Here is a 288,358-nt window from a genome sequence, read left to right on the forward strand (position 1 = left end):
GCGTTCCTGCCTGAATGACACAGCGAAACTGTCTCAAAAAAAAAAAAAAATGAGAGATACTTTCATCCCCATTTTACAGAACAGGAAAGTAAGGCTTAAAGGAGTTAAATAACCAGCCTAATGTCCTTGACAAAATATATGGCAGTCAGGATCTGAATGCAAGCCTAATGTAGTCCACAGCTCAAACTCTAAAACAGTGTAATACGGCCTCTTGACACTTAATCGATTCATTAATCCTCTGTCCCTTAATTTGGTTAAGATGGACAGGTCAGGCGCAGTGGCTCACGCCTATAATCCCAGCACTTTGGGAGGCCAAGGTGGGTGGATCACCTTAGGTTGGGAGTTCGAGAACAGCCTGACCAACATGGAGAAACCCTATCTCCACTAAAAATACAAAATTAGCCAGGTGTGGTGGCACATGCCTGTAATCCCAGCTACTCAGGAGGCTGAGGCAGGAGAATCGCTTGAACCTGGGAGGCGGAGGTTGTGGTGAGCCAAGATCGCGCTATTGCACTCCAGCCTGGGCAACAAGAGTGAAATTCCGTCTAAAAAAGAAGATAGACAACTAGCACCCAGATACTGGTTTAGAAACGCCATGTTCCACTGGAAACAGGGCTGTGGCAAGGAAGGTGCAAAATAAACCTGAAAAATCTTATTGTGTTAGAAAGCAAAGGAGTACTCAAAGATAGAGAAGAGATATGTCGAAAGGACATAGAGTCTCTACTAAAAATATAAAAATTAGCTGGGTGTGGAGGCACAGGCCTGTAGTCCCAGCTACTTGGGAGGCTGAGGCAGGAGGACCACTTGAACCTAGGAGGCGGAGGTTGCCGTGAGCCGAGATCATGCCACTGCACTCCAGCCTAAGTGGCAGAGCAAGACTCTGTCCCCCCCAAAAAAAAAAAAAAAAAAAAAAGGCCAGACACAGTGGCTCATACCTATAATGCTAGTACTTTGGGAGACTGAGGCAGGCGGATTGCCTGAGCTCAGGAGCTCGAGACCAGCCTGGACAACGTGGTGAAACCCCATCTCTACTAAAATACAAAAAATTAGCCGGGTGTAGTGGCATGTGCCTGTAGTCCCAGCTACTTGGGAGGCTGAGGCAGAAGAATTGCTCGAACCTGGGAGGTGGAGGTTGCAGTGAGCCAAGATCATACCACTGCACTCCAGCCTGAGCAACAAGAACAAAACCCCATCTCCCAAAAAAAAAAAAAAAAAGAAAAGAAAGAAAGGAGTCCAGGTTGGAGGGGCTTCCACTGGCAAATCAGGGTACTGACCATCAAAATAAATGAGATCAATTTTAGCACACTCATACAATGAAATTTTATCCAGCAAATAAAAAAGTGAACTACAGGCCGGGCGTGGTGGCTCACGCCTGTAATCCCAGCACTTTGGGAGGCTGAGGGGGGCAGATCATGAGATCAAGAGATCGAGACCATCCTGGACAACATGGTGAAACTCCGTCTCTACTAAAAATACAAAAAATTAGCTGGGCGTGGTGGCGTGCCCCTATAGTCCCAGCTACTCGGGAGGCTGAGGCAGGAGGATCGCATGAATTTGGGAGGCAGAGGTTTCAGTGAGCCAAGATCGCACCACTGCACTCCAGCCTGGTGACAGGGTGAGACTCCATCTCAAAAAACAAAAAAAAACCAAAACAACATCAACAACAACAAAAGTAAACTACTGTCATAGACAAAAAGATATACGCATTTCAGAAGTATTATCCTAGGCACATATGAGAATATAAGAATATATATAATATGATTCAATGTATATGAAATTATAGAAAAAGCAAAACAAGCGTGACAAAAAGAAGATGAGTTGCTGTCAGGTGCCAGAAATAGGGAAAGGAATGACTGCAAGGGGGCATGAGAGGACTTTCTGAAGTAATGGAAATATTCTACATGATGACTGTGGTGTACATTACACACTGTATACATTTGTCAGTCACTTAAAATTGGTGAACTTAATTGTATACAAGTTATAATTCAATAAAACTAATTTTTAAAAATAAAATGATTTTAAATAGAAAATGAAAATAATACAAATTGTAACTTCTTGAGAATATTTTGCTATGATTTTTTTAAATGGGAAAAAGAGAAAGCTCTCCTCACAGAAAAATGCCAACTAATACATACAGAAGGAATGGTAGAATTGGAAAGTCACTATTTCACAAACATCAAAAAATCATAAAAATCAAGTTAGGCAGGAAGTACCAACGGATACTGAAACTTGTAGGTGAAGATCTGATGCAAAGTGGAACATTTACATGATTCCAATGCATCTGACCATTAAAATCAAGGTTAGAATCGTCAGTAATGGGAAAATTAAATTCATGCACCAACTGATGGGCTGCAATGAAGAACAAGGAATAAATACGCTATTCCTGCCAAAGACACAGAGCCTGAATCTAGACACCAGGAAATATCAGACAACTTAAACAGGGGATATTCTTCAAGTTAAGTGGCCTGTAATCTTCAGAAAGGTCAAAGCTATGAAAGCCAAGGGAAGACTAGTAAACCATTCCAGACTGAAAGAAACTGGAGACAGGTGACAATTAGATGCAAACAAAGCATAATACGGGATTTTGTCTCAACTCTGTGGAGGGTCTGGCTGTAACAAATAGTGACAGAACAAGGATGGGGTCTGTGCATTAGATGGAAGCATTGTATCCAAGTGTATTTCCTGATTTGGGTGCTTGTGTGAGATCACGTGGAGTTTCCAAGTTTTTTGGGGATGTACACTGGAGTTATACTGAGATACTGAAGCCTCATATCTACAGTATGCTCTTGGGTGGTACGGGGGGAAAAGGTCTCTGTTCTAGTCTTGCATCTTTGTTTTAAGTTTGAAATTAACATTAAATATATAACATGATGAATGCATATAAAATAGGAAAATTCTAGCAATGCAACCTATTATTTTAAAATGTTTCATCTAATTATATTACTTAAAGATAAAATGTAATTGAATTAAACAACTGGGAATAATTAAATCAAAAATAAAAAGGGGGAGGAGCAATTAGAAAAATGATATATTTGATAACTGGCATACAGTTCAAAACGACAAGAGTTTCATAGAATACTGGCAGAATTCCGAGTTCTGTAATACACTACAGAAACAGGCCACCTTCAGGGTGATTTTCTAAGTAACAAAAAATGTATCAGGAGGCTGGGCATGGTGGCTCACACTTGTGGTCCTGGCACTTTGGGAGGCCAAGGCAGGCGGACTGCTTGAGCACCAGCCTGGCCAACATGGCAAAATGCTGTGTCTACTAAAAAATACAAAAATTAGGCGGGCGTGGTGGTGCACACCTATAAGCGCAATTACTCGTGTAGCTGAGAACAAGAATCGCTTGATCCTGGGAGGCAGAGGTTGCAATGAGATCGAGGTCTCAAAAAAAAAAAAAAAAAAACAGTATCAGGAACTTTAACTATAGTCTCCCTAACTCTGGCAACCAATCCTATCTGGAAGACATTATTTTCCCTTTCTTAAAACAAGGAAACTATGGGAGAAGCTAAATAAGGAACTTGTCAAGGTTTCACAACTAATAAGTGACAGCCAGGATTGGACTCAGGTCTGCAGGAACCAAATGTCTTTGCTCTCAACCATGAAGGCACTCTAATGCCTTTCCAGCTCAGGAATCAAACCCATTCCTTTTAGAGTTCATTGATTTGTTGTGCGGTTAGTCCATTACTGCAACCAATATGCCAAAACATTATCATCTTTTAAATGTTTAAAATGGCTATTAAGCTGTGTTTTTGTTCAACAACCTTAAAACATCACCAAAGTTGAGAATATAATGAATAATTTCATCAGCCCCACGCAGCCAATTGTATATAAAGGTATGGGCTTCCTGAACATTAGAAAGTACTGTGTGTCTATTATCATATATACGCATTAACAAATATTAGGTCAGGCTGGGTACCGTGGCTCACGCCTGTAATCCTGGTACTTTGGGAGGCCAAATCGGGATGGCTTGAGCCCAGGAGTTTGAGACCAGTCTGGGAAACACAGTGAAACGCCATCTTTCCAAAAAAGACAGAAACACAAAATTAGCCAGGCGTGGTGGCACGCGCCTGTAGTCCCAGCTACTAAGGAGGCTGAGGTGGGAGGATCATCTGAGCCGGGAAGTTCGAGGCTGCAGTGGGCCTTGAAAGCGCCACTGCACTCCAGCCTAGATGATAGAGCAAGACCCAGACTCTCAAAAGAAAAAAAAATTGGCAAACTACTTAAATTCTTCTGTGTAATTTCCCAAAGTAATGAAAAAGCAGAAATTCTAAGCAATCTACCAACAATAACCTTCGTCATGTCGAAAAAATAATTCCAAACAGAACTTAAGATGTATCAGTAAGGTGACAGATCCAATGTTTACTCTGAAATTTACTACACATCCACAGGGTGCAGTAAAAGCAACCGCATCAGTCTACAGTGTACCTGGGTGTTTTCCCCAATTACCCTACCACCTTTAATTAAAAATAAATGCAGCCTCAGTTGAAATCCTAAATGCTAATATGCTCGTCTGGGTTCTTTCTTCTGAACTCGATAAAACGTAAGGAAAATTTGACTCAAGTGAACTGAGGATTTCTCCTGAGAGGAGAGGACAGGAAAGGAGGTTAGGTAAGGAGTCGGGGGAAAAATGCTAAAGGAGAAGCGACGATAATTGGATGTTAAGTTTAAAAATCTTATTTCCACGAGCAACTCTCGGTCTCTGGGGGAAAAAGGGACGTGAGTTGACTGGGAGTTCATCCCTCTGAGAAGAAGATCCGAAGCGGAGTCTCGTGTTGCCTAGCCCGGGCTCACACTGCGCCTCCCTCCACGCCCGGGAAAACCATCTTCAGGAGCAGATGCACCTGCCGGGGACAGGGGGCGAGGGGTGCGGAGCCTCCTCCACGTACAATTCTGATCACCACCTCCCAGATGGTGACCACCACTGCGCAAAGCCGGGGCGCAGCGACCTTCCTCGCCCCGCACCCTCCCTGGCTGATGCAACCCACACAGGTTATTGGCCTCGGCCCCTTACCTAGGGGAGGGTCTCCTGAATTCACGGTCAGACAGAGCGTCGCCATCTCCACCAGTCCGCTGGTCTACCTGTCAGTACGCCTGGCTGGTGCCAGAACCACGCAGGACCCCGCAAAAGGAAGAAGATGCAACGTGTGCGCGTACCCGACGCCGCCGCAGCCTTCGCTCCGCCCCTGCGCCGCAGCTACTGCCGACACCGCGCACGCCGCGGTGCGTCATCGTCGCGCGCCGTCTTCGTCCCCGTCCGCAGGCTGCGGAGCCTGCCACCCCGCCTCTTAGCCGCCAGGGATGGAATGGCCTCCCTGGCCTTTTGCGCTGCGGTGGGAAAGACGCTGAAGTGGACGGGACTTTACGACACTTCGTCAAGTCAGCAGGTCGTAAAACAGCAGGTTGTAAAACCATCTTTAAGATGGGATAGGCGTTTATGTGAAGCACGGAAAAAAAGCATGCACTGTCTGTATGTAAACATACAGAAGAAAAGTCCTGGAAGCATACACACGATAGCCATGATTACGTTGGGAATGGGAGAAGTTTTTCTAGTTGTTTATTTTATACATTCCTCGCACCCGTTTTTTTTTTTTTTCCAAAAGAAGAACGTATTTTCAAGAGTTATTTGCGTATTGAAAATAATGGTTAAAGGAAATATAAAAGACTCTTTAAAAATCACTGCAGGCCGGGCGTGGTGGCTCACTCCTGTAATCCCAGCACTTTGGAAGGTGGAGGCGGGCGGATCACCTGAGGTCAGGAGTTCGAGACCAGCCTGGCCAGCATGGTGAAACCGCATCTCTACTAAAAATACAAAAGCTAGCCTGGCATGGTGGTGGGCACCTGTAATCCCAGCTACTTGGGAGGCTGAGGCAGGAGAATCGCGTGAACCTGGGAGGTGGAGGTTGCAGTGAGCCGAGATCGTGCTACTGCATCCAGCCTGGGCGAGAGTGAGACTCCCTCTCAAAAAAAAAAAAAATCACCGCAGAGGCCGGGAGCAGTGGCTCACGCCTGTAATCCCAGCACTGTGGGAGGCTGGAGGAGAGCAGATCACGAGGTCAGGAGTTCGAGACCAGCTTAACCAACATGGTGAAACTGTAGAGACAGGGGTCTCTATTAAAAGTACAAAAATTAGCCGGGAGTGGTGGCGCGCACCTTTAATCCCAGCTACTCAGGGGGCTGAGGCAGGAGAATCGCTTGAACCCGGGAGGTGGAGGTTGCGGTGAGCCGAGATCGCGCCACTGCACTCCAGCCTGGGCGACAGACTGAGACTCCGTTTCAAAACAAACAAAAAATCACTGCAGATAGGCGTGGTGGCGCGCTCCTGTAGTCTCAGCTATTCAGAAGGCTGAGGCGGGATCGCCTGAGCCCAGGAAGATGAGGCTGTAGTGGCCTCGCCTTGGACTTGCCTGTGAGTAGCCACTACCCTCCAGCCTGGCCGACACAGGGAGAGACCTGATCTAAAAAACAAAACAAAAAAACCTCCCGTGCTGCCCCCAATCATGGAGTCCACAAGTGTTTTTTCAGCATCTCATCTGATTCTCCCTTTCAAATCCTTTGTGGCCGACGTGTATGTATGAGCTCCAGAGATACTCCAAGCTGTATACACACATTCGTGTGTGTGAGCTGCTGGTGTTAAAGTACGGGGGCCCGGATGGATTCCAAGAACCATCTCAATCACATCCTCGCCTACACTTTTTCTTAACCTCCCCAAGACATCCTTGTTTTCATTAGGGAGGGCCCCTTAGATTACATCTCCCATGAGACTTGAGGCCAGGCACGGTGGCTCATGCCTGTAATCCCAGCACTTTGCGAAGCTGAGGCGGGCGGATCACCTAAGGTCGAGAGTTTGAGACCAGCCAAACCAACATGGAGAAACCCCATCTCTACTAAAAATACAAAAAAATAGCTGGGTGTGGTGGTGCGTGCCTGTAATCCCAGCTACTCAGGAGGCTGACGCAGGAGAATCTCTTGAACCTGGGAGGCAGAGGTTGCGGTGAGCTGACATCACACCATTGCACTCCAGCCTGGGCAACAGGAGCGAAACTTCATCTCAAAAAAAAAAAAAAGAAGCCTACTTTCAGGATAGTGGGACTTATCGCAGAAGGTCTTAGGTCTTAGAGTTACCATCTTGTTGGATGCTTTTACTAGTTCCAATCATTTTTTAGTTATGTTGGATTTTCTAGGTAAATATCATTTTCTTCCTATCTAAAATTTACGTGACCTATATCTTATCTCTTTCATTGGCTAGAACTTCCAGAATGATGTTAAATGGGAGCAATAATAATGTCGAATAAGAGCGTATTTGCTTTGTTCCTGACTTTAGTGGGAATGCCACTAATGTTGCATTATCAAGAACAGTGTCTGTGGCCGGGCACGGTGGCTCGCACCTGTAATCCCAGCACTTGGGAGGCCGAGGTGGGTGGATTACCTGAGTACAGGACTTTGAGACCAGCCTGATGAACATGGTGAAACCCTGTCTCTACTAAAAATGCAAAATTAGCTGGGTGTGGTGGTGCATGCCTGTAATCACAGCTACTCAGGAGGCTGAGGCAGGAGAATCACATGAACCTGGAAGCTGGAGGTTGCAATGAGCAGAGATCACGCCACTGTATTCCAGCCCGGGCAACAAGAGCAAAAAGTCCGTCTAAAAAAAAAAATGTTAAAGAATAGTGTCTGTAAACCAGGTGTAATGGCTCACACCTGTAATCCCAACACTTTGGGAGGCTGAGGTAGGCAGATCACCTGAGGTCTGGAGTTCGAGACTAGCCTGGCGAACATGGTGAAACTGCATCATTTTACTAAAAATACAAAATTAGGCCGGGCGCGGTGGCTCACGCTTGTAATCCCAGCACTTTGGGAGGCCGAGGCGGGCGGATCATGAGGTCAGGAGATCGAGACCACAGTGAAACCCCGTCTCTACTAAAAATACAAAAAAGAAATTAGCCGGGCGTGGTGGCGGGTGCCTGTAGTCCCAGCTACTCGGAGAGGCTGAGGCAGGAGAATGGCGTGAACCCGGGAGGCGGAGCTTGCAGTGAGCCGAGACTGCACCACTGCACTCCAGCCTGGGCGACAGAGCGAAACTCCGTCTCAAAAAAAAAAAAAAAAAATTAGCCTGGAGTAGTAGTGCATGCCTGTAGTCCCAGTTACTTGGCAGTCTGAGGCAGGAGAATCACTGGAACCTAGGAGGCAGAGGTTGCAGTGAGCCTAGATGGCACCATTGCACTCCAGCCTGGGCCATAAGAGCAAAACTTTGTCTCAAAAGAAAAAAAAAAAAAGAATAGTGTCTGCTAGGTTGGCTGCAGTGGCTCATGCCGGTAATATCAGCACTTTGGCAGGCCCAGGTGGGAGGATCACCTGAGACCAGGAGTTTGAAGGTACAGTGAGCCATGATCGCGTCACTGCACTATAGCCTGGGTGACAGAACAAGACCCTTTCTCTGAAAATAAAAATAAGAAAAGAATAATGTTTGCCGCTGGTTTCTTATATATTCTTAGGTTAACAGGATTCTTTTTTTTCTTTTCTTTTTGAGACAGAGTTTTGCTCTCGTCGCCCAGGCTAGAGTGCAATGGTGTGATATTGGCTCACTGTAACCTCCGACTCCTGGGTTCAAGTGATTCTCCTGCCTCAGATTCCAAAGTAGCTGGGATTACAGGCACCTGCCACCACGCCCAGCTAATTTTTGTATTTTTAGCAGAGACGGGGCTTCATCATGTTGGCTAGGCTTATCTCGAACTCCTGACCTCAGGTGATCTGCCCACCTCGGCCTTCCAAAGTGCTGGGATTACAGGCCTGAGCCACCGTGCCCAGCCCTGGATTCTTTTTAAAATCAAGAATGGGTATTGGATTTTCACTCCTTATTATTGTGTACATAAACAGGAGATACATAAAAAGGAGATACAGAGATGAAAGGCAAAGAAGCCTTTTTTTTTTTTTTTTGAGACAGAGTCTCACTTTGTTGCCCAGGCTAGAGTGCACTGGCATGATCTTGGCTCACTGCAACCTCCGCCTCCCTGGTTCAAGCAATTCTCTTGCCTTTGCCACCTGAGTAGCTGAGATTACAGGTGTGTGCCACCATGCCCAGCTAATTTTTGTATTTTTAGTAGAGACGAGATTTCACCTTGTTGCCCAGGCTGGTCTCGAACTCCCCACCCCAGGTGATCCACCTGCCTCAGCCTCCCAAAGTGCTGGGATTCTGTGCTGGGATTACAGGCGTGAGCCACCACACCCGAACTTTTTTTTTTTTTTTTTGTTAGACAGAGCAGGCTGTAGTCCAGTGGCACGATTACAGCTCACTGCAGTCTCAATCTCCTGGGCTCAAGCGATCTTCTCACCTCAGCCCCCCAAGTCGCTAGAACTACAGGCATGCTCACCATGCCTAGCTAATTTTTTATTTTCTGTAGGTATGGGGTCTATGTTGCCCAGGTTGTTCTTGAACTCCTGGACTCAAGCGATACTCCTGCCTCGACTGCTCAAAGTAGTGGGATTACAGGCATGAGCCACCGTGCCTGACCAAGAAGCCTACAGACTTTGGGAGGCTGAGGCGGGTGGATCACCTGAGGTTGGGAGTTGGAGACCAGCCTGGCCAACATGGTGAAATCCTGTCTCTACTAAAAATAGAAAAATTAGCCTGGCGGGCTTGGTGACACACACCTGTAATTCCAGCTACTGAGGAGGCTGAGGCAGGAGAATTGCTTGAACTCAGGAGATGGAGGTTGCAGTGAGCTGAGATTGCGCTACTGCACTCCAGCCTGGGCAACAGAGTGAGACTGTGTCTAAAAAACAAAACAAAACAAAACAAAAACACAAGGTAAATAAAAATTGCTACACAGTGACATACATGTAGCAATAGAAATATGTTCATATTAAAAACATTTTGGGGCCGGGGCACAGTAACTCAAACCTGTAATCCCAGCACTTTGGGAGGCTGAGGTGGGTGGGTCACTTGAGGTCAGGAGTTTGAGACCAGCCTGGCTAATATGGTGAAACCCCATCTCTACAAAAAATACAAAAATTAGCTGGGCTTGGTGGCGCATGCCTGTAATCCCAGCTACTCTGGAGGCTGAGGCAGGAGAATTGCTTGAGCCCAGGAGACAGAGGTTGCAATGAGCCAATATCGCATCACTACACTCCAGCCTGGGTGACAGAGTGAGATGTGAGACTCTGTCTAAAAAAATAAAAATAAAAAATAAAAATAAATTGAAATGAGAGTAAAAATAATAAAGTTTGCAGAAAGTACAAAGATAGCTCAGAAGATGGAAGATGATTATGCATGTTGAGTGAGGAAGGAAAGACAGAATGGTAAAGGAAAGCTTTGGCTAAAAGATGGCATATTTGGCTGGTAATATACCTGTAATCCTGTATGCCTGTAATTACACCTGTAATCCTTGCACTGTGGGAAACAGAGGTGGGAGGATCACTTGAGGACAGATGTTTAAGATCAGCCTTGGTAACATAGCGAGGCCCTGTCTCCACAAAGAAAAAAAAAAATTAGTTGGGTGTGGTGGTTTATGCCTGTAGTCCCAGCTACGTGGGAGGTTGAGGCAGGAGAGTCACTTGCGTCCACTTGAGGAGTTTAAGGTTGCAGTGAGCTATGATCATGCCATTGTATTCCATCCTTGGCAACAGAGCAAGACCCTGTCCCCCCGCCCCCCAAAAAAGTATATTTAAGGGGTGGGGAAAAAAAAGGGGTAAAAGAAGAAGAACATGAGCTAAAACCTGAAGTCATGAAGCTGTGTGTACTTGGAAAACTCTGACCAGTTCATTATTGCCAGAATATAAAATCTTTTGGAAGTGAGGGACTAAAAGGCTGGAATGTAGGCAGACTAAATTATGAAGAGTTCTATATATCATGCTGAGGAGCAAGATTTTATCTTATGATAGAATGTTGGTGAAAAGTTTTAGGCAGGAGCAGGAGATATGTTTAGGATCACATTTTACAAGGATAACTTTGACAATAATATAGGAGACGGCTTAGAGTGCACAGAACTGGCATTAGGGAAACCAGTTAAGATGTTATTATAACAGTCCATATGAGAGAAAATAAAAGATGATGGCCTGAACTAAGGCAGTGGAATAAGATCTGAGAATAGAGAACAAGTTTCAGATATATTTAGGAGGTAAAATCAATGACAGATGACATGTTTAGGGGAGGTGATGATGAAAGAAGCAATTTTTAAATTTTTTTTTCTTTTTGATACAGTCTCCCTCTGTCACCCAGGCTGAAGTGCACAGGCACAATCTCAGCTCGCTGCAACCTCCGCCTCCCAGGTTCAAGCAATTCTCATGCCTCAGCCTCCCAAGTAGCTGGGATTACAGGTGTGCACCACCACATCCAGCTAATTTTTCTGTATTTTTGGTAGAGACGGAGTTTCGCCATGTTGGCCAGGCTGGTCTCAAACTCTTGGCCTCAAGTGATCCGCCATCCCAGCCTTCCAAATTGTTGGGATTACACTGCACCCGGCTGAGAAGCAAATTTGCCTAGGTTTATTCCTAGATTTCAGCTGGATAAATGGGTGGATGGTTATGTCATTATCAAAGGAGGGAAGACAAGAGAGGAAACAGAGTTGGCAAATTATTTGGTTCTAGACTGATTTTTTGAGATGTCTGTAAGATATGTAGGTGAGAATATCCTTTACAAATTGCAGATTATAATAATAAAATCTGGGGCTCAGTTGAAATGTTTTGCTGAAGGTGTGAGTAGTTATTAAAATGGATGAGATAAGCCTGGAGAAGAAGATACAGAGCTATGCTATACAGTGTGGTAGGCACTAGCCACATATGACCATTTTACTTTTTCTTTTTCTTTTCTTTTTTTTTTTTTTGAGATGGAGTCTCACTCTGTTGCCCAGGCTGGAGTGCAGTGGCGCGATCCCAGCACACTGCAACCTCCACCTCCCGGGTTCAAGCGATTCTCCTGCCTCAGCCTTCTGAGTAGCTGGGATTACAGGCACATACCACCACGCCCAGCCAATTTTTGTACTTTAGTAGAGACAGGATTTCACCATTTAGGCCAGCCTGGTCTTGAACTCCTGACCTCAGGTGATCCACCTGCCTTGGCCTCCCAAAGTGCTGGGATTACAGGCGTGAGCCACCATGCCTGGCCTCATTTTATTTTTTCTAACAGCTTCACTGAGATATAATTCACATACCATAAAATTCACCTAAAGTGTATAATTCAGAGTTCGATCATCACCACAATTACTTCTAGAACATTTTATCATCCCCTAAAGAAACTTTGTACCCTTGGCAGTCACTTCCCATTTCCCCTCAACCCTTAAAATATTTTTTAAAAATGTTTAAGGATATAGATGACTTGACCCCTACCTGCATGCCCAACCTCATTTCTTTTTTATAATTTTTAATACTCAAGTTCTGCCTCAGGATCTATCCCAACCTCATTTTATAACACTCTTCCCCTTGTTCATTTTACTTCAGCCACTGTGGTTTCCTTTAAGTTCTTTTTCTTTGTCTTCTCAGAGATGTTGTTTGCTTGCTATTTACACTAGAAATCTCAGCTCTTAGTGTGCCTGACCAGACATCATCTCCACGGAAAACATACTCCTATTTTATGTACAGAAGATCCTCTTTCAACCCTCCAACCCCACCCCAGTTGCTTTCTAGCTCATCTTCGTGATTTCCTTTATAGCATTTACCACAATCTAAAATTTTATTTACTTATTATCTGTCTTGTTTCACAAGAACACATGCTCAACAAAGGAACAGACTTATGGTCAATGTTACATCCACTGTTGAATGTTCAGTACCTGGCTGGGCAAGGTGGATCACACCTGTAATCCCAGCACTTTGGGAGGCCGAGGCAGGTGGATCACCTGAGGTCAGGAGTTCGAGACCAGCCTGGCCAACATGGTGAAACCCCAACTCTACTAAAAATTCAAAAAATTATCCGGGCGTTGTGGCGGGCACCTATAATCCCAGCTACTCGGGAGGCTGAGGCAGGAGAATCGCTTGAACCTGGGAGGCAGAAGTTGCAGTGAGCCTGGGCAACAAGAGTGAAACTCTGTCTCAAAAAAAAAAAAAAAGGAAGAAAGAATGTTCAGTACCTATGTTCAGTTCCTAACACATAGTAGGTGCTCAATAAATATTTGTTCAATGAATGGAGGCCATGGTAAGAGAAAAGATAGTGTTTTAGGGGAACTTTAAATGGTTGAGCATGGCTACAGTATAGGTTAGGGTCACAGTTGATGCTGGAGAAGGAAGAAGCCATTAAGAGCTTCATATATCATTATAAGGAGTTTGCATTTTATCCTGAAGGCAAAGGAAAGCCATAAAATATTTTGAATAAGGGGAATGGCATTACATTTGATTTTTAAAAATCACTTTGGGCCCAGTGTGGTAACTCACGCTTGTAAGATTACAGCGTTTTGGGAAGCTGAGGTGGGCGGATCCCTTGAGACCAGGATTTTGAGACCAGCTTGTGCAACATGGTGAAACCCCGTCTCTACAAAAAATATACAAAAATTAGCCAGGCGTTTTTTGTTTTTTGTTTTTTTGAGATGGAGTCTTGCTTTGTCACCCAGGTTGGAGGGCAGTGGTATGATCTTGGCTCACTGCAACCTCCATCTCCATTCATGCAATTCTCCTGCCTCAGCCTCCCAAGTAGCTGGGATTACAGGCATGTGTCACCCATGCCTGGCTAATTTTTATATTTCTAGTAGAGACAGGGTTTCACCATATTGGTCAGGCTGGTCTTGAACTCCCGACCTCAAGTGATCCACCCACCTCAGCCTCCCAAAGTGCTGGGATTACAGGCATGAGCCACCACACCCGGCTTAGCCAGGCGTTATTGCGCAAAGCTGTAGTCTCAGCGACTTGGGGGGCTGAGGAAGGAGAATTGCTTAAGCCCAGGAGGTCAAGGCTGCAGTGAGCTGTAAGCACACCACTGCACTCCAGCCTGGGCGACAGAGCAAGACCCTGTCTCAAAAACAAAACAAAACAAAAAAATCACTCTGGAGATGCTGTGATAAATGGATGAGAGAGAGATGGGTTACAGTGTAGGCAGAAAGATTAGTCAAGACACTGCAGGGATCTAGGGAAGAAATAATGGGGTATAAGGGTATAAATTAATGTAATTAATGTAGAGGCAAGAGTAATGGAGAGAGGATTTAGACTCCTACATATCTCACTTACATAAATTGGGTTTTCATATAGGAACCTGAAGAAAATACCTTCAAAGTTATTTTCAGCCGGGTATGGTGGCTCACACCTGTAATCCCAGCACTTTGGGAGGCCGAGGCAGGTGGATCACCTGAGGTCAGGAGTTCGAGACCAGCCTGGCCAACATGGTGAAACCCCTGTCTCTACTAAAGATACAAAAAATTAGCCAGGTGTGGTGGTGCGCCCCTATAATCCCAGCTACTTGGGAGGCTGAAGCAGGAGAATCGCTTGAACCACGGAGGCAGAGGCTGCAGTGAGCTGAGATCACGCCATTGCACTCTAGCCTGGGTGACAGGGTGAGACTCCATCTCAAAAAAAAAAAAAAGTTATTATCTTAGGGCTGGGTGCAGTGGCTCACACCTGTAATCCCAACACTTTGGGAGGCCAAGGCAGGCAGATCACCTGAGGTCAGGAGTTCGAGACCAGCCTGGCCAACATGGTGAAACCCCATCTTTACTAAAAATACAAAAATTAGCTGGGCATGGTGGCACATGCCTGTAATCCCAGCTACTCAGGAGGCTGAGGCAGGAGAACCTCTGGAACCACATGGTGGAGGTTGCAGTGAGCCGAGATTGCGCCCCTGCACTCCAGCCTGGCGACACAGCGAGACTCCATCTCAAAAAATATATAAATAAATAAAAATAAAGTTATTCTCTTGTTACACTTAGATTTTTTAAAAATTAGGTTTGGTCCACTATTTACAGATAGAGAACTCCATTCGTAGAGGGAAGCAGATGGATTCAGGTGATGATTTTCTAACTTGGCCAATTATCAAGATCACCTCATGGGTTTGTAAAATAATTTCTGGAGGGGTCGGGGCAAGAGTGAAGAACTGTTTAGACATAATCGTTCAGACATCTCTGTAAGGCATCTAGGTAGGTTTTGGGGTATATAGATCTAGAGTTTGAGAGTTCTAAGCTAAAGATTTTGGATTAATGAGCAAAAGTGCCACAAAAGTCACACAGGTGGATTAGATCATCTGGTGAGAAAGGAGCAAAAGCATAGGCCAGGTGCAGTGGCTCACACCTATAATCCCAGCACATTGGGAGACAGAGGCAGGAGGATTGCTTGAGGCTAGGAGTTCAAGACCAGCCTGGGCTGTATGGCAAGACCCCATCACTACCAAAAAAAGAAAAAAAAGAAAAGAGAGAGAGACAAGAACAGAATCTTGGTAAACAGTGACATTTAAGGGAAGGAAGACAAAGAAAGCAATAAAGGAGACTGAGTAGGAGTGGCTAGGTGAAAAAAGAAAGCCAGGACAATGAGAAGAGAGTTACAAGAGGGAGGGCTCAAAGGTGTCAAGACCACAGAGACCTCTTCCTGGTAGATTATGACACTTCTGTAAAATAATACTATATTACCTTATCTAGTGAGTCCTAGAGTTAAATGATTATCAAAGTCCCTGAATTTCTTAAAATATACAGAAGCAGGCTGACCGTGGTGGCTCACATTTGTAATCTCAGGACTTTGGGAGGCCGAGGTGGGCAGATCATGAGGTCAGGAGATCGAGACCATCCTGGCTAACACAGCAAAACCCCATCTCTACTAAAAATACCAAAAATTAGCCAGGGGTGGTGGTACCGCCTGTAGTCCCAGCTACTCGGGAGGCTGAGGCAGGAGAATCGCTTGAGCCCGGGAAGTGGAGGTTGCAGTGAGCTGAGATTGCACCACTGCACCCTGGCCTGGGTGACAGAGAGTGACTCCGTCTCAAAATAAATAAATAAATACACACACACACACACACACACACACACACACACACACAGAGAGAGAGAGAGAGAGAGAAGCAAAATTGTTGGGATAAACCGTGTGAATTTTTATTTTTAGTTTTTGAGACAGAGTCTCGCTTTGTTGCCCAGGCTGGAGTGCAGTGGCACGATCTCAGCTCACTGTAACCTCCGTCTCCCGGGTTCAAGTAATCCTCCTGCCTCAGCCCCCTAGTAGCTGGGATTACAGGCACGCACCACCATGCCCGGCTAATTTTTGTATTTTTAGTGGAGACAGGGTTTCGCCATGTTGGCCAGGCTGGTCTCGAACTCCTGACCTCAGGCGATCCACCCACCTTGGCCTCCCAAAGTGCTGTGATTACAGGCGTGAGCCACTGCGCCTGACCTGTGAATCTGCATTTTAAAAAAATCTTCCTAGGTGATTCTGATATGCATTTGAGTTTGGGAACTGTTAATTTAAACCATGTGTTTGATTTGAAAACAGATAATTTTAATTAAAAGCAATGGACAGAGACCTAAAAATAAAAATCTACGTATATTAGCAGAATAATTTTGATAGTTTATGTTATAATCTCTCATTGGAAGGAATAGAAGCAAGTACTTAGCTTTCTACAATTAAGCCTTATAATGATGCCACAAGAATAAGCTAATCCCCAAAGTCGAGAATGTATAATTTTCAGACGCTTTTTTAAAAAGCTGGTGAATAACAAAGAGCTAGGATTAAATAATTTACTTAAAAGAAAACTTTTCTCATAAATCTGTTACATCAGCATATATAATAACATCATATGTATTCTTAATTGGAGTAGAAACATTTTTAAAATTACTGTGAAAAACAAGAGTGAGATTCCAGAAACAATTGTGCCCTAAAGAAATCTGGTTTAGGCCAGGTGCGGTGGCTCACACCTGTAATCCCAGCACTTTGGGAGGCCGAGGCAGACAATCACGATGTCAGGAGATCGAGACCATCCTGGCTAACACAGTAAAACCCCATCTCTACTAAAAATACAAAAAATTAGCCGGGCGTGGTGGCGGGTGCCTGCAGTCCCAGCTACTCGGGAGGCTGAGGCAGGAGAATGGCATGAACCCGGGAGGCGGAGCTTGCAGTGAGCTGAGATCACGCCACTACATTATAGCCTAGGCTACAGAGCGAGACTCCGTCTCAGGAAAAAAAAAAGAGAAATCTGGTTTAAAAGATAGGAATGTTGATTGAACAGTGACCTAAATTGTCAATTGGAACTAAAGCTTTTTCTCATTTCTCCACCTAAATACAGGAAAACAAATATAACATATTGAGTTTATAAGTTCTCCAGACATCAAAATTGGTCTGGTTGATTAATCAAGTTAAATTATTTAATTCTATTTTCTATTCCTAAATATAACAACTAAATATAAATCACTGCTCAACAATGAATAAAGGTGGAACTCTAATTCTACCCAATTAGTTTTAGAATGTATTATTTTGAGAACGAAGTCTTTCTCCTAGCTAAGTAAATGAAACTTTCAGTATTTTTGGGGTGTTTTTTTTTTTTTTGGTCTGAGACAGGGCTTACCTCCTGTCACTCAGGCTGGAGTGCAGTGGCACGATCTCAGCTCACTGCAACCTCCGCCTCCCAGGCTCAAGAGATTCTTCTGCTTCAGCCTCTCAAATAGCTGAGATGACAGGCACATGACAGGATGCCCAGTTAATTTGTATTTTTGTAGAGATGGGGTCTCACGATATTGCCCAGGCTGGTCTCAAACTCCTGAGCTCAAGTGATCCACCTGCCTTGGCCTCCCAAAGTGCTGGGATTACAGGCGTGAGCCACCGCGCCCGGCCAAATGAAACTTTCCTTTAAGGAACAAGTGCATTTTTAATAGATTCTGGAACTCGGCTTGCATAGTAGTCATAATTCCTCAGTGTGGCCAGGACTCCTGCAGAGTTCATATGCTTCACATCCTTGTGGTACTGAAGAACATTCCCGTGGATATCGGTTAACTTGCCTATAGAAAAACATCAATCAATCCATTAATCAATCAATCAAGTTAGTGGCTAATTGGATTGTGGTTTTTCTAGTTATTTTTAAGTGCCTTTTGCTTCCTTATCCAATAGTAGCCAATAAATTCTGGATAAAATAATGAGTGTCCATAAAGGTTAAGTTTTAATTCACTTGAAATTTAAGACTACAGAACAATTTTAACTAACTAAAGGATATAAAATTATTTTTTCTCTGATTAAAATTAATTTTATTTAGTGTTTTCTTTTCTTTTTTTTTTTTTTTTTTGAGATGGAGTCTTGCCCAGGCTGGAGTGCAGTGGCACAATCTCAGTTACTACAACCTCGGTTCACTACAAGCCCAGGAGTTCAAGGCTGCAGTGAGCCATGATTGCGCCACTGGATTCCAGCCTGGACAAAAGAGACCCTGTGTCAAAAAAAAAAAAAGGCTATAAATAAGGGCTAAATTAAATTAACTGTATGCAGATCAAAGTTCAAAAAAAGAGACTATAACTAAAGTAAAACTTGCTGAAAATCTACTCTCTCATCCATCTATCATATGAGGGGTTTGGACTGGATAATCTCTAAGCTTCCTTCTAGCTTTTATATTGTAACAGTCTAAGTAAAATAATATTACTGAGATATTATGTCTTAGCATGATATAATTGTAGAAAAACTATGAATTTCCTAAAATAAAACAGACTAACCTCCCACAGCATGTAAAATAACTTCTGGAGCACAAGTATCCCACTTCTTACAACCAGGACTTGCAAATACATAAGCAGAGGCTTTGCCTTCAATCAGCTGAATAATCTGTAAGGGTAAAAATAAGAATTATCCTTTGATAATAGAAAGAATAATTGAAATTCATGAAAAGATTGAGGTACAGATAAGAAAAACTGCTTGTTTCTATCAAGGATATTTAATCAGTTCCTCTGTTAAACTTAACTTAGTTAAAGCTTTTAGCAGGTTTAAATTATATCAGTATTATAAAGAAATACACAGAATAAATGCATAATAATATAGTGATACGAAGAAAAAATAATGGTCAAAAAAGCTACAAAGAGGATATCTGAACTGTCTCCATATTCCAAGTTACATAAAGTAACATGTTCCTTTTATTCACATTGTTTTTCTTTTTTAGTGTAAAAGCAATATACATTTACAGCAGAATTAATTCAAGTTTTTTTCAACATCTAAAAAATTGACCATTTATTAGAGGGCTGTGCGCAGTGGCTCACTCCTGTAATCCCAGCACTTTGGGAGGCTGAGACAGGTGGATCACTTGCAGCCAGGCGTTTGAGACCAGCCTGGCCAACATAGCAAAACCCATCTCTACTAAAAATACAAAAAATTAGCTGGGTGTTGTGGTGCATGCCTGTAATCCTAGCTACTTGGGATGCTGAGGCACGAGAATCGCTTGAACCTGGGAGGTGGAGGTTGTAGTGAGCCAAGACTGCAACACTTCTCTCCAGCCTGGGCGACAGAGTGAGACTCTGTCTCAAACAAACAAACAGCACCCCCCTCAAAAAAAAAACCCTAACCATTATTAAATAAAGGACAGAGAAGTATCAAGCAGCACCATAATGTATAAATTGTAATAGATCCTAACAGATGTGCAATGTGACTAGTCGAACAAACACTTTCATAAGTCTTGGGATCACACGTATTGCCATTTCACTACCAAAATACAAACTTTTTTTTTTTTTAAATATTTGAAGAGATTTATTCTAAGCCCAATGTGAGTGACCATGGCCCATGACACAGCCCTCAGGAAGTCCTGAGAATATGTGCCCAAGGCAGTGGGAAGCAGCTTGGTTGTATACATTTTAGAGAGGCATGAGATATCAATCAAATACGTTTAAGAAATACATTGATTTGGTCCAGAAAGGTGGAACAACTCAAAGCGGTGGGGGCGGGGAGGCTTCCGGGATATAGGTGAATTTAAGTATTTTCTGATTGACAATTGATTGGGTTTGTCTAAAGACCTGGGATCTATAGAAAAGGAATGTTCAGATTAAGATAAAGATTGTTGAGACCAAAATTCCTTTGAAGTCTTATAGTGGCTGTCCTTAGATCCAATAAGTGACAAATGTTTCCTAATCAGATTTTAGTTAATCCCTTTAGGATTTGGAGGGTCTGAAAGAAAAAGAGCTAGCTATGTTAATAGAGATGCTTTACAGATGCAGATTTTTCCCCACAAAGAACAGCTTTGCAGTGCCACAAAATACAAACTTTTATAGAGTCATCCTAACAATTCCTCTAATACTGATACACAACTGAGATCACTGCTAGAACTTGCATGACTCTAAATGGTAACCTGATATCAAACTTTCATTAGTCAATTGACTTTTTTTGGTTATAGTGTAAAATAATCATTATTATAAAACTCAGACTCTACTAGAAATACAAAAATTAGCCAGGCATGGTGGCAGGCACCTGTAATCCCAGCTACTCAGGAAGCTGAGGCAGGAGAATCGCTTGAACCCGGAAGTGGTGGTTGCAGTGAGCCGAGATTGTGCCATTGCACTCCAGCCTGGGCAACAGAGCAAGACTCTGTCTCAAAAACAAAAAACAAACAAAAAAAACTATTCAGAAGATACATAAGTAGGACCAGAGTTAGGATGTGAGGAAGGAAGGAGTCTAGGATGACTTTCAGGTGTTTGGCTGGATCAGTTAGAAAAATGGTGGTGCCATGCCAGGCGCGGTGGCTCACGCTTGTAATCCCAGCACTTTGGGAGGCCGAGGCGGGAGGATCACGAGGTCGGGAGATCGAGACCACGGTGAAACCCCGTCTCTACTAAAAATACAAAAAAAAAAAATAGCCGGGCGTGGTGGCGGGCGCCTGTAGTCCCAGCTACTCGGAGAGGCTGAGGCAGGAGAATGGCGTGAACCCGGGAGGCGGAGCTTGCAGTGAGCCGAGATTGCGCCACTGCACTCCAGCCTGGGCGACAGAGCGAGACTCCGTCTCAAAAAAAAAAAAAAAAGAAAAATAGTGGTGCCATTAGCGGGATAGTAAAACAGGGAGAGAAACACATCCAGAGGTGGGTAGAAAGAGGATGAACTCAAATTGGACACGCTGAATTTGAGATACCTGAGGGATGTCATCATAATGATATCTAGGGGACAAGCAGATGAGAAGAGATCAGGGTTAGGGATGTAGATCAAATTGTGTCCTGTTTCATAATTCTCTCAGCAGGTTGGAAACCTGGATGAAAGAATGGGGGAAATAGATAGGAAGCGGGCAGGCAGGCCAGATCTTAGAGTCTGTAGAAGGTCTAGGAAATAATCTAAGAGGGTCCTTGGGAAAATAAGGTCTTTGGCAAGAAGCATGGAGTCATCCTGATGACTTTCATTAACATTGAACTCTCTCAGATAAAAAAAAAAGAAAAAAAAAACTTGACTCTTAAATTTATTTTTAAAATTTAAATACTGCTGAAATGTACAAACTATAGTCTTTACTCCCATCTCTTTAAACTCTTATTTCATGTTTTTAAAAGTTGAGTATTTCAATGATTCACTTGCATTTCAGAGCAGATGACAGACATTTTTCATACCTTATTTCCTGCTCCTCCTACTCGCAGCACAGCATCGGGGTTCATAGCAGCAACACAGTCAGTAACCAACTTGTTGCTATGGGATCGAGTAGTTGTGATAATGTGTTTCCCAGCAGGGACTTCTTTCAGCTGAAACCCAAAGGCGCCTAAACCTAAAACTCCCCAGATTGTCCTCCCCAACACAGCATCTGGTCCTGCCTGTGTAAACGAGTGAAACAACAAAACTTGTGGTTATTTGGAGAAGAACGTTAGCCCATAAATGGAATATTCAGTTATATCAGCATCATGATTTAAAAAATAAAAACACGATAGCCGGGCGCGGTGGCTCACGCCTGTAATCCCAGCACTTTGGCAGGCCGAGGCGGGCGATCACGAAGTCAGGAAATCTAAACCATCCTGGCCAACATAGTGAAACCCCGTCTCTACTAAAAATACAAAAAATTAGCCGGGCGTGGTGGTAGGTGCCTGTAGTCCCAGCTACTTGGGAGCCTGAGGCAGGAGAATGGCGTGTACCTGGGAGGCAGAGGTTGCAGTGAGCCGAGATCGCACCACTGCACTCCAGTCTGGGCGACAGAGCAAGACTCCGTCTCTAAAAACATGATAATGTTATAAAGTACAAGAACAATATCACTGACAAAGAACTTTTCCTGAGAGAATCTGCTGATTATTATCATTACTGTTCTGGTTAACAGTTTCAAAGAACTTTTGGTTATTCCCTGGAATCCTTATAAACTGATTTCTGTTTATAATGTGCTGAAACATCATAAACTGATTACTGTTTCTCTGAATTATCTAATGATCTCTTTGTTGTATTTGAAAATGGCCATTTTCAGAAGGTACTAAGATCCCCAGGAAATGAAATACCATGTGTTGATAACTACTTTTCATTATCCAAGAAATATTAAAAATCATGTTGCTACAGGAATAGGTAATGATGACAATGTATTTGGCTGCTATGGAGATAGGGCAACTGAATAGGCCAATACAATATTGAAGAGTAGCCATGGATAATGGGATCAGAGTTAAGATTTTGCTGACAATTGTAGTAGCAAAATGACAATGATAATGCAATCTTAGAATCTATATTTTCCTTTGCAGAACTCAATTTCAACCACATTGTTATAACTATACACTTGATATAGAAAAAAATCTGTATTTCATGGAAAGTAAAACTGATACATAAAATGATTGATGCAAAGTCATCAAAATACAATTATATTAATATAGTAGACATATATTATAGAGATACACATATTGTACTGAACACCAAACATGTACCAGGCACCATTCTAAGTGCTTTACATGCATTATCTCTCTTTCAATCCTCAAAGCACCCCCATGAAGTAGGTATTCTCATCCTTAATTTAAAGATGAGAAAAATGAAATCTGGAATCATTAAGTAACCTGACTAAAGGCTCTAAGAAGTTCATAACCAAAGATCGGCTCATCTGTCTTCAAAGATGATATTCTTAAACACTAAATTAGACTGCCTATGTTTACCTGTCAAAATGTTTTCACACACATCATCTTATTTGTCCTAGAGCAGTACCCTGGGTGTTGTTATTGTGAAATATACTTAGATTGCAGGTTGGGTTCCCTGGGAAGCAGACTCTGAGGCAGGTGGTATGTTTGTTAGGAAGTGCGCTTGGTATCAACACCTGTGGAAGGAGGAGGAGGGTGTGGGCAGAGGGAAGAAATAAGCTGTGATGCAGGTACAACAAGAGCTGACCCTACGGGGAGCTGTTCCTATGTGGGGAGTCTGGAGCTACAATAGCCTTTCAGGGTAGTCCCAAATTGGGATGAGATGTCAGGTCTTTAAATTCCTGCAATAATCAGTCACCGGAAATGGACTGCATTGGGAAGAGGTGTGGTCCTACGTGAGACAGCTTTCCATTGGTAGGGCAATCCCAGAACAGTCTGATGGCAAATGGGGCAACAAAGGAGCCAAAGAACAAGCACTGGGTGCTCGGTATATGTTAATGTGCTTCCTCTGTTCCCACCTGAGTTTACACTACAGGAGACGCTTGGAATCTAAGGAAGCTACTTATTATTTTTTTTATTTTTTTGAGACAGAGTCTTACTGTGTCGCCCAGGCTGGAGTGTAGTGGTGTGATCTCGGCTCACTGCAAACTCTGCCTCCTGGGTTCAAGCAATTCTCTTGCCTCTCAGCCTCCTGAGTAGCTGGGATTACAGGTGCGTGCCACTATGTCCGGCTAATTTTTGTTATTTTTTTAGTAGAGACAGGGGTTTCACCATGTTGGTCAGGCTGGTCTCGAACTCCTGACCTCGTAATCCATCTGCCTTGGCCTCCCAAAGTGCTGGGATTACAGGCGTGAGCCACCACGCCCAGCCAAGAAACCTATTTATTAATGCAGCTCTCCAGTTATTCTGGAAAAAAATAAAGGAAAGAAAACAGTGGACACAAATATTTTGGGCCCTACAAGGTCATATTCCCTCTGTAAATGAACATCTAGGCAAAAAGGATGGGATCAAGGACTCTAGTGTCTTGGTGTGGTAAATGCAATCCCATGATGCAGCCGGCTTGCCTTCTTCTGTGCTCCTGACTCTCAGGCTCTCACATTGTCTCTGTCTTTCAAAGTCTCCACACCAGTTTTGGGAGGGTAATAAACGTGAAAATTTTCTGACAATGAAGCTTCAATGGTTAAGAAACTGGCTTCAGTATGAAGATAGACTGAGTTTCTTCATGCTACTTCCTTTAAGTGTCTACTAGTTTCAGTATATGTTGGAAGCAATAATAAAGTTTGAATTGCTAAGTCTTTTCTCTGGCTCAGGAGGGCAACATAAAGTAATACAGTAGCAAGGTTTGGATTTGAGTTTGAATCCCAGTTCTGCCATTTACCAGCTGGGTGACCACAGGAAAGTTAATTGCCTCAGTTTCCTCTTTAAAATGGGGATAATAGTTTATTTAAAGGGCTGTAGTTAGTATTCAATGAAAGGATACATTTGAAACCCTTGAACCTGGCAGCATACATTAAACTCTTAATAAATTTTAGCTATTATGGTGATGATTACTATCATTTAAAATTGAATCTTTAGCCTGAATACCACCAACACAGCTGAGCAACTTTTCTACTTCCATTTGTGGTAATGAATTTTAAGGCATAAGCAAGAGAAGCAAAAGAAAGGATAAACATAGTGTCCAGAAGGGAAGTGGTACAGACAGAGGTAATGAAGAGAAGCAGAACTGGAGAAAATGAACTGGTATGTGGGATGCACAATGACCACCTGGGGTACCACAAGTTGCCTGCCTCTTTTCTACCTACTAGTGGAGCCAAAACCCTAGCTATTTTTCTCACCTTTGCTTCATTCCTGTGTTCCCTTAACTGCTGCTTTTCATTATTCTGTGGAAAATGAATACAATTTTTCTAATCTCAGAAAGAAGTGGTGAAAATTAACTCCTAAGCACTTAGATTTTTTCTTGATGCAAGGTACCATGCATTACAATGCTTTATATGAATTAAATGCCCCTTTTAAAAGTAATAGTATCAACTTAAAGTTTACATAAAAACCACAAACTTGTGTCTGTATATAACAGTATCAACATTAAAATCATATTTAAAGAATTAATAGACACAAGCAATTTAACCCCAGAGACTTTCTCAATAACATATAACTATTTTGGTAAATCCTAAGAAACACATGATTCTTAATAAAATTTATAATCATACAAGCAGCAGGAAAAAACAAATTTATATTAGAAATAAAGCTTAACCTTGCTTTTAACTCAGAGTGGAAATTCAGAAGTAATATTGCCCACTCTGATTACTTTGTTTCTCTAAAGTTCTATCAAGGTCACATTAATATAAATACCTTAACTACTTTATCTCAACAATTCCCTATAAAATTTAATGCAATTTAATGGTACATTCTTGCTTTGAAATTACACTGGTCTCTTGCTTCTATGGAAGGCAATTTATCTGATGTATAATAGAAAATCAAAGCAGATTAGAAGAGACAAGAAAAAAGAATGCAAGAGCATAGTAAGTTCTGTTACCAACACTGACTGTAACTTAGGCGCTACACAGTGTTACCTGGAAAACAACATGCCTAACATCTTTTCTTGGTTGAAATGGTTCATTTCTTGAATGTGCTTCAGGAACCAATCATAAATCAGGTGTCTTGATGCCCAAGCCAATCAAGAACCCTATCAGTAATTCTCTTAACATTTATATTTGAATCATAAGGAATAAATTAAAAAATATATAATTTATTTAGTGTGTCTGTGTACATACACATGCATATATATACATACCCAGTACCAATGCCCCCAGCGATTTTGATTCAATAGGTCTGGGGTATGGCCTGGGAATCCATATTTTTAAAAGTTTCTCATCAGTTAATAGCATAGCTAAAAAAAAAAGTTAAAAATAAATAAATAAATAAATAAAATTTAAAAAATGAAAAGTTCCCCAGATGATTGCATATGCAACCAAGCTAAAAACCACTTGCTTAGGTAACACTATAATTATAAGGATTATAAGAATCAGATAACACTATAATTATTTATCAAATGAAATTACTTTGTATCATTTATAGTAATACCTCATAGTTGTAATATGGCTGGTTAATAACTCCTGCTATGGCTTTTCCTTCATAAGCAATTCCAATAAGAACTGTTACATTGTCAAGAAGACCTGCAAAGAAGAAATAATATCAGTTATATAACTTGCTCATATTATGACTCATCATTACTACATCAATTGCTCCAAGTTAGTTTTGCAGTTAAGGTATAGAATTTGCAATGATTCATCCGTGATCGATCCTATTTATAGCAAAAGACATAAATGATAAGCAAGCTGGCCAGAAACAGCAATAGGATCTATGGCCACTTAATTGAATTGGCAATCATGATCTCATTAGTACAATGTGTAAACCAACTAAATAAAGCAGCCATAACTCTGCAGCCATCATCATCAGATTCCTCTACGCCTCTTCTACCATCATCCAACTCATCCTTACCTGCCGAATCACTTTATATTCCTGGATTACACGCTAGACTTGTATTTCAAGCCTTTAAAGCAGAGTTTCTCAAAGGGAGGCCCAAGGACTATCAAGCAGCATTAGAATTAACTGGTGTACTTTTTATAATACAGATCTTCTCAGGCTCCTTCCCAGAACTAGTGAATCAAAATCTGAGAGTGGGGGACAAGACCTAAATAAGCTTTCTAGGTGCTTTTATACACATTAAAGTTGTCTAGAGCTTCCTTATTTCACAATGGGTTCTACAGATGTTTTCAGCACACACACGTACATACACATGTACACACATACTGTGATTCACCCATTATAGAGACGTCTCATTCAAGAACAGTAAAATAGTTTTTTCTAGTAATTATGATAAATTTTTTAAGCCATGTCCTGAGAGGCAATACAAGAAAATTTATGTAGATCTTAATTTAATTTTATCATCATCATCATCATCATCATTATTATTATTATTTTCTTTTTTTGAAACCGAGTCTTGCTCTGTCACCCAGGCTGGAGTGCAGTGGCATGATCTCAGCTCACTGCAACCTCTGTCTTCCGGGTTCAAGCAATTCTCCTGCCTCAGCCCCACAAGTAGCTGGGATTACAGACATGCGCCACCAGGCCCAGCTAATTTTTGTATTTTTAGGAGAGAAGGGATTTCACCATGTTGGCCAGGCTGGTCTCGAACTTCTGACCTAATTATCTGCCCACCTCAGCCTCCCAAAGTGCTGGGATTACAGGCATGAGCCACCACGCCTGGCCTAGATCTTAATTTTTAAAATAAAACTCTAAGCCTAAAACCTAAAACTTGCCAGGCGCGGTGGCTCACACCTGTAATCCCAGCACTCCTGACCAACATGGTGAAACCCCATCTCTCCAAAAATACAAAAATTAGCTGGGCGTGGTGGCAGGTGCCTGTAATCCCAGCTACTTGGGAGGTGAGGCAGGAGAATAGCTTGAACCTGGGAGGCAGAGGTTGCAGTGAGCCAAGATGGTGCCACTGCACTCTAGCCTGGGCAATGAGCAAGACTGTCTAAAAAAAAAACAAAACCTAAAACTCTGGCTCTGAGCTTGTTCATTCCTACATTTATATGGCCAATTTTATTTTAATTTGTTGCTTTCTAATTGTTTTCATCTTAGATAAGGAGAAATATTGTACTGTGTTTCAAAACCCACCTTTAGAAGGTGAGGCTATGAAATGTGAAAGCAGTTCACAGATTAGGGGAGAGTGAATGGGGAGGGCATGGGATGGTAGTGGTGGCAGAGCAAGAGCTACACAGTTGTACTCGTTATCGTTTTTCTACTCCAATAAAGCTGGGGGTTCAGTATAGTCATTTTGGTAACACTGGTTTAATATGTTATTCTCATCTGGGAGACATTAGAAGTGTGGGGCTGGTGGAGTATGTGGGGGGTGGTATTTGAAGGAGATGAATTTTATTCTCCTGTCTTGACAATCAACGATGTATGATAACCATGAGCACAAATATAGCTTTAGGGGTAAACATAACACATGATAGTAGCTTTCCATACAACATACAAAATATCAAATATTTACAACTAACATCATATCCTTGTCCCACTGCTGTCAAATATGAATACAAAAGAGATATCAACCTTCGGTATATTCCTTGGTTCCATCCAGAGGATCAACCCAGACCACGAGCTAAAATTAAAAAGAGAGAAGGAAAATACCCAAATCAAGCACACAAAATTCTAAAAATAGATTTAAATAGATTAAAATTACTCTTTTTTTCCTGTTTGAAATTATATTACGGATGGCTTAAGTTAATGTCATCTGTTTTGAGATAGTACAAAGACCTTATTCTTTTGTAATCATGGAAAAAGTCCATTTGAATAAGAGAAAAGTCTGATTTAAGAATTTTCAGGCCAGGCACGGTGGCTCACACCTGTAATCCCAGCACTTTGAGAGGCCGAGGCGGGTGGACCACCTGAGGTCAGGAGTTCAAGACCAGCCTGGCCAAAGTGGTGAAACCCCATCTCTACTAAAAAATACAAAAATTAGCCGGGCGTGGTGGTGGGTGGCTGTAATCCCAGCTACTCAGTAGGCTGAGGCAGGAGAATCACTTGAACACAGGAGGCGGAGGCAGCGGTGAGCAGAGATCATGCCATTGCACTCCAGCCTGGACAACAAGAGCAAAACTCCATCTCAAAAACAAAAAAAAGGATTTTCAACATGAAATGCTTAACTGATAAAAGTTTGTTATCATTTGAACACTAAGCACAATGAGTATACTGATCTCTAGATCCTGGTACAGGAAAAACTTGTAAAGTGGCATAAAAAATGTTTTGAACAAGCATAGTTACTACTCATTTTTATACATAAGTGCTGATTTTAAAAAAACAAGTCTGATTATCTTAAGGACACAGTCCATACAGTCCAAACAAAAATGAAGAATAAAACTGGCAGCAGATTTAAAAGGAAAATTCCTTCTGTTTAGGACATTTAATATGATTCAGGATATGCTGCCTTTAACCACTACAATGATAACATTATGTGAATTTCTGAGTGAGGGCATATTTCTGATGGAGGACACCACGTCTCATTTTCTTTGCTTTTCTCTTTTTTCTTTTCTCTTTTTTTTTTTTTTTTTTGAGACAGAGTCTCGCTCTGTCACCCAGGCTGGAGTGCAATGGCGTGATCTCGGCTCACTGCAACCTCCGCCCCTAGGGTTCATGCCATTCTCCTGCCTCAGCCTCCCGAGTAGCTGGGACTACAGGCACCTGCCACCACGCCCGGCTAATTTTTTGTATTTTTAGTAGACATGGGGTTTCATCGTGTTAGCCAGGATGGTCTCAATCTCCTGACCTCATGATCTGCCTGCCTCGGCCTCCCAAAGTGCTGAGATTACAGGCGTGAGCCACCACGCCCAGCCCCACCATGTCTCATTTTCTTTGTTTCCTCCATACCACAGAGCAAAGTGTCTTATTCATAGTAAGTCTCCAATGAATATGCCTTAAATAATTAAAAATTGGAAAACTAAAGACGTTATGGTGGCTATCTGAAGTCACAGATTTAACTTAAGCAACAATAAAAAGCAAGCAGGATGATATTTATGGTCTTCTAAAAATATAAGGTAGCAACCTGTTTCATAGCCTTCTATCCCCAATTACCAATGAATGTTTTACTATCAAATCTACTAAATATCTACTAAATAACAAATTAGATTTTCTTCCTAAAAGTATTTATTTATTTATTTAATGAGACAGGGTCTCACTCTGCTGTCCAGGCTGGAGGGTATGTGTAAAACTGTACAAGGCAGGAACAAAGTGGGACAACTTACACTTCCCAATTGCAAAACTTAATACAAAGCAAGAAAGTGTGGTACTGGCATAAGGATAGACATATAGACCAATAGAATATAACTGAGAGTCCATAATGAAACCCATACATCTATTTCTTTTCTTTTTTTTGAGACTAAGTTTTGCTCTTGTCGCCCAGACTGGAGTGCAATGGTGCAATCTCGGCTCACTGCAACCTCCACCTCCCAGGTTCAAGCAATTATCCTGCCTCAGCCTCCTGAGTAACTGGGATTACAGGCCATGCGCCACCACGCCCAGCTAATTTTGTATTGTTGGTAGAGACGGAGATTCTCCATGTTGGTCAGACTGGTCTTGAACTCTCGACCTCAGGTGATCTGCCCACCTCGGCCTCCCAAAGTGCTGGGATTACAGGTGTGAGCCACCATGCCTGGCCCTGAAAGTATTTTAAATAACGGTTTTAGAGTGGAAAGGAAACCCATAGGATGAGAAATTGAACTCTAAATCCATATGGTTACCTGATACTTCCATGTTGGCTCTGAAAGATATCAAGCTTCTGGTTGCCCCTATTTTATAACTACCAATTTTTCATCTTACAGGCAAATATCATTTCCTTTACTATGGCAAAAAGCCCAGGTTAATAGAGAGTTGAGTATAAATATGAGTCATACATCTTCTTCTTTAATAGCACTGTACTGCGATGGGCATGGTTGCTTCAGTATTTCTTCCCACTGACTGTCTTCAATCAGCTCTTGATCCACTTCCTCAGAAGGCAGATCCTAAAGCAGAGATAACCCTAATGGTTACTGAAGCCGTTTAGTGTTTACAGAGTATGCTTTGTCTCATTAACAGAAGAAATGCAGCATCACGGTTTTCACTAGTTCTTCTGGTTTACCATTTATATTTAGAGTTTTTAAAGCAAACCTTAAAAATTTGCAAAAACAACCATATGTGGCTCATCAAAATTGACTAAATGGTTCCAATGTCATTATACTGAACAGAGTTTAAAAAGAAAAGAATTTTTAAGTATTATACACTCATTTAAACAAGTGTCTCTGACAGCAGATAGTTCCCTTGTATTACATGAGATGTCAATTCCCTCTTTTTTTTTTTTTTTTTTGAGATGGAGTCTTGCTCTGTTGCCCAGGCTGGAGTGCAGGGGCACCATCTCGGCTCACTGCAACCTCTCCATCCTGGGGTCAAGCAGTTCTCCTTCCTCAGCCTCCTGAGTAGCTGGGATTACAGGCATTCACCACCAAGCCTGGCTAATTTTTGTATTTTTAGTAAAGACAGGTTCAGTTTCACCATGTTGGTCAGGCTGGTGATCCTGACCTCGTGATCCGCCCTCCTTGGCCTCCCAAAGTGCTGGGATTACAGGCGTGAGCCACTGTGCCCGGCCTAATTCCCTCACTTTCAAAGTGTTATAGTCTTTGGATAAGTATGCAAATAAGCCTAATTTTAAAAACAAACAAACAACAACAAAACCCATTTTATTCCAAAGTTCTAGATCTCTGCCCATCTTACAGTTTGTATGCTGGGTATAACAGTAACCATATCTTCTATGGTCAATAATTAAGACATCTGGCTTAGAAATAGACCAAAATGTCTTAAAATCAGATATTTCCCCCAAGTCCAAGGAATACAATAATTATTTTTGTGTTTAAAACAATAAATATAATGCTTAAAATCATAACAGTGGTATATAAATCATTAAAGTGTCAGTTATAAATCCATTTGGTAAACAGGGATTTTTAAAAAATGTCTGATGACTCTTACCTCTTCCCCTATAATTGTGAGTTTGGGGAATTTCCGGGCCAATGAAGAACATATGCTCATCTGTGCCAATCGGTCAGCTTTGGTCTGCAGGTCTGTTGCACAGGTCTATAATAAAGAATGCAAATTTTAGCAGAGCTGATGAAAAATAAGTTGTCCTCTGATTCCTTGTGCATGAGTGCCTACATAATTTAGATTACACTGTCAGTTTTTAGAGTCACAGAACTTAACACCAAATGAGTTAACTGGTTTCTTGCCTTGGTTTTTCTCAAAGGATTAATAGTGGGAAAGTTTGGAAAGGAGCTTTTAAATAATCTAGAACATTTTCTTCCCTAGTTTAGAAATTCCTTATCTCTAGACATCAACCTTTTGCTTAAATAGATTAAGAGATAGGAAATGTATAACTTTTCAAGGCAAAGTTAATAGTTATTAGAAAAGTGTTCCTTCGATCTTTCTATAACTTCCACACTAATCCTAATCATAATAATTCAATAGGTCCTCAAGTTGATTCACAGGTAAAGAGTAAGAAATCCTATTTGTTTTTTTTTTTGAGACGGAGTCTTGCTCTGTTGCCGGGCTGGAGTACAGTGGCACGATCTTGGCTCACTGCAAACTCTGCCTCCTGGGTTCACGCAATTCCTCTGCCTCAGCCTCCCGAGTAGCTGGGACTACAGGCACGTGCCACCATGCCCGGCTAACTTTTTGTATCTTAGTAGAGACAGGGTTTCACCATGTTGGCCAGGATGGTCTTGATCTCCTGATCTTGTGATCCGCCCGCCTCAACCTCCCAAAATGCTGAGATTACAGGCATGAGCCACTGCGCCCGGCCTGAGAAATCCTATTTCTAAAAATCTAAAAAACACGAATATGAACTGCTGTAATATTTAACATATAGCTCACCTATGGCACCCTCACTCAATCAATATGTCAGATAATCATGCTAGTGAAAAAGTTTGCAAGTGACAACCACAACCTCCTTTGTTAGTTTGCTTTCAGAGCCTTATGATATGTTGCAATTTATATATGCCTGGTTAAGTAGATTTACGATTATATCATCTTAGTACAATTTGTTTGTTTGTTTGTTTTGAGACGGAGTCTCACTCTGTCTCCCAGGCTGGAGTGCAGTGGCGAAATCTCAGCTCACTGCAACCTTTGCCTCTCTGCTTCAAGTAATTCTCCTGCCGCAGCCTCCCGACTAGCTGGGACTGCAGGCGCCCCCCACCATGCCTGGCTAATTTTTGTATTTTTAGTAGAGATGGGGTTTCACCATATTGGCCAGGCTCGTCTCAAACTCCTGACTTCGTGATCCGCCCACCTTGGCCTCCCAAAGCGCTGGGATCACAGGTGTGAGCCAGTGCACCCGGCCTCATTTTAGTAGAATTTTAACAATACTTTGCAATGAGATAAGAAGTCATTATGAAAAGCAACTGTTTTATGCCTCACTGAGATTTGCTGTATATCTCAATGCAAAGTACTATTCTGCTAGAATGTAAGCTCCACAAAAGGATTTTATTCCCTAAAGAACTGTGTCTGGCACATAGTAGGTGCTCTATAAGTATCTTTTGAATGAACCTGCTCAAAAGAATTGTTGAGTTTGAAGATTAGTTATACATCAATCAAGTTTGTAGACCACTGCTGTAGAGAAAAAAAAGACACATTGAAAGCCATTCCACTATCTGAGGAAAGCAATTCTCTTTTCCTCTCTAAGATAAATATTTCCTATTCTATCAACACAGTTCCAGACCTCATCATTGGAACCTTGTGTGATAAACTGATTTTGCTGTTTTTTAAAAATAGGGTATCAACAGAAGGATATAAAGTACTAGAAATGCCTGAGCAGTACAGAAGACAATGAGAATATTACCTTTTTTCCTGACTTAGCATTACATCTCTGTTCCTTTTTAGCTACCTGGGTTTCAAAGTTGTATGTCTAATATAATCTCAACGTAAGATCAACTTAAAATAAGTGATGTTAAGGAAAAGGATCTGAAAGTTAATAATTCAAAATATTGGCAATGGTGGCATGATGGATGATTTTTGTTTACTTTTTGGCATTTTTCTCCATTTCCTACTTTTCATAATAGAAAAAACTTTATAAAAAATGAGATTAGGGGCCAGGTGCAGTGGCTCATGCCTGTAATCCCAGCACTTTGGGAGGCCGAGGCAGGCGGATCACAAGGTCAGGAGTTCGAGACCAGCCTGACCAACATGGAGAAACCCTGCCTCTACTAAAAATACAAAATTAGCCCAGGCGCGGTGGCTCATGCCTGTAATCCCAGCACTTTGGGAGGCTGAGGCGGGCAGATCCCGAGGTCAGGAGTTCAAGACCATCTGGCTAACATGGTGAAACCCTGCCTCTACTAAAAATACAAAAAAAATAGCCGGGTGTGGTGGCGGGCGCCTGTAGTCCCAGCTACTCAGGAGGCTGAGGCAGCAGAATGGCATGAACCTGGGAGGCGGAGCTTGTAGTGAGCCGAGATCGTGCCACTGCACTCCAGCCTGGGTGACAGAGCGAGACTCCATCTCAAAAAATTATGTGTGGTGCACCATACCGGGAGATTTTTGAACCTGGAGGCAGAGGTGTGTGAGCTCACCATCAAAAAATCTTTAAAAAAAAAACCCTCTGAAAGCAGCAGTATTATTTTGTTGGTTATTACCAAGCATGTCTGTGGTCAACTAAAATCTCTTTTTCAAACAAATTCGAATCAGATTTATCTTATATAACATGAACATGAATACAGCGCTTTATATTATTCCTGTTATAATATCCTGTTGGATTTGGTCCACTTTTCTCAGAGGTTGCAACTATTTTGAATACTTATTCTGTGATCAAATGCATTAACTAGCCCGCTCAGCTTTCTCTTATTGACACATTTGATAAGTATGTTTTCTATATCATCTTCCACTTCAGCTAACACATTCCATATTTTTTAAAACTCTATGTTATTTAATGATTAAAGAGAACAGTACAATGTCAGGAGCAGAGTCCTGTGATCAGCCAACAGTGATCCTTTTCCAGGAAGAAAATGACTCATGAATTTAAATTTGTGGATAATGTTATTCATCCAGTTATGAATACACCTAATCATGGCTCAGGATGGGAGATGTCGTCTATATAACTAAAAATAGCTTGAATATTTTCTTAAATAGAAAATGACAGACTATAACAAATGTTTTGCTTAAATCAAGATACCCTCTATTTCCTCTATGAGCAGGCCCATAAATCTATCAAAAAAGGAAATGAGATTTATTTCATTTGTTCTTATGAGTTTTTTTTTAAATATTATTTATTTATTTATTTTAGAGACAGGGTTTTACTCTGTTGCCCAGGCTGGAGTACAGTGGTGGGATCACAGGTCACTGCAGCCTCAAACTCCTGGGCTCAAGCAATTATCCCACTTCAGCTTCCCAAGCTAGGACTACAAGCATGTCCCACCATGTCAGATGGGGTCTTGCTATGTTGCCCAGGCTGATTTTTATGTTAACTTTTTAAAAGCAATTAACGTTGAATGTTTTATAATGAACTCACGTCAACTTTTTTCTAAGTTGTTTTTTACTCATATATCTCACTTTTTCTTATGGTAACAACCCTAGATAGACATATCACTCATAAGTGAGTGACTTAACTCACTCTATTTTAAATTGCTAAAGTGCTAATGATCAATCATGTCCTATTAATGTTCTCACTTGGAAGAAATTACAATACAACTTTCCTTAAAGGCTATAATAAAGAAAGATTTAGGCGAAGTGTAATGGCTCATACCTGTACTCACACCCATAATCTCAGCACCTTGGGAGTCTAAGGTGGGTGGATCACTTGAAGCCAGGAGTTCGAGACCAGCCTGGGCAATATACTGAAACCCCATCTCCACAAAATAAAAACATTAGCTGGGTGCCGTGGCACTTGCCTGTAGTCCTAACTACTCAGGAGGCTAAGCCAAGAGGGTCCTTTGAGCCCAGAGCTTGAGGTTGCAACAAGCTATCCATAGGACTGTGCCACTGCACTCCAGCCTTGGGCAACAATGTGAGACCTTGTCTCTTTAAAAAAAAAAAAAAGATTATAATAAAGAATTTAAGGATTAAAAGTCAATATATGAAAACTTATGTGTAAAATTTGTAATGTGAGGTAATAACCAAATCCCAAGGAAGATATATATATATTTTGAGATGGAGTCTTGCTTTTGTTGCCCAGGCTGGAGTGCAATGGCATGATCTCAGCTCACTGTAACCTCCACCTCCCAGGTTCAAGTAATTCTCCTGCCTCAGCCTCCTGAGTAGCTGTGAGTATAGGTGTGCACCACCATGCCCGGCTAATTTTTGTATTTTTAGTGGAGATGGGGTTTCATCATGTTGGTCAGGGTGGTCTCGAACTCCTGACCTCGTGATCCGCCCACCTTGGCCTCCCAAAGTGCTGGGATTACAGGCGTGAGCCACCGCGCCCGGCCAGAAGATTGTATTTTAAACTGGAACACAAGCATGGTGGTATTTCTTTTAAGAATTGACTATCAGTATAGACTTTCTGATAATCTATTTAAGTTTGTAATTACTATACCGGGAAAAACACCCTTGCTTTGAGTTTCTTTTCCCTGAGGAAGAAAAAAATGTATCACTTTGATTATAACAAATATTTATGTAAATGCCAGATTTTACAAAACATGTTGAGTTCACTAAGGATTGCATGGCGTTGCATGTAATAGATTACTCTAGGATTTGAAGCTTGGTTACAATGCCTTGGGGATGGATATGGTTCAGAAGACTCAGACATATAAATAAACATCTTGGATGTAGAAAGTCTGGAGTCTTTTTTTGTTTGTTTGTTTTGTTTTGAGGTGGAGCCTCACCCTGTTGCCCAGGCTGGAGTGCAGTGGTGCGATCTCGGCTCACTGCAACCTCCGCCTCCCGGGTTCAAGCGATTCTCCTGCCTCAGCCTCCCAAGTAGCTGGGATTACAGGTGCTCGCCACCATGCCTGGCTAATTTTTTGTATCTTTAGTAGAGACGGGATTTCGCCATGTTGGCCAGGCTGGTCTCAAACTCCTGACCTCATCATCCGCCTGCCTCGGTCTCCCAAAGTACCGGGATTACAGGCGTGAGCCACCACATCCGGCCTTGGAGTCATTTTCAAAGCAGAGATGGAACCCTTTTGAACGAAGGGTCTTGCAATCTCCCTAAGGGAGCCATCAATTATTTTAACCGATAAAGTCTGTCCACATTTTTACATCACTTAGTTAAACCTCAAGAACAAAAATCAAGTTGGTATGAAATGATATGAGAGTTTGAGTACCTTCTCCACGATACCCAGGTCTCCTTCAGCAATAACACGTCTGACTATCATTCCTGCCTTTTGAGCAATAGAATATGCTGAGGCTACCAACCGCATCAACACAGTGTTACTGGAAGCCATGGTACACTCTAAAAAGAGATCAAGAAAAACATCTTGTTAGTTTCAAAGCCAACTACTGGTTTTATTTACTTAAATCCAACTCAACACATATTGAGTGCTAACTTGGGATTGTTTCCGTTAACTGAGTAAATTATTTAATATATATTTACTAAAAGAAACTTGGAAAAAACTCCATTTGGGCATTAACTCTTTCAATAAATTCTATATTTTTTATGTCTCTCTGCAGATGGGGCATGTCAAAGCATAGGAGAAACTGGCCCAGGATGCTGAGCATGTGGAAAAAGTTTGTGTATGAGGTGGTGGGTAATGTGCAAAGTATGTGGAAGGTGCTTTGGAGGCTAAAAATATGAGATGTAAGATTTGTGTTTGAGGAGCTAATATTTTGGTGAGTTGTAGATAAAATAATGTAACCTAATATCTGTAACATAAAACTAGGAAGCACCAAAAGAGGTATGAATAGTATAAGGGATGTAGGTGTGTAGAGTGTAATTAAAAAGGGAGGGTGTATTAGTCCATTTTCATACGGCTATAAAGAATGACCCAAGACTGGGTAATTTATTACTTCCAATGGCAAGAACCGCAATTACTTTTGCACCAACCTAATATAAAGGAAAGAGGTTGAAGTGACTCACAGTTCAGCATGGCTGGAGAGGCCTAAGGAAACTTAACAATCATGGCAGAAGACAAGGGGGAAGCAAGACACCTTCTTCACAAGGTGGCAGGAAGAAGTGCCAAGCAAAGGGGGAAGAGCCCCTTAAAAACCATTAGATCTCATGAGAACCACTCACTATCACTGCCCCCCATGACTCAATTACCTCCACCTGGTCTCTCCCTTGACATGTGGGGATTATGAGGGTTACAATTTAAGATGAGATTTGGGTGGGGAAACAAAGCCTCACCACATCAGAGGGATTGCGTATAACTATAATTATTTTCTGAAAATCAATGAATATTCTCTGCTATTATTTACCTCCATCTTCGTCAGTAGCCAAATAAAGAGAACAAGCAACCTAACAAATTATAATGAAGACCAATCACCTGGAAAAGTAAGGAGTGTCAGAAGTCTCTAGCTCCAATGAAATAAACGGAAAAAGCAACCTTTAGAATCCAGTACATTGCTTTTTTTTTTTTTTTTTTGAGACAGAGTATTGCTATGTCGCCCAGGCTGGATTGCAGTGGCGCCATCTCGGCCCACTGCAACCTCTGCCTCCCGGGTTCAAGCAGTTCTCTGCCTCAGCCTCCCAAGTAGCTGGGATTACAGGCGCCCACCACCACGCTTGGCTAATTTTTGTATTTTTAGTGGACACGGGGTTGCATCTTCTTGGCCAGGCTGGTCTTGAACTCCTGACCTCGTGATCCACCCGCCTCGGCCTCCCAAGTGCTGGGATTACAGGCGTGAGCCACTGTGTCTGGCCTGTACATTCCTTTGAAAATATGAATTCAGGCCGGGCATGGTGGCTAATGCCTGTAATCCCAGCATTTTGGGAGGCCAAGGTGGGCAGCTCACCTGAGGTCAGGAGTTTGAGACCAGTCTAACCAACATGGTGAAACCTTGTCTCTACTAAAAATACAAAAATTAGCTGGGCATGGTGGTGCACATCTGTAATCCCAGCTACTCAGGAGGCTGAGGCAGGAGAATCGCTTGAACCTGGGAGGCAGAGGCTGCAGTGAGCAGAGATCGCACCACTGCACTTTAGCCTGGGCGATAGAGTGAGACTCTGTCTCAAAAAAAAAAAAAGAAAATATGAATTCAAATCCTGAAATTTTAGTGAGTGTTCTGGATGTACCACCCACATTCCCTTCAGGACTGAAGAGCTTATTTCCCTACTTGCTAAGACAGCTGTCAACAGATGGCCCTCAGCTGCCATCTTTCTTTGGGAGTATATCTGCTGAGAAGGATCACTTCACCTGAAACGTCACAATAGGGAGATTTAAAGGCCATTCCCTACCCCAAGTGGGCTGCCACCCCAGCATTGAAGGGCTATCCAGCTTCCAGAATACCCTATGGGGTCAACTGAGGCCTTAGCTGAGACTGCATCATAGCCCAAGATACCTTCTCCTACTTTCTTCCCTTCCTCCCCTTTCCTTCCACAAACGATCCTGAAAGCACTCCCTAATAAACCTCTTCCACTTTATCTCTGTCTTAGAGTTTTATGGGGAATTAACCTATGATAAAAACTTCCGACCTCTAAATCAAATCAACATTATTTCATCACAATAAGGGAACACATGATTGTTCCCTAGGTGAAAGGACTATAATATATATATAAAATGTCTGTATATATATAAAATAATATATATTTTTATATTTTATATATATATATATTTTTTTTTTTTGAGATGGAGTCTTGCTCTGTCACCCAGGCTGGAGTGCAGTGGCGCAATCTCAGCTCACTGCAAACTCTGCCTCCGGGGTTCAAGCGATTCTCCTGCCTCAGCCTCCTGAGTAGCTGGGATCATAGACACCTGTTACCACACTCAGCTAATTTTTGTATTTTTAGTAGAGATGGGGTTTCACCATGTTGGCCAGGCTGGTTTTGAATTCCTGACCTCAAGTGATCTGCCCACCTTGGCCTCCCAAAGTGCTGGGATTACATGCCTGAGCCACTGCACTCGGCCCTGGGACTATAGAGAACATTATAAACCTCCGTTCAGCAATAGTCATTGTTCTACCATGAATTTCTGACTGAATATTTGATTTGATGTTTTAACACCTTTAACATCTTTTTCTTTTTTTTTCTGAGACGTAGTCTCACTCTGTCACCCAGGCTGGAGTGCAGTGGTGCAATCTTGGCTCACTGCAACCTCTGCCTCCCAGGCTCAAGTGATTCTTGCGCCTCAGCCTCCTGAGTAGCTGAGATCACAGGCAACTGACACCACGCCCAGCTAATTTTTGTATTGTTAGTAGAGACGGGGATTCACCACGTTGGCCAGGCTGGTCTTGAACTCCTGACCTCAGGAGATCCACCTGCCTCAGCCTCCCCAAATCCCGGGATTACAGGTGTGAGGCACTGTGCCCAGCCTCCTTTACATCTTGTTTCTATCATCCACATTCTATTGACAGGAATTATGAACCTAACTGGAACAATAAGTGAAGTGTTTGAAACTCTTCAGAAGGAAGATGGAATTGAAATTTATGGCTGGGCACAGTGGCTCACGCCTGTAATCCCAACACTTTGGGAGGCCGAGGCGGGCGGACCATGAGGTCAGGAGTTCGAGACCAGTCTTACTAACATGGTGAAACCGCATGTCTACTAAAAATACAAAAATTAGCTGGGCGTGGTGGAACGCACTTGTAATCCCAGCTACTCAGGAGGCTGAGGCAGGAGAATCACATGAACCCGGGAGGTGTAGATTGCAGTGAGCCGAGAGATTGTGCCAGTGCACTCCAGTCTGGGCGACAGAGCAAGATTCCATCTCAAAAATAAAAAAAAAGGAAATTTATGTAAGGTAATGAATACCATATTGTGACCAATAGCTGTCTGGAAATTAAGATGAAAATAAAACGGGTTTCTTTTTTTTGTTGTTGAGACGGAGTCTCGCTCTATCACCCAGGCTGGCGCGATGTCGGCTCACTGCAAACTCCACCTCCCGGGTTCACGCCATTCTCCTGCCTCAGCCTCCCGAGTAGCTGGGACTACAGGCGCCCGCCACCGCGCCTAGCTAATTTTTTGTATTTTTAGTAGAGATGGGGTTTCACCATGTTAGCCAGGATGGTCTCTATCTCCTGACCTCGTGATCCGCCCGCCTCGGCCTCCCAAAGTGCTGGGATTGCAGGCGTGAGCCACCGCGCCGGCCAATAAAATGCGTTTCTAAGTGCAGCTGACACTTGAACAACATGGCCTTGAACTGCACCGGTTCACTTTGTGGATTTTTTCCAACCAAATGTGGATAGAAAAGGTATGTAAAACCTGTAGACAGGAAAGGCTGACTTTTTAAAATATATTTTTATTTTATTTTCAAGAGAGTCTGTGATCTGTTAAAACTGAGTTTTCATCTATGAGTGTTTTGGAGGGCCAACTGTGGGACTTGAGTATGTGTAGATTTCAGTATTTTCGGGGGTTCCTGGAATCAACCTCCCTCATAGACTGAGGGATGACTATATATAAAGTGTTTGTTTTATGATATCATAATCAGGCTAGATTAATTTTCTTGGCATACTAGGAGTTACATGTGGAATAAACCAGTTACAATTACTACTAATTCAGGAGCACTTCAGATAGAAAACAGAGAAATAGGGCCAGGCACAGTGGCTCACGCATGTAATCCCAGCACTTTGGGAGGCCGAGGTGGGTGGATCATGAGGTCAGGAGATCGAGACCATCCTGGCTAACACAGTGAAACCCCGTCTCTACTAAAAATACAAAAAATTAGTCGGGCGTGGTGGTGGGCACCTGTAGTCCCAGCTACTCGGGAGGCTGAGGCAGGAGAATGGCATGAACCTGGGAGGTGGAGGTTGCAGTGAGCCGAGATCACACCACTGCACTCCACCCTGGGCGACAGAGCAAGACTCAGTCTCAAAAGAAAAAGAAAAAGAAAAAAAAAAACAGAGAAATAATTTAGTAAACACTTTGCTGGTCTTATTTCTATTCCTTTATATCCATATCCAGACATATATCTGATTTATTCTGCACTGGAAATGTGGTCTTTGGGCAACTGCTTTGTTCTACCCAGATGTCTTGACCATATTTTAATTATGTGTTCGTATGCTCCTTCAATTCCCATGTTATAAAAGAATTCTTTTGTAATAGGAAGATCACTTTCCCTCACTGTATGGTGTTGTTATAACTTTTCATAGATATCATTTACCTTTGAACCAGTTAAGCAACCACTTGACCTTTGTCAGGCTTCATAAATGACTCAACTACTTCCCCTTGTATTTGCCAAGTCCATGGTATTTTCTTCCAAGGAAAAACTTTCAGGCATTGTCTGTCTACTAATTTCCTCACAAAATCATATTATATTTAATAACCACCAGTTAAAGCTAACATCAGCTTATAAAACATAAGAATGGGAAAAATAAGAAATAGAAGAAAATAAAAATGGGAAAAATAATGTTGACGTAAAGCACACAATGATTTATAAAGAGATTCCACAAATCACTTTTAATTGGCAAATAGGGAAATATTTTTACCATTCTTCTTTGAAGTACTTCTCTGGTCCAAACTGAATTGGTAATGAAATAGTACTATGCCCTAGCCTTAATCATTTTCTTACATATTTTTTAAACAGATGAAATACAATGTTGGTTCTTGGTTAAAAAAAAAAAGAAAAAATACATAGTCATATTATCAAAACAAAAAATCTATACAAGAGGTCCCTTTTAGCCTTTTTAATTATGCCCCCTCCTATACTACAATGAGATTTACCTTTTGATGATACAGGTAGATTAAGAGCAAGGCCCAAACTAGCTACAGGCAAGTTAACTTTCTTAAAGCAGTTCAAATAACACCATTGTACTTCCTTCTCTACCAGTTTTACATCTTCTGGGCCTTAAAACACTCTTGTGAAGGTGTCTTTTCTAAAAGCCTAATCTAAAACAGCATAGTGCTTAAGGGCGCAGGTGCTGGAGCCCACTACCTGTGTTCAAATCCTGGCGCAGCTGTGGACCTTGAGAAAACCACTTAAATTCTCTATGCCCCAATCTGTAAAATGGTAAACACCAAATAATACTGGCTAACCATTATTATGATAGTCCTTATTTTGGTTATTTTGCAGGGACATTAGGGCAGTGTTAAGGGCAAAAAGTTCCTTAGCTTCTCCAACAGTATTCTGACCTTGAGAATACAAAATGATAATCAACATGACCCTCAATCAGAGTATAGTACAGCCTTTTGTTCATAACATTCTGAGCTTGAGGCTTGGAGTAGACAAGAAAAAAAGCTGTATAACACTTAAGGCCATCGACCTAATACCTATCCATTTGAGAAGTCTTTACAACTGCCAAAGGGCTAGTTCAGAAGGATGGAAAAAACAACAGGAATCAAACATTAGTTTCTTCTCATATAACGATGGTGACCATATGAGGATTAGGATCTAAAAATGATGAGTTCCAGGCCAAAATACTAAAATTATTTATATTTCAGAACTTGGCCTGATGATAATGTTCAAGGTCATCTGAAAAAATAAAAATGTAAGCATAATGGAGCAAATTCTGGAAAAAGAACAATGAACAGAGGTATTCCCCTTATCCATTATCAAAATATGATAAAATATGATTTAATCAAAATATGACATAAAAGTTTGGCTAGTGAGGCAAATTAAGGAAATAAATTGTAGAAATAGAACTGAACACACTAAAGGTAGTGTTTCAAATCATGGGGGAAATTCAATTTTGCATAAATGGCAGGGCAGTCGCTAAACTTTTAAATACTTTTTCTTTTTTTTTGATACGTAGTCTTGCTCTGTAGCCCAGGCTAGAGTGCAGTGGCCTGATCTCGGCTCACTGCAACTTCCGCCCCCTAGAGTTCAAGTGATTCTCCTGCCTCATACGGCTGAGTAGCTGGAACTACAGGCACGCATCACCACGCCTGGCTGATTTTTTTATAATTTTAGTAGAGATGGGGTTTCACCACATTGGCCAGGCTGGTCTCGAACTCCTGACCTCAAGCAATCCACCCTTCTCGGCCTCCCAAGGTGCTGGGATTACAGGCATGAGCCACCATGCCCGGTCTGAGTTGCTAAACTTTTTTTTCTTTGAGACAGAGTCTCACTCTGTTGCCCAGGCTGGAGTGCAGTGGCGTGATTGCGGCTCACTGCAACCTCCGCCTCCCGGGTTCAGCCAATTCTCCTGCCTCAGCCTCTTGAGTAGCTGGGACTACAGGCACACGCCACCACGCCAGGCTAATTTTTGTACTTTTAATAGAGATGGGGTTTCACCGTGTTGGCCAGGCTGGTCTTGAACTTCTGACCTTGTGATCCGCCTGCCTCAGCCTCCCAAAGTGCTGGGATTACAGGCGTGAGTCACTCTGCCCGGCCTGAGTTGCTAAACCTTAGGAAAAAAAAATGAGCCGGGCATATTGGCAGGCGCCTGTAACCCCAGCTACTCAGGAGGCTGAGGCAGGAGAATTGCTTGAACTTGGGAGGCGGAGGTTGCAGTGAACGGAGATGGTGCCACTGCACTCCAGCCTGGGCGACAGAGCAAGACTCCGCCTCAAAAAAAAAAAAAAAAGGTTGAGTCCTTTTTGCATTCTTTTGATATTTTGATATAAATACATTTTGATATAAATACATTTCAATGCATGGTTTATAAAAGTAAAAAATGAAACCATAAAAGCATGGAAATAAAAATTATAAACTTCATAAGCTTGGTAAATGCCCTTTAAGCATAAAACCAAGAATCCATAAAATATTCTATTGATAAATTTGACTGTATAAAACTAAAAGTTGCCGGGCGCGATGGCCTGTAATCCCAGCACTTTGGGAGGCCAAGTTGAGCAGATGACGAGGTCAAGAGTTCAAGACCAGCCTGACCAACTTGGTGAAACCCTGTCTCTACTAAAAATACAAAAATTAGCCGGGCGTGGTGGCACGCGCTTGTAATCCCAGCTACTCGGGAGGCTGAGGCAGGAGAATGGCGTGAACCCGGGAGGCGGAGCTTGCAGTGAGCCGAGATCGCGCCACTGCACCCCAGCCTGGGTGACAGAGCGAGACTCTGTCTCAAAAAAAAAAAAACAAAAAAGAGAAAAAGAAGGAAGAAGGAGGAGGAAAGAGGAATAAGAAGGAAGAAGAAGAAGAAAAGAAGAAGAGTTTGTCCTTTGTCCAGTTTGCAAGGGTGTGAAGGAACATGTTCCTGAGCATTGTTGGCAAAGCGGTGAACGCTCTTAGGAGAGTTTTGAGAACGGTAATAAAAGTATAATGTACATATTTTTTGAACCAGCAATTATATTTCCAGAGAAATCCAAATAAATCACGCAAACCTACAAATATGTAGAAATGTAGAAATGGCAGTTGGAAGAATATTTGCTATTTAAATAAATTTAATTTTAGGTGCCAAGCAGTTTCTAAATTTGGGTGCATCAACAAAGTCAATGTCTAGGTTTGTCTTGTTTCTACAATACATGGCTATAAAAACCTTCCGGATCGTGCAAATAAAAGCACAGATAAACAATTAAAATGTTGACACTCAAGAGTCCAAGTCCGAAATTAGAATATCTGGAGAAGCAATCTGATTCACATAAACCTTTTTTATTTTATTTTATTTTTTAACATAAATCCTATCTACCTGGCTCTTGCCCTGACCAGCAGGAGAGAAACTTACGGTGACAAACCTGGAACAACGCTGGACGAAAAACACTTCAGGACAGCAAAAGCGCGCTATCGTAGACCCAGGTCCCTCGCTGCATCCAATACCGAGATTTCGCACTGTCAGTAAGTCTTTCGAGATGGATGGCATCCCTACCTCAGCTACTGAGCATGCGGGAAACTCCGCGCAAGCGCACAACAGCAATTTCGCACTGCCTCTTTAGACTCCTGATCCGCGGGAAAATTCCACTTGTCCGTGTTTTCTCCAAGCTCTCCCTAGGTGCAAGTTACCTGTTGTAGTAAATAAATGCGAAAGGTGTGTCAACTTTCAAAGATTGGCTAAAAAAAAAAAAAAAAAAAGAAGAAGAAGCAAAGAACACATTAAGCCAGCAACAGTGTGTTAAAAAAAAAAAAAGATTGGTTTTGGTTTCAGCTGTCTTCCAGCCCACTTCGTAGAGTTCACTGTTTTAAAATGTTCATTGGATTAGTGATATCGCTCTGCGGCTATTTAACTTCGAACCCCTAGCGGTCCGTGGACAGCCTTCAGCAGGTCCACCACACACACCTCCACCTCCCACTCCCCATGCAACAACAAAGCAACTTTATGCAGAATTGTGTCAAAGATGCTTGCTTACATTTTTTTTTTTTTTTTTTTTTTAAGAGAGAGATAGCTTGCTCTGTCGCCCAGAGTCGATTACGGCTCACTGCTGCCTTCCCACTTCTAGGCTCAAGCCATCCTCCCGCCTCAGCCTTCCGTGTAGCTGGGACTACTGGTGCAGGTGCGCGCCACCACACCGGGCTAATTAAAATAATTTTTTTTGTACAGATGGGATCTTTTACTGGGGGGCTTGGTTGGGGAAGGGGGCAGTGTCTCACCCTGTCGCCCAGGCTGGAGTGCAGTGGCCCAGTCTAGGCTCACTACAACCTCCGCCTCCTGGGTTCAAGCGATCCTTCCTCCTTAGCCTCCCAAGTAGCTAAGACCACAGGTGCGCCACCACGCCGGGCTAATTTTGTTTGTTTGTTTTTTAAGTACAGGCGGGGTTTCATCATATTGGCTAGGCTGGTCTTGAACTCCTGATCCCAGGTGATCTGCTCACCTCGGCCTCCCAAAGTGCTGGGATTACATGTGTGAGCCACTACGCCCAGCCTAAAAAGGCTTTTACTTCTTCATTTGATTTTCACAATAACTCTGTAAGTTAATGTATATTTTTGGGAAGTAGCAAAATATACATAACTTAAATTATATTACTTTAACCATATATATATATATATAGAGAGAGAGAGAGAGAGAGAGAGAGAGAGAGAGAGACGATGTCTTACTTTGTCTCCCAGGCTGGAGTGCAATGGCTTGATCTCGGCTTACTGCAACCTCTGCCTCCCAGGGTTCAAGCTATTCTCCTGCTTCAGCCTCCCGAGTAACTGGGACTATAGGCGCACACCACCCCGCCCAGCTAGTTTTTGCATTTTTTTTAGTAAAGACAGGGTTTCACCATATTGGCCAGGCTGGTCTCGAACTCCTTACCTCATGATCTGCCCACCTCGGCCTCCCAAAGTGCTGGGAGCGTGAGCCACTGCGCCTGGCCATACTTTGTTTTTTACAATTAAATTGTATAATTACATGACAAGTACAAATGGCTTAAATAAAGACAAACATAATGCAAGGTAAGCTCAACAAGTGAGAATAGAAATCTGCAGTCATCCTAAAGAGTAGCCATCTCCCAAGTGTTCATTGCATCCTCTCATAGGTTTTATAAGAAAACGGCATAGTTGAATTCAGCAAGTTATGTAGAGGTTGGTTAGGAGAGTTTCTATGTAAATATATCTTTGTGCTCCTGGAAGACTATAGTTGTGATAGATCCCAGATGCGAAACCGTGGGTCAAAGATGAAGTGCATTTTATTTTATTTTTTGGAGATGGAGTCTCCCTCTGTTGCCCAGGCTGGTGTACAGTGGCCTGATTTCTCACTGCAACCTCTGCCTCCCGAGTTCAAGCGATTCTTCTGCCTCAGCCTCCAGGGTAGTTGTGATTACAGGCGCCCACCACCACTCCCAGCTAATTTTTTGTATTTTTAGTAGAGACGGGGTTTCACCATGTTGGCCAGGTAGGCCAGGCTGGTCTCGAACTCCTGAACTCAGGTGATCCACTCGCCTCAGCCTCCCAAAGTGCTGAGGTTACAGCCATGAGCCACTAGGCCCAGTTGAAGTGCATCTTAAATGGTGATGGATACTGCTAAATTGCCGTTCGAAAAGATAGTACTTTTTTTTTTTTTGAGACATAGTTTCACTCTTGTTGCCCAGGCTGGAGTACAATGACACGATCTTGGCTCACCGCAACCTCAGCCTCCTGGGTTCCAGCGTTCTCCTGCCTCAGCTTCCCGAGTAGCTGGGACTATAGGCATGCGCCATCATGCCCGGCTAATTTTGTATTTTTAGTAGAGATGGGGTTTCTCCATGTTGGTCAGGCTGATCTCGAACTTCCAACCTCCGGTGATCCACCCGCCTTGGCCTCCTGAAGTGCTGGGATTATAGGCATGAGCCACCGCACCTGGCCGACAGTACATATTTAATGCTACCATCAGCAGTCCACTTTCACACATTCTCCCAAGCCCTGTTACCAAACTTCTTAATTTTTGCTCTAATCTGCTGGAAAGAAAATGGTATTTTAACTGTCTATTCTCATGACTCCTAAAGTTGAGGATCTTTTTATGTTTATTGGCTGTTTCCACTTCTGTGTCTCTGAGTTGACTGTTCATTTCTTTTGCCTTATTATTATTATTATTATTACTATCATTATTTTTGAGACAGACTCTTACTGTGTTGCCCAGGCAGGAGTGTAGTGGTGCAGTCATGGCCCACTTATAGCCTTAACCTCCTGGGCTAAAGTGATCCTCCCCCCACAGCCTCTGAAGCAGCTGGGACCACAAGCACATGCCACTACATCCAGCTAATTTAAAAAATTATTTCAGGGACAGGGGTCTCCCTGTGTTGCCCAGGGTTGTCTCAAACTCCTGGGCTCAAGTGATATTTCCACTTCAGCCTCCTAAAGTGCTGGGATTATAGGCATGAGCTACTGTGTGCAGCTTCTTTTATCCTTTTTTTAAAAAATTGTGTTGTTTACATTTATCTTTTTGATCTGTAGCAGCTCTTTATGCATTTTGTATATTATTATTTTTTAATGTGTAGCAAATGTTTTCTTCCACAGTATAGTGTAGGGAAGGCAACATAACATAGTGGCTATGCACACACACTGGAATCTAACTGCCTGGGTTTGAATTCCAGCTGTGCTACTTAGTTGTATCATCTTGAGCAAGTTACATAACTCTATGTGCCTCAGTTTCCTTATCTGTGAAATGGTAATACTCATAGTTCCCATCTCACATGTTTTTTTGGTATGCTGTGTCTTCACCTCATCTGGTTTTGAAGATTAAGTGAGTTAATTCAGGTACAGAGCTGGAGTCACTGACTGGTGAAAGGCTGACATTGATTGAGTGCTTTCTGTTTGTCACTTGGTTTCTCACTTTCCGGTATCTTTTTTTGGTATATACACATTTTCATACTTGTAGAAAATATGTCCTTCTTATTCATTGAACCAAATGTTCTGGATGTTGTGTTTTATGATTAGGAAGGCTATTCCCAAGATGTATACTCTACAATGAAATGGTAACAATTGTGAACTATTATGAATTGGACAACCAAATAGAGCAGAACCCGTCAGAAACAGGAGCAGAAGTTGCTATACATACCATACTATTCTATGAGTGGGATATAACAGGGATTTAAGAGAATCTTAAAAAAAGGTTAGATTGTTTTATAATATTATTAAAATTTATGGGAATTCATTGATTTGGACTGAGCTCCTGCACTAGGCTGTTGACTTGTAAGGTCTGCATTCCAGGAAATCAGGAGAGATGATAGCCAAATCCATTAAGCCAAATGGTGTCTGCTTTTCGTTCCCTGTTTCTGTCTTCTTCAACCTTTTCTGCCTATAAACCTCACCCTGCCCCCGTAGCTCATCAGAGATCCTTTCTATTTTGTAGAAAGGTTTAGGAATATTTAATAATAGCCAATTAGGTCTTTAAAACTCGATTTGCTGAAATTTTATTATTTTACAATATTTTCACTGAACTTTGTGCTGCCCACAGTGGTAGTCATTACCCAAGTGTGCCTGTTGAGGCCTTGCCATGAGTTTAGCCCAGATTGAGATGTGCAGTATGTGCAAAGTACGTGTCAAATTTCAAAGGCTTCGTATGAAGAGAATATATAGAACATCTTACTTTTTATTGGCTACATGTTAAAGTGATACAATCATAGCTATGTTGTGTTAAATTAAAAAAAAAAAATATATATATATATATATTTAAAAAGCAGGGCACAGCGATTGGACTATGAGCCCCACCTTTCCCCGCCCCCGTGAATCTGAGCCCGCCCCCCGGCGGCTGCATGGAGGACCCGGAGGTGGCTCAGTCTCCGCGGACTCCGGGAAGGCGGTGCCCACCGCCCCGCCCCCTCTACCCGCCGCTCTCTCCCCGCCCCTTCCGTTCCCGGAGCGCGTGCGCCCTCTTACTCGGCTCCCCTTGGTTTCCTGGGGTCCTGCCCCTTCAAGCTGGGGCGCCAGCGGAGGACCCCGCGCTCAGGGGTTGCGCGGCCATGCGTTGGGGGCTGCGTCCTCGCGGGCCGGGGGCGGCCGCCCTGGCCACTGCCCGAAGTTTGTGGGGGACGCCCCACCTTCCCTGCAGCCCGGGATGGCAAGGGGCGACGAAGAGGCTTTTGGTGCGGTCGGTCTCCGGAGCCAGTAACCACCAGCCGAACTCGAATAGTGGCAGATACCGGGACACGGTGCTGCTGCCGCAGACCAGCTTTCCCATGAAGCTGCTGGGCCGCCAGCAGCCGGACACGGAGCTGGAGATCCAGCAGGTACGGGCCCCGCCTCGCCGCGGGGCCTCCGGAGAGGCCAGATCCGGCCGCGGGCACCGGGCGCTCGCAGGAGCCACACCTCTGAGCTCCACGCCGGTGCGGGTGGGCGGGGGTGTGACCAGATCGGTGGAATTCGTCTGCTTCGCACAAATTTTGTGGGCTGAAAACCTAAGTGAAGAAATCTCTAGATAAGTCCCTCCTTTGTACCAGGTTCCGGAGCGGGACATGAAGGGGTCACTAGCGATGCCCAGATACCAGCATGTATCGCACGTATGTCCCATTTCTACCGTAGGTAAAACAGATCGACTTTGGGCACTTTCCAATGCCTTGTAAAAAGTAAATTCACATGTCCACATGTAAATAAAAACCCAGGCTGGGCGCAGTGGCTCGCGTCTGTAATCCCTGAACTTTGAAAGGCCAAGGCGGGAGAATCGCTTGAGCCAAGAGTTCGAGACCATACTGGCTAGTCACACCCACCCCCCCATCCTTAAAAAAAACTTAAAAACCTCAATTATGATGAATGAAGGGGAAGTTGAAGCCCACTTCTTGGATCTTTTAGATCCCTAGTTGGAATTATGACTCGTTTGAACTCCCCCAGGCTGGAGTGCAATGGCGCGATCTCGGCTCACTACAACCTTCGCCTCCCGGGCTCAGGCAATTCTCCTGCCTTAGCCTCCCGAGTCGCTGGGATTACAGGTGTGCACCACCATGCCCGGCTAATTTTTATATTTTTAGTAGAGATGGAGTTTCACCATGTTGGCCAGGGTGGTCTCGAACTCCTGACCTCAAGTGATCTTCCCGCCTCGGCCTCCCAAGGTGCTGGGATTACAGGCGTGAGCCACTGCGCCCAGCCTAAACTGAACTTTCTAAGAGCAGAGATTCCTCTTGTTAGTTTCTGCAATTCTAGTCTTTAAAAATCCCTGATATTCTTGGAATATTGGTTAAGTAAATATACTTAGCCTAAATATTCTGACAGTTATAAGAGTTCATCTAATTTTTTAAAGGCTTTTTAGTCAGTACCTTCTGTATGCCAGAAGGAGTGACAGTTTCAAATGTTTCCTCGTTTAATCTTCACACCAGCCCTGTAAGATGGATTTTAGCACTTTTTTTTTTCAGATGGGAAAGCAGGCCCATAAGTGCACAGTAACTTGGCCAAGATCACACAGCAAGTGAGGGAAGGGAAGTGAGACTGCCATGCATGTTGTTCCCAGATTTGGGGAATGGCAAGCATTGCAGCCAAAGAATAGCAAGAATATGTGTGTCGGGAATGTGCAGGTCCTTCAACATGTCAGGGGTGAGGAGTGAAGCATGGGGAGTGATGAGAGAATGCCCGAGAACTTAGTGGTACTAAACCTTTGTAGGGTCCTGCATATCATATAGAGTTTAGACTTCAATCTGAGGTGTATGGAGAAACTACTGAAAGATTTTAAGAGATGTGTACTTAGACACGCATTTCAGAAACCTCACCTTGTATTTCAGAGTTGAGTAGATTGGAATGGAATAGATTGGAATGGAAATAAGCAAGTGTTGCCTATTATTTATGGTTAGACTCAGGAGTATGTATTTATATGATGTTTAGATATCTTTTTTTTTAAACAGAAATGTGGATTTTCAGAACTTTATTCATGGCAAAGAGAAAGAAAAGTAAAGACAGAATTTTGCCTTCATGATGGACCTCCTTATGCAAATGGTGACGCTCATGTTGGACATGCTTTAAATAAGGTAACTGTAATTTAGGTTATGACACTTGAAAGAAAGTGTTTATGTAAATACTCTTTATAAATGTGTATTCTAATTATATGATAATTATGTAAATTTACATTTGCACATAAAACTAAAACATTTTCATAGAAAGCAATATACAATTTTCGTACTGCATGAAAAAAACATTGCTGCTATTTGCTTTGAGCTTAATGTTATATTAGTAAATATAATCTTATTCAGTGCATAATTATCGTGTGAGATATTGTTCTAGAATCTGGGAATAGCAGTGGACAAAAAAAAAGTATGTCTTGGCCGGGCGGTATGGCTCATGCCTGTAATCAGTGCCTGGCCCACAGATATCAATAATTCATTATTTTCTAAAATGCTTAGTAGTATTTCATTGAGAGAATATGTTAATACTACAATCTGTTCACTCATTTTTCAGTTCTTTATTTTTTGTAGATTTCAGTGGAAATTTGGGGGAGGAAGTGGGCTTCGGCATCTGTAGTTTCAAAACCAGGAATTTGGTCACTGAATGGGTCAATAGTGCTATTAGAGACCAGGCGCGGTAGCTCATGCCTGTAATCCGAGCACTTTGGGAGGCCAAGGTGGGCAGATCACGAGGTCAGGAGATCGAGACCATTCTGGCTAACACGGTGAAACCCCGTCTCTACTAAAAATACAAAAAATTAGCCAGGCATGGTGGCGGGCGCCTATAGTCCCAGCTACTTGGGAGGCTGAAGTAGGAGAATGGTGTGAACCCGGGAGGTGAAGCTTGCAGTGAGCCGAGATCACGCCACTGCACTCCAGCCTCGGCGACAGAGCAAGACTCTGTCTCAAAAAAAAAAAAAAAAATCATGTTTTGTGATATAAATACAGAATAAAACTCTATTATTTCAAACCCTTTTGCAAGGAATAGAAGAGCCAACTCTAACTGGATTAAGCAAAGAGAGAGAATTTACTGGCTATTTTACTGTAGAGTCCAGATAGTTTTAGCCACCTGCATAGCTGGATCGGGAATTCAAATAAAATTAAGAATTGGTTTCTCTCTGTCTCTCACTCTTTGCTACTTTGGTGACTGCCCCACCCCAGACCCCCAGCACATTTCCCAGTAGTTTCAGGCTTACATTATTCCACCTTCTCTTTCCCAACAATTCTTTTTTTTTTTTTTTTTTTTTGAGACAGAGTCTTGTACTGTCGCCCGGACTGGAGTGCAGTGGTGCAATCTTGGCTCACTGCAATCTCCGCCTCCTGGGTTCAAGCGATTCTCCTGCCTCAGCCTCCCAAGTACCTGGGACTACAGGTGCCCGCCACCACGCCCGGCTAATTTTTTGTATTTTTAGTAGAGACGGGGTTTCACTGTGTTAGCCAGGATGGTCTTGATCTCCTGACCTCATGATCTGCCTGCCTCGGCCTCCCAAAGTGCTGGGATTACAGGCCTGAGCCACCGCGTCTGGCCCCCAACGATTCTTATAAAAGTCCTAGAATTGAATCTCATTGGCCTGATTTGGGTTGCACATCTATTTCTGAATCAGTCATTGCAGACTTGGGGATAGAATATGTTAATGGCTACATGTGATCACATGTTCACTCTTGGAGCTGGAGCAGAGGGAGCCAGCTCCATGTGGATTGAGGGCAAAAGAAGAATTGCCTAAAAAACAGTGGCATCTTTTTTTGTTGTTCTTTGAGACAGAGTCTCGCGCTGTCGCCCAGGCTGGAGTGCAGTGGTGCGATCTCGGCTCACAGCAAGCTCCGCCTCCTGGGTTCACACCATTCTCCTGCCTCAGCCTCCCGAGTAGCTGGGACTACAGGCGCCTGCCACCATGCCTGGCTAATTTTTTGTATTATTATGTAGTAGAGACGGGGTTTCACCGTGTTAGCCAGGATGGTCTCGATCTCCTGACTTCGTGATCCACCCGCCTTGGCCTCCCAAAGTGCTGGGGTTACAGGCATGAGCCACTGCACCCAGCCAAAACAGTGGCATCTTACAAAACTATCTCTCACATGAAGAGAAGCCTTCTTGAAACCCTTAGCAAAGAGCATGGGCACTTTGGAACTAGGGGAGGACCAATTCTTGCTCTTCCTCACACATTGCTAATTATGGTCTTGCTTGCTTTTTCCTCTTCCTAGAATGCATCACCAGAATATTCACATGGATCACCTCCTCATTTCTTTCAGATTCTGTTCAAATGTCATCTTATCAGGCTCTCCTGACTTCCCTCTAAAATGGTACCACCCCCAGCCCCTAAATGTCATTTTCTAACCCAATAATTTGCTTTTTTCTCCATAGTGTGTGATATGTTGGTATATATTCTGTGTTCCTCCATGAGAAAAAAGACCTTGTCGTGTTTGTTTACTACCATATTCTAGGTTCCTAGAAAAATTCTTGACATATAGTAGGCATTCAGATATTTATCCGTCAGACAAAGCAATGCATGAATATTAGAAAAATGAAAGGAACAGAGATAAATGACTCTTAAAAGTATGGAGGAACTTTTTTTGGGGAGAAGGAGGGTGGTGTTTGATACTGAGGAGTTAGTAAAATATTCCTATTATATTGCTACTATTCTTTTCACTAGAGGCTTCATATATTATATTTTATTATTACATTTAAGAATCCTTATTAGGTACACTGTTAATTATTAGTTCCAGTGATTGATTTCATCCTGTTCATATGACTGAACGCAACACTATTCAGTAGAAATATAATGCAAGCGGCTGGGCGTGGTGGGTCACGCCTGTAATCCCAGCACTTTGGGAGGCAGAGGCAGGCAGATCATCAGGTCAGGAGTTCGAGACCAGCCTGACCAACATGGTGAAACCCCCTCTCTACTAAAAATACAAAAAAATTAGCTGGGCACGGTGGCGTGTGCCTGTAATCCAGCTATTTAGGAGGCTGAGGCAGGAGAATCACTTGAACCTGGGAGGCAGGGGTTGCAGTGAGCCAAGATTGCGCCACTGTTCTCCAGCTTGGGCGACAGAGTGAGACTCTGTCTCAAAAAAAAAAAAAAAAAAAAGAAATATAAGAAATATAATGCAAGCTACAAATTTGTGCCACATAGGTAAGTTAAAATTTTTCTAGTGGCCCCAGAAAATAATGAAAAGAAACAAGCGAAATTAATTTTAGTATTACATTTAACCCAACATATCTAAAATATCATTTCAACATACAGTCAATGTAAAACATTTTTGAGATATATCACATTTTCGTAACATGTTTGAAATCAGGTATATATTTTATAATTTACATTACATCTGAATTTGGGCTAGCACCAAAAATCACATGTGGCCAGTGGCTACTGTATAAGATACCATTGTTTAGAGCATATATGCATCCATGTATTCATGTAGTTGATAAATATGTATAGACTAGTGCCAGAAACCATTCGAAAGGCTGGAATTCATGGGTGAAGAGGACAGATGGGCTCTCTGATTTCATGGAGTTTATGTTTTACAGGGAAGAGACAAAAAAATGAGTAAACAATTTCCAAAGAGATAAGTGGAAAGGAGGCTATTTATATGATGATTGATTTAAATAATATACCCAGAGTAAAGTGTACCAATCTTAAGTATATATAGGTAGGTCAAATTTTTTTTTTAGTGTGACAACCACTCAGATCACAAGGCTCCTTCCTGTTCATTAGTAAACAGTTCGAAATTAGAGTTTTTAAAGGGGGGAAGGATAGGAGTAGAATATAATAATACCTTTTCTACTTTTGATAAGTATAGAAAGGAGGAAATTGTTTTCTGGACTACTGGGCTAGTGGTCAGAGCACTGTTTCCTCTTGGGAAGAAGGAAATTGAGCTTGGAGGCAAATCTATCCTTTGCCTTTGATTCCCCCATTCAACTATGGTAATACATTTTTTAAAAGGCTCTGCTGCCCTCTAGTATCTAAAATGAACTTAAAAAGGTAAATTAGTTCTAGAACTATACCTAATGAAGAGGTCTACTGTTTAATAAGGGTTGTGTCAATGACAGAGTTAACCACAATATTCCATTCTCTGAGTACACTGTAAGTTCTGCAATAGTTCAATGATATTTTTTAGCTCAATATAAATAATATTAGACTATTTGTGTTTTTTTATACGAGTTAATTTATACATATCCGTTCAAATTGCAGTTTTAAAAATGGTATTAAGTTTAAAAAAAGAACATAAATTGTAGGCCAAATGTTTTATGTATGAATGATAATTATCATTTTATCTTTGCAGATTTTGAAAGACATAGCCAATCGATTCCATATGATGAATGGCTCCAAAATACATTTTGTGCCTGGCTGGGATTGTCATGGGTTGCCCATTGAAATAAAAGTATTATCAGAACTTGGTAGAGAAGCTCAGAATCTTTCAGCTGTGGAAATTAGAGAGAAAGGTAAATAATCTCTATTTCTGTTTTAAAATGATATTTGTAAACACTTAGGGTCCTTGGAAAAGTCAGAACTTTACCAAAGGAACTTTTGTTTGGGTTTGGTTTGCTTATAATGAGATCTATTGGAAACGCCTTTCTGTCACAGAAAATTCAGGTTTTATTTCATTGATTTTTGTAAGAATTTATGTTTGGATATTGAAGGAAAGACTTTGTGAGCATTTCTGATTGCATTCTCAGTTTCTTAATGTTCATATTTTATAAAACTATTTTTTGGTAAATTCTTTTTTTTACTTTCCTCAAGGGGGATTGTTGACTGATTTCAGGTGTTAAGCCAAAATTCAATTCTAAAATACATATATTTTACATTAATCTCTTATTTGATCCTTTTTCTTCAGTCGACCAGGCCAGGGAGGACTCTCTTTTTCTTATATGTTATACTGTTGTACATTTGGATTTAACTGTGAAGATATTTTTACTTCTTTGTGAAACCTATTATCATTGGCTTAGATTTGATATTCTGATTAATTTTTTGTGTATAATGAAATGAAAATTGTTATCTGACCTTTTCTTAAATTAAGAAACAATAAGGAATAATTTTTCCAGTTTATTTGTCCTAAATGTGAGGTCATTGTATAAAGTCTGGAAAATACAGAAGACAGTAATAAAATTTTAACTTTTGCAATTCTGGTTAATTTTAGAATTTGTTGTAGATATCTTCTGAACACTGTTGACCTTCAAATTATTTTTCTATTAAAAAATTTTTATAGGCCGGGCACAGTGGCTCATGCCTGTAATCCTAACACTTTGGGAGGCTGAGGGAGGTGGATCACCTAAGGTCAGGAGTTTGAGACCAGCCTGGCCAACATGGCAAAACCCCGTTTCTACTAAAAATACCAAATAATTAGCCGGGCATGGTGGCGCACGCCTGTAGTCTCAGCTACTTGGGAGGCTGAGGCACGAGAATTGCTCGAACCTGTGTGGCAGAGGTCACAGTGAGCTGAGATCTGCCACTGCACTCCAGCCTGTGCAACAGAGCAAGACTCCATCTCAAAAAAAAAAAAATTTTGTGCTCGGGCGCGGTGGCTTACGCCTGTAATCCCAGCACTTTGGGAGGCCGAGGCGGGTAGATCACGAGGTCAGGAGATCCAGACCATCCTGGCTAACACAGTGAAACCCCGTCTCTACTAAAACTACAAAAAAACTTAGCGGGGCGTCGTGGCAGGCGCCTGTAGTCCCAGCTACTCCGGAGGCTGAGGCAGGAGAATGGCGTGAACCCGGGAGGCAGAGGCTTGCAGTGAGCCGAGATCGCGCCACTCGTGCCACTGCACTCTATCCTGGGAGACAGAGAGACTCTGTCTCAAAAAAAAAAAAATTTACATTCTAAACTGACTACAACATTTGCATTTAGAGAGATACATGCTAAACCATGTTTAATAATTCGAATTCATTGGTTTTTTAAAAGCTTCTTTCGTCTTTTTTTTAGCTAGATCATTTGCTAAAGCAGCCATTGAGAAACAGAAATCAGCGTTTATTCGTTGGGGAATAATGGCAGATTGGAATAATTGCTACTATACATTTGATGGCAAGTATGAAGCCAAACAGTTGAGAACTTTTTACCAAATGTATGATAAGGTAAAGAAGTATTTTTTCTCTTTGAGTAGGTTTTAGTATGTGTTACCAAATTCTACTTTTAACATCATATTTTTGTCATTTATAGGGCTTGGTTTATCGATCTTACAAACCTGTGTTTTGGTCTCCGTCATCTAGGTATATAAGCATTTTTTGGTAATTAAAAGGGAGAAATTTGTGAGGCTTCCAAATATTTATGTTTAATATTTTTAAACCTTAGGACTGCATTGGCTGAAGCCGAACTTGAATATAATCCTGAGCATGTCAGTCATTCAATATATGTAAAATTTCCTCTCTTAAAACCTTCTCCTAAATTGACATCTCTTATAGGTAAGAGTTATTCATAGCTTGAGTGTACTAAAGTTATAGAATTATCCCATTTGCTAATATATTTACAATTTTATTTTCACAGATGGTTCATCTCCTGTTAGTATTTTGGTCTGGACCACACAACCTTGGACGATTCCAGCCAATGAAGCTGTTTGCTATATGCCGGAATCAAAGTGGGTATATTATTGCATATTTTGTTTTATACACAAATAGAATCTATTCCATTATTAACATTATTTTGAATTTATTTTATCCTCTTTATTATTTTAAAATTTAATGAATTATAACTTAGTTATTGTGTTCATATAGATTTTATTAACCTTTAGATGATCCTTTTTATGACCTTATCCAGCTTTTCGGGAAAATGAAATAGAAGTATTAAGTTACGAAGTGTTTTGAAAATAGTACAGTTTGATCTTGAAGTCAGTTTTTTCTTTTTTCTTTTTTTTTTTTTTTTGGGAGACCAAGTTTTGCCTTTTGTAGCCCAGGCTGGAGTACAGTGGCACGATCTTGGCTCACCACAACCTCCACCTCCCGGGTTCAAGCAATTCTCCTGCCTCAGCCTCCCAAGTAGCTGGGATTATGGGATTACAGGCATGCACCACCATGCCTGGCTAATTTTGTGTTTTTAGTAGAGACGGGATTTCTCTATGTTGGTGAGGCTGGTTGCAAACTCCCAACTTCAGGTGATCCACCTGCCTCGGCCTCCCAAAGTGCTGGGATTACAGACGTGAGCCACGGCGCCTGGCCTGAAGTCAGTTTTTTCTAAAATGATTATTTAAAAATTAAAATAATATCTGTGGCTTTTCTTGTTTCATTATTAGTAATTTCTCCTAAAATTTTATGTTAGGTATGCTGTTGTGAAATGTTCTAAGTCTGGAGACCTCTACGTACTGGCTGCAGATAAAGTAGCATCTGTTGCTTCTACTTTGGAAACAACATTTGAGACTATTTCAACATTTTCAGGTGAAGATTTTTAGATATCTGACAACATAGATCAAAGTATTGGGCTGACTTGAATTTACTACTTTGCTGAACTGCCTATTGTAAATTGAAACAGATATGGCCTCTACCTTTCTAGAATACATTTTACATTGATTACACTAAAGGAGAATATACATTAAGCATGATAGGAGTATAGAAAAATATGAATATTGATAAACGTACAACAGATAAAACTAATTTCTGGCAATATCCAGTAGTTACTTGGTAAAATTTTATGCAAAATTAATTTTTAAAATTGTTTTTATCTGTTTTAATAAAAGTAGCAAGAAAGGAAATGAATGTACTTATTTTTCGATATATAATTTTAATAAAGGATTGAATAGGTTCTGAAAATTATTCAGAAAGCAGTTCTTCTATCAAAGGAATTTTATTTTATTTTATTTTTTAAAGAGACAGGGTCTCATGCTGTTGCCCATGCTGGAATGCAGTGGTCCAGTCAGCTCATTGCAGCCTCAAACTCCCAGGCTCAAGCAATCCTCCCGCCCTGGCCACCCAAGTAGCTGGGACTATAGGCATATGCCACGCACCTGGCTAATTTTGAAAAAATATTTTACAGAGATGAATTCTTGTTGTGTAGCCCAGACTGGTCTGGAATTCCTGGGCTCAAGTGATCTGCCTGCCTTGGCCTGCCAAAGTGCTGGGATTAAATGCGTAAGCCACTCTGCCTAACCCAAAATAATTCTTTGTGAGCCATAATTTGGGACTTTTGAGGTAGTGATTGCTTTTGAAATATAATTATGGAAGTCTAGGGAAGTTTAAAATTAGCTTTTTGTTGTAGTTGTTCTTTTGTTTTGTTTTGAGACGTGGTCTTTCTCTGTTGCCCAGGCTGGAGTGCAGTGGTGCCATCTTGGCTCACTGCAGCCTCCGGATCCTAGGCTCAAGTGATCTTCCTGCCTCAGCCTCTTGAGTAGCTGGGACTACAAGCGTATGCCACCATGCTGGGCTAATTTTTAATTTTTTTTTGTAGAGATGAGGTCTTGCTACATTGCCCAGGCTGATCTTGAACTCCTGGCCTCAAGTGATCCTCCTGCCTTGGTCTTCCAAAGTGCTGGGATTACGGGCATGAGCCACTGTGCCTGGACTAAAATTTTATTTTATTTTATTTCATTTTATTTTTTATTTTATTTTATTTTATTTTATTTTTTATTTTTATTTTATTTTATTTTTTATTTTATTTTATTTATTTTATGTTATGTTATTTTATGTTATTTTATTTTATGTTATTTTATGTTATTTTATTTTATTTTAGAGATGAGGTCTCACTATGTTGCCCAGGCAGATCTTGAACTCCTGAGCTCAAGTGTTCCTCCTGCCTCTGCCTCTCAAAGTGCTGGGATTATAGACGTGAGCCACCATGGCTGGCCTAAAATTATCTTTGATCCTTAGGTATGATATATCTTTTAATTTCTTGCTAAAAAATCAATCACATGAATAAAGATACAAAAACTGCCTAGAAAGACTGCCTAGCTAAATAGGAAAGCCCTGTAAATTAATCAGTTCAGATACAAGCCAATGAGAAGTTTAAACAATCTTAACAAAAATAAAAAGATTTTTATGTCAGAGGCAGGAAAGAAGCTTAAGAATTTTTAAGACCATTCGGTCCTCTTTGGTGCAATAGGATAATAAAAATAAAAACCAAAATAGTAATTTACTTCACACCCTCTCTCACTGTGTTGCCCAGGCTTGTTTCAAACTCCTGGGCTCAAGCAATCTTCCTGCCTCAGCCTCCCAAAGTGCTGCAATTACAGACATGAGCTACTGCACCCAGCCCCCTGCTCTTTTTTTTTTTTTTTTTTTTTGAGACGGAGTCTTGCTCTGTCGCCCAGGCTAGAGTGCAGTGGCGCAATCTCGGCTCACTGCAAGCTCCGCCTCCCAGGTTCATGCCATTCTCCTGCCTCAGTCTCTCCGAGTAGCTGGGACTACAGGCGCCCACCACCACGCCCGGCTAATTTTTTGTAATTTTTTTTAAGTAGAGACGGGGTTTCACCGTGGTCTCGATCTCCTGACCTCGTGATCCGCCCGCCTCGGCCTCCCAAAGTGCTGGGATTACAAGCGAGAGCCACCGCGCCCGGCCCCCTGCTCTTTTATAAATGCAGAGGATATTAAAGACTTCATTGTCAAGTTATACGTTATCATAGAAGCTAAAAATCACAAGATTTTTGAAAGTGTTAAGGTTGAATTTAAAGATCTTTTGTCTAGATAGCATAATTGTTTCAAATTCTTACTATCAGATAATTATTGAGTTGCTATTTGAGTCACCATATTGTGGAGGAGTATATATATTTCTTATCCCTGTCAAAATAAGCTGGTGTCATGTAGCTACTACTTATTAAAGTAGTAGGAATGTTGAAGAGCTAAAAATGAAGTAATTTGTATGGGGTAAGTTTTCTTTCCAGAAAAAAATGAATTATTTCTTATTAATTACTTAGAGATCTTTTTGGGAGGGCGGTGAGGGAGAGTATTAAGTGGTAGATGCAGTAAGTATCAAAACACTTAAACTACATTAACTCTGTTTATTCTCACAGCAACCCTCTGAGGTGGGAACCATAATTATCTGCATTTTATAGATTCCAGAAGGTCACAGAACAAGTTAAAGGGGAAGCTGGAATTTAAGCCTAGCCAGTATTGTTCTAGATTCTGCACATTTGACCTGATATTCTATTGCTAAGCTTAAGGAGATAGATTTGCCATATAAAATGATTCTTAATAGTGGTTTTCTTTCCCCACAGGTGTAGATTTGGAAAATGGTACTTGCAGTCATCCGTTAATTCCTGATAAAGCCTCTCCTCTTTTACCTGCAAATCATGTGACCATGGCAAAAGGAACAGGATTGGTTCACACAGCCCCAGCTCATGGTATGGAAGATTACGGTGTAGCGTCTCAGCACAACCTGCCCATGGTACTGTTCCTCCTTTTTCATTTTCAATTATTCATCTTAATAAAAGGAAATGATAAATTCTAACCAACATCTTTATTTTTTAAAAATGATGATTTTTGTCATCGTAATTGTGAAATGCTTAGGTTTGTGTAGTACTCTAAAGTTTCATTAATTCGTACTAATTGAAAAAGATTTCCCAGAATTAGGAGACAATTAGCACGTTAGAATTGAAGTATATATATCATGGGGCACTTTTAAAATACTTTATTTCTAGTATCAAGTCACATACACAAATTACTTTTACTCCCTGAAAAAGCCTGTTTGTTTGTTTTAGCTAAACAGTCCTCTCTACATTTACTTTACATACTTCAGTTAGCAAGTATTTCCATTTAGTTAAAAGGTGAGTCTGAAAGGGAACAACTGTGTACACAGGCATAGATTTGGAAACAATAGAGACCACTCAAAGATGTTTTAATATATTTTGTTACTTTTGTTATTAAAGTTTACGTATATGCTTCAATAACACATTTTGGCTTTGGTGATTTAAATGTGTAAAATTCACAAATTCCTGTTTCTTTTTCTTTTCTTTTTTCTTTTTCTTTTTTTTTTTTTTGAGATGGAGTCTTGCTCTGTCACCCAGGCTGGAGTGCAGTGGTATGATCTCGGCTCACTGCACCTCTACCTCCAGGGTTCAAGCGATTCTCCTGCCTCAGCCTCCCGAGTAGCTGGGACTACAGGTGCACACCACCATGCCTGGCTAATTTTTGTATTTTTAGTGGAAGTGGGGTTTCACCATGTTGGCCAGGCTAGTCTCGAATTCCTGACCTCAAGTGATCCGCCCACCTCGACCTCCCAAAGTGCTGGGATTACAGGCCTGAGCACCGTGCCTGGCCAAGTACCTAGAGTTTCAATGTAGAAAAAAACTAGGCTATAATGAGATGTTTTATATATATTGTTTTGCCAGATATTGTCATAAGAGAAAACGTCTTGATATTTTAATTGTTCAAAATGATACTTTATAGGATTGTTTAGTGGACGAAGATGGAGTTTTCACAGATGTTGCAGGTCCTGAACTTCAAAACAAGGCTGTCCTTGAAGAGGGAACTGATGTGGGTGAGCATCATATCTGTTGATATCATACATGTTTTCTGAAAAGTAGCTAGCAGTAACCTTTGCTACCTATTTTCCCTTCTTATACTTTAACAGAAACAAAAAACTAAAATTATGTCTTGTTTTGCCACATGTTTTTAAATGGAGTTTGAGACTTTTTCATCTTTTGCTTTGAAGCTGCTTTATTTAAGCAAGTCAGGGCAGTCAACAGGGAGTGAAGTTATTTTAGAGCTGTGGAGATAATAATCAGCAGTATTACTTTTGTGGAAGGATACAATCAAGATCAGGGCTGGATGTTGACTGTAAATTACACATTCCCCACTCACTTTTTAACCCTTGTAAATAACTGACCTTTATGGCATAGTTTATTTATTAGAATCTTGGGAATCCTCCAGACTTGAATTGTCTTTCTGCCTTTCTTTACAGATTGAGACCAGGTGCTATGAAAACGTTTCTTTGTCCACACTAAGACTAAGGCTAATTAGACCTGATATATTAGTTTTCTAGGGCTACTGTAAAAAATCACCGTAAACTTGGTGGTTTGAAACAACAGAAATTTATTCTCTCAAGTGCCAGAAGCTGGAAGTCTAAACTGATGGTACTGGTAGGACCATGTTTTTCTGAAGGTTCTATGGGAGAATCCTTACTTGCCTCTTTCTAGTTTTGGTGGCTCCTGGAAATCCTTGGCATTCCTTGGTTTATAACTGTGTTACTCACTCTCTGCCTCTCTTGTCACATGGCCTTCTTTAGATCTTACTTGTTTTTTCGAGACTGAGTCTCACTTTCTCACCCAGGGTGGTATGCAGTGGCATGCTCTCAGCTCACTGCCACCTCTGTGTTCTGGGTTCAAGTGATTCTTGTGCCTTAGCCTCCCGAGCAGATGGGATTACAGGCATATGCCACCATACCCAGCTAATTTTTTTTTTTTTTTTTTTTTTTGAGACACAATCTCACTCTGTTGCCCAGGCTGGAGTGCAGTGGTGTGATCTCAGCTCACTGCAACCTCTGCCTCCTGGGTTCAAGCAATTCTCTTGCCTCAGCCTCCCATGTAGCTGAGATTACAGGCACACAGCACCACTCCTGGCTAATTTTTGTATTTTTAGTAGAGATGGGGTTTCACCATGTTGGCCAGGCTGGTCTTGAACTCTTGACCTCAGGTGATCTGCCCACCTTGGCCTCCCAAAGTGCTGGGATTACAGGCGTGAGCCCTCACCATGTCAGGTCATAATTTTTTTGTTTTTTATTTTATTTTTATTTTTTTTTTTGAGACAGAGTCTTGCTCTGTTGCCCAGGCTGGAGTACAGTGGTGTGATCTTGGCTCACTGCAAGCTCCGCCTCCTGGGTTCATACATTCTCCTGCCTCAGCCTCCCGAGTAGCTGGGACTACAGGCTCCCGCCACCATGCCTGGCTAATTTTTTGTATTTTTAGTAGAGACGGGGTTTCACCGTGTTAGCCAGGATGGTCTCGATCTCCTGACCTCGTGATCCACCCATCTTGGCCTCCCAAAGTGCTGGGTTTACAGGCATGAACCACTGCACCTGGCCTATTTTTTGTTTTTAATAGAGACAGGGTTTCACCATGTTGACCAGGCTGGTCTCAAACTCCCGGCCTCAAGTGATCCACCTGCCTAGGCCTCCCAAAGTGTTGGGATTATAGGTGTGAGCCACCATACCCAGCCACCTTCTTTAGGTCTTAAATGTCTCTCTGTGAATCCTCTTTTTTTTTTTTTTTTTTTATTGGAGGGACTGGTTCTTTATTTCAGAAAGACACTTGTCAAATATTCAGTATCAAAACAGGTGGACTACTGATTTCTGTTTCTCCCAATCGGCCCCAAAGAGACTATATCAAAGGACAGTACGTTTTAAGCCAGTAAGCCACAGGATGTACACCTGACAGACTTTACAGAAACCTTACCAGAAAGTGGGGATTGGGTAGGGAAAGAAACTTTAAAAGATCAGCAAACTGCCAGCCTGGCCGGGCGCGGTGGCACACACCTGTAATCCTAGCACTTTGGGAGGCCGAAGTGGATGGATCACGAGGTCAGGAGTTCAAGACCAGCCCGGCCAACGTGGCGAAACCCTGTCTCTACTAAAAATACAAAAAATTAGCCAGGCGTGGTGGTAGGTGCCTGTAATCCCAGCTACTCGGGAGGGTGAGGCAAGAGAATCACTTGAACCCGGGAGGCAGAGGTTGCAGTGAGCTGAGACCGCACCATTGCACTCCAGCCTGGGCAACAGAGCGAGACTCCATCTCAAAAAAAAAAAAAAAAAAAAAATCTGCCAGCCCACAGACTGTAGAGGGCTGTCACAGTCAAATTGGGTGGCCAGGGTGCCACAAACCCAAAGAAGCAAAGTTTCAAGATAATACAAAAATTTAAAAAAGTTTTGTACATAAGCTGTTCAAGATTTCTCTAGCATTGACTGATACTAAGCACAATGAGATGGCACTTTTAGAGACAGTAGCTTCAAACCCAGAAAAGGCTAATGAGGTGAGTTTCACATGGCTGAATCAGTGGCAAAAACATAATCTTTCTATCCTCTTCTAAGAACACCAGTGCTCCCTAATGTAGTCTGACCTCATCTAAACTTGATTACATCTGCAGAGGCCTGATTCCCAAGTAAGGTCACGTTTACTAGTGCTGGGGGTTAGATCTTCTTGGGGACACAGTTCAACCCACTACACCTGGTTTCTTCCAGATTACCTGGAGACCCTTTTAAGATTCACGGCATGAAAGATTATGGCTCTAAACTTCAAATGTAGAATTCTAGATATAATCTGTTCATCTTTTCTTTGACGTGGAAAGAGGTGGAAGTCACATAATTTGGAGTCTGATTAAGATTTTACAGTCCCTGCTTCTTTTGCCAGGAGAATCCCAGAGCACACCTTTGATACCTGGAAGGTGACTACTCGTTTTTATTTTTATTTTTTTGTGAGACAGAGTCTCGCTTTGTTGCCAGGCTGGAATGCAGTGGCGCAATCTCGGTTCACTGCAGCCTCTGCCTCCTAGGTTCAAATGATTCTCCCACCTCAGCCTCCCAAGTAGCTGGGATTACAGGCGCACGCCACTACACCCTGCTAATTTTTTTGTATTTTTAATAGAGATGGAGTTTCGCCATTCAGGCCAGGCTGGTCTTGAACTCCTGACCTCAAGTGATCCTCTCGTCCCTGCCTCCCAAATTGTTGGGATTACAGTTGTGAGCCACCACGCCCGGCCAAGTTGACTACTCTTTTTTCCTTTTGAGATGGAGTCTCGCTCTGTCACCCAGGCTGGAGTACAGTGGCATGATCTCGGCTCACTGCAACCTCCGCCTCCCAGGTTCAAGCGATTCTCCTGCCTCAGCCTCCTGAGTAGCTGGGATTACAGGCACACGCCACTATGCCTGGCTGATTTTTGTATTTTTAGTAGAGACGAGGTTTCACCATGTTGGTCAGGCTGGTCTCGAGCTCCTGACCTCGTGATCTGCCCGCCTCAGCCTCCCAAAGTGCTGAGATTACAGGCATGAGCCACTGCGGCCGGCAAGGTGACTACTCTTATTGCCACCTGTTGCTGCAGATTTAGTATTTTTGGAAGTTTAGAGCATTTTTAGGATTTTCACAGTACTTTTTAATTATGTCTAATATAATTTGGTGTTTTTTTTTTTTAAGTTATAAAGATGCTTCAGACTGCAAAGAATTTGTTGAAAGAGGAAAAATTGGTGCACAGCTATCCCTATGACTGGAGGACCAAGAAACCCGTGGTTATTCGTGCCAGCAAGCAGTGGTTTATAAACATCACGGATATTAAAACTGCAGCCAGGGTATAAAAAGCATCCTGTTTTAAGGGGTCGGGCGTATCATTCCCTCAGTATAAAGGGGCTGCATGTGAGGTTGAGGTGGGGTTTCAGGAGTAACAGGGATTGCTGCTATTATGATTTAGTTTCATAAAATTGTAGAATTTTAGAACTGGAAGGACCTTGGACTTCCATTTTTTCATTATACATGTGTGGGAAATGAGGCATAAAGAGGTTGAGTGATTTGTCCAAATCACACTGTTAGTAGATAGACTTTCTTGCCCAGTGTTGTCAAAGTTGCATGGAATTTGGACAGAACTGTGTTACCTGGTTTAACCTGCCACAGCCTCTGTTTCCTCATCCATATAAAGTGGTAATAATGCCTATCTCATGGAGTAAGGAAATACAAGTTTCCAGAACACAGTCTGATACATAATAAGTAAAACTTTTTTAAACCCTTTGCTTTCTTAAGATTGAAATGCAATCAATTAAAAAAGTTGCTGTTCTAGTTACAAAGGAAGCATATTAAAAAGAAAAACTAACAATATGAAAAATATACAAAGTTGTTGCTTTGGAGGTAACAGATACTTATAACTTATATTCTAAATAATGTATATTTGAGCCCTTTCATTTAATATGTATCTTTCTATGTGGGTGTATATATGTGTGTGTGTGTGTGTGTGTGTGTGTGTGTAAACATCTCTCACAACTTGATTCTATTTAATGAAAGAGCTTAAATATATATGTGTTAACCAGGTTGAATATATAGATATTTTGCTTTACATTTTGAAAGATACTACTGCATTTAGCTGGTTCATCTATTGGCCTGGCAATTTGGGGTCCTTGCCAAAGCTTTTTATAGCAGTTTAAACTTTCTATACTTGTGTAATGTGGACAACTGTAATATATAGTGCGTTTTGTTTTTTTTCTTCGTTTAAAGCCTCTCTTCCTTATTTGTCAATGTTAAAATTTGTAAATTGCAGCTCTGCACCGATTTTTGGTTGTAGAACATCTAAGTCTGACACAATATATTTAAGCCAAGTTTTTTTTAAACTTTTTTGTAAAGTTAAAAATTGTTCTTTGCAGAAGTAGTGAGAATAGGATAATGTGTTGTCGTATTCCCATCACTCAGTTTCAACAATAATCAACTTTTGGTTAATTTTGTTTTTGTTTACACCCCTCCCACCACCCACTTTTTACCCCTTAACAATTGGATTATTTTGAAGCAAACTCCAGGCATTATTTCTTCCATATTATATATTGTCCCGGCAATATTTTAACACATATATTTGAAAGATAAACTCTTTTTTTCTTTTTTTTTTTTTTGAAACAGGGTCTTGCTCTGTCACCCAGGCCAGAGTGCAGTGGTGTGATCTCAGCTCACTGCAACCTCCACCTCCTGAACTCAACCTATCCTCCCACCTCAGCCTCCTGAGTAGCTGGGAATACAGGCCTGTGCCACCACATCTGGCTAATTTTTGTATTTTTTCTAGAGATAGGGTTTTGTCAAGTTGCCCCGGTAGGTGTCGAACTCCTGAGCTCAAGCAGTCTGCCTGCTTTGGCCTTCCAGAGTGCTGGGATTACAGGCGTGAGCCAAAGATAAACTCTGTATTTATTTATTTATTTATTTGAGATGGAGTTTCACTCTTGTTGCCCAGGCTGGAGTGCAATGAATGGTGTGATCTTGGCTCACAGCAACCTCTGCCTCCCGGGTTCAAGCAATTCCCTGCCTCAGCCTTCTGATTAGTTGGGATTATAGGCATGCACCACCATGCCCAGCTAATTTTTTTGTATTTTTGGTAGAGACAGGGTTTCTCCATGTTGGCCAGGCTGGTCTCGAACTCAGGTGATCCACCCACCTTGGCCTCCCAAAGTGCTGGGATTACAGACGTGAGCCACCACGCTCAGCCAAACTCTTTAAAGCATAATTCCTATGCCATTATCACCACCTTTAAAAAGTGATAGTTATTCCTTAGCAAAATCAAATATCTATTCAATATTCACATTTCTTAGACTTTTAAACCAAGTATAGTATTAATCAAATTGATTTGTAGAGATTTTGCCATTCTGCCAATAGGTGGTGCTACAGAGAGTTTGGGGGAGGGGACTTCTGGTAGTTAACGGTGAGTGAGGAAACCATTTAAACCTTCTTTGAAAATGTAAAAATGCTTTTGTTAATGGATAGCAAGATTTTTTAAAATGAAGTTAACATTTTGACCTTTTTGGAGACTATTAGTAAACATTTTTGCTATACAATCTTTTGCTAGTTGACACATTAAATCAAATGGTAGCAGTTTTCATCCTTATTTTGGAAATGGAGGAAGGGAGCTTTCTTGAGAGGAAGTAACTGTTATCCATTTGTCGATGGAGAGAGAGAGAGAGAGAGAGATTTATTTTAGAGACAGGCTCTTGCTCTGTCGCCCAGGATGGAGTGCACTGTCATGCTCATAGCTCACTGCAACCTTGAACTCTTGGGCTCAAGTGATCCTCCCCCCTCAGCCTCCCAAAATGCTGGGATTACAGGTTTCGGCCACATGCTTGGGCTTATTTTAAGAAAGTGTTTTCTATATTGTAAACTATATTATGTAAAATTAGGTATATCGCAATCTTTTTTTGGCAGTCTACGATAGTAATTTATTTTTTAAGCATTTTAAAAAATGGTGGAAATCAAGTTTGAATTGATTTTAACTATAGTTTTAGTGAAGTATAATAGTTCTATGAAAGCTTTTATTACCAGTTTTGATCTAGGGTTGGTGTAAATTAGAAATTGGTATGAAATCTTTTGTAACATTGTTAAAAAATGCAACAATGCCCCTGATATTATCACTGCTCCTGATATTATTTGCTAAGTTCTTTGTGGCTCCATTTTTACTTTGCCTTATTTGCTCTGAAATCTTTTAGTTCTTTAGTTGTTTTTTTGAGGGGAGGGTAAGGGAGATATGTGAATGGCTGCAAACATCCAAAAGAAAGAAATGCATTTGGAAAGTTGACTGTTCTAGAATACTTGTTCTGCTTTCTCTCACAAGACTTGATTTATGAATTAATTGCAGGAATTGTTAAAAAAGGTGAAATTTATTCCTGGATCAGCACTGAATGGCATGGTTGAAATGATGGACAGGCGGCCATATTGGTGTATATCAAGGCAAAGAGTTTGGGGTGTTCCAATTCCTGTGTTTCATCATAAGACGAAGGATGAATACTTAATCAACAGGTAGAATGCTTTCTAAAATTTTTTAGTGTTTTAAAATGAATTATTTTTTCTTCAAAAATTGAAAAATAATGTGGTCCATTAAGAACCATTTATATATGTTAAATAAAATATGCTAAAATAGTCTTTTTGGGGTCTAAAATATAAACTCAAAATGATTCTATCATAGAGTTTTATTAAAAACTAGATTTTCTTAAATATTGATACTTAGAAGTAAAGGCTCTGATTTTTTTTCTATGAGAATTTATTGGGCTATATTAAGGTATCATGGATCCAAAGATGGACAGTGTTTAGCTGGGGAGCCTGAAATGTATTTTTTCTTCAGGAATGAAGAGAATCACTCTCACATTCTGAGTCTGCTGTCCTTTTCAGTGGAAATGGGATTATGTAATTATGTAGATACTTAAAATTTAAGAAATTATAATATAGTTAAATGCACATGATTACACTGATCATTATATTCCCAGTTTTTCTTGTTTCTTTCCTTTTTTTTTTTTTTTTTTTGAGTTGGAAAGGTAATAGATGGACATAGTGAACAATTCACAGTAGAAAAGCTTGTGCACTGAAAAGTACGCTTTTTCCTACTCCAGGTATCCAGAACCTTTTTTTGAGGCAGTCATTGTTTACAGCTGTTTCTGAATCTTTCCAGAAAAAATGAATTCTTCTGTCAGCACATACATATGTTTATACAAAAGGGAATATCTCTATCTTCTGCTCTGTGCCTAGAGTTTTTTCACTTTGTGTGTTATGGTTTATTCCAAATCACTACACATAGATCAGCCTCATTCTTAAGCTTTAGTAAGGCATACTTTACATACTATAAAATTCATGGCCGGGTGCGGTGGCTCACGCCTGTAATCCCAGCACTTTGGGAGGCCGAGGCTGGTAGATCATGAGGTCAGGAGTTCAAGACCAGCCTGGCCAAGATGGTGAAACCCCATCTCTACCGAAAATACAAAAGTTAGCCAGGCATGGTGGCGCGGGCCTGTAATCTCAGCTACTCCGGAGGCTCAGGCGGAGAACTGCTTGAACCTGGGAGGCAGAGGTTGCAGTTAGCCAAGACTGCGCCACTGGACTCCATCCTGGGTGACAGAGTGAGACTCTATCTCAAAAAAATTAAAAAAGAAAAAAATTCATTTATTATAAGTGATTTATAGTAAATTTATTCAGTTTTACAGCCACTATCATAATTATGTCTTAGAATAATTCTTTTATCCCGAACAGCTCCCTTTTGTGCTTTTTGAAAGAGAAGTTGCTTGGAAATCTGTGAGCTTTGGAGAATGGCAACTGAATTTGAACCCAGACTTTGCCATTCACTGTGTGTGAGACTCTGAGGAATTTACTTAACCTCTGGCTCCTCTATAAAATAGGAAAAACAATGGTTGCAGGTAGACTGTGATGAATACTAAATAATAAATGCAAACTACTTGGTGTAAAGCACAGTATTCCATAGACGATGAGCTATTCATGTATTCACTGAAGAAACATTTTTATGTGGGCGCAGTGGCTTATGCCTGTAATCCCAGCACTTTGGGAGGCCAAGGCGGCAGGATTGCCTGAAGCCAGCAGTTCAAGATTGCAGTGAGACCCCATCTCTACAGAAAAATTTAAAAATTAGTTGATGTGGTAGTGTGGGCCTGTAGTCCCAGCTACTTGGGAGGCTAAGGCGAGAGGATCACTCAAGTCCAGGAGTTTGAGGTTATAGTGAACTATGATCATGCCACTGCACTCCAGCCTGGATGACAGAACAAGACACTGTCTCTTCAGAACGAAACAAAACAGAACACATTGTTAAGCACTTAGTACGTGTCAGTGCTAGGAACTGCTAGTAGCTACAGTGAACAAGACTGACATGGCCCCTGTTTTTAATGAGATAATAGTCTAGCTAGTTTATCTTCTAGTAATATTAGGGAGGCTTTGAGTGTTGTTGCTGTTTTTCACAGATGTGGAGAGGGGAATGTTAATTATTCCTTTTAGGAACACATTCTAGGTTTTCATTTTCTTTGAGCAATTTCTTTTAATTTGGTGAATGGAATTTTTTCTAAATTATGCTGTTAAGGAGTTTAAACTTTTAAGTAGACTTGAGGAGTAAGAGTATGTTTTAGGAAAAGAAAGTAGAGGCTAGAGACTGGAAAGTCATTGGAAAGCTGTTTCAATATTATTATAAGTTGGAGCTGAGGTAAGACTTTAGAAATAATCTAAATATTATTGCTGTGTTGTTCTTACAGAGCTTGGTCAGATGTAAACTACTAATATCTTAATACTTATATTAAGAATTATGTAAATTTTGTCTAGTTCAGATTATTTTATTTTATTTTTGATACAGTCTCACTCTGTCACCCAGGCTGGAGTGCAGTGGTGCGATCTTGGCTCACTACAACCTCCGCCTCCCAGGTTCAAGTGATTCTCCCTCCTCAGCCTCCTGAGTAGCTGGGACTACAGGCACGTGCCACTGACCTGGCTAATTCTTGTATTTTTAGTAGAGATGGGCTCTTGCCACGTTGACGAGGCTGGTCTCGAACTCCTGGCCACAAAGGATCCATCTGCCTCTGCCTCCCAGAGTGCTGTGATTACAGGCACGAGCCACCATGCCCGGCCTCAGACTTAGTTTAAAAGAAAAAGAATTAAAGTGATTATAGCTGAGACGAATTTCCACAAGCATTTGTTTAAAATTTCACACTGGAGAGTTGGTTTTTTTTTTTGGAAACTTTTATAAGCCATGTCATTGTCTCCTCTTCTTTTTGTTTTGAGATGGATTTCACTTTGTTTTCTAGGTGGATGAAATGGCAGATCTCAGTCACGAACCTCTGCCTCCAGTTCAAGTGTTTTCCTGCCTCTGCCTCCGATATTGGATTAGGGGGATGACCACATGCCTGGTAATTATATATATATATATATAATATAGAGATGGGGTTTCTCCATGTTGGTCAGGCTGGTCTCAAACTCCCGACCTCAAGTGATCCACCTGCCTTGGCCTCCCAAAGTGCTGGGATTATAGGCGTGAGCCACCATGCCTGGCTACTCTTCTTTTCATTATTTAGAGAGCAAGATGTCTAGGGAATTTCACTGAAGTGATTGAGGTGGGTGGGGATTCCTTGGTGAAATAGCCCTCTGGACTCTGAGGTGGATCATACATATGTATTAGTAAATATAGCAAACTGGTTTAATTGATACATCCTGATAAATGGTACATAGGTTGACTGGTCAGTGAGTTAGGTGAAATAAATATGAGCTTTGTCAGAAAAACACAAACAAGTTTTCATTAGGTATATTTATGTTTTATTTACTCAATACATTTACATGGTAGTGTTACAGATTATCTTCTGTGTACCTGCCATTGCGTTGGTTGCATGGTGTTAGTCGATTTCTGATATTGAAGAAGCACAGTCATACAGAATATTGGCCTAAAGAAATGACAGACAAACTCAGCTATATTGTCTGTCAATTCATAGGTCATTTTCCTGTATACCATTTCTGAATGATGACTTTAATCCTTTTCCATTATTGGATCTTTTTGGTGTTGCAAAACTTGAATTTAAGAAAATTGATATTAATTCTTAATCATTTGTTAATTTTATAAAACAGGCTGCAAGTTTATCTTTTTTTCTGCCGGAATCAAATGAGAGTCCAAGTGACCACAATTTTCTGTCTTTATTATACTTTTATACTGTAGCAAGTTGGTAACCATCAAAAGTAACAGCATCTCCACTGGAAATTGGTACACAGTCCATATGGAGTTGCTGTTACACTTGATAACACCATTAAACATATAAGGAGATTCCTTTTGCTCATCATGGGATCTGTACATTATCTCTAAGTATACTTGTTTCACAGAAGAAAGTCTCGATGTATTCATGTTCTAAATAAGTTTAGGGACTGGTAGATTTGAAACGCTGGTGTTTTATTTTGATTTGAATTAATAGTGTCATTTGCATTTTAGATCATATTTGTATTTTCTCAAGAAATAATTCCATTTTGACTTTACTGTCATTGGTCATTTTTTGAATCTGTGATATAATACCATTAGAATTTAGGTTGAAATCTGTTACTAGTCAATAAAAACAGAATAAATAATTTTTAGCATAAAAAAGATAAAATTTAGAAATACTGGCTACCTGGGAAGGAAAAGAAGTTGGTTAAATTTCTTCCATCATTTCAAACAGTTATATCACTTTCATGCTATTAATGCTATAGTTAACATAGGGAAACTTAGCCCCTAACTTCTGGAAATTATGAGAAATTTAGTAAAAATAGCCAAGGAATTTCCAATATAATTTGAGTGTTAACTTTAGCTATGTCAAATTTTTGAGTGTTAATTTTAGCTACATCAAATTTTTTCTCAGTTAACAATAATAAACCTTTTGTTCAAAAAGTTTATGTTCATTAAATAAAGAAAAATTTCTCCAAAATGGTTGTCAGCTTTACAACATAAATCTAGGATTAAATTAAAAATGGAATTTCCCCTCCCAAATTTCACTTTGTTCTAGAATTAAATTTAGTAAACAAATGTGAAACATTTAGCCTCTTACCTCATTCTTCTTCCAGTAAGTTAGAGAAGAAAAGTTGTCTAAATCTTTAATATTTTTGCTTATAAAGGCAAAACACAGAAGACAGTGGGATGACAGCAGTCGTTTCTTTGTTGCTTGGTAATCTTAATGCTGCTTAATGTCCATAACACGCTAAATAAGCCTCATTCCAGTTGATATCGAAGTTCAGAATGATTGGCTGATGTCATAGTTGCTCATGCTACCTAGTGGATTTTCACAGATTGAAACCTAAGAAGGGACACATAATGCATGTGTTGAGATAAGGCCTTTGAGTAAAGTACAAGGTTTTATGATGGATTTATTGCTTTATGAAATAAAGCATTAAGATGGAAGCATATAGATTACATACTGATAAGAGGTTTCACCCACTTTTATCAGCAGTTGTTTATACTGATCTTTGGGTTATAGGTTAACTATGAGTTTGTGTTAAGTATACAATATTAAAGAAATAAAGGTAGAATTCTTAAATTTCAGACAAATTAGGAATTTTCCTGCATTTTTTCTGAAGAATATTAAATATCACAAGGAAATAGTTAGAAAATTGTTTAAAAATTTTTTTAGGAAACAGAAAATTATTTTAAAAATCTTTTAAGTATTATCTTGGTTTCATTATTAAAAAATTCCACTTCTAAGTATTTACCCAAAGGAAATAGGACTAATACCTCTTGTGTGAAGATATGTATATAAGATGTCCAATACTACAATTGTTTATAAAGGAACATAATGATATACAAAAGAAGATGTAATTTAATTAGTTATAGAAGAATGAATATGCACCTGTTAAAAATGTCAGCTTAGCTCTTAATGGTTGCCTAGTTCCTTGTGTATGAAAATCAAATGAACATAACATACCCAGCGTTCGAATTTTGTTAGATGTTTGTCACGTCTCTATAATGAGTATCTTTTGAGCACTTGTTCACAGTTAACTTTATATACTTTTCTCAAATTATCTTTTTAGATTTTGTTTGAACATTAAATTTATCTTTGTTTTTATCATCATTATACCTAGCTCAAGTTTGTGGGTTATATGTCTATTTTTATTGCAATTTTTGTTTTCAAAGCTCTCTGTCACACTTTTTTTTTTTTTTTTTTTTTGAGATAGAGTCTTGCTCTTGTTCCCCAGGCTGGAGTGCAATGGTGGGATCTTGGCTAACTGCAACCTCTGCCTCCCAGGTTCAAGTGATTCTCCTGCTTCGGCCTCCCACGTAGCTGGGATTACAGGCCTGCGCCACTGTGCCTGGCTAATTTTTGTATATTTAGTAGAAATGGGGTTTCTTCATGTAGGTCAGGCTGGTCTCGAACTCCCCACCTCAGGTGATCCACCCGCCTCTGCCTCCCAAAGTGCTGGGATTACAGACGTGAGCCACCATGCCCGGCCTCTTTTTTTTTTTTTTTTTGAGACGGAGTCTCGCTCTGTCACCAGGCTGGAGTGCAGTGGCACAATCTCGGCTCACTGCATCCTCTGCCTCCTGGGTTCAAGTGATCCTCCTGCCTCAGCACCCCCAAGTAGCTGAGACTACAGTCACGCACCACCATACCTGGCTAAGTTTTGTATTTTTGTAGAGACCGGGTTTTGCCATGTTGCCCAGGCTGGTCTTGAAGTCCTTAGCTCAAGTGATCCACCTATCTCAGCCTTCCAAAGTGCTAGGATTACAGGTGTGAGCCACTGTGCCCGCGCAAAATTAATTTATTCAGTTGACAAAAATTGCATATATTATGTACACCATGTTTTGAAATATGTATGCATTGTGGAATGGCTAAATCTAGCTAATTAACATATATTTGTTGGGTTTTTCTTTACTCTCTCATTTTAAAATTAACTTTATTGTTTTAAAAATATAAATAATTTATCTAGAATCTCATAGTACCGAATTATAGAACATAATGCTTACTAAAGTACATTTAGTAGACTTTATTTAGAACATGATGTTTTTCATAATTCACAGTATAAAGTAAGGAAGGAAGTCTTGCTCTCTAAGTATTAGTGAGACTTGCTCTCTTAATGAGATAAAGCTTCTTCCCTTAAAAATGTTTCATGTTTCTTTTGGATACATTGAACAAATTTTTCTTTTGTTCTGATTCATATACATATGTAACAAGGAAAAAAATCTGAAGTATGTTGTTTTATTTACGATAGCCTTTTTGAAATTGGATTTTTAAAAATAATTACAGGATTGCTTTTCATTGGTGTAGCTAATGTGTAGTTACGTTGTTTCTCATAAGTGTAATTAGGTAAGCTAAAAGAAAAACAAAAAACCTTTCCTCCTCACTAAGAGACTTTTGTCAGTTTTTTAAAAAGTTTTTTAAATTTGCAAATAAAGTATATATAAAACACAAAATTACATTTCTTATGTTAAAATATGCTCTATATCTAAGTAAATTACTAATATTGTTATAAAAAAGTAGCAATTACAATGAATTTTACACTAGAGGTGTCTGACTAAACTTGGGATTTTACCATTGCTTTAATAACATGCCAACAGCAAAATTGGAATCTTTCTTAATGCTTTTAGTTATATGCTTAGTAGGTTACTTGAATATAGTTAAATAACATTTAAAATGTCATTGCATTTTCTGATATTTAGGAATATGAAAAAGAACTTATTTTTATTTTTTTTAAAATAGAGTTGGGGTCTTTACTATGTTGCCCAGGCTGGTCTTGAACTCTTGGGCTCAAGTGATCCTCCTGCCTTGGCCTCCCAAAGTGCTAGGATTGTAGTCATGAGCCACTGTGCCAGGCCAAGAATATGAAAAAGAGCTTAGTTTTATTAAAGTTGAATTTAGGATTCTAAAATATGGATGTGGAGCTGAGTGTGGTGGCTCACAACCCATAATCTCCGCATTTTGGGAGGCTAGGCCTGGAGGATTGCATGAGGCCAGGCATTTGAGACCAGCCTGAGCAACAAAGCGAGATCCCCATCTCTAGAGGGGAGGGGGAAAAACAGGGCATGTTGGCATGGGCCTGTAGTCCCAGGTACTCGGGAGGCTGAGGCGGGAGGATTACTTGACGCAGGAGTTCAAGGCTTCAAGTGAGCTATGATCATGCCACTGCAATCCAGCTTGGGCCACAGAGTGATACCTTGTCTCAAAAAAATTAATTAAATAAAATAAAATGGATATGTTTCATCTATAGTCGTAAGGTTACTCACTTTCTTTAGTTATTAGGACTTTTTCTTTTAAGAATAAAAATTTTCACCTAGTCTTCTTCGTCACTTTTTCCAATGTTTATAGAAACTGAAACTCAAAAAATAATATGATTTATTCCTGTCATTTTCCAGTAAGTCACAGTTAGAGGCTGGTCTTTGGACTTAGTGCTTGCTGTGTCAACACACTAATCTCCTGAGACTGCCTAGTTCCTCACTTCATCTCTGATACGCAGTCTTCACTCTATGCCTGGGTGAAAGAGCCTTTCTGCCATTGCTTAGCAAACTCCAGAGAGTAAGAGTGTGAATTCAGTTACAGTGTTGTCTTTATAGATGAGTTAGAGAGGCAGAATCAATAAGTAAAAACAGCACACCAAACTATGTATGATTTAGGAAACACAAATTCGAGCCCTGGTTTTAACTGTTACTTGCTTAGCCTCATAATTTAAGGAACCCTAAGGTGCAGAACAAATCATTTCTCAAGACCCACTGTGTATTTCTGTGAATCCAATTAGTGCTTCGAAAAAGATATGTGGTGTATGTATACATGGTTTTGGTTAATACTCTTTATCCTAACGTTTCTACCATATTTGCTAAATTAATATGAAATTTGAGGCATTTACTTTTACTTTGTTATTATTTTTATGTGTTTTTCCAATACATTTAAAACCATTTTACTGTTTTATTTTACTCTTTACCTAAACTTGCCAGTCTAATGATAACATTGTAAAAAAAAAAAAGGCAAAATGACACCCATTTTTAGAATTATTTTTTTTTAATGAGAATTTCCTTAGTATGAACAGTGGTATCAACTGTAATTGTGCGTATATGTCCATGTAAATGTACTTTACTAGTATCTCTCTTTTATGGTTGTAATCTTTTTGTTTTTTTTTTCTTTTAGTCTTTAGATTTATTCAGATTTTTCTATTATACCATATTCATATTTTCTTAACTGAAAATGTTCTGGACAAACTATATAAAATAGTAATATGTAACTAAATACTATTGTCGTATAACTAGGTAGTTATTACATAAGGTTTTTATGGTCTGATAACATAAAAGTTTATCATTAAAGTCCATCTAAAATGATTCACTGTCTTAGAAACATGCATTTATGCCCATTTTCTTTTCTCATTATAAGTTCTTCAAAGTACATGATGGTAATATTATACTTTTAAAATCTGTCCTTCATAGAATACCAACTTAGTGATATCCAGCTTTTATAAGATACTTCAAATTTAAATTTGTAGAGCATATTTATTTATTTATTTATTTTTTTTTGAGACAGAGTCTCGCTCTGTCGCCCAGGCTGGAGTGCAGTGGCGCAATCTTGGCTCACTGCAAGCTCCGCCTCCCGGGTTCACGCCATTCTCCTGCCTCAGTCTCCCAAGTAGCTGGGACTACAGGCGCCCGCCACCATGCCCAGCTAATTTTTTTGTATTTTTTTAGTAGAAATGGGGTTTCACCGTGTTAACCAGGATGGTCTGGATCTCCTGACCCCGTGATCTGCCCGCCTGGGCCTCCCAGAGTGATGGGATTACAGGCGTGAGCCACTGCACCCGGCCTGTAGAGCATATTTAATTTATACTCATTTGATTTTGCTTTCCACAACAATTTTTGGTAAACACTTCATTTATCTGTGAATTATCAGGCCAGACCTGACATCAAATAATCAGTTTGAATAATGCTTACATAATATTTATTCAAATGTGCCAGGTATTGTTCTATGTGTTTTATATTTATTAACTCAGTTAATATTCATAGGAAGTCTCTTAATGATGCTGTTACTATTTGTGTTTCACAAATGAGGAAACTGAGGCACAGAAATGTTAAGTGCCTTGCCCGGGTTCAAGTGGTGGAGCCAGAAATTAAGCCAAAGCCCCCTGCTGGCAGGATCCATGCTGTTGGCCATTATATGTACTGTGACTAAATGAAAAGCAACTAGAGGAAGCTGTAATAGCAACAAAGCTGCAATAATAAATTCAATATTCTAATAAATCAAAAATATGTTATTTTTGTGAGAAACTATAGTATGAGTTTTTTTCCCTGAGTTTAATTTTCAAATAATTTATTACTGTATATCTTCCCAAAGATACGACCAGTTCTGTTATTTATTTGATAGGGGTTGATTGGCTTTCCGTCATGTGTTAGGTACTGTACTAAGTTTTACATGTATAGTCTCATTTAGTTTGTAGTTGTTCTGAGGGAAGTGTCTAGGATTACTACAATGTTAAGTTTCATCAGGGGAGGGATCTCGTGTATTTTGCCAACTGCTGTATCTCTAGTGCCTGTGCCCAAGATGCTGGAGGTGTTCAATAGTTTCTGAACAATGAAATAGATTGTTCTTAACAGAAGGGAAAGCTAGGTCTTTAGAACGTGTGCATGGTCATATAAATACAAAGTGACAGTCAGAATATAAGCCTGGATGTCTGTCATCACAGTCTCTGCTCTAGCATGGCATTGCATCTTATGCAGATGCCTGTGAGCAGGGAGGGAGTCCTGGAAAGTTTTCAAGCAGAGAATTCGTGTGATAAAAGCAGTTTAGGAATGCATGTATTTCAAGGTCTGTTTTGTAAAGTAAAGGGATGAGGGTGGGGGAAGTACTCTCAGACCATTGATTGCATCAGTTTAGTTTTGAGGGAATGAGGTTGGACTGATACAGTGTCAGTGGGAACCACTGTAATCTTTCAAAGGTAGAACTGAGAGAATGTGTTGGTTTAATTTAGGCAGAAATCAGAAGAGGAAAGATAATTAGGAGGTTTTGAGTATAAGTACCTGGATAGAAAATAGATTAGTAAGAAATAGGTGAATCAGTAACAGAAACGGTCAGAAGAAGCCTTTTTTTTTCTTTTTAAGGATATGTATAATCAATTTTTTATTTATATTGAATTTAAAATGATAGCAGCTTTTTCCTCAAACTAAGGTTTGAAGAAAAAGATAGGAAAAGAAATCACTATTTCTTAATTTTAAAATGTTTGTTATTCATCACAATAGTTAATTGGATAATTCTGCCATGTCCCCCCGAAATAGCCAAACCATTGAGCATATTGTTAAACTAGTGGAACAACACGGCAGTGATATCTGGTGGACTCTTCCCCCTGAGCAACTTCTTCCAAAAGAAGTCTTATCTGAGGTAAATTTCTGTTTGTATTTAACAGCCTTTGTATGTATTACAGGACTTAATGACAACATGAGAAATTCTTGAGAGTTAAAAAATTATCTTATGTAAAGTTAACAAATTTATTTACTGTAAATTAGAAGCTAATGCAGTTTGAAAGTAGACATTTTGTTTAACTATAGAAGTGTAGTATTTAAGGCTGGGCATGATGGCTCACACCTGTAATCCCAGCACTTTGAAAGGCTGAGGCAGGCAGATAGCTTGAGTCCATGAGTTTGAGACCAGCCTGGGCAACATGGCAAAACCCTGCCTCTACAGAAACATATAAAAATTAGCCGAGCATTGTGGCATGCGCCTGTAGTCCCAGCTACTCGGGAGGTTGAGGTGGGAGGATGGCTTGAGCCTGGAAGACAGTTGCAGCGAGCCGAGATTGCATCACTGCACTGCAGCCTGGGTGACAGAGTGAGAGCCCATCCCCCTAAAACAAAGTGTATTATTAGGTCAGTCGCAGTGGTGCACACCTGTAATCCCAGCACTTTGGGAGGCTGAGGTGGGCGGATCACGAGGTCAGGAGATCAAGACCATTCTGGCTAACATGGTGGAACCCTGTCTCTACTAAAAATACAAAAAAATTAGCTGGATGCGATGGCGGGCACCTGTAGTCCCAGCTACTTGGGAGGCTGAGGCAGGAGAATGGCGTGAACCCGGGTGGCAGAGCTGGCAGTGAGCCGAGATCACACCACTGTACTCTAGCCTGGGCAACAGAGTGAAACTCTGTCTCCAAAAAAAAAAAAAAAGAAGAAAAAGTTACCCAGGCATGGTGGTGCAACATGCCTTTAGTCCCAGGTACTTTGGAGGCCGAGGCAGGAGAATCGCTTGAACCCAGGAGACGGAGGTTGCAGTGAGCTGAGATCGTGCTATTGCACTCCAGGCTGGGCGACAGGGTGAGACTCTGTCTCAAAAACAAAACAAAACAGCAACAACAACAAAAAACAAAGTGTAGTATTTAATAAAGTAGTGGAATGTGAGGGTCAATTGTTATCTCACTGAGGGCCAGGATTGATTGATGTTGACTGATTTGATTGACTAAGCTCATGTAATTTACTGTGAGAGAACAGTGCCTAATGTTACATCAGGCCTTTGTAGGATCTGTAGTAGAGTTAGCTGATTGTATCACACATTAAAATATCCAAATTTAAAGTTAATTTCAAGGAAATAAAAACCAATTCATATTACATTGGTAAATTTGTAATTCAGTGGCCACAGATACTTTTAAATGTGAATGCAGGGAGTTGTAGTTAACTGTGAAATGGTTAAAAATACTGTAAATTTCATCTAAAAATGTGAACTTCATGGTTGCATTTCATTTTCTGAAGACTTTTGGGGTACAGTATTTGTTGTCTATATTGTGATCTTTGTGCACCTAACATGCTTTTACGTTATCTTACTAGGTTGGTGGCCCTGATGCCTTGGAATATGTGCCAGGTCAGGATATTTTGGACATCTGGTTTGATAGCGGAACTTCATGGTCTTATGTTCTTCCAGGTAATTTTTAAAAATAGATATATGCCGATCAAGAAGTTTTGAAAATATGGAATTGATATTTAGAAGGGATCTATAATCAAAACCTTTTTTGTGTGTGTGCTTTATTTAGAGATCTGCTATATTTTAGACCTGGAAGGACCCTTAGAATTTACTTAATCCAGTGATTTCTAAACCTTTTTCTGTTTTTCTAGATGAAATTTCATTTAGAATTTACAATACAGAAAATAGTTAAAAATGGGAATATTTTTCCTCCTTTCAACCAGTTCACTCTCCTTGGCCACTTGGCAACCCCAGGGCACCCAGTTTTGTAAAACAAAGTTTGGAAGTCACTGAAATGATGGGGAAGACCCCATCATTTTTCAGAAGAGAAAATGAAATTGACTTAGAGCCACATTAGGTGATGGTCACATAGCTTAATAGTGTCAAACTAGAACTCAAGTACCCCGATTTTCAGTTCTCATCTTCTATAGTACATTGCTTTTTGTGGCTTTTTCTCTTCTCTGTACAAACAGCTGACTAACTTTATACTTACTGATAATTAGGGAATGTTTTTGACTGATTGGTTAAAGAGAAATGAGAGACATTGGGCAGGAATTAGAAAGGAGTAGTAGGAGAAGGCACATATTAGAGGATGTGTTTAGATGCTTGAGAGGAAATATTTTTAAGGCAACTAAGTGAAGATAGAGTTCAAATGAAGAACAAGGCTTGTTATCGCTGTAAAATTGGAGACAGAGATGAGATGTCACAGAAGCAGTGATGGATCACACAGTTCCTCACACTCCTACTAAGGGCCAGCTTTGGCCCGAGAGACCCTGTTTGCTTTCTGGAGTAAGGGTATGTGGGAAAAGTAGCTTGTCTATGAATCGCACAATAGGATTTGTAGTAGGTGGATCTATTTCCTTCATTTAAGCCTTTCTTTCAGCTTAGGAAGTTTGAAAAACAAAATGCATGTAAATTCATGTTTACTCTCTATTACAGGTAAAATGTGCATAATAATAATGGCCAAATATAAGTTAACATATTTTTATAATTTTTTTGTAGTGATTTTCAGAATTATTATTTCATAATTTTCTCACAGCATATTTGAGAGAAAATACTGCAAGTTTAGGTACTTGGTTTCCCTAAATTACAGTCATGTGTTATATAATGACATTCCAGTCAGTAGCAGACTGCATATATGATGATGGCCCCACAAGATGGTAATAAATTCGACTTCTGAACAACAGGGTTCTGACTGCACAGGTCTACTTACATGCAATTTTTTTCAATGAAATGCAGATGGAAAATATAGTATTCTCAGGATTTGAAACCCACATATAGAAAGGGAGGGCTGACTTTTCATATATGCAGGTTCAGCAGGGCCAACTGTGGGACTTGAGTATTCACAGATTTTGGTACATATGGGGGTGGGGGGCTGGGGGTTTGGTGGGTCCTAGAGCCAATCCTTTGCATATATCAAGGGATGACCACTGTATTTTTACTGTACCTTTTTTGTGTTTAGATATGTTTAGATACACAAATATGTACCATGTGCTGACATTGCCTGCAGTATTCAGTATAGTAACATGATGTGCAGGTTTGTAGCCTAGAGGCAAAACACTATGCCTTGTTGGCTAGGTGTAGAGTAGGCTACTATCCCATTGAGGTTTGTGTAAGTACACTCTATGATGTTCACACAATGATGAAATCACCTAAGGACACATTTCTCAGAGCATATCTCTATTATTAAGCAATGCATGACTATGTATTGAAAATGCAGGTCAGTACCACTACTTAAGGTAGTAGGAAGAAGAGTTTCCTGCTGGCACATTTTGGGCAGCATTCTGAATTTCAGAAAAGAGTATGCCAATTGTGAAACAGTGAGGTATAGTGTATTTCAAAGTTTATTCACTGCTTTAGGCTTTGTGAGAATTAATGCTACTATCATTGTTGCTTTTCAGTTTCTGAAATGGTTTTACATTACCAAGTGCAGTAAGCGCACGTTGTATTTGGCACTGTCAAGTGGGTTAAAGTGGGTTAAAATCCATGAAAACTGTCATTAAAATCTATCTGATAGAGTTTAGTCATAATATTTCTAGAGTGTGATTTTTTTTTTTTTGAAACAGTGTCTCACTCTGTTGCCCAGGATGGAGTGCAGTGGTGCGATCTCAGCTCACTGCAGCCTCCGCCTCTTGAGTTCAAGTGACTCTCCTGTCTCTGCCTCCTGAGTAGCTGGGATTACAGGCATGTGCCACCATTTTTGTGTTTTTAGTAGAGAAGGGGTTTCACCGTGTTGGCCAGGCTGGTCTCAAACTCCTGGCCTCAAGTGATCCATCTGCCTCAGTTCCCAAAGTGCTGGGATTACGGATGTGAGCCACCGCACTTGGCCAGAGTGTGATATTCTTAACCAAATAATTTTCACTGCAACAGAAAAATTTTAAATTAATTCATAATAATTGTACATATTATTATGTGTAGTGTTTTGATAGGTGCATTCAATATGTAATGATCAAATGAGGGTATTTAAGATACCTATCATCCCAAACATTTACCATTTCTTTGTGGTGGGAACATTTTATATCTTCCCTTCTAGTTATTTTGAAATATGCAATAAATGGTTACTATATTTACCCTACTGTATTAAACACTAGAATTTATCCCGTATATGTAACTCCTTTTCTATCCCCATTAACCAAACTCTCTTCATCCCTCCCTCTCACCCTTCCCAGCCTCTGGTAACTGTCATTCTACTTTCTACCTCCATAAGATCAACTTTTTTAGCTCCCACATATGAGTGAGAATATGGAGTATTTGTCTTTCTATGCTTGGCTTATTTCATTTAACATCATGACCTCCAGTTCCATCCATGTTGCTGCTGATGACAGGATTTCATTCTTATTTATGGCTGAATAGTATTCCATTGTGTTTATTTATCACATTTTCTTTATCCATTCATCTTTGATGGATAGTTAGACTGTTTCCATATCTTGGCTATTGTGAGTAGTGTTGTAATAAACATGGAGATGCAGGTATCCTGTGGATATGCTGATTTTATTTCCTTTGCATAAATACCTAGTAGTGGGATTGCTGGATCATATGGTAGTTCTGTTTTTAGTTTTTTGAAAAGAAACCTCTATGATGTTTTTTATAATGACTGTACTAATTTACATTCCCACCAACAGTGTATAATAGTTCCATTCTCTCCACATCCTTGCCATCATTTGTTACTTTCTTTTTGATAATAGCCATTGTGGGCTAACTGGAGTAAGATGATAGATCACTGTGGTTTTGATTTGCACTTCCCTGATGATTAGTGATGTTGAACATTTTTTCATATACCTATTGTCCATTTGTATGACTTCCTTTGAGAAATGTCTGTTCAGACCCTTTCCCCACTTTGTAATGAGATTTTTTTTGTTGTTTCTTGTTTTTGCTGTTTCTTTATTTGAATTCCTTTATAATCTGAATATTAGTCTCTTGTCAGACAAATAGTTTGCAAAGATTTTCTTCCATTCTACGGGTTGTCTCTTCACTGTGTTGATTGTTTCCTTTGCTGTGCTGCAGCTTTTTCTTAATATAGTCCCATTTGTCTATTTTTGTTCCTTTACTTGTGCTTTTGAAGTCTTAGCCATAACATTTTTGCCTAGACCAATGTCCTGGAGGATTTCTCCTGTGTTTTCCTTAGTAGTTTCATAGTTGGGGGCCTTAGATTTAAGTCTCTCTTTTGAGCTGATTTTTGCATATGGTGAGAGGTAGGGGTCTATTTTCTTTTCTTTTCTTTCTTTTTTTTTCTTTTTTGAGACAGAGTCTCGCTCTGTCGCCTAGGCTGGAGTGCAGTGGCACGATCTCAGCTCACTGCAAGCTCCACCTCCTGGGTTCACGCCATTCTCCTGCCCCAGCCTCCCGAGTAGCTGGGACTACAGGCACCCACCACCACGCCTGGCTAATTTTTTGTATTTTTAGTAGAGACGGGGTTTCACCATGTTAGCCAGGCTGGGGTTTTATTTTCATTCTTCTGCACATGGATAGCCAGTTTTTCCAGCACTATTTCTTAAAGAGGGTGTCCTTTTCCCACTGTATGTTCTTGGTGCCTTTGTTGGAAATCAGTTGACAATAAACAGGTGGATTTATTTCTGGGTTCACTATTCCGTCCCATTGGTCTAAGCGTCTGTTTTTATACCAACACCATGCTGTTTTTTACTATAACTTTGCAGTATATTTTGAAGTTGGGCAGTGTGATGCCTCCAGCTTTGTGCTTTTTGCTCAGTATTGTTTTGACTATTTGGGAGTCTTTTGTGTTTCCGTATGAATTTTAGGATGAATTTTCCGTATGAGTTTTTCTGTTTCTGTGAAGAATATCATTGGTATTTTGCATGGAACCGCATTGAATCTTTATTTATTTATTTATTTATTTATTTGAGACAGAGTCTCGCTCTGTCACCCAGGCTGGAGTGCAGTGGCACACAGTCTCGGCTCACTGCAACCTCCGCCTCCCGAGTTCTAGTGATTCTCCTGCCTGAGCCTCCAGAGTAGCTGGGATTATAAGCATGTGCCACCACCCCCGGTTAATTTTTATTTATTTATTTATATTTTTGAGACGGAGTTTCACTCTTCTTGCCCAGGCTGGAGTGCAATTGCGCAACCTGGGCTCACTGCAACCTCACCTCCCAATTCTCCTGCCTCAGCTTCCCAAGTAGCTGTGACTGCAGGCATGTGCCATCACGCCCGGCTAATTTTGTATTTTTAGTAGAGATGGGGTTTCACCATGTTGGTCAGGCTGGAATTGAACTCCCCACCTCAGGTGATCTATCCACCTTAGCCTCCCAAAGTGCTGGGATTACAGGTGTGAGCCACTCTGCCTGGCAATTTTTATATTTTTAATGCAGATGAGGTTTCACCATGTTGGCCAGGCTGGTCTCGAACTCCTGACCTCAAGGGATCAGCCCCGCTCAGCCTCCCACAGTGCTGGGATTACAGGCATGAGCCACGATGCCTGGCCACATTGAATTTTTTTTTTCTTTTTTTTTTGAGGCAGAGTCTCACTCTGTTGCCCAGGCTGGAGTGCAGTGGCACCATCTTGGCTCACTGCAACCCCCACCTTCTAGGTTCAAGCAATTCTCCTGCCTCAGCCTCCCGAGTAGCTGCGACTACAGGTGTCCACCACCACGCCCGGCTAATTTTTTGTATTTTTAGTAGAGATGGGTTTCACCATGTTAGCCAGGATGGTCTCGATCTCCTGACCTCATGAGCCACCTGCCTCAGCCTCCCAAAGTGTTGGTATTACAGGCATGAGCTACTCGCGAGTGGCCTGTTGAGGATTTTTGTGTCTTTGTTCAACAGAGGTATTGGCCTGTAGTTTTCTTTTTTGTTGTGTCTTTGCCTGGTTTTGGTATGAGGCTAATGCTGGCTTTGTACAGTGATTTAAGAAGAGTTTCCTCCTCTTCCATTCTCTGGAGTAGTTTGAACAGAATTGTTGTTGTTCTTTATATATTTGGTAGAATTCAGCAGTAAAGCCATCTGGTCCTAGACTTTTCTTTGTTGGGAGACTTTTTGTTACTTATTCAGTCCGGTTACTCCTTACTGTTCTATTTCTTCCTGGTTTAATCTTCGTAGGTTGTATGTGTCCAGGGGTTTATCCATTTCCTCCAGGTTTTCCTATGTGTTAGTGTACATTTGTTTATAGTAGTCTGTGATGATCCTTTGTATTTCTGTGTTGTCTGTTGTATGTCTCCTTTCTCTTTTTTTTTTTTTTTTTTTTTGAGATGGAGTCTTGCTCTGTCGCCCAGACTGGAGTGCAGTGGCACTGCATCTCACTGCAAACTCCGCCTCCCAGGTTCAAGCAGTTCTCTGCCTCATTCCTCCCAAGTAGCTGGGGTTACAGGTGCCCGCCACCATGCCTGGCTAATGTTTGCATTTTTAGTAGAGATGGGGTTTCACCATCTTGGCCAGGCCGGTCTTGAACTCCTGACCTCGTGATCCACCCACCTCTGCCTCCCAAAGTTCTGGGATTACAGGCGTGAGCCACCGCACCCGGCCCCATGTCTCCTTTTTCATTTCTGATTTTGTTTATTTGGACCTTCTTTTCTATTTTCTTGGCCTAGCTAAAGATTTGTTTTCACTGCATATGCATTTACCTTCTTACATTATCTCAGACTTTCCTGGCTGCACAGATTAGGTTAAACCCTTTATTTTCCTCTTGATAACACCTATCACAGTTGTTTCTTTTCCTTTTTTTTGAGACAGAGTCTCGCTCTATCGCCCAGGCTAGAGTGCAGTGGCACAATCTCTGCTCACTGTAACCTCCACCTCCCGGGTTCAAGTGATTCTCCTGCGTCAGCCTCTCAAGTAGCTGGGATTATAGGTGCCCGCCACCATGCCCAGATAATTTTTGTATTTTTAGAGATGGAGTTTCGCCATGTTGGTCAAGCTGGTCTCGAACTCCTGACCTCAGGATTTGCCAGCCTCCACCTCCCAAAGTGCTGGGATTACAGGCGTGAGACACTGCACCTGGCCCCATCACACTTATTTCTTGCTTAACATAAAATCTACCCTACTGGATGTCAGCTCCAAGAATGCAGAGTCCAGATTTCCTTCCCCAGGGTCTAACACAATGCCTGCTGTATAACAAGTGTTCAGTAATATTGATGCAATTGAATTGGTTTGATTCAGTTATTTAAATTTTGTTTCCCCACCTCCACTCAGGTAATCTTTCTTACATAAAGATTACAACACTAAATCTTCAATCTTAGGATACAAGGACAAATCATAATTTTACAGATAAAAGGGATTATGGGGGCTTTGAGAGTTGTGAGTTTAGATTTAAAATATGGATGTAATCTTTATCAAAGATCTCATGTTACTTTTTTTGAAAACCCTTTTATTTTGAAAAGTCATAAAGTATTATAAAGAATTACAGCATGCTCTTCATCTAGATTTCCCAGCGTTAACATTTTACTACATTTGCTTTATATATCCTCTCTGTGTATATATATGTAGAGGAAAAGTTGCATCTTTTATCTCAATATTTTAGTATATATTTCCCCAAAACATGGATAGTCTCTTAACATAACCAACACAGATACCAAAATTAGGGAATTAACATTGATTCCATACTGTTAACTGTCTGTAGAACTTATTCAGTTTTACCCAATAACATCCTAGGTGGAAAGAGGAAAAAAAAAGGACCCAAGATCTAATCTGAGATCACATGTCACATTTAATTGTCATGTCTCTCTAGTTCTTGTTCTGTGTGTTTCATGACATTTCATGACATTTCTTGACATTCATGCAGTACAGGTGTATTTTGTAGGTTGTCTCTCTGGGTTTGTGGGGTGCATTGTCGTGATTAGATTCACGTTACGCATTTCAAGTAGGAATATCACAGAAAGGATACTGTGTTTATTTCATTACATCATTTCAGAAGTCACGTGATACACCTCTGTCCCGTTACTACTGGTAAATGTGTAACTTTGGTCATTTTCTTGGTTAAGGTGGCATCTGTCAGTTTTCTCTATTGTAAAGTTACTTCCCTTCCTCCCCACTAATTGTTATTAGGAAGTATATTCTTTTTCTATTTTAATTAACTTAAATTTCTGGGTTTTTTTCTTTTAATACTTAATTTTGAGGTCCTGACCAAAGAGCAGATTTGTACTTGGAAGGAAAAGACCAGCTCGGGGGTTGGTTTCAGTCATCCTTATTAACAAGTGTGGCAGCAAGGAAGAGAGCACCTTATAAGTAAGTATTTATGTCTGAACCAATCTGCTGAGTACCTGCCAGTGTGTGAAGCACTATGCTGAGTACTATAGAGATGATAAGGCACCCCTCATGATTGCTTACAGTGTCCTGTAAGAATTTGAAGTAAAAAAAAGAGAAAGGAAAAAGGAGACAACACCAAGGTGTCTTGTGAGTGTGATGCAGATCATAACTCCTTGAAGAAAAAGTCAGCATTGACTGGAGTAGTTGGGGAAACTTATGTAGTTTTTTTAAATTTTTTTAAATTTTTTTTTGAGAAAGGACCTCATTCGGTCACCCAGGCTGGATGCAATGGGTGTGGTCAGAGCTCACTGCAGCCTCCATCTGCTAGGCTCAAGCAATCCTCTTGCCTCAGCCTCCTGAGTAGCTAGGACTACAGACATGCACCACTACACCTGGCTAATTTTTAATTTTTTTTAGAGATGCATTCTCTTCCCATTGCCCATACTGGTCCCAAACTCCTGGCCTGAAGCAGTCCTCCTGCCTTGGCCTCCCAAAGTGGTAGGATTATAGGCGTGAGCCACCATGCCTGGCCTAGAACTAGATCTTGATCTATGGTAAAACTTGACTAGGAGGAATGTAGGGAAGGATATTCGAGGTTGAGAGAAGACAGCCTGAGTGCAGATGTCCTTTATATTTGTAATATCCATAGTGGCTAGTGAACTGAAACATTGCTTTCATGAATTTTATTAAATTAGGTATTCTCATTTAGTACACATAATTACTTTTTCAAACGTGTAGGTGAAAGTCCTAATCAGAAAGATTCCTAAATAGCTTAGCTTAAGATTGTGGCTCTCTTAGGATAAAAACCCATCCCAGAACATTTTACATGTTTCTTTTTTTTTTGAGATGGAGTCTTGCTCTATTGCCTAGGCTGGCGTGCAGTGGCGCGATCTTGGCTCACTGCAACCTCTGCCTCCTGGGTTCAAGCGATTCTCCTGCCTCAGCCTCTCAAGTAGCTGGAGTTACGGCACATGCCACCATGCCCGGCTAATTTTTGCACTTTTAATAGAGACGGGGTTTCACCATGTTGGCCAGGCTGGTCTCGAACTCCTAATCTCAAGTGATTCACCCTCCTAAACCTCCCAAAGTGCTGGGATTACAGGCGTGAGCCCCCACACCTGGCCCTTTTACATGTGTTTTGTTTCTTAACATGCGTTTTAAAGACCAATAAAAGGGCAGATCCTATTTTTTTCAAATTGTCTTTTGAAAATAATTTTGAGATGATAATCTGTTCTTATTTTTTGAGACAGAGTCTCGCTCTGTCGCCCAGGCTGGAGTGCAGTGGCGCAAATCTCGGCTCACTGCAAGCTCCGCCTCCCGGGTTCACGCCATTCTCCTGCCTCAGCCTCTCCGAGTAGCTGGGACTACAGGCGCCCGCCACTACGCCCGGCTAATTTTTTTTTGTATTTTTAGTAGAGACGGGGTTTCACCGTGGTCTCGATCACCTGACCTCATGATCCGCCCGCCTCGGCCTCCCAAAGTGCTGGGATTACAAGTGTGAGCCACCGCGCCCGGCCAATCTGTTCTTTTTAAGACATGCTTTTTCCTGGTTTTATTTTTTCATTAAAATTTTTTTTTAATTTTTAGTGAATTATATAGTTTTTCCGCTATCACCACAAAAGGTTTTATAACATTTCCAACACACTAAAAAGTTTTCTCATGCCCATTTGTGGCTAATCTCCACTCCCACCCCAGGGCCCCTGGCAACCACTGGTCTCCTTGCTGTCTCTATAGTTTGCTATTTCTAACCTGGTTAGTTTTAATGATAAAATCAGTACATAGCAGAAGCTCAGAAAATAATCTGTTTAGTGATGAAAATATCTAAAGTTTTCCTTTGTGTAAGTCTAGAGTTAACTATTTAACTATTGTGATACATGAGCTAAGAATGACTTTTTTTGTTTGAGATGGAGTCTTACTCTGTTGCCCAGACTGGAGTACAGTGGGACGATCTCAGCTCACTGCAATCTCCGCCTCCTGGGTTCAAGTGATTCTCATGCCTCAGCCTCCCGAGTATCTGGGACTACAGGCACATGCCACTATACCCGGCTAATTTTTGTATTTTTAGTGGAGACAAGGTTTCACCATATTGGCCAGGCTGGCCTCGAGCTCCTGGCCTCAAGTGTCTGCCTGCCTTGGCCTCCCAGAGTGTTAGGATTACGGGTGTGAGCCACTGCACCCAGCCAATTTGACTTTTAAGGAAAGGTTTCGGCCGGGCGGGGTGGCTCATACCTGTAATTCCAGCATTTTGGGAGGCCGAGTTAGGTGGATCCCCTGAGGTCAGAAGTACGTAGGGGAATCCCTTGAACCTGGGAGGCGGAGATTGCAGTGAGCTGACGTCATGCCATTGCACTCCAGCCTGGGTGACAAGAGTGAGACTCCATCTCAAAAAAAAAAGAAAAAAAGGAAAAAAAAGAAAAAGTTTTATTCATAATCAGTCAAGAAAAATCATATTTTTGTGTCATATTTTTAAGCTGTACCTAATCTTCAAAAAGATAATTATAATTGTATTTATCATTAAAATAGCTGATTTGTCCCTTTAGGACAGTGATTGTTCATGGATTTACCCTTGGAGAAAAGGGAGAAAAGATGTCCAAGTCTCTTGGGAATGTCATTCATCCTGATGTTGTCGTTAATGGAGGACAAGTAGGTGATTCTCTAAAATGTATTTTATTTTCGTTTTAAGGATCTTAAATTGGCAGCCAAAGCCCTTAATATAGTTACTTCAATGTAAAACTAAAAACTATCTTTTATACTCTCAAATAACACGATTGCAATGAAAAAGGCAGAGGCTGGAATTGTGGTCCTTTTAACTTATTTCAGGCCTGACTCTCCAGTTAGGTCCCAAACCACGATGTTTCATTTTTAATTGTCTGAGAGCCTTTAAAATGTGTAGATCCATTTGTGATTCATAAGCGTGATGATCGGGTTTTCGCACTATTGTGTGAGGTGTGCCTCCCTCAAACCTTGTTACAGTGTTGGCACATTGCTGTCTGAAGTGGAAAAAAAATGTGTGAAGTGTTAATTGTATAGTTAAATGGAAATGATAAAAGGAAAAATGAGATTGCAACTTCTAAGTGCACATTTCATTATTATATTGTTGAAAATTATACACTTTAAAGCAGGTCCTAAATGTACATCAAATCTGAGGTTGCTGATAATTTGGGGGGGTTTTTGGAGCTGCTTTTGTGAAATAAATCATTTGTCTGTTTTTTTTTTTATTTTTTAACTCCTGTAGCTTTTTACTGCCCTCCTAACATCCTGTAACCATTCATTGTTTTGTGTACAGAGTTGCTAGGAAATAGTGAAAGGAAAAGCAGTCCTTCCTCTTCCCCTCCCTTATTGTAGAGACCTCCCTGGCACTACTGTGTGTCTAACCACCAGCTCTAATAGATGGAAACAGACATGACCAGGGAAGAGATTAGGTATGAGCATTTGTGCGTTGAACAAGATTGCAGAGCACGCTCTTTCTTTTTCCAGTTTCGTTTTTAGATACAGCCTAATTTGAGATTGTTAGCCCGCATTTCATTACAATGCTAGTATAGTTTATACTTACATTGTGCTCAAAAATTTCTGAATAGGAGCTTTACCTAAAACATTTGTTCGGCTAATTGGAATTGAAAGCCATTGTGTTTATATATTTTTTTCTCAATGAAAAGGATCAAAGCAAAGAGCCTCCGTATGGTGCTGATGTCCTTCGCTGGTGGGTAGCTGATTCCAATGTCTTCACCGAAGTTACAATTGGCCCATCCGTACTCAATGCTGCCAGAGATGATATTGGCAAGGTTAGAACTATTATTCTTCCTATTTCTAAAGGACAAGTTTGTCAAATCATTGTTTTAAAAAATGAGACACATTTTGTTTGGCACTGAAAAAAACTGAATGAAAACAAGTTCTTCATATATTGTGAGATTTTAAGAATCCCCTGTGTTGGCCAGGCGCGGTGGCTCATGCCTGTAATCCCAGCACTTTGGGAGGCAGAGGCAGGTGGATCACGAGGTCAGGAGTTCGAGACCAGCCTGGCCAACATAGTGAAATCCTGTCTCTATTAAAAATACAACAATTAGCTGGGCATGGTGGCGCGTGCCTGTAGTCCCAGCTACTTGGGAGGCTGCAGGAGAATCGCTTGAACCCAGGAGGCGGGGGTTGCAGTGAGCCGAGATCGCACCACTGGACTCCAGCCTGGCGACAGAGCAAGACCTTGTCTCAAAAAAAAACTCCTGTGTAAATTTATTTGTTTCAAAACATTGGTAGTAATACCAGTAATTTTATATAATTTGTATATAATATCCTTTATATTTTATTAATATATAGAATGTAATATAGCATAGTATAGATTATATTAATTTTGTATACTTTTATATACTCAATAACCTTTCACATTTTTCCATGTATCTTTATTTTCACCTGTGAAGCAAGTGAAATAACATTATTCTGACCCACACACATGAATAAACTGGGCTACTGAAAGGTGATTTGCCCCAACGTAATAAAGAAATGTAATGAAAGTTCAGTCCTTAGGCATAAAACCCAGTGGTTGTTCCTATAACCGGGCTACAGGAATAGGAGTTTATTGTGTACTTTCTGATTTTTATTTTTTTACATTTGTGGTCTTATTTGGAATGATAATAAAAATACCCCATTAAGAAAATGACAAGAGTTAGTAATAAAATAACTTTTCAGTGAAAATTGAAGGCACCATTAAATTTTTTTAACTGCATATTTTTTCTTCCTATGAATAGCTTAGGAATACACTCCGCTTTCTTTTGGGAAATGTGGCTGATTTCAACCCAGAAACAGATTCCATCCCTGTTAACGATATGTATGTCATAGACCAGTACATGCTACACTTACTGCAGGATTTGGCAAACAAGGTAAATGTAAATTAATAAACTTTCGGAAACTAGAAATATCAGCACTATTGTAGGTTAAAATTTTAATTTTATCTGAGTGGAACAGACCTTGCTGGAAATAGTAACTATAGCACTCTTGAAAAAGTTATACTTGCTAAATTCCACACATTCCCAGGTTGTCCTTCGGTATAAAGTGTTATCATATCTTTCAAGTTTCTCAAAAGATTAGAGAAATATGTCCAGACTTCCCCTCGGACCAGATTTTTCTCTCATGATTAGCTCTATTTTTCCAACAAGAAGGAATAAAGTGGAGTTATACTTCATTTATCTGCAAATGTGCTCCTCATAATAAAGTACAGAAATAACCAAAATGGACTATCCTATTTGTCTCATAAGATACTTGCTCATTTTTATATAGACTTAAATAATTTGTGTTTTCTGGCTGGGCATGGAAACTCACACCTATAAATCCTACCACTTTGGGAGGCCGAGATGGGAGGATTGCTTGAGGCCAGGTGTTCAAGACCAGCCTGGGCAACAGAGCAGGAACCTATTTCTACAAAAATTTTAAAAATTAGCCGGGCGTGTTAGCGAGTGCATGTAGTCCCAGCTCCTTGGGAGGCTGAGGCAGGAGGATCGCTTGAGCCCGTGGTTTTGAGGCTGCAGTGAGCTGTGATTGTGCCACAGCACTCCAGCCTGGTTGACAGAGCGAGACCCTGTCTTTAAAAAAAAAAAAAAAAAATTGTGTTTTCTCACAATTGGAAATGTGTTTGCATTAGTGTACCCTTAAGTCAGAGGTGTACATACCAATTTGCCCAAATCAAAAATAAATGAGGCATAAATGAAGGAACACTAATGAATTGTTGGTAACTTCCACTGTTTGCTGTTGTTAAAATGGTGTGATTTTGTTGTTTACAATCTCATTCTTTCCTTAATTAATGTCCTTTCATAGTTTTCAGAGTAAAATAGTATTTTCTGAGTGTAGTCAAATGTGTTATCCAGAAATGACATTTGGAAGATTCCCAGGAGTTCTTGCATATTGCCTGTTTTGTATTTGTCTCTTTGAAATAATTTTTGAAAGGAGCATATTTTGCTTATGATGACTTACATTTTCATTTGCTTGTTTCAGCTTCCAAATTTATTTTGGCTTTGTTCCCTAGATTACCGAATTATACAAACAATATGATTTTGGAAAAGTTGTTCGGCTGTTACGGACGTTTTATACCAGAGAGCTCTCTAACTTTTATTTCAGTATAATCAAAGATAGGTATGTATGACTAAATATTAAAATGCTTGACAATGGCCAGGTGTGGTGACTCACGCCTATAATCCCAGCACTTTGGGAGGCCGAGGTGGGTGGATGACATGAGGCCAGGAGTTCGAGACCAGTCTGGCAAAATACAAAATACAAAAATTAGCCGGGCGTGGTGGCACATGCCTGTAATCTGAGTCACTCAGGAGACTGAGGCACAAGAATCGCTTGAACCTGGGAGGCGGAGGTTGCAATGAGTGGAGATTGTGCCGCTGCACTCCAGCCTGGGCGACAGAGCAAGATCTCGTCTCAAAAAACAACAACAAAACCTCAACAAATATTTTTTGAGTGCCTACTTGTGTTTGGCAATCGTCAGGGATACAGTGATGAGCAAGATGAGCAGTGTTGTGCAGTTATTAAGATTGGGTTCTGGGCCGGGCGCAGTGGCTCATGCCTGTAATCCCAGCACTTTGGGAGGCTGAGGCGGGAGGATCACGAGGTCAAGAGATCGAGACCATCCTGGCTAACACAGTGAAACCCCGTCTCTACTAAAAATACTAAAAATTAGCCGGGCATGGTGGTAGGCGCCTGTAGTCCCAGCTACTCAGGAGGCTGAGGCAAGAGAATGGTGTGAACCTGGGAGGCGGAGCTTGCAGTGAGCCCAGATCACACCACTGCACTGTAGCCTGGGCGACAGAGCAAGACTCCATCTCAAAAAAAAAAAAAAAAAGATTGGGTTCCAGAGTCAAGTCTGAGTATAAAGGTTAGCCCTCCCGCTTACTAGCTTTCTGATTTGGGGCAACTTATTCTGTAATCTGTTTCTTCATCTGTAAAATGGCTATAGTAATACTTACCTCGTGACTGAGAAGGAAAAGCAATAATGTGCTTAACGCTGTGCTTGATAAAGTGTTCAAAAAATCATCACTGCTAATATCAGATGATGAACGTAATGCTTGTTCTCAGGAGTTCTCAAATCCTGAGGGGAAGAGAGAGATATATATGTGCAATTATATGGTAACATTGTATAATATTAGCAGAGTCCTTGTAGAAGAGGGCTTGATGCCAAGTCTTCATCTGTTGCTCCAGTGCGCAGGTGACAGTCCTATCTTTATGATAATGAGTCCAGTTTGAGGCGTTAGCCTCAGCCTGTCAGCACCCCAAGGACCTTGCACATAGGGATTATAACTCCTACTCCTTCCCTTAAAACACTAATAGCATTGTAGTGCGTGGGAGCCACACACTAACTTATTCATAGTCCTTTAATACAGTAGTCTAGACTCTAGTTGTCATCCACCTGAGAAACAGAATGAGATAGCGTAGCCATAAGTGCTTTCAAGGAGGTGGGTACACCTGGACAGAGTAAAATTGTAGGAGAGTGTATTGTATTCTTTGTTTGTTTGTTTGTTTTTTTTTTTTGAGACGGAGTCTCGCTCTATCGCCCAGGCTGGAGTGCAGTGGCGCAATCTCGGCTCACTGCAAGCTCCGCCTCCCGGGTTCACGCCATTCTCCTGCCTCAGCCTCTCTGAGTAGTTGGGACTACAGGCGCCCGCCACCACGCCCGGCTAATTTTTTGTATTTTTAGTAGAGACGGGGTTTCACCGTGGTCTCGATCTCCCGACCTCGTGATCCGCCCGCCTCGGCCTCCCAAAGTGCTGGGATTACAAGCGTGAGCCACCGCGCCCGGCCGAGTGTATTGTATTCTTTAAGTAGACGATGATTAGAGCCATAGGATTAGCCACTAGGAATAAACTCAACCTGAGGCAGGTCCCATCTTGGTGACTATAATGTATAAAGTATTGTCAACTGCTGAATAAGTTGTTCTTGTTCAGGCTCTATTGTGAAAAGGAAAATGACCCCAAACGACGCTCTTGTCAGACTGCATTAGTTGAAATTTTGGATGTAATAGTTCGTTCTTTTGCTCCCATTCTTCCTCACCTTGCTGAAGAGGTGTTCCAGCACATACCTTATATTAAAGGTAAGGAATACTTCGTTTATTCTCTTAATGAGAAATATCCCTGATAAAGTGCAACTTCTACTTTTATCTGCTTCATAAAAGGGGCACTTACCCATTTACAGTGACTGCTGTGTGACACAGTGTGTCTTGGTCATGTATTTGTTTCTACACCTGTTTGTAGATGAGTAGGGTAAATTTCAGAATTCTGTGCTTTCTGAAATGTATTAGCAGCTTGACAGTGTCAAGAAATCACCTTTTTTCTGAAATACCTTTATAACTGTTCTGAAATGGCTGGCATGGTGGCTCACACCTGTAATCCCAGCACTTTGGGAGGCTGAGGTGGGCAGATCACTTGAGGTCAGGAGTTCAAAACTAGCCAGGCCAACATGGCGAAACCCCATCTCTACTACATGCGCGAGGCGTAGTGGTGGGCGCCTGTAGTCCCAGCTACTTGGGAGGCTGAGGCAGGAGAATTGCTTGAACTCGGGAGGTGGAAGTTGCAGTGAGCCAAGACCATGCCACTGTACTTCAGCCTGGGTGACAGAGCAAGACTCTTTCTCAAAAAAAAGTTCTGAAATATATTTTAGGTTATATTGAAACAAAATATAGTGCTTTTGGTGAGTTTTATGGTAGTTGTTTTCTTCTGATTGTATTAAGTTTATAAAAATTAGAAACTATAGAAGTGTAGAAAGAGGGGGAAGTCACTTATAATCTTACTACTGATAGCTGTTAATATTGGGATATTTCTATTTTTTTCTAAGCATCCTTTTTTTTCTTTGAGATCTTATTATATATTTTCTCTTTTGTTTAAATGTAACAAATATTTTCCAATGCTGATATAAATGTTTTGTAAATAATTAGGATGGATCCATAATATTTCATCACTTGATTACCATAAATGACAATTCTTATTTCCCATTAATGGTAAGTATTTAATGGTTATCGCTTCATATACATTTTAGGATGTTTGTAAAGCAGTTTACTGTTTTTGTTCTTCTGAAGAGCCCAAGAGTGTTTTCCGTACTGGGTGGATTAGTACTAGTTCTATCTGGAAGAAGCCCGGGTTGGAAGAAGCTGTGGAGAGTGCGTGTGCAATGCGAGATTCATTTCTCGGAAGCATCCCTGGCAAAAATGCAGCTGAGTACAAGGTTGTCATTGTGATAGAACCTGGACTGCTTTTTGAGATAATAGAGGTATGCAGCAATACGTACCTTTTGAAATGGTGTTAGTATCCTAGAGCTTTGCCTGAAATTTGCTTTTAAAATGTGTCTAAATTAATCAAATAACATTGGGTTATGTGTAACTTTACTATGCAATTATTCTATTATGTTCCTTTTCATGTACTTTTTCACTTTTAAATATCTTTTAATAAATTAAGCAAAGTCAATGCACATTTAAAAAAATGTGTCTAAATTAAAAAAATTTAATTTAGAAATTAGGGTTTACGTCTTCTAATCCTGATATTGTCACTGATTCTTTGTTTCCTACTTCACCATATTCTTTTCCATGTCTTGTAAAACATGTTCTGTGCATGTAACACGTACATGTTACTGTGTAGGGACAGGGACGGAATAAATAAAGTTCTGTTTCAAATGAAAAGCCTCAGGACTATTTAGAAGACAGGTGACATATAAATTGATCGCGATCGTCTTTGAATGTATAAAAATTGGGAGTTTTGTATTAAGGGTCAGGTTTCCTGAGAATTTCATCCATCTGTACCAGCTTCAAAATAAACCCAAAAAGAGTTTCCATTTTTATTTTGTGAAATCTGGAGAAAATTCATTTTCTCCAGCAAGTTACCACATATATTTCAAAGCATTTATCCTATTTTTATTTCCAGAAGGGCCATCAGAATTTTATTCTTGGGAGTTTTAGGGGTTGATTGGCCAGATTGGCTTATAGCTTAACATGATGATGTGATTTTTCTCCAGTCTAAATGCTTAAGAATAGAATTGGCAATGAATATAATTTTTTTTTCCATGAGGCATTTTATTTGTAAATATATGTATTACATCCCTAGAAAAAGAATCCCAGGATTTTCCCTCCTGTGTGTTTTCATCTTGCTTCTTCATGGTCCATGATGCCAGCTGAGGTTGTCAGTACAATGAAACCAAACTGGTGGGATGGAAGCAGATTATTTTGCCATTTTTCTAGATCTTTGAGTTGCACATCAAATCTGGGGCTGATCTCTCCACACTTGTTTAGCCTGCCTGTGAGGTTCACAACAATTTTCCCAGCTCTGTGATCATCAGTGATTTCAAATTCGCCAATGTAACCATGCTTCATCATCACAGTGAGAAACCGGACGATGACTTTGGAGCATGGCCTAATAAGCACCTGGCTTTTGCCTCTCTTTTCGGCATTGTTGATGCTCTTGAGAGCATCAGCCAGGACATTCATGAGCACCATTGTGGCGGTGCAGAAAGACGGTGGAAAGAGCTATATTTTAAAAGTTTTATTAGTGTCAGTTTTCTAAAAAATATCCATCTTATTTTGTATGATAAGCTCAATTTAAATTTTTAATGATGTAATTAGCATGATTAAGATTTGAGCTCGAAATAGCTAGTAGGTATAATAGATGAGATGTTCCCATTTTAAAATTTAAAACTTGGGAAGCTGTTCATTTTACAAGTGAGGAAGTTAGGACTGCTGAAGCTGTGACCTAGCCAGGGTAACACAGCCTAGTCCTGGCCTTTTTTCCTACATACTATGTTTCCTTTGACTTCAGGCTTTCTAAGTAATGAACTGAAAAGAAGAACAGCTTGTTTGGATCAATTTTATTGGCAAAGATACTTTGGGATTTTCAAAAACATGAATGTATTTTCCTTAGGAATCTTACCAAGTAGCTGTCAGATGGAGTCCTGGTTCTATCCATTACTAATTGCATAAACTTGTTAAAACCAAATTAATCTCTTTGAGGCTCCTGTTTCTCATGGGCTTTAATTTTTAAAGGAATGTCTGTGTTGGTTAGCTTACAAACTCACTTTGAAGATCAAAATTACAGAGAAAAATGTGTTCATCAGACAAATTCAGTCTACTTCCTAAGCGTTCTGCGTATTGTTCAGATTGCCACTATCAGTATACATTACTAAAAGCAGGTACCTGTTGAAATAGTATTTTAGCCCCTCACCCAATGATACATGAAAAAAAAAAAAAGGCTTTGAGGCTGACAGACCTGGGCTTGACCTGCAGTTCCACCACTTATGGGTTGAGAATCTTGGGCAAGTTAACCTCTCTTTGCTTGTTTCTTCATTTGTAAAGTGAGGATAATAAACACCATATAGGTTTTTTTTGTGTGTATGTATGTGACAATTAGAAATAAGAGACATCTTAGGGTCTGGCAAAATGAAGTGCCTGGTATTCTCAATAAATACTATTGATGGAAATATTTAGTTAAAACCTTTTATGCTAATTAGGATTGATGCATTTAATGGTGTTTGCTCAGGATGCAATGGTATACCAGAAGGTTCCTCTCTAAACGTGAGATTTTATAGTGTTTCTTTTTATAACCTCAGTTTATGGTACAAATTTAACATAAACTGTAACTTTCACATGCTTCCTTCCAGATGCTGCAGTCTGAAGAGACTTCCAGCACCTCTCAGTTGAATGAATTAATGATGGCTTCTGAGTCAACTCTACTGGCGCAGGAACCACGAGAGATGACTGCAGATGTAATTGAGCTTAAAGGGAAATTCCTCATCAACTTAGAAGGTAAGAAGGAGGTGAAAGTAACAAGTAACATCTGGAGAATTGAGTAATTATAGGTCATCTCCAACTTTCCAGTGGACTAGGTTTATTCTAAAGGTAGATATGTACTTGGAATACATCTTTCTATGGAAATAATATAAACAATTGCCACGTTTCTAAGCCCACTCTTAAAACTATCTTACCTGATGATCTTGGGAACTGAGGGCTAGGGACAGAAGAGGGAGAGAGATTTTCTTTCTGTCCTTTGAATAAATAATGGTCACCGTATATGAAGTGTATGTTAGTCTGACTTGCTTCCATTTCCCTTTTGCGTCCCCCTGCTTTGATACTTAGTACCCCAGTACTGGCCCAGTCCTGCCCACTGTTCCCCAGTGTTGATTCTAAAATTTCCTATTATGTATACCCCAGATTAAAATATTTAGCCATTCTTGTGAGGGGTTAAGGAGGAAGTTTTATTGAGCTCATTCTAACGATGGTATCTCATAAGCAAGCATTTTGTCGACATTTGTTTTATAGAAGATTTTAAAAGTCAACCTGGTTCATCTTCATTGGTAGAGGTAGAGTTGCATTAATAAAGAAAAATAGGCCGGGCGCAGTGGCTCACGCCTGTAATCCCAGCACTTTGGGAGGCCGAGGCAGGTGGATCGTGAGGTCAGGAGATTGAGACCATCCTGGCTAACACGGTGAAACCCCGTCTCTACTAAAAATACAAAAAATAAGCCAGGCGTGGCGGTGTGCACCTGTAGTCCCAGCTGCTGGGGAGGCTGAGGAGGGAGGATGGTGTGAACCCAGGAGGCGGAGCTTGCAGTGAGCCGAGATCACACCACTGCACTCCAGCCTGGGCGACAGAGCGAGACTCTGTCTCAAAAAAAAAGAAAGATAAGCAGGTATCTTGGCAAAGATTATGCTGCTTGTGTTTTTCATAGCTTTTGGGTACCAGGAGATGGGAAGCTAACTTATAGGCATCAGTTCAAATTTGGGCTTGGCAGCATAGACCATGTAGTAAAAGTTCTGGCTTAATTTACTTTGTATAAGTTTTTCTTTTTTTTTTTTGAGATGGAATTTCGCTCTTGTCACCCAGGCTGGAGTGCAATGGTGCAATTTTGGCTTACTGCAACCTCCGCCTCCCAGATTCAAGCAATTCTCCTGCCTCAAGTAACTGGGATTACAGGCGCCTGCCACCACACCCGGCCAATTTTTGTATTTTTAGTAGAGACGGGGCTTCACTATGTTGGCCAGGCTGGTCTCGAACTCCTAACCTCCGGTGATCCACCCACCTTGGCTTCCCAAAATGCTGGGATTACAGGCGTGAGCCACCGTGCCCGGCCATGTAATGTTCATGTACTCTTTGTACAATGACTAGAAAATAATTTACTTTTATATTTTTATCAATCTGAGGCCTAAGAGTATTAATTGTGGAGATACTTTTGGTTCCTTTTGTCCCACGAGATATATTGAGTGAGGACACTGTAGTTGTCACTATAATTTGGCTTTTAAAAATTCTTAGTCAAGTATGTAGCTGGAGAGGCAGTGTCATTCATCAGAACTATACCCAGATTTAACAGCTAGAAAGTCTGCTCTGCCTGAGTAGATGTAGAATTCGGTGACTTGGGAGATGTCAGTTAATCTCAGAGTCACGGGATCTCTAATTCCTCAGCTCTCTTCAGTTATTGAGTTGTATGATCCCATTATCTTGGCTATATATGTAATGGGGCAAATGGGGAAGTGTCTGACTAGCTTTACCAAGGCAGGACAAAAGACTGAAAAAGAAGCCTCTGCTAAACCAATTAAGAAACAGTGTTGCAAGTTGAATGCCTATCAGAAATACTCCTCATGTATTTTTTTATAGGTGGTGATATTCGTGAAGAGTCTTCCTATAAAGTAATTGTCATGCCGACTACGAAAGAAAAATGCCCTCGTTGTTGGAAGTATACAGCGGAGTCTTCAGATACACTCTGTCCTCGATGTGCAGAAGTTGTTAGGGGAAAATAGTATTAACAGCTCACTCGAACAAGAACCCTCCTGACAGTACTGGCTAGAAGTTTAGATGGATTATTTACAATATTGGAAAGAAAGCCAAGATTCAGGTAATGAGTGGATGAGTAAATGGAGGAGGATGGGAGTCAAAATCAGAATTATAAAAGAAGTATTTCCTGTAACTACAGAAAGAATTATGTATATATACATGCAGAAGTATATGTGTGTGTGTGTGTATCTGTGGATGGATGTATGTATATCATCTCTTTCTATATATATCCATAATGGACTTATTCAGAACATAGATATGTATTCAGCTTGTCTTCAAATATGGCCGAGCAGAAAATGTTTTATATTTTATAAATCTTTTGACTCCGTATTTAAATTCTATGATACTGAAAATAAAGGCATTCTGGAAAAATACTGACTGATGTTGGTGCAGAAGCTGTGAGTATCAAGTAAAAGAAGTATAGTTTTGAAAGGGAATGGCGGAGGCCTGTTTCCCTTAAGAGGCGAAGGGCCATTTCATTCTTCCCATTAGTGAACATCAACCTTTTCAAAATAGCTAGTTTTTGAGGTTGGATTAGAAAGAAAATAATCACCAAATTTGTTAAGAGAGGAAGAAATCTCTTAATAGTTAGTTATACTTATGAATGTTTAGGAAACAACATGAAAGCTGAAAATTTATTGCACTAATATACATAAGTTCACAACAATGAACAGACAGAAAATAGCAGTATATACAGAATTTCACTACTTACAGTACATTACAATAGAGAAAGCATTTTATAAACAGTTCAGTATTGGATTAAAATCTTTTAAGGATGGCTAATTCTATTCAGCAGGAATCTAACTTCTAGACACCCAGCAAACCCATTCCTATCAGGACGAGAGAGGGCTTTCGCTGTTGCTGTAGTGTACTGTAAAAATATTTGTCCCTTATAAATGAAATGGACCACAGCAATTTCTAAATGAACATTATATTCAGTGTAAGTCTCATATTATTAAATTTCAGATTTTTGACTTTAGATCGCAATTGATTTTAAAAGGCAATTTAAATGTAACAGTGTTTACTTTGACCATAGATGAAGTTTTATAATAAAAGTAAAATTTTTTTTCTGTTTGCAAAAGTATGAAGCATTAAGAAGCATGGTGCTATGTATCTCTATCTACATTTACCCTGGCCCCTCTAGTTCTACATCTAAACAGAACCTGTAATGTAGAAGTTATGATTATTTGAACACTTTGTTTTCCTTTAGCATTATACAATATAATTTAATAAGATGAAAATGCATATTTAATGTTAATGAAGAAAGTTGTGTGAGGGTGCGCGTATATCTAGGAAAACACTACTGGTTACTGGCTTCTCATCAATAACTACAATAAGTGCTTTTTTACAAAACCACCCATTCTACATTAAAATCTAATTCCTTTATCATCTATGGCTCTTTGTTATTATAGAATGTCTACGTAGGTATTTATTTGCCTTTCTTCCTATCAATCAGATTTATTTATTTTAAAAGCCCTTGATAAGTAGTAAAATATTTAACGCTTTTCTTACAAGTCAGAATTCAATTTTAAAATTTTATGAAAAATTTTAGGATAACAAATCTAACTAACTAGAGACTTAATGATTTGTGTTAGGATTCTGTGAGCCATACTTCAGTTTATTATTGTTCTCAGCAATCCCCAGATTTGATTGTCTGTTCTACCAGATTAAGCTTAACCAGTTTTATTATCTAAAATGCTTAATAAGTGCCCCCTCCCCACCAAGTGATGATGGGATTAAGGATTTATTCTTTAAAAATACCTATAACTCCAAGTTTCTTTGACTAGCCTCCTTAAATTCATACTACTACGTTCAGCGTACTTGGAAAAATCACAGGAAGAACTAATCTCTTAGAACACATATAACAAGTGACTGTTACTACAGAGCCAGATATGTTTACAAGAATTCTAGGATGTGTGTGGCTGGGGCAGTGGAGACCCAAGCAGAGGCTGGGAGGTTGGACTAGCCCTTTCCAGTGCTGCTACTCTATAAAATGTATGTCTCAATCAGACTCACAGGCCCCCATCCCAAATAAGACATCTTAACCATTTATCTTGTAAGATTTTAAAAGTTTGATAGTTACTAACAGTAATTACTAAATTTTAGCCAGTTAAATTCTTGTTTGGATGTGCTCTTTTAGCTCAAAAAACAGATTTGTTTTTCTTTATATCCCTGAAGGACATACTCCTCAACTTTGCATGATTACTATAGTTGGCTTCTTAAGGGGAAGTGAAGAAACAAACTTCTGTATCACAATGACTTACTATGAATAAATAATTGTGATCCATGACAGATACCCATAATTACACAGTATGGCTACATTCTAAAAATATACCATAATAAATACTTGGTATTTGTAGAGCTCAAAGCACTCTTTTTACAGAGTTTTGGTTAGTTTGGTTTTTTCTTTTTTTTTTTTCGAGACAGGGTCTTGCTATATTGCCCAGAATGGCCTCAAATTTCTGGGCTCAAGCGATCCTCCTGCAGCCTCCCGAGTAGCTATAGTTTGGTTTTAATCAGTAAATATTTATTTAGCACTTGGACTGCTCTAGGCACTATAGGGTACAAAATTAGTTGTATTTTATCCTCTCATCCCAGCTGTGAGGTAGGTTTGCTAAAGCTGTAATATCACTAAGCAGTTTTTTCAATACTGTTCCCAAGGACAGGTAACATTAGCAAATCCCAGAAGCATTTCTAAACACTTGTAGGAAAAATAAAGTTGGACTTAAAATTTGTAGTATCTTTGCCTTTTTTTTTTTTTTTACATAAGTTTTACAAGATAATACATTTTTACAGTGACCTGATGTGGATACAACTTTGCAACTTGGCAAAAAGCAAATCTTAACTTACATTATAATTAATTTGCTGCATTTTACACACCTCCGATTCTCCATTTTGGCAAGTACAACAGGTTAAGGGTTCTATTTAGTGTCCCCTTCTGATGAATATGACGATCTTGAACCCATTCTTCCTCCTGAAGCACGGTCATCCTCCTCTGATGGCAACAGCAGAACCTCTGGGAAAGGAACCTTTCAGTATCCAGAACTCCCAGGTGGCAGCCCAGTGTGGGATTTGGAGCATGACAACAAAGGCATTTTCTCAACATTTACTAAAGGAGAGTGGGGTGTTTCTATACTGATGGGGACTGTACATGAACACATTTAAATTGAATTACAACAACATTGTAGACAGGAAATATAGAATCTTATAAGAACATAATCTAAATTATAACCAATTTTAAATAGCAAAGTTTAACAATAAAGCTACTTAAGTGTTTGTTTGAATTAGAAATAAACAGTAAAACATCTGTATTAATTATAACAGAGTTGACATTTGTTTATATTTTATCTTCAGTATTAACCAAAGGAGTGGAATTTAGCTAGGGTTGCACTTTTTAAAAGTTGTATATACTTTTATTTATTTTACAAAAGGAAAAAAAAAGACATACTTTTCCCATAAAATTCCAGGTCTTACTATGTAAAATAACCATGCACTAGTTCATGTTATAATCATAATTTTAGACTATTTCCAGTAGGTAAGTGTCATAAAGAAGGAAGAGATATGGCTTCCACAGCTTCAATGAGGTGTAAGGCTAGACCATACTGCCCATGTTTTTCTGGTAAAAGCTCAATTACTTTATTTACTAGTTTAGCTGTTGTTGCAATTGGCACTTCAGTGTTTTGAAGGTCCTGGGGGTCCTGCAAATGGGACACAAAAATAACCTGTTATAGACAACTAAACAATAATTGTTACTGACTTAAGAGTTATTACATAAAAATGCTTTTCTTTGTAACTAGGTGAATTAAACTTGTCAAATTTTCTTCATACTGTTATTAACCAGGCACTCAAGAAAACATCCAATGACCTTTTGCCTGATCTCGTTCTATTGTACTGACCATTGCTTTCAGCCAAGTACACAGTGTGGGTGGAAGTCTGGCAAGCAGCTCCATTCCTTCTTTTGTCTGGGTGTGGAGAAGCGCATGAGCCAGCCTTTGCCCTGTCAGCACCAGCAGCTGAGAGGCAAGGACCTCTTTGTCATGAACCTGTAGAATGGCCTGAAGATAGGAACATGGAGAAATAATATAGTCAGAGCGAGCAGATTTGTTTATTCTATAGGAAAGGGGTTGCCAGTGAAGAGATTCTAGTTGATTTTTGAACTGTAGCCATTTATCTTCTGATTGTATACAACCAAAGATAAATCCAAATCAAACTTAGCATTTAAACCCAAATTTCTGCTCCTTGGTTAATTTTTTTTCTCTCATCACCTAATCTTTCAATTCAATATGGCTACTCAGTGTGCTGTTTTCAAACTTTTGGCAAATAAAGGGAATTTCATGTCATGTCTATTTGAAACCCTCTAATGCCTTTTTTTTTTTTTTTTTTTTGAGATGGAGTCTCACTCTGCCACTCAAGCTGGAGTGCAGTGGTGCAACCTCAGCTTACTGCAGCCTCCACCTCCTGGGTTCAAGCGATTCTCCTGCTTCAGCCTCCCAAGTAGCTGGGATTACAGGCACGTGCCACCGCACTCAGCTAATTTTTTGTACTTTTTCACCATGTTGCCCAGGCTGGTCTTGAACTCCTGACCTCAAGTGATCCACCCACCTTGGCCTCCCAAAGTGCTAGGATTACCGGCGTGAGCCACCATGCCCAGCCCCTCTAATGGCTTCTGAATACACTCAGAATAACCATGGGCTCCGAGACCTAGGATAGGGCCATGGCCCAGCCCAGCCTCCCTGCCTCATGCCATACTTCTTTATTCCTTGCTTACTATGTTTGGTCAGCCATACTGGCCTTTCTAGTCCTGGACCTAGTCATTCTAGTCCCCACCTCAGGGCCTTTGTAATTCTTGTCTCAAGCACTGTTCCCCCAGTTTCTGAGTAGCTGGCTGCTGCTTCTCCTTGGGGGCTCAGTTCAAATGACCACTCTACTGTAGTGGCTCCTGTTTATTCATATGATCCTGTTTCTTTTTTTTTTTAATTTAAAAATAAGTATTTTTTTCCTTTTTAGAGACGGGGTCTCGCTATATTGCCCAGATGGGTCTCGAGCTTCTGGGCTCAAGTGATCTGCCGCCTGAGCCTTCCAAAGTGCTGGATTACAGGTGTGAGCCACGACACCCAGCCCTCTTTATTTTCTTCATAGCACCTACCATTCAATACAAAATTTAGCATGCTTTTCTGCTCCTACCAGCAGACTATCAAGTCCATGAGGAAGGAACCTTGTCTGTTTTGTTCACTGCTATAGCCCTGTGTGTAGGGCAGGCCTGGCACACTGTAGGAATTATTTGATTATAATTTTATGTTTTAAAAAATATTCTATTGTTCTATTTTTGTATCTAGATGTTCTAACAAAAGGAAGAGCAAAAGGCTTCATTGGAGACTTTACTGATTCTTTATTCCAACTATCAATTTTATAACTTGAGCCCAATTAACATTCAAAGGGTCATGATTACCTCTTCTCCTAAGTGGTCAACTCCATAGTTGTATAGTTCCCCCACATAATGCCTTCTAACAACATCTTCACTAACTTGAAGGTGATGGGCTAAATCCACAGCTAGAGCTGGCCAATCTTGGTCTTTCCCAAAAGGAGTGGGTGTGGCCTCTTCTGTGGGATCTTTGACCTTTGTGGCTGAATGTTGGGCCTGGACAGCTGCACTGACAACTTTCAATAAGAACTTGAAAATGGAGAAAGAGATAGAGCAATGTATTGTTACCGTTTCATTTTAAAATACCTAAATCAAAGTCTTGTTAGCTTTTCTGTCACTTACAGTGGCTTTTCCATTAAATTGTTTAGTTATCAAAAAAAGAACACATCATTTAAAGGTAAACAACTAGCTCTCAAGAATACTTTGAAAGTGGTCATTGTTTTTTTAATATTATTATTTTTTATTATTATACTTTAAGTTCCAGGGTACATGTGCACAACGTGCAGGTTTGTTACATATGTATCCATGTGCCATGTTGGTGTGCTGCACCCATTAAGTCATCATTTACATTAGGTGTATCTCCTAATGCTGTCCCTCCCCCTTCCCCCCACCCCACAACAGGCCCCGGTGTGTGATGTTCCCCACCCTGTGTCCAAGTGTTCTCATTGTTCAGTTCCCACCTATGAGTGAGAACATGTGCTGTTTGGTTTTCTGTCCTTGCAATAGAAAGTGGTCATTCTTTTCAAAAGCCAGCTAGATTTTTCCCTGTTTTTTTTTTTCCAAGAAACAAAAACAAAATCCAATAGCTGTAATTTACCTGTTGTCGTACAGAAATAAAATTTGGATCCATTTCCCCACTAGGTAATAACTGAATTGAAGTTAGGTCTTTGAAAAATGCATTTTTTCCCTAGAGAGAAAGAGAGCAAGAAAACTGATAAGTGTGGATTATTAAGGGGGGAGAGGGAGAAAGATTTGTTTAAAACTTAATAATAACTCATAGTTGATTTTTATTCTCCTTAAACAGTAAGATTTTAGAATTCTTCCTTTAATTTTTATAACAATTATCTAGCATGTAGTAGACAGCCTTTAAGATGAACCCCAGTGATCCCCTCCTCCTGGTATTTGTGTTTCCTATAGTCTCCTCTCCTTGCATGGAGGCTGGTGACTTGCTTCTAGCAACAGAAGCAGGTAGAGGTGATAGCACGTTACTTCCAAGACCACGTTCCAAAAGACTGCTTCTGCCTCGAGGCACTCATATTCACTCTCACTTGTTCTGCAGGAAGCCAGGTTCCGTGTTGTGAGCTGCTGTATGGAGAGGCACATGTGGCATAACTGAATCTTGTCAACAATTGTGCTCGGAAGTGAATCACCCTTTCCCCATCCCCGTTGAGCTTTCAGATGCAGCACCTTAACTACAGCCTCATGAGAGACTAAGCCAGAGGCACCTAGATAAGGAGAACACAGATTACTGAACCACAACAACTGTGAGATAATAAATATTTGTTATTTTCAGCCAAGTTTTGGGATGATTTGCTCTGCAGTAATAGCTAAGTAATACATATATGTACCCTGAATCCTTTTTTTTTTTTGAGACAGAGTCTCACTCTGTTGCCTAGGCTGGAGTATAGTGGCATGATCTCAGCTCACTGCAGCCTCCACCTTCCTGGTTCAAGTGATTCTCCCACCTCAGCCTCCCAAGTAGCTGGGACTACAGGCGTGTACTACCACACCCAGGCTAATTTTTTTGTATTTTTCCTAGAGACGGGGTTTTCACCATGTTGGCCAGGCGGGTCTCGAACTCCTGACCTCAGGTGATCCACCCGCCTCGGCCTCCCAAAGTGCTGGGATTACAGGCATGAGCCACGGCGCCCAGCCTCTGAATCCTTTTAAAAACACTTGCTGAATTGTTTAAAAACAGCTTATTTAAAAGAATAGATGTGTGTCTAAAGAGTAAAAACAGAATATCAGGAAACAGGATTTTACAAGTTCCTTAGAAGGAAATATAATACAGAGCAAAGAGCATTGGCCTTTAAGTTGAAAGACCTGGGTCTAGTCCGAGGCTCACCACTTCCAACCAGGTTGCCTTGGGTAAATGACCCACAATCTTGGGTTACTGTTTCTTCTTCTGCAAGCAGGTCATCCTAGGTATCTTCCAATGTGCCTTCCATACCTAATCATCTGTGATTCTAGGTCATCTATTGTGACTGCCAAGTAGATTAAAGCTACTCATCCTTTAGTGATAAGAAAAACCGGACTTACAGGGCAACCCATGACATTTTGGACATCACTGATAGAAGTTTTTAAAGATTTAGCATACACTCACAATCTGTTACTCGATAGTTCCCACCTGGCGGTCCTAGCTATAGCATCTATAATAGTACCACTTATTATTCACTACATTCCAGACACTGCTAAGTACTTCATGTTGAATACAAGGAACCCTCACAACAACCATGAGGTTGGCGCTAGAGTCACTGCTACTTTCTGAATGAGAAAACTGAGAGTAAGAAAATCTAAATAATTCTAGTTAGCAAATGGTAGCACCGGGATTGTTTTACTAGGCACTCAACCATACTAGCTGTCTGCAGATGAGTGTCACCCAGGTAATCTTGGCATGACATGGGTTGAAACTAAACATTACTGTGCTCGTCCAATTCTGGATGTGTTCTGGTTTCACAAAGGCCTTTTCTGATGGGAATACTGAGCTGGGCACTTTATTTTGGTATTTCTTTCTCTTTTTTAACTTTTAAGTACTCTTATCCTTTATAATCTCAAAGATATACTAACTCATTCAAAATCTATACTTTTTTTTTTTGAGACAGAGTCTCACTCTGTGGCCCAGGCTGAAGTGCAGCGGTGTGATCTTGGCTCACTGCAACCTCTGCCTCCCAGGTTCAAGCGGTTATCCTGCCTCAGCCTCCCAAGTAGCTGGGATTACAGGCACGCACCACCATGCCTGGCTGGTTTTTGTATTTTTACTAGTGACATGATTTCACCATGTTGGCCAGGCTGGTCTTGAACTCCTGACCTCAAGTGATCTGCCCACCTTGGCTTCCCAAAGTGCTGGGATTACAGGTGTGAAGCCACTGTGCCTGTCTGAGAGTCTCTCATTTAAGGGCGAAATAATAAACCCACTTTCCCACAAGCCTAAGCTGTGTTCTCTAACCCAGCTTCTATCAGTAGAAAGCTAAGTAATAAGGTTGACATTTTTATCTCCAAGAGTTTGTGTCCTGTCTCTCAAAATTTGACACCTGCATGGGGAAGGAAAGGATTTTACTATCCACTGCAGCTAAACTGTGAAGGTTACAATAGAATATGTAAAAACACATTCTACTCACAAGTTTGGACTTGATCCTGCAGAGGAGCCAAAAAAATCTTAGGTATAGAACTAATACAATTAAACCTGTCTCTTAGGAAGACAGCTCTTGCAGCATGGGACTGGAGAGAGAGAAACTGGAGGCAGGGTGATTAAGGAAGGGCTGTTGTAATAGCCAAGGGAAAGATGATCGTGCCTGCATTAGGGGTATAGTCACGGAGAGAAATCGACAGGTATGATCCATGGCAGAATTTACAGGAATGAATTCACAATGAAGAAAATTGGTTTGAAGTAAGGAATTGGTGAGATAACGTCAAAGTTTCTAGTTTTTGCCAGGGCAAAAATGATGACATCATCAATAAAATAACCAAGTCAGGGAATTCAGAAGGAACAGCAAATTTAGGTTAGGGGCAGGACGGAGGTATTGGTTTGCAGATATATTTTAGATATGAGGTGTCTGAAGTCCTATAAGACACTCAAAGAGAGAAGTTCAATAGAAATGCATGCCTCAAACTCTAGGGATTGGTCAGGCCTAGAGATATATAAGAGGGAGAAAATGAGTCTGTCCAGGAATAATACGGAGAATGAGAAGAGCAGCAGACAGCTGAGAGGGCAAAACTCCAAGGGGAGCAGTACGGAAGGTAAATAAAAAGAACGGAATCAAGCAGGGAATGAGGAAGTTGGAACCTCACACCAAATTATACAAGTCACAAAAGTACTGGACAGCTTCTATAAAATATGAAAATCCATGTGTCTGCTAAGCCTGCAACTCCAAAATAGCTCTGAAGTCCTGTGAAGTACTTACCTTACTGTCAAAAAGTGAAAGTGGCTTCACGGTCTTCAGAGAAAACCTCATGACTGCATACAAGATGGAGCACAGGATGGAGTGGTGCTCCACCAGTGGGTAGTGGATGTGCTTCTGCTCAAGGGCCAGTTCCACTATGGAGATTGGTCCTTCCACGGAGAGCCACGCATCCTCAGTATCCAGCACAGGCACCTGTATTTCATCCCTGCTAACATCTGCCTAAGGGTTTTGAGAATAGAGGACTATGTTCAGTAATGGAAAAATAATAGCTTACAAATATCCTAATGAGTTTATTAGCAGCAAAGTGCAAATTCATATTGTACACTGTCCCAAATTGTAATAAAAAAACACAAAGTCTAATTTCAATAAGAATTTAATAACAAAACATCACTACCTGTTAGGCTTAAGTCAAAATTTAGAAATGAATGAATGAAAAACAACCTCATTAAAATAGTCATTTATTAAATGCAACGGTTTGCAGAATATTTAATATCTTAGGAGGAGTTCAGAATGAAAAATACACCTTTTTTACCTCCATTAAGATCTGAAGAAGATCCAAACAGGAGCCGAGGAAAGATGTCATTGCTGTGTCACTCATTCCCACATCCTGTTTTTAAAAAGGAACGTAATTAGGCCCTGCAGGAAAACTGCTACAGTTACTATCAGCAAAACAAGAACCAGGATGCAATACACTTGTTCAGCTGACTTTCCACACTGAATAGACAGGCAAGAATTTGAAAGTCAAGGCATTAGCATATTTAAGTTTCTTCTTTTAGATTATTTACTGTCAACCAATTTTAAAGTCAAGCTTTACAAAGTAGTACAAATATTGACTTTTAAGAAGTAGTGTTCATTGTGTATTGTAAAGACACAGCCTCATCAGTTGCTATAAATGGTGGCACTACTGAGCTCACTGTTCAGCTTGCTAAGGCATCTGGTAGCCAAACAGTCGTGGTAGATGGAAGATACACACATGAGAATCTCACCTGAAAAGTTCCAAGAAAACAGCCTGGTCTGCTTTCTGAGCAAAACTAGAATCCTCAAGCTTGAGAACTAAATACCAGATTCATGCTGTGAGCAACAGATGATTCTCAATGATTCTTTTAAAGGGCTTGTCCAAGGGACCACTGCATTTGTGTATAATCTTTCTTTTTTTTTTTATTGAGATGGAGTTTCACTCTTGTTGCCCAGGTTGGAGTACAGTGGTGTGATCTCGGCTCACTGTAACCTCCACCTCCCGGGTTCAAGCGATTATCCTGCCTCAGCCTCCTGAGTAGCTGGAATTACAGGCGCCCACCACTATGCCCGGCTAGTTTTTCTATTTTTAGTAGAGACGGGGTTTCACCTTGTTGGTCAGGCTGGTCTCAAACTCCTGACCTCAGGTGATCCACCGGCCTCGCCTTTCCAAAGTGCTAGGATTACAGGCGTGAGCCATCACGCCCGGCCATATAATCTTTTTAAAACCAACAATCTATAATTTCCTCACATCCCCAAAGCAAATAATTCAGTGTTTATGGGTACATGCACGCACGCACACACACACACACACACACAACTCTAGTCATACAACCATTCTCAAGAACACACCAGAAAAAGTCTTCAACAATGGAAGCTAGTACTATTAATTTCTCGGGTCAAATGCAAGTCCCATATCCATAAATTAGAATATTAGTTAAGACTAATGTTGTATTTGTATACCTATGTTATTATATATATTATATATATAGGTAGATCAAATTAACTACTTCATTTGAACCTGCTTCAATTTGATGTTGGATGCTTCTATTATAAATGTCTAATCGGAATTAGAGCAAAAATATGCAGCAATGGTAGCATGTTATCCTGTTCACAGTCCAAAGCTGAACACATCTTATAAAAACCTAGTTTAATATGCTATCTAGCAATCTGGAAAAGTAAATTAAAATTGGCCATAGTTCATGACCAGTATCCTTAATGCAGTATTCTCTTTTCATTTTTCTTATCTCCTCCTGATACGTCATCACAATGGTAAAAGGCAAAGTTCACCCCTACAGTTAATAAAGTACTACATAAAGTATGGAATTAACAACTATAATTCTAGCTATGGGAGATTCACTTACCCTTCGACATAACCTATCCTTTGGTGATTTTCCAACCTAAAATAAAAAGACAAAATGTTGTAACATTTAATAATTTAAATAAAAAGACATTACTATGGCACAAATAATAAAAAGTAACCAAATTTAAAAACTATAAATGCAGCTATAAATAAATGTGGCAGCCTCATTAATTAGCTGTTGGCTCTACCAATAGTAGATGCAATTAAATTTGTGGTGAAACTTAATCTCACACTGGGCTCAAGAATAACCCTTTTCAAATATAAATTACATATTTCTCAACTATTAAGTAAAAACTCTAAAAATCTGGCCCTCACTTTGCAGTCAAATAACTGTTGGCTAAAAACCCAGAGCCTGGGCCTGGTGTGGTAGCTCATGCCTGTAATCCTAGCACTTGGGAGGCCAAGGTGGGCCGATCACTTGAGGTCAGGAGTTCGAGACCAGCCTGGCCAACACGGTGAAGCCTCATCTCTACTAAAAATACAAAATTAGCTGGGCGTGGTGGTGTGCACCTGTAGTCCTAGCTACTCGGGAGGCTGAGGCAGGGGTATCACTTGAACCCAGGAGGTAGAGGTTGCAGTGAGCCAAGATCGTGCCACTGCACTCCAGCCTGCGCAACAGAGTGAGACTCCATCCCACTCCCACCAAAGAAAAACTTAAAAAAAAAAAACCCAGAGCCTAATTCAAGGCCACTAATCAAGAACAACTAAGAATTCAGCTTGTTGATAAAGACACAATTGTATGAAATACAAAGAAAGGAAAAACACTCTAAAGCAGATGGGAGTTATATTCCTAGCTCAGAAAAATTTCCTTATGCAATAAGTACTTATTAAGATTCTACTGTATCTGTCTACAGTGTAATAAGTAGGAGGTAAAAGTTCTGCCCTCAGAAATACTACTTGATAAGAGAGGAAACTCACAGGAGACAGTGGAGAAAAATGTCACCTCACTACCACGTGCTGGGATTACCGCAACAGCCTCGGAACAACCAAGATCAGCTGACCCCAGTCCCAAGATATTTTGTCCGTTGCCAGAATCATCTTTTTAAACACAAATTTGAATATATAATTCCTCTGCTTAAAACTGCCCCAGTGTCTTCAATATAAAATAATAGCTACAATTTACTGAGCCCTTACCACATGTGCCAGACCCTGTGCTAAGCTTACAAATACTACTAGAAAAATCCAAATCCACACTCTGCACAGGAAATTCTTCATCTTAGCTTTTCTTTTCTTCTAATATAGCCTATGTTCCAGCCATACTAAGCTACTTAGGACAGTTCTCTGAATCCAACAAGTTGCCTCATATCTCCAGGACCGCTGGGATACACTTTCTTCTCACCTACTTTTCTACTGGTTCAGATAGAGGCATCCACCAAAATTTAAGTCAGAAGCCTTCCCCTTGTTTTGTTATTTATTTCCTCCTCTTCTGAGCTCCAAACACTCCCTATTATCTGTTTACCTGGTGTTCAAACTGTGAGCTCTTTGAGGGCCAGGACCGTAACTTCCATTGGTTCAACCACAGAACCTAGCGTAGTCTTGGCACATGAGAGATAACACATTATAATAAAGACTTATCCAATCACAAATTTCCTACTTCCTGGTTTAGGACTATTTTCGCCCCAATCAAATATGATTGTGGATGTGAGAATGCTGTGAAACTACAAACTGCAACACACACATAAATTACATTTTATTGTTATTCTATCGAAAGACGAGGGGATAAGAGGTGAAGTTGAATAGGAGAACATCATAAAGGCCAAAAGACGCAAGTTCCAAGAAAGAAGCTAAGCAGTCAAGGAAGATGAGCACAGAGGAAAGAAGGGTTAGATTTAACTAGAAAAATGTTATCAATAACATCAAAGAGAGCAATTTCAAGGGGAGCAGTGGCCTAAAGTTGGGTCTTGGCTGTGGTGCTATTCATGATGCAGGAATGACTGTGACTATACATTTAAAAGAATATGTTATCTTTACAGTGGTAATTCTCTTAGCATCCACTCGTCTGACGCTACCCTAATCTACATTGTTGAGTGGCCTCTAAAACATACTAACTAGTGCCCCTGGCCACTCAGCTGGAGACTAGGCTGCATGCTAGCAGCTTCTGCTCCCACCAGTTGAGTTCTATGCTTACATGTTATGCTTGTTTCCAAAGCTACTCATGCTGGTTGTAGATGTCACTGTAATTATGTAATTTAATTCAATAACTGATGAAATATAAATGAGAAAAAAGGGGGAGTTACTTACATGAATGCTATGTTGAATGCTTGGCAAAGATTTATGGAGGAGAATAACTCCTAGGTCTTTTGGATCAGATACAGAGGGAGCAACTACAAAAATTATAGAAATCTAAAGGTTTTAGACTCAGATTACATAACAACTTTAAAAAAAATAAGATCTAGCCATGATAGGCAAAACATTGTGGGTGAGGTTTATGCAAGAAAACCAAAGGAGAATGCAGTCAACTCCATTCAGAGAAAATATCTTGGCCTTGTATCAAAGATTGGTAAGTATAATTTGTACATTTTAATTTAAAATAGAATGCAAATCCTTGCTGGAATCAACTACCAGTCCTAACCTGTTTAGTTAAGAGGCTTTTATAATATATCAGTCTCTTTATGAGGATTTAGAGCTTTTCTTCATGTCATTAAAATGCCAGCACTGGGCGCTACATTTAACTGAGTATGAGTAAAATCTAATTATCAAATTAAAAAATAGTCTAACAAAGCCTAATGTGAACGATCTTTCTAATATTAGTCAATTAAGAGAACCAAATAAGAAGTCAACACATGAAACTACCTTACCTTATCCATTAAGTATGTAGCAGCAGAAAATCTTTTAACTAAGAACGTATTCCACATCATCAGTGCAATGCCTAGATAGCAAGTAAAAGTAGTAAATAGAATGCTTATGTATTCTCACTTTTATTACGCATAACAAATTACTGTCTTTCTTAAGCTTATTAAACCATATGGACTATTTTGATTTCATTTTTTATATCTTATGTAATATTATAAAGTTCATGAAATCTTTCATTTCATTTTAAATCTGATTTAATAAAAATCAGAACTGGGCTGTAGAAGAGTATGTCTAAATTGCCACTAAGCATGAAGAAGAGTCACATCATTAGTTATGAGAGCAATATAATGTCACAGTGAGACAGCATTACATAACCACCACAAAGGCTAAGAACAATTTTTAAATTATAATACCAAGTATTAGTGAGGATATGGAACAAATGGAACACTCATGCATTACTGGTGGTATAATAATTTGGTAAAACCACAGAGAAAACTGCTGGGTGGTAGCTACTGAAGCTAAACATGTGTCTGCTCTATCACCCGACAATTCTGCTGGGTATATACACTAGAGAAATGAATACAGAAGATATGTATGAGATTGTTGGGAACAGCTTTATTCTCAACAGCCAAACACTAGAAACAATCCCAATGTCTGCCAATTGATTTTTTTCACATATAACTACTAACTAAAGTATGTAGTTATATAAAAAAGTATTAAAAACAAAATATATAAAAAACAAACCAGTCTGGACAACATGGCCAGAACCCATCCCTATGAAAAAATGTTTAAAAAATTAGGCATGGTGGCACATGGCTATAGTCCCACTCGGAGGCTGAGGTGATAGGACAGCTTGAGCTCAGGAGTTCAAGATTATTGTGAGCTATGTGTGCCACTATACTCCAACTGGGGTAACAAAGCAAGACCCTGGCACTGCTCACTGAGCTGTGGCATTAAAATTAAATTTCTGAAACAGTTGTCAATTAGGCAATGTAAACATGGCATTTCACATGCTGTTATCACTACCCTTGTAGCTGAGTCTGTCTATGAGCAAGGCCCCTCACAGGCTTTGAGAAGCCAGGAACCCTACTCGATGGGTAAAGGTACAAATAGGTAAAGGCCTGACTTGAAGAAATACTAGTCTGAAGTCAGTTAGTAGCTTAATTTTTTTTTTTTTTTTTTGAGACGGAATCTCGCTCTCTCTCCCAGGCTGGAGTGCAGTGGTGCAATCTCTGCTCACTGCAAGCTCCGCCTCCTGGGTTCAGGCCATTCTCCTGCCTCAGCCTCCCAAGTGGCTGGGACTACAGGCACCCGCCACCACGCCTGGCTAATTTTTTATATTTTTAGTACAGACAGGGTTTCACCATGTTAGCCAGGATGGTCTCGATCTCCTGACCTCGTGATCTGCCTGCCTCGGCCTCCCAAAGTGCTGAGATTACAGGCATGAGCCACCGCACCCAGCAGTAACTTAATTTTATCACTAAAGATAGAATAATCTAAACATGATATTTTCTAAGTCAGTCAAGGTAAATATATATATATATATATATATTTTTTTTGGATGAAGGTAAGATCTAAGAGATGAGTAAGTAATTATCAGGTTCTCTTCAAGTAAAACGGGACATTTTACAATTGCTGAAACTGGATTTCATGTCACCTGCAATCATGTGATAGAGGTGAAAAATATATAGCTTCTCTAGAATTTATCACGGAGACATAAGGTGATATCTCCTCTTACCCAGCCTAACACCAAGTCTCATCATTTACTAAGGTTACTAACTAGCTTAGTGCTGGTATCCTCAATTCCTATAATGAAACCCATCTATCTATTAAATGGAATCTGTTTACAAGTTCAATATTTTTTCAAGGAGACATCAGTAGTTGCCAAGGTCTGGAAGCTAATGGAGAATATTCACATCCATTATAAGAAGCACAAGATAGTTGCTACAGTCTAATCTTATTAGGCTTTTGGCTACCAAGATTTTTTATTAAGAATTACAGTCCTGAGAAATCCATCCCTCTTTCCTTCACTCTATGAAGGGCGTAATGAAGGCAGCTGTTCTGCATCTAGCATTGATTCCCTCTTTCCTTGGAAAGCTAGATGCAGAACAGCTGCCTTAATTACACTCAGGGATAGTAGTCAGCTTGGGGAACAGAAGTGGTGATTACTATCAGTTGTTTTGCCCCTTTATAAATAGCACTTTTCCAAGTAGTTAAAATGGCCAGTACTGTTTTTTTTTTTTTTTAGAGACAGGGTCTCACTTTGTCACCCAGGCTGGATGCAGTGGTGTGATCATAGCTCACTGCAGCCTTGAACTACTGGGCTCAAGAGACCCTTGCACCTCAGCCAATACACAGTAATATGTTAGATTGCAGGGTAATCAAATAAAAATTTAATAGGTTGTAAATCTTCAAATTCACATCCTGTTAAATCAAGAAGCCTCTTTTAGATCAACCAGTGATGTTTCTAACATCTGTTTACTTACCATTTTGAACATGTGCATTAAATATGTGCTTCAAGTGTTCTATTGACCTAACAAAAAAACGTGCTTCCTTACATACAGGGAGGAAAAAAAAAAAGAAAGAAAAACAGGTATCATTTAATAGGTTTTACCAGTATCAGTGGAGACTTCTTACATAGATTTCTCCATAAAACCACCTGAGAATGTTGCAATAACATGAAATTATTGGGTAAGAAATAACTTTTGATAAACTGTCCCTCTTCAACTTACATTACCTATACAATAATTAATTCCTAGAAGCTCCTCTGTCATATGGGCTAACATATGGATTCAAATTTGCTGGGTTTGAACATCATAGCAATAGTCTCTCCAATAAATACTTGAATTTCATACAGATTTAAAAACAATAAGCTTACTTTTGTAGATACAATTCATTCATTCATCATTCAACAAATATTTATTGACTATCTAGTATGCACCAAGCCCTATTTGAAGCACGATGGATTCCATAATGAACAAAACAGACCCCAAGTCTTGCCTTCACTGAGTTTAAATTCTAGTGAGGGATCTATATAATAAACATGATAAGTTAATATATTATATTTAGTATGTTAATAGTAAGTGCCAAAGAGAAAAACATTAAAGCAGGAAGGAAATATAGAAATATTATTAGATGGGATGTTTGAAATTCAACTCTTTCTAATCAAAGAAGTTTACGTATTAAAACTCAAATACAGTATGTAACACGGATGAAATAATTCAGATCTCTGCTAAATAATTTTGTAGCCTGTACATCATCATCAAACATATCATCATTGCCAATACACACTGTGTTGAAATTTCTCTGAAGGTAATTTCATTGTTTTGAGCCTTATAAAATTGTGTGTGTCAAATGGTGGAGCTGAGACTGGTTGGATGGGGCAAGATGAATATTTAACAGGAAAAACAAACAAGTAAAACAACAACTTCTTTTAAATGTAAGCAATACTAATGATACTGATAACACTAGTCAAAATGTTAGGCACTATGCATTCATTTTCTCAAAATATGCAATAACCTTTTGAGATAACTACTATTACAGCCCTCATTTTTGGAGAACATTGAAACAACGAGTTCAGAAACCGTGTGCTATGATGATTACAAGCTCTATGCAGCAACCATGGGGCTTGACGTCAGCTTTGTCTATGTCCCCTCTGCAAGCTGCCTTTGGTTTATAAACAAATACTATGAAGCAGAATTTTCTTCTTAAATGCCACTTTTTTAGACTTGAATTTGAAATTAATTCAGATTTTAGAAATTATTTTCTCATTCTAGACATAACATTCCTTTTTAATAAAATGGAAAAGTAACACATTTAAGTAGAGAGCCTAAATATGATCGCCATTCAGGCTGTAGTCAACTGAAGAGGGTGATTTGAAGGGCATTAAGAGGATCCTCTGTCCTAAAATCATTTTTTGGTCAAGGTTTAACTGATCAAAGACTATTCCTTTATTTAAATCACTTACTTTCATAATGTCTTCCTTTAATATATAAGTGATTACAGTTTTTTGGAGGAAGGAAGAGTATCGTTTCCATTAATATATTAGCATGAATTAGTTCATCTGTGAGAGTTCTCTACAATAGTGCAACCTCATATAAGGACGATAAAGGCAAGAATTTTGATTCGAGAGGAATAATTTACCAGGGAACTGACTAAGGAGGTCTAAGTGAAGGACTGATTGGCAAAGAGGAATATTTACAATACGTTTTTATATCTTATTTGATCATGGCACCTTCATTTTAAAAAGGAGGGGGAGCTAATGGGTGCAGGAAATCAACATGGCACATGGATACATATGTAACAAACCTGCACATTGTGCACATGTACCCTAAAACCTAAAGTATAATAAAAAAAAAAAAAAAAAAAAAGGAGGGGGAAGGAGGTAGAAAATAACAGGCCAGAGATTCAGTGGCTCTCTTGAGCCAGAAGCTTGTCAGCAATTCAGCTGGGATCTAAATCACTGCCTTCTGCCTCCAGGCTTGGGGCCTTCCCCATATGCTGCTTCTAGACTGCGAATGCCCTGGTAAAAACAGTGGCTACCAAAAGCAATAGAAAATGATGCCTGAGCAGAGAGCTGAGAGGGCAGCAAGGCTAACCTTGGACTACAGTCAACCCTGGGCACAATCTGCCTCTTTGTTCTTCTGAGGCAAACAGAAGTAACAGACAAATACATATTTGAACAATCAGACACTAGGTTGATCTCAGGACCTTCACTCTTGACTTTATCATGATGACTATAATATTAAGAATATTGTGTTCGGTTGGGGCCATTTCATGCAGAAATTCAGAAGGAAATAAACAATATACTTGTCACAACCTAACTAGGGAGTAGGGCAAAGCACACTGGTTTTAGATAAAGAGAACCCTATGCTTAAATCCTGACACTTACTTAGCTGTGTGTCTGCAGGGAAGAAAATTAACTTCTCTGAGCCCTAGTATTTTCTTCTTTAGAGTGGGGATAATGACAGTATCTATACTTCACAGGTTTACTGGGAGGATTATAAGAGGAAATATGTGAAAAAGGTCTACCCTAGTTAGTACAGAGGCATTACAGTGGGGGAAAAAGCCAGTGTTTATAATAAGCTATTTAATTAGACAGTCCCCACATATGAATAGCATGAACACAGAAGCAGAAATAACATGAAAGAGGTAACGAGAATCTTACCTCTGGATCTTTATTCCACTGAACAACGTACTCCCAGCAGCAATGTGCATGCAACACATCGAGCTCAAGGCTACAAGGAAACTGCTCATAGGCTAAATGCAGTAAGTCTGAAAGTCAGAAGAAAGCAGTGATGTTATTTTTTTCCTTAATGAACACTTGGCCACATCTTTCCAATTTGGATTTCATATTTCTCATTATTTGTGTATCACCTGGTATGGCTCCTAAGTCCATCTCCATCTCTGATACCTCAAGGAAACTTCTGTTAACACCTTCTTTGGGTTCATCTGGGTTTTCTGCATCTCTTTCTTCATTAGCCAGTTTTAATACTTCAGGGCTGAGGTCTTGTTTAAATATCCACTTGGCTACACTGTCTGCAATGCCACCTATAGTTTGGAGACAAGAAAGAAAATAAAAATTTACAACACACAGGGCAGTGTTTGCCAATGGGAGCCAATTTCCTTACGAAGAGATCTAAGTGCCACATTCATTTCTCAGCCTGAAGGTGACCCGAAAAAGCCATGAGATTTATAGCAGTGTTCCTACTTACAACGCAACTTGTGAGGGCAACAAGTGGGATATTTACGATGTCAGGGCATCCTTATACTCTCAGAAAATATTAGATAAATATAAAGGCACATGCGTATGTCTGTCCGTATGCTTTCTAAGTTCAAAAATTTAAAAGACACTTTACCAGAGACAAAAAAAAAAATTTATACTTAAAACACTTTTACTTAAATTATAAGTGAAAATAGATTGGTTAGTATGACACTTGTCTAGGCTCCTAAGGCCAATATAATATTACTTTTTTTTTTTTTTTTTTTTTAGACGGAGTCATGCTTTGTTGCCTAGGCTAGAGTGTAGTGGTGCGATCTCGGCTCACTGCAACCTCCGCCGCCCAGGTTCAAGTGATTCTCCTGCCTCAGCCTCCCGAGCAACTGAGATTACAGGCGCCCAACACACCCAGGTAATTTTTTTGTATTTTTAGTAGAGATGGGGTTTCGCCATGTTGGCGAGGCTGGTCTCAAACTCCTGACCTCAGGTGATCCACCTGCCTCGGCCCCCCAAAGTGCTAGGATTACAGGCGTGAGCCACTGCACCCAGTAAATATTACTTTTTTTTTTTGAGACAGAGTTTCGCTCTTGTTGTCCAGGCTGGGGTGCAATGGCGCAATCTGGCTCACTGCACCCTCTGCCTCCCAGGTACAAGGGATTATCCTGTCTCAGGCTCTCAAGCAGCTTGGATTACATGCATGTGCCACCATGCCTGGCTAAATTTTTGTATTTAGTAGAGACATGGTTTCACCATGTTAGTCAGGCTGGTCGCAAACTCTTGACATCAGGTGATCCACCTGCCTCAGCGTCCCAAAGTGCTGGGATTACAGGCATGTGCCACCATGCCCAGCCCTATTACTTTTAATAATCAACTAATTTGCCTATATGAAATATTTATGGGCCTAATTTAGCCATAGCTAATCAACAGCATTATACTATATCATGTCTCAGTCATCAATATAGTACCAAAAATTGTAAACACATGCTGAAAAACGTTCCAGATATTTAATGAGTCCTGTTTATTATCAAAAACAAATTATACTCCATTGTTTACCAAAACTTTCTCAGTCTTTCCTCATCTTTTGATTCAAATAAAAACCTTTCCACAAAAAGAATGCTTCACAGTAAATTCACAATTATCAGTGAAAATAAATGCGAGCAGTGTGCTGGGTGATCTAATTTCTTATGTTTAGCTTCTAAATCATTGGAAAATTCTCATTCCAGAATTAAGCCCCTGATTCCATTGCTTAGGTTAATATTCAAATGGCATCCTTACCCCTTCACTCGGTGGCAACATGAAGTGTGGTGAGTTTACAATAAAAAAAAGGTCACGAGTTTTATAAAGAATGAGAAAAGAAGTAAACTATAAAAGAAGTAAAAATCTATAAATATGTGGGTATTTATAAACCTCACATACAGTCCCTCCAGTATCGAATGCCTAAAAGAGCTGCTGATAAAAAGTGTGAGCCCCCAAAGACAACTAAAAATGTAAGCTGTTTATGTTCCTGCAAGATATAAGCACAGGAACCCAAATGACTCCAGGACAGTAACAAGTGATGCTTCACAACAGAGGAATAACATTCTGTGGATATTAGGAGGAAGAAGAGAAAATTTGCAGTTAGTGAATCGTGAAAGGTTTCCTGGAGGAGAAGCATTTGAGCTGGACCTTGAAAGATGAGTAAGATTTTGATATCCATGAGTGAGAGAGGCAGGGAAAGGGAAGAGGATAGGTCCAGATCTAAGACGGGAAGCACATGGATGCTTCATTTTAACTAAAATCTAGGAAGCAAATGAGAAAGAAATAGAAAAATCAGTTGGATTCAAAGTCAAAAGTTATTGGAGAGCAAGCTTAAGAGTTTATGCAATTCTTGAACTTACTAGTCTCATGATCCCCTTAAAATTACTGGCAACCCCACAGAACTTTGGTTTATGAGTTATAGCTGTCAATCTTTATGGTACTAAAAATTAAAACTGATTAATTAAAAAATATTTTATTAGCCCATTTTGAAATGAAAATAATAAACTGATTGCATGCTAATATTTTATGAAAATAATTACATTTGACCCAGCAATCCCATTACTGGGTATATACCCAAAGGATTATAAATCATTCTTCTATAAAGACACATGCACACATATGTTTACTGCAGCACTATTCATAATAGCAAAGACTTGGAACCAACCCAAATGCCCATTAATGATAGACTGGATAAATAAAATGTGGCACATATACACAATGGAATACTATGCAGCCATAAAAAAGGATGAGTTCATGTCCTTTGCAGAGACATGGATGAAGCTAGAAACCATCATTCTCAGCGAACTAACACAGGAACAGAAAACCAAACACCGCATGTTCTCACTCATAAGTGGGAGTTCAACAATGAGAACACACAGACACAGGGAGGGGAACATCACATACCAGGGCCTGTGGGGGATTGCGGGGCTACAGAAGGGGTAGCATTAGGAGAAATACCTAATGTAGATGACGGGTTGATGGGTGCAGCAAACCACCATGGCACGTGTATACCTATGTAACAAATCTGCACATTCTGCACATGTATCCCAGAACTTAAAGTATAATAATAAAAAAACTAATTACATTTCCCAATGCAAGAAAAAAAAAAGGATATTTGGTGAGAAACATGGCACTACTTTACATATCTGCAAATCTCTGTAATGCCTGGTTTATATCTGGATTCTCCAATCAGCTTTGACATTCAATCTATTGTGCTCTGTGTTTTGGTCGAAGTATAAGAGGAAAATCTGGCCTCATACAGACATGTAGGTGAAAAAAGGAGGTTGAGAATCACTGCCAATTTTCTTAGGCAGAGGGAAGCACCTAGCAGTCCCTGGGCATGGAACTGACCAAATAAGACTTTAGAGAAAATTAATTTAGAGGAAGAATATAGAAGGTTATTGTTATTTTTTTAAATCTGAGTGTATTTTTCTTTCTCTATTCTTTCCATCATTTCTATTAAAAGAAACCCTCGTAACATAAAAAAATGGATGCAAATGCTCAAATGAACTTTAGCTTACCTTTTCCTCCTTCTAATAACTTTTTAACAGAAAGCCTTGGAAGTGGCTCAGCCTGAAGTGATGACACATTGGAAGTCTGAGTGTTCCCTTTGCTGTGAAGCAGAGTCTGAAGTATGAGACAATCCTCCAGCTGTTTCAGAAGGAGTTTCCAGTACTCAGTGTCAAGAGAAAGTGCCTCCCAGGAATCAGTGAGGGCCTCTGAATCAGCACCCAAAACTGTTTGGGAAAACTAACAAAAAATGCACTGGTGATTCTCTGCCAAAGATTCTGAATCAATATTAACTTGAATAAGCTTTTAACTTGAAAGCTGATGGATACTGAGGATACATCACAAAGCAACACATAAATGCTATTTCACAAATATTACTACTTGGCTGGATGAAACATGAGGGTCAGGAGTAGACTGGAGACTCATGGGCAAGGATGGTGAGTTCAGATGTTTATAAGGAGTCCTGCACTAATGGCCCTGACTCAACCAGTATACACTTCAAAGTTTTCTGGGCCATCTTTGGCAAGGGCCAAGTTTTGTCTATCAGTACCATCAAAATACTTACATCTCTTCAGAAAGCACTGTTCAACCTAAAAAACAATCTGAAATTTCAGCTCTCTCCATCATAATGAACATTTCAAGCAGGCAATATTAAATTTAGCCTATAAACAACAGTGACTGACAATGTTAAGTGAATCTCCACAGACCTATTTAAGTGTCTCATCCAAATTAACGTTAACACCCCCCTGGAAAAAATTATTTGATCCACCATGAGCTGTAAAGGAAATGTGAGTCCTCAAGAGATGAGAAAAAACACAGTAGGATACTACCATGCGGCAACTGCTAAATTCAAGTATCCATGGCATCATTCTGAATAAACAAATTAAGGGGAGCACCTCTCATCCCTCTCCCCGCTCCAAAAAACCACCCAAAAAACCCCAGAAAAGGAAAGCATCCCCTTAGCCTACTGGATGTGTACAGATCAAAGCCATACCTTTACCCACTTACTTTTTTCTCTGTCATGTTGTTTGATATCTGTGCAGCAACAGAATGCCCAACATGTGCAGACAACAGAGCGGCTCCATTGTTCTCAGACTGAATACAGGCTGTGCGCATCTGCTGCCACCATGGGGACACAGACTGAGAATCCCAGGTCTCATCGATGGCCACTATAGGGATAGGAGAAAACTGAAAAATAAACTCTTACCCTGTCAATTTTTTGGACTAACCATTTATGTTAAACATAATGTTAAAACTAAGTTCCCTACTGATGTGTTTTTATATTTCTCAATGAAGTGGAAGTCTAACAATCTATTTTATTCAGAACATTTCTATTCCATTTATTTATGCTCTTTTAGTCATCTTTCTTCTGAATCAATATAAATCCTTATTTGGAATATTTCATCATTACTGAAAACTGTTGAATATTTTAATAGATTAATATTCTGATAATTATACAAAAAATAACAAGGAAAACATTACCTTCCCCGAAGACCATTCCATTTGCCTGAGTTAAGATGTATTGTTCAAATCATGTTATTTTTTTATGATGATACAAAATATAAAATTTCATAAATTAAAGCATAAGTCAAATGCATTAAGAGTATTCTATTAATACATAAAAGAATCTCTATGGTGAAATGTTTTGGACACTATAGACTCCTTTTGTTAAGGGATCCTATCCACTCTCCTGTCTTTTTGTTACATTTCAAACACGAAGCTTTGTTGACGAGAGCAACAAATGTTGTTTACCTTTCATCTTGCTCAGGAGGGACAGCATGGCATGAAGACAGCAGATTGACTGCGGTTTATCCAAAATATCCTTTTCCTTTGAAAGCCAAACACTCAGGAGCAGAGACTGAAATCAAATTTAAATCCTTTTCAGTCTAAAAAAAAATTTAGCATAGACAAAATCTTACACTTTCCTAGACAGCAGATGCATGCATATGGATGATGCAGCTTCTTGAGGTGAAAAAATTAGTGGTTGCTTGCTGTATCATGTAATCTGAGAGGGAGAATGAGGTACCTTGTCTACCTAGGAGATTCTCTATAACCTGTTGTATATTTAAACTTCACTGTTTCCAAACCTTCTTTGGGTTAAGCATTGCCTTCCAATCCAAATCTCTATTAAGGAGCATATTACCAGATAGGACTTACTGCTACATGAGCATAGATTTGCTGTTGATGAACGAGGTGTGACTTGGCTGTAGGCTTTGACTGGAGAGAGAGGTAGGATCTGGAGCTGTGGATCTTAGGCTTGTCTTGGCTGTACAAAGGTATTGCAGATGTGGCAGTGAGGAGCAAGTACATAAAAGTATCAAACTCCAATTTTTAAATCACTAATAAGTTATGAAAAAACAGACTTTAAACAAAAAAACTTAAGTCAACATAAGTGACTTTTAAAATGGCTGTAAACCAGCACACCTACTTGAAGCTGAAATATTTTTAAGATTTTTAAAATTGGTTCACAGATAATTCTGGGATAATGAAGTTTAGTGAAATGGTGTTACATCTGCAAGTACTGGTATCTCTGAAAGGCCTTGATTAATTATAATACAATACTTTTATGTGAAAAATAGCTCTAAATTAAGACTGACTGTTAGTTTAAATGAATTATTTCAAATAGTTTTCAAAAATTAAGGAGGGTAAAGAGTTGAAGGAGAAGAAGCGCATGAAAGAAGTGAATTTATGAGGATGACTTAGGGCCAGGAGCTGTGATAAGTACGTGACATGCACATCACCTCATTTTATCCTAATAACTTCTGTGGCAGGGATGATGATACAGATTTCAGAAATGATGAAATAAGCTCATATGGAAAAGCTAACGTGTCCAGCACTACAGTTAATGAGTTAGAACTAAAATTGACATGCCTGTAATCCCTGCACTTTGGGAGGCCGAGGTGGGCGGATCACAGGGTCAGGAGATTGAGACCATCCTGGCTAACATGGTGAAACCCCATCTCTACTAAAAATACAAAAAATTAGCTGGGTGTGGTGGCGGGTGCCTATAGTCCCAGCTACTTGGGAGGCTGAGGCAGGAGAATCGCTTGAACCCAGGAGGGAGAGGTTGCAGTGAGCTGAGATCATACCACTGAACTCCGGCCTGGGCTACAGAGCGATACTCTGTCTCAAAAAAAAAAAAAAAAGAGAAACGAAAAGAACTAAAATTGGATCCATGTTTATCAGAACTCAGGTAAATTAAAAAAAAAAAAAGAACTAAAATTTGAAAATAAACCTGCCTGATTCTATTAATAACATGCATATTTTCTTTTCTCCCCCTTTAAAAATATTCACATGTGTATGAGGATATATACATGTACATATAAATGTATATATGCAAATTTTTACACTTATGAAACCACACATATATACACACACACACATACACGCACACTCTTTAATGCCTTCTATTTTTTTTCCTTTTTTGGTCTAATTGCCCTTCCAAGGGCCTCCTCATACCAGCTCCTTTTTTACCTCATCCCATATAGACACTCTTTAAAAAACTTTTTGTGGGTACACAGTAGGTAGGTGTATATTTGTATGGGGTACATGATATGTTTTGATACAGGTATGCAACATGAAATAAGCACATCATGAAGAATGGAGTGTCCATCCCCTCAAGCCTTTACCCATTGAGTTGCAAACAATCCAATTATATTCTTTAAGCTATTTTAAGATGTACAGTTATTATTGACTATAGTCACCCTGTTGTGCTATCAAATGGAAGGTCTTATTCTACTTTTTGTACCCATTAGAAACCTTTTTTAAAAAACAAATATATCTTCCATGCTCATAAATAATGACAATGTTAACAACAATAAATGCTAATGGCTACATAAAGGTTACTATGCTCCAAGCCATTAACAGCTTTATATGTATAGATACATATATAGTATTTTCGAGGGAGGATAAGGGGGAGTCACTGTCACAACAATGGGATCATAATTACACCATGTTCCTTCCACTTGCAACCCAATATCCTGTTTAACCAACAAAATTCAGAATGACCTTAGTTTATTTATCAGGGGAATTTCCTCTCTTCTAGACTTCCCCTTAACCTCCATAACCTGACGCTTTTCACCACTAGGTAGGCTGAAAAAATTGGTTGCCTATACAGTTAACAAAGACATTCTATACTCAATCAAAAATAACTCTGTCTCGCTGTTTTATGTGCATGTATACTGGGAAGCAAATCAAAAAGAAATGTTGGGGGAGGGCAGAATTTATTTTATATTTTAGGCTCACTGTTAAATTGCCACTAGATTCACTTTGATAAATTTTACACACAAAATGTCTGACCTGGGCCTGTTATTAAAGTGCATCAGATTTCTTTTTTTTTTTTTTTTTGAGACAGAGTCTCACTCTGTTACTTAGGTTGGAGTGCAGTGGGGCGATCTTGGTCACGACAACCTCCGCCTCCCAGGTTCAAAGTGCCTCAGCCTCTCGAGTAGCTTGGACTACAGGCGCGAGCCACCATGCCCGGCTAATTTTTGTATTTTTAGGTAGAGACGGGTTTCACTATGTTGGCCAGGCTGGTCTCGAACTCCTGACCTCGTGATTCGCCTGCCTCAGCCTCCCAAAGTGCTGGGACTACAGGCGTGAGCCACTGCGCCCGGCCAGTATACCAGATTTCTAAACATACCTATAGATTTAATGTCTCTTAAAGCTTGGTTCATTTCCCCATCAACAACAAAGTTTCAAAATGCTCATCAAAATTGGCAGCCAGAAGGTTATTTTATATTAAGGCAGCCAAAAAAATTAAATGCCATGACTTGGACCTCTCTTCACACTATGAATTCTACTTTTCTCTCCAACCAACCTCTCCTCTATCCACCATCAGTTGTAATAAAATTCTGAAACAAACAAAAAACCTGCTCCGCTTAACTTTCCTTCTTATTTCTCCCTAGGTTACCTCCTTCTATTTCCCACCCTCCAGGTAATCTCTGTTTATAACCTAGGGTGTGTTTTTCCTGTTTTCTATAAACATTAAAAATTCCAAACAGTCAAGCTTTTGTTTGTATATAGGAGATCAGTATAAAATAGAGGATGCCAAAGAAACTGTCAGAACATAATGACATAATTTTAGAATCACTTATAAGCAATATAAAGATATTTTAAACTGCAGGAAACATTAAGATGAAAGAAGAAAAATACAGAAGTGAATACAGAGATAAATTAAGTTACCACATAGAAACACATATATGGACACATATAACAGGAGAAGACAGTCTAGTGTATAAAGGTAACTACCTCCATAACTAGTAAATACAAAATAAGATATTCTAACAGTCACAACAAAGAATGCCACATTACATTATTCATATGATATTTATATTATGAATTCACATATTAAAATATTAACCATTATTTCACATATAAATATGTTGTATATTGACATATAACCAGATGATGTCTAAATAATAGATTTTGAGTAACAGAAACCTTGAGGTCACCAAGATGGCGGAATAGAAAGTAACCTACTTATATTCTCTCACAATAAGGTGGTTGATCTGTCCCCCTGAAGTGACTTCCAGATTGAAGCCCAGAAATAGCCCAGTCTCCACAAGGGGCTTGGCTACTTCCCTGTTTGCCCATGCTCCTGCCACCAAAACCATTTGCCACGGGGTCCAGAAGGAACTGTACACACTAGTGTTTTGGCAGAAAGGCTAGTGTGCCTGCTAGCATTGGTCTCAGCAGTGGGCTGGAAAGTAGCCTTGTGGTGCTGCCCTCACCTTCCTTAGCTGAGGTCCCAGCTCAGAGTTGCTTGCATAAGGACCCAGAGGCAGACTCACCCATATTTCTCAGCCCAGGACTCAGAGCTTCCCTGACAGGCTCACCAACTTCTATCTCACAGCAGATCCCCCTCAGGGCCCCCTCACTGCAGCTGGAGAACTATCCTATCTGCGCAGGAACTTGCTGAAGACACATGCCTCTCTGAGCCAACATGAGACACACCAGCCTCCATTCCCACAGCTGATCCCAAGAGGGCCCAGTCTCAGCTCAAGCCCCTCCTGTTGCAGTTGAGGAATTACCTCACTTGTGCAGGAACCTGCTGGGCGACACATAACCATCTGAGCCAACAAAACAGGCCCACCAGCCTCCTTTTCACACAGATCCTAAAGAGGTCCAGTCTCACTTCTACCCCCTCTAACTGCAGCTGGGGACCCATCCACCTGTGCAGAGACCTGCTGGGATGCATACCTGTCTGGGCCACCAGGACAGTCTTCTGGACCCAGGTCCCTGGCCAGCATTCCCAAATAGCCTCAGTACCCTTCTTGGGTCTTCCCCCAGTCCATGAAGAATGGAAAGCCACATAAACCTCAGAGCTCTTGAGAGATCTGCAGCAAGCCTGGGCTTAGAGTGATGTCAAGTGTTGCAGTGGTCACAAGCTCAGGGAACATAAAAGTCTGTCAGCTTAGAATCCCTGGAAGGCCCTCTGAGGAAGGTCAAGTACAAACAAAGCCAGACTGTGAAGACTAAAGTACATACCTAATATATCAATGCACAATACCATTGTACTTCCACAAGCATCGAGAACATTCAGGGAAACAAGACCTCACCAAATGGACAAAGTAAGGCACCAGAGACAGAACCTAAAGTGAGGGAGATGTGTGATCTCTCAGACAAAGAATTCAAAATGGAAGCTCAACAAACTTAAATAAAACCCACACAATCTATTCAAAAATTTATCAGAGAAATTTTTAAAAGATTGAAATACTAATGAAAAAAATCAAATAGAAACCTTGGAGCTGAAAAATAAATAAAATTAAAAACGCAATATAGAGCATCAATAGCAGAATTGATCAAACAGAAGAAAGAATCAGTGAATTCGTTGGCAGACTATTTGAAAATACATAGAGGAGAAGAAAGAAATGAAATGAATGAAAAGGAATGAAGAAGGTCTATAGGATCTATAAAACAACATCAAAAGAGCAAATATTGGGGTTACTGGAGTTAAAGAGAGAACTGAGAAAGACAAAGGAGTAGAACATTTACTCAAATAAGTAATAACAGAAAACTTTCCAAACCAGAATATACAGGTACAGGAAGGTCAAGGGTCACCAATCCGAGTTAACTCAAACAAGAATACTCCAATTTACAAAGTCATAAGGGTCAAAGACAAAGAGAGAATTTAGAAAACAGCAGGAGAATAGAAACAAATAACATATGAGATAGATCCAATATGCTTGGTAGCAGATTTCTCAGCAGAAACCTTACAGGCCAAGAGGGAGTGGGGCAATATGTTCTGAGTGTTAAAGGAAAAAAACTGCCACCTAAAAATACTGTATGTGGCAAAGTTATTCCTTAGAAATGAAAAAGGGAAATAAAAGATTTTCTGAGACAAACGAAAGCTGAAGGAATTTACTGCTATCAGACTTATCCTATAAGAAATGTGTGACTTCTTAGACACTAAAGGGAGTTCTCCAAACTGAAAGAAAATGATGCCAATGTGATTGTCGTACTAATATTGTAATCGCAGTGTTTAAACCACGTATATCTTTAGTAAGAAGACTAAAAGAAAAAACTATCAAAAAATGACAATTTGTTAAGAGACAATAACATAAAATGATGACATCAAAAATGCTAAAATGGGGGGAGAAGAGAGTTAACGCGTATAGGTTTTCTTTTTATGGTTTGTTGGTTTTGCTGTTTTGAGATCAAAGTTAAGTTGGTATCAGTTTTAAATACTTGTTGTAACTAGATTTTTTTTGTAAGCCTCATGGTAATCACAGTGCAAAGCCTACAATAGATACATTAAAATCAAAAGCAGCGAATTGAAACATACAAGAGAAAATCACTTCACTATAAAAAAAAAAAAGAAAAAAGAGAGGAGTTACACAGCAACTAATAAACAAGTAACAAAATGGCAGTAGTAGGACCTTGCCAATCAATAATAACACTGAATGTAAGTGGGCTAAATTCTCCAATTAAAAGACACAGAGTGAGCTGGGCCCAGTGATATGCACCTATAGTCCTGGCTGACCGGAAGGCTGAGATGAGAGAATAGCTTAGGCCCAGGAATAATAATAATAAAAAAAAGACACAGAGTGACTCAACAACATACAAGTGTATACTGCATACAAGAAACTCACTTCACCTATAAAGGCTAATATAGACTGAAAGTGAAGGAATGGAAAAAGATATTCCATAAAAATTAAAACCAAAAAAGAGCAGGAAAAGCTGTACATATATCAGATAGAATAGACTTTAAGTTGAAAACTATAAAAAGAGACAAAGGGGAGGCTGAGGCAGGAGAATAACTTGAACCTGGGAGGTAGAGGTTACCCAAGATCATGACACTGCACTCCCGCCTGGGTGACAGTGAGATTCTGTCTCAAAAAAAAAAAAAAAAAGAGACAAAGATGGTAATTATACAATGATAAAAGAGTCAATTCAGCAAGAGGATCTAACAGTAGTAAGTATATATGCACCCAACAATGGGGCACTCAAATATATAAAGCAAATATTAATAGATCTAAAGGGAGAGACAGACTTCAATACAGTAATAACAGAGGTCTTCAACCTCACTTTCAGGAACGGACAAATCTTCCAGGTAGAACATCAACAAAGAAAGATCAGAGTTAAACTACATACTAGACCATATGGACCTAATAGACATTTATAGAACATTTCACTTGCTGCTGCAGAATACACATTCTTTTCATCAGCACATAAAACATTCTCCAGGACAGACCATATGTTAGCCACAAAACAATTCTCAACAAATTTTAAAAAGTCAAAATCATATGAAGTATTTATCTGACAACAGAATAAAAGTAGAAATCAGTAACAAGAGGAACTTTGGAAACTGCACAAATACAGATATTAAACAACACGCTACTGAACAACCAATGAGGCAAGGAAGCAACTAAAAATAAAATTTAAAAATTTCTTGAAAAAATAAAAATGGAAATACAACATACTAGAACAATGGGATGCAGCAAAAGGAGTGCTAAGAGGGAAGTCAGCCGGGCGCGGTGGCTCACGCCTATAATCCCAGCACTTTGGGAGGCCGAGACAGGCAGATCACAAGGTCAAGAGATCGAGACCATCCTGGCCAACATTGTGAAACCCCGTCTCTACTAAAAATACAAAAATTAGCTGGGTGTGGTGGCGCACGCCTGTAGTCCCAGCTACTCAGGAGGCTGAGGCAGGAGATCGCTTGAACCCAGGAGGCGGAAGTTGCAGTGAGCCGAGATCGCGCCACTGCACTCCAGCCTGGTGACAGAGTGAGACTCCATCTCAAAAAAAAAGAAAAGAGGGACGTCTATAGTAATATACACCTCAATAAAAAGACTCCAAATAAACAATCTAACAATGCACCCCAAGAAACTAGAAAAGCAAGAACCAACCTAAAAATTAGTAAAAGAAGTAATAAAGATCAAGCAGAAATAAATGAAATTGAGACTAAAAAAAATTACAAAAGATCAACAAAAAAAGTTGTTTTTATTAAAAAAGATAAACAAAATCAACAAATCTTTAGTTAGACTAAGAAACAAAGAGAAAAGACTCAAATAAATAAAATCAGAGACAAAAAAGAAAACATTACAATTGATACCATAGAAATACAAAGGATCATTAGAGACTATTATGAACAGCTTTATGCCAACAGCAGTAGAGAAACAGAAAACCTCAACAAACCAGTAATGAGTAACGAGATGGAAGCAGTCATAAAAAGTCTCCCATCACAGAAAAGCCCAGATCTGATGAATTTCCTGCTGAATTCTTTCAAACATTCAAAGAAGAACTAATATCAATTATACTCAAACTATTTCACAACATTGGAGAGGAGGGAATACTTCCGAACTCATTCTATGAGGCCAGCATTACCCAGATACCAAAACCAGACACATACATAATAAAAACGATACGTTAAACCATCAACAAGCTCACAGAGGTAGGATGCCCAAATCCTGGCCAAAATGTAACATGTAAATGGGGGTGTGTGAAAGAGTATGCAGTTGGCCCTCTGTATCCATGCATTCCACATCTGTGGATTTAATCGACTGTGAGTCAAAAATATTCAGAAAAAAAAGATGGACGGTTCCATCTATACTGAACATGTACAGACTTTTTTCTTGTCATTATTCCCTCAATGGTAGAGTTTTAACAATTTACACAGCATTTACATTGCAGAAGGTATTGTAAGTAACCTAGATATAATTTAAGGTATACGGGAGATGTGCATAGGTTACATGCAAATACTACACCATTTTAACTTTTTTGTTTTTTTAGAGGCAGGGTCTCACTCGGTCACCTAGGCTGGAGTGCAGAGGTGCAATCAGCACATCCTTGACCTCCCTGATTCAAGGGATCCTTATGCCTCAGCCTCTTGAGTAGCTAGGAATACAGGGACATGCCACCATGCCTGGCTAATTTTTCATTACACCATTTTTTATCAGGACCTTCTGTATCCATGGTTTTGGTAATGGAGGGGGAGGTTCCTGGAACCAATCTTCCATGGGTGCTGAGGGACAACTGTGTATGCATGCATGTGTAGGGGATAGGTAGTAACAAAGAAGAACAAGGAAAATGGGGTAACTTTCCTTGTATTTTTCAGAAAGGGCAAAAATTTAGTGTTGTATTTTCTCCTTGGATGATTCTTTTGTTTTATATTTGTTATATTAGAGATTACATTATAATATATATTCAAAGTTTGAAAATGTTTGGTAATAATTCCACATTGCTTTATGGGAAGTTTATTTTGTTTTTAAGATCTTTTTCATTGTAACATGACAGTTTTTTACTGATGATCCAATTCTATTGTAAATGCATGCATATAGGTGCATGCATACAGATTCTAAACTTATTTTAGGCCAACTATACAATATGCTTGTTAAAATTTACAGAAAATTGGCCAGGCACGGTGGTTCTAGTCTGTAATCCAAAAGCTTTGAGTGGTCAAGTGGGGAGGATTGCTTCAGGCCAGGAGTTTGAGACAGCCTGGGCAACATAGCAAGACCCCCATCTCTACAAAAGTAAAAAAAAAAAAATTGCCCAGCAAAATGGCATGTGCCTGTAGTCTCAGCTACTCAGGAGGCTGAGATGGGAGGATAGCTTGAGCCCAGGAGGTTGGGGCCGCAGTGAGCTATGATCACACCACTGTACTCCACTGTCCAGACTGGGTGACAGAGCAAGACTCAATCTCTCTCTCAAAGTAAAAGAAAAAGAAAAAAAAAATTTACAGGGTATAAGAAAAATAAAATAATATTACTCTATTAAATATGGTGATTAAGAATTTCTTTGATCATTTTTAGAAAGTTTTCATGGACACTCTATGATATCCTAAACACAATAGTTAAAAAAAAAAAGAAGACTGACACTTCTGGGTGACATTCACAAGGAAGAACAGCATCCAGCAACCAAAAAAACCTTACCAACAACAGCTGAGGGCTAAGTCCAGCCGACTCTAAAGTGTGACACATATCCTCAGTGGAGCTTTCTCCATGCAAACACTTCCAAAAAAAGAAACTACCTGGTAGAACAAAAACAAAGCACATTAATCAATGACTACTTACCATTTGGACCAACAATCTTATTGAATCACAATCTGGAATTACAGAGAAACAAAACATTATGAAGGAAGAGAAATTAATGGTTCATTTTGCTGAAATTATTAAAACAGAAAGCAAATCATGATCTAATATTGTCTCTTTAGTATACTTATTAATACAACCTGTTGACCAGAGTATTTTTTGTTGGCCAAAAAATACAGTACATTAAATCCTTTCATTATTTAAATTTCAAAACAAACGGAATCTCTGAGATGCTGTATGTTCCTACCATGTTTTCTTCTAAAAGAAAAGGGATACAAAGACCACAAAGACCAGTGTATTATTTTACCTACCTAAAGCCACATATTCCTCTTCACTTATCTTCTTTACGTTGAGCACATCCTTTTCATATTCTAAATATTCCAAGAATGTTTTTACAGGCAACACACCATCTTTATCATCAGAAAATCGAACATTTGTCCTGGTGTTCTCTTGCTTATATTTCTCTAGTAATGCCTGGAGCTTAAGCAGTTCTTTTTCATCAAGTCTTAGTAACACAGCCAAGTCCTTTAAAATAGAAAACAAAAACAAAACAACATTCCATATCTATCAACCACATTATCTGAACTGAAATTCAAGGCTGTAAGCAAAAATTGACTTTTTAATTAATATAATAGCTATTATGTATTCTGCTTAAAACTTTACCTACAAATCACATTTCATGAGTAAGAGGTTATTTAAATAAAGTAAACTATAATTTTGAAACACTACATGTTTGGTACTAAACCAAACATGGTATAGAGGGTAGGTACTAAAAGAAATGGTACTAAAAGTACCATTTTAGCATATTTCTTGAGGGTACTTTATCATCTTCTAGAATGTTAGCATTTTTTTTTTTTTTGAGACAGGGTCTCACTTTGTTACCCAGGCTAGAGTGCCTTGGCATGATCATGGTTCACTGTAGCCTTGACTTGTTGGGCTCAAGCAATCCTCCTGCCTCAGCCACCTTAGTAGCCAGGACCACAAGTGTACACCACCACATCCAGCTAATTAAAAAAATTTTTTTGTAGAGACAGGGTCCCACTACATTGCCCAGGTTGGTCTCAAACTCCTGGGTTCAAGTGATCCTCGCACCTCAGCTTCCCAAAGTGTTGAGATTACAGGTGCGAGCCACTATGCCTTGGCAAATGCTAGAATTTTAATAAACATGTATTACTGTATAATCAGAAAAAAATTTAAGAGTGTCAAATGCAACTCTTACTATTCTGAGGAAACTAAATATTGAATTTAAATGCTTAATTATGAAGCAGTGTAAACACTATAAAATAAAAACATAGAAAAACAATTCTCATTGTATCTACATATAAGTCTTGTATGTAGTTCTCAGGGATACAACTTGCTAGGCTTTCAAACTATTTTTATATACTATGTACAAAAACATATCGTGGCTGGGCATAGTGGCTTATGCCTATAATCTCAGCACTTGTATAAATAATATAAATATAGCAGCAAGGCACGGAGAGCTAGCAGGGGGCTTGGTAAAGAAAATATACCTTTAAAGCTTTAAAAAAATTCTTAATTTTCGACTTCTGTATGATTGATTTTAAAAAGTAAAACAAATCAGAGAGATTATTTTATATAATATAAAATGTAGGATTACTCACATTATCAGAGAATGGTGTGTCTAAATGAAAATCAAGGGAGTTTAATTGACTGACAGACTCATAGAGTTGCAGCAATTTTAGTTTACTGGCACAAAACTGTAGCAATCCTTCGTCAACAGACTCAAGTTCTAAAAGGCAGAAGGAAAAGTATATATAAGAGTTATATTTAACAGACTCATAAACAGGCTTTTCTTTCATTAAATCTCTCAATATTACATAATTCCCTGATGCTCTGATGTATTAAATATTGAGATGCTTAGGCTATACCAGATTTTGAAAGCAAAAATAACTTTTCTGTCATGAAAAAATGTCTAACTTTTTAAATAAAATAAGATGCTCTAAAAGTAGGGGGATAAAAAAGAAAGTGGAAATATCTTCATCTAATACTTAAAATTTAAAGAAATTATCTGGAAATACCTTTGAAAATATTTTCCCTGACTACATAATTCATATACTGTATGAATATTTATATCTAATATAAAACAAATATTTATTCTTTAAAAAGGGAGACACTGATAATCCCCTCAAAATCTTATTTGAAATACAGTATCGTGGAATATCATTCAAGTTCTTATAGCCATAACAAAACTGACCATACAAAATAATTAAAGTTTTTAGGAATCTTATGTTTATGTAGAACTTGAAACTGATGATTTTATGGAACTCCAACAATGGTGTTTGGTTTACTACCAGGCCAGTGAAAGATAACTTTTCATTTAATAAATTTTGGGATTTTGCTAATGCCTTGAGGGGTGGGAGGGCTTTGTAAGTACACTATGCTTTTTAAAAAAGGTATTTATTTCTGAGAAGTGGTGTATGCTAAAGGAGTTCACTATTTGCCAATGTCAGTTTTATGTATCTGTCAAAAAAAAAGGTTGAAAAAGAGTCTCAAAATTAGCATGTTTGAAGCCCTGAAAGAACAAATTATAATTTGTTTATTAAGCCACTTTAAGCTGGCTTACACGTAGTTAAAACACAAAGCTGGTTTTACATAATTAATATGACAAACAAAAGTCACAACTAGATGACACCAGTTTACTGCACACTACAATTTAACTAATGTTAGGAATTCAGAATAAAGTGAATTTTTACTAGTTCAGTTGGATGGAATATGGTGTTACAATCCCACAGTTCCAAGTGTAATCCTTTTTCAAACAAATACGTTTTGACGGACTGATGGATTTTAAAGAACAATGTGATAGTACAGACAAATTTTGAACATCAAAAAATGACCAGAAAATTCAGAAATGATAATCTGATTGTTGACTGTGATTCTGGAAGTCCTTACTCTGTTCACGAGGGAAACTGATGGGAAACTGATACACTGATAGAACATTAATACAAAGCTATACCAGAATAACCACTTATCATTCTATCCTGACATCTTTCCTCACAATTAAAAACAACTTCCCAATAACAGTCAATACATTCAAAGACAGCTTAGTTGAAGATCAACTACATGTATTAAATAGGGAATAAATAAGATTCTTAATTTCTTATATCTATATTACTTCCACATTAAAGTAACATGATGGTATCACAAAGTCAATAGCTTTCTATAATCAGAGTTACAAAACTTGAGTTAAGAACATAACCTCTAATCAGTATAAACCCTATTACCTTGATTTTTTAAAGTGTCCATTAAAGTCTGAGTGATGTTTCTAAGGCAAGAAAATGGCAAACGTTCACTTGCCAAAATGCTTTCCAAAGCCTAGAAGAAAGATATTGAACAGTTCTAGTAATTGTAAGGCAATGATTTTGTTTTTTAAATCTTATATTTATGCCCAAACTTTCACTACCCCAAATTTCAAAGGGAAGCTCTATATTTAAGATGTTTCAGTGTGCATATCTTAAATCTCAAGTTGCATTGTTAAGGAATATACAACCAACTTCATGTCATGACAAATATGACATAAATGACAAAAATCCAGGCTGAGAATAAAACAACTAGAAGGCAACTGCTACTTAACAGAATAGCCAAATCAAAACAGAAACAAAGATAAAGCTATTTACCAATAAGAAGAGTTTGAATATGCCTATACTATATCTAGGCATAAATGAAAAGCAGAGGTTATTGTCATGTCAATAACAAAAGCTGCCAAAAACTTAGTTATAGCTTAATTATTGCATTTGTGCATGGCAGGCAGAATCTATAGGCCCTGCTAGATAGATACAGTACCCACCTTCCCTACCTCCCTCCCCCACCATAGATATTTAAGATTCTTCATAACCAGTCCCAATATATCTCTTCATGCCTAAAGTAGCAACTATCAGAGACATCAATGAGTTAGACACAGCAGTCAAAGGTCATATTTATCCTTTCATATTAGCACATTAAATTGGGTTTTAATTAATGAGATTAAATAGTTTAAAAAGTAGGCTGAGAATGTGGGATAAGACAAATATCCGATCATAACACAATAACCTCTGTGTGTTTGTGGAGGAGAAATGGGCTTAGAGGGTGGCTCAAGATGTTGGTCAGGCATATAATGAAGCAACTACCAGGAAGCAATAAAGAAAGTGTAAGAGGCCAGAATCCAGGACAAGCATAACCTGCTCCAGTTCTGCCTATGATTACACAGGCTAGCAGCTAGCTTGCTTTCTTCCCGATTATTCAGTCTCCCAAAGCCTAAACTGGTTTCTTCCCTACCTTTAGTCAGTCCTATAAGACATATAACTTTTGTTATTGGGTTTTCTAGCATTTTTTATAAAATTCACAGCTTCATACATGATTCAGAAGTATCATTAAAAAACAGAAAATCAAGAAGACATTTTGCATTACACTGGTTTCCCAATTTTGTTGTTCTATGATTTAAGATAAGAAGAAAGATGGCATCAAAATGAGAAGAACTGTGTGGGTTACGACCCTTTCTACTACAGATTTCTCAAACTGCCCCTCTAGATGCCCACTTTGTCATCATCATGTCATCTCTAATAATGGAGACTTTACCCTGAGGAAAATGAAAGCAAATTAGCATTGTCAGTAGAATGGAAGACACAATTAAAAGTCACAAAGGCTTTTCTGTTCTACAATAACACAATAAAAAGTGTTTTAAAAATGGACTGCAACAGAAATCACTATTCACTAAATTCTCCCACGTATCACTATTCATTAAATTCTCCCATGTATGTAGCTATAAAATAATAAGAAATATACATATTGGTCTATGGCCCTAGTACCTGACACAGAGTTCCTATAATTTCTTGAACAATGGGGGTGCTAGGAGTTTCTTTTGTTCTAGTGTTTGGTCTCTGCCCTAGTTCATCAGTCAGAGCTCTTAATCCCTTTGTAGACAGAGGTGCTAGGAGAACTTTTTGTTCTAACATTTGGTCTTTGACCCCCGTTTCTGATGGGGAGCTTCTAAGACCTCTGTAATTTCCTGGATGATAGAAGCTTCTTTTTTTCTAATGAGGCCACTCATGGCAGGCTCCTGGAGAGCTTCAGAATAAGGGGTTGGTTACCAGTGGAACCAACCATGTATTTGAGGATTGAAACTTTTAGCCCAGCCCCTGACCTCTGGGGAGCCAAGAGGAGCTGAAGACTGAATTGATCACCAATGGCCAATGATATAATCAATCATGCTTATATAATGAAGCTTCCATCAACACCCAAAAGGACAAGGGTTGGAAGAGCTTCTGGATAGCTGAACATGTAGAGGTTTCTGAATAGTGGCTTGTCAGGAAAGGGAATGGAAGCTCTGCAACCCTTCCCATATGATTTACTCTATGCATCTCTTCCACTTGGCTGTTGATCTCTACCCTCTGTAATATCCTTTATAATAAATGGGTAAACGTTTAAGTAAAATGTGTCCCTGAGTTCTGTGAGCTGGTCTAGCAGCTCACAAAGAGGGGGTCACAGTAACCCTAATTTATAGCCAGTCAGTCAGAAATATAGCTGACAACCGACTACTTGTGACTGGTACCTGAAGTAGGTAGAAGTCTTGTGGGACTGAGCTCTTAACCTGTCGTGATGATCTCATGCTATCTCCAGGTAGATGGTGTCAGAATTGAACTGAATTAGAGAATAACCAGCTGGTGTTAGCTGGAGAATCTGCCAAAGAAATTGATTGGTGTGTGGGAAAAAAAAAAACCCTACATCTAGTGGCAGAAGTGTTGAGTGACTGTGTAAGAGAAAAGAAAAAACCTGTGATACAGTTTTTTCTTACATTTTCACAGTAGCATTATTTTAGATGCTGTGAATTATAAAAATCAAGTATTTGGTAAGGTTCCTACTTGAAGGAGCTTAAAAGACCTAAAGAAAAAAAGTCAGGGGAGCTATGATTAACATACATGAAATAATTAGAAAATAAGTAGTCATTAACCATCCAGTTTTGATTGAAAGTAGAGTAGGAGTCCAGAGTTACCCATGGGGATCGAAGCATTATGTAAGAATTTGTGGAGTTAGGACTTGAATAGCATTATGAGGGGTTTGGATAGGAGGAGTGGGAGTAAAAGAAATCACCAATGGTGACCATATTATAACCACGAGTATGGCAAAAAGTAAAGGTCTGGCAATACCATGGAATGTTGAGGCTGTGGAGTAACAGGGACTCATACAGAACAGGTGGGAATATAAATTAGTACAACTATTTTGGGAAACCATTTGCCATCAACTAGTACAGTTGAAGAAGCTCACACCCTAGCAATTCCACTCTTAGGTATAAACGCCAGACTCTTGCATATGTGAATGAGGAAATATGTACATGGATAAGCATAGCATCGCTTGTAATGTCAAAAATCTGGAAACAACCTAACCGTTCACTGACAAGAGGGTAAATAAATTCTAGTCAGTGAGCAGAATTTGTATGGCATAGTAAATGAATCAATTATAACTATAGCTACATACACCAATATGAATGACACAGAAACATAATCCTGAAGGAAAAACTAAGGTCACAGAAGACATAGGGCATGACTCCATTTATATAAAGTTTGAAAAGGCAGGAAATGCATCAACAGGTTTCAAAGGAGCCACACAGGAATGATGTAACTATAAAGCAAAGAAAAAGAAAGAACCACAAAATTCTAAATTATGGTTACCTTAGGGATGGGGAAAGGGAATGGGACTGAGGGGGGACACTCAGGCTCTTTAGAGTTCCTGGTAAGATTGCATTTCCTAAGGTAGGTGGTCATACACACATATTTACTATTATATATATAATGTAGGGATGTGTAGGTGTGTGTATATAAAACACACTCAGACGTATGGTAATAATAATTTTTTTTTTTTTTTTTTTTGAGACGGAGTCTCGCCCTATGGCCCAGGCTGGAGTACAATGGTGCAATCTCAGCTCACTGCAACCTCCGCCTCCCGGGTTCAAACGATTCTCCTGCCTCAGCCTCCTGAGTAGCTGGGATTACAGGCGCCCGCCAACACACCCAACTAATTTTTTTGTATTTTTAGTAGAGACGGGGGTTTCACCATGTTGGCCAGGCTGGTCTCGAACTACTGACCTCATGATCCGCCTGCCTTGGCCTCCCAAAGTGCTAGGATTACAGGCGTGAATATTAATTTTTTTTTTTTTAAAGAGACAGCAGGAACTTCTACATGAAAATACAGAAAGGGATAAACAATAAAAACGTGAAAAGAAGACTTCAGCCTCTCATGTTTGGGGGAAATAGGAAAATAAAGATTTTCTTAAGAAGGATGCATTATAGCTACTAGCAGGAAGGTTCGTGTATTATATACACTTACTTGTTTTTTGGTTGCAGGGTATTTAATATCAAGAATTAATTCCTTTATTTCTGTTTCAACCAAATCTATAAAGAAAAAATAAAGTAAAATTTTAATTTTTATAACAGTGAAACATTATTCTGAAAGAAAATGAACATATCTGTACTATCAGTGAGTCTAAAGGATTTTTGGGTTCTCTCACATTAATGTTTTCTTGTTATGAATTATAACACCCTCTAGATGGCACACTTCAGCCTTACAGAGCAATTCCAATAAGCTCATCCATGCCTTATTTTGATTGCTCCATTCAGAATATTTTATTGATTTAAAAGATGATAGAACAGTATGCTTTATTATTTGTATGAGAGAATACCTACCAAGATTGGGAGATTTTGTTTTCAGTAAGGCTGCTAGTTTCTTCACTAGGTGCATATCCTTGGCTCGTTCACTCTTCTTATCACTAAACCAATAAATATAACAAATTATTACAGAATGTGAAATTATTTTCTTCCTAATTTTGACACACTCCAACTTTTTTTTCCTTTATATGTTTCCTATTTAACTTTAAAGATATCAGTCTAAAGGCAAAGGAAACAACAAAATGGCAACTACAAAAGGGAGTACAAGAAACCTAGAAACTAGGAAAAGTTAGCAGAGGAGCGTCAATCAGCAACACTGGACACACCTTACCTCAGTGCTAAATGGAAGGGAACGTTCACTGTTTTCACGCTTCCAGACACTGGATCAACAAGACAGATCTGATAAGTCTGTGGCTGCCAACTCTGACTTGTAACATTATTTAAGCCCATTATTTTATAGCCAGGATACAGCAGCCTAAAGAAATCACATAACAATACGGTAAAAATATTAGAACAAGGAGAAATGCCAAAAGGTGCTTTTATTATAGCTAGGAAACCCAACATTATTATCAATTTAGGAGCATTAATAAGGCAACTAAATACTGATAGCAAATACATAAGTAAAGCAGGGCTCATCTAGCAGAGTTCTGCCTTGTTGAAAGATTCTAAAAAATTAAATGAACACAATCAGGCCCCTGTTTCAATGGCAAAGAAAGCATTCACCTCACTTACGACTAGGGCAAGCTGAAGGAACCTTTCCTTTTGAGCCTTCACAGCATAAGTAAGGGACAAACATCAGCAACAAGCTAACTTTAATTCAGCAGTGTATCATGGCATTTTTAATTTTTTTTTGGTTATTAAATACTTAAGTACATGCCAGGCACTCACAGGAAAAACCACAATAAAGAATACTGTAATTCTCAAACTTGTAATCTAATAAGCAGCTTTAGTAAAAGCTTTATTTTAATAAAAGCATTCCTGTATTTCATTTTGTAACCAGCACAATGCCAGCATTTGCAGCTTACCTGCAGTGCTTCCCCACATTGAAAGCTCCTACTCTTGGTCCCTGCTGTGTGCTCCACACTTCTAAAATTCCCCTTCTTGGTGCATAGATCACAAGGAATTGAGCTACTCGACTTGGACCCTGAGAGTTTCCAAAGGGGGAAAAATCCGCCTTTTCTGGCACTCTTTCATGGAGGTCCTCTACAATTTGAATCCATCCAATTTGTGCATCGCGGTACCCTTAGAGACAGAGGGAAAGGGCAGTTAATTGCTTAATCTAGGTTCCATAGTAGCCTCCTGAAGCACTCTGGAATAGTGGGGGTGGGGATGGGGTAAGAAAAGCTATAAAAGTATATTTTTTATTATGGAATATCTTAAATAAAAAATGATAATAAATAATAACCAGTCTATCACCAAGCTTTATCAAATCTTAGTATTTTGCTATATTTACTTCTGATCACTTTTTCTCTTTAAGAAGAAAATATTGGCTGGGCACAGTGGGTCATGCCTGTAATTCCAGCACTTTGGGAAGCTGAGGCGGGTGGATCACCTGAGATCAGGAGTTTGAGATCAGCTTGACCAACATGGTGAAACCCTGTCTCTATCAAATACAAAAAATTAGCTGGGCATGGTGGCGCATGCCTGTAATCCCAGCTACTTGGGAGGCTGAGGCAGGAGAATCACTTGAACCTGGGAGGTGGAGGTTGCAGTGAGCCGAGATCGCACCATTGAACTCCAGCCTGGGCAACAACAGCGAAACTCTCTCAAAAAAAAAAAGAGAAAAGATTATAGATATAATTGAAGCCACCTAATTGCCCCTCCTGCTCTCATTCCCTTCCCTTCCCATCCAAGCCTTTTGGTGACATGCAGATAGAAAATATGGGTTACAGGGCGATGGGAGGAAGCTCTTGCATGGGAGAAGTAGCTGATGCTGTTTTCCATTTTAGGGTGGTCCCTCACATAGGCAATTGATCCTTCTTTCCAAGGATACAATGGAAAGAAAAACTGGCTGTACCAGCTACAGAAAGACAGGCAATGATGCAAGGAATAAGATTGCCATAGTGGATTTGGAGCAGTCAGTACAGCTTTGTCTTCTGTATTTTAGAAAAGTCTTGCTGAGAACATACCTTTGATATTGTTTCAGAAGACAAACACCAAGGAGAAATGATGTATCTGCAGTACTAAAACTATTTCTACAGATACTGAGACATGTAGTAGGTAAAGACTGCCTCTGTCTGTCACTGCAGGAGTTCTTTGGCAAGAAGGTGATAGTGGCTTCAATCTGGTCCAGAGTAATTGAATGACCTCAGTCCATTATTCCTCACATTTTACAGGATAGACAAGATTGCACCATAAATTGTGGTCTATGCTGACATGTTACTATTCCAGATGATTCTAAATAATGTAATCATCTCTTCTTTCTTAGTCAGGGAGATATTATTCACAGTGTGCCTAGTTAAAAGATATTTTCAAGTCTCCCTTATAGTTAGATGAGGCCATGTCAGTAAGTCCTGGCTAATGTAGATAATGGTTGAAGGGACTTTGGGGAATATCTTCAAAGTAGATTGACTCAATTGCCAGGAGAAGCCTTCTTCCTTTCTGCTTCCTTCCTGGAATGTAGATAAGAGGGCTGTCTATGAGAACCTTGAGTGGGGAAGCCACAAGGAAGAAGACTGGGTTCCTGAAGATACTGTGGTCTGTTACTCGGGTTTGTTACTAATAGCTGAAGGAAACTCCTAAGTGACATATTTATTGACACACCAGGTGGATTGACCCAAGCATATGGATATAAAAGTCAAGTCAGCGAAGATGGGTTTTGCTATCTTAAATCTGAAAGACTTGGCATTATAGATTTCAGGAGAACATTTGGCTCAAGAATGGCTTTGTGAAGGGGAATAAATGTAGCAGGGGCAAGAAACTGAACTCAGAAATTGACAATAACAGTGAGAATTGAAAGAAAGTGCATAAGGTAAAGTTAAACATGGCTATGAGGTGATCAAACCTAAAAGATGTTATTAACTGACTACTGGATCAAGTAGTTGCTGATCTGAGTTCATGTCCAAAAAAGAAAATGTAAACATAAAAAATTAAACAGAGTTATCAACCAGAAGCTGAAGGATGATAACATTGCTCAACTATTGGGGTAAAAAGTGAATTAATTGTTTTTCTGGATTTTTGTAAGTACCTTTCCACATGCGTATTGCAATTCCTCTAGCTACATCCAATAAAATAACTCTGCCGAAATCATCGGTTACTGCCGCCAGTGTGTTACATGGAGACAGACATATGCTTTCACCATGGCGTCTAGAATCTGGAAGTCCAAATCTGATATTTAAAAGAAAATAAAAACTCAAATCACATTCCAGTTCAGGAACATATAACAGAATAATGAAATGCATAAATGAAATAGGCTGAATCTGTTTTTATATAAAGAAATATGAATTTTGCCTGGATTAATAGTTAATTTATTAATCACAACTGACATATGTAATATAAAATACAAAAAGAAATAAAATAAAACCACAGTCCTACGTAGGTTTTCAATAGATACCCACAACCTTATACCTTTAGAGAATATAAAGTATAACTATATTTGATTAAAAGGCATGTCACAGAAAACAATGTCCTCACCATCAACTAAATTTTAGAATATGCTCCCACACAGGCATCTTTTGTCTGTTTCAAATTCTTCCTCTTAATCTTTCTCTTTTTTGCAAGATATGACATCCTGCTGACACCAATCTGCCTGAAGCAAAAACCTTCCTTTTTCTAAATAGTTATCTCTAAACTGCTGTTGGTCTATCATCAACCTCATTAGAATTGTGAATAAAATAAAAGAGGTACTAAAAGAGAACTAGGAAAGCTCACTTAGAGAAAAGTCCCTGAAACAAAGGCGCCCAGCCTTTGTTACATCTATTTGAGATGCACAGGGCCATTTGGCTAATTTATTGGCTCTTGATATTAGGAAATGTGATATGTTACAATGTATTTTTTAAAGATAAAAAAAAACTTAGAAGCCATACTTCGATAAATTTTAAAAATTAGTTGGCTCTTTTTAGGTGAAGAACATCCATAAGTAGGAGGCGTTCTATTTCCCTTCATGGTGGTACTTTATGTCAGGTAATAAAAAATGATTTTAAAACAAAACCAAACATTAGAAAAAATGCTTCTGTCTAAAAAAAAAAATGAAAAAAACAAAACAAAACAAAAATCATGCTCCCTCCACCAAAAAAAATCTCACCAATATACTAACACATTCTAAAGCACTACTGAAGGAAACAAGGAATCACAGGCCAGGAGTCTGTCTAAAGAGTGCCTGAATACAGGACTCCTGCTTTTACTTTTTTTTTTTTTTTTGAGATGGAGTTTTTTGCTCTCGTCCCCCAGGCTGGAGTGCAACGGTGTAATCTCGGCTCACTGCAACCTCTGCCTCCCGGGTTTGAGCAATTCTCCTGCCTCAACCTCCCGAGTAGCTGGGATTACAGGCACATGCCATCATGCCTGACTGATTTTTATATTTTTAGTAGAGACAAGGTTTCACCATGTTGAGCAGGCTGGTGTCAAACTCCTGACCTCAAGTGATCTGCCCACCTCGGCCTCCCAAAGTGCTAGGATTACAAGCGTGAGCCACTGTAATCCACTAGGATTACATTTTTTTAAAAGAAATCACTAAGTACTTTTAAAGTTTACACAACTTAGTAACAAACTAAACTTTTAAAAGAAATTCAACAGCTATGACTAATTCTCCTACAACTAAGCTAATTTTATTTGTTAAAAAGCACACTCAAGAAATATATCTTGAATACCTAGTATATAACAGGGATACAGCTGTGAACAAAACAGGTAAGAATCACTCTTCACATGGAGTTTTACATTCTAGTGGGGGAAAAAAATCCACGGCAATGGCTTTCAGAAGTTCCAAAGACGAGATCAGCAAATCAACCAAGCACACGGGAAGACCACACACATTTAACAGTACCTTTCTAAAAGGACTAAAATTTAGGAAGCATGACAGACTTGCCTTACAGCTAATGGGGTAGCTGGCTCAACCTTCGGCTTTTGCTTTTGGACAGCTTCTTCTTCGTGCTTACTTTTCCAACCAAGCCAGCCACTGAAAAGAAAGAAAACTTAGAATAAAACTGAGCTTCCAGGGTTTTAAAGTGCAGACTATCAAAATATAAGTTAAAAGCAAGCTAGATACAAATGAGATACTTTTTATTTAATTGTTCAGTAATTACCTGGCAGCATTAAATAAAGCAGAAGTGAGTTTACTTGCAACTGCTAGTGCAACATGGGATAATAATGGTTGTGTGCTTCCCTGAAAAACAGAACGTTTGAAAGAGGAAACTTAGTAGCTTACAAAGAAACAAACACACTTTCTAAATAAAGCTTACTTTAAAATACTTTGAAAAGTTGTAAAGACTGGACTAGCAACTCAGCTTCTTTCCGAGTACAGTGAAAAGTTTATTTTAGGCGCAATATAAGAAAAAGTTTTAACTCTATAGTTTAAAAATAAAATCATAATTAGTCTATTTTACCATTAGAATTTCCCTCTTTAAATTGTAATTTCATTAAAATAAATTTTAAACTAGGACATTAAGATTACACTATTCTAGCTGGACTATGGATTTCACATCTACACATAACTGGCTCTTTTCTCTCTTTATATATATATATATACGCACACACATATACACACACACATTTTTATAAAAGTAAAAAGATATTTTGGACAACTCTGAGAAGCATGCTTTTTAAGTGAGAAACAAGAGCTGCCAAATCTAACACTCAACTTTCCACTATTTTAGGAAGCAATTTTCACCACTTATAACAAGTATAGCTGGCAGCTTGTTCTGTCTTTACAATTCCTCATTTACTCAAATCCCTAGTGGGCTGACATCATTAACACGCCTGAGCTCCTGACTATTGCACCAATATTTAAAGACATCTCAGCTGTCAAAGAACTCAGGGCTTCAGAAACAAAGAATTTTCTTTTATACTGATGGTAGAACCTTTTCAGTTAATCTAAAGAATTTAGAAGAAAGCTAGTTGAGATTAATTTTAGTTTCAATTGAAATTTAGAAATGTAAACTGCTTAATCTTCTAAGGCTAAGCAAGTTACCATATCCAATTTGTAGACAAATTGTAAAATCAAGAACAGCCTTACTCATGATCATCGATAAAACTCATACCTCTAAAGCATAGAAGAAGCCAGTAAATGGATTGGACCCTACAGTGATATACTGAGACATGGCAGGTGGACTATTTTTAATTGCTGCATTAAATCCACCTATATTGGAGGCAGTCTTCATTTGATCAAAGGGGGACAGAGTCATAATACCTAATAATAAAAAAAAAAACGTGATTTGAATGTACAATGTTATTTCGATCATTACATTTTTACTTCAGTTCCATTCTAAGATGCTAAATGTTTAGTCTTATTTAATAACCAAAAGTCATTTTAAAAGCTACAAAGCTCAGAAAATATTCTGCTGGGCATGGTGGCTCACTCCTATAATCCCTGCACTCAGGAGGCCAAGGCAGGTGGATCACTTGAGGTCAAGAGTTTGAAATCAGCCTGGCCAACATGGTGAAACCCCACATCTGCTAAATATACAAAAATTAGCCATGCGTGGTGGTGGGTGCCTGTAATCTTAGCTACTTGGGAGGCTGAGGCAGGAGAATTGCTTGAACCTGGGAGGTGGACGTTGCAGTGAGCTGAGATCGCACCAACTGCACTCCAGCCTGGGCAACAGGGCAAGACCCTATCTCAAAAAAAAAAAATTAAATATTAAAATTTCCATCTATAATTTCTATAACCTATAGAATATCATAATAACAAAATTTAATTTTTTGAACAGATACGAAACTCAGAGGTACCAGAAGTATACAGTCCACTTATATCCCCAAATACCAATTCACTTCTTTTTTTTTTTCTTTTTGAGATGGCGTCTCACCCTGTCGCCCAGGCTGGAGTGCAATGGTGCGATCTCAGCTCACTGCAACCTCTGCCTCCCAGGTTCAAGCGATTCTCTTGCCTCAGCCTCCCCGAATAGCTGGGATTACAGACACGCACCACCATGCCCAGCTAATTTTTGTATTTTTAGTAGAGACGAAGTTTTGCCATGTTGGCCAGGCTGGTCTCAAACTCCTGACCTCAGGTGATCCTCCAGCCTCAGCCTCCCAAAATGTTGGGATTACCGGTGTGAGCCACTGTGCCCAGCCAATATAGGCATGTGCTGCTGTGCCTGACCTTACTAATTTTCATATACATGTATTGCCTCCCCTTTGCCTGAAAACTGTCAAAAAATGCAATCATCCTTAAGATGTGTCCTAGGAAAGGAAATTCTTTGAGTGAGTTCATAAGCAAACCATTCACTGGATTTACAGGAATTAAAGTGATCAAACAAATCCTTGGACTATTTTAAAAAATAGTCCCCTTCTACCTCCTGGACTATTATAAAAGATCAGAACACCTGTCTCATAGTCATGAATGAATCCATGATTCAGTATACAAAATGTTTTCACTACATTACAAAATTTGCTCAAGTTTTGCCTGACTCCACCAAAACACGATCAAAGGGCAAATTGTATGGCATATAAATTGAAATTTAAGTTTTAAAACAGATTCTTTTCAAACTCCCATGCAATACACACGGGAGTATAAATTACTACACAGTAATCCAGAGGACAATTTTGCAATAGATATGCAATTTTTTCAAAGGATTCTAATTTTTTATAAGGAAATAGCTGATCAGTCCTTTCCATCCTTGCTACCAATGATGTTTTCCTTCCTATAACTTAAATCATCCATTTTCAATGTCACACTTTAGATCCTGTCATCAGCAACTGTAGATTCTTTGTAATTTTGATTTCAAGCATAACACACTTAGACCACCACCTCCTAGCTTTCCATCTCAATTACTCTAGAAACTCCCTGCAGTAATTTCACAATTTTGAGTTTAAATTAATTAATCCTACTATTTTTTCCACTATTTATCAAGTACCTCTTGGGATCACTTCCCTTTCTATCTATGTGTTCCATCATCATCGCTTTCTTGCAAATATCCACAACCTCCCTACACTCGTTTCCCCCTACACACATACTCCTCTGGCTAAATCTTAACCTTGGTTGACCTAAACTTTCTGCATTCTCTGCTCTTGAAGCAAAATAGCTGATCATTGCTAAGAAAAACAATACCTCTGGGTTTCAAAGGACCACAAACAAATGGACATAAAGGTTGGTCCAAAATCCTTCTGACCTCCTCAACCCTTCCTTCCCATCCTCGATCCTTTGAAGTCTATTTGTTGAAGAAACAAGGCTGTTTGAGACTAATTTCCCAGTCTACATTTTGCTGACCACATTCCTATAGTATTATTTAAAGTGTTTTTCTGCCCTCGATATTGCTACACATTGGTACTGAATTTAGGGGGCTGTTATCTTTCGAGTCACCAATTTTAGCACTATTTTTCATTAACTTAAGATGGTATGGCTTATTTACATCTCTCTTTCTCTCCCTATATCCTTCCAAAATATTTGTATTTCAATTTTTTATTAAATTCACTGTTTTTATTATTAGGAATGATATAAGTATTCCTCACTGCTGAGACATGCTACTTACTGTAATCACATTTCCTTGGCTGTGCATTCTTTTTTTTCTGGAGTTATTATTACCTTGTCATTTAGAGTTTTCCCTGAGCATCTGAGGCCTTTCCACACTTTGAAAGACATCAAAGTCTCTCTCAATATAAATTTCCATAAAGTCAAACTCATTGGATAATTTTCTAGGCCTAGCAGAGTGACTAAAGAAGGCCTCTTTGACAACGTGATATATAAAGAGACCTGAGTGAAGAGAGGGAGAAAGCCATGTAACTAGCTAAAGTTTTCCAGGCAGAGGGAGCAATAATTCTAAATGCTCTAGAGTAGGAATATGCTTGCTGTGTCTGAGGAACACAAAGGAGATCTGCGTGATGAAACACAATGAACAGGGAGGGGAACCCTACAGGAGACAGCGTCAGAGGTACCATAAGCCAGATAATTTGGGCCTTGTATGTCACGGTAAGGAGCAACCAGAAGAAGAAAGATGATGTAGAAAAAAAAAAGGAGGAGCAAGTTTGACAGGAGGAAATTAAGAATTCGATTTTGGATATGTTAAGTTTGATAGCTAGGTAAAAGTTATTCAGTAGGGAACTGGAGAAATGAGTGTGAGGCTTCAGGAAGAGGTCAGGACTCCATAAAAATGGAGATACTGGGAATCTATTTCTTATGCTCCTTGTTTGTGATTTTAGACAGCAGGGGGTGAAAATATTTATTCTTAATACTATATTAATTTGGCTTTCATCCTCATCATTCTACTGTAACTTTCATATCAAAAGTCAGTAAATAACTCCATGTTGTCAAATGCAGTGGACCTTCTTGAATTCTACAAAACATTCCACAGCAAACCACTCCCTCTCAAATTTATATCTACAATCCCAGCTTCCTCCCTGAACTTCCAACTCTCATGTCCAATTCGTATACTTGATACCTCTACTTGAATGTTTAACTGTGTCAGAAGTTAACCTGTAAAAACGTAACTCTTTATTTGCCTACCTTAAATCTCTTCCTCTCCTCCTTATTCTCTTTCAGTAAACAGTCACATCATCCACCCTGTTGCTCAAACTTAAAAATTAAGAAACCCTTAATTCTTTCCTTCCTCTTGTTTCTCAAAACCATCCCTGAGCAAGTACAAAAGGTATCTCAAATCTGTCTACTTCCTTCCATCTCCACTGCCTCCACCATAAAGCCATCATTCTCTCTTGTGTGAATTATTGCAATAACTCGTCTCCTGGCTTCCTTCTACAAGCATCTCTCTACCCAGCAAACAGGTATGTTTAAATGTAATCCCCTACTTAGAATCCATCAATGACATCCACTGCATTTAGAATAAAATCGGATCTCCTTATCCCTACGTGATCTAACCCGTCTGCATCTCCAACCTAACCTTGTCTTGTTTTCCCCTCACTCTTTACGGTCAAGTCACACCAACCCCCTTTCTGTTTCTTGAACACTCTGAGGTCTTCAAGGCTCCCAGGCCTATATCCCTGATGCTCCTCTGCCTAGAATGCTCTTCTTACACCTCTTTCCATAGCTGGCTCCTTCTCATCCTTCAAGTCTCAGTCTGAATGTCACGTCCTTGGAGAGGCCTTTCCTCACTAATCTACCTAAAGCACCCTCTTCCTTTACTCTCTATCATAACCTTCTACTTATTTTCTTCATGATGCCCACTAAGAGTTTGATATTATCATATTTATTCATTTAGTTTAATGTTTGTCTCCCCATCACCAAAACGTAAGCTTTATCAGGGTGGGGTCCTATCTTGTATTTCTAGCACAAATATTAATAGGTACTCATTTATTTGTTGAATAAATTAACCAGACCTCTACATAAAGATGTACATACAATAAAATTTATTGTAGCTTTTTTCATTTTGTAGGCTGGGGATAAATGAATAGAATAATAGTTTCTATCCAATCATTTTCCCTAGCCAGTTTCAATGTTCCAAAGTTTAATTAACAGAGCAGGGAAGCTACCCCGAACTGAACTCAACACTTTGGAATTTTGTAGCATTTTTATGCTAGCAAAAAAGTAGACACACTGAAACGTTTACCAATAGGTTTTTATTACAGAGTATTCCATATAAGAGCTACACAGTAAATAGAAAGACGGCCTGTGTGTCAGATATCGTTAGCCTCTTTAGGGTCACCCTCCTTCCTTTTCTCCTTGCTCTTTCTCTCCCAGTGTCCAGTTTGTATAGAATGAGTAGAACTTGACCAAGTGAACAAACACAGAGGAGGCATTCTAGCCAACATGCACATAGCTCTAGGGATAAAAGTGTATAGTGTGCTGGAGAAACAATGAGTGTGTCCTCCTCTGCTCCCACTACAGCTGGTCCCCTTGTCTGTTACAATTTATTATATTGTAGTATTATAGCCATTCTCATGTGTTTGTTCTAACTAGACTCCTAGACTCACACTTTCAGACAGCAGAGAAGCATGTCTTTACATCTCTATACCCTCAATACCTAACACAGTAAGCTCTCTTATACTGGCTGCAGGAAGAAATCTGCTTTTATCTATATTTTACTAGTTTAAAGGTTACTTTTTTTTTTAAGCAATGGGGTCTCGCTATATTGCCCAGGTTGGTCTTGAACTCTTGGGCTCAAGAGATCCTCCTACCTCAGCCTTCTGAGTAGCTGGGATTACAGGTACAAGCCACCACACCTGACCAAGGTTATATTTTTAAAAGACTGACTTATATGGTCATTATATAGACCAAATTTGTCTGTAGAAAAATTAGTCAAACAGTGAGTGATTTAAAACTGTACAATACTGTGGCTGAGGGCATAATTAAATCTTTATTAAAACTGCTACAATTTATTTTTGTTTTGTTTTGCTTTCTTGAGACAGAGTCTTGCTCTGTCACCCAGGTTGGAGTGCAGTGGCATGATCTTGGCTCACTGCAACCTCCACCTCCCGGGTTCAGGCAATTCTCCTGCCTCAGCCTCCTAAGTGGCTGGGAATACAGGTGTGCACCACCACACCCGGCTAATTTTTGTATTTTTAGTAGAGACAGGGTTTCACTATGTGGGTCAGGCTAATCTTGAACTTCTGGCCTCATGTGATCCACCCGCCTCGGCCTCCCAAAGTGCTGGGATTACAGGTGTTAGCCATCATGCCCAGCTTTAAAGATACATGCCTATGATGATCTGAATCCGAACTAACTTCCAGATGTCCCACTAAAGGCAATGCATTTTTTCACGTAAGAATAAATGTTGGCCGGGTGCAGTGGCTCATGCCTGTAATCTCAGCACTTTGGGAGGATGAGGCCGGTGGACCTCTTGAGGTCAGGAGTTCAAGACCAACCCAGCCAACATGATGAAATCCTGTCTCTATTAAAAATACAAAAATTAGCCAGGCGTGGTGGCACACTTGTAATTTCAGCTACTTGGGAGGCTGAGGTGGGAGGATCACTCGATCCTGGGAGGCGGAGGTTGCAGTGTGCTGAGATCATGCCACTGCACTCCTGCCTGGGTGATACAGCAAAGCTCCATCTTAAAAAATAATAATAATAAATAAAGAATAAATGTCCATTTCTAATAAACAAGATACTTCAATAAAAAGTATAAGAAGTAAATTCCAAGAGAATTTGAATTACTAATACTTACCAACACTAGCATGATCAATAATAGTGTCAATATCTTGTAGACCCCATTTCTTATAAGCTAATGGTGGTGGTTGTATGTTCTCATTGCCTGATGCTGCAGCTACCAAAAATAAAATAGACAATTCAAACTTAATTATTATGGATAAAATGAAGTTTTACAAAAAAACATTAAAACCATACTAATTTCTTATTCTAAAATTTCAGCTAATAATGAGGCAAAGTAATGAAAACAAGGCATAAGGCCGGGCGCGGTGGCTCACGCTTGTAATCCCAGCACTTTGGGAGGCCGAGGCGGGCGGATCACGAGGTCAGGAGATCGAGACCACGGTGAAACCCCGTCTCTACTAAAAATACAAAAAATTAGCCGGGCGTGGTGGCAGGCGCCTGTAGTCCCAGCTACTCGGAGAGGCTGAGGGGAGGGCATGGCGGGAGTCGGCCATGATCCAGCCTGGTGAGAGGATCCTCTCAAAAAAAAAAAAAAAAAAATGAGATTTATTCACACCAAGACAATGCACATAAAATGCAAACATTTAAAAGACTAAGTTGGCTGTCACAAAAGATTCTGGAACACTCCAGTAATTAAAGAAGACTATTAAAAATCCTACACTACGTCAGCCGGGCGCGGTGGCTCACGCTTGTAATCCCAGCACTTTGGGAGGCCGAGGCGGGCAGATCACGAGGTCAGGAGATCGAGACCACGGTGAAACCCCGTCTCTACTAAAAAATACAAAAAAATTAGCCGGGCGTGGTGGCGGGCGCCTGTAGTCCCAGCTACTCGGAGAGGCTGAGGCAGGAGAATGGCGTGAACCCGGGAGGCGGAGCTTGCAGTGAGCCGAGATCGCGCCACTGCACTCCAGCCTGGGTGCCTGGGTGACAGGGCAAGACTCCGTCTCAAAAAATAAATAAATAAATAAATAAATAAAAATAAAAATCCTAGGCTACTACTAAAAATCAAAGTGAATTCAGGCCGGGCATGGTGGCTCATGCCTGTAATCCCAGCACTTCGGGAGGCCGAGGCAGGCAGATCACTTGAGATCGCAGGCAGATCGCTTTGAGATCAGCCTGGCCAACATGGTGAAACCCCCATCTCTAGTAAAAATACAAAAATGAGCCAGACGTGGTGGTACACGCCTTCAGTACCAGCTACTCGGGAGGCTGAGGCAGGAAAATCGCTTGAACCTGGGAGGTGGAGGTTGCAGTATGCTGAGATCACGCCACTGCACTCCAGCCCGGGTGAGACAGGGAGACTCCCTCTCGAAAACAACAAAAGAAAACAAAACAAAAACAAAGTGAATTCAAACTGCAAGTGATGCCAAGTAAGCAATTTCTCCCTCTTAACAAAGTGGATAAAATCCTGGGGATAGGAATCAGTGCTTTACTGATTCAAAAACTAAAATCCTGATATACCTGGGAAAGCACACATACAGCAAGGTCTCTAACCTAGGTATCTGAGGCCAGACTTGATAGAAAGATATGTTAAAAGCAACAGCACTGTCAAAAAAATGAATGAAATGCCAATCTTTAACGTCAGTCCCTTCACCCAGTGAGTAGGAAAAGGAAAAGCAACAGTTAAACACCTCTTGCCATAAATTCATGCACATCCCATGAATCAGTAAACTTCCATGCTACATATTAGAATACTGCTGAGTTCTGGCTGTTCATTCAGGAAAGTGAAAAAATAATAATAAAGAAAAAATACAACCTCTAAATATTGCAGATTGATAGTAAGGCCAAGAAAAGATAATTTTCTTATATGCCAAAATAAACATCACAATTTATGGCTAAGTAACCAGAACTCTTTTTACAGCAACTTACAACCCAAGGGCACTAAGTGGCTTAATTCCTTACTTCCTAGGAGACAAATGGCTTTATGGTCTCATATACAACAAACAAACAGAAATTCAAAAATGGTGAAAAATTAAATGGCTGATATACCAATTATAAAATAATTGTCTATTTCTAGTTTATTAATAAACTTCTTACCCACAGGAAATTCCCTTTTGGCATATATATTAATGGTGAGTATTTTAAATGTTCTCAAGATAATGAAGCTTATGGTGGGTTAAATTTAAATAATTTAAAAGATTATGAAAATAGGTATAAAAATTTAAACCAATTGTAAAAAAAGAACCACACAGCCAAGACTTCAGAATTTTACCAATCATATCAACCTACTAAAAAAGACAGAGAAAAAATTTTTATTACAATATAAGATGCTGCATTTAGACTAGATTTAGAAATAATTTCATATCCCAGTTTTAGAGTTGTTAAAATATGTAAAAGAAAAGTCTTATAATCAGTGAAAATATGAGTAGTGGCGCTGACTTCCCCTTTTCTTCTGGGATTGAGTAGAGGAGACTTAGTGGCCCCAAAACAAAGTTTAACTCCTAAATGGTTGAGACAGCTTCCTGAAAACATAGGCTAATTAGGATATGTTTACTGCTTCATAAAATTGTTTCTAAACCTAGTCTAAATCCAGCATCTCATATTGCAATCAAAAATTTTTCTCTGTCTTTTTTAGCAGGTTGATATGATTGTTAAAAATTCTGATGTCTTGGCTATGTGGTTCTTTTCTAGTAAATGCTTTTTTACTAGGTCAGAATTTGTTTAAATTTTTATATCTATTTTCAGAATCTTTTAAATTATTTAAATTTAGCCCACCATAAGCTTCATTATCTTGAGAACATTTAAAATACTCACCATTAATCTATATATCAAAAGGCAATTTTCCGTAGAAGTCCATTAATTTAATAAACTAAAAATAGACAATAATTTTATAATCGGTATTATCAGCCATTTAATTTTTCACCAAAGTTAAACTTTGTTTTGGGGCCATTAAGGCTCCTCTACTCAATCCCAGAAGAAAAGGGGAAGTTAGTGCTACTACTCATATTTTCACTGATTTTAAGACTCTTCCATATTTTCACAACTCTGAAATTGAGATCTGAAAATTGATGGTGTGTCTTTCACTGGCAATAGTTTCTCTTCTTAGTGGTACATAAAATAATAGTGTATCTTACAATCAATGCCATGTTGAATTTGATGAAATATCTCTTCTAAAAGATGTAACAGCATCAGAATGTAAACTATAGGTAGTAAAAGTAAGAATTCTTGATTATTTGGGCAGTTTTCATCCCTAAGTCACAAAATAATGTCGTTGCCCATATATATATTAAGTTTAGGCCTCTAGCTTTTCTCCATTCTGAGTGTTCTGAGTTAGCAAAAAGCAGCTCATGTTGACTCCCTGCTGGGTCCTGCCTACAGTGATATCTGTAGGATCTTGCATTTCCCTTGCACACAGTCATAGCTTTATTCTCAGGGAGGATGGAAGCAATGTAGAGTCACCAGATTTTAGGATGTTGGCCTTGATCAGCTGCTGATCTAGTGAAAATCTGGTACCTCAGCCACATGCAACTAAATTCTTTACCCCAATGTTAGTTGTTAATACTAGGGTTGGTTGTCAATGTTGGTTGCAAATCTAGCTAGCCAAGACATACTGCTGAATTCGTGAAGAAAGCCCAGTGTTCCTGTGCTGACCACACTCTCCAAAGGCAACATGTGAAGAGTGTTTATGTTTTAGCTCTTGTCTCTACCTTACTAAGCAATCTACTCAACATGATCCCCTTTCTCTACAGAAGGCAGGTTTTCCCCATAAATCTAGTTCAGAAGGCCTTTTTTACTTAGAAGACATACTTAATTCCATAAGCAGGTGAAATTAAATAAAACAAACATTAACAGAGGTTAAATATTTCTTGCCAAAATATTACCTTTTGCTACCTGATTTCGACAAGCACGAAGAGATTGAAAAAGGCTAAATCCATCAATAGTCACAATGGCAGCTGGATATAAGATACTCAACTCTTCATTCTATTTAAGAAATTTAAAAAAAAGTTCTTGAATAGATACATCAAATAAGCTTATCTACTTTTTATTATACTGAATTTCACGAATAATGTAAAATAAAAAATACTGGGACTAAACCATCAACCACCCAACACCCAAAGCAGTATCAGGCAGAAGAACAGTAAAAATAGACAAAAAATTAATTTCAGAGTGCCTTTTTGCCAAAGACCTAAAATTCTTTTCAAATATAACCTTTTGTATATGGTGAATAATTATGTCAAAGATGCTAGGAGTAAAGAAAGAATTACAATTTCATAAAAAGTAAATATACTCATTGCACAGATACAAACAGTATGTAAAAACAGAAGAATACTCACCCGAAATCCCAGACACGTCTCAATACACATCCCCAAATATATTCATACACATTTGCATAAGGCTATATACCACATATAGTATCCTAACATGTTTTTTACTACTCAATAATATGTCAATGATATTTTTCCATTTCAATAAGTGAACAAATCATTTTTTGTTGTGGCTGCACAGTCTTTCATTACATGTACCCGATTTTACTTAACCAGTTCATATTGACGGACATTCGGTTTGGCCTCCTGCTTCCACTCTTGCTCTCTACAATCCATGCTCCACACAGCCAGTGTGCTCTTGGTGAGACATAGCAGATCAAACCAATCTCCTGATTAAAACTCTTCAATGACTCCCTTCTGCATTTAGAATAAAACCTGAACTCATTAACCATGGCTGCAACATCTGGCAAATATGAGAGGTCATCATTACCCTCAGACCTTTGCATGTGCTTGGACCTTCTCCTCTCAGATCTTCACCTGCCTAATTGTTCCTGTCATTCAGGTTTCAGTTCAAATGTTAGTTACCCAGAGAGGCTGCCCCTGAACCTCCATCTCAAACAACATACCTATTCTCTTGGCACATTGCTATCTTATCAACATGACTTCCTTTACAGCACCTAGCAGAGATTGGAATCACCTTGATATCTCTAGCTGCCTACTGTTGGTTTCCCTCCACCATCCCCAAACTGTAAGCCCCGTGAAAGCAGGAACCTCGTATGCCTGTTACACCAATGAATCATCAGGGATTAGAAGTGAACTGGGCAAATAATAGGCAGTAAAGAATATTTATGAATTAATATATTTTCATCATTATAAATATCACTGCGATAAACATTCTTCTGTCTGTATCTTTTCATGTTAGTAGGATATTACTTTAGTGTAAATTCCTTCAAGTGGGTCTGTGGGGTCATACAGTATTCACAATTTTCATTCTCATATATATTAAGTTGCCTCAAAAAGTACCTATCAACTTATATTTCCACCAATAACACGAGAGTGACTGTTTCTGTATATTGTCATCAAAAGTTTGTTAATCTTTATCTTTGCCAATCCAAAAGGTGAAAAGTTGTCTCATTGTATTTTCTTAGAGTTCTTAGATTATTATTAAGGTTCAAAATTTTCTTATATGCTTTTGGGCCAATTTCTTCTCTTGAGATCTGCCTTGCTCCTTTTTCTACTGGACTGTCAGGCTGTTTCTCTTTTTAAAAAAGACTTCTGGGCCACAGTGGCATAAGCCAGTGGAGAAGGAACATGGCATGTGTTCTCACATGACAAGTTCACAAGGCTAAGCATGCATGGCCCAGTGAGCACAGCAGCAGGGAGACAGCCTCCTCACTGACTTTGGGGAGCTAGAAAACAGAAAAGACCTAATCACTAGCAAGTCAATTTCTCCAAAACCAGGTAGTCTTCCTGAAGAAAACAGTAATACAAACACCAATGGCCCCAAATCTGTAGATATTGTGCTAGATGACAGAGAAGATCTTTTTACAGAAGCTATTATACAAAAGAAATTTCTTTGAAATTCCAGGAGATTTTTCCTCTCTTTAGAATCCTCTCCTGCAACGAATGACCTGCTGTCACCCGTACTACACTCATTGCTCCTAGAACTGAATTAGAGGAAATATGCTTCTGTGATCTCTGACAAATCTGGGAGTATATTAAAAAGAAGCAAATAGAAGATATCTTTGATATATAAATTGACCTGTCAGATCCAGAGCTGTTTAACGTAGCATCCAGAGTAACAACAAAGACTTCCTTCTTGATAAAAATTTTGAGATGATTTTCTTGGTTTGTACAGCAAATAGCAAGGAAATATTTAAATGTTAGTTATATTTTTCCACCAGTTCTAAAAAAGGAGTATTATAGACATGACCAAATTTAATGCATTTTAAAAAGCTTCGTCATCCAGTGAATTTTTAGAAAAATGAAAAACATCTCTGGAAAGTTATCTTCAGTTCACAGATTATCTTCTTTGATTTCCAGCTGTTTCTTGTTTCCTTTAATAGTTCAATTTCTCCTATCTCCTTATGATGAGTATTATTAGTTACTAAGACTTAAGTCTTCAGCCTGCAGTTTTATTTTCCTACACTCTTTACTTGAAATAATTCATTCATTATCTATGACTTCAACCATCATGTCCAACCTAGTCTCTGTGCCTATACAGCAGTTTTGTATCATTACATGATACCAGTAACTTGATTTTATTTCCTACCATCGCCTCAAACTCAACATGTGCAAAACTTCATTTAATAACATTTACTGCCAATGTAGTCCCCTATTCCAACTTTGACAATGGCACTCCTCAGGATAAGTATCTTAGAGACATCTTTAGCTCATTTTTAAAAAATCGTACATCTCTACACAATAACCAGGTCTTATTAATTGCTTCTTCAAAATAATTTTTTTTTTTTTTTTTTTGACATGGAGTCTCACTCTGTCACCCAGGCTGGAGTGTAGTGGCGAGATCTTAGCTCACTGCAACCTCCGCCTCCCGGGTTCAAGCAATTCTCCTGCCTCAGCCTTCCAAGTAGCTGGGACTACAGGTACATGCCGCCATGCCTGGCTAATTTTTTGTATTTTAGTAGAGACAGGGTTTCACCGTGTTACCCAGGCTGGTCTCAAACTCCTGAGCTCAGACTATCCGCCCACCTCGGGCTCCCAAAGTGCTGGGATTACAGGTGTGAGCCACTGTGCCCAGCCCCAAAACAATTTTTGTACTGATCCTTTCTCTCTTCCCATAGCCATTTTAGTCCTGGCTCCCAGCACTCCACATCTGTTACAGATAACTTAAAAAACCAGATAACTAGCCTCCCTAATTCCAGTTTATCCTGAAGAAAGAAATCTTCAATATTCCTTTGATTATATCACTTCCTTCTCATAAATCTTTAGGAGTTTCTCTCATTTCCTAAATCAATTCTAATTTTTCACTTGGCTTTTGAATTTATACAAAATTTGGCCACTCTGCTTATTTGACAATTTCTCATTATTTTATAACATAAGTTTCTTTGTTGTTGTATATATAGTTCTACATTCGAATCTTCTCTCAAATTTTCTCCTGATTACCTGAAACACTTTCCCCTCTTTTCTGTTACCTAATTAAATTCTACACCCATTATTCAAGGCTTAATGCAAATCTCGCCTCATCCATGGAATTTTCTTATTTTCCTGGTCCAAATTGAACTCCTCTTTCTCTAAGCTTGTACAGAATGTATTCTGTCCAAATAAATTACCAATAAATTAGGTAGTGCTTTATATTACTGATTAATTCATCCATAGATATTATTAGATTTTAATCCTAGTCTCTCTTACTAGATAGTTAAGATTCTTTTACAGCTCCAGTCCATCTCCCATGCAAATTAAATTAACAAATGCATACAGTATATACATCTGTTTACCTGAAATCTTTTGGAGGCCAAGTAGTACAACAAAGGGAAGGCATATTACATAGTTTTTGACTATGCACTCTGCCAAACAAATAAAAGCATATTGGTTTAAATGGCCCTACAATTATTTTTTGACTAAGACAACCAAAATGTTACAAGGCACCTAAGAAGTTAGAGCCTTAGATACCAAACAGTATTATTTTCTCAGTTAAAATCTTCAATGAATAGATGTATTTTCCACTATGAACAAAAGCTTACTAATCCCTTTTCGGAGAAACAGTTAAGTACAAGGTAGTATCACTAGTAACAAGAAGGCCAAATTTTTTTTCTTTTACTCTGGGTAATTTTGGCACCTAAATCCAAATAAAAAAAGATATAAGGTTATAAAATATCGTATTTTTGCCTTAAGTCACTATTAAATTCTAAAAATAAGAAATTTTCTTGGCTTCTAACTAAAGGGTTTTACTTTGTTGTAGAATGAAACATATAATATTTCATTAAATAAGTAAAAGCAAGACTGGTATTCTTTACTCAGCTACCAATAGATTATATTTCTAGACTATGATAGCAGAGCTAACTGTGCCACAAGACAAATATATCTTTTAAGTTTCTACCCAAAAAAGAGGAGAGAAACTGCTTCAAAGTAATGCCACTGTTACTGTTGGAACACATTTTTTTTACACTACCTGCTCAGTCACGCCGGGATGTCGTGGTATTTCATAGGTTCTGCATTTAAGTTGAAGTACTGGGTCCTCATTCAAAAGCTGTGCAAGCAAGAGCACACCATTCTAGGAGGAAGCACAGAGAAGGGCCCTGCTTGTTTTCTTACCAATATACCTGAGCAGGTATGGCCAGGCAAAGAGTACCATTTCCACAACAGTTTTCCAGAGATACCAGGTACACTCTTTTCAGAATACAGCTCCTCTTCTCTGTATCTTCTACCAGAACTTGCCACGGCCTATCCCGGCCTCTACCCCCATAAAGCATCAACTACACATTTTCAGGCAGCAGGTAATAAAGTTACAAACTAGTATAAAGGGGATGCATAACCAGATATTGCAGTCAACTAGTGTTTTCTAGCTGTTGAAAACTCAACTCACCTCAGTGTAGAAGCGCACATAACCTGAAGTAAAACCCACCACAATGCAGGTCCAGTCAGGACGCCCAGTGGAACTCCTGTCACAAACAAAATTTATTATCTTAACAACTCATAAATCAAAGCAAAGAAAACAGATAACTCTTATTTATCCTTACCTCTTTTGGCTTGCTAGTGGGATACATAAAGCACTGGTTACCCATTCCCTAAAAACAAAAACAAAATCATATGCTTACCCACCGAACTTACCAATTACTTTTATTTCTCTATAATTGGATGTTAAAGGATAATAACTGGAAGATGACTTCTGTGAACCAGTTTTATTTGATGCATAAGTAAAAATACAGTAAAACTCCACCACCGGTAAGGTCCATAAAATTCATTCACACAAAATGTAATGCCACATGCATTTGAGGTTAATAAAAAACAGAATTTTTCACTCTGTATTGTCATGAAAAACATGAAAGTACAGAAAGCAAAACTTTACTTACACAACTGACTGTATACAGAACTGAGCAAAGCTCAAATGATCCCCACACAGCCATTTCCTACTATCTCCCTCCCTCTCCTCTGCTTCAGCTAAGAACTTCAGCCTGTCTCTTGTTTGATCAGGAGCTGGGCAAATGGTTGAGGAACTGCCAGTCATGTTACATGCAAACGGTATTTCTGCAGGGTACATTATTTTAGGAATTTACGTATTTCAACTTGCTCGGTTTTCTTTTCTATTTTGCAGAAACTGCTCTGATCATCTATTTCTAAGCACATGTTAGGTGTGATGTTATATAAAAAAGATAGATATTTTTTTCTGACATGTAGACTTGAAATATTTGTCAGGAGCTCAGAAACTAAGTCTCAAAATCAAAACAACTCCTACCCACTGACTTTTGTTAAATCTGTCAAACCTGAGGATCATCACCAGCTTATCCAAGAAACTATAAACATTTCTATGCCATACATCATACTAGGTAATTAATGAACAAAATTCATCTTCATGTTTGTTCGCTATTTTTAAAGTATTATGTTTGCTTTGCATTTCTGACAGAGATCAAATGTCTTTAAAACACTTAGGCTAAATGGTGTAAGGAGAAATATTACCATTTATTTTGATAATAGTAGAGAATATTGGCTGGGCGGGGTGGCTCACGCCTGTAATCCCAGCACTTTGGGAGGCCGAGGCAGGTGGATCACGAGGTCAGGGGATCAAGACCATCCTGGCTAACATGGTGAAACCCCGTCTCTACTAAAAAATACAAAAAATTAGCCGAGCGTGGTGGCACGTGCCTGTAATCCCAGCTACTCGGGAGGCTGAGGCAGGAGAATGGCGTGAACCCGGGAGGCAGAGCTTGCAGTGAGCCGAGATGGTGCCACTGCACTCCAGCCTGGGTGACAGAGAGAGACTCCGTCTTCAAAAAAAAAAAAAAAAAAAAAAGTAGAGAATATTTCAAATATCTACAATGTGCCAGGCATGTTCTAGGCACTTCTACTTGGTTGTCTTTTATCTGAATTCAAATTCTGAAGGATTTTCTTACTCATTCTGATCAGACAGTTTTCAGTCATAAAAATTTAACTGAAAACCAGTTTTGGGTTCAAGGTTCTAGGCTAGCAGCTCCATCATGTAACCATACTGGATATCATGGTTATAAAAACTTTACTGGGTCAGCAGGAAACTAATGTACTAACTTGCATTTCTGAAGTATTTATGAGTTTTAAGAATTAATGTAGTACTGTATCCTTCAAGTATAAGCCCAATATCACCAAAGCAGAGAAGACAATGATTGCCCTTGACTTTTTCGATGAATAAAATTAGTAATGGAGAACAGAGGGAAAAGACAAAATGTAAAAAAGATTTTATGAGATTCTTTTTGAATTCTTCCTTAAATCTTCCAACAGAATTTTTTAAAAACATAATTACACGATACATAAAATTTGCTGATCGAATCATTCTCTACAACCTATAAAATTAGGATGCACATACATTTACTAAACATTTCAAATAATGAAATTTCTTATTTTAAAAAATTATTATTTTTTTTTAAGAGACAGGTTGTCACTCTGTTGCACTGGCTGGAATGCAGGGCATGATCATAGCTCACTGCAGCCTCAAACTCCTGGGTTCAAGCAATCCTCCTGCCTCAGCCTCTCGAGTAGCTGGGACTACAGGTGTGTGCACCACGTCCAGCTAATTTTTAAATTTTTTTGTAGAGACAGAGTCTTACTACGTTGCCCAGGGTGATCTTGAACTCCTGGACTCAAATGATCTTCCTGCCTTGGCCTCCCAAAGTGCTAGGATTACAGACGTGAACCACTGCGCCCAACCAAATAATGAAACTTTTTAATAGATTCACCTACAAGTCAAATAATTTCATACATACATGTAACACACAGAGAAACAAAAATTAACTGGCACCTACCCTTCTTCGACGTTTAATGAACCACTCCAGCCAACAGCAAATTGCATTTCTTCCTTTCCTTTATCACTATATTTCCATTTTGCTGAAAGAATTAAGATATCACATAAAATAATTTTAGCTATAATATACTAAAAGAATAATTTATAAATTTTGCTCTTTCCCCTTAGAATATTATTACAAAATTTAACAGTTGTGTATTAACTGACTTGGGTCCTTTTTATAGGTAAATATAAGATAAAAATGTTTATAAGATTCTTATAATACACCTAGTCTCCTGGCCTTCAGCCTCTCCTTCCCCCAATTCAACCTGTATAATGTTGTCATAGTTCTTGTAGAATAAAGTTATTAATTCCTATGCCCATCCTGCCTAGTTTAAGATTACTTTTATCTTCAGATGACGGAGAAAATTTTTCTACTAGATCTTTGCTACTTGAGGGTAAATTTGCTTTGTAAGACCATTCTATACACATTTTACACATAATTTTACTTTGATCAGTAAGGTTTGGAGATCTATAAGATATGAAAAAAACCTCAATTTTAATCTTCAACAAAAAATTATGAGTTAAAATGTTATGCCCAAAACAGAAATCTATAATATTATGGGTTTTCAAATTAGAGTTGAAAATCACCTAATTCACATTGTTACTAAGAAAAGGTCAATGACCTTTTTAGCTCTGACTGCCCCTTGCAAGAATTGAGCAATGCACAGTACTGCCCCTGAGATACCATACAGAGAGCGCTAAAGTAGCTACAGACAAGAAAGAAAAAAGGGAGAAAACAAACAGAATGGAAGGGGGACAAAGAGGGAAATGGAGAGGGAGGGAGGGAGGGAGGGGGTGGATGGGGAGAGAGAGAGAGAAAAAAATAAATAAAAAGTGTTATATTCTTTTCACCTAATCCATTTTCTCTTCTATCCAATGCGTCAAAATAAAGGTCGCTGAAAATAATAGGATACTCACGCACTAGAAATACAGCTTTTTGCTCTCGAGCTATCACCATAAGATCATTGGTTGGAGATAAGGATAAAACACAATCTTGGAGCCAGGAAGTTTTTTGTGTTTTGCAAGTATTTCCTTCTTCTTCCTGTGGGTAACACTACAATTACTGCATATGCAAAAATACTGAGAGCATTCAAACTCAGCTTGCCTGCCTCAAGGGGTGAGGGGGAAGAAAAAAACGGAAATATTTCCAACTCTCATACAGTTTCATAATATTCCTTATCAAAACATGCCAAAGATGATTGACAAACAAAACACCCACTATAAACAAATCTTCAGTTTTGAATATTAATGCAAAAAATTTAAATATAAACAAATATAAACTAGCAGGGCATTAAAAGAATGTCACATAGTGGCCAGGCATGGTGGCTCACACCTGTAATCCCAGCAGTTTGGAGAGCCGAGGCCAGGAGGTCAGGAGTTTGAGGCCAGCCTGGCCAACATGGTGAAATCCCATCTCTACTAAAAATACAAAAATTAGCCAGGTGTGGTGGCACGTGCCTATAATCCCAGCTATTCGGGAGGCTGAGGCAGGAGAATCACTTGAACCCAGGAGGTAGAGGTTACAGTGAGCTGAGATTGCACCACTACACTCCAGCTTGGGTGACAGAGTAAGACTCTGTCTCAGGAAAAAAAAAATGTCACATAGGAATCACTCCAGGAATAATTCAGCATTAGGAAATTTAGTGAATAATCCTATTTACAAAGAGATAGCTAGACAGCAAAGAAAAAAAAAATCTGATGTTTATTATGGTTATAGGATCTATAAAAGCATTTGATATAATGTTATGCTTCTTTCTTTTTATTTGGCCTACAGGTGTTTTCTCTTTTTCATTAGACGTTTATGTATTACACAGGTAAATCCCCATGGTTCAAAATTCAACAGCTATAAAAAGGTGTTCTTTGAAAAATATCTTATACTCCTGTACTATAGCCATCTAGTTGTTAACTCTAGAGACAATGCAATCAGTTCTTATGGGTATTTCCAGAGATACTTTATGTACATTTACTACCCTTTTCCTCCCTTTTTCTTACAAGAATAGTAGCATAATATATGCATACTTCTATACTTCGCTTTTTTCTCTTAACATATTCCTTAGACTTCATTCCACTTCCACATGAAGTTTCTTTATTCTTTTTAATGTCTGCATAGTATTCCATTCTATGGATGCACTATAATTTATTTAACCAGTTCCCTATATGCGTGGACATTTGTATTGCTTACCATCTTTTGCTGTTACCAACTATGCTGCAATAAATATGTTTATAAATTTGTCAGTTTGTGTGGAAGTGTATCAGTAACCTAAATTCCCAGAAGTAAAATTACTGGGTCAAAGGGAATGTGTATTAGTAAATTTGCTGAATATTCCCAAACTGTGTCCCACACATGTTGTATTAATTTGTAATTCCATCAGCAATGTTTGAAAGTGCTTGCTTTTTTACAGGCATTTCAAAAAATATTTTAATGGCGGATCTCTGTCAATTTAATAGGTAAAATGTAGCATCTCAATATACTTTTAAACTACATTTTACTTATTAATGAGAATTTAGGCATTTTCTCATATACTTAAGAAAATGTCTCATTTTTATATAAAGGAAAGGAACAAACTGCATAATTTTCTATGAACAGTTTGTTCCCTTCCTTTGTAGATTTCCTGTTGGGTTGATGCTGTTTTTCTAATTGCTTTGTATAAGCTCTTTACATACAAAAAAAAAAACAAAATTGGCCCTTTGAACATAAGTGATGCAAATAGTTTTTCCTATTTGTGATGGCTTAATTTTTTCCATGTAGAAATTTTTTATTGTCATGTAGCTAAATTATCCATCTATTCTCTTACAGCTTCTAGGTTTGATGTCATGTAGACTCCTACCTTACTCAGCCCTACTTAATGTCTTTTAGATTCAATTATTCAAAAGGGGAGGGAAAGGCAGGGGAAAGCTATGCAGGTTATTTTCCTTTTATAAAAAAATTATAATTTCATGCTTTTTAAAAACTTGTAATAAGCATGCATTACAAGCATTATAAAATTTAAAAGATTTTAGAAACAGAAAATCATCCTAGTCAGAAATGTTATAGTAGTATTATATTTCTAGGAATAATAAATTATTTCTTTCTGGGATACCATCAAAGAAATGTTTAAAACACAAATAAAATATGGGTTAAAGGGAATCTTTAGAAATACCCCAAAATGAGCCTGAAACCTCTGGGACAGTCATGCAATTATTTTTCTTTTGCAATGGGATATTAGGAAACAAACAGATTTGGAACTTTTTTCTCAAGCAAAATAAGCTAAGGAGGCTGTACCACCTCCCGAAAGATAGGGAGAACATAAATTGGCAAAATCTCATTTTATTAAAGCTCTACTTTTCTTAAGGAATTCTGTATCTAGCTTGTTGTTTTTAATGTTTGTTTTTCTACAGATAAATCAGAAAATTATCCCCCAAAGATAAAAGCTATGAAGGTAAAACTTAGTTGTAATTAAATTTTTCCCTGGTTCCACAACTTCTGCTGTAGGATAGTCTTTGTTTACCCAACACATCACTCCTCACGATGGCTTGCTGTAAGCTGAGGACAACATTACCCTATGGTTTCCTCCAATAACTGAGACTCCAATTATACCAACTGTGAGGTACAGGACCTTCTAAGTGATTAGAGATCCACTTTCAGGTAGGAGCTTAGAAGAGGACAGCTTATATAGGAATATTATTTAGGCACTGTGTTTGACAAGAAATTAGGAGGGTCCAAAAATCTTTGATTGGTCTCTGACTCTTATCCTAAAATCTCCATTTCAATGCAATAAAAAAGAATCAATATAATGCTTCAGGAAAGGAATACAGCCCTTATTTGGGCATGTTCTCAAAAAAAATTGTTTTAATAATTGAGCATCTATACAAATAGATTCCTTCCTCTTATCACACTTCCAAAACTAAGTTTAATCAGTAAATCCTAAAAATATTATAAAAGTTGCTTTTCTTTTTTTTTTCAATAAAGAATATTGTTCCTATGTTTCTGTCCCATGTTTTCAAAATAACGCCACTAACAAGGATTAGATCTGATGTTTATGTGCACAGAAAAGACAAAGAGTCAAAGATGGAAGACGTTTAGACGCCAACTGGTCTAAAATCTAATTTTATAATAAAGAAAACGGAGTCTCGGGGAGGTTAAGGGATGTGCTGCAGCCATGGAATTAGTGTCAGAGCCCAAACTAAAATCTAGGCTTCCTGATTCTTAATTCAGGTGGTCCTTCCATTCTATCACCCTGCTTAACTCTGTGGGTAGCTGTACTAGCTCTTTGGAAGCTTGTCTTTACTTGAGATTTGACTCTAGTCTCATATTCAATGAAAACCCTTTTCTCCAAAAGAACTACTGTGTTGTCACTTTATTCCGGCCTAATCTCTCTGTAGTTCTTTGAGTCTATGTAGAGCTACAAGATGACCACTGTATTTGAATATGTGAGCCAGAGTATTCTTCCCTCTCCTTTCTGTCTTTCCATCAGAGGTTCCAGTTCCTCTGGCAAACCCATCCTACCCTGACTCCTAACCTTCTTTCAAACTTACTGCAATTAAAAGTCTTACTACTCCCTGCTACCTGTTTATTCTTTTTATTATTATTATTATTATTATACTTTAAGTTTTAGGGTACATGTGCACAATGTGCAGGTTTGTTACATATGTATCCATGTGCCATGTTGGTGTGCTGCACCCATACCTGTTTATTCTTGACTGCATTTCTCCCACACTAGATGAGACACCCTCTGGTTGGCAAAGCCTATGGTTTATACTATTTTTCAACCCCACATGTAGCACAGTCCACTAATAGAATATATGAGTAAATAACAGCATTCCCTATCTCTTGAATAATATATTATCTATTCTTACACCTGAAACTGTATGACAATGAGCAATCAACCTAAAGCTAGTCCTTAGTAATGTTTTTTCTTAAGTAATACTAAGATTTAATAGTTCAAGATTCTGGCTGACATATCCATGGTAAGTACAAGTTAAAGAGATACAAGAACAGAATACCACTGTACCATAGTCTTCTTAGTTGGGCCTAAAACTCAGTGTCAGATTATGATGAAGCTGTCTGCTGCTACCCCAACGAATGGACTGTAAGTGATCCCAGAAGCAAACATGAATTTTGTCCCAAAAAGACTAACCATGACAAAAACATGGGAAACAAATATCACTTGCTTGGAAGCAAATTCAGAAAAATGATTCTGTAATCAATTATGATATCCCTAACCTGCTTAGCCATCTTATACATGTACATTTTTATTTACATGAAACTTGAGGATAAAACTTGATGTGGATTAGCACTCTGGTTTCATCCACTGAAGATGGGGGAATAAAGAAGCAAAAAGCCAAAATCTTCCATCATTCTTTACTGCAGTTTATTTTCTATGTCCTTTCTACTTCTCCAACTTTCTCTGTTACTGTGGTACTAAAAATATATCCTCCTAGTTTGCCATGGTAAAGTTGCATATGTACAACTGAGCATTACATATTATAAAAATAGGTTAGAAAATACGATAATATTATTATATCATCATTAGAGTTTGATGTGCCATAAAAGTCTAGATCTAAACTTTTAGTTGTGCTTCTCAAGAATGATGCTAACTTGTCACATCATTCTGAGCAAACTATCGCAAGGATAGAAAACCAAACACCGCATGTTCTCGCTCATAGGTGGGAATTGAACAGTGAGAACACTTGGACACAGGGTGGGGAACATCACACACCGGGGCCTGTCGTGGGGTCGGGGGAGGGGGGAGGGATAGCATTAGGAGATACACCTAATGTAAATGACGAGTTAATGGGTGCAGCATACCGACATGGCACATGTATACATATGTAACAAACCTGCAGGTTGTGCACAGGTACCCTAGAACTTAAAGTATAATTAAAAAAAAAAAAAAGAATGATGCTAACTTGTCACAAAATGCAATGGTATTGTGCTCTTAATACAAGCTCCACAAGCTCTTTGGATCCACAACCACATGGGGGAGCAGCTGTATACCTATTGCAACTGCAAGCTCCTGGTCACATGTAATTCTAAAGTAACTTCTTTGTGACTAAGGCACAGTATTCAACATATCAGATTCAATACAAGGACAAAAAGCCTCTAATGACAATAACCCAAACCAAATAATATCCTTAAAATTATAAAGAGGTAAAAATGTATTGTTTCTCCACAAGCTTAGCTATAATATTTTGCCCCCAGCCAGAGTAAATTTTACCATATTATGAAGCAAATTCAAAACAGAAAACCGGTGGAGGTGTGGATGGGAGAAATCCTCAGGTAAATCAAATTTCTTTTAATAAATCTACAAATTAAGAAACTGTAGTACTAAGTGCAAGACAATGTAATCAAAGATCCTAGAACTGCTTGTCTGTACAGATCAACAATCTCCTTCTTACACTTGTCATAATCCTCTTGAAGCCAACTGACAGGATGATTCAATCTTAAACAGAAACAGAAGGAACTACAGGAATCATTTGAGTGAAATTCCTCATTTTCCAGAAAAGAAATCAAGCTCTAGAAAGAATAAGTGGATTTTTACTAACCATACCATAGCTAATACATTTAAAGCAACATACATTCACACAGTCCCTGGACAATTTACAGAGGAACTCCGGTCCTTCACTTCTAAAATCAGGGGTCTGAGGAAGAATGAGGAAATGGCCTGTGGGTCAGAATCCATGAGAATGACTAGACCCTCAATGTGCTCACATCTCTCTCTCTCTGCTTTAATGTATCCTGTACAACACTGCCACAGTATTGCTCCAGAAGTGCTGCAGAAATACAAACCAAGAACAAAGAGGGTGAGTCCATCTGAAGTGACTCCGGTGCTAGATTTTTCAGGGAAGTCTCAAGTCTAAGCACAAATAACTTGATGACAATATTGGTATAGTGGAGATTAGGAAATCCCCTCTCTAGGCTGGATCACAATGAACTAGTATTCGGTTTTACAACAAAATATGATTTCCAGTGCCAGTTCCAGAAAGCTCAGGCAAGAAATAGGGCTGTAAACAACAATGCTCTGGGAAGCCTCATAGAGCATCAGCACACATTCAGTGGCTGACAAGATGCAAGCTCATCATTTTGTTTTGTGTCATAAGGGCATTTGCCTACTAATTAGGGTTTTGGAAAACTTCCCCAACAATAATGGGGCCCACAGTCTCTAACACTGCCCCCTTGAAGCTAGTGATCCAAAAATAATATCATTTGACAAGGTAATTTCCCAAGCCACACCTGAAATGTAAAACAAAAAAAGCACCTCACTGCTTAAAGGTGCTCCACCAGGGACCTTGGGTTTTCCACAAAACTTGCCTCCCCCACCCTGTTACTAAAGTTGACACTGAATTTGCGTGCAGTCTCCCCCACCGTCGTCGCTGTGGTGGCTGCGCTAAGCTCCACGGCTCTCAGAGCCAGCCCGTCCCCTCCCTGCCACTGTGAAGCGGGTGTTCAGAGAGGATCGCTCCTGGAACACAGGTGAGTGGAGTCCCTTAAGATCCGCGCAAAACAGCCCGGCCGGTTCCAGCGATTATGAAAAAGTCCAGGCTCTCAGACCGCTGACCCTGATAAGTAGAAGTCCTTGGTGCCACCTGGTATTCTAGTGGCTCAGTCCATGTGCATCATCACGAGTAGGATCCAGCTTCCTGCTGAAAAGGCCTCTGTCCTGTCTGTGGATAAGACAGTGCAGCCCAACCATGGGACAGCTTTAGGAGGAGGCAAAAGCTGAAGATGGATTTTTGTACCTGGCTGATATGGTTTGGCTGTGTCCCCACCCAAATTTCATTTTGAATTGTAACTGCCACAATTCCCACGTGTTGTGGGAAGAAGCCGGTGGGAGGTAACTGAATTATGGAGGTGGGTCTTTCCTGCCCTGTTCTGATAGTGAATGAGTCTCACAAGTTCCGATGGTTTTAAAAAGGGGAGTTTCCCTGCACAAGCTCTCTTCTCTTGTCTGCTGCCAGGTGAGACGTCCCTTTCACCTTCCACCATGATTGTGAGGCCTCCCCAGCCACGTGGAAGTATAAGTCCAATAAACCTCTTTCTTTTGTAAATCGCCCAATCTCAGGTACGTCTTCAACAGCAGCATGAAAATGGACTAATACACTGGCCTACACGGAGAGAGCACCCTGGCTTCTTCTGAGGGCTGCTGCCGGGCTAGGTGCACCATTACCACTTGAGTATCTTGAAAATAGCTGGCAGTTTTCAGTTATTATACCACAACCTCTTCTCACAGACCTATTAGTGCATCTGAGACTGGGTTTATTTCTTCATATACTGGAAACTTTTGTTTCCTTAGAATAGAAAATTATCATACAGAGTTTTGAGTTTTTCTTTTTATGCACTGTGCTCATGGCTATATTCTCCAGGGAGCATGTTCTTTTGGAAATCATATTTAATGAAGATATTTCCATATTGAAGTGAGGTGGGTGTGGTATTAAAGTAAAAAGGAAGGAGATGAAATATTTATTCTGCATTATGTTTGAAGTGTTAGATGGCTAAGTATTAAAAGCAACCAAATTAAATCCCCCAAATTAAAGCAATCAGAACACCTGCTTCACTAGATTTTGCCAGCTGCCAATCATGTTGGACTGAGCTAATCTGTTCCTCTTTCTAAAACTACTATGGTAAATAACAATAAAACTTGCTTTTATAAAGGCAAAAATGAATGAATGAACAAATGCACCTATAAAACATAATCCTAGTTGTTGAGGGGAGGGAATCCATAATTACATTTTAGTGTGGCCTAAACTTAAATAATTTTTTTTAATTAAGACCAGTAAAAAAGTTTTCTTAATCTACAAAAATACAGAAGCCACTAATGTGCATTATGAAAAGCAATTCTTTCTAAACAACTCTATATGGGATAGAGCATATGCTTTAAAAATTTTCTTTCTTTTGATTTTAAGCACACAATGCAGGCAGACAATAAAACTGTAGTAATTAAATCAGCCTTTCAACTATAGCTGGCATTATAGGGACTGGTAATTACTGGGTAAACACAGTGGCCAATGTTTTTTGGTTTTTCAGCTATTGTAGTACTTACGTAGTCACTGAAGTAGCCAGCAGTAGTTTTTCAAAGCTTTCAACTTTAGTACGATAAGTCCATCATTTGCAATTTATGTTGTTACTGTCATTGTGCTAACTTTCACAGATATTTATACATTTTAGTGGTACCAGTAAGATCCAGTGTAATCTAAGGGCTGTCAGCACATTCTCTGTAATTCTCAGCAGCTTACTGCCTAAGCCATAGAAATAAAATACTCATCTATACTTTTAAAGCACGACACATAGTGCTTCAGCAATTTTGAAACACAAAAAGAAAGTAAACATCACTGTATTACTAATCACTAAGGGTTTTTTCTTTTTTTTTTCTATTCTGCTACTAACTATAAAATGCTCAATATTTTTCAAACTTTCTTGTTTTAGACAGCAGAACTTTTTATTCCCAAACAAAATTTTTTACAAAATTTCAATATATGAAATAAAAGCACGAATGAGGAAGCTACACAGCACCTCTGTAGAACCCTAGAGCTCTCTCACACATAGCATGAAAAGTACTAGTCTAGGCCACATTTCAGATCAGAGAATAAATTCTCAAATGAAAGATCCTGAGATCTTTTCAACATAAGGAGAGGCATGAACTCTTTCTAAATTTGATTTGAAGGGGCCCAAAGGAAAATTCTCACAAATAAATTAATCACAAAAAAACTATAACTTCAATCTCAATTTTAAAAATTACCTTTCTTTCTAGCATTAGAGGAACTTTAATTCAGTAACTCTTATTTACTTCAACTGTCAATTCAAGTAGGAATAATTCTGCCATTTATTATTAAATTGTGTATATAATATGATCTCATTTTCATAAAATGTTCTTTATGCCCATTCATCTGCCCACTCAAACTTCTATTCACATAGTGCCAAAGAAAAACCCCTAAAGACCCCTTTATTTGTATAGAGCCATGCAGAACCCCTTGAAGTTAATAATGATGATCATTTTTAGATGTTAGGGATGGATTATTTTATTCTTTGTATTTTTCTGTAATACCTGAATTTTCTATAATAAACATGTGTCAAATATATTTTATTACTCATACAAAATTCATTTCATAAACAATTGCAATTGAACTCCAAAACTGAAAAGTATACTTCTCTATTGCCTGAACAACTATTTATTTGTTTTGTTCTGTTTTTGTTTTTTTTTTGAATCAGGGTCTTGCTCTGATGCCCAGGCTGGAGTGCAGTGCAATGGTGCAATCGCAGCTCACTGCAGCCTCAACCTCCTGGGCTCAAGCGATCTTCCTGCCTCAGCCCCTGAGTAGGTGGGACTATAGGCAGGCACAAGTCACTTTGTCTGACCACAACTGTTTAATACTACATACTAAATCTAGGCGCCATGGCGTAAAAGAAAGTGACAAAAAAATTCCTGCTCAGAAACTATCATCTAGTTGGATAAACAATACTAGTAAATAAGAAATAACTCTCACTCAATATAAATCAGAATAAATTTAATAGCTAAAGTAAGTGCAATGAACCTTAAATTGCTATTGGAGTTTAGAAAAAAAATAAGGTAATGGTATGCATTCCCCAAAAGAATTATAAGTGAAAAACATATGAAAGGATGACAAACCTTACCCATAAATTTAAAATACAGATTAAAACACTGAAATGGCATTTTACATTGATCTGGTTTAGCAAAGACTAAAGTATGATAACATACTAGGAGTCAACAATTTCAAATATCTGAGAACGACAAGAGAAAAGCACATTCATCTCTCACAGTCTTGTTTCCCAATACAGTATTTATTAAAAACATGGGTGGAGAGAAATATTTCACTTAAAAAAATAAACAATAGCACACAGCCAATGATAATAAGCAACTGGCTCAGAGCTGTTTTTATTTCTGTAAACAACAAGTAAAGAAAGGTACTCTCATACACTGCTATTTGGAATACAAATTGGGTAGCCCTTTAGAAGCACCATGCAACAGTTTCTTTCAAAACGTAAAATGCAACTAGGGCAACATGGTAAGACCCCATCTGTAAAAAAAAAAAAAAACTGAAAAATTAGAGGCCTGGGAGGTGGAGGCTGAAGTGAGCCATGATCGTGCCACCGCACTCCAGCCTGGTGACAGGGCAAGACCCTATTTAAAAAAAAAAAAGAGGAAAAAATATATTCGATGGAATAAGGCTAGCTAACATTTATTGAGCACTTACTATGCTCCAGGTACTATTGTAAGCATATATCATTTAATCCTCATGGCAACACTATGAGTTTGGCATTGTTATCAATACCACTTTAGAAATGAGGTAACTGAGCTTAGAAAAGTTAAATAACTTGCCCAAGGTTTCATAATTAGTAAGTAGCAGAGTTGGGACAGAAATTCAGGCAGTCAGACTCTCAATTATGACCCTATGTGCCAACATGTAACCAAAGATGAATGGCAGACATAAAGGTGCTTATTGCAGCATTGCTCATTATAGGAAAAAAGAAAAGAAAAAGAGCAAAGGAAAACTAGATGCCCTTCAGCAGAGGCGTGATTAAATAAATCACAGTACAGCTATATCATAAAATAGTATTCCTTGAAAATAGTGAAATAATTTACATATATGGAAAAACCTCCAAATTACATTAAATAGAAAAAGCAAGGAGTAGAATAATGTGTAAAATTAAAGTCTATTTGGTCTCTAGGTAAACAGGGTAAATTAAACACATGAATTTAATTCTCAGTCTCCCCAGCACCACTAAGAACAATAGTAAAAGAATTTTTTTAAAGGCAAAACCAGTAAGGAGAAAAAAACTTTCCTCCAAAAAACATATGAACAAAAACAAGGAGAAAAGGCACAAAATGTGAGAGCTAGAAAGCAAAGGAACAGGTGGTAACTGAGTTTACAGTTCCTAGAAAGCTAACTCCTAAACTGATGGAGAAGAAAGCTGAGAAGCTACCCTAGTTGAATTGCAAAATCACCAGCAGCCTTAGGAATTGGCACCAGGTCCCCCTAGAAGTAAAGGATGGGGCTAAAAGCAGGCTTGGTTGCAAGTGTTTAACCAGTCGTCAGGTCCCAGGCTCCCTTTCCCCACTCCACACAGCCAGATACCTGGTAGAAGACAAGAGGCCCCAATCACCAAACCAAAACTCACTTAACAGAAGCTACTCTATGGGAATGCCTAAGGAGTGCAGATTTGAACTAAAATTAACAGTTATAAACAAGAGAAAGGAAAAGTTGCAGCTGACTACATGGAGCTTAAGCATTTAGGCATAAATAATGCCACAGAGACCAAGCCTGGACAACTTGTTGCTCTGGCCAAAGATCCAAGAAGAACTTAAATTAACTTTTGTCTCCTGGCAATTATTTAGCTACACTTTTCACAACAGCAAATCACTTCACCAAACTCTACTAAAATTAAATTAATGATCTTATAGATCAAATGCTCTGAAGGTCAAGAAGTTTTGGAGAACAAAACGGGGAAAAGGCAAAAAAGACAGACTGGGAGGGTTACATTAAAAGCCATGGGCTAAATAAATGAAGATCTCTCAATCTCAGCGCTATTGACATCTGGGGCCAGAAAACCCTTTGTTCTGTGCATTGAAAGATGCTTAGCATTATTATTGGCCTCTACTGACTAGATGCACCTCCCTCAAGCTGTGAAAGCCAAAAATGTCTCCAGATGATGCCAAATCATTGCTAAATATCCACTGAGGAGGCAAAAATCACCCATGGTTGAGAATCACTAGGCTAGACCAAGCTCGTATTAATGTAGACAGGAAGATCTTCGGCAAAATGAGTGTTTCTAACAATCCAAAGTCCAAAGTCCTAATAAGAAACGGCCTAATGAGAAGGAGACCCTTGCCCAGCCTGAGAGGATCGCCTAGGGCATATCCTTACAGTGTAAGTGTTCTCCTTCTGCTTCTGGCCAATCTGGTGCTCATGTCTCCTGTGCGGCAGGTGGCATGAGAGTTTAGTGAAAATAACAAAATAAGGCAAAATATTTTCCAGTATCATCCCAGATTATTAATGTTCTAGGAATCTCCAGTCAGGTCGTGCTATATTCCACTTCTCAGCCTGTAAACAAACATTTCTCTGGGGCCTCCATCTGACCAGCATGCTTTTATTCCCTGTTAATCTGCTAAATCATAATTCCCTCTCTAAACTGTTACAACAGTTTCTGTAAAACAGATGGAGAACATTTCAAAGACTCTTTTGAATGGAAATTTTCCATGCTGCCTACCTTAACTGAAGACCTTGACCCAGAACCTTCCTGTGCTTCCTGATCCAGTAACCACTACCCATTTACCACCTATTAACTACTATCTATTTACTATTGAGCAAATCCCCAAGTCTATACTTCCTACTGTTGGCCTTAATACACCAATGAAGGAAAGTCCATTAAATCAGTCTTGCCATGAAATTAAATTAAGCCTTTCAAGCTTCTTCCCAAACTGCCTCAATTCCCTTTACAGCATAAGGCTGAACAAAATATTCTCCTCTACTTACTTCTTTCTCATAGCAAAAAAATTATAATACCAACTAAAAACCTTTATAATACTCTTTAAAAAAAAAAACAGCAAAGCTATTTACTATTTGTTATAGGATCATCAGTCAGTAGATGGCATCTACCTTCTTTTCCAATGTCCCCAAGCCAGCCACTATCTTGTCATCATGTCACTTAAAATCAAGTTAGTATAGAGGAAGATCTTTGTTTTACCTTTTCTTCTATCCCAATCCATCTTTCTTCTATCCCAATCCATTTTAAAAGCTTGTTCTGCTTGCCTTTTCAGTCTCTTATTGTATTTACTTATAGGCAAGTAGAAATTCCTTAACCTTACTTTTGTCACTTGCCCAATTCAGTACACTTACCAATGTACTGACTTGTGTCCCCTTGCCCCCACCCCAATTCATATGTTGATGCCTTAACCTTAAAGTGACTGTACTCGGTTGGACATAGGGCCTTTAAGGAGGTAATTTAGGTTAAATGCAAATGAGCTCATAAGAGTTGGATAGGACTGGTGTCCTCATAAGAAGAAAAGACACCAGAACTCGCTCTTTCCCTCCCAGCATGTGTACACAGAAGAAAGTCCAAATGAGGACACAGCAAGAAAGCAGTTGTCTGCAAGCCAGGGAGAAAGGCCTCACCAGAAATCAGCCCCGATGGCACCTTGATCTTAGACTTCTAGTCTCCAGAACTGTGAAAAAATAAGTTTTTGTTGTTTAAGTCACCTAGTCTGTGGTATACTGTTACGGCAGCCTGAGCAGATGAATACAGATGTGACATAGCTATAGCAGAAAGATGTTTGTCTTCTATCACAGAAACCATTAAAGCTCCTAAGCCTACCAGTGTCATAGATGTACACTTCCTTGGACATAGTTGGCTATGGCCGATAGTGTATATTAAAATATGCTTTCTTCACTAAGCCATTATTATAGCTAACACCTATAAATCAGAATCAGAATCAACCTAGAGTAAGAAAAAAAGAGCCTTTCTCCTTTCCTAAAAAACCTTGTCTAGATCCCAGTACTGTCACTCTGAACATAAAAGTCATTTTCTGCCATAAAAATAAGAAACTACTCTCAAAGAGCTAACACAATTGTGGAGATAAAAAGCACTGTGGAGTTTTTAGGGTTTTGCCGAACTCAGTAGCAGCCAGTTGGCCTCCATGTCAGCATTCCGTGGCAGTGGCTGCTGCTCCTTTCCTCTTTGCTTCCCCTCCTGTGGCTTATCTACACACTACCACAGCACTCCTGAAGAGCAAAACATACCATCTCTGTAACGCCCAACTAACACAGAAGAAAAGTTTACCCTCTTCTGGTTATAATAACCTCAACCCAATGGCAACTGGTGAAGAATCCTATAATTGTTTTTTGTTTGTTTGTTTGTTTGTTTGGAGACAGAGTCTTACTCTGTTGCTCAGGCTGGAGTGCAGTGGTGCAATCTCGGCTCACTGCAACATCTGCCTCCCCGGTTCAAGCAGTTCTCCTCCCTTAGTCTCCAAAGTAGCTGGGATTACAGGCATGTGCCAACACACCCAGCTAATTTTTGTATTTTTAGTTAGAGACAGGGTTTTGCCACGTTGGCCAGACTGGTCTCGTACTCCTGACCTCAAGTGACCTGCCCTCCTCAGCCTTCCAAAGTGCTGGGATTACAGGCGTGAGCCACCGCGCCTGGCCTCTATAATTGTTTTTATAATTATAATGCCTTGACACAACTGTAAGTTGACTTCAAGACATTCCACTTCTTCCAATCCTGGTTCCTTCTTTAACGTGGATAAGACTCAGACTCTCAGAGGAGGTAGGTTTTGAACTTGGTATCTGTTCCCAATAAGAGAGAGTAAAAGGTTCTCTTTCCACTCCTTTACATTCTAACTAGGCAACTAGAGCATATACTTTTACATTTCACACATCTGCCAAAATTTATTCTAATTCTTGCCTCTGGAGCTGGTTATAGTTCTGGAGTTGTTCATAATCATAGATGGTAGTAGAAATCAGTCTCTTACTTCAGTTGAGTAGATTTCTAATAGTCCTGGTATAAAACATTTTGCTCAGCAAAACTTCATAATAGTGCTATATATGGAAAGTTCTGGTTGATGCTGCTGTTCAAGGGAGAGGTCATAGTCCTTACTCTGGCCATAGTGCCATTTTTGTTCCCACCCACCAGTCTCCTTTGGCAAAGATGTCTTTTAAGGAAAGGATCCAAATTCAAAGAGGCTCTCTTGAACAACCAGGATAACTTGAACACCTAGATAACGAACTTCATTGTACCTGCCTACTTTTACTGTCACCCAGATGCATTCTCCCTCACCATGTACACATGACCCACGACAAGGTACAGGTGTTCAGCTAGAAATAATTGATACACCAAAATTGTTGTGAATGAGGTCTATCAACAATTTTCACTTGCTCTGTTTGTCAAGTCACAGTATGAGCAAACCTATCAAGACAAAGAACACCAAGCTACTCTCATCCATTAGGGCCATTTGTAAATATTCCGATTTTATCCAAATGAAGAAATGTTCTACGTGTCAGTATTTTTGTGTGTTTTTAGAATGAGTAGAAGCATCTTTCAGCTTTTAACTACATCAGTTAAAGGATCCTTACATTTATCCCTAGAGATCCCTCAATTTATGTTATCTCTAGATTTAGTATATCCTTGCTGAAAAAAGAAGACATGCTTTACAGGTCAGATTTAAAGGAAGTGTGTTAACACTTATGCATTCTCACTATGCTATCATTGTCCACGTCACTCAGAATCAGCTGCAACAGTGGCACATCAAAATGAAATGCTGCAAAATAAAGAGGCCCATGACCCTCATGAGTATGAGAAATACAGCTAATTAAGAAGAAAATAAAAGAATAATATAGCTAATTAAGAAAAAAATAAAAGGAAAACTAACTACACCTATTCCACAGAGCAGCTAAGGTGAGCTTGAAAAACCAGAAATCAGATAATGTGGTTTCTGATAATATTTAGAATAAATTCCAAATTTACAAAGCCTTATATCAGGCCTACTTGCTTCTCTGACCCCACTGCATAGCACAGTTTCCTTCTTTTCTACTCATTAGGTTATAATGCCATAAAGCGGCACACCCTTAGGAAGGCACATTTTAGATGAGCCAAAAAGCAAGTCTGTGGCACACTATGACTAAACTAACCCACTTAATACTATCAGGGAAGAATTAGTAGATATCTTTAAGGACAACTTGCCTCACACACAAATGCCTAACTATGTCATTCACAAATATTAACAAAAATCCATTACAGAAAAAGCCAAGTATGTATCAGTGGGCGCTTGAAGATGTGGCCATCTGGGTCTGAAATAAATATTATACTATAGCTCAGCACCAGTATTATTTTATATATGTAATAACAACTGTCACACTGGAACCTCTTCTGAAATTATAAATGCATGTGTCCACTTTAGTATGCAATGCCTGTGAGGTTTATTCCAGAAAACCTCAAACTTACTTGGAAGTCTCTTACGTTATTCACAGTGGTAACTTAGCTACATGATTTCAGAAAGCAAATACTAAAAGTGTACCAAATACCACATGTAAGGTAACTGCCATTTACACTATCCCTTTCTGGGAAATTCTCAAAGCACATCCCTTTCTGAAAGGTTACTTTCATAGAATCATGAAGAATCTCCAAGTTTGTTTACACAAACCCCCTCCTTTCCTTCCCTCCCCTCCTCTCCTTCCCTCCCCTCCTCATTCTTGCCATAGCAAATTAAACTGCTGATGAATGCCTGACCAGGAGGCAGCAATAATAGAGCTGCTGATGTCCCATGAAGTGGCCTGGTGTAAACAGTATGTCCCCCTCCCCAAATATCCTATATTAGGTTGTAATCCACAGACTCAGTAAAATCTTCATATGAGCTCTGAATGTGAAACAAAGAAGGAGAAATAATCTAAGACAACCACAAACAAGAGACATAGCAAAAGCCATGCAATAGTTTAAATCCTGAGTAAGCAGAAAGCAGTCAGTCTTAGGAAAAGCAGAGTAGCTGAGGCTCCATTTTGACATAGCATTAGAAGAGGACCAGGTGGTGTTCGCGGAGGTGCTGCGGTAACCAAATTCCCTGAGCTGCGTTTTATCCTATTCAACACATCGTAATTCTCCTAGAGGTCTTCTGAAATGGTTTCCTGTTCTTAACCTCCTCATGGAGTTTTTCCATAAATCTCTATTACATGAGCATATCTCTACTTCTTAGCACATGATGCTCTCTGATTTCTCTGCTAAAGCTGTTCTTTTCCTCATCTTCCCCAACTTGGTTTGACACTACATCCCTCCAGTTATTCAAGCCAAATATCTGGCAAGGTTTTTTAAAAACTTCTTATTACGGATATTTTAAAATATTAACAAAAGTAAAGAGAATGGCATCTATTGCTCACCTTTTGAGAATATCAACCTTTCGACAATCATGTTTTATCTATTTCACACCACACCCCAGATCAAAGAAGTTATTATTGATTTTTCACTTACCTCTCATCCTTCATAACCAGCTCACTGGAAAGTCTTATCATTACCTCTGAAAATTATCCAGAATCCATCCATTTCTCATTTTCACTAATACCACCTTAATCAAAGCCACAATCATCTCTCAACTAAGCCTACTGCAACAGCCTTGTAATTGGTCTTCCTGCTTCTACTTTTGCTCCCTACTTAAACCTATTCCAAAGAGCAGCCAAGGTGAGCTGTCAAAGTCAGAAATCAGGTAAGTGTGGTTTTCCATTGCATTTAGAATAAACACCAAATTCACAAAGCTTGACATCTGGCCTGCTCTCTTCTCTGCCCCATCTTGTAACAGTCTCAGTCCTGCTACATCACACTGGCCTTCTTTATGTTCCTTCATATTCTCAAGCCCATTCCTGCCTTGAGACTTTGCATGAGCTGCTGCCCTGGCCTAGAATCCTCTCCGTCAGATTCTCACGTTGTTGATTCCCTGTTGCCTTTTAGATCTCAGTTTAACTGTCATAGCCTCTGAAAAGACTTCCTTAACCACCCAATCTACAGCAGTCACTTGGTCACTTGCTATCACATTACCATTTTAATTCTTTTTCATCCATCTTTCTTTTTTATGTCTCCCTCTCATAGAGTGTAAGCTCCTAGAAATAGGACTGTAAGAAGACCTATCTAATATTCATTCTTCTTTCTTAAAAAAAAATCCTGATTTTGTCCAGGTATCAACTCCTTCCATGTGGCCACGGGCCTCAGGAGAAGCTAATCCTCTTATCCTCTAACTCCAAGGAATAATATGATTCAGCAATGAATATCTCATATCCCTTGCCAGTGATTAGTTCAGAAATGAGCATGTGGCTCAATCTTGGCCAAGAAGATATAAGGAAAAGTTTGCTAGAGACGTCTAAGAAAGTAGCTCCCTAATTCCTGAAAGAGTCAGGAAAAGCCCGAGTCTTTTTCTCCCTCTAACCATTAATGAAGAAACATGTTGTCCACACTACATCTGTGAGTGAAACAGACATTAGGATGAAGCCAACACTGCATATACAAAGTAGACAGAAGGAAAGAACTTGACATATTTGAATTGCCTGATCAACCAACCCAGGATTCCATTCTATCTTTGGACTTCCTTCTATGTAAGCGAATAAATTTTCTTCGTATTTAAGCCAATTAAAGTTAGATTTTTTTATTACTCATATGTGAAAATATACTAACATATATAGGAACTTTGTCTGCCTTGTTCCTTGCTATACTCCCAGCACCTAGAAAAATGCCTAGAATATGGTAGGTACAGCAAATATTTGAGTGAATAGTGAAAGAATATAAAATAATAATTTTTGAAAGATAAAGAATCCTAAAACAATTATTCTCCATTTAGCCCACTGCTGTGGTTTAAATGTGCCCCCAAAGAGCATGTGTTGAAAGTTTAATCCCCAATGCAACAGTGTTGGGAAGTGGGGCCTAATGAGAGGTAATTAGGTCATGAGAGCAGAGTGAATAGATTAAGGCCATTAATGAGGGAGTAGGTTCCTTATTGTGGGAGTGAATTTGTTATAAAAAGAGGAGTTTTGGCCCATGTTTTCTTCCCACCCACCCTCTCCACCACCCTCTGGTCCTATCACCTTCACTGTATTATGATGCAGCAAGAAGGCTCTTGCCAGATGCTGGCCCCTGATCCTGGACCTCCCAACATCCAGAACTGTGAGCCAATCAATTTCTGTTCATTATGAACTACCCAGTCTCAGGTATTCTGTTATAGCAACACGAAATGAATGAAAAACACCCACTTTAGCTACAATGTCATTAAGTTCCTTAAGAAGAAGTATCTAGTTAAGTACTATTAAGTAAGCACAAAAATGTTCTTGACATCCATCACTCTGTCACCCAGGCTAGATCATGGCCGACTTGGTCACTACACCCCCGGTTCACCCATTCTCTGCCTCTCTCGACCGGCTAATTTTTTTGTATTTTTAGTAGAAACGGGGTTTCACCGTGGTCTCGATCTCCTGACCTCGTGATCCGCCCACCTGGGCCTCCCAAAGTGCTGGGATTACAAGCGTGAGCCACTGTGCCTGGCCCTTGACATCGATTTTAAAATGTCAACCTGACACTGAAATATGTCACCATCATTACAAAAGGAAAATGCCACTATCAAAAAACATGCATATATTTGTAAAGACTTACAGGTTCTTGTGGTTCAGTTTCTTCCCATGCTCCCCAACCATCATCTTCCCAGTCTGTTGATTTACCTGTTTTTAAAAAGATGAACAATGCTTGCATGAAATATAGGGCTTTAAATATCTTTAAAGCATTTTTTCTAAACATCATAGAACCAACCCCCTGTATAATGCTGATGTTAAGAAAGAAAATAATAGTAAACTGTGTTATACCAGGATTTTGCTATATGTAATAACAATCAGAAAATATTTGACCTACTGAATTTCTAAATTTATGTATTAGCAAAATTGTGTGCAAGTTATTAGTAAAATTGTGTGTGAGTTATCTGGATCTTAAGATATTAGACATCAAGTTAATTCACATTCAAATCAAACTGCAAAGGTGACGTTTTAAAAATCTAAAAATGACAAATGTTTATTACTCAAGATACTAGACAAATATACACAGTGAATAAAAAAAATCTAAAATTTCACAGATGTCTTAAAAAAGTAACTTGTTTTTTGATAAGACAAACCATCAATGGAAAATAAAACTGAATTTTGAAACAAGACAAACCTACTATTCTGCACCCTTTTCTGATATTCTGTGATTTCTTATATGTTGGAACGTCCTCTCAGGGGAAAATAAGATGGTCAACAACAATGCAACAAGCAATGTAAAAGCCCAGATAGGTTTGGACAGTATGTTCCCTTACAAGGCCTAGGTGACTGGTTTTTACATAATCATCTTTTAATTTATCAGAAGAGAAAAAAACTATCATTTTTGAACAACTACTCTGAGACAAGCATGAGATACTTTATATGCATTAATAAAGTGCAAATAAAACGTTAGGCCCCAGAATCACACTGCCTAAGTTTTATTTGAACTTTAACACCTTTAAAAATTTAATTTGAGGTAATACATATAAAGTGTGTGTGGTTTTTTTTTTTTTTTTTTGAGATGGAGTCTCATTCTGCTGCCCAGGCTGGAGTGCCATAGCACAATCTTGGCTCACTGCAACCTCTGCCTCCTGCGTTCAAGGCATTCTCCTGCCTCAGTCTCTGGAGTAGCTGGGACTACAGGCGCCCGCCATCACGCCCAGCTAATTTTTGTATTTTTATTAGAGACAGGGTTTCACTATGTTGGCCAGGCTGGTCTTGAACTCCTGACCTCAAGTGATCCGCCCACCTTGACCTCCCAAAGTGTTGGGATTACAGGCGTGGATCACCACTCCCGGCCTTGAGGTAATATGTATAAAGTATTGAATGCTTGTTCAAATCCTGGATCTAGCACTTACTGTCTCTGTGACCTAGTGCAAATTGCCCATCTAAACTTTAGTTTTTAATCATAAAGGCATGGAAAACAAGACTACCTCTATCTAGTAGGGCTGTTGTAAGGACTTACACCAGATAGCATACTAAAGTCCTCAGTGCCTGACACATACCAAGTTCTCAATGCTGGTAAAGGTTTGGCTAAATAAAATATTATATTTAAGCAATGAGCTGTAAAATTCTGGGGGGAAATCAATTTAAAAGATGGGACTGATCCTGATGGCTTACAGTAGGAAGGAAGCAAATAGATTCACTTATATATGAGGTTTTAAAGGTTGCTGAAATCAATTACATACAGATGATTAAAGAATTTGTTATAGTCTAGTACTTGGAGTCATTGTTCAATTAGCTTTGTAGTAACAGTCTAATCTTCTGTACTTAAATGCCAAATAATTACTTCCTAATAGGTATATATTAAGTCCTAAAATAGCACTATCATTTGATTAACATTGCACAATTTATAGAAGAGTTCCATATACAAGTCAATTAGCAATTTAACAAATACTCTATTAAACACCATGTGGCAAATCCTGTAGTAGGAGCTGAGAAAAATACAAACATACTCCTTGCCCTTGAAGAATTCATGATCTCTTGTAGAAGGCAGACAAACATGGAACCATAATATATGGTGAGTGCAGTAATGGACTACTAATGGGAACTTGGATGAGAGAGTAAGAGATGGGAAAAAAAATACAATGAATAGTCAACTTAAACTCAGTCCTTGAAAAGTAGCTAGAAAGGCTAGGGGAAAAAGTCAACATGAATGAAAGAGGCAGAAAGATGCAATGTATATGACAACTGACATGTATTAAACATTTCTGTATGCCTAAATGCTTTATAGACATTATTCGTTCATTTAAACATCACAGGATCCTTTATTGTCCCTATTTTACAATGAGAAAACAGATTTCTTGGAGAGTTTAAGTAGTTCGACCAAGATCACACAGGAGTAAGTGGCAGAGTACAGCTTGAGTTCAGGTTTGAGTTCCAAAACCCATGCTCCTAAGTATTCGACTATATGTACTCCTACTATTCCTCATGAAGGGTAAGATTAGGGAAAAGTGGAGTTTACAGTTAAGGCCAAAAGTAAGAAGGTTCTTATTTAAAAACAGAAACATTTCCTTGATATTGAGATTTAGAGATTTTTTTTAAACTTGGAAAATTGGTTTGTTTTTTGGCAATTTAATTCAATTAAGCAATCTCTTTATTTTGCTAATTTTTCCACAGCACCAAAAACAATTGCCTTATTGTGGGTTTAAGGCAGGCAACAAGGCTATCCCATTTAAAGTTTCATAATATGTATTATCTCTTATATTAGAAAGCAAAGAATCTAAAAGAGCTTATTACTATAAAGTTCACGATTCAATTTTTAAATTGCTATAAAAATAATGTATATATCAAATTACCACAATCTCGGAAAGACCATGCAGAATTTAGACTCTTCAGGAAGGCTGTAATCATTCATGCATTCAACAAACACAACATCTTTTATGTTTTGGGCACTGTGCTAAGTGCTGGAAATATAAAAGCAAATAAGCCTTCAAAGAGCTTAGTTTGTGCACATAACCTCTGCTGAATGTGTATAAAATAAAACTATAAAAAGTGTGTTATTTCTCCTCCATATTGGTGTAAAAAGCACCTGACTCAATTCACAAATGACTCATATAAGCAAATAGAAGACAGCAGTAATTTGGATTTCCTACCCCTGCAGAGATCCAGTATCTCTCTATGCCACAATTCAGAACCTACAAGAAAAGAAAGACCTTGAGAAATACTTTATACAGATTATTTAGATTTATGAAAGTTTACCCATTCTCAATGCCCCTGACTAGAAAGCTTCTTTCAACAAAAAGGAAAGAGAATTTAATTGGGCATCTTCTATTATCATAGGAATACATTTTTCCCAACCAAGTCAAGATAAAGGAAGGTGAAACAGCACTATTATTCAGGTAAGTTAAAGATATTTTTTGTAGGTTGCTCTAGAAGACTAAGCCTATTTATAATACCATGAGAGAATGCATTCCAAATTATAGTCAACTTAAAAATGGGAAATGTTTTGCCAGTGGGGCAATACCCTTGTGGCTATTTCTTTTTATTTTTTATTTTATTTATTTATTTATTTATTTATTTATTTATTTATTTATTTATTTATTATTTATTTATTTATTTATTTATTTATTTATTTATTTATTTATTTACTTTGAGACAGAGTCTTGCTCTGTCACCAGGCTGGAGTGCAGTGGTGCCATCTCGGTTCACTGCAACCTCCAACTCCCTGGTTCAAGCGACTCTCCTGCCTCAGCCTCCCGAATAGCTGGGATTACAGACATGCGCCACCATACCCAGCTAATTTTTGTATTTGTAGTAGAGACGGGGGTTTCACCATGTTGGCCAGGATGGTCTCAAACTCCTGAACTTGTGATCCGCCCACCTTGGCCTCCCAAAGTGCTGGGGTTACAGGAGTGAGCCACTGCGCTTGGCCCCTTGTGGCTACTTCTACTCAGTGCCAGTGATTTAATTTTTGTGGCCTCCTATGTCCTGTTGAAAATCATTTGAGAATATTTTGCAAGGAGCTAGTGGACAGCTATTTTCAGCTATTAAAAAGTGTTAGAATCTCAGCACTTTACCAAAGTTATTTCTTACGCCTTCGGGTTATGCAAGCAGGTCAAGCACATTCTTTAGGAAAAAAAAAAAAAAAGGTATATATTGAGAAAATAGCTGATGAATGTCTAATAAAATTGCCACTCATGCAAAGAATTCTGTTCAGGCACAGTACTTCCTTCTGGTAACCTTTCTAAGAAGGATGGTATTCTTTAATCAATATCATTAGTATTTTTTAATTGATCATCAGTCAAGAATGTAGGTAGCCAAAGCAATGTTCAACATAAATTTGAGAACTATGCATTGTTTTAGGTTAATATGGAATATTACTATAAGGCTTTGAGGTTCATAAACTCTATGTCATCATGAAGAAATAAGACTGATTTGCCTAATTTATTATCAATTGCTTCTAAAAAAAGCTAAAAATGGCTCACCATGATTGTCTCTTAGAAGAATAAGTACCCTGTCTTACAATAGCTTTTGTAAGACAGGGTAATTTGAAAGCCCTAAGCTCTGGTATAACTTAAAAAGGCAAATCAGTTTAACAAAATGTATCATGGAATTAAGGACACCAAGACAGCCAACTTCTTTAGGACAGTCTAGATCCAGTGTAAAGATTCCAAACATTCCACCAATCACCAAATCCCATAGCCAGAGCTAGGTGGCCCTCATTTCCATGAAAGGCTAGACTACAAATTATATGGCAATTTAAACTGTTACTTTCCCTATTTATTAAATAAGTAGCAACCACCCAATCTCCAAAAAGCAATTCTTTAAATGACACTGTTATCAACTGCCTATTTCTTTCCTTTTACTGTAGTCCAATCCAACAAAATTGGTCAGAAAATTAAGAAAACAGCATTCACATTAATTGTCTTCATAAAACCAGCGTTATAGTCTCTCCTGCAGATCCCCCTTGATGGGTAGGCCTTAAAACCTTTACAATGCAGAAATTAAAATAATGAGTTACGGATGACTGAAGTTTTAGAGATGGCCCTACTCTCAGAGATTCTGTTTCAGGAGGTCTGCAATGGATACAGGAATCTCTATTTAACAACTTTTCCCACCCTAAAAATTTGAGGCAGATGGTGCATGCATGGATCACCTCAAGGATAAACCTAAGTGCTGGTCTAATTTAATCCTAAATATTATTTTCCTTTGCCTGTCATCACTCTTCTATTCTTTCACTCCAGTTGGACTGTTCATTCACTGGTATGCAATCTTGAAGAGCACTGTCTAATAGAAATATATCATGAGCTACCCCTATGTAATTTTAAATTAACTAATAGCCATATTAAAAAGTTAAAAAAAAACAGGTGAAATTAACCTTAATAATATAGTTGATCAAAATATAACCAGAATATTGTTTCAATGCATAATCAATGCAAAATTATTGGTGAGACATTTTACATTCATTTTTCATACACACTCTTCAAAATCTGATGAGTATTTTCTTAGTTTAGTTTAGTTTTGAAAAGGGGTCTCTCTGTCACCCAGACTGGAGTGCAGTGGTGCAATTACAGCTCACTGCAGCCTCAATCTCCTAGGCTCAAATGATCCTCCCACCTTGGCCTCCCAAGTAGCTGGAACCACAGGTGTGCGTCACCAAGCCTGGCTAATTTTTTTTCTCTGTTTTTTTTTGTAGAGATGAAGTCTTGCCATTTTGCCCAGGCGATGTGTGTTTTACATGTAGAACACATCTCAGTTTTTCCTAGTGCTCAAAACTACATGTGGTTAGTGGCTACAGTATAAGACAGCTCAAGTCTAGAACACCAATTAAATCTCAGGTTTAATTGAGTTGTCAGGTTGCATTGGATTGGTTGCCCAGTTTTACCTTCTAAAGAGTTATATGATCTTGGGCAATTTATTTAATTTCTTACTGCCTTGGCTTCCTCTTTAGCAAAAATGGAATTAAAAACTGCACCTATCTCATAGAGTTGTTATAGTTAAAATATGCAAAGCACTTTTACAGTGCTTGGCACATAGACACCCTTAATAGCTGTTATAATTACCACTATCCAAATACAACATTCTCTATTACTCTGCCTTTGCCTATCCTACAGCCATCAACTAAATGCTTCCCATGTGACTCTACCTCTCCAAATCCAACTTCTCCAGATTAAGGTTAATCCTTTATGAAGTTTTCTTGCATCCACCAACGATCTTCCCCTCTTGTGAAACTACAGCATTTGACTGTGTTTCTTATTCAGAACTTAATTATATACTGTTTTGAGTCATTTGCTGCATTGTTTGTTAACATATACTTATCTGATTTAACATAAATATACACCCTGTCTACACAACTATTAGGCCCTTGGCAGAAAATGTGTATCCTGTGTATGTGCACACGCATACACATACATAAAAGCATAATACTTAATACTTGCTAAATGAATAGTAAGTGAAAATGACATTCTTACTCAAATGCTTCCGCATATACCCCCATAAAAGCAGCTGTATTTAAATTAATATTTTATAATATAATGAACAAATCGGCAGTTGTTTCTAAACCTTTTGCACTTCAAAAGAAATACAACAAATACAAAAGATTATGTTTTATAAACTTTACATATACAGACTTTATATTCAGGATCCAAACCACCTTTTTCAAACAACTTTTTTTTTGTGGGGCTTGGGGGAGGGACAAGGTCTAGCTCTATTGCCCAGGGTGGAGTGCAATGATGTGATCCCGGACCACTGCAGGCTCAATCTCCCGGGCGCAAGCAATCCTCTTACCTCAGCCTCCCAAGTAGCTGGGACTACAGGCATGTGCCACCATGTCTGGCAAATTTTTGTATTTTTTGCAGAGACGGGGTTTCACCATGTTGACCAGGTTGGTCTTGAACTTGTAAGCTCAAGCAAGCTGCCCATCTCTGCCTCCCAAAGTGCTGGGATTACTGTGCCTCCCAAAGTGCTGGGATTACAGACATGAGCCACTGCACCTGGCCTTCAAATAATTTTTGTATGTAACATTATAATATTAATAATTTTCTCCCATTCCATTTTAATTAGTGAGAAAAATAATTAAAAAGTACCATTTCTTAGCTTTAGTTTTGATTATGAAATAATAGGAATATTATAGTATTTTGTTTGAATTCAAGTCTAAGAGGCAGAATTTGATTAAATCTGAAGATCTTCTAAAAATCTAGTTCGGCGTAGATGGCTTGATACGCATTAAAGGATTTTTATATTTCACACACACACACGTGCACACACAACGTATTTTTCAACATTTCAGAACAAAATTTGTATCATTACTAACAAAACATCCTACATCAATAATGGAAAACCACTTTGCTCAATTACATGGGACTTTCAACAACCTGATTTCATGGTAGGGCTAGAAGAAATAATTATAAAAGCCATTGAGTTCCCAAATAAACACCATGCCATTTTGAAGATTTAAAAAAAAAAAAAAAAAAAAACCACCACATCATTCTTGTGTCTATAGTCTATTATGCAAATATTCTTTTTGCCAACAGTGACTAAAACAGCTCACACTAAGAACAGTTCAAGAATAGCAAATATTGCCTACTGGAGAAATCTAAAAATAGATGATGAGAATGCTTCTCAGGTCTTGTTACTTTCATGCTACGATTCACATCCATAGGAGAGGTTTAGGAGATGTTGCTCCAAAAGTGGCCATGTTACAACTGTATTACATCAGGACAGCGTTCCAGCAATAAGGAAAATATTTCAGATTCATGTTTGTAACTGAGCTTTCTCAGCTCATTTGTTGTACAATCTACTGATAAAATAGCATTTCTGGGAAGACAAGATACTTCTACTTTGTTTTAAATCTTTTTTTTGTCAATCCTTTCTTAAAGGGTGAACTTCCTTTAAAATTTATTCTGTTTACATTCTTATCCATTTTTTTCCTTAAAATTCACAGAAAATCAAAGATTGCATTAAAGATTTCATTTGGGTCTTTCAAGAAATTTGTCGTCTTAAAATATTTTGTTTGTCCACCTCAGTTGCTGAAATTTTCTTTCACTCTGGTTTATATCACATCTTGAATCATATCCTCTCTCTAAATAAGATTAATAAGCTGATCTCCAACCAACTTACATGATATGAAGAGAAATAAAGAGGAGCGAGATAGAGTTACAAATAATAGTAACAAAAAAGCAACTGCATCCTCATTGATTAGTAACCTGACTTTTCAATCTTTAACTTTTTTTTATACCTATCACTGAACAGGACTATTTGAACTATTAATATCTAGAATAATCAGTAACATAACCATAAACTCCTGTTCTTACCCTCACCAAGTTAAATGTTTTGACTGAATAAATAAAACCAATGACTTCAAAATGTAAAATGTAACCACAATTCCCTTCTGAAGAGAATTTTTTCCTTGAAGAGATTAGATTATACTAGTATGAAAAACCTGTTATGTCTCTCATTTGATAAATGAAACCTTCAAACCATACGGAAAACATATTTTAATCAATCATCAAAAAAATTATAGATGTCTTGTTTAGGGGTATTTCCAATCAATGAATTAGTCTAACAACAGAAGCTTAAATAAGAAATTCAACTTCTGCTTTCCACAGCTCTATTTAATTCCTAAAATACATTATCCTAATTTGCTTCTGAACAGTCTGTCCTCATAAACTGAGTGTATGTTTTTTTCATTTAACAAGAACCTGAAGCTAGAAAGGAAATTGAATTCTAGAAGTGGGCAATTGATTTGACAGTATTTGCTTTCTCCAATATGAGTATGTCAAGTTCAAATACTAAATGAGAAACTGAAACCATTAAATGTTAGGAAAAGGAAAATTTAATTTAGTTTCTGTGGTCTAATAAAAGATCTTAGTACAGAAGTAAATTCATTTCTATTCTTCTGGGATGAGAAAAAAACAGAGATAATGTACTTCCTTCTATAAAAAGTAAGAACCTCTATAACCTATGACTTGTAAATAATTCAGGGGATTCAGGAAATTTTACTTGGCTCTACTTGGCCAAGGCAAGAAAAGCATCACCCAGCAGTACAAAGCTAAAAGAAAAAAGAAAAGTCTAAAGAATAGAGAAGCTGCCTCTTATATTCCTATACATCAGAATTATTAATTTTTTCCATTTCTAGGGAAATGAAAAATAGGAAAATAAATTTCATATTAGCATGAAATTTCATATTAGCAAGAAATACTAATTTGAAAATAATTTTCATATTAGTCACTTACTAAAGGGTTATATTACATACATTAAAAATGTACATGTCTATTATAATTGTTTTTTAACAACTTCATATTTATATATTATTTATTTTTTATATCCAAAACAACAGAAAAAGTTAAGCATGTCTGAAAAGGTGAAGAAGGGTGCAACATTATGAAATGTAGGTAAAGGTATGTAAAAATTGCTAACTAAAGGTAATTTCTGCATATTCTAGAGAAACCAGTTCTATATTTTCCTTCCTTAACCTACTCTACTATTTGACTACTGTCCCTGAAAAATCTCCTTATATTTAAATTAAATCCTTCCTAAACCAGCCTAATTTTGCTATTGCTGTTTTTCTTCAAAGTACACACAGAGAAAGTCTGATAATAATTTTAACAATATCACAGGATAACATGGAATATTTTGGTTCCATAGTAAAGAAAAAAATGTAGATAGCATATTTATTATTGTTTTATTTCATAGTTAGCATTCCTAAAACAAGGACAAACATCCAACTCAGACACAATCCAACACACAATAGACATTTGTTCATTATTAAGTTCCTACTACAAATCATCTGTGTACCAATGCTGGGGATATAAGAAATATATTACTCATTCCCTGGCCTAAAGTGGTGTATAATTTAGTGAAGAATATAGACATCGACAAACGCAACACAAGGCTGATATTACCAAAAAAAACTGGAAACTAAGGAAAAAAGTTAGCCACATATGCTGAAATGAAGGTATTCCATGCAATCAATATAGATATAAGCCATTATTCTTTCACAGCTCCATATTATACCACTGTGTCAATGTAGCATAACTTAGTCAACCTTCTAGTATCAGGTATTGTTTTCAACTTTTTTGCAGTTATAAGCACTTCCTTGTAACATAAAACTGTATACTGATTTTTTGAGTTTACAAACTGTTTCCAACCTTGCTAAACAACTTTACAAACCATTATTTTTTAAATGAGTGAAGAAAAAATGACTTCAAATATAAGGTAGTCATCTATTTTTCCAAACAGAAGATTCAAAAATACAAAGTTTTTTGGGCAATCTGAATACTATACATTGTAAATGTGGGCACTTAAATGACATAATCAAACGCCTACATGTGACATTTAATTATGTCACACATCATATAACATTAATTTAGAGATAAAAATGTTCAAAATCCCAATGACAGAAAATACACTGACTTAGAACTCTTGCCTTTATTCATTTTCATTTTTCAGGAAACAAAACCCTTTCACATGCACCTTCAACATCAGCCTTTATTTTTTTTAAAAAAAGACATAATAGGCTGGGCGCGGTGGCTCATGCCTGTAATCCCAGCACTTTGGGAGGCCGAGGGGGGCGGATCACAAGGTCAGGAGATCGAGACCATCCTGGCTAACACAGTGAAACCCCATCTCTGCTAAAAATACAAAAAATTAGCTGGGCGTGGTGGTGGCGGGCACCTGTAGACCCAGCTACTCAGGAGGCTGAGGCAGGAGAATGGTGTGAACCTGGGAGGCGGAGCCTGCAGTAAGCCGAGATAGCGCCACTGCACTCCAGCCTGGGCGACACAGCGAGACTCCGTCTCAAAAAAAAAAAAAAAATAATAATAATAAACACATGTATTTACTACATGCAAAGCATTGCTCTAAGCACAACAGCTTTCCCTCTGAGGTATGTACTACTGTTACTTCCATTTCAAAGATGAAATTTCTGAGGCAAATGGAGATTACATAACTCGCTCAAGGTCACACAACTGACAAGTGGCAGAACTGGGATTCGGACTCAGGCAGGCTAGCTCAGATGCCATTTTCTACCTACCTTTTTGAGTCAACTAACAGTTTTCCAGAGTACATCATCTTCAGTGCCATCTCAGTTATCTAAGATAGTCTTCTGAATCTGGTATGATGCTGTCACTGGTCGTTTTAAGCCCACTCACAGTCTCTATTAGCATAACACATTAAACAGCAATACAACGAGGGGCTGCTATGGAGATCAAAGCTATAGAGCTATACAGAAAATACCTTTGTCCCCTACAGAAAATAGTTTTTTCTTATGCCCAAAGTCTATTTACAAATATTAATTAGGTTACTGCCCAGAAAGCAAACTTTGATACAACATCCCAAAAGCAGAAAACACAGGCACGGAAGGGACTACCTTAAAGTAATAAAAGCCATATATGACAAACCCACAGCCAACATATTGAATGGGAAAAGTTGAAAGCTTTTCCCCTGAGAACTAGAACAAGGCAACTTTTACCACTTCTATTCAACACAGTACTGGAAGTCCTCACCAAACCAATCAGACAAGAGAAAGAAATAAAGGCCATCCAAATTGGAAAAGAGGAAGTAAAAGTGTTGCTGTTCACTGATGATATGATCGTATAAAAAATCCTAAAGATGCATGCAAAAGGCTCCTGGATCTGATAAGTGAATTCAGTAAAGTCTGCAGTTACCAAATCAATGTACACAAATCAGTAGCACTGCTATACAAAAACAATGACCAAGCTGAGAACCAAATCAGCAACTCAATCATTTTTACAACAGCTGCAAAAAAATAAAACACCTAGGAATATACTTAACCAAGGAGGCAGAAGATCTCTACAAGGAAAACTACTAAACGCTGCTGAAAGAAATCACAGATGACACAAACAAATGGAAACACATCCCATGCTAAGGGACGGGAAGAATCGATATTGTGAAAATGACCATACTGCCCAAGCAATCTACAGATTCAATGCAATTTCCATCAAAATACCATCATCATTTTTTCACAGAACTAGAAAAAAAATCCTAAAATTCATATGGAACAAAAAAAGAGCCCGCATAGCCAAAGCAAGACTAAGCAAAAAGAACAAATCTGGAGGTATCACATTACAGGACTTCAAATTATACTACAGGGCTATAGTTACCCAAACAGCATGGTACTGATGTAAAAATAGGCACTTAGACCACTGGAACAGAATAGAGAACCCAGAAGTAAAGCCAAATATTTACTGCCAACTGCTCTTTGGCAAAGCAGAATGACAATGGATCCCCATCTCTCATAAAAAAATCAACTCAAGATAGATGAAAGACTTAAATCTAAAACCTGAAACCATAAAAATCCTGGAAGATAACATTGGAAAAACTCTTCTGGATATTGGCTTAGGCAAAGAATTCCTAAGACCCCAAAAGCAAGTGCAACAAAAACAAAAATAAATAAATGGGACCTATTGAAACTAAAAAGCTTCTGTACAGCAAAAGAAATAATCAGCAGAGTAAACAGAATACCCACAGAGTGGGAGAAAATATTCAAAAACCATGCATCTGACAAAGGACTAGCATCCAGAATCTACAAGGAACTCAAACAAATCAGCAAGAAAAAAACAACAAAAAAAAACTCATTAAAAAGTGGGCAAAGAACATGAATACATATTTCTCAAAAGAAGATATACAAACAGCCAACAAATACATAAAAATTGCTCAACATCACTAATAATGAGGGAAATGCAAATTAAAACCACAAAGAAATACCACCTCACTACTGCAAGAATGACCATAATTAAAAAGTCAAAAAACAATAGATGTTGGCATGGATGTGTTGAAAAAGGGACACTCTTACACTGCTGGTGGGAATGTAAATTAGTACAATCTCTATGGAAAACTGTATGAAGAGTCCTCAAAGAACTAAAAGTAGATCTACCAGGTGATCCAGCAGTCCCACTACTGGGTATCTCCCAAAGGAAAAGAAGTCATTATATGAAAAAGACACATGCACACGCATGTTTATAGCAGCACAATTCACAACTACAAAGATATGGAACCAACCTAAGTGCCCATCAACCAACAAGTGTATAAAGAAAATGTGGTATATATACACCACAGAATATCACTCAGCTATAAAAAGGAATGAAATAATGTCTTTTGCAGCACCTTGGATGGAGCTGGAGGCCATTATTCTAAGTGAAGTAACTCAGGAATGGAAAAGCAAAAACCGTACATCCTCATTTGTAAGTGGAAGCTAACCTATAAGGACAAAAAGACATACAGAGTGATATAATGAACTCTGAGGACTCGAGGAGGGGAGGTTGGGAGGGAGGTGAGGGATTAAAGACTACATATTGGGTACAGTGTACACTGTTCAGGTGATGGGTGCACTAAAAATCTGAGAATTCACCACTAAAGAACTCATCCGTGTAACAAAAAAATCACCTGTACCCCCAAACTGTTGAAATTTTAAGAAGCAGAAAACATACAGACTATACTCTCCAATAACAATACAGCAAAACAGTAATCAGCAATAAAAAGATAACTAAATGAAAAAATTTAAAAAAGAACCACTTGGAAATTTTTTAGTTATTACTTTTCTACAGATCTTAGACAAATGAAAAAAATGAATAAAGATGAAAACAGAAATTAATTAGAAACTTTGAAAAATTAGACTTGATAAAGAGAACTAAATGTAAACAAAAACCAATAAAATAATAAATTTTAAATAAAAATGTTATGAGATCCAGGTCATAACCATAAATTTAATAAAGTAACTAGACACTCAGATATATATTGAAGTGTAAGATTTATATGAGAAGCAAAAAACTTTGCTAAAAGATGCAAAAAAATGAATAAAACTATCTAGACAAATACTGTATGATCTCACTTATAAGTGGAATCTAAAAAAGTCAAACTACTAGAAGCAGAGAGTAGAAATAAGACGTCAGTCAAAGGGTAAAAGTTTTCAGTTCCAAGATGAAGTTATGAGGACCTAATGTACAGCATGGTAAATATGGCTGATAATACTGTACTGTGTACTTGAAATTAGCTAAGGGAGTAGATCTTAAGTGTTCTCCCAACCAAAAGAAAAAAAAATTAACTATGTAAGGTGATTGTAACAATCATTTCATAATGTATATCAAATCATCATGTTGCACACCTTAAATATGTACCATTTTTATTTGTCAATTATACTTCAATAAAGCTAGGGGTAGGGGTAGGGGTTGGGGAAATAGACCTAGAGTTTGGGAAAATGTCAATCCTTCCCAAATTAATATACAAACTTAAAACAATTCTCATTAAAATCCCAGTATAAATTGGGTTTGGTTTTTTTTGGAACTTAAATTAATTCTAAAGCTCAATGGGAAGAAAAATGTATAAGAAAAACCCTAAGACTTTTTTTTGAAAGAAGAGTAGTGATATGGCTTGTGTCCCCACCCAAATCTCATCCTGAATTGTAGTTCCCATAATCCCCACATGCCATGGGAGAGACCCAGTGGGAGGTAATTGAATCATGGGGGAGGTTACCTCCATGCTGTTCTCATCATAGTGAGTTCTCATGAGATCTGATGGTTTTGTAAGGGGCTTTCCCCCACTTTGCTCTCACTCATTCTCCTTCCTGCCACCATGTGAAGAAGGACATGTTTGCATCCCCTTCTGCCATGATTGTAATTTCCTGAGGCCTCCCCAGCCATGCTGAACTGAGTCAATTAAACTTCTTTCCTTTATAAATTATCCAGTCTCAGGTATGTCCTGATGGCAGCATGAGAACAAACTAATACAGTAAATTGGTGCTGGAAGTAGGGTGCTGCCATAAGGATACCTGAAAATGTGGAAGCAACTTTCGAACTGGTTAACAGGCAGAGGTTAGAACAGTTTAGAGGGCTCAGAAGAAGACAGGAAAATGTCAGAAAGTTTGGAACTTTCTAGAGACTTGAGGGGCTCAGAAGACAGGAAGATGTGGGAAAGTTTGGAACTCCCTAGAGACTTGTTGAATGGCTTTTACCAAAATGGTGACAGTGATAAGGACAATGAAGTCTAAGCTGAGGTGTTCTCGGAAGGAGATGACAAACTTCTTGGGAACTAGAGAAAAGGTCACTCTCGTTATACTTTAGCAAAAAGACTGGCAGCATTTTGCCCCTGCCCTAGAGGTCGGTGGAATTTTAAACTCGAGAAAGATAGTTTGGAATGGGAATTTGTGTTTAAAAGGGAAGCAGAGCATAAAGTTTGAAAAATTTGCAGCCTGACAATACAATAGAAAAATCCATTTCCTGAGGAGAAATTCAAGCAGGCTGCAGAAATTTGCATAAGTAATGAGGATCCAAATGTTAATCACCAAGACAATGGGGAAAATGTCACGAGCGCATGTCAGAGATCTTCATGGCAGCCTCTCCCATCACAGGCCCGGAGGCCTAGGAGGAAATAATGGTTTTGTGGGCCCAGGGCCTTGCTACTTTGTGCAGTCTTGGGACTTGATGCTCTGTGTACCAGCCATGGCTAAAAGGGGTCAACATATAGCTTAGGCCATTGCTTCAGAGCGTGCAAGCCCCAAGCCTTGGTGGCTTACATGTGATGTTGGGCCTGTGGGTGCATAGAAATCAAGAACTGAGGTTGAGGAACCTCTGCCTAGATTTCTGAGGATGTATGGAGATGCCTGGATGTCCAAGCAGAAGTTTGCTGCAGGGGCGGAACCCTCATGGAGAACCTCTGCTAGGGCAGTGTGGAAGGGAAATGTGGGGTGCGAGCCCCCACGCACAGTCCCCACTAGGACACTGTGGAGCTGTGAGAAGAGGGTCATCGTTCTCCAGAACCCAGAACAGTACATCCACCGACAGCTTGCACCATGCACCTGGAAAAGCCACAGACACTCAACACCAGCCATGAAGGAAGCCTGGAGGAAGGCTGTACCCTGCAAAGCCACAGGGGTGGAGCTGCTCAAGGCTCTGGGAGCTCACCTCTTGCATCAGTATGACCTGGATGTGAGACATGGAGTCAAAAGAGATCATTTTGGAACTTTAAGGTTTAATGACTGCCCCCACTGAATTTTGGACTTACAGGGGGCCTGTAGCCCCTTTGTTTTGGTCAATTTCTCCCATTTGGAAAAGGTGTATTTACCCCATGCCTATATTGACATTGTATATAGGAAGTAACTAACTTGCTTTTGATTCTACAGGCTTATAGGTGGAAGGGACTTGCCTTGTCTGAGATGATACTTTGGACTTGAATATTTGAGTTAATGCTAAAATAAGTTAAGACTTTGGGGGACTGTTGGAAGGACATGATTGTATTTTGAAATGTGAGGACATGAGATTTGGGAGGAGACAGGTAAAATGATATGGTTTGGCCATGTCCCCACCCAAATCTCATCTTGAATTGTAGTTCCCATAATCCCCATGTGTTGTAGGAGGGACCTGGTGGTAGGTAATTGAATCATGCAGGTGGTTACCTTCATGCTGTTCTCATGATAGTGAGTTCTCACAAGAACTGATGGTTTTATAAGGGGCTCTCCTCCAACTTTGCTCTCACTCATTCTCCTTCTTGCCACTATGTGAAGAAGAATGTGTTTGCTTCCCCTTCGTCCATGACTATGTTTCCTGAGGCCTCCTCAGGCATGCTGAACTGTGAGTCAATTAAACCTCTTTTTTAAATAAATTACCAGTCTCAGTTTATTTCCTTACAGCAGTGTGAGAATGGAGTAATACAAGTACTTTGGCAGAAACTGTCTCTACTAAGCATTAAAATGGACAGAAATTGACAAATAAATCAGTGAAACAGAAGAAAAGCCAAAAAGGGAGGCAAGTATTTCTGACTAGTTAACATGGTAAAAATAACATCTTGAATTAGTAGGAAGTTGATGAATTAGTTAATAAATTGTGTTAAAACAATTGCATATCCATTTGCAATAAAATAAGGATAGGGTTCCACCTCAGATTTCACACTTAAACACACATGCACACAAATGTGATATTTAGATTAAGATATTTAGATTTAGATTAAAATCTAGTAGAATGCTTTACAAGCTTAAGATTGGAAAGATCTTTCAAAGGAGAATATGAAAAAGAAGCTAAGAAGGCAAAGGTCAAGAGATATGATTATATAAATATTTGCAAAATATAAACACAAGATATGATAAACTTTTGTAAAACAACAGAAAAAGTTTAAAGATACAATTAAAAAGTCAGCAAAAGCTGTGAAAAGTTAATTTACAAAGCAAGCTCTACTTGACTGATACACATTGAAAATGCTCAACTTTTCTCAATTTTAAGAAGTATGAATTAAAGCCATGATATACCATTTTTCATTTATTAGAAGATCAAAAGTCAAAGACACTGATCATATTATGATAATAAGTGTATGTATAGATAGGCACTGATTATCATAGATAGGACTGAACCTGAAAACCAATTTTTAGAGTAATTTGGCAATTGTGACCCACATGTATAAGGATGCTTAGTGGAGCACTGTTCTTACAGCAAAAATATCAGAAATAACCTTAAAAATGTTCATTGGTCAGGCAATTATTAAGCAGAGCATAGTGGAGTCTTCAGTGGAATATTATGCAACCATTAAGAACATGCTATAGACGGGGTGCGGTGGCTTATGCCTGTAATCCCAGCACGGAAAGCCAAGGTGGTGGGATTGCTTGAGCCCACAAGTTCGAGACCAGCCTAGGCAACATAGTGAGAGCCCCATCTCTATAAACAAGTAGAAAAAATAGCTGGACATGGTGGCACATGTCTGTAGTCCCAGTTATTTGGGAGGCTGAGGCAGCAGCAGGATCAATTGAGCCCAGATGGTGGAGGCTGCAGTGAGCCATGATGGCACAGCCTGGGTGATAGGCTGAGACCCTCTCTCAAAAAAAGAAAAAAAAAAAAAAAAGAAAATGAAGAAAAAAAACAAGCTAGAGCTATATATACCTGGAAACTACAAATGACTTGGAAAGATATAGATATTATATAATATATAATTAAACTCCAAAGGTTGCAGATATGCATTTTATAAAAATGAGATCACAATATAAAATTACAAATAAATAAAATTCCCAATTAGCTTGTGTGTTTCTGTGTGTTAATTGAGCACAGAAAGTCTGAAAGAAGTCTCAGACCTGAAATGGATGATTAGAAGCAGCTGTGGTCTGCGGCGCTTATGGAGAGGAATGAAAAGGGGTAAGTGAATTCAGAACCTTCAACTGAGATACCCAGGTTCTTGCATTGGGACTGACTGGACAAACAGCTTGACCCAAAGACAACGAAGAAAAGTACGAGGGAGTGGAGGGGGCGATGGCCCACCTGGAAGTGGCATGGAGCCAAAGAAACCGTCACCTCCAGCCAAGAGAAGCAGTAATTGTGCTACCCTGCCTGGGAAACTACACTTCTCCCATGGATCTTTGCATGGATCTTTCCATGGATCAGGAGATTCCCTCATGAGCCCACGTCACCAGGGCCTTGGGTCTGATACACAGAGCTGTGTAGAGTCTCGGCAGAGCAGCCACTCAGGCGCACACAGAGAACCATGAGTTTTACATACTACAGCTGGGATCCCTGGCAAGGCAGGAAATCTGTCTGTATATATCCCTAGGAAGGGGGCTGATTCCAGGGAGCCAAGCAGCATCGTTTTGTGGGCCCCACTTCCACGGCACCTCACAAGTTAAGACCCACTGGCTTGGAATCCCAGCCAGCCAATGGTGGCAGATTGCAGTCTCCCTGAGATGGGTCCAAGTTCCCAGGGGCAGAAGGGTGGCTACCATCTTTGTGGTTCGGTAGACTCAGGCACTCCAGCCTGCTGGCTGTGGAGAATAGACAGTTTATGAGGAAGGTTCCCCAACAATGCAGAACAGCTGCCTTGTCAGATTGTGACCAGACTGCTTCTTTGGGTGGGACCCTGCTCCCATTCCTCCTCACTGGATGGGACCTCCCAACAGGGGTCTCCAGCCACCTCCTACAAGTACATGCAGGCCAGCAACAGGTCAGTACTCCACCAGAATGCAGCTTCCAGAAGAAGGAGCTGGCTGCCATCTTTGCTGTTTTGTGGCCTTCACTGGTGATACCTCCAGGTACAGGAGAAACTGAGGCAACTGGGGTCTGGAGCAGATCCCCAGTAAACCGCAGCAACCCTATGGTGGAGTGGCCAGATTGTTAAAAGAAAAACAACCAGAAACCAACAACAACAACATGAACAAAAAAAACAAAAAAGACCCCACAAAAACCTCATTCAGAGGTCAGCAACCTCAAAGACTAAAGATAGATAACCCCCAAAGATGAGAAAGAATCAATACAAAAGCACTGAAAACTTGAAAAGTCAGAGTTCCTCTTCTCTAAATGACTGCAACACCCCTCCAGCAAGGGCACAGAACCAGGCTGAGGTGGAGATGGCTGAATTGACAGAAGTCGGCTTCAGAAGGTGGATAATAACAAACTTTGGTGAGCTAAAGGAGCATGTTGTAACCCAATGCAAAGAAGCTAAGAATCATGATCAAACAATCCAGGAGCTGATAGCCAGAACAGCCAGTTTAGAGAGGAAGATAACTGACCTGATGGCGCTGAAAAATACAACATCACAATACAATCACAAGTATCAATAGCAGAACAGACCAAGTGGAGGAAAGAATCTCAGAGCTTGAAGACTATGTTTCTGAAATAAGACAGCCAGACAAGAATAGAGGGAAAGAAAATGAAAAGGAATGAACAAAACCTCTGGAAAATATGAGATCACATAAAGAGACCAAATCTATGACTGATTGGGGTACCTGAAAGAGATGGAGAGAACAGAACCAAGTTGGAAAACATAGTTCAGGATATCATCCAGGAGAACTTCCCCAATCTAGCAAGACAGGCCAACATTCAAACTCAGGAAATGCAAAGAGCCTCAGTAAGATACTCCACAAGAAGATCAACCCCAAGACACATAATCATCAGATTCTCCAAGGTCAAAATGAAAGAAAAAATGTTAAGGACAGCCAGAGAGAAAGGACAGGTCACCCGCAAAGGGAAACCCATTAGACTAAGAGCAAATCTCTCAACTGGGGGCCAATGTTCAACATTCTTAAAGAGAAGAATTTCCAGGCCAGAATTTCATATCTGGCTAAGCTAAGCTTCATAGGTGAAGGAGAAATAAGATCCTTTTCAGATAGGCAAATGGTGAAGAAATTTGTCACCACCAGGCCTGCCTTTCAAGAGCTCCTGAAGGAAGCACTAAATATGAAAATAAAAAACCATTACCAACAACTACAAAAACACACTGAAGTACACAGATCAGTAACACTATGAAGCAACCATATAAACAAGTCTGCAAAATAACCAGCTACCATTATGATGACAGGATCAAATTCACACATAACAATACTAACCTTAAATGTAAATGGGGTAAATGCCCCAATTAAAAGACATAGAATGGCAAGCTGGATAAAGAGCCAAAACCTTCAAGGACCCACCTCACATGCAAAGACACATAGGCTCAAAATAAAAGGATGGAGGAAAATTTACCAAGCAAATGGAAAACAGAAAAAAAGCAGGGGTTGCAATCCTAGTTTCTGACAAAACAGACTTTATGCCAACAAAGATTTAAAAAGACAAAGAAGGGCATTACATAATGGTAAAGGGTTCAATTCAAAAAGAAGAGTTAACTATCTTAAATATATATGCACCCAATACAGGAGCACTGAGATTCACAAAGCAAGTGCTTAGAGACCTACAAAGAGACTTAGACTCCCACAAAATAATAGTGGGAGACTTTAACACCAACTGACAATATTAGATCATGGAGACAGAAAATTAACAAAGATATTCAGGACCTGAACTCAGCTCTAAAACAAGTGGACCTGACAGATATCTACAGAAATCTCCACCCAAATTCAACAGCATGTGCATTCTTCTCACCACATGACACTTACTCTAAAATTGATCACATAATCAGAAGTAAAACACTCCTCAGCAAATGCAAAAGAACTGAAATAACAGTCTCTCAGACCACAGAACAGTCAAATTAGAATTCAAGATTAAGAAATTCACTCAAAAGGCTGGGCATGGTGGCTCATGCCTGTAATCCCAGCATTTTGGGAGGCTAAGGTGGACGGATCACGAGATCAGGAGATCAAGACCATCCTGGCTAACACAGTGAAACCATGTCTCTACTAAAAATACAAAAAATTAGCCAGGCGTGGTGGCACGTGCCTGTAGTCCCAGCTACTTGGGGGGCTGAGGCAGGAGAATCACTTGAACCTGGGAGGCAGAGGTTGCAGTGAGCCGAGACTGTGCCACTACACTCCAGCCTGGGTGAAAGAGCAAGACTCCATCTCAAGAAAAAAAAAAAAAGAAAGAAAGAAAGAAAAAAAGAAAGAAAGAAATTCACTCAAAACCACCCAAGCAGAAGGAAATTGAACAACCTGCTCCTGCATGACTTTTAGGTAAACAATGAAATTAAGGCAGAAATCAAAAAGATCTTTGAATCTAATGAGAACAAAGAGACAATGTACCAGAATCTCTGAGATGCAGCTAAAGCAGTGTTAAGAGGGAAACTTATAGCACTAAATGCTCATATCAAAAAGCTAGAAGGATCTTGAGTTAACAACCTAACATCTCAACTAAAAAGAACTAGAAAACCAAGAGTAACTAAATCCCAAAGCTTGCAGAAGACAAAAAATAACCAAGATCAGAGCTGAACTGAAGGAGATAGAGGCACAAAAAGCCCTTCAAAAAAAAATCAATGCATTCAGGAGCTGGTTTTCTGAAAAAAATTAATAAAATAGATAGAACTCTAGCTAGACTAATAAAGAAGAAAGAAGAATCAAACAAATACAATATGAAATGATAAGGGGAATATCACCACTGACACCACAGAAATACAAACAACCCTCAGAGAATACTATAAACACCTCTGTGTTTATAAACACAAAGAAATAAGGTAGAAAATCTAGAAAAAATGGATAAATTCCTAGACACATACATCCTACCAAGACTCAACCAGGAAGAAACTGAATCTCTGAACAGACCAATAATGAATTCTGAAATTGTAATAAATACCCTACCAATGAAAAAAAAAGCCCAGGACAAGATGGATTCACAGTGGAATTCTTCCAGAGGTACAAAGAAGAGCTGGTACCATTTCTACTGAAACTATTCCAAAAAATTGAAAAAGAGGGACTCCTCCCTCATTCTATGAGACCAGCATCATCCTGATACCAAAACCCGGCAGAGATACAACAAAAGAAAAAAACTTCAGTCCAATATTCCTGATGAACATCAATGCAAAAATCCTCAACAAAATACTGGCAAATTGAATCCAGCATCACCTCCTAATGCTTATCTACCACAATCAAGATGGCTTCATCCCCAGGATGCAAGGTTGGTTCAACATATGCAAATCAATAAATGTGATTCATCACATAAACAGAACTAAAGACAAAAACCACATGAATATCTCAATAGATGCAGAAAAGGCCTTCGATAAAATTCAACATCCCTTCATGTTAAAAACTCTCAATAAACTAGGTGTTGAAGGAACATACCTCAAAATAATAAGAGCCTTGTATGACAAACCCACAGCCAATATCATACTGAATGGGCAAAAGCTGGAAGCATTTCCCTTGAAAACCAGCACAAGACAAGGATGCCCTCTTCACCACTCTTATTCAACATAGTATTGGAAGTTCTGGCTAGGGCAATCAGGCAAGAGAAAGAAACAAGGAGTTCTCAAACAGGAAGAGAGGGGTCAAATTGTCTCTGTTTGCAGAGGATATGATCCTATATCTAGAAAACCCCATCGTCTCAGCCCAAAGGCTTCTTAAGCTGATAAGCAACTTCAGCAAAGTCTCAGGATACAAAATCAACGTGCAAAAAATCACAAGCATTCCTATACACTATAACAGACAGGCAGAGAGCCAAATTATGAATGAACTCCTATTCATGACTGCTACAAAAAGAATAAAATACCTAGGAACACAGCTAACAAGGGAAGTGAAGGACCTCTTCAAGGAGAACTACAAACCATTGCTCAAAATCAGAAAGGACACAAATAAATGGAAAAACATTCCATGCTCATGGATAGGAAGAATCAATATCAGGAAAATGGTCATACTGCCCAAAGTAATGTATAGATTCAATGCTATTCACATTAAACTACCACTGACATTCTTCACAGAATTAGAAAAAAAAAACTATTTTAAAATTCATATGGAACCAAATAAGAGCCCAAATAGCCGAGACAATTCTAAGCAAAAAGAACATAGCTGGAGGCATCACACTACCTTATTTCAAACTATACTGCGAGCTATAGTAACCAAAACAGCATGGTACTGGTATTATAAGGACAGATACATACACCAATGGAACAGAACAGAGAACTCAGAAATAAGACCCTTACCTACAATCATGTGATCTTCGACAAATTTGACAAAAACAAGTAATGGGGGAGGGACTCCTTATTTAATAAATGGTGCTGGGAGTACTGGCTAGCCATATGCAGAACATCGAAACTGGACCCCTTCCTTACAACATATACAAAATTTAACCCAAGATGGATTAAAGACTTAAAGGTAAAACCCAAAACTATAAAAACCCTAGAAGAAAATCTAGCAATACCATTCAGGACATAGGCATGGGCAAAGATTTCATGATGAAAACGCCAAAAGCAATTGCAACAAAAGCAAAAACTGACAAATGGGATCTAATTAAACAAAAGAGCTTCTGCACAGCAAAAGAAACTATCGTCAGAGTGAACTGATAATCTACAGGAGAAAATTTTTGCAATCTATCCATCTGACAAAAGTCTAATATCCAGAGTCTACAAGGAACTTAAACAAATTTACAAGAAAAAACAAGCAACCACATTATAAACTGGGCAAAGGATATGAACGGACACTTCTCAAAAGAAGACATACATGCAGCCAAAAAACATACTGAAAAAAAGCTCAGTATCACTAATCATTACAGAAATGCAAATCAAAACCACAATGAGATACCATCTTATGCCAGTTAGAATGACTATTGTTAAAAGGTCAAAAAACAACAGATTCTGACAAGGTTGCAGAGAAAAAGGAATGCTTTTACACTGTTGGTGGGAGTGTAAATTAGTTCAACCATTGTGGAAGACAGTGTGGTGATTTCTCAAAGACGTAGAGGCAGAAATACCTTTTGGCCCAGCAATCCCATTACTGGGTATATACCCAAAGGAATATAAATAATTCTTTTATAAAGATACATGCCCACATATGTTCACTGCAGCACTATTCACAATACAATAGTAAAGACACAAAATCAATCAATAGTAAAGACACAAAATGCCCATCAATGATAGACTGGATAAGGAAAAATGTGGTATATATACACCATGGAATACTATGCAGCCATAAAAAGAAACAAGATTATGTCCTTTGCAGGGACATGGATGGAATTGGAGGCCATTATCCTCAGCAAACTAATGCGGGAACAGAAGAACAGACACCACATGTTCTGACTTAAAGTGGGAGCTGAATGATGAGAACACATGGACACATGGGGGAGAACAAAACACACTGGGGCCTGTTGGGGTGGTGGGGGAGAGGGAGAACATCAGGAAGAATAGCTAATGGATGCTGGGCTTAATATCTGGGTGATGGGGTGATCTGTGCAGCAAACCACCATGGCACACATTTACATATATAACAAACCTGCACATGCATCCCTGAACTTAAAAGTTGAAGAATAAGAAGAAAAAAGTCTTACTAAGGCAATACTTCCAATAGAACTTTCTGTAATAATGGAAGTATTCTGTATCTGTGCTGCTCAATATGGTAGCCACTAGCAACATATGGCTTGAGCACTTCAAATGTAGCCACTGTGACTGAGGATCTGAATTTTTTAAAATTTAATTACTATTGATTTAAACTTAAATGTAAATAGCCATATGTGGCTAGTGGCTACCATGTTAGACAGCACAGTACTGAGGTTTTAACGTCTGAAAGGTAGAGTATGAGTAGCCAGGTGGTGGCTTTTATGTCTGATTTTACATACCTTAAAAAAAGGAGGGGCAATGTGATAAGTAATGTCTACTCTCTTGACCTGATGAGATTCTCTCTTCTGGGGAACTTGTATGTGAGACTTAGACTCACACTGTACAAAGAAAAGTAATCTATGTTCAAGGGACCATTTCTGGCCTCTTTTTTAAAGGCAAGGTATGGTCACAGCAGATACCTAAGAGTTTCAAGAATTCTCTCTATGAGGAAGGTTCAACAACTTACTCTTCATTCAAGGTCTCAATAGTCCCAAATTGTATTAAGCATTGTACTCATTCAAAAATACTTGTCATACTTCCAGGATTGTCACTGTGTATACTATAAAATAACCTCTTAGGAAAACCATGCTAAGGAAAAGATAATCTCCTCTTTTGGAATACTGCAATAGCCTCCTAACTGGTCACTCCACTTCCACTTTACCCATCACTCCCATCCATTCTTCTCTTTGCTGACAAAGAAATGTCTCTAAAATATTTGTCTGGCTATCCTATTTCTCAGCTCAAATTCTAATAGTCTCAGACTCCATTGCCATTGCTATTACCTTAGTTCTGCCTTTATGGGCTCTAACTTGGACTTCTACAGCTATCCATCTAATGGTCACCTGCCTCTAGCTTTGAACTGCCCAATCTATTCTCTTTACAGCTACCAAATATATCTGTTTAAAACTCAAATCTTAAAATACTTTTGCTATACTTTTACTTAAAACCATCAATGGCCACCCTCTGCCCATAGCAGAGATTCTTAGTATGCTGTAAATGGGTTACAGGTGAGCCAAGATATTGATCCTTGCAGCAGTAAAAGCAGTCAGGTAGGGCCTGGAACTATTGGAACTTATGTCACTTTCCATCATAAGCAGCTTTGTCGCGTTTTTAAATAATCTATTTATTATTAATCTAATTGATTGACATTTTGTATTTTGGTTAAAAAAAAAAACACATAGGCCAGGTGCAGTGGCTCACGCCTGTAATCCCAGCACTTTGGGAGGCCAAGGCGGGCAGATCACGAGGTCAGGAGATTGAGACCATCCTGGCTAACACAGTGAAACCCCATCTCTACTAAAAATACAAAAAAAAAAAAAAAAAAATTAGCCAGCCGTGGTGGCAGGCACCTGTAGTCCCAGCTACTCGAGAGGCTGAGGGAGGAGAATGGCATGAACTCGGGAGGTGGAGCTTGCAGTAAGCCGAGATCACGCCACTGCACTCCAGCCTGGGTGACAGAGCAAGACTCTGTCTCAAGAAAAAACAAACAAATAAAAAAACATAAAATTTATCATCTTCACCATTTCTAAGTGGACAGTTCAGTAGTGTTAAGTGTACTCACATTGTTGTAAAAAAAAAAGATCTCCAGAACTTCATCTTGCAAATCTGAAACTCTGTATCATTAAACAATTCCAGTTCTTCCTTTCCTCAGCCTCTGGTAAGCACCATTCTATTTTTTGTTTCTATAAATGACTACTTCAGCTTCCTCATGTAAGGGGACTCATACAGTAGTTGTCTTTTTGTGACTGGCATATTTCACTTAGCAAAATTTAACAAGGTTCATTCATGTTATAGCATGTGACATTTCCTTGATTTTAATGGCTAAACAGTATTCCATTTTGTGTATAATACCACATTTTGTTTATCCATTCATCCATCGATGGGCATTTGGGTTGTTTCCACCTCTTGGCCACTGTGAACTATCTATGAACATGGGTGTGCAAACATCTCTTCAAGACCCTGCTTTCAATTCTTTTGTATATACACCCTGAAGTGAGATTGCTGGATCATATAATTTTTTAAAAATTTTTTTAGGAACTGTTATTTTTTCCATAGTGGCTGTACCATCTTATCATCCCACCAACAGTGCACAAAAGTTTATAATTCTCCACATCCTCACCATATCTTGTTACTTTCTGTTTTTTTGATAGTAGCCATTTCTAATAGGTGTAACATTTCATTATGTTTTGGTTTGCATCACTCTGATGATTAGTTATATTGAGCATCTTTTCATATTCTTTTTGGTCATCTGTGTATCATCCTTGAAGAAATGTCTACTTAAGTCCTTTGCTCATTTTAAATAGGGTTGGTTTTTTGTTGTTGTTATTGAGTTGCAGGAATTCTTTATATATTCTGGATATTAATCCCATATCAGATACATGATTTGCAAATATTTTCTCCCATTTTGAAAACTGCCTTTTCACCCTGTTGATTGTGTCCTTTGATGCACAAAGTTTTTAAGCTTAGTGTTGCCCCATTTGTCCACTTTTGCTTTTGCTGCCTGTGCTTTTGGTGTCATATCCAAAAGCATGCAAGTCCAATGTCATGAAGCTTTTCTCCTATGTTTTCTTCTAGAAGTTGTACAGTGTTAGGTGCTGCATTTAGGTCTTTAATCTATTTAATTTTTGTATATGGTATAAGATAAGGATTCAATTTCATTCTTTTGCATATGGACAGCCATTTCCTCTAACATCATATGTTGAAGAAGCTGTCTTTTCCCCCAAAGAATGCTCTTGGCACACTTGCTGAAGATCATCTTGACCATATATGTGAGGGTTTACTTATCAGCTATCTATTCCATTCCACTGGTTTGTTTGTCTTTATGCCAGTATCATACACTTTGGGTTATTATAGCTTTGCAATATGCTTTGAAATCAGAAAGTGTGAATCTTCTAACTTTTTTCTTCTTTTCCAAAATTGTTTTAGCTGTTTGGGGTCCATATCTCATTTTTCTTATGTACACTATTATGCCAACAAAAAAAAGAAAAAAAAAGACTGGGAATCACTGAGTCTTACAGGAGAATGGCCTTCAAATTTTTGGTTCATATATGCCCCAAAAGAATTTTTTAGTATGTATCCCTTGCAAAAAATATGCAATTTCTGTTATACTATAAACATGTACATTTAAACATAAAACTATTATTACTTTTTAAAACTTAGTGGATTCTAAACACTATAGGGAAATGATACCTACCAACATCCATTAAAAAAAATGCTGATCTTCTCAACAGTTTTTACAAGTCCTTTATTCTCCTTGAATACTTATTTCTATTCTACTTCCTCTACAGAATGCTATTCTAATAAACATAGATTTTTATTATTATCAGTACAAAACTTTCTCTGCAAAAAAGGATATGAATTAAGAAAACATTTTCCTGTGATAAGACTCTTAAGTATTAACATTTTTCTTCTTGCTTGAGTTATTACAATTATTATACATAAATAAGTGAGGAAAACAACATAAATATGTCGTAAATCTTGATAATTAAACAAAAAGTAAAATTTGGAAAACTAATAATAAAATGAATGGAGGAATTTACAGCACTTTGATTAAAGGGGAGGTTTTTTTTACACCTTGAAGCAACTTACTATAATAAGACTACAAACGTGTCAGAGGTAAAGTGGGAGAAGGCAGGGTGAGAAAGCAGTCACTTTCATAGGTACATGTGGAAAATGATTTACTTAAAATCATCTGTTCCCAAGCAACCTTTTATAAATTTCCATGATCCCAAGGTACTCTTACTTCAATCTAAAGATGCTGCTACTGAAAAAAATCTAAACTCCTTCACCAACCTCTTCAATTTCACCTCTTACCACATCCCACCCTCCCACCACAATTTACTATTTGCAGCTTTCTGAATTCCATACTGTTTCACATCTGTTGTCTATTTTCTCTCCATCTGATGGACATCTTTAAACTATTAATGTGAAAATATCACCTCCTATATGAAGACTTTCTGGGTTTCCTGTACAGACTAGATCAACACTCCTTCATTCTCCCCCATCATGTGCCATATCATAGCATAACACCTCTAACAATCGTTTCACATATGTGTCTTCTTTTATTAGCTGAAAATTGCTTGAGGGACTCATTTTATTTATCTTTAAACTCATTTTGTGCTTAGAACATAGTAGATGCTTAATAAATACTACCAGAATGAAGAAATTGAAGAACACTCAAATCTTAATTTCCTCACTGGTAAAATTTTATCTGTATGATCCTCTTCCAATTTTAAACAAACCCAATAACTCTATATATTTTCTGAAATCTCTATAAATGTTCTATTTTCAGATTATTTTCTCTCCTAGTATGATCTCAAACTAGAGAAAAAATTTTTACTACATATAAAAAATAGAGTATTTTATATCATTTTTGATAGCCCATTATGCAAAGTGATTCTATGATTTTAGGTTATCCTAAATAAAGCACATTTTTCTCAGAGATTGCTTAAAAACATGAATTGATTATTTCAACATAATTCCCTACATGCTTTATATTCTGGCTGGTAAAAGAGGCAAGCAGGAAAACTGTTCTACATTTTTAGTATGTCAACAAAAAATTATTTTACTATTAGGTAAATCAAGAAATACACAATATTATAATACCCAAATTATCTCCAACTATTCTGGTTCTCCCTCTTTATTCATGTATTTATTTATTTATTTATTTATTTATTTATTTATTTATTTATTTATACTTTTGCCCAACTCAGATGTAAATTTCAGAAAGTTCCGGTCTAGTCATTGGAAATTATGTCACTGTAGGTTAAATGGGGACCCATAAAGTGGGGACCTAAACTCCACCCATCCCTGCAACTTCAAAGTAATAAATCAGGCAGAGTGGCTCATGCCTGTAATTCCAGCACTTTGGGAGTCCAGGTGGGAGGATCACTTAAGCTCAGGAGTTCAAGACCAGCTTGGGCAACACAGCAAGACCCTATCTCAACAAAAAATTATCTGGGCATGGTGCTGCATACTTGTAGTCCTAGCAACACAGGAGACTGAAGTGGGAGGATCCCTTGAATCCAGGAGTTTAAGGCTGCAGTGAGCTATGATCATGCCACTGCACTCTGGCCTGGGCAACAGAGTGAGGCCCTGTCTCTAAAAAACAAAAATAAAACAAACAAAAAAGCCACAAAGCAGTAAGACCAGACTTCATGTCTTAAGTAGATAGTATTTACTTTATAAAAACAATTATTAACAGTTGTCATTAACGTAAACATTGGGAAAGGGTAGCGTTCAGCATCTTTTAAAGCTAAAGAGGACAGTTTTCTTTTGTAATTAAATATACAAAGTAACATAAAGTCATACCTTGATAATTCAAATATAGAAGAGAGTGGTATCATATCTCCAGCAGCTGTCCATAGTAAAATAAAAAAGTACTTTTTTTTTCTGTACAAATATCTTTATTTTCATACTTGAAAAGAATCACATACTCAGTCCAACAGCTTTACCAGGCTTGGCCAACCCAGTAAGTTACACACTCACTCAGGTACTTGGAAGGTTATTGGACAGCTCCTTAACCGATCGAGTCAGGACAAAGTGGTCACTTTCCCCATAGCCAGACTCTGGATTTGCCTCCTGGGAGGACACCATGCCTGGCACAGGCTGATGGGGTGGCTGCAGTCGAACCTTGCCTCCAGATTATGAACCAGTATAAGCAGCACAATTCTCATGGCTACTTTCACTTCAGAGTGTCATGTTTATTGATGTGGAGCTTTCTGAGTAGGGAGGTTAAGGCACACCTGCTCAGTAAAACAAATATTTCTTGTGGTGTTCTAGATTGAGGGCAGCAGTCAATGGTAAAATAAATTTCGGTAGCATGTTCCTGACAGGTTATACGGCAGCCCTGGCTCAAGGATTTCTCCCCCTGCACGATTCCTAAGAATGCTTGCTAGTTGATTCTTTGTTTTGGCAATTTGATGGTTTTGATGAATTTGCTGTGATCCAGAGGTATTCAAGTACTTCTCTGAGCATTGGCCTCTGGCTGGGATCATGCTTCAACAGTCTTGAAATGAGGTCCCTGGCTCCCTCTGTTACAAAGTCAGGGAATGTGAATTCTCAACCCGCGATATTCTTTTGTAGGTCTCTTGGTATGTATTTGCTTCAAAAGGAGGCTTCCCAACTAAAAATTCACAGCAAAGAACTCCAAGGCTCCAGAGACCCACCTTCTCATCATGCATCTGACCTTCGATCATTTCGGGGGGCAGGTAGTCCAGGGTGCCACAGAGAGTGGTCCTCCTGGAAGATGGAGCATGTACTGACCACCCAAAATTTGCAATTTCAAGCTCTCCAGCTGATCCAAGAAGTTCTCTGGCTTAATGTCTCTACGAATAACTGTCTTTGAATGACAGTAAGACAGGACATTTGCCAATTATGTGATATAAGTAGCAGTTCTCTGCTCATCAAACTTTGAAAGTTTCTGAAGTTCTCTACTGACTGTTTCAAGTGGTGTATATTCCAGAATTAGGTAGACTCTGGTGGCATCATGGAAATAACCAAACAGTCTGATTATATTAGGATGTTGAAGGTGGGACTGTATTTCTACTTCTCTTCTGAGTTGATGCTCCACTCCTGCTTTCTCCAGCTGAGCTTTAAATAACACTTTAAGAGCCAGAATAAACTTGCTTTGTTTTTCTCTTGCCAAATAAACATTACCAAACTTTCCTTTACCCAGAGGGCGACCAATTTCAAGGTCTTCCAAAGCCCACTGCCTCTTTTTTGATCTTCATTTTTTCTGTTTTGATGCCAGTTCCTCCTCAGGATTATTTTCAGGTGCCGACAGTGGGGACTGCTTGCTCTTTTGGGTGTTACTCAGTGGCCTGGAGACAGGATGAGGTACACTGGTTGCCTGCAATTGCTTCTGCTTCTGATTCTGAACTGGCTTGTGACTGGAGACAAGCTTTTGTACTTGCAAAGGAACACGCTGGGAAGAATTTGAAGGACACAAGACCCACTGAGCCTGGCCACTATTTGCAGGTAATGGATTCTGACAAGGAAATTGCTGAGTCACGAGAACACGTTTTGGACCTCCAACCGGAGCCGTAGCCTTAACAGGCCCTGAAATGCAGTTTTCTTTAGATTGGTCCATGATGCCTGTGACCCAAGGACCTGAGTCTTCCAAGAGCTCAGCCCAATAAAAATACTTTTAAACCAACTGATACACCTCTATAATTCACAAGTAATTGAGGTGTTTTATGTTTTTACATATCCTCTAGAGATGAGCTGGGTTAAGAAATTAAAACTATATCAGCTAAAAAAATTTAAGATCTCATGATTTCTGCTTCTCAATAAACATTTATAACATTAATAAATAAAGTGAAGAAAGGCAAAGGCAAATACCATCAGCAGTTTAAGTCAGGTCCTATTTACCTGCTCTGCTAATTTCATTTTTTCTCTGTAAAATTTCACTGTACAAAAGTTTACATTCAAAACTCTTTATATTACGGCTTGGCCTAGTCTATCTTAAAAGTGCTCAGAACACTTAAATTAGCCTATAGCTGGGCAAAATCTTCTAACACGAAATCTATTTTATAATGAAGGGTTGAAAATATCTCATGTAATTTCTTGAATACAGTACTTCTTGAATACTGTAGAGTACAGTCTCTCATATTTGCTGCTGCTACCCACCATCACAGAAGAGTATCTTACCCATTGTATCACTAGCTCTGGAAAAGATCAAAGTGCAAAATTTGAAGTATGGTTTCTACAAAGTACACATTGCTTTCACATTACCGTAAAGCTAAAAAATTGGAAGCCAAACCATCATAAGTCTGAGATCATCTGTATAGGTTTTACAAAGGGGCTCACTGGTGAAGAGGTCCATTCTGTTCATTTTCTACATGAATTGATCATAGCCGCAATAATATCAACATACATAAACTCAAGAATTTGATTTAGAAGAGAAATACATTAAACCATATTTATAAATCTATAGGTATAGTGCAAATTAATCTAGATGTTTGGGGTGTATTTATATCCCCAACTGCCTGTGTAACTCGGACAAGTATTCAATCTGTATGTACCTGAGTTTTAGCACCTATAACTGTGCCATACTATATTACAGCCATTAGCCACTTTGGCTACTTAAATTTAAATTAATTAAAATTAACTTGAATTTTAAAAATTCAGTTCCTCAGTTGCGCTGGCCACATTTCAAAGGCTCAATAACCACATGTGCCTAGAGGTTACCATACTGGACAGTATAGATATAATGATGAAAATAAACAGGATGATATGATTGAGAATAACAAGTGGGAACAAGGGGGTTGTACTGACTACTTTAGATCTAGATCAGGTGGTCAGAAAAGGCTGCCCTGAGTTGACATTTGAGCTGAGACTTGAATAACAAGATGCAACTAGCATGCAAAGATCTGCAAAAAGCATCCAAGGCATAGACAACAGTGAGGGCAAAAACCTCAGCCACAAATGTGGTTGGCTGATTTAACAACAAAAAAGAGTGTCTGAAGCATAAGAAATAAGGGGAGAGGTGTATAAGGTCCAAGAAATGGCAGGAAGCAGAGTCTCAAGGGCCTTATACACCATTTAAGAACTTTGGATTTTATGTTAAGTGCAATCAAAAACCATAGAGGGTTATTAAAAGGGCAATGTTAAGCTGGGTGCGGTGGCTCATGACTGTAATCCCAGCACTTTGGGAGGCCGAGGCAGGTGGATCACAAGGTCAGGAGTTCAAGACCAGCCTGGCCAACATAGTGAAACCCCATCTCTACTAAAAATACAAACATTAGCCAGGCATGGTGGCACATGCCTGTAGTCCCAGCTACTCCGAAGGCTGAGGCAGAAGAATTGCTTGAACCCAGGAGGTGGAGGTTGCAATGAGCCGAGATCATGCCACTGCACTCCAGCTTGGGCAACAGAGTGAGACTTCATCTCAAAAAAAAATCAAAAAAAAAAAAAAAAAAAGGCAATGTTGTGATCTAAATTATACCTTAAAAGCTCACTCTAACTACTGTTGAGAATTATTATGGGAAACCAAGAGCAAAAGCAGGAAGATCTGCTAGAAGAAGACACATATCATATCATAGCCCAGGTTGAGAAAAGATGGTGGCCTGGACCAGGAGAGTGGTAGAGGGATAAAGAAAATCTGTTCCTTTTTTCTACATTCCCTATCTACAATCCTGCATCTGCTATCCTTCACAGCCAAGCGCCTTGAAATAGTATACTTCACTTTTTAACCCCTTATCCTATAAATATGCTTTCTGCCTCCACTATCCTACTGAAACTGTCCTAAGGTCCAAGTTACCTCCACCTTCCCGAAACCAATGTGCATTTTTCTATCCTTTTCTTACCTGACCCCTGCTGCATTTGCAAAACTGCTGACCATTCCTCACCTTCATCAAGTTCTTGCCTTCCTCAGCTCCGAGGGCCTTACTCTCACCTGATTTTCCTCTTTCATTTACTCCTTCTCAGTCTTCTTCCCAGTAACCTCTATTTGACTTTTAAACACTAGTGCTCCTCTAAGCTTACAGCTTTAGTACTCAGTGCATTTCACAACATACATAATCCTTGAGACGGAACTGACACGTTTTACTGTTAGCTCCCCAATTAACATCTCTGGCCCAGTACTCCCTATTGTTTAGACTATCTATATCTGGTGTTCAACCAGATGTCCTTACTTGGGACATACCGTAAACATTTAAAATGCAAAAGGTTGAAAATCTGTATCCTTCATTCTCTTATTATATATACTTGCCCAAACCACAAGCCAAAGACTTCCTAAACTCCCCCTCACTTACTAGTAACAACGCCCATCACCAGACCTTCACAAGGTCCTGCAGATTCTAACTCCTTTAAGTCTTTCTAATCTAGTCCTTCATCTTCATCCTGCTAAGGTTCTTAATTCAAGCTCACATAATTTCTTGCTTGGATTACTGGAAGAGCTTCCCAATCAATTTCCCTTCTTCCAATCTCTCCTCCACTTTGCTACTAGAGCACATTACAGGTCTTCAACAAACGTTGTTGATTACATTAAGTACAAATCTGACAATGTCATTTCTCTACTTAAACTTTCAGAGAAACGCCACAACTTTCACAAGGCTTCTCATGGTCTAGCTCCTTATTACTATTACTGCCTCATTGCCCCAACTCTTCCTCTCCCATCCTCCTCTCCAGCCATTCAGCTTTTCTTAGTTCTCTAAATACCATGCCATTTCAGGCCTCCCTTCCTCTGCACATGCTATTACTGCTCCTTTACTCCTCTAACTAGTACTTCAAAGGCAGGCTTAAGTATCACCACTTCAAGAAAATGCCTCGTATGTATCTCAATCACACTGAATGGAAGTTAATGATTGGTCTGTAAACCATAAGTTCCCACAGCAGGGTCCACCAACCTTATTTGGTTTGTAGCACCAATGACTGGCACAAAGTATGCAATCATTCACAGACGGGTTCGATTTGATATCTTCTAAATTTTCTAAAAAAGGGAGAGGAGCTTAGTGGGCTTTATATCACCATTCCGGTATAGCACAAAGTGAGAGCGCTGTACTACAAAGCCAAAAGTGCTTCATGTTGGAAATGCAAAAATAAAATAAAATAAAACACAAGGCACACCCTTTCAAAAGATGAAATGTATGAAATTCTGAAAGCCTACGTAGTATCTAATAACCAGGCTTGGAACTTTATACTACTTGGGGAAAGGCTTATTAAACACTTTGATGATAAAAATAGGTGGAAGGCTTCTCATCCCAATAAAGCAAATTAACCTTTCTTGGCTATGTCACTGTAATTTTAGTTCCTAATGTAGATTCTTGTTCACTTCCTGACAGGTTATTTTCCTTCTTTGAGAGAGTCTTACCACCTCAAGAGTCACTCATTTGTCAGCCATTTGTTCTCAAAATCTGAATGAGGGAAACGCAGATGAAAGAAGGAAGAGTGTGGGGGGATGATCAACACTTTCGGAATGGGAGGTGGCAGAAGGCCACAGTCTCCGGGATGGAAGAGAGTGGGCGCTGGGGCAATACCAGAGTGGAGCGCTGACATGTGGCAAGGAACGGGGAGGATGCGATCACGGAGCAGGCAACATGAAACATGGAACGACCCCAGGCTGAAGATGGGAGACGGAGAAGATACTTAGAAAGAAAGCTAGGAATGTGTGGGGGTGGGGAGAGGGAGGGAGGAAGCGGTGATAGGCAGAGGCGAGGGGAAACAAGACGCAATTTTTGGCCAGGGGTCAGAGGGGCTAAGGAGAAAAGCTGGGTCGAGAGGACGACAACACAAATGGGGCTTCAGGACGAGGTGGGCAGGGGGTCATCCCGGAGCGGAGGGGAGGCACGGGGAAAAGTGGGGGTCCAGAGGGCAGAGGCAGGAGGCGCAGAGCGAGTAGGAGACCCGAACCCGCCGAGCAGAGGCCGCGGGTGACGGGGGAAGGAACGGCGAGGCTAGAGGCACTTACTGGGGTCCCTCCGCAAGGCGCCGCTGAGGATCTCCTCCCGCAGGTGAGGAAAGAGGAAGTCCCGGGCGGCCTGGAGGTCCTGGAAGTAGCAGAACTGGACAATGGAGCAGGCCATGGCTCCGGGGAACCCCACTACGGCACTCACCTTACCTCACCACGCCCTGCCCCCCTCCACCCCACTGCGGCCGCCACTGAGCCCCAATAGCTCTAGCCAAGCAGAAGGCGGAGAAACCAAACCGGAAGCTGTCACTGACACGGGTCCGCGGTCTCGGAGTACTGCGCAGGCGCAGGCTGGCGCAGGCGCCTAGGGCTGGGAGGCCCGGGTAACGTGACTACGGCGCCGGCGCTGCAGGTGGAGCCAAAGTCGACGTGGAGGCTTGGGGCAGATTTTTCAGTCCCAGTTCTGTGTCTACGCCGAGGCATGAGCCCTTTCATTCATTCTGGCTTTTAGCCAGAGGTGTTCTAATTGGACTTGTCCGCGCAAGCCTTTGACTTATTCAATCTTATTGATGCCCTACTATTGGCACGATCCTGATGTTTCACAGAAAATAATTCGTTTTAAACTAGTGGCAGGCCAGTGGGGGACCGTATCCTGCAGGAGTCGGATTTTGAAAAGATTAATTGCTCTTCCGGAGATTAGCCCCGTCAAGCCTGGCTTTAAATGCTCCTGCTATGAATTCCCATAGTACTATGCAAGCCCAATATAGTACGTGTTATAGTGTATTATACACTTATGTTTTCATTATTCATTTGGTTTTTCATTCATGCATTCATCCATCCATTCAACAAATATTTGTTAGTCTTTTAAATGCCAGCCACGCAGGGTGCTGAGCATTAGAGAACAAAAGAGAAGAAATCCGTTTTCCCAGAAAGCTAGAATTCCAGTGACTGATACAGGCAGTAAGCAATTAATTACAGCAGTTCCCTTTAATCCAAGGGGATATGTTTTAAGACCCCCAGTGGATGACTCAAACCATGGATAGTGCTGAAACCTATGTATTTGTATTATGTTTTTACCTATTCATACATATGATAAAGTTTAATTTATAAATTAGGCACAGTGAAAGATTAACTAATAATTAAATTGAATAATTATGTGGAAAATGAACCCATGGATAAAGGGGGGACTACTGTACTTAACTATCTGAAATTGTGATCATGCTAGTAAGTGCTTCATAAATATTTGCTGAAGAAATAAATGGAATGTGTACATAAAGTAAATAGAATAACTTGTTTCTTTTACAAAGCACTATTTTTGAAAGTACGTTGTTCATTTGGATAGTCACAGATGCCATCTAAAAATAGTGTCTTATCCCATTTTTTAAATGAAGAAATTGAGCTGTCTCTGAGCAGACTTTATTTTTCCAAAAAGTAAAAACAAAAAAAAATTATTTTAATGTGAGCACAAAGGCCTGTAGGCACTTACACATTTCCCAAAGGAAACCTAAAGAGGCCATCCACTTTGTATGAGAAAATGGCACAGGAATAAATGGAAGGCAAGTGGATGGGGTCCAGAGCATTCATTTCTGTCAGGCCCGTGGACATACACACTTAGTCCTAATAATATAACAACTATAATTTAGTGCCCAGGTTTCTACTCCATTATTTCCTACTTCTAGAGTAGGATGATTTTCACAAAATAGGATAGGCAATTTCTATGTTATCAGGTTAACAGGAATCAGTTCTTCACCTATAAAAGGCAGTTGAATCACATGTGCTGTAAGGTCCCTTTAAGAATCAGGGACCTATACTTCTGTAATCAAAGCTTTCAGAAAAGGCAAGCTGCCAGTGCTCCCTTCTTCCATCTGAAGAAATGCAATGTTTCTTCAGATCATCACTAACTAGAATAATCCAGTTCTGATAAGATTATTCCCTGAAGTCCAGCACCAATCCCAAACTAAACTAAAATTTAAATTTAGATTCTTAGTGTTACTGGATGAATAACGAACACATGACACTTTCTGGAAGGAGACTGTCATTCCTTGAAAACCATTCAAGTTCCTATTCAGGTAAATGCATTTTGTGGAAGTAACTGCTGTTGGCTGATTCTGCTGGCCTTTGTTCTGCCCTGAGGCATTCATATGTCTCCTGTGGTGGTCACTGAATTTCATTACTGTGTTGGCTCAGTTTTAATGGTGAAGTCCCTGACTTCCTTCCAAGTACTGTTGAAAAGGATCATTCATGGATGTTTTTAAAGACTTTAGATACCCTTCACAGAAATTACAACACATTCATGAACTGAACTCTTCCCCCAGGAAGTTGTAACACTGCAGGGGGGATGCCTCTGGAGTTCTGCTACCATGGTTTCTGTGGCATGTGGGAGGATTGCATCAGACAGTGAATATCACTTATTCCACAGTCATAAGAAAAGTACATCGTGAAAATGTGCAGGCCTTACATATCCCAGCATTGACAGTGTCTCTCTGAGGTCTGGGTTCAGGAGGTAGGAAAAGCACTGTGACCAAAATAACAACAGGATGAGTCCAGGTACCAATGGAACTTCCTCCAGTATCCATTAGTGTGAGTCAGAGCACTGATGACTGTTAAGAGTGAGATGTGTTACTGAGGAAGATAAGCAGCAGCCCCTCGCCAATCCTTAGCCACAGCCTGAAGCGAAGGGGTTGAGTGGCAGGATGGGCACTAAACGAAGATGTGAGAGAAAGAGAAAGACTTGGAATCATGACCTTGGGGAATTCATGTCACATTTCTGGGACTTAGTTTCTTGGTTTATAAAATGAAGAGGCTGGGCTCTAAAGTTCATCCCAGGGATATGTAGGTTTTGGTAAAAGACTGGGAATGGCAAGTTCTGGGAGTTGGAATTGCTTAAAAGGAGTGGTCTACGTAAGCACCCTAGTAAGAAGCTTGGGTCAGCAGGAGAAAATGTGAGGGTACTGGACATCTCTAAGGGAAAGTAAGGGGAGCATAGCAAGGGCATGGAGAGTCCTTGAAGCCTTACCTCATAGCTGTGCTAAGAGTCATCCTTGAATTGAAGATTGAGTGAGTAGAAGCAAGGGCTATTTACAATTATTATTCCACAAACATTTATGGAGTGCTTTTTACGTTAAAGATACTGTAGTAAGCACAGTAAGGCAATAAGGACAAGTGATCCAGAGATTCACTACCTAAAAGCAGACAGACACAAATACTCTCAGAGCAGAGTGTGATGAGTACCATGGATGGCTTTTGGATAAAGGGCAGTGGGACAAATAAGGGAGAGATTAATTTAGATCCCTAGGGGTGTCCCTTGGAAAAGAAGTAGTGTGGAAGAGGTAGGAAAGGCATTAAACAAATTGGTTCTGGATTATAGAGAACCTCAAAATCCAAATAGTGAAACCGGCTTTGCAAAATTATGACTGAGACAGTGAAAGAGATGTAACTTAACCGACTCCATCTTGCTTCTAACCTCCAAGCTGTCCTTGTTCATTCTTGGGCATAAGCTGAACTAACTTTGAGAGAAACTTAGTTTATAGTGTAAACAAAGACAGTAACAGCCTTTTCCCAAAGCAGACCTCCTTCTTGCCCGGGGACTAGATTGCCTTTATAGGACTAACATTAGCCACAAGATTAAAAATTATGGTTTAGGAATCATGCAGCTGGAGAGTCTGACCCTCCCTAAACTGCTCCTAAGATCAACGCTTGAACTATTTTGCAGACCCCGCACTTGATGGATCAGCTGGCACCACCCAAATCAATAAACTGGCTCATCTGACCTTGTAGTCCCCACCCAGAAACTGACCCAGCACAAGACGGCAGCTTCGACTCCCTATGATTTCATCCCTGACCAATCAGCACTCCTGGCTCATTGGCTTTCCCCCCCACCAAGTTATCCTTAAAAATTCTGCTCCCCGAATGCTCAGGGAGACTGATTTAAGTAATAATAAAACTCCGGTCTCCCTCACAACCAGTTCTGCGTGAATTACTCTTTCTCTGGCAATTCCCCTGACTTGATGAATCGGCTCTGTCTAGGCAGTGGGCAAGGTGAACCCCTTGGGCAGTTACAATAGTATGGTCTGGTCTTTTTCTGTGTGCAAGGTATAACCAATTGAAGATATTTTAAAGAAGATGTAGAAGTATGTGGGATTACTGAAGGCAGATAGACCCCTCTAGATGTCACAGCAATATTCTAAATGAGAAGTAATAACAGTGGAAAGGCAGTGCCTCTCTTGTGGCTGAATCAATAGAATTTTGGTATACAGTTAGATATAGGTGTGGGAAGGGAAAATATGACCCAAAGTGATGTTCAAGCGTTCAGTCCAAAGAATTGGAAAGGTGGCAATGTCATGTCAGCAACCAAGATAGAGAATGTAAGAGGAGGAATGGCTTTGGGGCAAACAAGAATAGGATGAGGCTGGGCACAGTGGTTCATGCCTGTATTCCCTGTGCTTTGGAAGGAAGAGGTGGGAGGAATGCATGAGGCCAAGAGTTTGAGATCAGTCTGGGCAACATAGAGAGACCCCATTTCCACACAAAATTAAAATTAAAATTAAATTATCTGGGCCTGGTGTTGCATGCCCATAATCCTAGCTACTTGAGAGGCTGAGTCAGGAAGCTTGCTTGAGCCCAGGTTTGAGGATACAGAGAGCTATGTTTGTGCCACAGCCCTCCAGTCTGGGTGACAGAGCAAGTGAGACTGTCTCCAAAAAAAAAAAAAGATAAATGGATAAATTCAGTGTTGGATTTGTTAAATTCGAAGTGCCCATGGAAGAGCTAGGGTTTCTTTTTTTTTTTTTAAAGTTATTTTTATAAACTGAAGTTAGGAATTAGGATTGGAGAGGCCAGAGCTAGAACCTACCTATGGAAGTCTTCCACACAGAAATTATATTGAAGGGAGGAGATGAAAGTGCCAGTGGATTCTAGATGGGGTGAGAGCAGTGAGAGCAGGATTGGATGAGGAAAATAAGCTGGGAGGACTATCTTTTTTTTTTTTCTGGTACAGAGTCTTGCTCTGTCACCTGGGCTGGGGTGCAGTGGCATAATCTTGGCTCACTGCAACCTTTGCCTTCCAGGCTCAAGCGATCCTCCTGCCTCAGCCTCCTGAATAGCTGGGACTATAGGTGCATGCCACCATGCCTGGCTAATTTTCGTGTTTTTTGAAGAGACAGCATCTCACTACGCTGCCCGGGCTCATCTTGAACTGCTAAGCTCAAGGAATCTGCCCTCTTTGGCCTCCTAAAGTGTTGGGATTACAGGCATGAGCCACCATGCCTGACCAACTGTCTATTTTTTTAGAGGTGGATGGAAAAAGAAGCTCTAGTAAAGGAGATAAAAAACATGTAGTCAAAGAAGAAAACTGTACATGGTAGGACCATGTTACAAAAGCCAAGTAAGAAAGAAGACATTTTCACAAATGGGTAAACCTATTGTATTGAATTCAATAAAGAATTTAAGAAAGGAAAAGCCAAGAAGAGATGATTCCATTTGGTGAATAGGTAGTCACAAGTGATTCTCCAGTGTATAGAACAGCCAAACTCTGTTTCTTTCGCAGAAAATTTGTAACCTTTCTTCAGAAGTTGATTATTTTTCTGATAGCCAGAGGAGCAATGGTCATCTTTTTCTTTACAACTAAAATAGAGATGGAAAGAAGTCTCTTTTTTTTTTTTTTTTTTTTGCTGGCATTGACCAGTTAGGAAAAGAACTAGCTTCACTAAACATTGTGTTTTATTGCTTTTTTGAATCCAAGAAAAAATATTTATATTTTCAGTATTTCCCAAAATTTATACCTTTATTGGGCCAAAACCTACTTTATTTATGTATTTATTTATTTATTTATTTTTGAGACAGAGTCTCGCTCTGTCACCCAGGCTGGAGTGCAGTGGCGCTATCTCGGCTCACTGCAAGCTCCGCCTCCTGGGTTCACGCCATTCTCCTGCCTCAGTCTCCGAGGAAAGAAGATATTAACACAGTTAGCTAACAAATATAAGTGCCATAGTGCTTTTAAGTCTCCATCTTCTTAATTTTAATGTGTTTAGGACTTGTCAGGTTAAGTGAGCCACCAAATGTCAATGAGATTTGATATTTGTGGAAGAGATTACTAGTTGCTCATTATCCATTTCCCCTTTTGCTTTAGCAGGAGAACCCATATATTACTGGGACACTTATGTGCCCAGATTTGAAGACAAAGCACATTTGTCTTGACTCAACGTATCCATACACTATGTTCAGGCCAATGAAATAGAGCACAAATTGTTGGAATCATTGGGAGGGGTTTCCAGGAAGTTTACTTACAAGAGAGACAGCTAAGAAAAACTCTTTTGGCTTCTCCTTCCCCTTTCCTGTTTCCTACCTAAAATTCACCATGGCTGTAGCCCCAGCATCCTTTTTAGACAATGAATTGACCTAAACTGTGGTGGAGCATGAAGACAGGAGCCTGAGTCTCCTCTGCTTTGTGGAGCTGCCACGCCAAGCTTGGACTGCCACATCTGGACTTCTTTCGCGTGACAAAATAAATCTCTGTGTGTTCTAGTCACTGCTATTTTGAGTTTTCTGTTATTGCAGGTGAACCTAATCCTGACACAATATGACCTAAGTAACAAGAGAAACTTTTGATCAAGGAAATTTTGTCTATTCTATGTATCTTGTTTAAATAAAAGCATTTTTATTTCTCTGATTGTCTTTTTCTCTAGCATAATTCAGATGAGATTAGACCAATTACCTGGATATTTTAAATTGTTTAAATATTTTTGGCTTCATTTGGACATAAAAATATGCCCCAGGTGGCCAAGTATTTCTTGTTTTCTTATTTTTAGCACAACTGAAATAGACTCTTAAAAGATTCTTTGAAATAAAAGAATGCCCCCCTCCCCGTGTTTTTTAGCAGCCGAGTGATAAGTTCCAATCAACAATTTCATAATGGAAAATCAAGGGAAGGTTAGGAGAAGGGGAAACTGCTGGTTGGAGTTGTATATAAACTAAGACCATAAATATGAGAAGCCATTGCTTTGTGATTTGTGAATAAAATAGCTCCATCCAACACCTTCCTTCACTTCCCTGTGTTTTCCTTACCCTGTACTACACTTTCTTTACAGTTTTCCCAAATCTTAGCTTCAGTGAAGCTGCAACCTCCTGATCCCTTTCTTCCTCTTTGATCTTTTTATTTTCTGAATATGTTACTATCTCCTTGTTATCTTTCTCTAGTACCTTGTTACAGACTCTTTTCTTTCTGTTAATGGTTATCACATTTGGTGGATAAGCTACGAACAGAAAGGATAAATATTCTTTTCCTCTGCTTGTTCACTAGTCAGCCACCAAGTTCTATTGATTTAACTTCCAAAATATCTCTTGGATTGATCCTCTCCTGACATCCTCATTTCCACCTCCTCATTGAGCTGTTTCAATAGCTTCCTCAGTCTTCCTGCCTTTTCGTCTGGGCTTCCCACCTCAATCATCCTACACATGGCTGCCAGATTTGTCTTCCTGAAGCATAATTCTAATCATATTACTTAGTAAATCTCCCCATAACACTTTTGTTTCTTCTGTAATTTATTCACTCATTTAAGAACCATTCTCTGGGTACCCATTAGGTGCTATGAATGGCTGGAGGCCCTAAGAACATCAATATAAGTAAGACCCAGTACTGGTGAAGGTAGAGGTTACCAATACAGGAGCAGGAATAATTACCAGGGAATAGAGCAGGAACAAAAACCATGGCCTTGGGATTCAGAAAAGACTTTTAAGAGGTAATATCTGAGCTGAGTCTTGAAAGCCGTATAGATTTTAGCTGGCTGACAAGGGCGTAAGGGAGAAACGAAAAAAATACCCTAGCAGAAAGAAAAATCATGACAAAAGGCTTGGGGGGCAGCAGTAACTTGTGTGTACAGAGAAACACAAGCAGCTGTTTCTAAAATGTGAAGTGTGACACTACGGTTGGGGCTGAGTCTAGAGAGGTGGCCTGAGTGATTTTAAACTTTCTCAAATTTCATTTCCTGTAGAATGTAAGGACTAAGCAACATTTCTTAGTTTGCTTAAATATGAGAAATGTTTCCTTGGGTTCATTTTCTTCACTGATACCACTTTTCACATCTTACTTGCAGTCTAAGGAGCTGCAGGGGAGGGACAAGGGTTTGTAGGTCCGGAGTCAAGATGTGTTCCCAGCCCAGCTCCCCCTGATGCACTTGATCATTTATACTGGATTCTAGATTTGTGTTGAAGGTTGACTTTCTGTTCCCCCTTGGTGAAACCTTCACAGACTACTAGATGCCATAGCAGGGGAAGTTTCCCTTGAGTGCTCTGCTCAGTGTCTCCCTCTCTTAAGCTCTCCAATTTACCCTCCTTACACTGACTGGCATTAGGTGACTGACTGTTTTATTCTTCTTGATGTCATTTCTTTCCAGCAGATGTGGTCAGTGTTAATTGTCCTGCTAGTAGCCACTAATTTGACTTATATATAATCCTTGCATTTTAAAATCCTTTTTTTTCAAATTCAATCCTTTCCACTGTTCTAGTTACTTGGATCCCTCATTTGTGGCCATATTCTATTCTTTTCTATCTTTCTTGCACTGAAAGGCACTTGGAAGATTTGAACCACTCAAGACTATAGACCTGCACAAAGGCATGCTGGAACATTCTAACGTAGTTAATTACGGAGGATCTGCTGTCCTCTTTTCCACCGAGCAAACTTTGAAATCCTTCTAAACACAGTTCGAATATCACCTCCTTTGTGAAAAGCCTGACTCTACCAGGCAAAATTAGCCACTTTGGACCCCCATAGCTTTTTCTTTTTTCCTTATAGAGACAAGGTCTCGCTCTGTTGCCCAGGCTGGAGTGCAGTGGCATGATAGTGGCTCACTGCATTATTGGAGCCTTGAACTCCTGGACTCAAGTCATCCTCCTACCTCAGCCTCCTGAGTAGCTAGGACTACAGGTGTACGTCCCACCCCCCAACCCATAGATTTTTAATATATGTGTCCATTCTGAATCTTAACACCTTGACTTCTTGTATTATGGTTTATCTGCATTACTGTCTCCCCCACTAGATGGTGATATCCTCAAGGGGAGGAATTGTGATGTTTACCCTTGTGACATTCATTCATTCAACACATTTTGAAAATATATACTGTGTACCAGGAGCTAAACATACACATGACTCATACTCAATACAAAAGAGACACATATGTGTACTAATAGATAATACACTCCAATGACAGACAGATAAACAGGCAATTATACTTCGTTTTTGAAAATGCGATGCTGGGAACAGTACAGAGGAACAGATAAGAAGGTCACCTCACTTTGGAGATCAGGGAGGGCTTCCTGTAGGAAGTACCATGTGAGCTAAGACTAGACCAAAGCCAGAAATCAATGGGATAGAGGGTAGAATGGAAGCAAGGAGGCCAAGCATTCTTAGATACAGAGGAAATAGCTCAAAACTCCAGAAGTGAGAAGACACAGTGTATTTAAGAATTAAATATCGTTTAGCCTGTCTGGAGCTAAAAAAAAGACTGTTAACATGAGACTGGAGAAGTAAGGAGGAACCAAAATTGTCAAATGACTCAAGAGCACAGACTATGGTTTATTTAAATTTCTTCCTCTCTCCTGTGTTTGTACTTATCAAATAGGTGGTTGGTTAATAAATGTTCATGGAAGGGAGCAAAGAAAAAAACAAATGGCCCAGCACTCCAGTGGGTAGTATATATTAGAAATAATATGAAATGCAGATTTTGTCTGCCTTCAGTGTCATTGGATAGACAAGACGTTATCTGTCAACATTGGTAAATACTTGGTCCCATTTGATTTAATATCCAAAAAGAGTGGTACACACAAGTGTGGTTAAGTCTGGAGAGATTGCTGTGACCAGAGATTGCCAAGGGAGCCTGCCTCAACGAGATGGAACCTGAACTGCATCTGTAGGGTGAGTATGGTTTAAGAAGAAAAGAATAAAAAGGCATTCTGTGATCTTTTCAAAAGTATTTGAAGCGAATTAGTTTGTTGGCATTAGCATCTCAAGCTATACTTTATTCGGACTTGCCAGTCAGTTTGTATAAAATCACAAGTGGAGTTTATGCTAATAACTTATTTTTTAATAATCATGGCCTCTCTCCTCTCCCTAGGCATTTCCAAATTTAAAAGTTTAGGGAAAATAAAAAACATTTCCAAAATTGTGAGAGTCAAGATAAATTATTTATTGATAACAATACTATCTTAGTCCAGTTTCTGTTACTAGAACAGATTAGCACACACCAGGTAATTTATACAGAAAAGAAGTTTATATCTTACAGTTCTGGAGGCTGGGCAATCAAAGGGCATGGCTTTAGCATCTGGTTAGGGTCTTTGGGATGCATCATCCCATTGTGGAAAGATGGAATAGCAAGCGATCATGTGCAAAAGAGAAAGCATGAGGGGCTGGGCTCACTTATTAACAACCTACTCTCAAGATAACTAACTCACTCCCACAATAATGGCATTAATCCATTCATGAGTATAGAGCCTTCATGACCTAATTACTTCTTACAGGCCCCCACCTTTTAATGCGGTTAGACTGGCAATTACACTTCAACATGAGTTTCAGAGGACAAACATATAAACCATAGCAAACAGTAACACAGAACAAAATATTTGGTTCTCTCTTGTCAGTTAGATAATTTATGTCTTATTGGAATTACAGCCATTTTACTAATACATCTACCTGCTAAAGGACAAAATTTAATTGTGACACTTGTGACCAATAATCAGCAATTATGTAAACTATGAATTCGCTATGTTCAAAACACAATTGGTCCGCAGATAATTTATGGTAGCTCATGGCCTTAGTCATACTAACAAAGTCTTAAGCAATTGAACAATAATGTACATGGTAAAAAATCTAGGAGGCAATAAATGCTGCTTTTTAAAAGGTCAAAAATCTAAGCAAATTGAAGAACCCAATTCACTGTAGAAATAATTTATCCTGAATAAACTTTGTGTTTGAACAGACAATAACATGGACAATCATTTGTAAGCAGCAAAATAAGACATAATTTGTTCTTGCAGAATTTAAAAAACAAATGCCATAACCTTTAGATTGTCCAGTAATTTCTTTTGAGACCAGTAATTTTAATAATGTATCTCTCAAACAGCTTTGCTACTATTACCAAATGCTTAATGAATGATCATTTATATAGAACAGGAATAAAAACAAGAAACGTTTATTATTTAGTTTATGCTTTAAGTAACTCTAGGGGTCTCACACACCAGATGTCTCTTAACCTTTGGGATAAGGAAATGATTTGCTATTTAGTCAGATAAAAGACCCTAATTTTGTGGTATATATAACAACTGTCAGCTTAAAACATTATTATCATTAATGATTATATGAAATCAGTATAAATTTTATGTATGGAAATGAGCCACCCACATTTAATTTTTTTTTTATAAAGTGTAACCTTATTTCACATTTTATTAGCTAATTTAGCTGCGTAGTATTAATCCTTTGGCATCCATTTGCATTCTATTTTCATTTACCTATTCTGTTCCTCCTTCCTCCCTCCCCACCATCACATCATCCTCAAACACTCATTGTATACTCTGTGTGTATGACACTGCACTACGATATGCAGGCTTGCTGGATCTCAGCCATTCTAGCTAAATCACATTCCCTAAAAAAACTTACCCTTTGGAGAACAATATTTCTTGTGAGGTATGACATTAAACTCTGTACACTAGCAAAATCCATTTGAGCTTTTTTTTCAAAGAAATTAAATTTCAAAAGTGCTGAGATGTTAAGCAATGGATAAAACAAGGGAGTAAATTATTCATAAATGTATTAGTAAATATTTCAGTGCTAAATGGAGTCCTGGTTAACGTACATTAATATCTTAGTAAGTGAAATTCTTTGAATGTTTTATATGTTGCAGTTTAAAGTAGTTAGTGTTATTGACCATGAATCTATAGATAAAATATTTTACAAAAGTCACTAATAAATATGAAAAGGGCACTTTGGGAAGTTTTAATAAATGAACTCATTAATAGTGCAAGACATTTACAGGCAAAGATACTTATTTATCATACCCTAAATCTGATTTTATTGTATGATTAGGATTCTTTCCATTTGAAATAGGTTGTCAAAATGAATTCTGAACACAAATGTTAAGAGTATCATTGCTGTTTCATTAAATGCACAGCCTCTCACCACATTGTACATATGTCCCTGAAATGTTTTTGAATGCACTTTATAAACTCAAATTGTAATTTTATTATTTCAACTTTTAGCAAACAGTGCATTTTCAAGAATTTGACATTTTTGCATAGGTGGGATGAAGAATGTATTAGTCCTGTCAACCACAAAACTGTTACTTTGGTCACTCACTGCACACTAGTGATAATATATAGCTGCTCACATTTAACGGGAACATTAAATAATCTCACTAATTTTTGTGTATGCAGCACAGTAGAATATCCTTTCAGAAAATGTTCTACAGCATGGCACTTTTGACATTTTGGGCTCGATAATTCTTGGTTGTGGGGCTGTCCTATCCTGTGCATTGTAGGATGTTCAGGAGTATCCCTGGCCTTTACACACTAGATGCCAGAAGCACCTTCGACTAGTTGTGACAACAAAAAATATCCCTAAACATTGCCAAATGTCCTCTGGAGGACAAAATCATCCCCTATAAAGAAGTTCTATTTTACCATAACATGCTTTATAGAAGGAATTTAAGCTTAGGAGTCCTAACATAAGGAAGTCTCGAAAATCCTTTACCTTAAATGACAGATATGGTCAGGAGTCTGCAGTGATCACTCTTCTATAATCCACTTTATTGAAGTATAATTTATATACCATAACATGCAGATGTCAAGTGCACAGTTTGATGAATTTTAATAGATGTACCCATGTAACTTTAACCCCAAATAAGATATAGAACATTTCCATCACCTTAAAAAGTTCCATTCTGCTACTTTGCTGTCAATCTGGCTTACACTAATCCAAACTCTGCCCCAGAAATGCACTGTTTTCCATCCCAATAGAGTAGTTTTGGCTGCTGTGGAAATTCATATAAATGGAATAAGAAAGTACAGGTATATACCCTTTTACGTCTGACTTCTTTCACTCAATCTAATCTCTGTGAAATTCATCCATATTGTTGTGTATATCAGAAATTTGTTCATTTTTATTTCTTAGAAATATCCATTTGTTTGATTACGTGACAATTTGTTTATTCATTCACCTGTTGAAGGACTTTGGGTTGTTTCCAGTTTGGGGCTATTACAAAACAGCCATTTTGAACTTTCACTCACAAGCATTTTTATAAACCTGTGTTTTTGTATCTCTTGGGTAAATACCTAGAGCTGGAATTACTGTATCATAAGATAGATTTTGTTTATCTTCATAGGTAAATGGATGTACCATTTTACACTCTCACTAATAATGTGCAAGAGTTCCAGTTGTTCCACATCTTCACCCACACACTTGGTATTGCTACGATCTCTAGGGGTATCTCAAGGTGATTTTAATTTACTTTTCCCTAATGATGTTGAATATATTTTCATGGGCTAAGTAGCCATTCATGCACCTTCTTTTGTGACTTGTCTGCTTAATGCTTTTGCCCATTTTTAAGTTGGGTTATTTTCTTGTTGAGTTGTAAGAGCTCATTATATATTCTGGATACGAGTCCCAGACTTTCGTGTGTGTGTGTGTGTGTACATATATACGGTGAGTATTTCATCCTAGTTTATCAATTATCTTTTGGGAACAAAAAAACAAAACCACTGTCAAGATTGCATTTAGAGGACCTCATTGTTGAGGTAAATCCTTATGAGGTTATTTTTGTAAAGCAACCATCTAACCATGAGTTTATTCTATTTTCATGTAATCAGTTTGCTTATAGGAAAGCTTCATAGTTATAAATTGTAGTACCTATACATAGAAAGTACTCATTCTCCAGTACAGTTGCCAACAACTCTGTGATCACTGTAATCAATTTTCTTTTACAAAACAACATTTACTTTATCAAAGGTTCTGAAGTGTTTTCCCCTAAGGAGGTGTGTTGTGTATGGCTCAATGTAAACTAACTAAATAAACTATTAACTCAGTGTAGAAGACTGATGTTGGTAAATATAATGCAATGCTCTGTTACATTTCTCACACAACATATAAAATTTGAATGAAATTCCTTTGGCTAGATAAAACTGTCATTTAGCAAAAGGTAATTAAGTAATTATGCACTTTATTAGAATCATAGAAATTTAGAGCTGAAAATACAGAGACCATCATAGTCCAATATTCTCCTGTCACTGTTGTATCAATGGAGACAGAATACCGGGGCTGTTTTAGAGCTAGAGCTACATGGAGGAATTGGCCTTTGTTAAATAAGGCATGCATGGTGAGTATACAGCAAATGTGATGGAGATAGGATGACTAGGACGAAGAGGAACATTCATACTATTCTTTAGTAGCTCTTTCCCCAGGGAATCTTGTATTTTAATATACCACATCTCCTGGCAAAGAAGGTGCTGTGGTGTATAAATGAAAGGGCTACCCAGGTGGGGGTTCCAGGTTAGCCCACTTCCAACTGTGGTATTTCCTAATTAGTCTGTAAAATTTTCAGGAAATTTTTACTGATTTAGTCCAAAGAAAAAAGGGAATAAGTTCCAGTTAGATCCCTTAGAGGGCCTACAAAGAATGAGAAGTTTGGAGTTAATGTAGACAATTCTCAGATTTGGTTGGTTCTACCCCCACTGTTTTACATTTCTGGCATTCCATCACTTTCCCAGATATTACCACTTTCTGCCTTGAAATAAAGCAAGCAGATACAAATGAACTTACATCATCCTTCCTTCCTTATCTAATGGTGTCACTGCCTTGTTTCTGAATGTCCCTCAGTACACAGACAGTGAAGCTCAAACTCCCTTATATTGGATGTATGTCCCTTCCAAATCTCATATTGAAATGTAATTCCCAATGCTGGAGGTAGGGCCTAGTGGGAGGTATTGGATCATGGGGCAGATCCCTCATGAATAGCTTGCTTCTGTCTCCATAATAGTGAGTGAGTTCCTGCAGGATCCAGTTAAGATTGCAGCACCTACTTCCTCCCACTCACTGTGCGTTCCCGTTCTGGCCATGTGATGCATGTGCTCCTCCTTCACCTTCCACCATGATTGGAAGCTTCTTGAGGCCCTCACCAGAAGCAGATGCCAGCACTATGCTTCCTCTACAGCCTGCAGAACCATCAGCCAATGAACCCTCTTTTCTTTATACATTACCCAGTGTCAAGTATTCCTTTACGCCAATGCAAGAATAAACTAACACACTCCTTAAATGAGGGAACCTATGAAAAGCTTCTAGCAGTGTGTTTGGCTCAATAAATTGTAGTCCCCAACCTATCATGGCATAAAAGGGCCCTTCCAAATTGACTTCTCATTTATAGGACTCTCCCATCCTCCTTCACTTTTCACTGCCTTCTCCAAAATATTCCAGTGTTCTAGAACACTGGGGTCTTCTCTGTTCTGTGCATTATCCAACTGTTCTATCTTTGTCCATGTCATTACCATGGTCTAGAATTCACACCCACACACACTGTCAGCCTGCAGAATCCCCACTCTTCCTTTAGAATCAAATCAAGTGTCAACTCTCTGAAGCCCCTGATTCTCATTTTCCCCAGTACCTCTTCCTCAGAAGGAATTGCTGCCTAATTTTGATTTTGTACATAGCTCTATCATAATACTGGCCACAATATGGCAGTTATTTGTTTATGTATTTGCTTCTTCTGATAATGAATGAGGTCTTGAAAGTAGAGACTGTGTCTTACATAACCAACTTGTAGTGCAGCGCCCAAAACGTGGTGAGGATTTGGTGAATGCTTGCTGATTTGAACAAAATTGATATGTGGGCCACATTTGTTTAAAACCACAGCCCCAGGGTCATTGGTCATTTGCCTCAAGTAAGAGAGCAAGAAGAGATGGTGTATAGTGAAGCTGAGGAGAGCGAGGAAAAGCAGGAAAACTTTCTTAAGTAGTAGACCCAGAGATAATTTTTACCTACAGTTTCATTTCTGTTAAGTACATTTAAAAAGAGGAGCTATATAAATCAAGCAATCCACCAGCTTTGGAAAAATTGTGTTGCCTCCAAGGGGTTTATTCTGAGGAGAATACACATATTTGCACAAAAGTTATTTTATTTGTCAGAAAATTATGTTCATAATCTTATCCTGCTTAAATATTTGACCATCCCTTAAAATGCCTGAGAGAAAAAAAAAATATGATTCTGGTAAGGGCTGCAATTCACTGTAAAGGCAAAATATGGGACTTAAGGTGGGTAGAAAGAGAAGTGATTTGTGTATTTGGATTTAATTCATTATTTAAAAATTAGAAAAAATTATTTAACACTTCAAACATATAGAAATAGTATGGCAGAAACCATTGTTTTTCAGATTCCTCTCCTTCCATCTGCATTAAATTTTCTTTTCTTTTCCTTTTTTTTTTTTTTGAAACAGAGTCTCACTCTGCACCCAGGCTGGAGTGGAGCGGTGCGATCTCAGCTTATGGCACCCTCTCAGGTTCAAGCAATTCACCTGCCTCAGCCTCCCGAGTATATCCCGAGACTATAGGCATGTGCCACCACACCCAGCTAATTTTTTGTATTTTTAGTAGAGACAGGGTTTCACCACATTGGCTAAGCTGGTCTTGAACTCCTGACCTCAAGTGATCTGCCTGCCTCAGCCTCCCGAAGTGCTGGTATTACAGGCATGTGCCACCATGCCCAGCCAATTTTCTGTTTCTCTTTTCTTTTCTTTTTCTTTTTCTTTTTCTTTTCTTTTCTTTTTTTTTTTTGAATCAGAATCTCCCTCTGTCACCCAGGCTGGAGTGCAGTGTCACGATCTCAGCTCAGTGCAACCTCCACCTTCTGGATTCCAGCGATTATCTTCTCTCAGCCTCCCAAGTAACTGGGATTACAGGTGCACGCCACCACACCCACCTAATTTTTGTATTTTTAGTAAAGATGGGGTTTCGCCATGTTGGCCAGGCTAGTCTCAAACTCCTGACCTCAGGTGATCCGCCTGCCTCGGCTTCCCAAAGTGCTGGGATTACAGGTATGAAAAGTGCATTCCTAGATAGTATTTTTCCTTGTGGATTCATGAATGTAGATCCTTCAGTGTTTTCTGACAATGTCTTAGTATCATTCTCCTCTTAAAGAGTATATAAAGTTGTTATAGTTTCTTAGGTTAAGAGTTACTTTACTTTATCATTAAATGGTATTACATTTTCTTCTGTCTCCTGTATTTGATGTTGAGTAGACTGCTGGAAATTTTTCTTCCTTTGAAGATATTTTTATCTTTTCTCTGTGGTTGCTTTTAGTTTACCTATTTGTTTTTGGTGTTCTGAAAATATTTTTCGTGATGTTTCTATGCATAAACTTATTTATATTATACATTTCAAAATTCTCTTGGCTTCTTGAGCCTGGGTATTCATGTCTTCTCATTCGTCTTAGAAAATTCCTAGTCATTAATTCTTCATTGCTTTTCAAAATTGCCTCTATCTCCTTTTGGAATTTTTATTTAACATATGCTGGGTTTTCACTTTTCATTCTCCTGTCCTTTTTTTTTTTTTTCTTTTTTTAAATACCTTTCTTTAGTTTGAGCTGTAGTTTGGGCAGTTTTCTAAGACTTACCCTTTAGTTCACAAATTCACTCTCTAGCTGTATTTAACTTACTATTCATCCTATTTATTGTAATTTAAAATTTTGATTACAATGTTTTTAATTTTTAGAAATTCATTTGGTTCTTTCAAAAAATCTTCCTTTTTTAAACAGTATAATTTTATTTTTTATGTTCCAGTCTCTTACTCTCTTACTTTATATCTTTAATACATTTAAATATACTTATTTTGTAATTTCTATTAGATTGTTCTAATATCAAACATTCTTGGGGATCTTATTCTGCCTCTTATTCAGGGTGGATTGTTTCTTCCATTGTTTTGTAATTTTGGACTGTTATCTAATTTTTAGAAGAATTTATGTGTGGGAACCCTGTGCAGCCTGGGTTGAGGGCGTGGTCTTTTGGAGTAGGTTTTGGTTTGCCTTGGCCAGATGTTATAAGAGTATCAGAAGCTTGAACCAGTTTATATGTTAATTATTTGGCTTGCTTGCCAGGGTGGTGAGGAGGTAGATTCCCATGGTTAAATTTTCAGGGAGACTTTTTCCCACACAGAGCCAGGACTACTCAGACGAGCTCTTTTATTAGCTCCCATTAACTCCTGGGGCTGGAAGGTGAATGGTTTCCTAAACTATTCTTTCACTAATGGAGCAGCCCTTTTAGGATAATGGTTTTATGAAGGAGGTTCTCAGTTCCAAACTCTGTTTTGGGTAAGCTTAAGACATAAGTGCCATTTTCCAGATGGGCACTAAAGCTCCCTGCATTACAAAGGCTGAGACAGCCTGTTACTCTGACATGGTCTCTGTCAGCCCACAAGCCTGCTTCTCTGTTTTTTGGTTTTCCTTTTTCGTTTCTATCACCTGTAATGTTCTCTTCGTTTTGGTGCCCTTAGCTATGATTTAAAAGAGTATGTGTTATATTTTATCCAGCATTTCTACGTGCTCATAGCTGAAAGTTTGTCAGATATTTGTAGTTTTCCTTGTAGCTAGAACCAGAACTCTCTCAAATTTCTTTTTAAGAGCTTTAAATTTTGCTTTTATTTAAAATAAACTTTGAGGTTTTTTTTCCTTTGGAAAAAAATATAATGAAAGAGCAAAGCACAAAAATCTGAATGAAAATTAAATCAGTACATGTGTTTAAAAGACAGCATCCTTGCCTGCTTTTTGTATTAATCAGCTTGCTCTTCTAAGTGCTAAGGAGACATCATAATGTGATTGAAGGAAATAGATTTTGCCTTCTGGTTTTAGTCTTTACCCTCTCTGTTATTCTCTATTTAACTCTGGATATGTAATTTATCCTCTGACATCCATAGTTTTCACCTGTAAATAGGAAAAATGATACTTGTTTAATTACTTCTTAGGGTTATTAAGAAGTTCAAATGAAATAACATATAGTTGGCGACAGCTTTCTGTAGACTGTAAAACATGATGCAAATGATAGTTACTGCTAGGTACTCTCAAGTAGTTATGGGATTGGTAAGTTGCACTTGCTTTTATTCCCTGCAGTTGAGTGTTTCTGAGAATTGTGGGTCTGGCCCACTCATACACTTATATTTGAATCCCAGAACTTTTTTTTCTATAAAAGAGAAAGGTGAATTAACCCTTCATAGAATCCTAAAACTATAATTTTTAGGAAAAATCTTATTCCCTATATCCATAAAAAATAAATTCCATTGAATTAAAGAAAAAAATGCCCCTTCTTTTTCTCATTCAAGAGCAAGGACTTCTACAATTTCAGTTGTGTGCCACAGTTTTTATCATTTGTCTCTGTACTAAGTGGTTTCACATTCTGCGTAAGATACATGCCAAGGAAGTTGAAAATCTTGCCCACTGCTGTGTACACCAGGAAAACAGTACTAAGTAGTACTAGTATTTTTTAAAGTTATAATAAAATACTCATAACATAAAATATACCATCTTAACAATTTTTAAATGTACAGTTCAGTAGTGTTAAGTACATTCACATTATTGTGCAACCAATTTCCAGAACTCTTTTCATCTTGCAAAACTGAAACTGCTTTCCATTGCAGCTGAACCATTTTACAACTCTCCATTTCTCTTTACCTACAGCCTCTGGCAGCCAACCGCCATTCTACTTTGTGTCTCCATGAATTTCACTACTCTAAGCACCTAATGTAAGTGGAATCATACAGTATTCATCTTTTTTGCGACTGGCTTATTTCTCTTAGCATAATGTCCTTGAGGTTCATCCATGTTGTAGCATGCGTCAGAACTTCTCTCCTTTTTAAGGCTGAATAATATTTCATTATATAGGGACATTTGTATTACTTCTACCTTTTGGCTATTGTGAATAATGCTGCTATGAGCATTAGTGTGCAAATATCTGTTCAAGTACCTGCTTTCAATTCTTTTGGGTATGTGCCCGGAAGTAGAATTGCTGAATCTTGGGTAATTCTATTTTTTTTTTCTTTTTCGAGATGGAGTCTCGCTCTGTTGCCGGAGTCTCCGCTCACTGCAAGCTCTGCCTCCTGGGTTCACACCATTCTTCTGCCTCAGCCTCCCAAGTAGCTGCGACTACAGGTGCCCATCACCACGCCTGGCTAATTTTTTATTTTTAGTAGAGACGGGGTATCACTATGTTACCCAGGATCCCAGGATGGTCTCCATCTCCTGACCTTGTGATCCACGCGCCTTGGCCTCCCAAAGTGCTGGGATTACAGGCGTGAGCTACCACGCCTGGCTGGATAATTCTGTTTTTAATTCTTTAAGAAACCACCCTATTGTTTTCCATAGTGGCTGTATCATTTTACATTCCCAACAGCCTACAGGGTCCTACTTTTCCCACATCCTTGCCAACCCTTTTTATTTTCTGTTTTTTTTTTTTTTTTAATAGTAGCTATCCTAATGGGTATGAATTTTTATTTGCGTTTTCCTAATAATTAGTGATGTTCAGCATCTTTTCATGTACTTTTCTGGCAATTTGTGTATCTTCTCTGGAAAAATGACTACTCAAGTCCATTGCCCATTTTTTAATTAGGTTGTTGATTTTTTTGTGGTTGTTGAGTTGTAGGAGCTCTTTATACATTCTGAATATTAACCTCTTATTGGATATATGATTTGCAAATATGTTTTCTCGTTCTGTAGGTTCTCTTTTCACTGCTGATTGTGTCCTTTGATGCACAAGTTTTTAAGTTTAGTAGAATACTATTTGTCTATTTTTGCTTACGTTGCCTATGATTTCTGTGTCATATCTAGGGAACCATTGCCAAAAGTAATATTTTTGTATAGTTTCACAATGGAATCCCACATGAGGAAGAGAATAATCAGTATTGCCTAGAATTATAATTATTTAAGGATCTATCTAGAATTCGCATTGGTTTGGTGGCAAAAAAGAAAAGGAGTTGCTCATTCTTTTAGGCAACTCAGTACTTCCACCCCTCTCTATGTTTGGGCATTTTCATATCTTATGAATATTGTGGCATGTGGAGTCTGTTCCCCACTCTAAATGCTGATTAGGCCAGACACTTCATTTCTCAAACTGCCTTTCACTGGGGTGTAGGCATATGACCTTGGCCCTGCCAATCACATGCTCCTATACCAGAGATCCTTGCAGTGCCAAGGATTATAGAAAACCTGAGTTCTTGGGCACTAGCAGGGGCAGCAGAGGTAATGGTAGTGCTTTGTGTCTATGCCTGCTATGTGTGGCAAAGGTTACTGGTTGTCTATTCTTTCCTTCATCCATAGTAATGAAACCTCTTCTTCTTAACTGGGCACATGCCATTCAGGATAAAGACTATATTATCCAATCTCCTTGGGGGCCAGGTTTGGCTAATTCTGGCTAATGAGCTATAACTAGAAGTGTTGCCTGACCTCTTCTGGGATCTTCCTTAAAGGACAGATGGAGTTTCATCCGTTCCTCTTTTCTTTTGGCTTGAATGTGGATCAGGATGGCTGAAGCTGGATTAGTACCATAAATGATGAGATAACTACAGTAGTGGAGGCCCGGCATGGGGGAGCAAGAAAATAGAAGAGACCTGCATCTCTGGGCTCTCCAAGCAACAAAATTTACCTATCAGTCCTGGACCTGATAGGTAAATTTTGAGAGAGAGAAGTATACATCTATCTTACTTAAGGTCGGTAATTTTGGGGTCTCTGTTACTTGCTGCTGAAGTTAATCTTAATCAATGCATTGTCAGTGGTGCAAGCTGCAATGTGAAGGTGTGCAGGCTGCAGGGGGCCAGTTCTAGGGTGTGATTTGAGGCTTCATTCCTGATTCATTGCCCTGGACTGGTTTTTCAACTTGTGATTCTATGACATACATATCGTTTTAATGAATTCCATTCTCTTTAAATCAGTTGGAGTTGTTTTTGATTATTTATAATCAAAAGTCCTTACTGATATGAGGTGAAGATTTCTTAGAGGTCTTTTTTAGATAAGAAACTGAAGTTTGTTTTTCACCACAAATTTCAGCCTTAAAGCTCAGCCACATTTTCAGAAACTCAAGGTGAAATTTCACACAGAGCATCAGTTAGAAAAAGTTAATTGTGAAAAAGGGATCATCAATGGCCATCCTTTAAATGATGAGACCTCCCGTATGTTTTAAATGATTTGATCTCCAACATATTCTCTTCTGAGTCTTTGCTATATGTGTTGACTCCATGAAATAAAGTCTAAATGTGAAGGGAAGAGGGATTTTAATGTTTATTCTATCTCAGCACCTTGCTAAGTGGTCCTCAGCCCAGGCATTGCTGAGCTGGGGCTGGATTTCTTCATCTTTACAATAACAAAAGAACACACTTACCAGTGTCTGAGTTATTGCTTGTAGACAGGAAGGTTTCAAGCCTCAGATGCTGAGCAGTGAGAATGGCCAACAAAAAGCATGAAGTTAATTGTGCCTCAAATAAAAGATTTCTTTTGATTCTTAAAATCCCGTCAGGATCTCATTCAGATCTCTGAGGGACAATTACACTTTCTCATCATCTAGTTGTTCAACACCAGTTTGAGCTATTAGTGTACTCATTCATTCAACCATGCCTTTCGCAAACGCTTTTTAGTACCTACTCTGTGCCAGGCATTACTTGGCCACCACTTTCTCCCTGCCCCTTGTCTCAATATCCATTCCACATTCTGAATGAATTCAATGGATGAGGCTGAAGAGTCTGAGGGAAGCAATGTGATTCATTTATGCATCATGTATCAAGTACGACATGCGGATGCTGGGACGCGGCACTTGAGAACACAGGCTGCCTCCCTTCCTCAGCTGTTGCAGGCGTGTGCTCTGTCAAAATGCATGTCAAGAAAGGTCTAAGTCCCTGAAGTGTGGTGTTTATTAAGAAAAAGTTCGCCTTTTATATCCTCCAACATTTCTAGTAAAATCATAACCATCCTCAATTTGCAACCACAGACTTCTGGGAATACAGCTATTATTGGCTCCAAACCCTCTCCTCTGTCATTCATAGTTTGCTATCTGTGAGGGCAAGAACTTTGTATTTTATTCATCTTTGCATCCCCAGAGCATAGCATGTAATAATAGTTTATTATTTATTTATTTTTTATTTATTTTTTTGAGATGGATTCTCACTCTGTTGCCTAAGCTGGAGTGCAGTGGCACTATCTTGGCTCACTGTAACCTCCGCCTCCTGGGTTTAAGCAATTCTCCCTGCCTCAGCCTCCTGAGTAGCTGGGACTACAGGCACCCACCACCACACCTAACTAATTTTTGTATTTTTAGTACAGTCAGGGTGTCACCATGTTGGCCAGGCTGGTCTCGAACTCCTGACCTCAAGTGATCTGCCCGCCTCGGCCTTTGGGATTACAGGTGTGAGCCACCGTGCCAGGCCTAAATAATGTTTTCAAAAAATTTAAATTATTTCTCACAAACAAGGTGCATACAGTTTGTTCTCTTTACTATCTACCCCACGCAACTGACCTGGTACCCCCTAGTACTCACATAATTCAGCTTAGAGATCAGTTCCGCAGGGATACCTTCTCTGATACCAAAGCTAAGGTCTGGGCCCCCCTTTATGAGTTCAGAGAACACCTTAGGTTTAGGTTTCCACTTTATAGCACTTATTATACTTTTATTTATGTAATGTTTGTGTTCTGTACTGGAATAAGAACCCCAGGAAGTCTGTAACATTCTCTTATCCTCAGTGCTATTATTTATAATCAATGCCTAGGACACAATAGATGCTTAGTAAACATTTCTGGAATAAATGAGTTTTGATCAATAGCATTTTTGAGACTAGTCTCTCTCTTTTTCTCATCCTCTACTCTACATAGTGATTTATATCCTTTCCAAACTGGTATTTTTTTGTTTTGTTTTGTTCTGTTTTTGTGGTTTTTTTCCTACCATCACTTTCCAATTCTTACCAACTACTGGTTGAACCCATGATGTCTTGGGGAGTAGATGTCAGGGTGGCTACACATTTCCGTTTTGGAGAGCAGTTTCTTATGTTTAGCACTTCTCCAGGGCTTGGACTGATAAGGCAGTGGAGTCCTTCTGCCCTCAGAACTTTGCCTTTTAACTTCATTCCTTGGGAATGTTCCTGTCAGGCTCTGTGGAGAAGTTATTCCTCCTTTTGATAAGAAATTGAGACTACCTGAGCTCCTTCCCTGCTTTAAATGAACCACTAGAGGAGGCAGTGACCTACTCTGCTGCTGCACCTGAATTGTACCTGTAGGATATTAGGGTTAGATGGATCTTAATGACTTCCTGTGCTACCTTCTCCCATTTTCTAAACAAGTCCCTAAGGCTACAGACTTGGTCAGTGACAAAACTAGGCTTAGACCCCAGATCCTGTGCTTTCTCCTCCAGCACACTGCCTCCTGCCCTGCAGTCCTTGGAGGACTCTTGCAGGGTCTGGTCTACGGATATGGATCAATTTTTTTTTTTTTTTTGAGACTGAGTCTTGCTCTATTGCCCAGGCTGGAGTGCAGTGGCGTGATCTCAGCTCACTGCAACCTCTGCTTCCCAGGTTCAGGTGATTCTCATGCCTCAGCCCCACAAGTAACTGGGATTACAGGGATCTGCCATCACGCCCGGCTAATTTTTGTGTTTTAAGTAGAGACGGGGTTTCACCATGTTGGCCAGGCTGGTCTCCAACTCCTGACCTCAAGTGATCCGCCAGCCTTGACCTCCTAAAGTGCTGGGATTACAGGCGTGAGCCACCACACCCAGCCAGCTATGGATCAATTTTGACAAGACTGATTAACTCACGAAGAATTCCTTGGACCACCAATGCAATTATCCACATTGATTTATGAATGGTCCATAGGTATGTGTGTGGGCTAAAGGGAGGAATAGCAAGAGGTAATGGAAATTACGCTCAATTCCACCACTTGTGGAAAACAAGATGTAGTGGATGTTGCTAGCTATCGTCTTTTTGTCATCCAAGCAAGCTTTCTCATCACCCTTTATTCTGGTAACTGCCCTCCCTCCTCTTCACTCCCTTTGCAGAGGCAGGGGCCAGTATCAGGTCTGGCTAATCACAGCTCTCCATTCCTTCCCACTCAGTAATGGTTCAGGGGAAGGTATAAACTCAAGCTGACATTATTAGAGTCCTTCCCTGAGATTTCTGAGTTTAAAAACAAGAGAAGCAGTGGTGTTTCCTCGGGGTCATGGTACCATAAGGATATGAAGTTAGAAGACTGTGACTATCTTTGTAACCAAACAAAGAAGACCTGCTATAGGAGCAGATCAGAGAGTTAAGCAGAGACTCAGAGAGAAAAGCTGGATGTAGAATTGAATCACGATCTCAATTCTTCAGCCCTGGAGCCAACATCTTTTTTCAGGTTCTTTGAGTTACCCTACTTTATTATGCCTGGCTACATGGGCCTATCAATTCCCTTCTTTTGTTTAAAGATAGTTGGAATTAGATTTTTATCATTCACAATGAAGAATTTTGACGAGAAATTCTAGAGACCAAACATACCAAAAAATACCCCCTGTTTTAGGTTAACAATTTGTCAGTAGTCACTGTGGGTGTAGGGTAATATCGCCTTTCCTCTGACCCTAAACTAAGGATAGATAAACCTGAAATCAGTCTTTCAGTATAAACCTCATGGGTGAGTAGTGATCAGCTTTTTGTATTTCCTCACTATTGTCTGTCTTGGTCAGCTCATCCAGGAAGGACAAGTTGCTACTGAGGCCAAGAGCACAGGTCAGGTGGCTTAGTTAGTTCTTTGCTATCTACAACACAAGACTTATTCCCCAAATATCCAGCTGTTTTGCAACCTGTACCTTTGAGTGATGTGAGCTAGTGTGGTGTGTCTACGCTGACTCTGGAAGGCAGCATGGGGTGATAGAAAGAGCACCAGACCGAGCCTTGGGAGAGAGAGGTCCAGTCCCAACCCCATTCTTCTCTTATTGGAAGACCCCCAGCTGAGACATTTGACTTCTCTGGGCCTTAGTTTATTAGGTTACAAAAAAAGTGATACTTGGACAACATGATCCTAAGATACCTTCTGGCTCTAAAATTACATTATTATCAAAGAACAACTCAAATGCATCCCCTATGAATGGCATTGACCTCTCCATTCTTATATCAAAAAGATATCACAATTTAACTCACTGTTTTTTCATTAGTCCTTAGGGCAAGCCACGTGCAGTATCATTAAGTATCTTTCAAATAGAAATCTCTGCTTCTGGCACAGAGGAACCCCTGCCCTCCTTAGTAAATTATTTGTTACCCTTAGGCCTGTTTCAGCTATGCCAGGGAAAGCGAAGCTCTTCTTCTGAAATATTCATTACTGTGAAGCAGCGATTCTGTACTTCAGGGCCTAGAAGGGGAGAGATTTCTTTGCATTCTCACCTCTGCCGCCCAGACTCCCTTTGACACATCCACCTCCCAGACTGCAGAGCGGAGGGTTGCTAGGAGACCAGGGTGGCCGACAGGCAGGATCCAGAGGGGCTCAGCTAGTTGGGAAAGCTGCAATGGTGAACACAACAGTTGAACGAAAAAGGAAACAAATACTTCCTGGACTCCTGATCTAGTTTTAAAAGACTGAGGTAAATACACATGGGGTTGGGCTGGGGATGGAAAGAGAGGAAGTTTCGGGGAAGAGCATATAGATCAGAGGTGGGGATGCAACATGAAGTGCTACAGGAGGTGAGCACTGCAGGAGGCTGTGTAGATGGCAGACACCAAAGGCTTATTGCTCAGAGGAGATAAAAACAAAAGTCATTTTGATTGACAGTCCTGGTGAACCTGAATGAGATTAATAGTCATCTGCTTTCCTCAGGGCTACCACAATGGCTGGGTGCCTGCAGGACTGCTAAGGTCCACTGACTGTCTGATGCCCTCTCTCAGGCCTGAGCTTGTCTCCAGGAAGCACTGATGCAAGTGCAGCTGCATTTGAATTGCTCTGAATAGCAAGGGGGTGATCCAGTAGAGCTCAGTGTTACTGCGTGGGGAGCAATGGTCAACTGGACCCTGATGGGACACCCCTAGGACACAAGGTTAAGACCACTCTAAAGCAAAGGGCACTCTACTTAGTCATGCTGTTAGCAAGGCCACGAGTTTGCTTGACACAGTGTCTTGGCACATGGTAAGAGCTCAAGAAATGGTTGTTTTTTAAAGTGTTATTGTTATAAGGGTGCTTACCGATGGGTATTGAATATTCCTCTACTCCCTTCACCCCTAAGATTTTGCTTGCATAATTATTTTGAAGTGATATGAATTACAAATATATATATATTTTTTTAACAGGGTCTTGTGCTGTCACTCAAGCTGGAATGCAGTGGTGCAATCATGGCTCACTGCAGCCTCAATCTCCCAGCCTCAAGCAATCCTCCCACCTCAGCCTCCCGAGTAGCTGAGACTACAGGCACATGCCACCATGTCCAGCTAATTTTTAAATTTTTAGTAGAGATGAGGTCTTGCTATGTTGCCCAGGATCGTCTTGAACTCCTGGCCTCGAGCAATCCTCCTGCCTTGGCTTCCCAAAGTGCTGGGCTTATAGGTGTGAGCCACCATGCTCAGCCATAAATGCCTTGTCTTTTTTTTTTTTTTTTTTTCTGACAGTCTTGCTCTGTCGCCCAGGTGGAGTGCAGTGGCACAATTTCAGCTCACTGCCACCTCTGCCTCTCAGGTTCAAGAGATTCTCATGCCTCAGCTTCCTGAGTAGCTGGGATTATAGGTGTGTACCACCACACCCAGCTAATTTTTTTTTGTATTTTTAGTGGAGACAGGGTTTCACCATGTTGGCCAGGCTGGTCTTGAACTCCTGGCCTCAAGTAATCTGCCCACCTCAGCCTCCCAAAGTGCTGGGATTACAGGCGTGAGCCACTGTGCCCAGCCTGCCTTGTCTTCTTTTAATGGCCCTCTATGGGTTTCATGTCCCATTCATATACCTATGAGAATTACACACTCAGGGTCAGTTTCCTTCAGCCAATCAACAGGCACCATTCACAGGCACATTTGCCCACATAATGCGAACCTGACGTGCCCAAATATCTAACTCAATAAAATATGAACTACATGTTACCATATCTTGCCAGGAAAAAAATCATCATCTTTATTTCTGATTTTTAATTATGAAATGTTTTATTCATGTTTAACGTGGCGTGTGGCCTGCCCCAGAAGTCACTGCATTTTTTGGGGGGACAGCATGATCCTCAGGTGCGTCTATTGCTGATCTGTACAAAGCGGCCTCTGCCTGAGGTCATGGCTTACTGGTGCTCATAGCAGCAGGAGCAACAGCAGCAGCACAATAACAGCAAGCTCTGTGTTAAAAGGAATCACATCCTAGAATGATGTAATGTTTCCGGACGTGCGATGGTTGGGTCACATGAGGTCTGACATCATCTGGAGCAAGGAGCCTCCAGGAATGCTGCCGCTAGCAACTTTACCGGGCAGACACTGGAGCACAGCTCTTTCAGGAGACAGAAAAGAAAACAAAGCAGAGGAAAACAAAAGCTATGTGCCAGCTTCAAAAATCTGAGTAGTCAAATCACAAGGGGAGAGAAAGAGAACTCTAATACTTACTCCAGAGACTCTAAACCTTCACTTTTCAGCACTCAGACAAATTTGTAATTGAAAGGAACTTGGGAGGCTTTATCTGGTTCAAACTTCTGCCTCTAAGGAAGAGTCTATCTAAAACTTCAAAGCATATAAAAACCTCCAGGAGAATGATGATGCATAACCTCCTTTGGTAAGTGGCTCCAATGTCACTATCTTTAAGGCAGTGGACTGGCTCTAAAGACTCAGCCGGCCTAGCCCCATGTCTGGAAGGGGTGGCCACAGGGGAGGGTTTGGGCATGTCCCTCCAGCAGAAATTCATATGCATTCTTGTGAGAAGGGAGTTGGAATCTTGGGGAGAAAAATGTAAAGGTCAGTAAATAAAGCTTCTATCGCCTCTTGGATGGACTAAAGATGTTTTTTAAATTCAAAGATTTGCCTTTATTAATCGTGATGATATTTTTAATTGTAAAATTTCAAATTTGTCAAAAAACTGCAAGAAAACGAAAGGAAATACCAATATATATCCTTCACCTAGACTCACCAATTAACATTTTTCCATATTTGCTTTATTTTTCTCTCGTTAGTGTGCATGCATGCATACACACACACACACACACACACACATACATTCATAAATGTCTTTAGGTAATATTGCCTAAACAGACACACACACACACCTTTAGGTAATATTACATATACATTACATAAAAGGAAAAATAAAGCAACCTGCCTATCAATTTTCTGAAACATTGTGATAAAATGTACGCATTTTTTACAACCAAGGTCACTTCCTCCTCTTCTTTTCAATCCTCTCACCCATGTTGAGAATCTCTTCTTTAGAATCAAGAGGTTTGTTCTTGTATTTGGCTTTCTCACACTTAAAGATAAGCTACATAATTTTGCCCTCTCAGTATAAAAAAGAAGACAGCTGTCACTACCAGAAACATACTGTCTGCCTCTTGATTTTCACCAAAGAAGAAAGGCAGGTGCTGAGCATGTAAAATGGCTTCTCTGGAGTCCTGGCCAAACAGGACAATGGCCAGGATTCAAATACTTTCAGTTTCCATCCATTTTTACCAACCACAGATGAGTAGAAGTTGTTCTGTGACACTGAGTTTTTTTGTTCTGTCTCATATTCAGCAAAGGTTCCTTAAGGAACTTCATGGGCAGAGTACTCAGCTGTTCAACTCTGAATCCTTCAGTCACTACTCTGCCATCTGACTTCTTCGATGTGTGAAGCTTTTCATATAAAAAGATAAGCTGTAAAAAGACCTTTCTGCAAACCCCTTCTTAAACCCCCACCTTGCCTTCCCATTTCTGCATACTGTGTCTTCAAACACTCAGCATACTCCAAATATATATGCATGTGTGCATCACCACTAAAGTTAACAACTCAAACCAACAGTGGCCTATTGAGCATCTTCTATGTTTCAGGGTTCGGTCCTGGAGATCTCTGGCATGATTCCTGCTCCCCTGGAGTTTAAAATCTAGCAGAGAAAACAGATACTAAATGTTTTCACTTGCGATGCCTGCTATATTGAGAGAAGCAGGCCAGGCATGGTGGCTCTCACCTGTAATCCTAGCACTTTGGGAGGCTGAAGTGGGCAGATCACTTGTGCCCAGGAGTTTGATACCAGCCTGGGCAACATAGCAAGAGCCTATCTCTACAAAAAATTAAAAAAGTAGCTGGGCATAGTGGTGAGTGCCTATAGTCCCAGCTATTCAGGAGGCTGAGGTGGGAGGATCACTTGAGCCCGGGGGGTTGAGGCTGCAGTGATTTGCGATTGACCACTGCAACACAGGTTCTTACGGGACTCAACTGCTGAGAGACTTAAACCTAGTCTATCTAGGTCAAAGAAGGTTTCCCTGGAAAAGAGATGTTTGGGTTGAGATCTGAAGAAAGAATGAGAGTAAACCAAGAAGGATGAGTTGGGGATGGGAGTTGGAGTGAGAATTTGAGAGGGAAGAATATTTCTGTCAGAGGAAACAGCTTCTATATAACCCTGGGGGCAAGAGAGAGCAAGGCACTGCCAGGACAAGAGCAATCTGGTAGGTGAAGTTGTCTATGGTCAATTGCCTACATGGAACATAGTGGTTTACTACTCAGTGCAGGCATGAGGCAGGTGTATGTGCAGGAGATCAGTGCCTATCTCTCTCTTCTAAGAGAAAGAGGTTTGGCTGGGCGCGGTGGCTCACGCTTGTAATCCTAGCACTTTGGGAGGCCGAGTCGGGCGGATCACGAGGTCAGGAGATCAAGACAACGGTGAAACCCCATCTCTACTAAAAATACAAAAAATTAGCCGGGCGTGGTGGCGGGTGTCTGTAGTCCCAGCTACTCGGAGAGGCTGAGGCAGGAGAATGGCGTGAACCCGGGAGGCGGAGCTTGCAGTGAGCCGAGATCGCGCCACTGCACTCCAGCCTGGGTGACAGAGCGAGACTCTGTCTCAAAAAAAAAAAAAAAAAAAAGAGAGAAAGAGGTTTTTTTTGTGTGTGTGTGTGTTCAAAGACATTTTTAATTCTTTTTTTTTATTATTATACTTTAGGTTTTAGGGTACATGTGCACAATGTGCAGGCTTGTCACATATGTATCCCTGTGACATGTTGGTTTGCTGCACCCATCAACTCATCACTTAGCATCAGGTTTATCTCCCAATGCTGTCCCTCCCCCCTCCCCCAACCCCACAACAGTCCCCGGAGTGTGATGTTCCCTTTCCTGTGTCCATGAGTGCTCATTGTTCAATTCCCACCTATGAGTGAGAATATGCCGTGTTTGGTTTTTTGTCCTTGCGATAGTTTACTGAGAATGATGTTTTCCAGTTTCATCCATGTCCCTACAAAGGACATGAACTCATCATTTTTTATGGCTGCATAGTATTCCATGGTGTATATGTGCCACATTTTCTTAATGCAGTCTATCGTTGTTGGACATTTGGGTTAGTTCCAACTCTTTGCTATTGTGAATAGTGCTGCAATAAACACACATGTGCATGTGTCTTTATAGCAGCATGATTTATAGTCCTTTGGGTATATACCCAGTAATGGGATGGCTGGGTCAAATAGTATTTCTAGTTCTAGACCCCTGAGGAATCGCCACACTGATTTCCACAATGATTGAACTAGTTTACAGTCCCACCAACAGTGTAAAAGTGTTCCTATTTCTCCACATCCTCTCCAGCACCTGTTGTTTCCTGACTTTTTAATGATGGCCATTCTAACTGGTGTGAGAGAGGCCATTCTAACTGGTGTGAAAGAGGTTTTTAGCAGACCCCTGTCACTGGTCCAAGCACTGCCTCTAGATAGTGATGGATCTTTAGTGCCAACAGCTTGGCAGGGCAGAAGCAAATATCTGAAAGAGTGGTGCTTTCTACCATATTACTGGTGAGGAACCAACGCTCAGACAGGGTAACTTGCTAATGGACACACAACTTATAGGAAGCACCTGGGACCTGAATACTAGTTAGTTCAGGCCCAGCATTCCCGTGCTGAGAGACTATCAAGTGCTAGATTCTCAACACCTGAGAAAGGCAAGCCCTGAATCCGTAAGAGTGTGAGGAGTATACTAATAACCTTCAGAACCACAGAAGTGCAGACTCAGGCTCTGCAGCTATTAGAAAAGGAGCCCAGCTGCTGTTTATGTCCACAGCATGTATTAGAGTATAAATAAATAAGCTTTTCTTTTGAACATTGGTTTTCATTGTCTATTGGTGCTTTCTGGGTCCAACAAATTGTTTCACTAAGCTAAGTGTCAGAATTACAATAGAAAATACCACTATGTATATATTCTGGCAGAATCTTCTCTCCATTCCTAAGTTGGGAACCACTTTATCTGGAGCTAATGTTAAAAAGCCTCTAGGTAGCCAGTGAAGGTAGGAATTTAAGCCTGTCTTGGATTATTCCAATGACAAATATACTTTTTGACCCATGCCTCACTTTATAGTGAGAACTCAATATGCTGTGTTTATATTACCTACCCTCAGTTAAAACCTCTCACTTTTTCCTATCCTGCTCACTAAATATTGGGGGTGAGGAGTTTTAGAATTGATAACACTACAAAAATTATCCCTTTAAAAGTGTTGAATTAAATTTTATTATATATGCATTGAAAATATAAAGTCAAAAGTAAAAATTCAGTTAATCAGACTTTTAGTTCCAATTATAATGAAGTAGCTGGTATGGATTTACCTTCCTACAGCAAGTGACTATAAAACTGCACAAAATATATGAAGTGATTTTTCTGTTACTAAACATCAAACACTGCAACACTAAGCTTCTTGAGAAAAGGGGAAAATGCACAGTAACCTCCACATTCACTCTGAATGTCTGCTTGGGAATCATTTCCAAAATATGCCATAAGGAAAGGGAGCCAGAGAGTGATGAAAACAGAAATTGGAATTCAGGGATGAAATAGCTGAAATATGTATGACAAGGTACTTGGGAGGGAGAAAGCTGCACGCAGAGGGAGACCTAGAATTCTGCAAGGGAGTCCTCTTCAATCTTTGGTCAAATGCTAAGCTGCACATGTGAACAGGAAGACTCCATGAAATCAACTGGAGATCCTGGAGGATACACAGTGCTGGGGAAGCATTTAAATTCTAACCAATCAGAGTGAAGAGACCATTCTATATACTCTGAATATTTAGATGAGATCATAGAAAGGTTACACTTTAAGGGAAGGGCTAAATTAGTCCTCAGGTAAAGGTAACTCTTCACCTGGCCTAATACATAGTAAAACTAAGCTTCAGCAGGATTAAACTAAATCACTCGTTAACTATCTGCAAGATCAATATTTAACAGTCTTAAAAGAAGACAGTAAAATCCATTGTGTTATCTATAATGTCCAACTTGCAATAAAAGGAATTATTAATATATAAAGAGATTAGAAAACAGGAACCACAATAGGGAGAAATGACATTCAGTAGAAGCAAACCCAGATATGGCACAGGTGTTGGAGTTAGCAAAGACTGTAAAATAGCTTATAAATATGTTCAAGGGTATAACAGAAAATATATAAAAAATGAATGAATGATCAGATGGGAAATGTAAATACAGAAATGGAAACTATTTAAAAGAAGCAAGTGGAAATTCTAAAAAAAAATGAAATAAAAAATTTATTGACTGAGGTTAACATTAATTTGACCACTGCAGAAGGGAAAAAAAATCAATAAACTTTAAAACACATCAATAGGAGCCAGCAAAACAGAAGCACAGAGAAAAAAATAATGACTGCAGAAAAAAAGAACAAACTTCAGTGACGTTTGGGAAAATATTGAGTGGTGTAACATATTTGTAGTTAGAGTCCAAAGCAAAGGAGAGACAGAAAAATGTATTTGAAGACATTTTGACTAAAAAAAATTGAAATTTGATGGAAAATATCAAACTAGAGGTCCAACAGGCTCAACTTACCTCAATCAGGATAAACACAAAGAAAACCATACCATGCCTATCATAATAAAATTGCTAAATCAAAGATAATCTTGAAAGCAACTGGAGAGGAAGAAAAGATGTATTAAATGTAGGACAATAACAAATATGACTGTTGAACTTCTCATTAGAACGAATGCAAGACCGGAGACAACTGAATGACATCAATTGTACTGATGAGAGAAAAGTACTGAGAGAAAAAATAAACTATTAGCCTAGAAAGAAAATATCCTTTAGAAATGAAGGTAATAAAGATATTTTAAGGCTGAGAGTGGTGGTTCAGACCTGTAATCCCAGCAATTTGGGAGGCTGAGGCAGGAGGATTGCTTCAGCCCAGTAGTTCTAGACCAGCCTGGGCAACAAAGAAAGACCTGTCTCAAAAAATACAAAGAAAAAAAAAAGAAAAGGAATAAAAAAAGAAGCTATTTAAAAAAAAAAGCTGACAGAATATGATACCACCAAACTTGTACTACAAGAAATGTTAAGTAAGTTCTTCAGGATGAAGGAAAATGACATAAAACAAACTCAAACCTAAATGAAGAATACTTTAAATAGTAAATATGTGAGTAATTATTAAAAAATACTTTTTTCTTGTTCCTTGAGGCCAGGAGCTGTGGATCATGCCTATAATCCCAGCACTTTGGGAGGCCGAGGTGGGTGGAACATTTGAGGTCAGGAGTTCGAGACCAGCCAACATGGTGAAACCCCATCTCTATTAACAAAAATACAAAATTAGCCAGGCGTGGTGGCACACACCTGTAGTCCCAGCTACTGTAACATTGAGGGGGAAAATTGTTTGAACCCAGGAGGCAGAGGTTGCAGTGAGCCGAGATTGCGCCACTGCACTCCAGCCTGGGCGACAGAGAGAGATTCTGTCTCAAAATAATAATAATAATAATAATAATAATACTTTTTCTTGTTCCTTGATATTCTAAAAGACAGTAGATTGTTCAAAGTGAATATAATAATAATGTATTATGAGTTTTATAACATATGTAGAACTAAAATTTTTGACAAAATCAACACAAGGAACATGGAAGTAGGGTAAGTGACAGCATTGTGTTGTTAGCTTTTTACATTACATGTGAACTGTAAAATGTTAATTCAAGGTAGAACAAAAAATAAACAAGAAGCATAACTAAAAAGGCAATAGATACAATTAAATATTTTATTAAATATATTGTATTAATATAGTGTATTAAAATGCTGTATGCTTTAATATTGTATTAAAGTATTAACTAATTCAATAGATATCAGGAAAGGAGGTGTAAAAAGAGCAAAGAACACACAGGATGAATAAGAAACAAACAGCAAGACTTAAATCCAACCATATCAATAATTACAATAAATGTAAATGAACTAAACCCATTAAGAGGCAAAGATTGTCAGATTGGATAAAAAGCAAGATCACATTGTATTTGTTTGCAAGAGATGTACATGAAATCAAAAGAAACATGTAGGTTAAAAGTGAAATGATAGAAAAGATATATCATGCAAACACTAATCATGAGAAAGTAGAATAAATAAGAAGAGAGATGGTTAATGAGAGAAAACAAAAACAATGAACTAAAAGGAGCATCCAACAGGTGCAATATTTAATTAATAGTCATTCTAGATAAAGAGAACAGAGGAAATGAAAATATATGATCCAAGAAGTAATAAGAGAACTTTTCCTAGATTTGAAGGACATAAATCTCCAGATTACAAAGGCCCACAAGTGCCTGATAAATAAGGAATCTAGCTAACTTTTACAACACTAGCAATAGAACACACTGTAAATCTTCAGAGAGAAAAATAGAATATATACATAACTTCTGGAATAAGAATGGGACCAGACTTCTCTCTTTTTTTTTTTTTTTTGGAGACAGAGTCTCGCTCTGTCACCCAGGCACCCAGGCTGGAGTGCAGTGGCGCGATCTAGGCTCACTGCAAGCTCCGCCTCCTGGGGTCACGCCATTCTCCTGCCCCAGCCTCTCCGAGTAGCTGGGACTACAGGCGCCCGCCACCACACCTGGCTAATTTTTTGTATTTTCAGTAGAGACGGGGTTTCACCGTGGTCTCGATCTCCTGACCTCGTGATCCACCCGCCTTGGCCTCCCAAAGTGCTGGGATTACAAACGTGAGCCACCGCGCCCGGCAGGGACCAGACTTCTCAATCACTGGAATCATAGGAAAGCAATGCCTTCAAAAGCCAAAGAAAAATTCTTTTCTTTTTTTTTTTGAGATGGAGTCTCACTCTGTCACCCAGGCTGCAGTGCAGTGGCGTGATCTCGGCTCACTGTAACCTCTGCCTCCTGGGTTCAAGGGATTCTCTTGCCTCAGCCTCCCAAGTAGCTGGGATTACCGGCACCCACCAACCACCGTGCCTGGCTAATTTTTGTATTTTTAGTAGAGATGGGGTTTTGCCATGTTGGCCAGGCTGGTCTCGAACTCCTGACCTCAGGGGATCCACCCACCTCAGCCTCCCAAAGTGCTGGGATTACAGGCATGAGCCACTGCACCCGGCCAGAAAAATTATTTTCAATCTAAAATTCTACTCAGCCAAGCTATCAGTCGAGTTTGATACTAGATAGAAGACATTTTCAGACATGTAAGGTCTCAAAAATTTACTTCCCCTTTCAAAAACCTACTGAAGGATGAGCACCACCAAACAAGGGAGTAAACCAAGAACTAAGCAGTCAAGAAATAGAGGATATAACACCGGAGTAAGGAGGAGAATTTCTAAGGTGGTGGAAATATAAGTGTCCCAAGTTTCTGACTAAGCATCAAGCCTACAGTGTATCCAGTGCAGATTGGAGTAGGATGACAGAGCATACCAGGAGAGATGTCTCTAGGGATGAAAATGGATTTGATAGAGTATCTGATGAACTTGCAGAGAAAATGTTTCATGATGATGATTTCCCGGCTTCTTTTGCACTTATGAATCAGCAAGAAACATAATTCTGTCCAGTGAGATGCAAGCTGCATTCTATTGGGTGAAAATACTAGGAAAACTATTATTTTTCACTGAAAAAAATCAAAGACTGGCTGGCACACTCGCTGTGTTGTCCTCACTTCTTCCTCCTGCCTGGAATGAGGATGTGGTATCTGAAGGACATAGAGAAACCATCTTGAGACCAGGAGAACAAAAACCACATACCAAAGATTTTGTAGGACAAAGATCAAGAATTCTGCAATATGGATGATATTATAACTAACAAAAGCAGTATTTCCCAAAGCATGGTGGGGAATGAGACCTTTTTTTTATGGAACCGTACCCAGACATAGCATTAAATAGCCTTGTATTTTTAGTAGAGACGGGGCTCACACTAAAATTCAGCCAATCATTATCACTGTTTTTTTCCCCTGCTGAAATGACTGGATGCCTAATGCACAAATAGCCCAAGCTTATTATTGCCACCATCTTTGAACTTCCTTTCAGAGGAAGGGTGTATTGTAAATTTTTAAAGCTTCATATATTTCTGGTGTCTCAACATGTCTACAAACAGGCTGTTAGCATTTTGCATAAGAAACCAGGTGCACCAGTTTGATGAAGTTGGTCCCTACTACAAGTTCACCTTTTTACCATAACTTGACTGTGACCTAGAGACATTCAAATGCACCAGTGAAACCCCTCATGTTTTTTGCTTGTGTGCTTCACCTGGACTCCTAGTAAATCCGCTTGCCCAGGGGTCTTTTCTCTTGGCTCCACTCCTGCTTGGTTGAGCCCACTTCTTTGGTACTCTTCCCATGAGGCCCCTTGCATGGTGTGGTCAGTGTCCCATTCTAGGGCCTGTGAGTATAATAAATCCTTTAATTTCATATATTTCTCAGAGTGCAAAGGGTATTCAAATAGGAAGAGAGGAAGTCAAATTATCTCTGTTAGCAGATGACATGATTGTATATTTAGAAAAACCCATCGTCTCAGCCCCAAATCTCCTTAAGCTGATAAGCAACTTCAGCAAATTCTCAGGGTACAAAATCAATGTGCAAAAATCATAAGCATTCCTATACACCAATAATAGACAAACGGAGAGCCAAATTATGAGTGAACTCCCATTCACAATTGCTACAAAGAGAATAAAATACCTAGGAATCCAACTTACAACGGATGTGAAAGACCTCTTCAAGGAGAACTGCAAACCACTGCTGAAAGAAATAAAAGAGGACACAAACAAATGTAAAAACATTCCATGCTTATGGATAGGAAGAATCAATATTGTGAAAATGGCCATATCACCCAAGGTAATTTATAGATTAAATGCTATCCCCATCAAGTTACCATTGACTTTCTTCACAGAATTAGAAAAAACTACTTTAGATTTCATATGGAACCAAAAAGAGCACATGTAGCCAAGACAATCCTAAGCAAAAAGAACAGAGCTGGAGGCATCATCATGCTATCTGACTTCAAACTATACTACAAGGCTACAGTAATCAAAACAGCATGGTACTGGTACCAAAACAGATATATAGACCAATGGAACAGAACAGAGGCCCCAGAAATAATGTCACACATCTACAACCATCTGATCTTTGACAAACCTGACAAAAACAAGGAATGAGGAAAGGATTCTCTATTTAATAAATGGTGCTGGGAAAACTGGCTAGCCGTATGCAGAAAACAGAGACTAGACCCCCTTCCTTGCACCTTATGCAAAAATTAACTCAAGATGGATTAAAGTCTTAAATGTAAAACCGCAAACCATAAAATCCCTAGAAGAAAACCTAGGCAATACCATTCAGGACATAGGCATGGGCAAAGACTTTACAACTAAAACACCAAAAGCAATGGCAACAAAAGCCAAAATTGATAAATGGGATCTAATTAAACTAAAGAGCTTCCACACAGCAAAAGAAACTATCATCAGAGTGAACAAGCAACCTACAGAATGGGAGAAAATTTTTGCAATCTATCCATCTGACAAAGGGCTAATATCCAGAATCTACAAGGAACTTAATCAAATTTACAAGAAAAAAACAAACAACCCCATCAAAAAGCGGGTGAAGGATATGAACAGACAGTTCTTAAAAGAAGACATTTATGAGGCCAACAAACTTACGAGAAAAAGCTCATCATCACTGGTCATTAGAAAAATGCAAATCAAAACCACAATGAGATACCATCTCATGTCAGTTAGAATGGCGATCATTAAAAAGTTAGGAAACAACAGATGCTGGAGAGGATGTGGAGCAATAGGAATGCTTTTACACTGTTGGTGGGACTGTAAACTAGTTCAACCATTGTGGAAGACAGTGTGGTGATTCCTCAAGGATCTAGAACTAGAAATACCATTTGACCCAGCCATCCCATTACTGGGTATATACCCAAAGGATTATAAATCATTCTACTATAAAGACACATATACACGTATGTTTATTGCAGCACCGTTCACAATAGCAAATACTTGGAACCAACCCAAATGCCCATCAATGATAGACTGGATAAAGAAAATGTAGCACATATACACTACGGAATACTATGCAGCCATAAAAAAGGATGAGTTCATGTTCTTTCCAGGGACATGGATAAAACTGGAAACCATCATTCTCAGCAAACTAACATAGGAACAGAAAACCAAACACTGCATGTTCTGACTCATAAGTGGGAATTGAACAATGAGAACACATGGACACAGGGAGGGGAACATAATACACTGGGGCCTGTCGGAGTTTGGGGGGCTAGGGAAGGCATAGTATTAGGAGAAATACCTAATGTAGATGAAGGGTTGATGGGTGCAGCAAACCACTATGGCACATGTATATCTATGTAACAAACCCGCATGTTGTGCACATGTATCCCAGAACTTAAAGTATAATAATAAAAAAAAAATTTTCATGTGACCTTATTAAATTCATTATAATATCCTCATACTGTAAGGAAGGAACACAAAAGAAATGTCACTCCATTTCACTCCATTTCTAACTACAGTTCTAAGATAACTATTTTATCAAAGGTAATCTTCCTTCCTAGTATTACATTATGAAAGTGATATCTTTTTGCCTCATAAAACTGGTCATTCTTTACAAGTTCCTTCCATTCTCCTTTTCTCCTGCCTAGAGAAGCTATTGAAAATAAATGAGCTGAAACATATTACTCATCTCTCTGGTCTCTATGTGTCTTTTGTATCCAATGTTAACTCTAGTCCCTGGGGAGCTGGATGTCACTCCTTAATCAGATTTGATAAAACAGCAAGAGGTTTCCAAGAAAATACCAAAAAATCTAATTTCGGCAAAAAGAAAAAATTTGGCCTCCAGTTTTCCAGATGTAGGTAGATTCTGTCCAAAACAGATATCATTTAAAATTTAATTTTAAATCTGTTGAGTTCTTCAAAAGAAGATATTTCACAAAATGCGGGAGCTGATGACAATTTTAATTATTTACAATGTAATTTTCTCAGTAAAATGAGCCATGCTTCAAAAGGGAAAATACCAACAATTTTCCAGGCATTGTACCTTCTTTAATTTTCTTTCTTTCTTTCTTTTGAGACGTTGTATCGCTCTGTCACCGACTAGAGTGCAGTGGCACCATCTTTGCTCACTGCAAGCTCCGCCTCCCGGGTTCACCCCATTCTCCTGCCACAGCCTCCCCAGAAGCTGGGACTACAGGCGCCCACCATCACGTCTGGCTAATTTTTTGTATTTTTAGTAGACACGGGGTTTCACCGTGTTAGCCAAGATGGTCTCGATCTCCTGACCTCGTGATCTGCCCGCCTTGGCCTCCCAAAGTGCTGGGATTACCGGCGTGAGCCACTGTGCCCGGCCTCCTTCTTTAATTTCATAACCACTGTGAGGAGTGGTATTATTATTAGTGCTCAAACGGGCTCACAGAAGTAGGTAACTTAGTCAAAATCACTTAGCCATTAAGTGGTGAAGTTGGAATTGGAACTCAGATGTGTGTGACCCTAATTTTATAGCTATTCCTCTACACTTGGAATTTTGGTATCTTCATTGTTGTAGAAGAATGAAGTTAGCCACCACTCATTTTGTTGACAGATTGACCTTATGGCCTTCCTAGAAGTGATCATTGAACTGATGGTATTAGCTATTTCTCCTCAGACTTACTGATTGATTGCCTTTGTGTGCAAAAAGCTCTGTGTTATGACAGAAACACTAAAGAATAGCAAAGAAGATCTTTACTTTCCAGGATATTCAAATCTAATTGGAGGAAGAGAACATGTAAATAAAAACTATATATCACCAGGTACTAATTAATTAGTCAGAGACAACCTAATGTCTCTTCTATTTTTTTTATTCTAAAGATAATAACTACATATTGCAGGAAAATCTCCTCTAATCTCATCATTATTTCTTCAACTCTTTTTTTCAATGCACACATATATTTAGACATTTAATTGGATGATATTTATAAACACTTTTATATCCTATTTTTTATTGAATATTGTATTATGAGCACTCTTTCATGACATTATATTATTCCAATGTATAATTTTTAATGGCAGAATAATATTCATAGTATTTTAATTTATGTCTTCTGAACATTTAGATCGTTTCTAATATTTTTAATTTTTTATAAATTATATTGCATTGAACATCCTAGACCGCAAATCTTTTCTCATGTCTCTACTTATTGACTTAGGATAAATTTATTCAGGAGGAATCGAGAATAAATTTCTGGAGATTCCTGATATATGCTGAGAAGACATAAGATAGAATGGAGATCCCTAAACAGATTTCGGGTGCACCACTTTAGGCACCACCATTGTGGGCACCAGGCCCTAGAGGCTAAAGTACCACATTATATCTCCAATTCATTCGCCAGGTGGTCTATATTCTTTGCTTCTTTGATTTCTCTGAGTAGAGCTTTCCATTCATTTGAAGGGGCACTTTCTGGTGATGCCTGATGGCATTTTGCATTAAATCTTATTTACTGCAAAATAAATTTTATTTAATGCAAAATGCCACCAGTTGCCATTAGAAAGTGCCTCTTCAAATGAGTAGAAAGTCTCCTTTTGTGATTGGAGTATAGTTTGATAGAGTTAGAATTCTTTTTTTTTTTTGAAAATATATGCTTTTATTTTTCCGTGATTACAAACACAACTGAATATCAAATGCACAAAGTAAGAATTATACGGGGAAAAAAAATCAGATACGTTCATATATATATCACCTTTTCAAGGTTATTTCCATCCAGAATAACCTTGGTTTGCCAGGGCCAATAGAAAGAAGTCACAAAATCGCCTTTAGTCAAATTTGTGTGTTTGCTTTCTTCTGTAATTCCAATACCTCCACCATCAATGACTTGAGATAGCTGCCAAGGTGTTATATAATCAGTGCCAGTGTCTACTTCATTCTACAACGAAGGCTGTCACTTCACACTTGGAAGTTTGCACAGCGGCCAGGCAGAGGCGCTCCTCACTTCCCAGACGGGGCGGCCGGGCAGAGGCGCTCCTCACATCCCAGATGATGGGCGGGGGGGCAGGGGCTCGATAGAGTTAGAATTCTTGGCTGTTTTCATATTAGCTACTTAGGATCTATATAATGTCATTGTAACGGAAATACCAGAGTGTCTTGAGGCTGGCTGACTGGGGCCTTATATCTAGCATTCTAAGAAGGTGCAAGAGAAAGAAACTAGCACTAGATGAGGCTCATGAGCACAAACCCCTTCAAATTGGGAGAGATGTCTGCATTTGCAGCCAGACTTCTATCATCAGCCCTGATTCCTGACATAATGAGTTGTGAGTTGTTATAATCATGGAAGAAAAATGGCTTGAGAGGGTAACGTGGAAGATGTGATTTGAGGATGAGTTCAGTATAAACTTTTGTGAAAAATCATTCTGATAAACTGATCTTAAGACATCATGTCATGTTTGATGGCTCATGCCTGTAATCTGTAATCCCAGAACTTTGCAGCACTTTGGGAGGCTGAGGCGGGTAGGTTGCTTGAGCCCAGGAGTTTGACACCAGCCTGGGCAACATGGCAAAACCCTATCTCTTAAAAAAAAATACAAAAAGTAGCCAGGCATGGTGGCTCATGCCTGGAGTCCCAGCTACCTGGGAGGCTGACAGGGGAGGATCACCTGAACGGGGGGAAGATCTGAGCCATGACTGTGCCACTACACTCCAGCCTAGGACTCTCTCTCTCTCTCTCTCTCAAAAAAAAAAAAAAAAAAAAAGGCATCACATTGTTTACTCCCTTGTGATGCTGGCTGGAGTGACACTTGGCATCAGGAGGGCAGTATAGTCTCTCTTTTTTCTTACAGTACAAAGTTAGGGCTCTTCATTCAGGCAGTAGAGTACGGAACAGCAAAGTGGGAGGGCTACACCATTGCCATGGCAACAGAAAGCCTCCTACAGATAAAGTCCCTCTGCTTCTGTCAGGCAGGCTCTTCCTAGATCAGGAGACACCTGTTTTCACTGGCTGAGAACAAGGCCAGGCAGCCTGTGGAAGGGCAGCTGGACGCATGGCCTCTGGTCAGTTCTGGAAGTGATTGGTGAGGGCTTCCAGTGGCTCCTGCTTCTTCAGCCTGCTCTTCAGCCCATACCCCAGCAGGCCTCTTTCAGCATGGGCACAGCAAACTTGACCAGCGTGCTGTTGCTTATGAGGGTCTTCAGCTCCTCTTCTGAATACTCCACCTTGGGCCTTTTGCTTCTGAAACCTTCATTATTGTGTTTTATGTTGCTAACTTTCCCTTCAGGATTGTAATCTGGTGGGTAGAGAAGTTCCTTAAACTTATCCACCAGTGGGGAGCCCAGTCTTTTATTCATTGCTTCAACCTCAGGCAATGTCAGGTCCACTGCTTGTTCAGGCTCCATCAAATCCAAGGCCAAGACCTCCAGGTTCCTGGAGTGCTGCTGCAGCACAGAGTTCTCAAAGCTGTCACTTCTGTATTTGAATCGGAGCTTCTGAACAATAGCCTTCACCTTGTCCACCTGCTCTGGGGTTGCTGTGACTTTTTTAGTAAAGGGCACCTTCCCTTTATTATCAGCATAGCATAAAAAGACCAGCTGGAAGCCTGCAGGAGTCACCTGAATTTTCTGATCATCCAACTCCTCTTCCTGTGGCACCAAAGCCACAAAATAAGGGGGGATGTTCCTGCAGGGTATGTATCTGCACAATGCTGTGACCTCCTTCTCCAGAAACTTGATGAGTAGAGCACTGAACAGGGTTGAGCTCCCATTCATCAGCGACTCCTCAGAGTACACAAACAAGGAGGGCCTCAGGTAATGGTGCTTCTTCAGCTTTACCAAGGGCTTAAACCCATGAGAATCAAACCTGGTTCATCAAACTATTTTAGCTCTTCTGTTTCCTCTTTCTCCAGTATAATCTGATGCCTTCCATAGATCCGAGACCTCTTGGTATCTCTAGGCAGAAGCAAACTGCCTGTATTTACATTAAATATCCGGGTCTTAATTTCCACTGATTCATCTATTTCTTGTTAGGGCTTTATTGGAGGAGGCTTGAGAGCCTTCTAGATCAGATTATAAATGCCCACAGACAGCACTATATCTTTATTGAGCTTCAGCTTTAACATGCTGAGTGTTTACCTCCTGATCTCCTTGGCTGAAACCTGCCTCAACAGATCTTCTAGCTTGCTGGATTCCTCAGTGAGCCCTGGGGTTCTCATCCTCTGCTATGCTGATGATATCTCTGTAGAAGAAGAAAGATGTGTCAAAGCCCTCAGGTTTCTTCAGGTGCATCAAGTTAAGGAAGATGCCTGTATCTCAGTGATTATTGGCTTTGGTCCTGGCCCAGCTGGCTTTGGCACTGTCATTGCCATGGGGCTTATCTTCATTGGTGAACAACATGACTCCTCTTGTACAGTACATTGCTAAAGAGGTTGTTGTCACAGACTCACAGCACTTCACTGAGTGAGTAGTCAGATCCATGCCTATGTGCCCATCAGGTCTTGGAAACGTTTTTGTCCCTGCTGCCCCTTAAACCGGTCAAGCTCTAGAATTTGTTTTGCACCTGGATTATCCAACTCCTGGATGCTCATGTCAAAAGGAGTCAACTCATCTGCACTCTGAGATTCAAACATAGCTCTGGAGGCATCAACCAAAAAATCAAACTATTTATTCCTGAATATTTATAGTCTCCACTTGCTTCACATGATTCTCATGGGTTTCAAGCCCTTGGTAATGCTGAAGTGCTGTGGATCTGTGCCAACCTCTTTAGCGATGTCCAGTTCAAAATGTTCTTCTTCTGCTTCTTCATCGCCCCCGGTTTTGTAATAAGACTTTCACCCTGACATGTTGCTTACTGCTCACTTTGGTGCAGGCCAGAGCAGTATGATTTCTTAAGATTCTCTCCGCCAGTCTGGCCTCTGCCTCACTACATTATTTCAGAGACCCAAGAGTGTTCCAAAGGAATGTTCTGTTATTGGTAACAATACATATCATCAAATTGCTCTCTAGAAATGTATAAATTTACAACTCCCTCGTAAGAGTATGTAACAGTGCTCCTTACAACGTATCCTCACCAGCGTGGAATATTATCTTTTAAATATCTTTGATGTATTATTCGTTGTTTTTGTGCAGTGCTGTGACTCAGGCTTTTAGAAGAAGCCTAGGATAACACAAACATAATTCTGGTTAAAATTGATCAGCAAAGATGAGTGGTGCTGGCAATGACTCGTCTTGGCTGACACTGGGGAAGATAAAAGGTTTAGCAATGGGAAGAGAAAGTGATAAGTTTGGTTTGAGATAAGATAAATTTGGATTATCTGTGGGACATCCAAGAGGTGATACATGGTAGGTCATTGAGTATCTGTGTGGGGGTGTGAGATGTAAATAGAACATGAAAGTATTAATATATGGTTAGTAGGTAAAATCACAAATGTAAGTACTATGGTTCAAGGAGAATTCAGAGTGAGAAAGGAGTTGAATATGAAATCTTGGGGAATATCAACATTTAAAGGGTTGCAAAAGACACATAAGCTAAAGGTACTTTTTTAAAAAATTTTTTTATTTGTTTTTGTTTTTCTTAGAGATGGGGTCTTGCCCTGTTGCACAGGCTGGAGTGCAGTGGTGCAATCATAGCACACTGAAGCCTTGAATTCCTGGGCTGAAGCAATTCTCCCACATCAGCCTCTGGAGCAGCTAAGACTACAGGCACAAGCCAGCATGCCCAGAGGAAGGCACCTTTTTTTTTTTTCTTTTTAAAAAAGCCTTTATTTCCTTGTTCTGCAAATAAAGCTGGCTGAGTTGGTTGCTTTTTGGTGACTAGTCAAAGAGACCAAATCCCATATCCTTGTCCAATTCCTCCAACTCCTCCTTGGCTTCAACCTTAGTTGGGGTAGCAGCAGCAGCAGGAGCAGTCATGGCGGCAGTGGCCACAGGGGCAGCAGCCATAAAGGCAGATGGATCAGCCAAGAAGGCCTTGACCTTTTCAGCAATTAGGAAGGTGTAATCAATCTCCATAGACAAAGCCAGGACTCGTTTGTACCCATTGATGATAGAATGGGGTACTGATGCAATAGTTGGGTAGCCAATCTGCAGACAGACACTGGCAACATTGCAGATACTCTCCAGGAAGTGAGAATGCAGTTTCCTCTGTGATGTCAAGCACTTCAGGGTTGTTGATGCTGCCATTATCGAACACCTGCTGAATGACCAGCCCAAAGGAGAAGGGAGAGATGTTCAACAGTGTGGTTTCACTGGCTCCCACTTTGTCTCCAGTCTTGATCAGTTGCACATCACTCAGGATTTCAGTGGCGCCCCTGGAGATTTTAGTGGTAATGCCTAAAACCTGGAGAAAGGAGGTCTTCTTGGGCCCCAGACCAGTGTTCTGGACTGGCACAGTGACTTCACATGGGGCAATGGAACCAGCATGGGCCGCAGCTGGCACCTTGTTGGCCAGCAGCAGGTCCCTGATCTCAGTGAGTTCCTCCCTGATGAACGCAAAGCCCACATTCCCCTGAATATGAGGCAACAGTTTCTCCAGAGCTGGGTTGTTTTCCAGGTGCCCTCAGATGGCCTTGCGCGTCATGGTGTTCTTGCCTATCAGCACCATGGCCTTCCTGCAGAGGGACGTATGGATCTGGTGCATCTGCTTGGAGCCCATATTGTCTGCTCCCACGATGAAACATTTCGGATAATCATCCAAAAGTTGGATGATCTTAAGGAAGTAGTTGGATTTCCAGGTCACCCTGTCTTCCCTGGGCATCACAGCAGTGCATCAGGGATTGTCACACAGGGTTTAAAGATGATGTCACTTACACGAGGACACCTGGTGAGAGGAGGCACTTTTTATGAATAGCCACAGAGGTAGAAAGAAAACTCAGAGAGTACTGTCATTGAAGCAAGATAAAGAGACTTTCAGAAAGGAGAGAATAGCATGTCACAAAGAAAGAAAATTGATTAAATATTAGTGATTGGGAAATGGTGATTTGGTGTGTTTTGTGCTACTATTACAAAATATCTGAGACTGGATAATTTATAAAGAAAAGAAATTTATTTTCTCACAGTTCTGGAGGCTAGAAAGTCCAAGATTAAGGTGACAGCAGGTTGTGTTTTCTGGTGAGATCTGCATCCTCCAGAGGGAAGGAATGCTGTGTCCTCACATGGTGGAAGGCTAAAGAGCAAGCCAGCTGAGTGCTGCATGAAGACTCTTTAATAAAGGCCTTAATCCCATTCATGAGGGGACAAGCTCTCATGACCTTATCATCTCTAGAAAACTCCACCTCTTCATACTATCACATTGCATTAAGTTTCAACATCTGAATTTTGGAGGGGACACATTCAGACTATAGCAGATGAAGTTTTAATGGCAGTAATTAAGGTTTAGCAACCAAGAAGTACCCTCATTCTTCCCTGCTTGTTAATTTCTACCTTTCAGATTCCCCAAGGAGTGGTACACATAGGAATATCAAATAATAACCAAATTGCAATTTTATTAAGGCCCAAGTCAATGTCAGTAACACTCAATGCAGCTTTGGTGGGGATAGGTGGACCTCTGGTTTAGGCTCAACGCATAAATGAGATTTTCTACCCTGTGTTTCCATCCCCGTTCCCCACTATGGGTCAAATCTAAAGCTTAGGATCTTACCTACCTGTGGTTTGCTGCATGCTGAAAGGATGTCAAGGTAAGATCTGACAGAGCCTCCTGGGAGAAGGCCTGAATTCACTTATTTATCACACCACATGGAGTAGGAAACAGAGCTCAGAGAAAGACTGTGTGCCTGTGTGACCCCAAGAATCCTATCTTTTGGCCATGGAAGCAACTCTGTCTCCTGGGCAGGTGGGGAGGTTCTTGAAAAACTAGGAACAAAGGCTGTCTGCTGCATCTTGTCCCTTTAATAGGAGGAAGCAGATTCCTTCTGCTCTCTAGGAACTTCACATAAATACAGCTCGGACAATAGCATTTGAAAAATTACCGTCTTCTAAGAATAGACCCCTTCACTCATGAGGATGTATTCTAGAGCAGAGCCATTCAATAGAATTTTCTGTGATGATGAAGATGCTATTTAAATCTGTCCTGTCCAGTACTGTAGTCACTAACTATGTGTGGTCACTGACCTTATGATTAGTATTTAAATTTAAATAGCCCCATGTGGATAGTGGTGATCCTATTATACAGTGAAGCTCTAGGAATTTCAGGGAATTGTGAAATCTGCTGATACTCTCATGATAGTCTTGTTTTCTCTTTTCAGCCTCTCCATCTTTATTTGATTGATTATTCCTGGTTATTCTAGGTCTGCTCTTAAGGTATGGATTAATATTCATGTATAGCTGATTCAACTTATGGAGCCTCAGGTTCTCAATCTATGAAATGGGAATGCCAATTACCAGGGTTCCACTGTGGAGATTAAATGACATAATTAAACCATAAGTTCCAAATATGCAAATGGCTTTCTTACTTAATTGCAAATTGTCAGGGTTTACCCAATGCCTGTACCACCATTGTATCTTGGAGGTAAATAACTTGTTTTTCATCTTACAGGCTCATAGCTGAAAGGAACTTACCTTGAGTCTCTAATGAGACTTTGGACTTTAGACTTTTGAGATGATGCTGGAATGAGTTAAGACTTTTGGGACTATTGGGAAAGGATAATTGTATTCGCAATGTGAGAAGAACATGAGTTTGCTGGGGGGCAGGAGTGGAATGTTATGGTTTGGATACAATTTGTTTGTCCCCACCAAATCGCATGTTGAAATTTAATCCCCAGTGTAGCGATGTTGGGAGGTGGGGCCTAGTGGGAAGTATTTGGGTCACAGGAGTGGATCCTTCATGAATATATCAATGCCCTTCCGCTCTGGAGTGGTGAGTTCTCATTATGTTAGTTCCCATGTGAGCTGGTTGTTAAAACAATCCTTGCTTCTCCCTGCCCTGCCCTCCTCTCTTAGCGTGCAGCCTCTGCACACACCGGCTCCTCTTCGCCGTCCACCACGAGTGGAAGCAGCCTGAAGGTTTTACCAGATGCAGATGCCCAATCTTGAACTTTCTAGCCATCCAGAATCATAAACCAAATAAACCTTCTTTTTCTTTATAAATTACCCAACCTCCAGTATTCCTTTATAGCAAAACAAAACAGATTAAGACAGTTTTCTGCATTGATTTTTGTGATTCAGGGTTCCAGCCCTCTGGTGGAATCAGTAAATCACTGTTCCCAAGTTAAAACAAATCCCCATGAGCACTGGGGATGTGCAGATAGTGAGTGGTGGTGATGGTGAGGTGCAACCACGATCTTTTATTTTTTTTTTTTGAGATGAGTCTTACTCCATCACCAAGGCTGGGGCTCAGTGGCATGATCTCAACTCACTGCAACCTCAGCCTCCCAGGTTCAAGCAATTCTTATGCCTCAGCCTCTTAAACAGCTGGGACTAGCGGTGTGCCACCATGCCTGGCTAATTTTCATATTTTTATTAGAGATGAGACTTTGCCATGTTGGCCAGACTGGTCTCTAACTCCTGACCTCAAGTGATCCACCTGCCTGGGCCTCCCAAAGAGCTGGGATTGTAGTCATGAGCCACCTCACCTGGCACCATGTTCGACTGAAGGGAGAGATGGGGAGGGAACCTCATTACTGTATTCACATGATAAAGCTCCCATAGAAACTCAGAGTCAACTAAGTCAATTCTAGTTTTCATTCTACCAACAGGCCTCCGGGCTCTGGCTTCCTGAAGGGTAGGAGTGATATATACAAAGACGTTTTCTGTCAAGTGGGTGAAAAAAACTCCACCTGTCCCTCAGAACGTGGAGAACCTCTTTAAAGTTATGAGGCTGAAGACTGATGCCATCCACTTATCAGAGCTCCCCCAGATATGAAAGGAGTAGAAGACTTTTTCAGGGTGGGGCATTAATGAATTTTCAGAAATAAAGAAATAATTGATTAGTAATGGTTCTACTCAACAGGCACTGTTTACTAACACCACGATCCTACGTATTCCTAAAGCTGAGGATGAACAAAAGTTCATTACTTTGAGACTCTAATGTACACAAAACTTGAAGCAAATCAGTGATGAAAGAAATCCTGCTAGCTCAGCAATCTTCCTGTGGTACTTGTGTGTGTGTGTTTGTGTGCGTATGCGTGTGTATATTTGTGTGTGTGTGTGTTTTCACTGTCCCCATGGTGGGACTACCTTGACCTCTGAGAGCTAAATCCTTTTAGCACGGCTAAATGATAGGTCCCTGGATGAGTCCAGTGGCCTTGTTCAAAGCTGGTTTCTTTGTTTCATTGGCCTATAGTGAAGTTCCTGGAGAATACAATAGAGTCTCTGAAGGATCCTTTTGCCTTAAGAAATACACTGATTCACATATTCCAGCTCCATTTAGACCTGGAACCGGCTTTAGAAATGATCCGAATCATTTCTTCTCCTATGGAGCTGATCGTTATAGGGATTATTAGTGAAACGTTCAGGGCCAGACCCCAGAGTTCTTGCCACGCAGTAGTCAGTCTTCGGTGACCTGGGGATTGACTTTTCCCTTCCTGTTTTCTTTTCCCCTTTGCTTTTTCCTGTTTATTCAAACGTGACGTCTTCATTATAGAAAAATTGGAATGTATAGAGATGTGCTAAGAAAAAAAGATAAGTAGGAGGAGGGGGAGGAAAATGGAAAAAAACGAGGAGAAGGAGGAGGAGGAAGAGAAGGAGAGAGAGATAAGGAAGGAGGAGGAAGAAGAGGGAAAGAGAAAGATGAAGGAGGAGGAGGATGAGAGAGAGGTGGTGGCGGTGATGGAGAAGGAGGAGGAGGAAGACAAAGAGAGTTGGAAATTCCTTGGTGTTTCTTAGCAGATGTGTTACAAAGAAAAAATATTTCCCTTGTGAACCCAAGGGAGGTGGGGGCAATGGTTTCTCTTGATTCTCCTTGCTGGAATGAGATATTTCCACTTGGCACACTTGTAGGGGTGTCCCACATGGAGGGACTATGCATAAATCTGTGTAGTGCTGGAGTAGAACGTACCATCCCAGGGTGCATGGGTTAAAGGCCCTAGGACAGGTCAGCAGGAGGACCCTACTCTGTCCTGGTGCTGTCATGGGCACGGACCTTTGGTGCTAGGAGTAGAGGCAGGTTGCATGGCTGCCTGTGACCAGCTCAGGACACCCTAATGTTCTCATGCCTCCAAGTGGTAAGGGCAAAATAAGCAGGTCTTGACAGGCAGATTTGCTCTCTCAAGTAAGTCACCATGTGGAAACTTCCCTGGAAGCAGAGGAGTTACCTGCGGAGTAGGCTTGGGTTCTGTTCTTAGGTGTGCTGGTGCCTGGAATACTTGGGACAACACGTTTGGTTGGTGTCTAACATCTAATGCTCTACCTGTACTTGTGATCATCATCTACTAGTGGGAATAGATTTGCACAAAATCACCCACAGTTTCAAATAGCCTCTTTCTTGCCCAGGTTTTTGCAAGCTGGCCATGACATAGAGGAAGACTAGCCAGCTCCAACACTCAATCTGTCTTTGATCTTGGACCCAATGTCTCAGGGTTCTAGTTAGCTGAATAAAGCATTCACACACTTAACGACAAGTGTCTGTTCACACACCTAACTTTTCTGCTACCCCTCTCTGTTATTTATTACGAATGGTTATTCCCTTAGTTGTGAAAAGTAGGATTTATCTCCGCCATTCCCCAAGGTAAACAACTGGGAGATTCATTCCTGGGGGCACTCTCAGTTCCCCCACCATCCTCATCTGCTTACCAGACTCAAGATGTACTGATCTTCTTTCATATCCTCAACACCAGACTCCTTTCTGCCTGTGAGCCTTTGCACATGCTCTTCCCTCTTCCTGGAAGGACTGCTCTCTGTATCCCTCTTCTGTGCATTCTAATCTCTTGCTGCAGTGTAAGTATTAATTACTTTCAGGAAAGTCTTCGCCCACATTCTCAGACTTGGCCAAGTCTTCATTTGTGTACCTCTGTGGGTTAGCTTTGTATCACTTCTCACTGAGAAGGAAGTAAATGAATATTGTTAATTTTTTGTTTGTCTCAGATATTTTCAACAGTAGTGCCTTTGCAGCACAGATCTGCCTGTCTTCCTCTCTCTTATGCCCAGTGCTTAGCCCTGGGTCTAGCAGGTACTCACAGTCACTGGGATGGAGGTACCTATGGTAGGGGGGAAGGAGGTAGCCACAGCTCTCTGATCTTCCTCCAGGACACATCAGTAGGTCTGCTCTACCTTGACAGAAACCATATAACTATGCCACGTGCAAAATTAGCACTCCTTCAGTTACTCTGGAGAAACTAGGTGTAACTCTAGAGAGGAACTTTTTAAAACCTCTTTTTTTTTTTTTTTTTGAGACAGAGTCTTGCTCTGTCACCCAGGCTGGAGTGCAGTGGCGTGATCTCGGCTCACTGCAACCTCTGCCTCCTGGGTTCAAGCAATTCTCCTGCCTCAGCCTCCCAAGTAGCTGGGATTACAGGCATGCGCCACCACACCCGGCTAATTTTTGTATTTTTAGTAGAGATGGGGTTTCACCATGTTGGTCAACATAGTCTCAAACTCCTGACCTCGTGATCCACCCACCTCAGCCTCCCAAAGTGCTGGGATTACAGGTGTGAGCCACCATGCCCGGCCTTAAAACCTCTTAATGCCTAGATGATGTAGCTGAAGAAAACTGTACTTGACACAAAACAGGGATGCCCAGCCTTGTGTTCATTAAGCCTCTTTTTCCTTATAATAATTCTAATGCCTTACTTTGCCTAACAGACTTCATCTGGTTTCTAAAACTATTTCATGAACATTATTTTATTTACATAAATATAAGGCTTTCACAAGTGTCATCTGAATCACAGAAAGCAATGCTGCTTTCATTGACCAGAAAAATCTTAAAGGGAGAAGGCGGGGGTGGAAAGACTGGAGAGTTGGCAAGGGGCTTAGGCTGTGGTAGCTTCCACCAGAACCTCGGGATGTCCCTTTGGTTCTCTCAACCGTATCTGAACTGACACTGGACTCTGGAGAAGTGGTGCCAAGAATATATTCATTCTTAGTTGAATATGCAGGGAATGTGCCTTTACCAAGATGTTCCCTGTTACAGAGGTCCGACTGTACATTCTCAATGTTATTCGTGGCAATAGCAAGAATAGATACTGTTACTGGGCACTTCGCAGTGATTATTTCACTTAATCTTCACTACAGCTCTGACAGGGAAGTGGTATTATCCCAATTTTCCATATGAGGAAACTGAAACAAAACAAAGCTAAATAATTTGCCCAAGGATCCATGGTTAGTAAGCAGCAGAGGCAGGATCCGAACCCAGGTCTTAAATCCTCTAAACTTACAAACTCCTCTCCTGGCCTCACAACTTCCCACTGGATCTTCTCTTTTTTGCTATTTTTGTCCCATTCCTCAGGAGCTTCCTCCTGGACTATTCCTGGAAACTCCAAATTCTTCTTTCTTTCTTTTCTTTTCTTTTTTTTTTTTAGTGTGTATACATCTTGTTTCTTTACTAAGCAAAGCTGAGCAGACCCCGCAAGAATCTCAGGAAAACAAGAGGAATCTCCTGTCATAGATCCCTCTGCTTTAGAAAGCAATTGTGGTAGTTTATAGTGTGGTTGTTATTTTTCTCCTTTACACACACATTATCTCAATATTCAGTACAACCCTATGAGAAAAGTATTATTATTGTTCCCTTTTGCAGGTGAGAAAACAGTCACAAAAGAATAATTTAGGCCAGCATGGTGGCTCACACCCGTAATCCCAGCACTTTGGGAGGCCGAGGCGGGCGGACCACTTGAGGTCAGGAGTTCGAGACCAGCCTGGCCAACATGTTCAAACCCTGTCTCTACTAAAAAATCCAAAAATTAGCTGGGCGTAGTGTGGTGCATGCCTTTAATCCCAGGAGGCAGGAGAGTTACTTGAACCTGGGAGGTAGAGCTTGCAGTGAGCCAAGATTGCACCACTGCACTCCAGCCTGGTTGACAGAGCAAGACTCTGTCTCCAAAAATAATAATAATAATTGCCCAAGACTGCAGTTTTTAGGTAGTGGAGACGTAATTTCTAAACACATCTATTTGACTCCAAAACAACTGTTCTTCTTTGCTATCCTCTTATGCATAATCTTGAAATGGCCCAGAAATTCTAATATTTATATTTCTAAATCCTGGTCCCCTCAATGGACACCTGCCCTTGAGAGCTATACAAAAATCCTTTTTCAGACCACATGCCTTGAGTTTTGGTTAGAGAAACAAGGTCAAAGACAAGAAGCTTTGTATCCAGACTCTCCCAGGAATGAGCTGATATTCCTCCCTGTTCTTCTTTAGCGGTGAATTTCTCCAGTTGGCAGGTGCCCCAGCAGGAATGATAGCTGGTGGTCTGGAGTGGCCTTCAGCCCCTTGGTGAGCAAGGCTAATTGCAGCTTCAAGGGAGTGCAGCCCTTTCTGAGTGAGCAGATATAAAAGCCACAGAGGCAAACAGGCAGCTGCTACTCTTTATTTTATTTTTATTTTATAGCAGTCTGGAGGCTTTAGTGGAGAGGGCAAGACTCTGGAAAGAGAATACGTGATGGGCACTAATGGGACCACTAAGGTGCCTCCAGCCTTTGTATTTCCTTTCTTGTGGTTTAGCTCCTGCTGTTGGGCTCTCACAGCCCAGAAGCCACGACTCAGCCGGGGTTACTGCTCAGCACAGCCCTTTCTTGATGAGGGTGAGTTCAGCTATGGGGAGATGCTCCTTACATTTTGTGATACTTGTGGATGCTGCCTGACAGATGTTCAATCAGCATTTCCAGCAGGCTGAGTAAGGAGCTTGTGCTGAGAAATGGCTTCAACACACCAAGCACCCAGTCCAGCCCCACACAGCAGGCCATCCTTCCCTGGCCTCTTCTTCCCTCACCTTTTTTCAGATCCAGGGGAGCTGGAGAACCAGTCAGCCAGGGAAACAGTCATCTGAGTCATGTAATTCCTCTATTTGGCAATTATAGGGATGATATTCTCAGAAAGGCTTGCAGAGACACCAGTCATACATTTACCTTAAACTGCATGGCCATGTGCAAACAGCAGAAAATCCACTGGAAATCATAATTTTATCATGGTCTTGGTTTCTATTTTTAAATGAAGAATAGTTCAATTATTCAAACTATTTAAATGAAGAATAGTTCGATAGTCATCATCTCCCTTGCTCTCCTATAGCAATACAGGCAGCTTCAATATGTGTCAAAAATTTAACCCAAGTCCCTGGTATGCTTTCTACGCCAGATTATTTGCACTGTGGGTGACAGAAAGCATCCACTTAAGATTTAATGCCTGGAAGACAGGTCCATCCAGTGGGTCTTTCTTAGAGTTGAGGGCATTAAGGAACAAGAGCCCTACTTAGACTAAAACTTAGAGCATTCAGTAACCTCTCGAAGGTGACATCTTGAAAAAGACATGGCAGACTTGGAAAGTTATCACAAAGTGATAACTGCCCTCTGGTTTTGATCCCTGCAGTCTAATCATGGAGTGGAAATATCTGTGGATGTCAATGCTTGCAGACCAATGGCCTGTGAGAAGAATCAGGCACAGTGGTCACATATTCTTGATTCCCAGAATAGTCCCATTGTGGTAAACTGTTCAGTAAAAGTTGTTCACAAAATATGGAAGTAAGGTTCAATTTGTCTTCATGAGAACTTTCAAACAGAGAAAAAAATACACCAAAAATATAATGTTCTTTGACCACTGGGTTGTATTTTCAGTTTCAATAGGTCCAAGTCTGACAGGTGAGGGAAGAGCTGTTGTCTGGGCTCTGGACGGAAAGGGGTGATGTGGGTTGCCTGGGAGCCATTTCAGAACTCTTTTTGAATGAAGCAGGTTCAGACATGCAGGTTTAAGATTCATTAGAATGATATCGCGGCAAGCAAGGTGGAGGTCAGGCCCAGCCTAGGGAAAGTATGAGCCACATCCCTGAACCGACTTCCAGCTGGCCCTGCTGATCCTGCTGCTTAGAGTTGCTGCTGAAAGCTAACTCTCTCTGTGTGCAGTCAATGAGTCATTCCTTAACCCGCCTCTCAAAAATATATGTCATTTGCCATTTACTAAAATATATGCATGAGGGAGGGAGGAAGGGAGTGAAGACCAGTCAGACTACTCTCACATCAGCTTTACGATCTGTTTTATTTTTTATTATTTTTATTTTTCTATTTTTTTGAGATGGAGTCTCGCTCTGTCACCCAGGCTGGAGTACAAGTGGCATGATCTCAGCTCACTGCAACCTCTGCCTCCCGGGTTCAAGCAATTCTCCTACCTCAGACTCCAGAGTAGCTGGGATTACAGGCGTGCGCCACCACTCCCGGCTAATTTTCGTAGTTTTAGTAGAGACAGGGTTTCACCATGTTGGCCAGGCTGGTCTTGAATTCCTGACCTCAGGTGATCTGCCTGCCTTGGCCTCCTAAAGTGCTGGAATTACAGGTGTGAGCCACTGCGCCCGGCCTAGGATCTGTTTTATACATAAGTACAACCCAATATTCTCCTGATCATTCAGCCTTTCCAGGAACATCCAAGGGAGGGAGCCCCTTACCTCACGAGTGAACAAACTTCAAAGATTTGATGATAGTATTTGAAGAGGAGTTCAAGTAGACATTCGGAGACGAGGAGGAGTGATAGGAAGCATGGTTAATAAACCTCTGAAAAGAGATTCAAAATATGTATGTTGTAAAGCAGGGTCGTCGCAGTAAACGAGGTAAAATACACATCTGAAAAGAGATTGAGATATATTTGAAAAAAAGAGAGTCACAATATTTGAGCTGAATGGCAAAGGGGATGGAGAGAATATTTACTAGGTTTGTTCATTGATTGTGGGGGAATGGGGTGCTGCTGTCTCCCATCAGTTCCACCTCTTGGGATGTACAAATCCACACATGTATACCTGCTTATTTATTAAGATATAGTGACACCTTTCCAAGGATTGTGATTGTTATTTTTGTGACAAGTGACTCTAGAGGGTATGAAAATGGTGACAGGCAGGGAAGGAGGGCTTTGGGTGGGCTGCTGAAAACAAGAACTGTGATGAGGCTCACATTTAGGACCTGAGCTCCCCCCACCCTTTTCTGAAAAGTGGGCTTTTTTTTTTTTTTTTTTTAAGAGCAGTTTTAGGTTTGCACAAAATTGAGCAGAAAGCACAGGAAGTTCCTGTACATCTTCAGTCCCCCACAAACACACAGGCTTGTTCATGGTCACAGTGATGCATTGGTTACAGTCCATAAACCTGCATTGACACGTCATTATTACCCAGACTCCATTATTTTCATTACAGCTCATTCTAACCTCCTTATTTTTCATAAGGGGTATAAGGGGCAAGCTCAGTACCAGGGTCTGCACCAGGTCCCTTTCCTCTTGCATCTTTCCAGTTTCCCTTTTCTAAAGCCCTTATGCTCCCAACAGTTCCTTCAGTGCCTATGCCCCATGGTGTCTGAGATCCCCATTTTATGGCCTGCACTGTCAGGGCATGTCAGGGTTTGTTGTTGTTGTTTTCAGCTTCCTCCCCACACCAGAGCTTTTTATTACATCTTATTTTCCTGGGAGGAAGTTCAGTGCTTTTCAAGGTCACATCTAGTTATTTATACTCAAATATGAGCTAAGGTGATAATGAGGAGTATTGGAGGCAAGAGAAAGGCATGGGAGACAAAGCTCATCCAAAGGAAGCATACTCAAATTCTGTGAATTTCAAAAAGCAGGCTTGGGCAAGCCAGAGGGGTAGATATTTCAGGGCTGGCTCGCTTCGGAGTACCTTTCAAGTCATACCAGATAGGAGACCACCTGTTCTACGTGTGCAGAGTGAGCCCTGCGTTTTCCATCACTATCATTTTCTTCACTATTTTAGACTTAAAATGCAAGAAGTAGGATTGTCTGGAAGTAATCTGTCTCCCTCCCTGTCTCTTTTCTTCCTTCTTTCCTTCATTTCACAGGTGGGAAGATTAACAAAAAACTCAATTCAGGTGTCCTAGGGTTGTAGCTCTTCAGACAGTGGTGTTGTGGTGGTGTTTAACAACTGGTTTGCTGAAAACAAAAGTAAGTTTACAAGTTTGTTATGGATTTTACTGATTTAAAGGGTATGTGGCATACAAGTTATTACTAACAAAATACATAACATAATTCATTATAAATTCCATATAGCCAATTGACTCAAAAAATGCTTTTGTTACTTTTTGCTGTTTTCATATATCCACAGCCACCCTATGGCTACAATCCCACTGTGATATGACAAATAAAGACGTACCCTTCAATCTTCTAAATCTTTTCCCAATGAAGTCATTGTCTTACATCTGTTATGTAGTCTACAGTTTATTTACTATTTATCACTCTGTTACAAATTACAATCATTAAACTGAGACATCTCTCAGTTCTACTAATATTTATAATACAATTTATTTTCCTAAATAATAATTTGGTTAAGAACTGGCTTGCAAAATTCCTGACAATTTAACAACTGGCTATCGTGATCAAAGCCAGCTCCAGCACACCTCTGCCTTTGGGGCTGGCAGCCACCTGGCTTGGTTCTCTTCACATCTTCTGCAGAACAGAGCTCGAATGTGGGACTTAGTAGCCAGAAGCAGGAATGGTGTTTGCTCTCTGTGGTGCCAGGCCATGGGAAGTCTGCCAACATCTCCATGGCCTTACATTCTGAGACTCCTAGAAAGCACCTAACAGAACACACGGGGGCCTCTGGTTAAGAACTTGAGCCTCTTTATGAAGTGACACCACCTCTCACCTGCCATGCCCTTTATTTCCCAGCTCAGGTAGAGATGCTAAACCCTCTCCTTGAGGAGAAAGCATGGCTGGGAAGGGGAGAGGGTAGGAATTAAAAGCAAGTGCTTTTCGGTGTATCTTCTTCAAGCCTCTTGTCTTTCTACACACTTGCTTGGCACAGCGTTAGTCATACGGACAGGGTTCCTCTTCATGGATTGGCAGGACAATCACCACCCAGCCCCAGCCCATTTTCTGCCCTTCAGTCATTATTCTTCACCATCTAAATCTGCTTTGCCATGAAAACCAGTTCTGGGAGGTAAGGGTTTTTTTAAAAAAACCAGCAAGGCCTGTAAATAACATCAACACACTTTGGGAGGAGGGAAGGAGAAGGGACCCAGATAGCAGTTTTCACTCTTTGTTGATTAATTTCTCATGTAGGAACTTGTAATTCTATGTCTGCTTCATGCAGAAGAAGCATAGTCTCCCCTGACACTTCACTAAAGAGCACGTGATTTCCACTTTCAGATTTTCTATTGATTCGGCAGAGTCAATTGTCCTAACGCCAAGTTTTGTGTTTTTGCCAGTCGGGTGGCAGTGAGTTGCATTTAATTTCTAGTATTGGTAATACTCTCATTATTATACTACTGCTTGAATAAGAATGAATAGGAGACAGAGCAGGAATGTGTGTGCCAAGGAAAGCCATAAAAAAAATCCAGTTTTTTTTTTTCAATCGGGATTATTTTTTAAGGTAAAATTCACATAACATATAAGTCACCATTTTAACCATTTTAAATTGTATAAATAAGTGGCATTTAGTACATTTACAATGTTGTGCAAACATCATCACTATCTAGTTCCAGAAACCCTGTACCCATTAAGCAGCCGTCACTCCCCAGCCCCCTCTCTCCCTCCAGGCCCTGGCAACCACTAATCTGCTTTCTGTTTCTATGGATTTGCCTATTGTGGACATTTCATATAAATGGAATTACACAATATGTGGTCTTTTGTGTCTGGGTTCTTTCACTTTCATAATGTCTCCAAACTTCATCCATGTTACAGCATGTATTGTAATGCATAATTTTAAAAAAGTTTTAAAAAAATTAAAGAAGGGGAAAATGTCACAGGCCAGCTTCACATGGCTGAATGTCATCCCCTTCTACCCAGTTTTACTTGACAGGCTGTGAAATAATTGCCATTGCAAACCTCTGACTGAGTGCCTTATCCAGATCCCAAGGAAATGGGCAAAGGGGACTAAAAAAATAAAGTGCATCAGTCCCAGGTGAACTATGTCTTGAGTTTTAGTTACATTTTGATTTGTAGCTGCTTGTGGACTTGTGTTAGCATTGTGTTAACAAGATCTTGGTTTAGTAATAACTGACCTAGTATACTGTCTCTTTAATTACTTTTGTTTTCCCATAGTTTCAGGAAAGTAAAATACAGTCTTGGTAATGCAGAAATAAAGGTTACAAACGAAAACCTATGACCTGATCAGAGACGAAAAAAAAAATGAAGGTTTCTCTTAATTCAAGGGTAGAATTTCAATGACTTTACTGCCTTAGTAAAACCAGCTCTCCATTCTTGACAGTTCTGTCAAAGGAATAATATAATGAGAATCTTTGTGTAAACCTTTTCTGGGTGCTCTGTGCCTCATCACTAAAATCTACAACAGGAAAACAAAGTTGTTTATGAGGTTCCTGCCTATCCTTCTATTGTCACTTTTTCTTTAAGCTTCTTACTGGACTGCAAACTCTTTGGGGGAAGGATGTAGGTCTGATTCATGTAACCCAAATCTCTGACCATTCAAAGGCCCTCATCTGTGTAATGATAGGACTTCAGATATGTTTTTATGTTGCCATATTAGAGTAATTAATGTTAGTTGCAATAACAAACAACCTCAAAATCTCAGTGGTTTAACACAATAAATGTTTATTCTTTGCTCCCATCACAACTCAAAACTGTTCTGGCAGCTCCCCTCTAAGTGATGACTCAGGGATTCAGGCTTCTTCTATCAGTGGAGCTTGCCGTCTTCTACAGCCTTTTTGGAGTCCTCTGCATATCATCCTCAATCTAGCTGACCAGCAAACAAAGAGAGATTAAGCAGAGGACGCGTGCAGATTTTAGGGTCCAGACATTAAAGTGTCTACACCCCTATATTGAAGGGTCTACATCCCTTCCGGTCATGTTCCCTTGGCCAATGCAAGGGGATGGAAGACGTAGTCATCTATGTGCTCAGCAGAGGAAAAGGATATCGTTGAGCATCTAGCCAATCTCTTCTATAATTTGTCCTTTCCCTCAGGCATGCTTAGCAAGATATGGGTGGGGGAAAGTTGTCTCATGATGGTTCCCAAGTCAGTCGCGCCACATCTATGACTCTGCTTTGCCTGATTCCAGACTGGCAAACTCCACTCTACCATGGACCATCATTCACTTCTCTGCAGGTCACTTGATGCAGTTCCAGAACATTCTACCTCCCTTCAATCAGTGCTGCTACCATAAAGCTGACCTCAGGATGAGGAAAAGCTGCACCCCCTTTACCTTTCCATATAGCGCCTTCTTTTACTTGAAGCTAAGCCAAGACCAGACTGTAATAAAACTTTACTGAAGGCTTCAATTCTGCAAGAGGAAATTACAATCTAGAGAAATGTAAAACTGATATTAGATCTGACTGTTCTCAGGGTAGACTACTGAGGCCTGCATAGTTTCTGGCCTGCCTCACAGTTGTAAAGGTCAGCTTTCTTCTTCCTACCATAGGAGGAAGACCTTCAGTATGTCCCCACTTCTGCTGAGCCCCAGGCCTCATGTCCCCATATCCCTCAAAAGGTAAAAAGTTCCCTGCCTCTGTGTCTTTTCTTTCTGACCTGGATCTGTCCATTCAATATGATAGGTTCTGGAAATTTCTATTTCCTTTAGGAAAAAGTGCAACCTTCAACCCATGGAAAGTGCTCTATACTCAGAAGCACAGTCCCTTTAGCGCATAATAACAGGACATCAGTTGTTTTCTCAAATGAGTTAGAATAACACCACATAAGAGGCATAATCCATCCAGTCTAGGGCAAGCATTGCTAAACTCAGTCCAGTTTATTTTCAGTTTTATTATCTGTTTGAAGTAACACCCATGCGTGGCATCCTTGCCACCATCTTGAGGTCTCAGCAACCAATCTCCTTGAGCAATTGCATTTCCAAGAACAAGCAATAATTTGTAGGATGATGTGTGTAAGTTCATCTTTAACCACCCTCTCCACAATGAAATAGAAGTTTAGGACCATGCAAACCAACTGAACATTTTGCAGCTGGAGAGTTACAAACCGTACATCCCACAAGAGGGCCTCTGTTCAATTTTTTTTTTTTTTTTAAGTCTAAGGCTCTTTTGATGACAAATAAGAAGACTCTGCTAAATAACTTAAGCAGAAGAGCAGATGTGTGGAGGATTTATTAGAGGGCAACAGGACCCAAGAGCAGGAGCTGAGGCTATTTCACAGGGACTTAAGTCATTAGCAGCCAGGTTCATTCATGTTCTTTCTCACTGTGCGTCAGCTTCCTCTCTCACAAATTGCCCACTGCTTGTCCGTGCACAAGGTGGAAAGAAAGACTGCACAGTATCCAAGTTTATATTGCTTCAATTCAGGCAGCCATCATTAATTTGCAAGTGTCTCTTAGCCCCATTTTTATTTCTATAGAGAAATTGGTCC

General features: G+C 39.5%; 5 protein-coding genes, 2 non-coding genes and 3 pseudogenes across 12 annotated transcripts in view; 2 read left to right on the forward strand and 8 right to left on the reverse strand.

The window, feature by feature from the left end:
- The window catches only part of EPRS1 (glutamyl-prolyl-tRNA synthetase 1), an 80,731-nt gene extending 75,510 nt beyond the window's left edge, over window positions 1-5,221 (reverse strand). For both annotated transcript variants that reach the window (XM_032137656.2, XM_032137655.2), the window contains exon 1: window positions 5,018-5,221. In XM_032137656.2, the coding sequence (XP_031993547.1) occupies window positions 5,018-5,063 (46 nt within the window). In that variant the 5' untranslated portion in view covers window positions 5,064-5,221. The remainder of the gene's footprint in view (window positions 1-5,017) is intronic.
- Window positions 5,222-16,620: 11,399 nt separating this feature from the next.
- BPNT1 (3'(2'), 5'-bisphosphate nucleotidase 1) lies at window positions 16,621-45,295 on the reverse strand. 3 transcript variants are annotated; one of them, XM_058430779.1, is made up of 10 exons: window positions 45,151-45,295; window positions 36,761-36,888; window positions 31,482-31,586; window positions 30,377-30,484; window positions 28,041-28,089; window positions 26,001-26,092; window positions 24,755-24,799; window positions 21,438-21,635; window positions 18,588-18,693; window positions 16,621-17,888 (listed from the first exon to the last, which is right to left on the reverse strand). In XM_058430779.1, the coding sequence occupies exons 2-10, from the start codon at window positions 36,878-36,880 to the stop codon at window positions 17,740-17,742; spliced, it is 972 nt and encodes a 323-aa protein (XP_058286762.1). In that variant the 5' UTR covers window positions 36,881-36,888; window positions 45,151-45,295; the 3' UTR covers window positions 16,621-17,739. The 3 variants fall into 3 exon arrangements, with proteins under 3 accessions (XP_058286762.1, XP_058286763.1, XP_031993548.1); XM_058430780.1 differs by having other exon boundaries at window positions 45,141-45,295; XM_032137657.2 differs by lacking the exon at window positions 24,755-24,799.
- A 4,389-nt stretch (window positions 45,296-49,684) lies between these two features.
- On the forward strand, window positions 49,685-127,238 carry IARS2 (isoleucyl-tRNA synthetase 2, mitochondrial). Of its 3 annotated transcripts, XR_009210912.1 has the most exons (25): window positions 49,691-50,037; window positions 51,637-51,759; window positions 55,954-56,113; window positions 57,594-57,742; window positions 57,828-57,877; window positions 57,960-58,069; window positions 58,152-58,242; window positions 58,920-59,035; window positions 61,804-61,973; window positions 62,975-63,065; window positions 66,709-66,860; window positions 69,884-70,044; window positions 80,762-80,864; window positions 82,301-82,394; window positions 89,999-90,107; window positions 92,669-92,771; window positions 93,785-93,910; window positions 94,868-94,999; window positions 96,139-96,245; window positions 98,060-98,205; window positions 99,187-99,377; window positions 101,751-101,895; window positions 103,742-103,979; window positions 124,345-124,483; window positions 127,140-127,238. XR_009210912.1 is itself a non-coding variant. In XM_032137433.2 (23 exons), the coding sequence occupies exons 1-23, from the start codon at window positions 49,771-49,773 to the stop codon at window positions 103,882-103,884; spliced, it is 3,039 nt and encodes a 1,012-aa protein (XP_031993324.1). In that variant the 5' UTR covers window positions 49,685-49,770; the 3' UTR covers window positions 103,885-104,290. The 3 variants fall into 3 exon arrangements, 1 of the variants encoding a protein (XP_031993324.1); XR_009210913.1 differs by lacking the exons at window positions 124,345-124,483; window positions 127,140-127,238 and adding an exon at window positions 110,620-110,857; XM_032137433.2 differs by lacking the exons at window positions 124,345-124,483; window positions 127,140-127,238 and having other exon boundaries at window positions 49,685-50,037; window positions 103,742-104,290.
- LOC116458169 (small nucleolar RNA U13) lies at window positions 93,022-93,124 on the forward strand. The gene has a single exon (XR_004245234.1). It is a non-coding gene; the product is annotated as a small nucleolar RNA U13 (small nucleolar RNA).
- LOC116457912 (small ribosomal subunit protein uS8-like) lies at window positions 100,034-100,604 on the reverse strand. The gene has a single exon (XM_032753844.2). The coding sequence runs from the start codon at window positions 100,591-100,593 to the stop codon at window positions 100,240-100,242; it is 354 nt and encodes a 117-aa protein (XP_032609735.1). The 5' UTR covers window positions 100,594-100,604; the 3' UTR covers window positions 100,034-100,239.
- Window positions 104,540-225,932, reverse strand: RAB3GAP2 (RAB3 GTPase activating non-catalytic protein subunit 2). The gene is made up of 35 exons (XM_058430934.1): window positions 225,727-225,932; window positions 189,754-189,818; window positions 170,559-170,682; window positions 169,600-169,681; window positions 167,347-167,394; window positions 167,193-167,268; window positions 166,779-166,880; window positions 162,266-162,365; window positions 158,500-158,598; window positions 152,485-152,633; window positions 151,531-151,610; window positions 151,314-151,403; window positions 149,478-149,617; window positions 147,316-147,532; window positions 146,622-146,765; window positions 146,309-146,391; window positions 145,953-146,017; window positions 141,878-141,968; window positions 140,258-140,385; window positions 138,943-139,160; window positions 138,477-138,570; window positions 128,851-128,956; window positions 128,107-128,267; window positions 127,110-127,338; window positions 123,729-123,902; window positions 123,520-123,626; window positions 120,839-120,905; window positions 118,358-118,428; window positions 115,561-115,596; window positions 113,994-114,068; window positions 113,462-113,680; window positions 110,158-110,247; window positions 109,368-109,589; window positions 107,815-107,973; window positions 104,540-107,616 (listed from the first exon to the last, which is right to left on the reverse strand). The coding sequence occupies exons 1-35, from the start codon at window positions 225,839-225,841 to the stop codon at window positions 107,461-107,463; spliced, it is 4,182 nt and encodes a 1,393-aa protein (XP_058286917.1). The 5' UTR covers window positions 225,842-225,932; the 3' UTR covers window positions 104,540-107,460.
- On the reverse strand, window positions 156,761-156,891 carry LOC116458159 (small nucleolar RNA SNORA36 family). The gene has a single exon (XR_004245225.1). It is a non-coding gene; the product is annotated as a small nucleolar RNA SNORA36 family (small nucleolar RNA).
- LOC116457910 (aurora kinase A-like) lies at window positions 219,944-221,636 on the reverse strand (annotated as a pseudogene).
- Window positions 225,933-269,047: 43,115 nt separating the features above from the next.
- LOC116457778 (X-ray repair cross-complementing protein 6-like) lies at window positions 269,048-270,827 on the reverse strand (annotated as a pseudogene).
- Window positions 270,828-271,797: 970 nt separating this feature from the next.
- LOC116457792 (large ribosomal subunit protein uL10-like) lies at window positions 271,798-272,740 on the reverse strand (annotated as a pseudogene).
- Window positions 272,741-288,358: the final 15,618 nt, after the last annotated feature.

The sequence above is a fragment of the Hylobates moloch genome, unplaced genomic scaffold, assembly GCF_009828535.3.
Source record: "Hylobates moloch isolate HMO894 unplaced genomic scaffold, HMol_V3 SCAFFOLD_18, whole genome shotgun sequence".
Lineage (NCBI taxonomy): Eukaryota > Metazoa > Chordata > Mammalia > Primates > Hylobatidae > Hylobates > Hylobates moloch.

Excerpts from the sequence above, each read along its gene's own strand:
- BPNT1 (XM_058430779.1), bottom strand. The coding sequence starts at position 36,880 with ATGGCTTCCAGTAACACTGTGTTGATGCGGTTGGTAGCCTCAGCATAT. Across the intron at positions 24,800-26,000 it reads AGCCATATTACAACTATGAG|AATAATGAAAAGCAGCAGTT; the intron begins GTATTACTATAA and ends CATTTTCCACAG. Across the intron at positions 21,636-24,754 it reads AACACAGGAATGAAGCAAAG|GCAGGACCAGATGCTGTGTT; the intron begins GTGAGAAAAATA and ends TCGTTTACACAG.
- RAB3GAP2 (XM_058430934.1), bottom strand. The coding sequence starts at position 225,841 with ATGGCCTGCTCCATTGTCCAGTTCTGCTACTTCCAGGACCTCCAGGCC. Across the intron at positions 169,682-170,558 it reads AAAAGCTGTATTTCTAGTGC|CAAAATGGAAATATAGTGAT; the intron begins GTGAGTATCCTA and ends TAATTCTTTCAG. Across the intron at positions 166,881-167,192 it reads ATGTGCGCTTCTACACTGAG|AATGGTGTGCTCTTGCTTGC; the intron begins GTGAGTTGAGTT and ends GCTTCCTCCTAG.
- LOC116457912 (XM_032753844.2), bottom strand. The coding sequence starts at position 100,593 with ATGGTGCTCATGAATGTCCTGGCTGATGCTCTCAAGAGCATCAACAAT.
- IARS2 (XM_032137433.2), top strand. The coding sequence starts at position 49,771 with ATGCGTTGGGGGCTGCGTCCTCGCGGGCCGGGGGCGGCCGCCCTGGCC. Across the intron at positions 58,070-58,151 it reads TAAATTGACATCTCTTATAG|ATGGTTCATCTCCTGTTAGT; the intron begins GTAAGAGTTATT and ends TTATTTTCACAG. Across the intron at positions 80,865-82,300 it reads CAAAAGAAGTCTTATCTGAG|GTTGGTGGCCCTGATGCCTT; the intron begins GTAAATTTCTGT and ends TTATCTTACTAG.